Source organism: Pituophis catenifer, unplaced genomic scaffold (assembly GCF_029215685.1).
Source record: "Pituophis catenifer annectens isolate HBS135680 unplaced genomic scaffold, rPitCat1.0.hap2 SCAF_3, whole genome shotgun sequence".
Classification (NCBI taxonomy): Eukaryota; Metazoa; Chordata; class Lepidosauria; order Squamata; family Colubridae; genus Pituophis; species Pituophis catenifer.
This window is the reverse complement of record NW_027256883.1, coordinates 58,596,302-58,884,659: the sequence shown is the minus strand read 5'-3', so window position 1 is coordinate 58,884,659 and position 288,358 is coordinate 58,596,302.

Sequence of the window (288,358 nt, the reverse complement as noted above, 5' to 3'; positions counted from 1 at the left end):
GGCTCAACCCATCCAAGACCGAGTGGCTGTGGTTTCCGACATCCCGATATAGTCAGTTGGTGCCATCACTGACTATTGGGGGTGAGTCACTGGCCCCCACGGAGAGGGTTCGCAACCTGGGTGTCCTCCTGAACTCACGGCTGTCTTTAGAAGAGCACATGACGGCCGTGGCCAGGGGGACTTTTTATCAGGTCCGCCTGATTCGCCAGTTGTGTCCCTTTCTGGATTGGGACTCATTAAATACGGTCACTCATGCTCTCCTTACTTCCCGCTTGGACTACTGCAATGCTCTCTACATGGGGCTCCCCTTGAGGAGCACCCGGAGGCTCCAGCTGGTCCAGAATGCGGCCGCGCAGGTGGTTATGGGAGCGACGTGGCGCTCCCATGTGACCCCCCTCCTGCGCGAGCTGCACTGGCTCCCGGTGGTCTTCCGGGTGTGCTTCAAGGTTTTGGTTACTATCTTTAGAGCGCTCCATGGCATCGGACCGGGGTATCTACGAGACCGCCTTCTGCTACCAATACCACCGACCAGTATGCTCCCATAGAGAGGGGCTCCTCAGGGTGCCGTCGGCCAAACAGTGCCGACTGGTGGCCCCCAGGGGGAGAGCCTTCTCTGTGGGGGCACCTACCATCTGGAACGAGCTCCCCCCAGAGATACGGAAGATCCCGGACCTGCGCACGTTTCACCGTGCTCTCAAAACTTTTCTATTTCAGCAAGCTGGCCTGGCCTAACTGCCATCTTTTAAATTTTTTAAATTTTTTAATTTGTGATTTTATAAATTGGGTGTTTTAATCTGTGTTTCGGCCGAAATATTTAATAATTTTAAGGGATTTTTTTAATATTTGTATTATCTGTATTTTATCTTGGCTGTTCACCGCCCTGAGTCCTTCGGGAGTAGGGCAGTATAGATATTTGATAAATAAATAAATAAATAAATAAATAAATAAATAAATAAATAAATAAATAAATAAATCTTTTTTTTTTTAAATGGCTCTGATGATCCAAGCTCTGACGATCCCAGCTGAGTTGCCTGCTAATCAGGCAACGCAGCTTGGATTGTCAGAGCCATTTAAAAGAAAAAAACTTTTTTCTTTTAAATGGCTCTGACGATCCAAGCTCTGACGATCCCAGCTGAGTTGCCTGATCAGCAGAGGGTTTTTAAAAACCCTCTGACGATCAGGCAACTCAGCTGGGATTATCAGAGCCTTTTGAAAACATTTTTTTATATGGTTTTACATGTAAAAAATGGTTTTAAAAGTAAAAAAAAAAATAGCCACGCCCACTCAGTCACATTACTCCCCCCCCAAGCCATGTCCACAGAACCGGTAGTAACAAATTTTAGATTTCACCACTGCTCTGAACCCACTCAGTTGTGTTAAAGTCCGATATACAGTGTGGGATCTAGGCGGACAATATTCTCTGTATTCGAGAATGGTCTGGCATAGGTTTCATATGCCCTAGTTAATAATTCAATGTTACCAGAGAAGAAGCTTTGTAAAATAAGGTTAACAACTCATAAAGCCTTTTTGGCAATGCTGTTACAGTGAGCTCTGGAGTTTAGATCATTTGAGATAAGTACTCCTAGGTTCTTGACAGAGTAAGGGTCATCTATGAGATTATTTCCGCCTAACTTGTATTTGGTGTTCTGATTTTTATTGCCAATGTGTAGGACACAGCATTTGATAGTTGAATATAATATATATAATGAAGCATTATTGTCTCACTATTATTTTCAAGCCCATTTTAGGGGCTGCTGTAGTAGTCTTTGATTCAAAAGAACTAATCGTATGTTTTAATATTAAATATTAATACTAGAGATGCAAGGGACAGTAAAAATCTCACCTAAAATAATAATAATAATAATAATAATAATAATAATAATAATAATAATAATAATAATAATAATAATAATAATAATAATTTTATTTCTATACCGCCCTTCTCCCAAAGGACTCAGGGCGGTGTACAGCCTATTTAAAAACACAAGACAAAACATCGATTAAAATTTAAAGTAATTAAATAAATTTGGCTCAATTTAAAACCCCACAAATTTAAAATACCCCAATTTAAAATTATTATGTTGATAGCCCAGCCTGGCGGAACAACAGGGTCTTCAGTGCTCAGCGAAAGGGAGGGAAGGAGGGGAGAGAAAGATATGTCAAAAGGATTTTGTGGTTCCCAGTGTTTTTTAACAACTAGTTCTCTGCCCTACCATGCCTACCCAGCCCTACCACCCTACCCGGCTGGGTAGGTGTGGCTAGGGGGTCATATGACTGGTGGAAGTGAGTGACATCGAGTTGGCAATGTCCACCCAGGTTTTGTGGCTCCCGATGTTTTTTTTTTTCTGTGGGAAACGGGTTCAAATGACTCTTTGAGTATTTAAGGTTGCAGACCCCTGTGTTAGACCATTTGGATCTAACCTGGTTCATTAGTTTTTAAGGCCATCTTTGGGGATTGCAGGTTTAATTTATTTATTTTAAAGTCAGATTAGTTTTCTAAATATTTATAAATTGATCCCCGCATTGAGCAGGAATTGGGCTAAACATTTTCCAGGGAGAATACATAGATGTGAGATGCATATTTACTTTTCCAAAGAGAGATGTATTGGCACAAACATGAAAAGTGACATTGTAGGATAATTTTATTTTACTAAGTAACATAATACCCAAGCCAATTATCTGATTTCAGCTGACAGAAATGAGGACTAAAAGGACAAAATGCTAAATGTTCTAAATGCTTTAGATATAAATTGACTTTGGAAGTCTGAAAACCAAGAAGTGATTCTGAGCTTTGCCAGTGTACATGGATCGGGAAACTGTAACATATCTGAAGTAATTACTTTTCTAAAAATAGTTTTTTGGGGCTGAAACTGGCCTTATTGTTAAGTTCTTCCATCATTAACATAAGGCAATTTATTCTTCATGGATTCCTTATCTATTCATCAGATTGATCCTTCAAGCAAGACTGCATAAGTGTTTCACTCAGGGGATCTGAAAGCTCACTAAGTACTGCTTGAGGAATATGCTAAAGCTTGGTCTAGATGGATGGCTTGTTAAAGAGGAAACATTCAGACAGAAGGAAACGCTAAAGAAATGACCAAAGGGAAGAAGGATGACGCTGTCATCCATTCATATTTTTCATATTGCAATTCTGTAACACTAAGGCCTTAATTACACAGTACTCACTTACCATCCCTCCTCCAGGGGTGGGTTCTAATATTTTTTAACTACCGGTTATGTGGGCGTGGCTTATTTTGTGGGCATGGCTTGATGATCATGTGACAATTCTTTAGGATTTAGCAGAGGTACTGGTCTACCAGGCTTTTAACTGCTTGCAGAGCTGTACCTGTCTACCCATTTATTTTTGCAGGCACTGGTCTACCCATTTATTTTTGCAGACACCAGTCTACTCATTTGTTTTCTTTTAACACTGATCAGCTGTAGGGCAGCCCTTTGAAGCCCCGCGGCAAGAATTTAAACAGTTTTTTTCCCTCTAGCCGATAGCTGGGACTCAGGAGGCAGCAATAGATTGGGGGTGGGGCCAAATAAAAGGTAAGAATAATGCCTTTATTCTTACCTTTAAGGGGGGGTGGGGGGCGGGGGGGCGGGGTTTACAAATATTGACTTCTATCGGTTGTGACATTTATATAGACATTTGCTATTTCTTTCTTAATTTTTATATCTCTGAAATATTTTTAAGACATACAACATCATTCGATAAAGGATGAAATGTAGCACAGAAAGTTGTTACAGATGTTTTATCTATATATTTATGAAAATCCATGTAATCTGGTGGGCCTGGTGGCTCAGCAGACTAATAGCATTGTGATTAACACCAGCTGTCTGCAATTACTATAAAATCGAATCTCACCAGGCTCAAGGTTGACTCAGCCTTCCATCCTTTCTAAGGTAGGTAAATTGAGGACCCAGTTTGTGGGGGCAATAAGCTGACTTTGTATAAATATACAAAAGTATGAAGGCTATTGCTTAACGCATTGTAAGCCGCCCTGAGTCTCCGGAGAAGGGCAGCATATAAATCAAATTAAATAAAAAAAATAAAAATTAAAATCTGAGTTGGTCCACATTTAGTGTTCTTTCTAAAATCTATTTGCTAATAGTTCTTCACCAATTGTGTGTTGCTCTCTATTTTTTAAAACAACTGAAGTTTAATACATAAACAAAGATAAGGAGAAAAATGTTAATCAAACACTAAAACTAAAAAGAAACAAAAGGAAAAAAACAAAGGAAAAAGACAAAGCAAATTTAAAGCAAAAAGTTTATTGATAGAAAACTAAATCTTGACCACATATACTAATATTGAATGGACCATTATTGATTTTGATATAAAGCTAATTAGTAAATTGAGCATATAAAATTAATTGAATAACTCATTAATTTACCAAAGTGTTATATCATGATCATAAATTTTAGTAAAGTGCACTCAAAGTTATCAAAGAAATATAAAACATTATTGACATATAACAATCATTTATGTTTTCTCCCTGGCCTCTTTAATACACCAAATGTCCTTAAATTGTCTAATAAAACAAGCTATTGGTTGCAATACAAAATTAAGCATAAGAAGAGAAAGTGACATTTGTGATAGCTTTAGAATATCATATTTTAATCCTATTAATAAAATTGGGAAAGAGTGAAACCTATATTTTACCAAGATACCTTCTAAAAATATAAGTTGCAACATATCAAAGATTTCTTTGCAGTCAGCAAATAACAAGAGCTAAATCCAATTTATCTGGTAAAGTACCAACTATATCCTCTAAAATTTAATATCTGAAATTTTATACTTCTTGACCTTTGGATTAAGATCAACTCTAATGTCTCAAAAAAGTTAGGCTTTCACTTCACATGCCTGTGGAATTATTTGATGGAGTGACATAACATTTAACATCAAGAATATGAACAAGTTGCTAAACTTAATATTCTGTTTGTCAAATGCATTATTTTGTTTATCCTTGTGGGTACAGTAGCAATTACTAGATATTATTTTCAAGCATTAAAATGTATATTATTTATTTAAAATTACCTTTGTCTTGCTTTCTTGTCTAAGGAAACCAGTATAGGGTCCTATCCTACATAAAAAATAATAAAATAATATAAATTGTAACTGCAATCAATACTGAGTTAGCAAATGACAGATTTTGGTATATTTTCTTAAAAATATTGTCTTCTTAAACATCTAGGTTAATTGAATATACAGCATTAGGAATAACATTTCATTGGTTTCATAGGTTTCATGAGAAAAAAATGTAATAAAATTATTGTGATTTTGTGTTTGTTGGGCAGGGGAGACTAAAATATTTACTTCTCTAGAAACCAATAGAATAATATGTCAATCGCATCTTGGAAGATTCCTTTCTTTTTGATGAATAGATGAATTGGAGAAAGATGTTTTGTCTAATTTTTCAAGGGAGAGGAGGACTTTCTCAACATTGATGAAATATTTTGAAAGCATAATTTCTTTTGATTTTTTTTATAAAGTTCTGCTTTATAGCGGGCTCCTCAAAAATGATGAAATTAAGGACATTTTGGGTATTAAAGTGGCCACAGTGAAACATACATTATTGTTTTATAATTTATAAATATTTATAAACTAATAATTAATCATTATTGTTTTATAAATCTTTTGTGTTTTTGGTAACCATGAGCATTGTTTAGCAAATTTTTGGGATGTGACGTAACATATTATCATATTATTCAATCATATCCAATTTATTACCTATTGATTTCCTATTGCCTTTTTATCAATATTATGAAAAGCCCATTCTATATTACTGCATAATAGCCAAGGTTTAATTTATAGTCTTCTTTTTCCAAAATCAGACTCTTCAAAATCTATATTTCTTTGAGACTATAATTTAGATGTAGACTAATTTAACAAAATATGAAAAATAATCTTAGATTCAGGTTATATTTGGATATAGAAATGACCAATCAAGCTAAATGACATTGGGTTTAACATTAGCAGAGTATTGATTATTTTAAATAACTATATGATTACACATAAATTCAAATGCAGTCCTCACTGAGCATTTCTTTAAGATGCAACAAGCCATCACCAAAATTGTGTGATAGCTGTGGGAAAGAATATCAAGTGAAATTAATAAAATATTACTGTGACACACTGCGGTAATATTTTTGGACTGTAAATTGTGGTCTACAAAGAAAGTAAGGTCCCATCACATGCATGTGTGGGTTTTTTGGAGTGGAAAGAATTAATCATGATATGCTTCTAAGCATCAAATTGTTATCTATTTCAGCTAAATATGGTGGAACGTGATTTTAAAAATCCAGAGCAGAGAGTTTTCCAAGGGCCACAATATTAGAATTAATTCCATAAATTGTACAATCCTGTTTTAAGCAGTTTAAGCCTATCCAGATACTTCCCAGAAGTAGTTTTATTTATGATGCACAAATTGTAAGAGACAGTCATGTAAATAATGGCTGGAACCTAAACTACATTACTGTAGAATACTTAAAACGAATTCAAGGTCTTATATGTATTTATTCACAAATAAAAGATTAGAAAATTACAGTATCAGACTAGGTATCAATGTAATATTTATTTTTGGAGCCCTCCAGTTCAAATATCTTATATCAAATATCTTTAATCAATACAATAACTTTTATCATGTGTTGAGCTTTCCCACACTAGAAAAGACTTAACTCTGTTCTGTCTAGCCTATTTGCTGCATGAACACAAAGAGTCCATTAAAATATCTATACACAGTAGAATGAATGTTTCATTGTACTGTGTTTTATCTCCCATGAGATTATTGATGTCACCCAAGTGAGGAATTTCCTAAATATTATTACAATATAATGAAGAGTTGGACTTAAGCCCTGATCTGTGTGCCTATCCTATTATGGATAACAATCAAGGAAATGAAAAAAAGCACAATAAAAATAGTGACTGGATAATATAAATAGCATGCAAACCTAGATAACAGAATGATTGGATCTCAAGACTTTCAAGGCAACACATTCACAGAGAATAAGTAATGTGCAGAATAGTAAATGAGGCTGTCCCATAGGACTTACAAGAATTTTCTATTTCATTTTTGGGGCTATTGCTACCATATAACAATACCAGTCAGTCAAAGTTTGGCTGCAGTCTAAGCTAAGGTGACATGATTCTAAATTTTCTTTTCTTTTTGTTTCCTTTTTACCTTTTTTATTTCCAATGGTATGTATATGTGCATTTATCTCTATGTGCCTGTTGAGGATTAGTTTGAATTCCAAGATACAAGGGATTCTCTAGCATTTTTGGATTTAGTTTGATTTAGGGTGTTCACAATTTCCTAGTTGAAAATATGGTTAAGTCTGTCCATGTATTATGAAATTAAAGATTTTTCATTGTGTCTTCTTATTGCTAGTTGATACATATGGATGTGCTCTGCTTCTTTTGCTTGTCTGTGCTACATAGTGGCTATCACAATTCTTATGTTGTATGTTGTATATGCTCTATTTTTTTCTTACTGGGTACTGGATCTTTTGTTATTTAAGATGTTTTGGAGGGCTTTAGTGATTTAGGTACAATGATGCCTTGTGATTATAACAGTCTGTGAGGTGTTCCTGAGACAATCATTTGCATAATTGTGTTTGTGCTGTGGTGAGTTGAATGGTCAGGAACTTTTTGAAAGTTGTCTGGATATCCATTTTGTTAGAAGCTTTTGTATAGATGTCTATTTACTTTTTCTGGTGTTCTTGGTTGCTGTTCATTTGAATAACATTAATTTTGTTCATTTGAATAATGTTCTTTTTGTGAGAGGTTGGGTTGTTATCTTGGTAGTGGAGCACTTGATTACTGTGGGTGGTTTTAAGATAGTTTAGTGTTTCTAATTTGCTGCCATTTCCTTTGCTGAAAAGGATATCCAGGAAGGATACTGCGTTGTTGTTTTCTTCTTACCTTAAGAATTTTATTCCTTTGAAGGTGTTGATTATTTCACATGTCTTCTCTAGTTGTTCCTTTTTTAAAATTATGATTGTATCCATGGAGTGCTGTAGTTTCTAGATCGTTGCACGCTTAAGACTTTTTTTTTTTAATGAAATTTTATTAAATAAAGAATGTATTACAATTCAAGCTTTATGGTTCGGCAACGTGTAGTCATATTGTATATTTACAGGTGCGGTATCTAATGAATTATATAAATATTATACAATTTATACATAGGTTTTTATAAAATCAATTACAATTAAGTTAAGATACAATAATATATAGATTTAGTTAATAGTTATACATTGTCCCTCATAAGAGTTAACTTTTGCATTTATTTTCCAACCACAGATCCCATATCGTGTAGAATTCTGAGTCCTCCTTCCCGTTTAACACATATGTTAATCTCCACATTTCTGTGCATTCCAATATTTTATTGACTATCTGTTCCTCGGTTGGACATCTTTTCTCTTTCCAATATCTGGCATAGGAGAGTCTAGCAGCTGTGACAATATGAATAATCAAATATTTCTTTTCCTTAACAAATGTTCGTTTTAGCACTCCCAGGAGATAAATTTCAGGCAAAAAATTAATATCCTCATTTAATATTTCTTGGATCCATTTTTGTATGGATCCATTTTTCCAGAATTTCCTCACTTCCGGGCACGTCCAACACATGTGGTAGAAGGTATCTTGGTAATGGCCACATTTCCAACACTTGGGGCTTGCATTCGGATATATCTTTGCAATTCTAGATGGTGCTAGATGCCATCTATACAGCATTTTGTACTGATTTTCCGCGCTTAAGACTTTTTTATTTCATCAAGCTGGCCTGGCCTAAATCTTCTCCCCTTTTTAATTGGAAATTTTAATTTGTTTTTAAACTATGGGGTATTTTAAATTCAGCCAAATTATTTAATTCGTTTTTAATTTATTTTAAATTTTTGTATTTATGTGTTTTATCTTGTGGCTGTTCACCGCCCTGAGTCCTTCGGGAGAAGGGCGGTATAGAAATTTAATAAAATAAATAAAAAATAAATACTGCTTTTTAGTCTCTGCTATGAATTATGAAATCGGTGATCTCATGGGTGTTGATATATTTTTCTATCAAACAGAAAGTAGATAGTGAGGCAGAGGTTGATAAAGTCCATGAATCAGATGTTTTCAATCTTAGTATATTTAGTTAGTATGGATGTATTATGAAGTACTGCTATCATTGATTCTTTTTTTTATTATTTATTTTATTCATTAAACATGAAACTCAGTCAACTGAACATTCAAAAATGCATCACAAATATCACTGATTGGTGCTAATGGTTGATACGGGTTGCTGCCAGCATCCTAGGTATCAACCAAGTACCTTCTTAAGATGTATGATGTTCCAAGTAGTGCAAATTTTTGCAGTTCCACTAGTATTATTGCAGGAAGCTGCAATTTGTTGATGTATCTTATAAAATTCTTGGACATGGGACCAAGTGCCCCGATGACAATGGGTATCACTGTTAAATGTTTCATCCATAATCACTTAGTTTCAATGGCCAGGTCGCAATATTTCATGATTTTTTCCAGTTCTTTTTTTCTTTCTTTTATCTTATTATTATTATTATTATTATTATTATTATTATTATTATTAGTTAATCTTTAGTGAGATTCAAAGCCTTTGAGGCTGGTTAATAGCTCTGCAGCTCGAGTCCTAACCAAGGACCTAGGAACTGGTCCTTTATATATTATTATTATTATTATTATTATTATTATTATTATTATTATTATTATTATTATTATTATTTTTCCACAGTCGCTCAACTTCAATTTGTAAGTCCCGGTACTTTGTGATTTTTTCTTGCTGCTTATCTTCAATTCGTGCATCACCAGGTATTGCAATGTCAATGAACCATACTTTTTTCTTTTCAACTATTGTTATGTCAGGTGTGTTGTGGACCAAGTGCCTGTCAGTCTGAATCCTAAAGTCCCACAAGATCTTGAGTTTCTCATTCTCTAAAACTTTCTCAACCTGATGTTCCCAGTGGTTTTTGCTGTACTCAAATCCAAACTTCTGGCACAATTTCCAGTGAATGATTTTAGCAACACGGTCATGGCGTTGTAGGTAGTCAGTTTGTGAAATTTTGCTGCACCCACTGATCAGGTGGTCGACTGTCTCATCTTTCTCATTGCAGAGGCGGCATTTGCTGTTGGTGGTAACATGTTGAATTTTTGCCTTCATACAGTTTGTGGCTAGGGCTTGTTCTTGAGCTGCCAAAATAAAGCTTTCAGTTTCTTTTTTCAGTACTCCTGATCTTAACCAGTTCCAAGTTAGTTTCTGGTCAGCTTTGCCTTCAATACTTTTCAAGTATTGGCCATGAAGAGCTTTGTGTTTCCAATTTTCAGCTCGCTGCTCAATTACTTCTTTCTTATATTCTGCTTTTGTTTTAGTTGTCTTTAAAAGGCCTCCTTTATTTACTTCCTTAATCATTGGTTCTTCACTTTTCTGGATGTAATCATTCAAGCTGCATTTTTCTTCTTCCACAGTCTGCTTTACTTGTAGGAGTCCTCGACCACCCTCTGCTCTTAGTAAATATAATCGGTCAACATCACTTTTAGGGTGCAAGGCATGATTCATTGTCATAAGCTTCCTTGTTTTTCTGTCCAAATTGTCTAACTCCATCTGGGTCCAGTCAATTATTCCTGCAGAGTATCTAATCACAGGTATAGCCCAGGTATTTATGGCTTTTATGATGTTTCCTCCACTCAATTTGGACATTAATATCTTACGAATTCGCCGAATGTACTTGGCTGAAGTTAATTCCTTGACTTTATTATGCATTAAGTCAGAGGCTTCTAAAATCCCCAAGTACTTGTAGCCTTCTTCTGATTTTACTGCCTTTATCATTTCTTCATTCTCTAGTTCTATTCCATCCTCTTTTATGATCTTGCCTGCTTTGGTTGCTATTGTTGCACATTTATTATTATTATTATTATTATTATTATTATTATTATTATTATTATTATTATTATTATTATTATTATTATTATTTGGTTTGTTTGCACATTTTATTCAATGAAACTGTATGTGAGCAGAGAAAGAGGATACATTGCATGATTTCAGTCATGGATTTATTAGATTATTAGATAACAAAAATAGAGATAGCAAAAATAGAGGTTAAGCATTTAAGCAAAGTTTTGAAATGTAAATAATAAATTTTTGGGATTTTGGACCAGGTTTCTGGCCACAAGGTGAAAGGTTTGCAGCACTACATTTCTTTAGAATTGCCAAGTTTACTTTGATAATCCTATTTTGCTTCCCTTTGTCAGAAGTTGGAGGCACTTGCTGTGAAAAGCAACTTATTCCTCTTCTCAGAAAGAGCAATCCTATTTCCTGGCCGTTTGTCAATTGCCTTCCAGTCCAGGGAGTAACAGCTACTAAGTATCACTCCAAAGCTTTGTGATTTGTTCTTAGATGATGGTTATTTTCCTTCTTGATTTGTTATCTTGAACTTACTTTCAACACTTTAACAGCAGTGAACAAAACCTCACAGTTCAATACAGCAATCACAGTAGGTAGCATAGCATACCAGGGAAATACTGTATACAAGGTCAGTATGACCTGTTTTATTCCACTCTATGACTTTCTTCCTTGCCCACAACACTGATGGTGTTCAAGCTCAATCCAACTGTTATCCATTCCAGTTCTTAAAAATCCTACTCTTTTCACCCAACTGGATTACACCTTAACCAAAACTGTGATAAAATAACTTGGTTGTGTAAATCAGATGGTAAATCAAATACCATAGAAGAAGCAGAAGTAATCATTCTATAACTTAGCATTACTGAAGCAAATTCAAACAAAGAGAAGAGAAATGAAGAGAAAATGATTCAATAAAAGATTTTTTTAATGGAGCTTTTATAAATAGTTGTACAGAGTGAGCATCTTGCAAAAGCAGATTCTTGCATTGTTTTATTTATTTATGTGTAGATAGAGGCATACAACATTTCAAAGCTGCCCTACCTGCCCCACCCCCCAAGAGAGTGTGGACACTGAATAGCAAAACCATAATGCAAATAAAACAAATTAATATTTTAGAATTCCTATAAAAAATTGAAACATTAACAACCAATTGACATTCTCAAAGGCAAGGTGGAATTAAACTGTTTTCACTTGCTTACAAAAAGCCAAGAAGGCTATGTGGAGAATGAGATTCTCAATCATCCTTTGTCTCAAAGGTGCTGTTGTGATCCACCAGCAGCCTGTGAAGCTGGCAGCAGAGTCGGACAGTGAGGAGTCTGGGGAGAACATGGGCCAGTCCTGGAGTCTGGGGAAGGCTGGGACCAGGGCTCTGCATCAGAGGCAGAGAATGAGCCATCTGGAAGTTATATGCTGCCTCTGGAGCCTCCAGAGTCGGACCTCAGCGAGGCAGAGGAACAGGGGGAGTCTGTCCCAGTGCGCACATGCGCAGAAGACAACAACAGTTAAGAGAAAAGGGACAACTCAGGAGTAGGTCTTGGAGATGATTTGCCCCTCCCATAAGACTTAAAAGAGGAGCAAAGGCATGTGGGCCTTTGCAAGAAGCAACGTTGTTAATTCTGTGCAGTTTAAAGTCTGAAGCTCTGTTTGATTCTGGACTCTGTGTGGCTTTGCCAATTAGATCTTTGGCAGCGTGTCAAGGGAGATAAAGGTGGATGATTATCAGCCTTATCCCAAAGGACTCTTTACAACTATTTGGGACTCATCTGTGAATGAACAGAATTTGCAGCTGTTAAAATAAAACAGGTTTGTGGGACTACTCATGTGTTTTACTGATTCAGGAAGCCTAGGTCAGAACAAGTGCTTTTCCAAAAAGCAACTGGACTGTTGTTGAGAAAGAAGAAGAAAACATTTTGCTTGTCATCCAAGAAGCTTCATCAGTCCTGATGGTGGTGGTAGGAAATCAAAGGATAATTACTGATAGTTGAGACTGAATGGTTGGGGGATGGAAGGATAGGTTCTGGTAGGAAGTTGGGGAAGATGGAAGGATTGTATTTCTTGGCAGTCATCTGGTTGTTAGCTCTCTCTCTCTGAGAGCTGTTGAAGGTGCTTGGGAGTTTATCTGTGCCCTCAGGGTCACCTGAATCAGGATGCAATTAGTTGGTGGACATGTGTAGAAGCACAAAAATATTGGACAAAAATAAGGACATGGTTGGAAAAGATGACAAAACAACATATTGAGCTAAAACCAGAAATATTTTTGCTGGGGATTTTACCTGAAAGTTATAATAAAGAGAATACTTATTTAATTATTCATGTTCTAACTGCAGCTAGAATTGTATTTGCGCAACATTGGAAAAGTGAAGAGATTCCTATTGAGGAGAAAGTGATTAGGAAATTATTAGAATGTGCAGAAATGAACAGATTAACACTAGCAATTAAGGAGAAAGAACAAACTGAATATTATATGATATGGGAAGTATTGTATCAATGGTTAGAGAGTAAAAAGGGGAACTGGAAATAAAAGAAGATTAAAGAAGATTAGAAAATATGTTAAGATAGAGGTATAAATAAGATGAAAATTGTTAGTATTAGGATGAGGAGGATAATTATGTGTAATATTATTACTGTATTTTTACTAGAAGACATGTTAAGAAGAAAAATGAATAGGCTTATAATGTTTAACTAACATACTATCATTTTAAGATTAGAGAATTATATTAAGTGAATGATGTTGTAAATGTTGAAGGTTGGCACATAGAGATATTTGAATCCAGATGACACACAGTTTAAGGAAAGATGGAATTTTTGTATTTTGAAAAATAAAAAATAAAAAACTTTTTAAAAAAGGATGCAATTGGTCATGGAATCTGCTTGGAACTGCTGAAATGGATGTGTTGTAGACTGGAAATAAGTGATGTCTTATTCCTCCTTCTCTGTTGTGGGAGCAGTGATCAATTCTAACATAGGTAGATACATACATAAACCCAAAGTTGCCTAACAGCTCTCAGAGAGAGTACTAATGATCAGATGACTGCAAAGAAATACAGTCCATCCATCCCCCCTCCATCCTATCAGAACCTATTCTTCCATTTATTTATTTATCTATTTTATTTTATTCATATTTATATGCCGCCCTTCTCCCAAAGGACTCAGGGCAGCTCACAATAATAAAACAACAAAAACAATAAATTAATGCTAAAATTAAAATCCCCAACAGTTAAACTAAAAACTCCCAGCAGATCAGGAGATTTGCTGAAAAAGCTATGTCTTCAGGCACCGCTGAAAGAGCGGAGGTCGAGGGCCGTCCGGAGCTCAGTGGGTAATTCATTCCAGAGGGTCAGTGCAGCCACAGAGAATGCCCTCCTCCTGGTCGCCACCAGCCGACATTGTCTGGCCGATGGCACCCAGAGGAGGGCAGCCCTATGTGAACGCACTGGGCGGTGGGAGGCCAGTAGGAGGTGATCCTGCAAGTACCCCAGGCCCATGCCATAGGGCTTTATAGGTAAGTACCAGCACCTTGAAGCGGATCCAAAGGACCACCAGCAACCAGTGCAGCTCGTGCAGGAGAGGTGTAACATGGGAGTAACGGGAAGCTCCCGTAACAACCCGCGCAGCCGCATTCTGGACCAGTTGGAGCTTCCGAGTGCACCACAAGGGCAGCCCCATGCAGCCCCATCCCACTACCATCAGAACTGATGAAGCTTTTTGGATGAGAAGTGAAACATTTTCTTCTTCCTCCTCAAAAAAAAACAAAAACAACAACAACAAAAAACAGTCCAGTTGTTGAAAAACACTTTTGAGCCAAGAAGGTTGCATGCATCTCCAAGGAAGAAAGTTCCATAAATTGAGAGGTACTACCAATAATCTTGCTGTCTTATCCAGTTTGCTCAGTGTTTACTCCAGTACTTATTAATCCAGATTTCATGATGGATATGTGAATATTGAGGGGAGGGACACCCTCCCATGATTATATGGACATTGTGCTTAACTTAGCATTTAAGTAATCAAAATCTCTTTATATGAGTTTATAGAGAAAAAACAGCGATCGGTTGATTGAGTGATTAATTGATTGATTTCATTTCATTTATCTCCACCAACACTGTAGATACTCTAATGGTCTAAAACATCCATTAGTGGAAAATAATAAAACCCCAACAGTAAATATATAAAGCAAAATAACATAATAAATATAATCTAACCTGTCCAGTGTATAACTGTGTTAACTATATGTCAAAGACCTTCTGAGCAATAATATTGCAGTCTTAATATTATGCTGATAAGCCTGTGAAGATGACCTCACAGTGTATATACTGTACATCTCATAGTAAAACCTCACTGGATATTTGAAAAATATTCCAGAAGTACTGTACTATCTGTAATTTTTTTGACTTTGGTACAATAATATAATAACAGCAGTCCAAAACATGAGGCTATAATGTAATAGTTTCCCATCCTCTTACTGCTTTATTTCAGAAAATATTAGATTTCCAAATTGCTCTTGGATATTGTGTGCTCTTGATATTGGATAGTGCCAAAGTCAGAAAAGGGGAAATATTATTTTTATTATTATTATCAGAATTCTGATGATGGCGGTGGCTTGGCTCAGGTCTTGTTGTTTTTGTATTATATATCTTACATTAAACGCTGCAAAGCATGATTGAAAAGTGCTGGGTTAGAGAAACAATGGTGACCCTTATCCACAACAAATTGATCCTCTAGAATAATATTGCTTTGAAAATGACTGATAAATCATTTTAGAAGTCATGGGTTATTAATGACACTGTTGTGGTTTTGCCATTTTCTGAGCTTGATTGTTTTTCTGCACACATTTCATGATCCTACTAGGGTGTATCTGAAACTGGAATCTGCTGGTTTAAATATGGTAGTTTCTACTTCCATACTTGGAAGTACATACTTCCTCTACTTGGTGGAGTTTGGTTTTTTTCTCCCTTGATGATTCCTTCATTGAAGAAATTTTCTTACCTGATTATTTATCTGATACTATTTCCTGCTTATCTGGATGTTGGGATACCAGAGAGGGTGTATTCTGCCTATCTGGATTATCTGAATACTAGGGAGAAAGTTCTCTGGGTTTCTAGTTTTCTTTCAAAACTTTTGGATGCATCCAATGTTTCCTCTAAGATTTGACATGCCATTGCTTTGTGCAGCTTTTCACAAACCCAAGTACAAAATTCTGGATTAAAATAGGAGTATATCAGCAAAATTTAAAAATACGCAAAAGTCACATTTTAAAATATTTACTGTACATATTCATTAAAATAGAGAAACTGCAAAATATAATACTTTATGTTCATGTTTGAAAGTTGGATTTTCTGGTCATTTTTATAGACTTTGACAAATGCCTCCTACAAGGTTTTTTAAAACTTGTATTTTTCAGAGGTAACTTGCAGGTGTCCTCCTTTTAAAGCTAAGAGAGAATGACAGGCCCTAAATTAACCATCAGGCTTTGAGGTTAAGGCAGGACTAGATCTCACAGGCGTTTGGCGCCTACCCTGATAACTCTGATTGCTACACCAAACTGATTCCACACACATATCCTCATAGATTATAAACTCACTAGTCAATTATTTTGTAAGCAGTTAAGCATCTTTTCCTTCCTTCCTTCCTTCCTTCCTTCCTTCCTTCCTTCCTTCCTTCCTTCCTTCCTTCCTTCCTTCCTCCTTCCTTCCTTTCCTTTCCTTTCCTTTCCTTTCCTTTCCTTTCCTTTCCTTTCCTTTCCTTTCCTTTCCTTTCCTTCCTTCCTTCCTTCCTTCCTTCCTTCCTTCCTTCCTTCCTTCCTTCCTTCCTTTCCTTCCTTCCAAATTTAGTATAATGAAGAGAATTTTTTTCAAAAAATATTCTCTGAATATTTTCTGAATGTATTTAAACTTTATTTTTTATTTTAATAAAGTGAACAATAATCATGGAGCTTATAGACCTTGACATTTAGGTGTTATTAATTAAAACTTTTTTTAGAGAGAGAGAGAAGCATTGTTTCATTTCTGGGAGATAGAGGGAGCCTTATTGAGATGTTCTGTGATGACTTGATAGCAGTGAGTTGGCAGAGGTGACTTGGCGATGGCGAGCTGGCCATGCTAAGATGGCTGTGCTGAGGTGTCCCATTTCACTGATAACATAAGAGTCAGATTAGCCTATGGCAGGAATGTGGGCATCGCAAACTTCAGAAGGAATCTTCCCTAGTTTCTTGGGCTGTAAAGGTGATGGGGAAAAATGTACTTTCAACCTTGTAAGATTTTAAGGACTGAATTAAACTGATATTTCTAACAGTGCACAACTTAGAGTTCTTCAGCTGAAAATAAAGACATTTGCAATGTATCTTCTATTCTTCAGGAGTAAGTAAAGACCAAATGATTTGCTTAGCATTATGGCATATATGTTGAATTAAAAAAAAAACATTAGCTCTCTAATATGAAACCTCTTCAGTTCTGAACATGATCTTGTTTGGTATTCAGCAGAAAAAGTGGCTTTCCCAGATTGCTTTTTCACAAGAAATAGCATATCATTTCCATTTATTAAACCATACAAATGTTTTCCACAGCCCTGTCATCTTTATCATCATTTCAGCATACTAATTTGATTCATTATGATTCATTTAGTTATGCAACTGTCTCTATAGTAAACATGTGTTTATACATTTTCCATAAACGTATGACTCAGCTTCTCATCATATTTATATAAAGTATTTCCTAAACCCAGAGACCCAAACATGGGGTTGCATTATTTTTGATGAACAACATTCAACTCATCAACTTATCATGCAGAAGAACAATATTGTAAGAATGTCCAAATAATAATTTAAAGCACTAGATGTCTAAAGGATCAATGAGAGAAAGTCATCAAATGATCACGGTGGTAAAATTGAACAATCTAACCTAACTGTTACTAAAGAAATGTTAAACTCACTTGCTGAGTTCTTCCTCTTATGAAAAGACTTGTGAAGCTTAGTTCTACATAACTTGTTAGTTTACATTTTTTTAAAAAAAAATCAAATAAAATATTTTTAGCGCTATGAAGGAAAGTATTTCACTGGTATGGAATTATTTTAGCTATTTTTCTTCCTAAGCAATTCCCTTAATAGATTTTTACTCTCATGGTAAAAAAGACAAATACCACCTACAATTTCCTAGTGAGGAAATCCTTAACTTGTGAACAAGCCCAAGTTTTCCCCAGATTCCAGTACAAGTTCTAAATGTAATTGCTTCCTCACAGTTCTAGTGGGTCTCCCTTGCCAAATAAAGGAAAAGCTATTTTTCAAAATCCAACAAAAAACTATCTTAAAAAAGCAGAGATGGGAACCATCTCTATAAAACACAAGATAAAGATAAGATCTAATGATTTTGACATTCCTGGAAACAGTCAAGAAAATCTCTCATTGTGGTGTAATATTGAATTCTGACACACTTTTAGCCTATCTTTCAATTCAAGAGGACTTTTTGAAAACGTAATTTTTTTTCCTGCATTTCTTCAATCAAAAGTGAATATACATATATTTAAGGAAAGTATACTCCAAAATGCTTATATTAATGGCAGATGAAATATTAATGGGGTGTATATTTGGTTAGGAACAAACTTAATTTTAATTAAGACCATGAACACAGGTTTACATTTATTTGCTTATAATGGAAGGGAAAAAAAGCATTCCCAGTTCAATTGATAATCATAGTGCCAGTCCCTATATATAACAGGAGGTGATACATCTGCTAATGTATTTGTGGGTGTCTCTAGTGAACAGATGTTTCTCACCCAAATTTTACTAGCTCAATGCCTTTCCTTGTGATATAATACAATTTATTATATTACAGTTTATTATCTGTTTTAGCAGATAGCGGACCTTGATACTAAAGACACAAGTTGCATTGAATCACACAAGCCTAGGGTTGTAAGGATGACTTCTAATATAGCCCTACTCAGTGCAAGATCTACTAGAACAATTCTGATGACTATCTAGCCTCTGTTTGAAGAGCTCCAATGAAGGATAAGTCACCATAAGGCAGTCTGATCCACATGTACAGTCACTAATATCTTTCTGAAATTTCCCTTCAGTCTATTTCCTTGTAGTTTGAATCCATTGATTCTAGCCAGTGGCATCTAGGGGTAGCAAGGGGAGGGGGTAGAATGACAAAGTAGTGTCATAGTGTCATAACACAAGTTTCGTCCCTTTAGTGAGGATTGTGATGTTATATACATCCAAAAGCTTGTGCTGCAACACTACTTTAATCTTCCTGACGGAAACGGTAAACTCTTCTTGACTTTCATGGTTCTTGTCTGGCTCTCTGGGATAATATAGAATAATTTTACATTCTCTTTTGTGTGACGGCCTTTAGATGTTTTTATTGTCTTGCATTCAATATTGTCAAGAACATATTCTGTAGGAAATCTTTATGGTTGTTTCATGTACTGGATATCACACTTTTAATTGTATTCACCCGTTACTTTTTTGTCATTACAGAGTTTCAGAAAAAGCTTTTAACCACATTTGATTTTGATTTTAAGATGATATTCCCCAACCTTTATTCATACATTCCTTGCATTTTTAAGAATATCCTTTATTCATACATTCTTTGCATTTTTTAAAGAATATCTCAAGATAAAGATATTTCTAAGTATATCTAAGCAGACAATCAAATATAGCTTCTCTTTATGAAACAAAATTCTAGGGAAATCATAGTATTTCCCTTCCACTTTCCATTAGACCCAGCAGGAATAAAGTTGTCATAGCGCTGACCTGTAGTCACACCAAAGGTGATGTGACTTCAAGGTTTGTATTTCTTATCTGACATTTTCATGTCTTTCTTTAGGGCACAGACAAAATATATTAGAGATAAAGACAGATAAGACAAAGCTTGAGATTTGCTTTTGGGCTCAGGGGTTAGAAAGAAAATGATGTTAGATTTCTTAATGTAGCAAATACATAAAAAGCAAGAAGCAAAACAGGAAAAAGTACTCAGTTAAGAGATAGGTTATATATGGTGAGGGCATGTTAGATACAAACAAGAGGGACCTATTCCAATAAGAGATGGAAGGATTGGTATATTACTAATCTCTATCACATTATACATATACATATACAACTTACATCCACAATTTAGGCCAACATTTCTGTTTAGGCCAACATTTCTGTTGCTAAGTGACACATTTGTTAATTTTGCCCTCTTTTACAAACTTTCTTGCCACAGTTGTTAAGTATATCACTCCTGTTGTTAACTGACTGACACGGTTGTTAAATGAATCTGGCTCCCCCCCCCCTTTTTTTTATTTTCTTTTTATATACCGCCCTTCTCCCTAGGGACTCAAGGCGGTGTACAGCCAAGTAAAAACACATAAATACATAATACATAAGACATAGATTAAGAACAGATTAAAAGGAAAAATCTCAATTTGGCCCACAATTTAAAAAGACAAACAAATTTAAAATCATTTAAAATCATTTAAAAGGATTTGTTAGGCCAGCCCGGCTTGTTGAAAAAGGAAAGTTTTAAGGGAACGTTGGAAGGCACGAAGGTCTTGGATTCTCCTTATCTCTGGGGGCAGTTGAATCCAGAGGGTGGGAGCCCCCACAGAGAAGGCCCTCCCCCTGGGGGTCACCAGCCTGCATTGCTTGGCTGATGGCACCCCGAGGAGGCCCTCTCTGTGGGAGCGCACGGGTCGATGGGAGGTCGTCGGTGGCAGAAGGCGGTCTCGAAGATAACTAGGTCCTATGCCATGGAGTGCTTTAAAAGTGGTAACCAACACCTTGAAGCGCACCCGGAAGACCACTGGGACCACTGCAGCTTGCGCAGGAGTGGTGTTATGCGGGAGCGCCATGCAGCTCCCGTAATTACCTGCACGGCTGCATTCTGGGCCAGTTGGAGCCTCCGGGTGCTCCTCAAGGGGAGCCCCATGTAGAGAGCATTGCAGTAGTCCAGGCGAGAGGTGACGAGGGCGTGAGTGACTGTGCACACGGAATCCCGATCAAGAAAGGGGCGCAACTGGCAAATCAGGCGAACCTGACAAAAGGTCCCCCTGGCAACAGCCGTCAGATGTTCCTCCAAGGACAGCTTGGAGGACACCCAGATTGCGCGCCCTCTCCATGGGGGCCAAAGACTCGCCCCCGATAATCAGCGATGGAGTCAGCTGACTATATCGGGATGCCGGGAACCACAGCCACTCGGTCTTGGAAGGGTTGAGCTTGAGCCTGTTCCTCCCCATCCAGATCCTTACAGCCTCCAGGCACTGGGCCATCATTTCAAGGGCATTGCTGGGGTGGCCTGGGGTGGAGATGTACAGCTGGGTGTCATCAGCGTACTGGTGGTATCTCACCCCAAAGCCACGGATGATCTCGCCTAGCGGCTTCACATAAATGTTGAACAAAAGGGGCAAGAGGACTGACCCTTGCGGCACTCCACAGATGAGAGGCCTCGAGGTCGACCTCTGCCCCCCTGTCAACACAAACTGCGACCGGTCGGAGAGGAAGGAGGAGAACCACCATAACACGGTGCCCCCCATCCCTAACTCTTCCAGCCGGTGCAGCATGATACCATGGTCGATGGTATCAAAAGCCGCTGAGAGACCTAATAGGACCAGAACAGAGGAGCAGCCCCGTCCCGAGCCCTCCAGAGATCATCAACCAACGTGACCAATGCCATTTCTGTGCTGTGCCCAGGCCTGAAACCCGACTGGAATGGATCTAGATAGGATGTTTCCTCCAGGAATTGTGGAAACTGTCGTGCGACCACACTCTCAACAACCTTCACCACAAAGCAAAGGTTGGAGACAGGACAGTAGTTAGCCAATACTGCCGGCTGCAGGGAGGGCTTCTTGAGGAGAGGCCTCACCACTGCCTCTTTCAAGGCAGCGGGGAAGTGACCCTCACTCAACAAAGCATTGATAATTCCCTGGAGCCAGCCTCGTGTGACCTCCCGGGAAGCCAGTACTAACCAGGAGGGACACGGGTCCAGTAAACATGAGGTCGCATTAAGTCTCCCCAAAATCCTGTCCACGTCATCCGGAGTCACAGAGTCAAACTCTTCCCAGGTAACATTCTCAAGACTATTCCTCGCCATCCTGCCCAGATCTACCCAGTCAGAGTCCAAATCCCGCCGGATCTGAGCGATTTTGTCATACAGATATCATCCGAAATCCTCAGCCCTGCCCTCCAAGGGGTCCTCCCGCACTCCCGGTTGAAGCAGGGAGCGGGTCACTCTGAACAGGGCCGCCGGACAATTCTCTGATGATGCAATAAGAGCGGAAAAGTAATTAGACTTCACCACTTTTATCGCCACTAGGTAGGTCTTAATATGCGACCTTACCAGTGTTCGATCAGATTCTGTGAGACTGGCCCTCCAACCGCTCTCCAGGCATCTTTTCCGGCGCTACATCTCCCTCAGCTCCTCAGTGAACCAAGGAGCCATGAGGGATCGACACCGGGTCAGAGGCCGCAAAGGCACGACTCGATCTAAGGCTCCGCTAGCGGCCTGATCCCAGGCCGCCACCAGGTCCCCGACCGAGTCATGTGCTAGAACCTCAGGAAATGGCCCAAGCTCCATCTGGAATCTATCAGAATCCATCAGGCGCCTGGGGCGGACCCATCTTGTAGGCTCCGCCTCCCTGCGGCGGGGTGTAGCGGTTCGAAGATCTAGGCGAAGGAGTGAGTGGTCAGACCATGACAAGGGTTCCATGTCTATATCCCCTATAACAAGGCCACTCAACCACTGGCCTTTGACTTTGCTCATCAAAAAGTCCCAAAAGGTGATCACATGACTCTCTGACACTGCAACCATCATAAATAGGAACCAGTTGACAAGCATCCAAATTTGATAATATTGATTTAAAACCGGAGCGGTTCCTATTGGGTATCCTCTCAGAGAAAATTAGTAAAGAAAATATTTATTTGATTATACATGTAATAACAGCTGCAAGGATTGTTTTTGCACAAAATTGGAAAACAGACCTTCCAAACCTCTGGAAGGAAAAGTAATTTAAAAAAATTTAGACTGTACAGAAATGAATAGATTAACTTTGATAATTAAAGAAAGAGAGGATTCAAAATATTTTAAGATATGGGATCAATTTTACCATTGGTTAGAAAAGAGATATAGATAAGCAAACTAATAGTTATGTAAGAAAATGGTATAATTAGAATACTGTACTTTTGGAGAAATGTTGTAATAGATTAAGTGAAAATGAAGCAAGAAGAAACAACAAAAAGATGAAGTTATGGAGAAAATACTGAGATGTCACATCGAAGGAATGACTGATGTATTAAATGTTTGTTTGTGTATAAAATATTTTTTTTCAAATTTGATCATGTGACCATGAGGTTGTTGCAATAGTCAAGTGTGAACAATGGCTCATAAATCACTTTTTTCAATGCCGTTGTAACTTCGAACAATTCCTAACTGAACAGTTGTAAGTTGAGAACTATCTGTACAGTTATGGCTATTTCATTTTGTTCCTTACTTTGCAGTTAAGACAAATATAATACTATTTGTGATATTATATATTGTATGTATGTATGTATGTATGTGCACAAAACATTTAGGAGGGATTTTATGTATGTTTCCTAAAACCATTTGTTTCTCTGTTCCCAAAAAAACATGGCCTAATTTGATTTTTTAAATATTTGTATACAATAAGAACAGCTCTGTTGCCTTCCAGATATAGTAGATTTCAAGTCCCTAATACTTAGCCAATATAAACTATGCGTACACTGCCAAACAAGCCTGAAATCTTTCTCGTACCTTATTACAGTGAGAGAGAGAACTCAAAAAGAGAGAGAACTTAGAGAAAACTCAAAAACACTTCTATCCAATACAGATCCAAGTGGAGTATACAACGTATCTCTGCATGGGATAGATTGTGTGTAGATTAGCATTGTTTGGCAAGTGGTACTAGAATCCACCATATGTGATTTGTAGTCAGAATAGCATCCAACAGATCCATCAAGTGCTTGATAACTATTTCCTTTTGCAATTCCACATAGGAAGAAAAAAAGGAACTTAGACTAAGCCACTGGGCAAGACATATACATGGGCAACATGTTGCTCAGGGAATAGTGACTTCAAGATTAGCACAGGGGTGGGTTCTAAATTTTTTTACTACCGGTTCTGTGGGCGTGGCTTATTTTGTGGGTGTGGCTTGGAGGTCATGTGACTAGATGGGCGTGGCTAGCTGGTCAGAGTCATTTCTGGAAGGTCCTCGCACTTACGACCAGTCCTCGCACTTACAACCCAACTCATTTCTTTCCTTTTAACACTGATCAGCTGTAGGACGGCCCTTTGAAGCCCCGCGGCAAGAGTTTAAACAATTTTTTTCTCTCTAGTCATCAGCTGGGACTCAGGAGGCAGCAATAGATTGGGGGTGGGACCAAATAAAAGGTAAGAATAATGTGGGTGTGGGTGGGGGGTTGGGGGGGAGAACCGCTTCAGTGATGTCATATCGTCACCGCTACCGGCTCGGCCAAACCAGACCGACCCGGGAGGAACCCACCACTGGATTAGCACCACTGTTTTTAACAAATCACCCCGTTTCCATCCTCATAGCCTCAAGGTACAGAAAGCAAACAATGCTCAACATGGATGGGGAATTAATCTGCACATGTGACTAATTTTAGCGCCACCTAGAGAGGAAAATTGAAATCCTGCCTTGCAAGTTTCTCAGATGCCCCTCAGCCAAATGTCCTTCTTCAGCATGGTGATTTGATATCTTCAAGGTATCAGTTGATTTTTAAATTGTAAGCCATTTATTTGGTCCATTGAGCCTCATGACATTATAGGAGCACATTTCAATATGGCTTATGATATTAACTCAGTATATCAATACAGGCAGCATTAAGAAAGAGCAGCCTCAGAGAATATTGTGAATCAGATTAAGAGGCAAGAAAAATGGGAGATGAGAATCCCTAAACCAAATACATAAATAGGGATGGCAAAACAAAAGTTCCTTTCTTATGCTGAGGGAGACATAAAGGGAAAATGCATTGTCTAGATATTGTTCAATTTTGTATATGGACATAACCAATTAAAACTTCTTTTCTGCTTAGTCCTGAAAATAGAAAACAGATTATGGACTATTGGAAAACATTGCAAGAGTTAAACCTCAGATATTATTGGCTAAATCTAAATAACTTATGACCAATCAGAGTAACACAGGTCCACTGGCCAATTATATGCTCTTCTACTTTGCTCAATGAAAAGAAAAACTTATCTTCAAGATCACAGATGGAGAAGAAGAATGTAAAGAAGGAGCATGGCCCAAACATTCTGACACACCAAATGGAGTAATTTATCACAACAAAAATAAGTGTGAGATTTGTAGTATGTACCACATAAAATATCTATTATTCAACTCCAATTAAAACAATTGGTGTCCCATTAGAGACTGGGGCTACTGCAATCTGGGTTTTCCCCTTTTCCTTATTTCATAAAAAAAAATCTTCTCCATCCTTCCCGCCCCCCACCCTATGTTTAAAGTTTCTTCATCTTTGTATATGATGATTTTAGCATGGACATGTAGTCCTAATCATCATATATTTATACTAGAGTGAATAAAACAGAAATGGAACTGAATGAAATATCTTTTATCTTGGAAATATTTCTGATAGAGTTACCAGTAGTAGATGAAGTCAGAATCTCCTTCTCCCTTTCCCTCCTTCCTTCCCTCCCCCATCTCTCTTTCCCTCTTTCCTTCCCTCCCTCCCTCCCTCACTCACTCACTCCTTCCCTCCCTCTCTCTCTTTCTCTCTGAGATAGAAAATAGACACAGGGAATGAAATGATATAGAGGGATATTGTAATAGGCAGTTACAATATCCCTCTAGGGGTATTTTAGGGCCTTAAATTCTATAATTTAAAGTACCTATGCTTATTTTATTTGAATTTTTCTTTTCATCTGCAGCATACTTATACCATATTAGGGATGAATAATTTCTATTGCAATTTAGTTTTGTTGAACCTGCCAACTAAACTAAGGATAGTATTTCACTTTATATGCAGAACAAATGTGCTTTCCTGTTAAATATTCTTATAAAGGGATCATCCAGCAGTGGTTTGTATGGAAGTGAAATCTTTTAACTTAAGAATATTTTAAACTGAGAGTCAGTTTGGTGTAGTGGTTAAGGCATCAGGCTAAAAACTGAGAGACCATGAATTCTAGTTCTCATGACCCTGGTCCAGTCACTCTCTCTTAGCCCTAGGAGAAAGGCAATGGCAAATCACTTCTGAAAAACCTTGCCAAAAAACTGTAGAACTTGTTGGGATTGTGTGTTGTCCTACTCATGCACAGACACCATGGGTATAAGGAATCCTTATTAAAGCTTCCAAGCCTGAATCCCCAGCAACTCCCTGAGCCAGCACCAGCTCAACTGGTTCCACAGCCTACTCAAATGAAGTCAACACTAGTCCTTAGGGCAAAGGTGAGTCCAATCCATTAGGCAAAAGCAAATTTCCAAGGCAAAGGCAAGTTGCAAGACAAAGTCATGTCTATGGGCAAAGGCAAGGTGAAGCAAAGGCAAGGCGAGGCAAAGGCAAGGCAAGGCAAGGGAAGGGAAGGGAAGGGAAGGGAAGGGAAGGGAAGGGAAGGGAAGGGAAGGGAAGGGAAGGGAAACAGCGGAAGAGACATGATCCAAAATTCAAGGCAAAGACACAATGCAAGTACAGCAAGGAAATGAACACATTGTTCCCACCGTCTTCTCCATCTGTCTGCTGTGCTAAATAGCCAGCTTCTGGTACAGCCCATCAAGAGAACTGAGGCTGCCTCCTCACAAGTAATGTGCTGCTCCTGTCTTTTCTCTATCCTACGTGTTCCCAGGTCAGATGCAGAAGGCAGTTCCTGTTCCTCATCACTGACCTGCTATAGTTACATTCTTTCTCCACCTGAAGCCTCAGGGTTGTCCTGCTGCAGCTGTATTTCAGCCACATCACTCTCAGATGGCTGCTTGGAGCCATTGACCAACTTCTCTCCTGATGTGTCCAGAAATGGTTCATTCTCCTCCAAGCTGACATCTGGAGAAGTATCTGGGGAAGCAGGGTGAGTCATCACAGGCTGTCTTCAAGAATGGGACATGATTGAAACAGAAGAATAAGTAATTTAAAACCTACCCATCGCAATTTGAACTTGCAGATCAAAAATGCTTCAAAGGAAAGAGCATTTCCAAATAATGAATATTTATTGAAGATTGTACAACATCTACAATACTTATCGAGAATGAACTTTCCAAAGACAATGAAAGCATGTTAGTGGAAAAAAACAATTGTGAAGACAGCATTCAATGAGGAAAGCATGTAAAACAATCACAAAGTACTTGGTATGAAGAGGAGGAAGTAGTATTCCTTGGGGAAATAGCATACTAGAACTATAAACAGATTTGAGGGATTGCAATGTGTCTTCCCTTATAGCTAGCAGTGGCACAACGTAGCTTAGGGAAGAAAATGAATTATTATATCCTTTATACAAGCGATTTCTTGTCTTAGAAATAGAGTTTGGTTAATGTACTGATGTACGTGCCTTAGCTTTGCTGATCAGAAGTTCAGCAGCAGAAGGGAAAAGGAAGCTTAGCCTATGTGTAACAGATAGATCTGGTATGAGACATTCTTAGTCCTGGTTCTGCAGATTTCTGGGTCTTAACACCACTGACACCTAATTTCAGAGGCATCAAAGACTTTTTTTTTCTGAGATAAGCAAAAGTTTCCAAGAAGGGGAAGAATTCAGAGAGAGCTGTCCAACTGCTGAAGCTATCACTGGAGCTAGAGATGGGGAAAAAAATCTTTAAAGGAATGTTTGGTATCAGCAAAAGGTTCAAAAAGGAGAACTGTTCAGACCTGGCTGTCTAGTTCTATAGTTTCATCTTGAAAGGTGAAGCATTTACCCTGCATTCACTATTGCTACACCAGGATGAGCATTTCCACTTTCTGACAATGTAAGCCGAAGGAAAGCTGCAGTAAAATCAAACAGTAAACAACAGCCTAATCAAGGAACCACCAAGAACACACCCACTAACACTGACAGGATAAGCCACTTATATATAAATAGAGAACAAATTTCACTCCTTCTAGCACTGATGATGTTATCTAGTTGGGTAATGAAACTTCTCCCCCCAAAAATAACCAAGCTCTGAGAGTACCAAGGACCCTACTGAAGTAAAATCATAAGCCCAGTCTGTCATTTGATTTTTCACTTAATGACTGAGTTGCCAGGTCCAAATGCAGTCACTAAATAAGGAATACCTATAAATGTGATCCAGTAGCACACCTTCTAGATTGAAGTTTGTAAGACTTAAACACCTCCCCAGTGTGGTATCTTATTTAGTGAATGTAGTGAAAACAAATTATAATAACAAAGAGGGCGCTTGCTAAATCATCAAAATGTAGATGGAAATCTTTGAGAGACACCAGTGACTTGAATAAACATTAATGCTGTATAGAACAGTGAGATAAACACTAATGCTTTTTCGATTAGTGATTCCAACGTTTGCAGATAGAAACTCTTGTCATCAAGGATGTCCTTATGCTCAAATATTCTCCTCTTCCCAAATTGTTAGCCAAATTTTCTTTCCCTCACCCAGCTCCCCACTATCACAATAAATCTGTAAGACTGGCATATATGTCCCAGGTTTGCTTTCCATTTACATGTGTTAATTTATTCTTGCTCATTTACAATTACTATTCAATTTAAATAAATTTCACACGTGTAAGCAAAAAAGAACAGCTAAACAGAGCCACTTTAAACATCTGAATTTTTCTATCTCTTTTTGATTCAGTTTTGTACCTTGTCAACTGAAGATACTCAACTAAAACTTCAGAAAAGTGTTCTTCAGAAAAGTGTTTGGGAAAAGTTGTTCATCACTGCAGTATATTTTAAGAATGAGTAGCACTCTAGAGATGCTATGTACAGGTAGTCCTTGACTTACAACAGTTCATTTAACGACCTTTTGAAGTTACAACAGCACTGAAAAAGTGACTTGACCATTTTTCACATTTATGACCATTGCCGCATCCCATGGTCACGTAATTTACATTTGGATGTTTGGCACCTGACTCACATTTATGACAGTTACAGTGTCCAGAGGTCATGTACTACCTTTAGCATCCTTTTAGCAAGCAAAATCAATGGGGAAACCAGATTCACTTAACAATTATGTTACTAATTTAACAACTCTGATGATTCACTTAACAAATGTGACAAGAAAAGTAATCAAAATGGGGCAAAACTCACTTAACAAATTTTTCAAATTTAGCAACCCAAATTTTGGGGTCAATTGTGGTCATACGTTGAGGACTATCTGTACTCTGATGTGTTTTTCAAAAATGAGCAACTTAGATGTTGTTTTATATTTTCCACCACTGTTCGTCTCCCAAAACCTTCATAAATCACTGCTGCCTTCTGAACTATCCTATTATGTGATGTGATATATTTATTTTTACTTATTGTCAATTTCTTTAGGGGAATATCATCAGAGAAACTATACAATTCTATTTTTAATCAACTTTAACCTATACAAAGGTATTTAACCTTATATAGCATATATAGCATCCAATTGCCTGGACTAAACCCTACAATTTTCTTGGCAAGATTGTGGAAATGGTTTGTCAATGCTTCCTTCCTAAGGCTGAGAATGAGTGACTCTCCCAAAGTCACCCTGTTGGTTTTGTGCTCGTGACAAGACTAGAACTCATGGTCTCCCAATTTCTGTTCTGTACCAAACAAACTTTATTTTTTTTATTTTATTTTATTTTGAATTTGTATACCGCCCTTCTCCCTGAGGACTCAGGGCGGTGAACAGCCAAGTAAAAACATCAAGTACAAATATTAAAATACAGTTAAAATATACATATATAAATTTGGCCCCATTAATTAAAAACAATAAACAAAACACTTAAAAACACTTAAAAAAATTAGGCCAGCCCAGCTTGCTGGAAAAGGAAGGTTTTAAGGGCACGGCGGAAGGCACCGAGGTCTTGGATTCTCCTTATCTCTGGAGGCAATTGATTCCAGAGGGTAGGTGCCCCCACAGAGAAGGCCCTCCCCCTGGGGGTCACCAGCCTGCACTGTTTGGCTGATGGCACCCCGAGGAGGCCCTCTCTGTGGGAGCGCACGGGTCGATGGGAGATTGTCGGTGGCAGCAGGCGGTCTCGAAGATAGCTAGGCCCTAAAACTGTTTTTCTTATATTGAAATCAAAATGTTGCTCTAAAAATTTGAATAGGCCGGACTCTCATCCATTAATTTTTTTATGAGTAGCCGCAGGCTAAATAGAAAAACAGGGGGACAGCCTTTATGACACAGTGTCATCAATTGAGGTTCTCCACTGAAAAATAAAATTCACACAGTGCATCATTATTAAACTACAGAGTTCACTGCATGAGAAGTGTTAACTATCCCCAATTTTTATAGATTTGGAGAAGATTATAAATGAATTTTCCCTTAATTGCAATAGCTATAGAGTGACAAGGCCTTCTTGCCCTTCCTTTTGTCTCTCTGCAACCCCTTATAAAATCATCTTAGCAAATGTTTGTTTTAAGAAAAAAAATCCATAAGACAGTTTACTTTTCCAATGACTTCATCTACTTATTTTATTCTACGAAAGCCTTCTCTAGTTGCCTCAAATAAAATTGGACTAAATGCAAAACTCCCAGCTGTTCCCCATGTGGTGATGTCACATACACCTTATAACCCTGGCAGCCCTCCTAAATGAAATAGTAAATAGTGCAATCCTCAGTTGCAAAAAGGTGATTTGCCTTTACTCTGCTCCAGGTATAGGAAGACAGGTAAGGTGTCCCTGAATGCCAATTAAAAGGAAACTGTTTTTCCTGGTCATCTGTTTAGCCACTGTGGGGAAACAATTTCTAGAAGGGATATTTCTGTAGGTCATTTCTGATAGGTCTCTAATGGGCATTGTTGGTAGTCTAAATAATATAGTTTATACAGAATAGGAGAATACTAGAACTTTATAAATCAGAGAAGATATGAGATTAAAGGTACCTAGCCTAAACTCCATGTTAAGAATCTATCTATTAAACCAACCACAAAAGATGGCCATCACTCCTGATGGCTGATCAAATAGCCTTGGTAGTATAGTGGTTTAATGCACCCTGTTATTAACACAGCTGCCTGCAATTTCTGCAGGTTCGAATCTTACCAGGCTCAAGATTGACTCAGCCTTCCATCCTTTCTAAGGTAGGTTAAATGAGGACCCAGTTTGTAGGGGCAATAAGCTGACTTGGTATAAATATATAAAAGTATGAAGGCTATTGCTTAACGCATTGTAAGCCGCCCTGAGACTCCGGAGAAGGGCGGCATATAAATCAAATTAAAAAAAAAATAGACTAGGGGTGTCAAACTCACAGCGTCATGGTGGCACCATGCGATGTATTGGAACTTTTTTCCCCTTTGCTAAACTGGGCGTAGGCATGGCCTGTGCATGACGGATCCGGTCCGTGGGCTGGGAGTTTGACAGCCCTGAACTAGACCAACTTCTGTAGAGAAGTCCACCATTGTTCCAGGTAAATTGTTTCATCGCATTTATCAGCTCTCATCATCAATGAATCCTGATTTTCACTCTGGATCTTATTGTCATATTGCACTACCGTCTCATTTGGAAACATTACTGCTTCAGAAGCATTACAGAAAGATGGTGCAGAGAGTGATGAGGATGGCAGAAAAGATTATTGGTAGTTCACTTCAGTGGTGGGATTCAAAAATTTTTACTACCAGTTCTGTGAGTGTGGCTTCGTGGGTGTGGCTTGGTGGAGTGGCTTGGTGGGCATGGCATGGCTTGGTGGGTGTTGCAGGGGAAGGTTACTGCAAAATCCCCATTTCCTCCCGATCAACTGGGACTTGGGAGGCAGATGGGGATCGGGCCAGTCAGAGATGGTATTTACCGGTTCTCCAAACTACTCAAAACCTCTGCTACCAGTTCTCCAGAACTAGTCAGAACCTGTTGAATACCACCTCTGGTTCACTTCCTTCTATTCAGGACATAGCATATCATTTGGGATGCTACACATCCTCTGCACCACCTGTTTTCTTTGTTACTTTCTGAGAGGAGGCTTTGTGGTATCCGAAACAGAACATCTAGATTCAGTTGGTTTTGTTCCATATACCGGTAATATCAACCTTGTGAATTCTCATGTTTCCTTTTTCCGCTATGTATTCAAAATGGACAGTGATTTGTATGTGTGTGTGTGTGTGTGTGTGTGTGTGTGTGTATCTATATATAGCATGTGTATTATATCTGTGTATGGGTTGATATATACTTTCTTTTGAAAACAGGCAACAGAATTTCATTTTTAATGTGTGCCAGTGTGTTCACAAACAAATGACAATAAAGGTTATCTTATCTTATCTTAAATTTCAAATTTCAGCAGAAAACAGGTAGAAATTCCTTCTTGCACATGACGGCCTTTAAAATATTTTTGCAGTACTATCAGGCCCCTAACTTCCCTTATTCTGTCTCAATGTGGTTTTTGAAACTTATTCCTAGGAGTGGTGAGACAAGCATTCTCAGAATGTATATTAAGATCAGATTGACAAAGCTGTGAAGATGAAACCAGTTGCCCAGCGGAAATTCACAAACGTAACACAATGCCTGCAATTTGACAATAGGGCAAGTTTATGTTTTTATATTGAGAATGAAATTTCCCAACAGTTAGCTGGCTCAGGATCATAGAATTGTTAAATAGCTGTTTCATAATGGCAAGTTATATCATTTTTGCAGCCATTTTCTAATGGAATTTAATAAAAATCATTCAAAAAGAAAGCAATAAAAACTGTTTATATGCTTATAAAAATAATTGGCATGGAATTGGTCTCTAAACTTCACCAGAGGTATTTTTCCCCCCTATGCACCAATTTAATTACTAAATGAAATAATAAATAACAAAACCTCCTCTTACCTAGAATCAATTATTATCTTCACATTTTCTCTGTAGCTGTATGTACATACAGTCTGGGTGTTACCTGGTAATCAAAAGTGGCAATCTTCCCTACGAAGGAATATCAGTCTGGCTCTTATTTAATGCAATATTTATAGATGATAATGACTTGTATTATTAGAGTGCCTGTCCTCAGACATTTGCATCTAATAGACTTTTTCATAATTACAAGGAGGCAGATTGGAATTTGTATGACAGAAGGGCATGTGCCTGTCCATGGAATCTGCGTGCATCCCTGTCATTTTCCACTGTAAAGTGAGAAGATTTTGCTGACTTTCTGAAAATGTATTTCTCTGCTAATTGCCCCCTCAGGAGCAATATGTCAGCAGTGTTCTCCTCCAAATCTTGTATAATGATTAAAAATGGAGAAAGTTAGCTGAAGAAAAGGTCAGTGTATAATTTCCACTTATTGTAACAAATAGAGGTAATGGGAATGCTCCATCTTTTGTACCTATCTTGGAAACATTTTTCCTCCTGCTACTCATCGGAGAGAGAGAGAGAGAGAGAGAGAGAGAGAGAGAGAGAGAGAGAGAGAGAAAGGGAGGGAGGGAGGGAGGGAGGGAGGGAGGGAGGGAGGGAGGGAGATATTCCAGTTTCAGTGTGTTGTGTTTAATGTTCTGTTTATGAGCTATCAGCCGTTGATGCTAGTGAGGTGTGATTCTACTTCTTGTGCCATTTTCTATCAAGAAATTAACTTTCAAACAAAGTTTAATTATCCCTTTATTTATAAATGACAGGAGAGTATTTTTTATTGCCAATGGAAAAATGGCTGAAGAATTCATTGCTGCTCAAATACGAGACTTTTGAATCCAGCATATTGTATGGAGTGCTTCCTTTTACAGGAGGATGATGTACATTCGTATTCATCTAGCTAGAACTGAAATGCACCATTTGCCAGCTTACATTGCAGTGGGGGCCCCTTATGAAAGGACATACCTAAGTACTATCAGTTAAGGAGGGAAAAAACCATTGCTATTGCTGATTTTTTCATTGTTTTATTATACGCTGCACAATTAAACCTTGTTAAGTGTATGAATTCTCAGTGCTGTATAAAATGCACAGCTGCTTTTCAGTATAAATCAATAAATCACTTTCTAAAATAACAACATCTGAGAATATTTTAATGCCCCTGAACATGTGTTTTTGTCACCTGGGAGACAATAAATCTTGGCTTGAGGGACACTTGGTAGAGTCATGGAGAATTTTCAGGTTCTTGTCTGGAATTTCTTATTCCAATGGGTGTTTGTTTTAGAGCAGAAAACAATGAAATCAAATAAGCAGCTTTAAATTCAAGATCCATTTCATGTTATGGAATATACGTGTTAATGTGTGCATAGTGTGACTTATAACAAAACAGGAGACTTCTTATCAATTGTCCAATTTGTAATATATATATATATTAATATTCCTGCCTATTTATGATATTAGAATGCTAACTAGAATCATGGAGATCTATAAAATTCAATTTAAAATTGACTCTAATGGGATTTGGCTCTGAATAGCAATTGTATAAAAGCAACTTTTCAGAGGGGTTCAAAGTAAATAGAACCGTAATTAGTATATGTATAATATGTATATGTATATGTATATGTATTAGTACTTATATACATATAGTACTTATATACATATATGATGAATCAACATATATGAACACATAATTTCCAATATTTAGCTAATCTAATACCTTGTAATTTAAAAAAGGGACAGAACTGCTTTGGTGGCGAAGTTTAAAGAATTTATGTAGATGAGTTCTATGCAATAAATATTCCCTTCCTTATTTTGCAGCCATTATTCTATCAGCCAAGATCATTTGAATTTTTCTAATGCTGAGTATCGAACTATTAGTTACATTTCTTTTTGGTTCCATCTATTCAGCCATCTCCAACCTGGTGTATTTCAGATGCATTCAGACTGCACATGTTGATTGGGAATCCTGAGTCCCAATCCCAAATAATCTGAAGAATGCATATAGCAAAGAGGTGATCTAACATTCAAAGCCCATAAATTGAAAATGAAATAATAAGTGCTTTTTACATAGAATACCTGGAACTGACTTTCACTATGAAATTTCTCTTTGATGTGGCTGGTAATACTTTCTCAGTTGAGTTCTTTATTAAGGACTCACCACAAATGTCTCTAACAGCAGTTCAATGATGCATCTCCAACCATTCTTTGATATGTTCTTTGTTTAGCTAATTTGAGGTTTTTTCTATCTTCTCCCAAAATACCCCTTGCTATATACATGATTTTTGGCCCTCTGGAAGCAGCTGTGATGATAATAAGGTCAAGAACTGGAATCTTCTCCATTGGTATTGCCTACTTTTGGCTGCATCATACATGCCTTCTCCCCTATGCTCTTCTTCCCTATGCTCTTTTATCAATGTCTTCTGTGACTTGTCTGTTTAGCTTGTGTTGCTGGATTGACAAGATAGCTGGTTTCTGCAAACAGCTCCCTGGAAAATACCTTGCTGAGTCATTCTAAAGTGTACATCAGGGTTGTGCAGGGTTGGTTATTAACTAATGTTCACCAATCTTGTAAAGAAGTGCTAAACCTCTTTCAAAACATTTGTTCAAGGCTCTTAGGAGAGCATCCTCTAGAAAGCACTATATCTCTCCTTTAAAAAAAGATCTCTTACAAAACAAGAATGGAAGACCAACAGCAGCAATACTCCTATGAAGATTGACCTCAAAATTGCTATGAAGTTTATTCTCCACCACTGGCCCTGTTGCATACAGTAAAAGCACAATAGAGCACACATAACGTTTCCTACCTACATGTAGGAACATTGCTGAGAAGGGAAAGAAAGCCACCAATAATATCCTAAGATGCGGGTAACTGAAAATGGTCTTGGCCAGAGATAGCAGAGGAAAAAGTTATAATTAAAGTTATATTTGAATTATTACAGGAGCCTGAATGATCTTTAATTACATAGGTATGTTGCCTTTTTTGCATCCTGAATTAAGAGAATTTTTTTTAAAAAAGTATGTATTTCTTTTTCATTCCTTATAAATTTTATTAAATACTAGCTGTACCTGGCCACGCGTTGCTATGGCCCAGTCTTGTGGGTATACAATATTTTTTGACCGAGTGCCAATAATTTCACTCTGTAGCTCAGGTGACGCCTACCTTACCTCCGTCCCACCAGTCTTTTCACTTGGTCGATTGGATTCAGACCTAAGTTGCCTTTCTCTATGTTTCTTTTTGGACTTTAACATCACTTAATCAATTGCTTTCTTGGATTTTTACCTATTTGGTGCTTGTATTGGGAGAGCTGCATGTCGTGGGATTGGCAGAGGACTCCGCCTGGGCTGCCATTGGTGAGTTTGCGTTCCTGGGGCTCCTGGATGCTGGCCGGCAACAAATAATTTGAATCCAGCAGCCATCCGGAAGTTTGTCTTCGGACGCCTCTGAGGATACTTTGCCGCAGGTATAAGAGCTGGTTTCCCGGCTTGCCGGTATAATTGCCTTCACCTTCGCAGCTCTCCGCACCACAGGCGGCATCGGGGTCCTTGCCAAAGGTACGGCATACTCAGTTAGTCGGGAGGATGCTTCGCGGCGGTTGACATCTCCTGCCATTTTGCTTGTGGGTTTGGCAGTGGCGGTGCTGAGGGGAAAAGACCCAGCTTGCACCTGCCATTGTGGTGTTGTGACGTAGTATAGCATGTGTTGCTTTTACGTCCAACAGATGGCGCTGTTGGACGCCAACATGCTAAAAAGCATGTTTTTACCTGTCACAGGTGTGACATCTATATAATGTAGGTATATAAAACACACCTGTATTTGAATACAACGTTGTGTCAAAATTTCAAAGCAATTGGTGAAGAACTTTCGGAGATTTACGATTTTGAACAAACGAACATTTACATTTTTATTTATATAGATTTAAAAACATTATCAAAAAAACAAACAAACAGAAAAGTAGGAAAAGCACAGAGTAAACATGTTAACTCATCCAATGTCATCTTAAAGCTTCAGATTATTGTTAAAATCAAGACCAAATGCAATAATAATAGCCTTAGAGTATAAATTTTAAATGTGGATAAAATATTATTGTTTATTTCTTATATAAAAATTCTATTCTCCTACTATGTAGGAGTTTGGGAAGGAACCAGTTGTCAGTTGCACTCTATTTGGACATTACAATATTGAGATACATCTCCTGTAATCCTCAGAGGCTATTTTTTTAAAGAAGTGCAGACTTGTTGGCAAGAGTATCTATTCTTGCCATATGGTTTATTTAAATATAAAATGCCATGTCTGTATTCCCTAACGGAAAAAAAAATGCATATTTTAAATTTCCATTGTCAAAAGGGCACTGCAGACTTGGCTCTCACTGACTACAAAAATGTAAAAAAAAAAAAAAAGGAATAAAATCAACCTCTGGATGGTTGCTGTATTAAACTTTTCTCTTACTGTTTTCAACTTGGAGGAAGATTCAATAATTATCTTGTCCTGCGTCAACTTATTTATAAGTTTTACCTTACCTAAAAAGTGCCATATAGATGCAAAACAGTGTTACTTTATGATCAGTGAGATTTGGCTCTGAAGTGTCTTTAAGGGACAACACACCATGAAAAAAAGTTTCCTTTTTAATGCCTTAAAGAATTATGAGAAAAGACACTAGCAGAGCAGATAAAGTCTTTCTCTTCTCTTTTATAATATCTGTAGCAAAACACAGTGGAAGATTTTAGTCTGAAGGTGACGGACATGAGGTCTTCAGTTCATTGTTACTTTTATAAATACCCTGTGCTTTTCATGTTCTAAGGAATGCATTTCTTTTAGAAGAAAAAAATGTATCATTTTTTCCTGAGCGTACTGTGTGATGGATTTTTATTCAAAGGATGGTTATTTTCTCGTCTAAGTATAAAATGTCTATAAACATATTAAATGTACTCAAGTGTCAAATCAAATTGTCATGATTTAAGGATATATCAGTAGGAAAAAGTCTAATGTAAAGTAAAATACCCTTTAAGAACACCTCAGTATGAATCGAGATCATTTTTCCAATATAATTTTGCTTCCTCTATTTTTTTTTTATAGGTGTAAGTATACAACTCACAGTTTTTCAAATGCTGGGCTATGGCTTGCATTGGTCCTCCAACAATAATTGTCAATCTCTAGTTTCTAAAATTAGTAACTGAGCTGAGCTTTAACCAAATTAATTTGATTTCCTTCGATAGTTTATTTATCTTGGGCCCCATTGATGTCATGCAAGAACACCTATATATTGTATATGGCTCAGAGTTTTTACCAAGTCAGAATTTCATTTCATTTGCATATATTGTGCCTCTCTATGTCTCTATCATACTTTCACCATGCACACATACACATACAGTACATCCCCATCAAGCTGATTAGGCCAAATAAATAAATAAATAAATTGCCCAGAGGTGGAAAAAAGAAGACTGTTAGGCAAACTAAAACTGGCAGCAAGCTTTATGGTCAAAACTTAAAGATTTTGTATTTGAAGCCATTATTCTGTATAATTTCAAACTTGCATAATGTGGCAACTTGACAAAACTCCATAAATGTGGCATTGTTTATTCAACAAAACGTACCATTTTGTTAGTATGCATATACCTCCTCCTGCTGAAGTCACAGAAATGTTTTGATTTCAGTTTTCATTGATGTAACTCTGTAAACTTCAGCGAAGTCTTATATGTGCTCAGAAAGAAACAATGCTTTTAGGAATTTGGAGAAAGATGTGGTAACAAAGACATCCATTCCTAGGCAACTAGAAACTTGTCAGGAAGGTACCCATCTGTAAAATACATCTCATCATCTCCAAATTGTAGTAATATGGATCTATTGCTCTTGTTCATCCTTCCCCAAAGGTGAGTATAGTAAAAAATCATATAAAAAGTGATTCAAAATATTACTTTAAATGCTGCTGTTCAAAAATTTGATAGCTTCTTTGTGACACATTCCACTTCTTGGTGATTTAGGAGGCACTCCAATAAACTATTTTATCTGAGATCAATCCATCAAATTTTGACTGAAAGTCATAGACTAACATTCTGGTTGGTAAAATACCAACAATATAGGTAATAAACAAAAATATTTAAAGAGTAATAGGTGGTTTCCTTATAAAATGGAACAAACTATGAGAAATTAATTATACACAGAGTTTCCTTATAGAAATCATGATTGAACATATTTTTCTACTTTTATCAGTTATTTTTTATCAGCCTATAGAAAAAAAAGAATTTTCTTCCAAGGCACAACTGGGCCAATTTACAAGGAGATGTGACAACAATTCACTGTCATGAATTGGAAAACTTGGCAGAATAGGTGATATTGATTTGATGACATCCTTCACATAAGAACTGATTCAGTTCTGGAAGGGTAATAGCACTAATATCTTCTCTTATTTATCAGATTTGCTTTGAATCTTATAAATGTAAAATTAGTAAACAGAATGGAAAACAAGGTACCATGAAAAAGATCTGTCAGCAAAGAAATCTCTAAAGGGTTCTCAAAATAGTCTTATATAATGATAGTCTAAAAGGCAGAGTTACCAATGGGAAACCAACATATCAAAGGGAATACCAATATGTTGAAAGTACTATAGGAATCTTTTCACACAGTTATAACAATTCTAATCCCAATACCACTCAGTTAATTTGTAGAAGCAGATATGTGTGGGAAAAAAATAGACTACTTTGCCTTCTTAAACTGGCCAGCTGTCATTTGGGATCACTTAACTTCCATCTACAATTCTGACAAAAAGAATCTTCAGGTAATTCTTCATACTCAACTTTGTTGCAGAAGTATGAAAATAAAACATCTGGCTCATCTCCAAATGAGTTCAATCCTGACCAACTCATGGTTGACTTAGCCCTCATCCTTCTGGGGTTGATAAAATGAGGGCCCAGATTCAGGGGTGGGCTTCAAAAATTTTAGCAAGGGGTTCTCTGCCCGGTTGATGGGTGGCATGACCATGGTTGGCTTGGTCTAGTCAGACTCCTGCATCATAGGGCAGGGGGCATTTTTGCCCTCCCTGGGCTCCAGAGTCTTTTCTCGAGCCTCCAAGAGGATGAAAATGGTCTCTTCAGTCTCTGGAGGCCATCTGGAGGCCAGAAACGGGCCCTTTTCCAGCCTTCCTGAACTTCCAGTAGGCCCGTTTTTTTGCCCTCCCCGAGCCTCCGCGGATGCCATGTACTTATCTGCATCCAAAGCAGGCTGTGTGGGGACTCCTGTGAGGGGTGGGGTGGGGTGGGCAGGGCCAGCCAGGAGTGGGATTTGGAGGTTCTCCAAACTGCATAGAATCTTAGCTAGAGGTTCTCCCAAAACTGCGAACCCCCAGTAGCCCACCCCTGCCCAGATTGTTGGAAGCAATTTGCTGATATTGTAAACTGCTTAGAGAATGATGTAAAGCAGGGGTCCATAACCCCCAGACTGTGGAATTACACTAGTCTGTGGCATGCTGGAAACCAGGGTACACAAACAAACAAAGCCTCATCCCTATCTCCATCCTGTCTCCATGGAACTAGCACCCAAAAGGTTGGCAGCGGCTGCTGAAAAGCACTATGGAGCAGTATATAAGTCTAATATGATTGCTATTGTTATCTCTCATCCTTTCCTGTTGCTTCTGAATGACCTCACCTGTTTACAGAGATGGTATGTGCGTGTGTGTGTGTGTGTGTGTGAAATTGAAATCTTTGCTATGTTATATGTACATAGCAAAGAGACATGAGAGAGGTGTTAGACTTTTACTATTGTTTAGAGTTGGGTACAGTGAGAAAAATGAAAGAAATGTTTCACTTTATAATGACAGCTGAAAAAAAAAAACTTTTTTTTTCTTTAAGCTAAAATGCTAGAAGTTAAACAGCTAAAAGTCAAAGGAAAACAGCACATGTCTAAGCATGCCTAACATTCCAGGAACTGAAGCAAGTAAAAATGAAGCTGTTTGAAAGCCCAGCAGGAGTTGAAGAAGCCAAGAGCAGGGATGGTGCAGTGGCTGCTGACCTTTGAAAAGAATTGTTGATGCTCTTTCTGGGAAAAGCCAAAGGTCATCCAGTAGGTACGATTAGCAAGACAATCTGCAGCTGAAAATAATGCAAGAGGTGAGGCTGCTGACAAAGCTCAGGGGAAAACTGTGCAGAGTTTGCATCCTACCAAAAAAGCCCAGTGGGGGAGGGGTCTATTAAATAGGCTACAGTGATAGGTGACTCATGAAAGAGGTCCACAAGGGGAGAGTGATTGCTAGCTATGGTACTAAACAATCTGACACTGACTGGGGGCACTATGTACTTTTTTTTCCTTTTTCTTCAATACTTGGCCCATCATCAGATTTGTCACATTAGCTTTAAAAATCCTTTTGGATGGTTTTTCTGAGCTTGCTTTAATAGATTAAATTCTAAAGGTAAAAACAATTTTTGGATGCCCAAGTCTAGAAACTTAGCAATTAATATAATGAATTAATTTAATTGCTAAGTTTCTAGACTGGGGCATCCAAAAATTGTTTTTATCCCTTTAGAATCATAAAGAAGCAAATGAGAATGGATTTTTGTTACCTTATTTTGTTCTGTTTTTGGGAGAAAAGGGAATGAGAAAGAACAGCAGTGGCCATAAATACTAACAATACTAACCACTGCAAAAACATTGAATTGCATCCATTTCCCATTGGTTTTAGGCAATGTTAAACAGTGGTAGATGGATTTTTGCATTCCATATACTGCTCCTTTCCGTGTGATTTCGATGCTTGGGTCATCCAGTAGCACAGATTTTGTAAAAAAAAAAAAAAAATGAGAGAGAAGAGTGAGCGAAGTCCCATTGCATAGAAGCCACATAATATTGGCTGCAGGCCCATGGGCAATGTTTTTAAAGGTCACATCAGCAAGGTATTTCTTGACATGTTTCTCAAGAATTGACAGAGTAGCTAATCACTGCTTTGAAAGAAGGGCATTCCACAATTTGGGAAAGATATTTTAGGAAATAGTATCAAGGTACTTATAATAAAGATAAGAAAAGTTTGCTGAACTGGACTAAAGGCTCAACTCACTCTATTTTGTTTATTTTACAAATAAAATGCAGTTGGAAAGTCCACAGTCACTGCTTGAAGGCAATTCCACCCTCTAGTTCTATCTGCCTGCCTCTGAACCAGGAAATGATGCTTAGCCATCATGACTAATAGCTACTGATAGCCTTAAGCTCTGTGAATTTGTCAGATCCTCTTTTAATGCCACTAAGCTAGAGGCTGTCAAAACAACAAACAGTTTCCAAACTGAACTGATAGGAACTCACACACCAGTTATTTGATTCATTTTGATGCCCAAAACTAATCTTAAAAGTTTGTTTCAAGACAATGACTTCACTTCTGTTTTTCTCCTCGGTTGTGTCAGGGCTACCAGGACGTTTACCTGCATTCAGGGTTAACAATACCTATGAATATCATCACTCCTTTTAAAGTTCAAGCATGTAATAAACTTGGCTTCATTATTTACTCTGAAAGAACAAGACCGGATATCACAACTGAATATGTATATATGCTTTAATTGCAGATGAATCCTAAAAATTCTTATTTAGCACTCCATTCACCTGAGTAATCCAAGCTATTCTGCATATATATATATATATTTGGTGAGCAATCGAGCAATGCAAAAAGGGAGGGGCTTTGGGTAGGCAAAATTGCATTTGCCTAGAGTTTTGCATGCAAATATCAATACAAAACTAAATTTTAGCCATTAATTTCAATCAGTCAGTCATCAGAAGTCATTTAACTACTGCCTCTTTTGAAAAGGGAGCGACTACCCTGCCATCTTTGCCTGAAATAATTGTTTCTAATTCTCTGGTAATTAGCTTATTGCCTGATAATGTGTTTGCAGCGTAACTGGCTTCCTATTCATGTTCACTCCACCAAAGACACTAAATATTTATACGTACAAGCTGTCTCTCTTAGAGAAATATTGATAAACAATTTCAAAGTCATGCCTTTGTTCACTCTGTCAGTGAATCATACAGGAGAAACAACATATTTTTAGATACAAGCTGTCTCTGTCAGGGAATTGCCTTTCATCTGATGCTCAGTATCTCTCCTTCATCAGGGGACTGGATATGGGGAGCAGAGCTGGGGGAAATTTCCACAACCAACCCAGCCATCACTTCCCCTCTCTTAATTTGCATACTGTTGCTAAGCAGCCGAGTTCCTGTTTGGCCACACCTTCAAGCTGATGAAGTTCAGTGAAAAAGAGTGGGAACCAGAGGAGAGCAGAAGTTATTCCTGCCTGAAGCGTCTCTTGAATTTGTTGCTTAGCACAGTCAAGCTGAAATAAATTAGGAACAATTCCACGATCCTGCTAAGAGTTGTTTGTTGGAACTCTGTTACCTATACAAGAAAAACAATTGTACCCATGTTCATTTGTAACAGGGTTTAATAGCAATAGCATTTAGATATGTACTGCTTCACAGTGCCTTGCAGCCTTCTCTAAGTGGGTTAGAGAGTCCGCATATTGCCTCAAACAATCTGGGTCCTCATTTTACCGACCTCTGAAGGAGAGAAAGCTGAATCAGGATCGAACCAGTCAGGATCGAACTCCTGGCAGTGGTCAGTCAGCCTGCAATACTGCATTCTAGCCACTGCACCACCATGGCTCTTAAACTTGTCTCCTTAAAATTGTTTTATAACTGTTTAAATTTTTAATTCTAAAATTTGAATTCGAATGTTTTAATTTTTATATACTGTTTTTTATATTTTGTATTTTATATTTTGAAATTTTACCATACACCACCCAGAGTCCCTCTTTGAGGGAGATGAATGGTTCAGAAATGTGAAATATAAATAAATAAGGTGCCCTAAAACCATGTTGCCTTGTTCCTATCATCATTCATGCTTTATTTCCCGCTTGCCACTCCTGAGAAGTAAATTTTGCCTTTCTTGGAGTGAATAATAGCATAAAGCAGGGAAGACGATCAGCTACACATCTCTGCTTTTCCATGATGTGAACCTGCAGCTAAGCTATTCTCCTCCCTCCACCGATACTTGTCTCTGAATAGAAAATATGCTCAGAGTCCCAGGTGCCTCAGCTTGATATTAAACAGATGCTTAAAGAACCACCTGGAGGATATATAATGAGAATGTTCCCAATACCGATAGGTCAGTTTGAATGTTTTCTGTGATAATTGTCCAATCTGAATAGAAATGCATTTGTGTTGTGAAACTGCCTTCTGTCATTAAGCTGCTGGCACAGACCTTGCTCAAGTCTTGAGGGAATCTCTGCAAGCATAGTTAAGGTTTCAAGTTCTTGATGCACTTGAGTTGGTTAATTGTAGGCTTTGTTTTAAAATATTTCTAGATTTTCATTGCTATGCTGAACCTTGAATTGAACCTGGAAGGAAACTAGGAGCCAGTGCAGCTTGCACAACAGAAATGTAACATAGTCAAATTTAGAAGTGCCTGGCACTATGTGCTACCACATTCTGGGCCACTTGTAGCAATGGGTACCTTGTAGTTTGCTTAGTTTACAGAATTGGAATGTTAGATACCTGGTAATTATAGAATCTGAAGAATAATAACATCTCAGAAAGATATGACTGAAGCAAAGAGTTGTTTTTCAAGAGATATAAACAGATGTGATAGATCAAAAACAGTTTGTATATTTTGGATAACATATTCAGGAGAACAAGTATGTTCTCCTACAATAGGAGGTTAATAAGAACATTGAACAATATTTGCAGTGTTTGGGCTTGAGTTGAAATAGTATTTGAATTTCATGGCTCTATTCACAGGCTTAGAAATGTAAACGTGTACAAATAATCATCTTTTTTTCTTCCTGTGAAGAGGATTTTCTTTAGAAAAAAAGTGCATTTTCATCTCCTCTTTTTTACTGTCTCATGCATAGCTCTTTGGCTGTTTTTCTGATTTCCCATTCTGGTCAGATTATGAGTATCAGGAAAATCAGTTCAATTCACATTTTGGTAGCTACCGTATCTTTTTACTCCTACGCAAAGTGGAATCAAACTTAATTTAGATTTTATACTTCTTAAAATATTATGCAATTGTACAATTAAAAAAGACAAAAATAGTATAGAAAAAGCCATGTATTAAAGAAAATAACCTCACAGTTTGACTACTGCAATATCTTCTATGTGGGCTGCTCTTGAAAAACCACCCAGAAGCTTCAGCTAGTCCAGAATGCAGTGCTGAGGAAAGTGATGCTTATGCTTCATAGTTTGTTTTCAGGTACAATTCAAGTTGCTGGTCACCATCCTTAGAGCCAGGGGTGGGTTCTAATTTTTTTTACTACTGGTTCTGTGGGCGTGGCTTATTTTGTGGGTGTGGCTTGATGGTCATGTGACAATTATTTAGGATTTAGCAGAGGTACTGGTCTACCAGGCTTTTAACTGCTTGCAGAGCTGTACCGATCTACCCATTTATTTTTTTACAGGCACTGGTCCACCCAGTGAATCTCTCTGATTGGTTTGATCTGGCAGGTTTGATGTGCTTCAGCTTCCATTGATTAAACCATACAATCTGCCTGGACCTCAGAAGTGGGGTCTTTGCAGCAATGTCTTTCCTCTGCAATGAGGTTCCCCACAAAATTCAAACAGCTCCCTCTTACTGATATTTCTCGTTGGCAAGGATTCCTGACCCCACTTTTTGTTTTTTTTGTTCCCCTGAAAACAACATTTTGCCATTGTTGTTCTTCTGCCTTGTGCTGTTTTTGAGATTTTTGTATTGGCATTATTATTCTAGTCAATCATAGCCAACCAGCCAGATGTTTAGACTGGATTTAGCATTATTTTCCACCTATTGCAGGGGTGTCAAACTCCAGTCGTCACGGCAGTGTCATGTGATATATCGGGACTTTTTCCTCCTTCACTAAACTGGGAGGGGGTGGGGCCAGCACTTGATGAAACCGGCCCGCAGACTGTGAGTTTGACACCCCTGACCTATTGAATCCTTCTTAAGGACCTCAGATAGGCAGATTTTATTTTTGATGCTATTAAAAGTTTTGTTTCATGACATTCCAAGTTAAGCTTTAACTCCTTCATGTTCTATTACTTTGTTTATTTTGTCATCCGATCAGTTCTTGGTTGCAAGCAAATGGTATTTTTACCCTGAGCTACAAATATTCTCCTTTAAATGGTATTTCTGGCAGATTTTGTACATTGTCATACAGTTATCTGTAGTCAGTCTGCATGATTTTCTTGTAGCAACTAGCTATTCATTGTTTTTCAGCTGTTGTTGATAATACTACTAATAATAGTAATAGTAATAATAATATTCACTGAACTCTTGCGCAATATGTTTGCCAAGAAAAGTAACATTCAAAAAAATGTTCATTATCTGTAACCATGATAATGAGTATAGCATTTTCACATGGACATTTTAAAAATGGGATATGATTGAAAAAAAAAATACTCTTTTGTGCTTACAAAAACAAGTGGCAACACTGTAGAAAGTGCAACAATTTTCTCTTCCCAACCCAGAGTACAGGGATAGAGTTACAGCATTTGCCAATTTTTGGACTTAAGGGAGTACTATGTTGTTACTTTTCTGGTTTATTTCCTAGAGCATTTTCAACACAAATATTATTTTAAAAACAACATTTATGTCATTATCACATCTGACTGAGATATCACCCAATTGATCTGTTAATAACAATAATTATAAACTTCCCACTTAGAGAACAAAGTGCAGTGTTGCCTCAGAATAATGATGCGGTAGACTTTTCTCAAGTATCTTTTAAACTGCAACTTAGTGGATGAATGGGTTTTTGCATGCATAAGATCTGAGGTTTATCTCAGGCTGTGCCCATTGTAGAATTTTAAATAGGTCTGGGAAAAACTGCTTCTTGAGTGTTGATGGCATTCAGTAACAGGTCTTAACATAACACTGATTTGAGATTTTACAATCAAGAAGCTCTGGGATCTAAAAAAATCCAATTCAATAATGAAAGGTTTATTTAAAGGACAAAGAAAAACAGGGGTTGACAAAGCCATAAATCCAGAGCAGAATCAAAAGATTTACAATGGATCTTACTCACCTGAGGCAGTGGAGATAGACTTAATCCATCTTCTTCCAAGTCAAGAGCTGTCATCTGATTCTCTTGCTTCATACATTTGTGTGGTAGCCATCAGTAGAGAAAAGGGGGAAAAACCATATTTGAATGATCAGGTTTTGTTGAGGTGGGAAATGAAGGTGAAGAAGTCACAGGCTTGTCTCAACATATGTTTTCAAAGTACTATTCAGCTATTCTAACTCCAATATTTTGGGAGAGGAAGAGACACTTCTTGAAAATTTCATCATTAAGGAAGCTTCAGTATATTTGTGAATATTTAGAAGTGTATTATATTATAAGGTTATTCAGTAAACTGGAATATAATATATATTTGGAGTGTACTTCCAGTTGGATCCAATGTCCGAAGAACTGAATAAGAAATGAGGTTTTCTTTATTGCACAAATTCTCTTAAATATTTTGGAATTATTCCTATGAACATATCGTGGAACTTATTTAGAATAATAATTGCTTTTAAGATAAATATATGTACCAGATTAATTCACATTTAAAAAAATCTTTTAAAAGCCATTGAGAATGTTTTTATGAGCCCAATCCTCCCCCCACAAGTTTTCTTACTTAAATTATAATTTTGATATGATTAATGATAGCCATTTCCTTCATTTTCAATTACATTATTCTGCGTATATTTTGACTGCCAAGTTTTTGATTTTAGGGCTTTTTTGGAATTCAAGTTACATTGCTCAATAGTTACTGTTTGTCCCCAGAGTCTGTGCTCCTCTTTAATTCAAGATGTGATTGCTTTTCCAGTATGAAAGGCTGTTAGATACATTTGGAACATTTTGAGGCGGAAGTTTACACTTCACCTGTGTTCATATGAAAAATGTGTTAATACCTTAACCCAGTTTATGACCAATAATTCTTTCAAGACACTCAGTGTATTGCAAGAAAAATAAATTCAGTTAAGTTCAAACATATTTTTATTGCTCAGTTTGACTTGGTTTGGATTCAATAAATCAAATGGGCTGGTATTTTTTTTAAAAAAATAATAATTATGAATCAGAATCTTAAGGGGAGACAAATTCATCAAAATATTGTTATGTTTATTGGATAACTTAACAGAGATATCAGAACGGTTGGGTATTAATATTTTTATGATGGTAATATAATGTATTTTGGGTTACTTTAGAATCAGAGCAGGGAGGAGATGATTAAAAAACTTTCCCCCTCTCTAGCAGTCTTGATCAAGCCATCAGTCTTATAATTTTACAGATATACTAATTAAAAGAATAATTTGCTTCTAACCACTGAACTGTGTTCCACTACTCAAGATTGACTGAGATTTGTGCATCTGTGTCCCAAAATTATATAGATTATTTTTGGTGGCAAACCAAACTAGGCCAGACACAAATGTGTTCTAATTTCATCTGTATTAGTAATTGAACATTCAGAGTGTTCAATGTTTCAATTTGAAAGAGAGAAAAGATGTATACAAAAGCACTCATGTAGATCCTTTCTGCAACTTATTGAAATTGTTATGTCTTCTTAGGATCATATTGACCATCTGTCCTCCACAGCTCAATGGAACCCTAGAAAAAAGCACATTTGATTTAAGGAGACAGATGCCTCATGTATGCTGATCTTTTCTCCTTTAGTTCCAACTGCATGTATCTATTTCATTCATATGGTAAGACCACACCTAGAATACTGCATCCAGTTTTGGTCACCACACTATAAAAAAGATGTTGAGATTCTAGAAAAAGTGCAGAGAAGAGCAACCAAGATGATTAGGGGACTGGAGGCTAAAACATACAGTGAACAGTTGCAAGTATTCTGCATGGTTAGTTTAGTGAAGAGAAGGACCAGGAGAGACATGATAGCAGTGTTTGAATATTTAAGGGCTGTGACAGAGAGGAAGAGGTCAAAGTTAACTGGGGTCAGAGAGGAGGGGTTTTTCCAAACACCCGAAGGCCAGACAAGGAATAATGGATGGAAACTGATCAAGGAGAGATTCAACCTAGAAATAAGGAGAAATTTTCTGACAGTGAGAACAATCAACCAATGGAACAGTTTGCATTCAGAAGTTGTGGGAGCTTCATCACTGGAAACTTTCAAAAAGAGACTGGACTGCCATTTGTCAGAAATAGTGTAGGGCAGGGGCTTGGACTAGATGACCTACAAGGTACCTTCTAACTGTTATCTGTTAATCTATTAATTGTACATACAAAGGACTAATTAGTGAAGTATTTTGTATGTTGATTCCTAATGACTACCTGGACAATCCCCTTCAGTTTTCTTGGCAAGATTTTTGGAAGTGGGTTGCCATTACTTTTTTTTTTTAGGTCTGAGAGAGTGAGTAGCCCAAGGTCAACTAGCTGGCTTTGTGCCTAAGATGGTTTCTAGATTGTTGCCTTAACCAACATTCTGGCTTTTGTAAAAATGCTACCAGCATGTAATTCAGCCACACAATCAATTGAACTGCTGTATGGGAAGTAGTAAAGATTCACTTTGATTTAGTTTAAGGTGCTGAACTGAAGAAGAGATAAAAAAAAAATACACAAGAGAGAAAGGACGTTCTATAGCATTTCCATTACTTTAGTTAGATTGAAAGCTGAAGAAAGGAGGCAGGGCAAAGTATCAGCTCGTACCAGGACAATTTAGTCATACTATTGAACTAAATTTACTGAGCAGTTTGTAAAAAGTTAGTTAAAACTTTTAACTAAAAATTAAATTAAATTAAAATTAAAACTATGATTGACCCTGTCCAATATAGTGTGATATTAAGAAATGTTCCTTATGTCTTCCAACTTCTAGTTAATGTTCATGGAGGTGCTCTGCTAGTCTTCCACCTGACTGCCCTACATGATGGTTGTTACAGTCCTTACACTGTATGTTGTAGATGACTTCTGTTTTTTCCTTCTTGGGATACTGTTTTTTTTTTTTGTTTACTTAAGATGTTTTGGAGGGCTTTAATTGATTTGTATGCTATGATAATGCTGTATGGATGTGATACTCTGTTGGATGTACAACAATGTTATCCTTTTCTTAGCTTGTGTCGATTATGCTGTGGTAGGTTGAGTAGTCACATACTGTTTGATAAAATTGAGTGGGTATTCATTTTGTTGGAATATTTTATAATGGGTAGTGGTTCCTTTTTCCGGTGTTCTGAGTAGCTGCAGTATGCATATGCTCATCTGAACAATATTCTAACACAGCTCCCTTCTGGGAGATTAGGTTGTTACTTTGGTAATGGAGCAGTTGGTTGATGTGGGTTGTTTTTTGATGAACTTGTGTTTCTTGTTTGCCATCAGTACTTCTACTGATAAAGATATCCAGAAAGGGTAGTGTATTCTTGTTTTTTCTTCCCTTGTGAGTTTTATTCCTTTAAAGATGTTATTGATTGTTTCATGTGCCTGATTGTTTTATGTATCAATTTAGTTAAACTGACCAAATACAAAGCACTGTTCTGTTATCTCATTCAATATTTAATTTCTCACTGTCTGAAATTATTGGAGGAGAAAAGGAAAAGCTACTAAAAAACCTACTGAAGCATTAGAGGAAAGGGAAAGGTGAGAATGGATAAAAATATAATGAAGAGTGAACATCCTCCACAAATAATACTTCTGTAGTAAAAATCAACCTATCCACATAAGCATTAATGGAATATCATTTTCTGCTGTTAAGATTAAGCTTGAGTGATAAATTCATTGTTATAATTCATTGGGAAAATTATATATATATATAATAATTTAAATAATATATATATAATAATTATATATAATATAATAATTTAAAAGGATAATAATAATAATAATAATAATAATAATAATAATAATAATAATAATTTAAAAGATTATTATTATTATTATTATTATTATTAAATAATAATAATAATTTAAAAGCTAAGGTTTTAAAGGACCTTGCAGAGTGCTCTGTAAGGATTTTTAGAACATTTTAAGCTAGGATTTTAATCAGAATTTTAAACATTTTTTAACATTTTAACCATGACCCGGGAAAACACCCGAGATTTTAATTTTTTGCATATATATATATATATGTATATATTCTTTTCTTCAATTGCTTTTCTTTCTCTGTAGGTATTAGTGTAGTGCAAGCATTCAATTTTTTTGGTGTGTGGGTGTGTGTATAGAAAGGATCCAGACAAAAATGATTATTTTTTTCTTGTTATGTTAAATATACAATTCATTTCCAAAATTGCAGTGATAAATTTTAGTGTAATGTTACTATTCTTATTATTTTTAATCTTTACTGGGCATATTTCAATTACAGCTATGCAATGCTTTCAGATTCAAAAATAAATGTATACTTTCGTGCATTCACATAGCACATAGTGGCAGATCTCAGCTGTGTCTTTTCTCAGAATCCCACATGCAATGCCAGGAAATGACATAGCTATTTTAAGGAGTTGCTCATTTATGCTTCATTTTTCTTTCTTTTTCAATCCAAATTTCAAGAGTCTTGAGATTATGATTGCCGAGTATTAATAATGTACCTTATTTTTTGGTGAATATTATTTAAATGTGATTTTTCTTTATCAAATGAAAATCTGATATAACTTGCTTGATAGATTTGGAATTTCAAAACAGGTTGTCCACTAGATCTGTTAAAATGTAAAAATTAAACACCTCTGTTTGTTTCATTTCCTTTTGCACTAACTTCTTTTGTAATCCTTTCCATCTTAGTGTACCATATAATGTTCATTTGTTCCTGTGTGGATTTTTACAGTCCCATCAAAACTGAATCAACATATTTCTCATTTGTAGGGGTATAATCTTTATAAACAGATTGATAAACCCTCTGCTATTTTCTGTATTATGTTATGATTCAATGGTAGAAAAATGAAAAATCTCAGATATTTGACATAAATAAAATGTCCAGATTCATTTCTTTATATCTTTATAAAACTATATTTTGTATATTTATTTGTTTTTTCTTTTGAATAAGTCTAGCAAAGGAATTGTTAGATCAGACTTTGGAATATTTAGTATATAATTGTATCACTAATGTATTTTGTCTATTCAATTGTTCAGTTAATTATGCATTCTTTTTTCTTTGTTAAAAATCTAAAGCAGCGGTCCCCAACCTTTGTGGCTTGGTAGCCCAGGAAGGAAGTGGGGAGACGGGATCTGGGCTGTGCAAGTGACAGGCCAGCATATGCGTGCATGTGCAGCTCAACTTGTGCAAGCAGCCGGCTGGTGCACATGTGCATACCTACGCAGCTCAACTTGTGCGAGTTGCTCACGCAAGTTGAGCTGCATGCGTGTGCGTGCCATTCACGCAGCCCATTTGCAAATAGGCTATATCCTTGTAGTGGGCTGCAGCCTGGGGGTGGGGGACCCCTGATCTAAAGAATCTACTCCAAAAAGCTATAACATGAAACTATCATTCAGTGTATTTATATATCATTTCTTTCCTTCCTTCATCATAATATATTGCGATGATAGATAGATAGATAGATAGATAGATAGATAGATAGATAGATAGATAGATAGATAGATAATGTTTCCTTTATGTATATGTACGTATATGTATATATTGCTTTTTGGTGAGAGAGAGGGGGGGAGGGAGGGAGAGAGATTGGTACACAATTAAATTAGGTGGCTGTTTCTGTATTTTTACTATTTTTATTTTTAAGTTGTTTACATATTAAATACAGTGCTTCATCAAGAGACTGAATCAACTGCATACAGTTATACTAAAATTCCACTTTAGATTAGAGCTATCAATACACAAAGTAATTGCAAGCTCTGGAAAAATTCAAAGAGCAAAGTAATGAGCTTAGTTAAGTAGAACTACAAAGGCAAAGAACAGAAGCAGCAGTTCTTTGGTCAGCTCAGTTTGGGGCTCACTTCCCAATATTATCTGTCAAATCAGATATAATGGAACATAAATTGTTCTGACCAGAAAAAAAGCATGTCTGCATCATTACAGCAGAAATGAATTCTGCAGCCTCTTCTTTGTTTCTGAAAACTGGTATGAATAACTGTTACCTCCTGGCAGGTGGGATGTCTTGTGGTGTAGAAAAAGAACTGAGCCATGTATGTGTGTGTGTCTTAAAGGAAGGCAGCATAATTTAATATGTAGCTAAGGTAATATAAAAAAGTTACCAAGGCTGCACTTCAAGGTTTTACTTAATCTTTCAATTACTGCACAACATCATCTGAAGAGGAAACCTACATCTGAATCTGTATTCTGTATAGAGTAAGTATTCCCAGAGTGCTTTGCACATTCCAAATCTGCAATTAGGCTGAGTTGTGACTGCCATCCTTAGTAAAGAAAATGTGAGGTTTCAAAGACTAGCTAGAAAGAGATGAAACAGAAATCTCTATTGGTTGAAAAGATACAACATGTGCACAAAAGATATAGTAGGGATTACAATTTCAAAACTATAAATTTGTGCTCATCTACTTTGCTAATTACTCCTCCTCTCTTACTAATAGATCGGTCCTATGCCCTCTTTAGGGCTCAGCTGTTTAGCAACACCATACTGTATGTCCTCTTTCTCATTCCATTATCCCTAATTCTCAAGATGCTGAGTAATTCTAGTTCACACATTTCTCTAAACCCCAATGTGGCTTGTTTGATTGTGATTAATGGAATATTTATTTATTTATTGGTTCGATTTATATGCCACCCTTTTCCAGAGACTCAGGGCAGTTTACAATGCGTTAAGCAATAGCCTTCATACTTTTGTATATACCTTCTTAGTAGGGCTTTCACCCCCCCCCCAAGCGGTGTTCTTTTTATACAAAGTCAGCTTATTGCCCCCACAAACTGGGTCCTCATTTTACCTACCTCGGAAGGATGGAAGGCTGAGTCAACCTTGAGCCTGGTGAGATTTGAACTTGCAGTAATTGCAGGCAGCTGGTGTTACTTAATAGTGCTTTAGTGTGCTGCGCCACCGAGGCTCATTTTGATGGTGGTGAACAATTATTTCTGGACCAGACTACTAGTATCATGGATCAGTGTGATGGGTATGAGCCATCTACTAAACCCCTCACATGCATGTTAGGCTTTCCACTGTGTCTCATAAATATATCTCAGATCTCCATACACTGTATTACGTTGTGGGTTTTTCACTATACACTAGTCTTAAGAAGGCAAGGGTTGACAGTGAATTATCCCAGTATCTGGCATATTTTAGATATACTGGAAAATTTGGTTTTAGTGAAATTCAGTTGTTAGTCTAGTTTAAACATGTAATTGGAGGAGAAATTTCTCTGCCCTTAGCCTTAGGTTTTAAAATACCATCGACTGGTTCATTTTAACTTTACAAGAAGATTATGAATAAATAATAAATGAAAAATCTAAATCAGTAGTTACTGAACAAAATACTAACAAAGTTATTTAACAATAAGATTATTGATTCTATGTTAGTACACTGGATTTTCTTTTCATAACCATTTCAGAGTAAGTGGTGCCAAACTGGTTAGATTTTCAAATTCAGTAACACTTTAATTAAGAGCCTTGGTAGTACAAGGGTTTAAGGCACCCTGTTATTAAGCTGGTTATTAAAACCAGCTGCCTGCAATTACTGCAGGGTTCGAATCTCGCCAAGGCTCAAGGTTGACTCAGCCTTCCATCCTTTCTAAGGTAGGTAAAATGAGGACCCAGTTTGTGGGGGCAATAAGCTGACTTTGTATAAATATACAAAAGGATGAAGGCTATTGCTGAGCACATTGTAAGCCGCCCTGAGTCTTCGGAGAAGGGCGGCATATAAATCAAATTTAAAAAAAAAATAACTTTAGTGCTAAATTAATAAAGCCGGGGAGAATCAGGATTTCCAGCCTGGGTATGATTTGTTTGGGTGCATTCATGTCAGTGTTGCCTCTTGGTTACTGTCTAGTCCCTGCAGTTGGCAATGGCAAATTACTTCTGAAATCTGGCCAAGAAAATTTCAGGGATTTGTCCAAGCAACCTGGAGACAAAAAACAAAAAAAAAACAACCTCACAGGAAGGAATGGAAACAGCTTTTGCTTTTCTGACAGTGATTTTAACACCATAATAAAAGCTAAAATCAATGTTGCTAATTTTCCAACAGAGAAGTGAGTCAAAGTAACAATATCTAAATATTTACCATAGTTTCTGAACTTATACAAGTCCCTGTTTCAATCAGCTTATGTAGAACAGTTCAGTCCTCTTTCATGCACAACTACATTTTCAGCATCACTTTGGAAACTGTTAGACTTCTTTAGGTGCTCTTGCTCTTTTTAAAAAGTGTATAACATTTGCTCTGTTTAAAGTGCCTATAACGACCTAAGGTGGGTCTAGAATTTCCCATCTCCTGGTTTCTAGCCCGGTGCCCCTACTTTTTATATTAATATGGTTCCTTTTCAGAACATATTCTAACTTCCCTTCTTTACTGGGACTATGTAAAAACATTCAAACGATAGGAAGTGCTGGAAAGTGGATGGTGGAAGAAAAAATAATTCTGTGAAGAAAACAACACGTTTGTCAGACTTTATGGGAAAATGGAAACAAAAGCTGTTTTAAGCAGGCATGGAATTTTATTAAGAGCTAGCTCCACAGAACAATAAGGAAACTGTCTGCAAAAGAAAAGCTGCAAGCAGCTAGGGTAAATGTGTGAAAACACACACACACACACACACACACACACACACATTATCAACTGTTTCAAAATCAATGTATTTGCTGTTTTAGTTCATTCAGAACCATAATGGTTTGTTCCAGCTTTGTTCTATATTCAGTTAAAGAATTCACATAGTTTTGTGAAACTTTAAGGTGTGTTTATTTTTAAATGTTTTGGGATTTCTCCTCTGTAATCTGTTCTATTTGTAATTTCTATTTGTGGATGCTTTTAGTATTTGACGTATTTTTTGAAGCAATATAAAAGTCCCATAAAAATACAGAAGTTTTATAGCAAAATGAACCCAAATGATTTGTTTGGACGCCATTTTATATTTACAGTAGTTACTTGATTACTTGGTTTATATGGCATTCTACTTGTTATTAGTTTTGAACAGTGTACATATTTGCATATATTTGAAATCAGCAAATCAGGTGGAAATAGTAAGAATAATTAAGTACAGTGAATGTGTATACATTTACGCATATATAACTGTATATGTGTACACACAAAGAGAGAAATATACAAACCAAAAGTAGAATCAAACTATAGTGAGTAAGAAAGTTACTTTTCCTTGCTATAGGGAATGCTTGAGCTAAGATGTTTCCCTTTTGTTGTCATCTGATGCTTGTGTAGGTAATAAATGATATCTTGAGATATGTTATATTGTGCCTTATTCACATAGTACAACAATTCTATAAAAGAAATTGAAAAAGGATCACAGCCTTCCCCGCTCCTCTTACGATTGCTAATAATTTCAATTCACCTTAATAACTTTAAGAATGGTAGGACAGCTTAGATGCTGTCCTAAAAAAGCATTCTTGGGTAAAACTCTGGGTTATAAAATTCTGCAAACTCTTTATTATCTTTCCTCTGTTTGTTATGAATGCAATATTTCTGGATATTGCAATTTCTGAAGTGTTAATGAAATATATATTTTATTAATGAAGGCCTGAGTATGATCTGACATAATTTATGGAATGATTCTTTAATGATATTAAAATTACTGTAATGTATTATAAAACCTGTTGGAAAGCAGAGTCTGCCATTACTTTTCCTTATTACTAGTGCTGTCTAACAGTGTCTGTCATTTATATAAAAAATAAAGATAATCCATTCCTCTTTTCATTCATTTACTCCGAAAAGTTATACATGCATTCCAAGAAACTCTGCAAAGACACTCATCAAGTCAAACTTCTTAATCGGTAGAGTACATAATAAGTAGCATAGACTATAAGAAATTTCAGAGCACATCAATCCTGTTTATAATGAATTCTGCATTCTTTGTCAAACAGTGGTATCCTGAAACAAAATGAATGCTGATTTTCCTACAATTTCTTAATAATTTTCACTCCCTTTCAGGGTGGGAAACTTCTAAAGTAGGAAGAATTCTAGAATCAGTTAGATCCAGATTCACACAAATTAGTATCACTATTAATTGCTGAAAGAACAACTATTACTCATTTACCAATAGGAACAATTCATTTAATTCTTCCTTGTCAACATTTCTCGGAAAGATGTTTATGTTTTTTGAAACATTTTTTAATACTTTCTGTATTGTTGAGTTGGAAGACAAATTAGGTAACTTCATCTGTCTTCTTTCTTCTGTGCTCAGAGGCTATGGACAAATGACAATATTAACAAAAGAATAAAATGTTGACCTTCAGTGAATAGAGAAATTTAGTTGTTATGTTTAGAAAATGCCGTTTATCAATATGGGTTTGAATATGCATTTTCTCTCTATTCAAGTATTCCATGATGATCATGATGATGATGATGATGATGATGATGATGATGATGATGATGAGCCACACAGTCATCCAGATGTTAAGATTGGTTTTGATATTTTTGTCCATATATTGAGTCCTTCCCAAGGTATTATCATTATTATTATATACAACAATGTGAAATCACAGCTGCAGTTTGTTCAGCTGGTACTGGCCTTCATATGCATCAAGTTCTTCTCAAGAACCTAGGTCCATGATGGCAAACCTATGGCACACCTGCCTGAATTGGCATGCAGAGCCATGTCACCTGGCCTGCACAGTGTTGCCCATTCCTCTTCCGGGTTTCTGACATGCATGTGCATGTGACAATCAGCTGGCCTTTGTGCGTGCGGCAGTGCTGGAAACAGGAAGAACTGGTCTTCCGTTTTCTGGTGTGAGCATGCATACCAGCCAACTGATCGGCATTTGTGCATGTGCAGCAGTAACTGGAAGACTTGCTAGCTGGTGCACATACATGTACCGGAAACTGGAAGTATCCAGTGCGCACATGCCCCCTGGGCAGCTCCTCTTTCTGGACACGGCCCTGACTCCCTTTTTGGTACTTGGTGCCACCTGGACACACACTCCCATTTCAGCACTCAGTGCTGAAAAGGTTTGCCATCACTGACCTAGGTTGTCATATCAGTGTATATGAAGGTAAGCAGTGTGGCTTTTTGTGTTTGAGAGGTGGGAATTTTGTCAATATGCATATTTTCTAAGGTAAGTACCATTCAAGATGTTTTGGTATGGCACCCACCAGGATCACCATGGCTGGTTTATGCCATAAACGTTCAATCAATTTTCAAATCTTGACCTCTCTCTCTTTTTGGGTGTGTTTCTTTGTTTTCTACTACACCTAGATACTGCCACATCAATTATTCACACTTTCTTCTTTTCAATTATTATTACTTAATGTTTTTATTATGGTTGGCTGCATAATCAGTCAGCTGGTATGACTAGATTTGGCATTTGTATCTACCTACTGGGTCCTTCCCAAGACTTTGGATAGACAGCTGTTGTAGTTTAATAATATTAAAAGTATTGTTACAGGATGTAAGCTGTTCCAAGTAAAGCTGCCACTTGCAGCTGACTGATAATGATTTTGTTAATTTATTTTATTTAGGAGATTTATATTGCTGCCTATTTGCACATGGCAACTCAAGGCAGTTTACAAGAATATAAAATCAATATAAAAAGAATAAAATTCATAAAAGAGAGAATCATATATAATAAAATAAAAGAACCCCCCACCCAGCAACAACACATCATATGAGACATTTAATGAGCTCCAGGCCCACTGGCAGAACCAGGTCTTCAGCGCCTTCCGGAAGAGTGTTAGAGTGGGGGCCAATGATATTCAAATGGTTTTTTGGAAGTGCACCCAAAGTGCCTATTACTATTGGTACTATCTTTGCTTTCTTTTGCTACATTTGTTCTACTTCTATTTGCAGGTCCTTATACTTTGTGATTTTCTTCAGTTTTTCCTTTTTTATTCTGCTGTCTCCAGATACTGCCACATCCATTATCCAGACTTCGATTTTTTTTTCTTCTTATCAACAGTTGTTCAGTCTGGTGTGTTATGTGGCAGGTGATTGAATTATAAAGTCTCAGAACACTTTAGCTTTTTTTTATTTTCTATTACGTTGTTTATTTTGTAATCCCACCAGTTCTTGCTTGCAGGCAAATGCCTTACTCCCCTGGTTTGTCTCTATAATCTGAGCTACTTCTGGCAAAGCTTCAATTTCTTTACCTTGAGTAGACATTAGCAGTTCTTCCTCTACTAATGAAAGAGCACATGTGAGAACTCAAGTGATTTTAGTTAGGTCATAGTTTAGGAAAAATAAGACAAAGAAACCTTACCACTTTTAAAGGTAAGAAAATAAGAACCGACTCATTTTCATTTTCAGCTAATAGGCATGAATTCTGTGTATATATAGGTGATGAAAATGGGCTGAGCAAACTGAACCGAATTGGCTTGGCAGCATAACTTCACAGATGCTCAATATTTTGCATGTCAAGGTGAAGCACCTTTCTGAAGATTTTCAGTTGCAATATGTACAAGTCATAATTTGGCCTTAAGTGTTTTGACATACCAGACAATTCCAATAATGTAATACGGCACTATATACAATGCTGGCTGAGTATTACAGTATATAATAAAGAATATATATCATATGAGGCACAGAAAGAATAAATGATTATTATATTATCAGGTGGTGGGTGGTACAGCATATACAGTATATAAAAACTATAGCAGCATTTAAAATCTACAGAGAAAGCCTGCTTCAAATACATGCCAGTTGTTATCTCTCTTTGTTTAGAATATTTGTGCTGTAAAATGCAGTATTCATATATATTCTCTGTATAGTTGTACTTAATGTACTTTCAGACTTTCATTAAAAATGTCAGACTATTCAGATCACATGATGATTTTCTTAATTTGGATGATCGTAGAGTCCCTCCTACTAATAGTCTATTTAATTTCCTTGCTTCAACGTGATAATGTCACACTGACTCCCATTAAGTTTATTCCAACACTAACAGTGTCTTAGCTGTTAAAAAATAGCATCTACTGTACCATTTTTCTTACAAAGGGAAAGTATCCAGATGCTGTATTTCTTTTTTTTTTGTTCAAAATGGTAGTCAAATGCTACATTTTTCCCTTAAGCAACTCACTGTTGTCAAGCCTGAATGTTCAAGAAGGTTTAGCATGGAACATGGTGAGAAATAATCCAGACAACATAATTTTTCTTTAGAACAGATGGCAGTGGTGATGATATACACTTAAGCTGTTCACCCCTAGAAATATATGTATGCACTTTCCCATACATGTACAAATATGTAGGATGTGCACATCTGCACTTTTGCATAATTTGCAAAGGGGGGGAAATTAGTGGGGGAAAATTTCATTACCATGTTAATCATTATGAATGAGCCAAATCGGTGATATTTTTCAATCAGAAAAATGAACAATGTTTATTATGGATACTAGCAGTTCATGCAAAATTAAACCAAGTATCAATCTCTGTACGTAAACATATGAATAGTAGAACCTAAAGTAATTTTGTAAAATAAGTCAGAAAGGGCTAAGAGTTTGACATATATGCTGCTGTAGATAAGAATCTCAAGAAATGCAATATTGGACACTGAAAGATTTAGCAAGGTATACCACATCCCTTAATAAAAATGTTCCTATATACTGCAATCATACTGTCTCTCCTTTGAAATCAGCTATAAGCTTTTTTTAAATATGCTCTTCGGGCAAGAGGATCTAATTGGGGTAGATCTAAGAGAAGATTATACTGCATTGAAATCAATGGGATACATAAGTCGTGGCTAAGTAAATCCCATGAAAATCAGTGTAATTAAATATATGATAAACTACTTCTGTAACCAACTCTGCGTTGAATTCAAAAGAAGCATTCCATTTAATAGTTATCATTTAACCAATATGGTCATAGTCAGGGTGGAACATTAGAAAAATGAAAGCATTAGCTTCTTTTTGTGTGAAGTGCAGTGTTCTCATCAGGTTTTACATCAGAACATGATGACAAGTAAATGTCTTACACCATTGTAAATCTATATTATAACAAGGTGGTGAATTTATGAGCACTTCACGACTGAGATCACTGCACTGGTTTTCGATATTGACAAAACCTTAAATCACTGTAAGTGTTATGCCCGTCTAAGTTTAATGGTGTAGGCAACAACAACAAAAAAAGGGCAGGAATGTTTGGAGAGGTTTTGAGATTGTCCAGTTTAATTTTGCGAATTACTGCAGTTTGTGAGTGTATTCCTGTTACAATTTACAAGGCTGGGATAAGAAGAGGTTTTACCTTGGCAATAGCCATTGGAGAAAGCTATCTCTTAATTTAGAAAAGGCGTATGTTCACACTAAATCCTGATGGCGCAGTGGTTAAAATGCAGTATTGCAGGCTAACTCCCACTGCCTGGAGTTCGATTCTCACTGACTGAAGGTTAACTCAGCTTTCCATCCTTCCAAGGTCGGTAAAATGAGGACCCAGATTGTTGGGGGCCAATATACTGACTCTGTAAACTGCTTAGATAGGGCTGTAAAGCACGATGGCTTTTAGCTTCTTTTAAACATGAGCAATTTACTAGAAAATGGTATGGTCATCTCACCAATGCTGCTTCTCTGCAAGATGAAGAAGATCCCCTTCATCATAAAAAATACACAAACTTGCTACTGAAAACTTTATTAGAAGAGAAGAAACAGATATTTTTCTTAGCCTCAACAATATATGATGATTTTTTCTGAAAGTTATTTTGTCATCCCCTTCTTTGTTTTCTTACCTTGTAATTGGTTTTTATATGTAAGAACGGGGCAAATGAAAATGGGACAAATAGCCTGGTGTGGTTCTATCTGAAAAAAAATACTACATATTACATATTATATCTGTGGGAGTAAATATTAGATACTTTAATTCAGAAATGGAAAACCATTGTCTTTCAAGATGGTGAAGAACACAGCACACTTTATTGTTGTCCAAGCTAGATGGGGCTTTTTAAAGTTGTAGTTTAGCATTTCAAGAGAATCACAGGTTACCCATCTCTCCTTGAAGTGTGCCATCTTGATATTCATATATATTGATATACATGAATGTGGGCATATCAGCTGGTGCAGGATAACCAACTTCTGTTAATTCAAGGATCACACTGAGCTTTGGCTGGTATACTCAAGGCCACCTACCCAAAACTGCAACTTCATTGCCCTGCTCAATGGCCCCCTTCACTTAAGAAATCATTTTTTATCCTTTAAAACTTTCTATGCTTCTCTCACAAATGGGAAATGGGATTGAAATATTTGCTCACATCATTAGAGATGGAGTGCTAAGATATACAGAAGATGTGTTTGCATCTATATAATATTTGAGGATTTTATTTATTTTATTTTTTTGCTGTTCCGCCTTCAGAGCTATTCTATGATTGGTGGCAAAGTGGCATTTACCAACTTTTTTTTCCTAACCCTGATATTTCTGTTTTATTTATTACCTAACTAGTTGTCCTTGTATTGACTCTATATATGGTAGAGTTATAATGTCCTTGTATTTTTTTTCATGTTAACATCATTCATGATGCAAAATTACAAAGTTTATACTGTCTTATAGTTTCTAGCTGTCGAGAGCCCTCGACAACTCACCGCCTGGCTGCCTGGCCTCAACCTCCTTGACATTCGCTTGGGGGCTTGCTACACGTCAGCGGCAAAGCGGCAAAGATTGGGGTGGGCTGGGGCACTATGAATGCACGATGGGTGAAGGGGGGTGTTAGAATAACATAGGCGGCCGGTCACGCAGCGGCCGGGTTAGGAGCTGATGAACTCTGACGTCTCTTGCCCGCTTTCGACGCCATGGCCTGTGCGCCTGCGCTGTGGCTGCGCTACCCGGAAGGGCGTAATTTTCAGCGGCGCGAAGTTTAAAAGGCGTTGGGAGGCAGCCGCTCCCAACGCCGACTTTGTGCATGTTGCACTAACGTCACCCACCGCATCGTTGTATGCAGGACGAAATAAATGACTCATACACCGAGAAACGGACTTCGAGTTCTTCATTGTGCCTGAAGCGTTGCAGTGTGTGGGGGTTTGACAGGAAAGTCGGCGTTTTCCCATCAGTATGGTACGAGCGGCTGGGGGTTGCGAGGCATGGCGGAAGGCACGGCAGCCGGGTTACCGGAGGTGTTCGATACGGCAGACGATGTGGAAGCAGGCCCTGTGTTAGACGCCCAGGAGGAAGAAGGGGAGTTGCCGGTAGTTCGTCCAAAGGAAAAGCCGCCACCGTCAGCGGTGGCAGAAGCGGAGGCGGCTGGCCCCAGCCATGGGAGGCTCGTGAAAGGAGAGTGGTGGCAGAGCCCCGCAATAACTGAACTCAGACAGCCGACGCCCCAGACGAGCGAGCCCTCTTTTCAGGGGTGGAGAGAGAGAGGCGGTGGCTGGACGAGGACGAAACAAGTTACTCCACAGGACTGGGGTCCTCTACATTGGACGTTCTGCGTGAAAAATTTGGTGAGGCGAGCTTTAGAGATGCGCACTCATGGCAACCATGGGTGCCTGCACAGGATACCTGGCAAGGGCGGGGGGAGTCCCGGAGTAGCACTGAGTCTCGTTTTCGGTTGGCTAGCCCGAAATTCAGGCCTGACAGTAGGGTCTCTCAAGCAGCGGGACTACCGCCAACAACTTCACATGGAAGACACCAGTCAGCCCCCCAGCAGCATGGGCAGACCAGGGGGGGCCAGATGGACACCCGTGGTCGGCCAGACCAACGACAAGGGGGGCCCCTCCGGACGGGCCAGGACGTCCGGTTCGGGATCCCAGCCCCTGCCTGGGTACCCGCAGTAGGCCAACCCCACCACCAACCTTGGGGACCTCCCCCTACACAGGCAACCTTTGACGGGAGCACAGATAGAGTGTCCCTGTTTCTAAGCCAGGTCCTAAGTTATATGGATTTATATGGCCACTTATACCCATCGCAGTGGGCCATAGTAGTCGCTATCACTGCTGTATTGAAGGGCGAAGCGGCAGATTGGGTCGCTGATCTCCATAGCAACCATGCAAACGAATTAACGAGCGTGGGGTTATTTCTGGAGGCGTTACGTGCACGCTTCGAGGATCAGTCAAGAACACAGCTGCTGGAAGGGGAACTAGTAGCACTGAGACAGGGTGGCAGGCCCGCGAGAGAGTATGTTAAGGAGTTTCGCACCGTGGCTGGACGGCTACGAGCCTGGCCTGAACGGCTGTTAGTACACCAGTTCCGGTTGGGTTTGGATAGGGAGTTGAGGCAGGCTTGTGTATACCGGGGATTAGCTCCTAAATTATCGGACTGGTTTAGTGCTGCAGTAGATTTAGACGTCGGTCTACGGGAGTTCCGTACCCGGGGGTTGGTTAGCTATCCCGTACCTCCCCGGCGTGGTGCGGAAAAGCCATCAAGTACCCCTCTAACAACCAATGTCTCTACACCTCGCTCCCTGGTACCTGTCGGGCGGGGGTCGATCAGATGTTTTTGTTGCAACCAATTGGGCCATCGAGCAGCCGACTGTTCTTTACCAGCCGTACCATCCACCAAAAGCACGCCACCGGTAGCCAGAGGATGGGAACGGGCCCGGTCCTCTTCTGACTGGTCCAGAACGACCACGCCAACGGCAGTTCGAGGCCCTCGATTACAGACGGAGAAGCCATCTGAACAGGATGCCGTTCAAGGAGCCTCGGAAAGTAGTGAGGACGACGCTCCTGTGGATTCTATGGTGAGTGATCCAATACGGCCCTTCGTTATTCCTGTTATACTCAGGCACCCTTGCACCTTGAAAACAGTCCAACAGGGCGCTCTAATCGACTCCGGTTGTACCCGGTGTCTCATGCGAAGAACCCTTGCTATGGACCTGGGTCTTCGTATACTTAACCTACAGGCTCCCATTCGATTTGAACAAATGGACGGGTCGTTACTGGGTGGGAAACCAGCAACCCAGGTAACTGAGTTGGTCACCCTAGGCATTGGGGAGCATTGGGAGGCCATTCGTTTTGTGATTGTTGAGTCTATGGTAGAGCCTGTGATCTTGGGCCTTGCATGGTTAGACAAGTGGAGGCCCACCATATGGTGGGAAGGGGGGTTTCGACGGCTTCGCTTAAGTGTGGGTCCCGAACCGGAGCCGGAAACTCCAAGGGGCCAAGGAAACCCTCAGGTGGGGTGTTTAGTAACCCCAGTGACATTTCCTGATGTGTATAAGGACCTTGAGGCGGTGTTCAAGGAGGAAGAATGTGAACGGTTGCCACCCCACAGATCCACTGACTGTGCTATAGAATTAAAACCGGGTGTTACTTTGCCCAAACCACGTATGTACGCAATGACTAAGGCCGAGTTAGAGGAACTCAGACGCTATATCGACAAAAACCTGGCCAGGGGCTTTATTCAACCCAGTCGTTCCCATTTGGCCGCACCTGTATTGTTCCGAGAGAAGAAGGACGGGGGTTTACGGCTTTGCGTGGACTTCCGGGGTCTCAATGCTGTGTGTGTTGAACACCTATATCCCCTCCCGTTAATGAAAGATCTTCTGGCTACCCTATCCACTGGGAGGGTGTTCACCAAACTAGATCTCCGGGAGGCGTATTACAGAGTATGGATAAGGCCTGGTGATGAGTGGAAGACAACCTTTAATTGCCCGTTAGGGAGCTATAAGTTCCGTGTTATGCCTTTCGGGTTACAAGGTGCCCCAGCTGTGTTTATGCAAGTGATAAATGAGGTATTACATGAACACTTATATCGAGGAGTCCTCGTCTACCTTGATGATATCCTTATTTATACCAAAACAATGGAGGAGCACATTGCATTAGTGCGACAGGTATTGTCTAAATTACTCTGGGTGAAATTGTTCGTCAAACTCTCAAAATGCGAGTTCCACTGTACAAAATTGGATTATTTGGGTTACCGCATATCTGGGACTGGGGTGGAGATGGACCCAAAAAAGGTGAATACGGTATTAGAATGGCAAGCCCCTACTACACGGAAGCAATTACAGAGCTTTCTCGGATTCGCTAATTTCTACCGGCAATTCATCCCCGCCTTTGCCCATATAGCCCTTCCATTAACCGATTTGTTACATACGAAAGCATCGGGGATGAAGGCCCGGCCGGGGCAGGTGCTCTGCTGGACACCAAATTGCCAACGAGCCTTCGACGCGCTAAAAGGATTGTTCGCACAAGCGCCTATTCTACGACATCCAAATCCCACCTTGCCGTTCATTATACAAGCGGACGCTAGTGATGTCGCTGTCGGCACAGTGTTATTGCAGAAAGCCCCGGATGGAGAGCTACATCCGTGTGCGTACACATCACGCAAGTTCACTGTTACCGAGAGACGTTGGGCGATCTGGGAGAAAGAGGCCTTTGCCGTACGCTGGGCCTTACTTACATGGCGCCACCTGTTAGAGGGCAGTGGAATCACCTTCGAGGTGTGGACAGACCATAAATATCTGGAGGCATTACAGAATCCTAGACGGTTGTCCCCGAAACAGGTTCGGTGGGCGCAATACTTTCAACGCTTTAACTTTACGTTGCGGTATGTTCCAGGTGGGCGGAATTTCCTAGAGGATGCGCTATCCTGTTTGCCACAATTTGATAGTAAGAGGGAAGAGGTGATACAAGCGATGGTGCCAGAGAAACAACAGGTCTGCCAAACATTCCATACTAGTCTCGACTCTACGTGGCAGGAAGAACTACGTCAACGACTAGCCACTGATGTCTGGCTCACAGACCATGAACAAGCAGTAACCCGACGAGATGGGTTCGCTTGGGTGGGGGATAAGCTGTACATTCCCGAAACCTTGCGACAATCTGTGTTACACCGGTGTCATGACACTAAGGCAGCTGGTCACTTTGGCTTTCTAAAAACCTTACATCTAGTGCGTCGCCAGTTTTGGTGGCCACGCCTAAGAAAAGACATTGAACAATATGTAAAAAGTTGCAGGATATGTGCAGTGGCGAAACCTCGGACGGGCAAGCCCCTCGGTCTTCTGCAAAGCGTAGCAGAACCCATACGACCCTGGGATGAAATCGCCATGGACTTCATTGTAGATCTTCCAGAAAGTGGTGGTAACACAGTGATATGGACAGTGGTGGATCTCTTTTCGAAACAAGCTCATTTCATCCCATGTCCTGGCCTACCATCGGCTCGCAAATTAGCCAAGCTGTTCATATGGCATATTTACCGGCTACATGGGCCTCCACAGCGTATCATCTCGGACAGAGGCGTCCAATTCACCTCACGATTTTGGCGCATGTTTGTGAAAATGATAGGGTCGTCACAAGGATTGAGTTCGGGCTTTCATCCATGTACCAATGGAGCAGCTGAAAAAGCGAACGCGCTGGTAGAACGATACCTGCGCTGTTACGTGTGGTATCAGCAGTCCGACTGGTCAGAATTACTCCCGTTCGCTGAGATAGCCTACAATAATGCTGTGCATAGTAGTACTGGATACACACCTTTCCAGGTCGTGTCAGGTAAAGAATTTCTCGCAGTACCTGAATTGGATTTACAAAAACAGAAGGAGCTCTCACCTGACAAGTGGGCTACCCATATCTGCGAACAATGGCCACAAATAAGAAAAGCATTAGATAAATCGACAGAGACATACAAACATCAAGCGGATAAAAAAAGAGCTGACTGTAGACCGTTTGTGGTAGTTTACCTATCGACGAAATACTTAAAACTACGTACACCTAGTAGGAAATTAGGACCGAAGTTTCTGGGCCCCTTTCCCGTGATACGGGTGATTAATCCAGTGACTGTGGAGCTAAAACTACCCCCTTTATTAGGCAAGGTTCACCCAGTGTTCCATTGCAGCCTCCTGAAACCCCTTGACACAGTACGAGACACTTTACCCAGGCCTGGCCCAGTGGAGGGAGACCGTTATGAAATAGAGGAACTCCTGGATTCTAGATACAGGAGGGGCAAAATACAATACTTGGTTAAATGGAAGGGATACCCGTTCGAGGATGCCTCATGGGTTAGTGCTGTTAACGTAACGGCTGATCGGTTGATCAAGCGCTTTCATGCGCATCATCCACATAAGCCCGGGCCATAAGAGGGGGGGGATGTTTCTCTCATGTAGACCTGATGTTGACGTAGTCTTTTCTATCTTCCAGGAGCAGCCTTGGTAGGGGGAGCCGCCTGTCGAGAGCCCTCGACAACTCACCGCCTGGCTGCCTGGCCTCGACCTCCTTGACATTCGCTTGGGGGCTTGCTACACATCAGCGGCAAAGCAGCAAAGATTGGGGTGGGCTGGGGCACTATGAATGCACGATGGGTGAAGGGGGGTGTTAGAATAACATAGGCGGCCGGTCACGCAGCGGCCGGGTTAGGAGCTGATGAACTCTGACGTCTCTTGCCCGCTTTCGACGCCGTGGCCTGTGCGCCTGCGCTGTGGCCGCGCTACCCGGAAGGGCGTAATTTTCAGCGGCGCGAAGTTTAAAAGGCGTTGGGAGGCAGCCGCTCCCAACGCCGACTTTGTGCATGTTGCACTAACATCACCCACCGCATCGTTGTATGCAGGACGAAATAAATGACTCATACACCGAGAAACGGACTTCGAGTTCTTCATTGTGCCTGAAGCGTTGCAGCGTGTGGGGGTTTGACACTAGCATTAATACATGATCAGAATTTATGAATAATTATTATATTCATTTTTCTCTATGGGTAAATGCATGTTCTATTATGTTCTATTTTTCATATAAAATTGTTGAATTTGCCTTTCCTGTATGTATGTTTGTTCACTTAACAGAACTATATTCCCACTGAATCACACAAAGGTTATCATCACACTATTTTGATTATAAATCGTGCATGTTTGTAAGTACACACAAACTCACACCCAACAATTTGGCCTGTCATACTGCATCTCACAGCTTGTAGTAAAGTGTGTTTGTTACCATGACAACTATTGTATTCATTGTTAAGAGAAATATTGTCCAGTTGACTTTCAAGATAAAGTTGAATGATTAGAGATCTTGTCCTTCTTATTGATAACAGGTAGTAATAATTTCTCAAATATTTTTCCTCCATCTTGAATCACACTGTGAAAAATATGAATCAAGATTTCATTCTTAATATCCCCTCCTTGTTCCCTTTAATCCTGACCTATATCTAAAGTTAGATCACTCTAATTTTGTTTGTAGTTACAGTGACCATATTTTCTTGGGAAAAATAAATGAGAAACCTAAAAGAGGGTCAAATCTGAAAGAGGTTCATAAAGATAAATGAAATAATTATTTTATGTTTAAAGTAAACATAATGTTTATGTTTCTTTATGAAGGAAAATTCAAGAGCAAAAGCAAGAAAACATTTGGTTAATCTAAAAGTCACCTTCCTTTAACAAAGAACTGCCCTTTATAACCAAATAACTATGTATTTATATTTAATGCCTGAAATATTCACTATCAATAAATATGTTTAAATATTATCAACAACATCTTCAGCTTTAATTTCCTTTACTAAAACTTTTTCAAGAGCTCTATCATTGTTTTCACAATTTAAGAAGATCAAATTCTGTGGCAATTAGAAAAACTAACTAACAATCATCTTCGGTATATTGGAGAAAAATCTACATCCAGACAAAAAAAAGTCAATTTTTCCATCTCCTATGCTAGACAAACTTTTTTCTTTTCCAAGTCTCAGCCCTACTTTCCACTTGAATGAAATAAGTCAGTTTCTCTTTTATGTTCAGAATAAAGGAGAACATGTGTTCCTCTTCCCTTGAGGATTGACAAACGGACTACTTTTCTATGTGGATAAGAGAAAACAGCCTTTATTCCCTGCATTGTCCTTCATATGGGTGGAGAGAAAATGGAGGATTACTGAATAATGGAACTGCTGTGTCCTGTTCTCCCTTTGGCCTGTTCCCCTAGCGGGAACAGAGAAGCATTCTGATTGGCTACTGACTCTGATGGCCCAAGTATAAAAGAGCTGTCAGATGGATTGAAGCGCTGTTGTTGTTGTGAGCCGAGCAGCCAAGGTTAGCAAACTCTGTTAGCGAAATAAACTATTAAAGTTTACTTTCCAAACCTCACCTCAGACTGTCCGCCACTGTTTGTGGTACTAAACAGGACTGGGTTATCTGGGTTTAAAAAGCAAACAAAGGTTTTGGGGCATCTTTATACTGTCATGGAATGTCAAATGTGGTAATAGCCAAAAGTAAACAAGTAAGACCTTTTATTTAGATTACCTGAGCTAGATGGCAAGGGCATATTCAATCCATAATAGACATTCTCCATCTCTAGAAAAGAAAAAAAAAAGGGGGGGGAGGTTGAAAGAGAAGTAGAGGTGGGCAAGAAGGAGTTTTTCTTTTTTCTTTTCTTTATAAACATATATAGATAGATAGATAGATAGATAGATAGATAGATAGATAGATAGATATGCTTTCTTCTCTTATCATAGGTTTTGTATGTATTTTTTTTCAATCGGGTATTTTCCTACATAAACCAAGTTTCTCAAATTGCAGCCATAGCTCAGTGAAATCACATCCACTATCCTAGGCTTCTTCAGACAACAAGCATGCATTTTACTGCCTATTGGGAGACTAATATAGATCTATTTCAGACTGATTGGTCATCAGTTAGCCACACCCTTGTTGTTAAAGTGTTCAGTTTTGGGGATAGTTCTGGTCTTTTTAAAGTCAATATCATGTCCTGTGGCTATATTTTATTCTGTAACAACAGAATAATCAGAGAAGCCATCGAGATAGAAAAATGCCCACACAGCATGAACAAACGAGACGATACCTCCCGCCTACCAGCCATTTGGAAACCTGCCCTTATTGACAAACGAGTCCCTAACACGACGAATGACACCAGACCCACACTCACGAAAGCCACACAGGATGTCACCACCACACATCCACGCAGAAAGCAGACTCAAACCCACACTGATAATGAGCCACGACCAAGGACCAGAAGCCAGACCGCAGCTGCATCATTAGCCACTTTAAACCCCTCCAATCCATACATGAAGCAGACTGACACCCACCATGAAGAGCTCGCACGGCCACAAACACGAAGCCAAACAACAACAACGCAGCTCACCAGCTCAAATCCCCCTGCAACTCAGACTAAGCTGAGCACAACCAAGCCCCCACCCAAACAGAACACACCCTCAGCCAATCAGAGCACAACCAACCCCCCATCCAATCAGAGCACAGCCAAGCCCCTAACCAATCAGAACACACCTCCACCCAATCAGAACACAGCCAAGTTCCTACCCAATCAACTCACACCCCCACTAGCAGTTAAAAGGAAGAGACAGCTGCGATCTCACATTGCTCCTGGAAGCACGAAGCCGAGAACACCAGCCTGAAGATGACGAATGAGACTTCGTCGAAACGTCGCCAAGAAACCTTCAATTTTACGTGGGAGAAGACCCGAATAACCAAAGACCTACATACAAACACCCGCGAAAACCTGAGAAAACATATATATATATATATATATATATATATATATATATATATATATATATATATATATATATATATATATATATATGTTCTTCTTTTGTCTCTATTTTCTCTACAAGTATGAAGATGTGGGGGAACAACTATGCTCATACAAAGTGGAGGAGCCGTCAATATATGGAGCACTTTTCATCATAGTTTTCAATAGTCTTATGGATACACAACAAATAGTGCAACACAAAAGCTGCAAAAAATTATTTATTTATTATTTATTTATTTAGTGGTTTGATTTATATGCTGCCCTTTTCTGGAGACTCAGGGCGGCTTACAATGCGTTAAGCAATAGCCTTCATACTTTTGTATATACCTGCTTAGTAGGGCTTTTGGCCCCTCCTAAGCGGTGTTCTTTTTTATACAAAGTCATCTTATTGCTCCCACAAACCGGGTCCTCATTTTACCTACCTTGAAAGGATGGAAGGCTGAGTCAACCTTGAGCCTGGTGAGATTTGAACTTGCAGTAATTGCAGGCAGCTGATGTTACTTAACAGTGCTTTAGTCTGCTGCGCCACCAAGACTCTTTTTCAGATCAGCAGTCTTTCTTTTCCCCTGCCTCCATACTGTACTATTCACACACACACACACACACACACACACACACACACACACACACACACATACACACGGTTTAGTCCACCAATCACGCAATTGTCACTGCAGAGTTTTATTTATCTGACAATGCTGAAGTCACGAATCCTGATTAGGGAAGAAAAAAAAAATTGAATAGCTTACTCAGGTGTGAAGCCAGATGTTGAAAAAAATATATACTGTCATTTCATATGATCATCAAATAAGTTAAGTGGAATCAATCCTATGAACCAACAAAAAAAAATTGATCATTTGCACAGCTAGAATTTCTGAAGACTTTTGTGCTTAACAAGTGAGTGCAATCCTACTATAGTCATCACATCAAGAGAGCAGATATGCCCGCTGCGTTCCTTGCTCTGACCTACTTAGAGGATTGGTCTATTTGCCTCCTTATATGAGACTAACAAGGTAGCCATTCTCTTTATCATGCCAAGCTTAACAGATAAATTCAGTATTGAATCCATCACATCCATTTTAAGATGAAGATAACTCAAAGGATTACAAGCAGGAGTTACTAGTGTTAAAAATAGAGTGATATAATCCTACAGAAGCATTTAATGAAGTCTGCATATAAGGCTTTAAATGTCTGATTTGACAATAACCACATGTAAATTAAAAATCTAGTCATCTAGTTTACTATAAACTTAGTTCATGTAAACCTCATTTCTTTTTTTAGTTAAATGGATATATTGGGAAATAAAACAGAGCAATAGCATAGAATTGGACATGGATCTAAAATAGCCATCCATAGCCTTCATTTTTTTTTTTGTTATTATTAACAAAAGTGTGTGTGATGGTGGCACAGTAGTTAGAATGCAGTACTGCAGGCTACTTCTGCTGACTGCCAGCTGCCAGAAATTTGGCAGTTCAATTCTCACCAGCTCTATGTTGACTCACCCTTCCATCCTTCCGAGGTCAGTAAAATGAGGACCTATACTGTTGGGGCCAATATGCTGATTCTGTAAACTACTTCAAGATGTCTGTAAAGCACTGTGAAGTGGTATATAAGTCTAAGTGCTATTGCTATTTATATAAACATATATATTCATATATAATATATTTATATTGGGGTTATCTTATGGCTTTCTTATTACTTATAACTTTAAATCTCAAAACAACATTTATATCTCCTATTCCTACAGTCTATTGAATGAGTTAAGAGGAGTTTAGAGGCTGAGCTACAATAACAAATTTAAGTCATATAATGAATTTCATGCAATTTTGTCTTTACTTTTCATTTACATTGTATTTGGTTAACTTTAGTAAGTACTCTTTTTTTTTTTTACATTTTCAGCATTAAGAAATATGAATCTAGTTCAAACTAAAGATGATTTACAGTTGTAATTTAGAAAGAGGGAAAGTTCTATTAATCTGTTGTCCAAAAAATAAGACAAATATTTCAGTAATGAAAATATCTGCAGTTTAAAGTTGGGGATTATATCCACTTAAAGAAATAATAATTATTTGGTTAAATCTTTATAATGCTTTATCCTGTTTTTTTACACATGAACTTGCCTTCCTCACTACTAAGATCGTGTGAAAATTTCACATTAACCAACATTTCTCTTCTTTGCAGTAAATCTTCTGAGGTTGTGTTCCAACATTTCTACCAGAAAATTGACTAATTGACTCTGTTTCTGCAGATGGTATATCTTAATTATTAGGTTTTATAGTATACATATTGCAAATGGAAATAAAATGGCAATCATAGCAGCATGGAAGGCAGCATTTAATAGTGTATAATACATACACATGTATATTAGAAGAAATAACTTGATTATCCACAAATAATCAGTCTTTCTGAAGACCTGCACAAAAGGGACATATACATAATTAAAAAAATTAATAATTAGGGAAATTTACATAAAGTGTGATTGAAACAAAGAATTGGCTATATGAATACAATGTTCATGATTATGAGCAAGACATGATGCATTTGCAATCTACATAACTTTGAACATTAATTAAATTAAGTTTCAAAAAGCTATCATATATCAATTTTCTTTAGGCAAGGTAAAATTTATCTTACCAGATTTATTTTCAGTAGAAGGTCATCCCTGTTTTTCAGCTCTCCATTAAAGCAGACAACTAATGGAATTTATACAACAACAATAATAATAATAATAATAATAATAATAATAATAATAATAATAATAATAATAATAATAATAATAATTTGTTGATATTTTTTCTTCTACAATGAAAGATTAAAATTTCATTTCTATTTCTATAAAATTCTCATGTACTGATACATCTGAGATTTTCCATTAAGGGTATAAGCAGTTAATTAAAAAGAAATTTCATAGTATTCAAACTTTAGAGTATTACCTTTCAAACGACTGATAAAGCATGAAGAGCGCACTGTCTTTTTCACCTTTAGTTATTCTCAGTATTATAAATGCAACTTGTGGCAGGGAGATTGAGTTCAATATCAGTATGTAGCAATGTGTTATCAGGTTGTGTGTGTCCATGTGTGTGTATATATGTCTAATTTCCTGCAAAAATCCTGATATAGTTAATAAGACAAAAATAGTCAATATTGGTTGCATATTTCGGTTATTCTCCATTTAAATAAGGTCAAATAGAGTTTAAAGGAGAGATTAAAGGAGATTAAAGGAGACCATCCTAATAAACAGCAGTGGTGTGAAACATTTACTCGAGTAAAATATGTTAGAACATTTATATTTATTACAATCAGTTTCTGATTTTAAGGTGGGATCTTAGCAGTACAGTCTGTTTTGTATGTCATTTGGCAGACTTCTATATTTCCATTTTAGATGAAATAATGGTATCGGTCAATATAAAATAAAACATTATATTAGAATAACTTGAAATCTCCCAAGTCTAATATCCATGTCAGAAGCAAACAAATATATATTTTCAATATTGATTTAGGAGTTATTTTCTTGGATATCTGTCAGTTCATCATTCATGAACTAAGGATAGGTGATTCTATCTCACCTTTCAAAATGCTTGAATGTATCAATATGCAACATGACAAAGATGGCCTAGCATTTTTGTGCTGAACAAAGGAATAAGATATTGCCCTTTGAGAGAATTTCAACTTTATGTATTGAGAGATTCATAAAAAGAAGGGATAAACTTTTACAAAATCAGAGCTCCTTTCTTTGAGCAAAGCCTTTGATTTAGCCTCTAGATCTGTGATGATGAAGCCTTTGATTTAGCCTCTAGATCTGTGATGGCACGCAGCACCCTGTGGGCACATGAGCCATTGCCCCAGTTCAGCTTTGCCATGCATGCACAGGTGCTTCCCACCAGCCAGCTGGTCGCCGGGTCTCTATGGTACATGCGTGGGGGCGGGGCACATGCAGGGGGAATGTGCAGGGGTGGGAAGCATGTGGGTTTCTAAGTGTGCATGCGTGGGGGATGGGTGCATGCGCAGGGCCACATATGCATTGCACTTTGGGGGTTTGGGTGCGCGCACGCTTTGGGCACGGTCCGGAAAAGGTTAACCATCACTGTTCTAGATCTTCTTTCAGAAACAATGAACTGTAATGTTTAACAAAATGAAAACAGAAAAAAATACATGGGGGAGGAAATTATATTATTAGCTTGATTTTAATTAAATCTAAATTTGGCTCTACTACAGTAGTTAAAAACCTGAAAGGTCACATAACCTTCTATTGATTAACTTTTATACCATATTTGCAAATTTGTTAATATGTGATAAACTTTGATAGCAGCATCACACATCTTGACTGTGATACTAGACTACAGCTTTTATGGCTGCAAAAATCAGGACAATATTTCAAGCCTTTCTTGGTTCCCTTTATTTTTCTCCTACCATGTAGGCCAGTGGTGAAATTGAGCCAGTTCTATCCGGTTCAGGCGAACCAGTAGCGCTGGCTGCGGGAGGCTCTGCCCACCCACCTGGACATCATCACATTCTATTTTTGACCCTCTGCGCATGTGCAGAAGGCTCTGTGTATGCATGTAGTAGGCGCGCGCAAGCGTTCACATTTGCAAACCGGTAGAGAAGGTAAGTAAATTTCACCCCTGATGTAGGCTAATGAAAGTTTTGATAATGCAACATTTTGTGCATCATTTTTGGCATTTTAATTTTTGTGCCATTTATATCTTTCAGAATTTTTTTTTTCTAGTTGTCCAATTTGGATATACTGGATTTTTTATTTTGTTGTTGTTGTTTATTTAGGCTACATATGAGAATTTCAAGAAATTGTTTCAACTTCATTTTTTCTATGAACTTGTATAGAAATGTGGCTTACCATACCAAGCTTTCTAACATAAATGTATGAATAATTTTCATCTACGGTATTTCTAGGGATGAAATATGATTTGTCTTATTGTCCTTTAAAGATAATTTGTCTGACTTCATTATCCTGTATATCTAACTGATCAAACCTGTCTTGCAGTATACTTCATCAACAGAAGCAGCGTTTGCATAAATAATAGAGCTATGAGTCTAAAATGATAATTACCCGAATCTAATGAATCACATAAATCATTTATAATGAAAGGAAATAAACATGGATGCTGAGATGAGCACATTAATAACTTAAATTTCTCAAAAGCTATGAGTACTTTAATTTATATGTTGTGTCCATGGTCGGTAACAACTTAAGTTCTATCAGACAAATGATTAGAAGCTAATCTAAAGGGATAAGTATAGACATTTCAGATTGGACAAATGAATATGAAAGTTCTTCTAAATTATATCCAGTGTAATGATATTGTATGTAATCTATACTATGTATGTAACCTATAATAATATACAGAAATATAGTAATATTAAGGAGGCATTTGAGTTAAATTTTACTTCACTTGAGCAAAAAGGATACATTGCAACACAGTTCTCATCTTCTTAATCTGTCATATATTGGGCAGACAGAGAAATTAGGATGGAGTTTTTTGCCATTTATTTCAGACTTCAGAGTTGAAGAATTTCAGGAAAGTATCATCTATTACCTGGCTGGAATTTTGATTAAAAGTCTTCTTGCTGTCATGGCCAGGTATCACAAAGGAATAACTATTCATTTTGCTCCAATTAAAATCGATGTTGTTGTGTTATAAATAGGAAACATTTACATCAAATCTTGCTCAACTGAAAACTACAGCATGGGAAAAAGACAGAAACTGCTACACTCATTGAAATCTTCAGAGAGCAATTGTTACCCAATGTGTTATACAGCATGGGCAGATCTAAGAATAAGGCATGGGAACATTATCATTTCCAGTAAGCCCCACTCGTGAAAGAATACACCTTCTACCTATAGAATTGTTGTCGGAAATATAATGACTGAAGTTATATGAAGGCAAATAGAGTCTCATGAAGCCCAATCATAAGGGAGGAAAATCATATCCAGTTTGTTCCTTTAGCAATTAGTAGATAGCATACTACAAATCAGTAAATAAGGATTATATTCCACATAAATATGATGTGATTACTGTCAGAGCCAGTTAAAAGATGTAGATAGAAACCCATCCTTTACTTGGTTTATCAGGCAAATGATTGGTCAAGCCGGTAGTTCTATATGGCCTCCCTGTCACTGGATTGGATTGATGAAGAGGATTCAATAGTTTTTGGCTTAAACCCAAAATACTTGACCTTTCAGAAATGTCAGCAGATTTGTACAGAATAAAGTGGCATGAGGGCAAAAAAGAAAAGGAGAGGAGAGGAAAGACAAGGAAAATCTATTTCAGTACAGAAAAATAAGTTAGAATTTTGGCATGCAGCTTTGACTTTATCTATTTGGCTCCCTATGTAGCTTCACTGCACCCTAAATTAAATTGATCTCTCTCCACCACCACTACTTATTTTACCTGATACAATCTGGATTAATTCTGCTAAAGTCAATGGAGCTATCATTCTTCTTTTCTAGGCAGACAACTTAAATCAAAAACTGGCATTGTAACTTTCTCGGTGATGATTGCCTTATCATCTCACGTTTCAGATTCTGAGCACCTGCAGATTGTCTTTTGTGTACTTCCCTGGACAGCTTCAGTTTAATGAGAGATTCATTTGAGAATTTCAGTTCTCTGTTCCTTTTGTTTCTTCTACAGAACTCTCTTCTCCAATTGTCACTAAGCCCACTATCTATATTTTGGAAATATGACACTTTCAATTATCAGTGGAATTAGTTAGGATGAAATGAGATTTGGCTTGACATTTAGAATGCTTCATAAAAGTCTAAGGGACTTCTCAGACCAAAACTTTGTAAAGAGGGCTGTGTCCTTTTTATCCCCATTGATGTGTCCTCTGACTACAGTTTCTGGGAATTAATAATGGTTCCCTCCATCTTTAGATACATAAAAAGGCATTCATAGTTTTATAAAAACCTGAAATCTTTCTCCCTTAAACAACAACAAAAACATAACTGCCCAACCTAAAACATGTCTGGTGTGACGTGGCCAAAGAAAGCTAAGTAGAATCATCTACCTCAAAAATTGTGTTCTCCTCTTCTGGGGCAATAAAATAAAATTGATATCAGCAATAGCAATAACCCTTAGATTTACCTACTACTTCATAGTGTTTTACACTATGTGTTTTACACATAGTGTATGAGAATTTTGTATTAGAAAAGTGAAATCATAGAAGCACTCATGTTTCCAAAAAAAAAAAAAAAAAAGCAAGCAAGCAAGCAAAATAATTAGCCAGGTAATTGCCAATTAGGATGGCATCAATGAGATGTGAACCTGGTTAACCTAATATTTTCTAGGGATTGGTCAGCAATAAAATGCTTATTGTACCACAATTCACAAATCTGGCAAGCACCTGCCTTTTATTGTATTTAAATCCAGTTATTTATTTGAGACCCGAGAACAAGTTTAGTATCTCAACTACTAGACCTCTAACTGGCATTAAAACTCTAAACAAAGACAACAAGGAATACATTTCCTGTGGAATAGAAATCTATACAAATTATATAATTTGTACATGTCCTTTCACACATCTGTACGCTTTGTTGATAGAATAATCATTTCTACTTGCAAGGAGCGATACAGGCATAGCTGTAGAGGTAGATGTTCTAACATATTTTAATCATTTTCATCTTGTGTGGTAAAATTCCTTTACCGCATTTGCTTATTCAGCAGAATGAATTAGCTCAATTGTGTGTGTGGGGGGGGAGTTTCCAGAATGTCTGAATTATCACTTTTCCCAGAGTGTGTTTCAAGATGTAATGGCTGTCAGAGGTCTGTATTGTGTACTTCACTTTTCAGTTCTACTTACTTGGCACAATTTGTGACTAATAAATAACTTGAGCAAAATCAGGGCAGAACAAGAAAGGCTTAATGTCATCCCCAGATATTATTTATCAATGGTCTTCTTGACAGTTTTTCAGCTTTTTAATCCATTTGTAGTTAGCAGTGCTACACATTAAGGTTTGATCCTCTTCTCAGATGCGCAGGCACATATTATCACAGTACAATCAATTCCCAAATGTAAACCGATATTCCGCCTAGACAGTTTGGATTAGCAGTCAGGGAACAAATTCTAGACACTTAATTTGAAGTGATCTATCCATGGACAGGCAAACCAGATGAGACCCATTAGTTTCTGCATTTCTAACAGTACTGAAAAAATGTATTTTTAGCATAGCAAGGAGCCTTTCTTTCAATGTAATTTTTTTTTTAAAAAAAAAAAGTGTTTACAATTGGTAATTTGATCCCTATGTACGGTAGACAAGAAGCTTTCCTTGGAGTTCTTCAGGAATATCCATCACTTAATCACAATCTTTAATATTTGAAGTTATTGTATCTGTTCAAAGAATGTCAGGTTTGTCAAACTTGTGGTGTCACATTGTCATCATGTGACGTATCGTGACTTTTTCCCCCTTCGCTAAATCGGGGGTGGGCATGGCCAGCACATGATGCATCCCTGCTTTAAATGTTGTATCGATCAAAACAACCACATGCAATTGTGAAGGTTGCTAAGTGTTCACTTCAAGTCATTTAGCTTCGACTCAACCCTTCCAAGACCGAGTGGCTGTGGCTGCCGGCGTCCCGGTATAGCCAGCTGACGCCATCGCTGGTTATTGGGGGTGAATCATTGGCCCCCACGGAAAGGGCCCGCAACTTGGGCGTCCTCCTGGATGCACGGCTGTCCTTAGAAGGGCATATGACGGCCGTGGCTAGGGGGGCTTTTTATCAGGTTCGCCTGATACGCCAGTTGCGCCCCTTTCTGGATCGGGACTCCCTACGCACAGTCACTCAAGCACTCGTCACTTCTCGTCTGGACTATTGTAACGCTCTCTACATGGGGCTCCCCTTGGGGTACACCCGGAGGCTCCAACTGGTGCAGAATGCGGCCGCGCGGGGGATTATGGGAGCGACTGGGCGCTCCCATGTGACTCCTCTCCTGCGCGAGCTGCATTGGCTTCCGGTGGACTTCTGGGTGCGCTTCAAGGTGTTGGTGATCACCTTTAAAGCGCTCCATGGCTTAGGGCCAGGGTACTTACGGGACCGCCTTCTGCCACCAATAGCCTCCCACCGGCCAGTTCGCTCCCACAGAGAGGGCCTCCTCAGGGTGCCGTCGGCTATACAATGCCGGCTGGCGACCCCCAGGAGGAGAGCCTTCTCTGTGGTGGCACCTACCCTTTGGAACAATCTACCCCCAGAGATACGAGTGATCTCCGACCTCCGGACCTTTCGTCGGGCCCTAAAAACTCATCTCTTTCAGTTAGCCAGTCTCTCTTGATTTTATGATTTTATGGTTGGTTTTAAATTTTGATATGGATTTTAAATTGATAAATTTTAAACTATGGGCCAAATTTAATTATTTTAAATCTATTTTTAATCGTATTTATGTATAAATGTTTTTATTTTGGCTGTTCACCGCCCTGAGTCCAAAAGGAGAAGGGCGGTATAGAAATTCGAATAATAAATAAATAATAAATAAATAATAAACTCTGGAGGGCTACTGGTTCCATATTATATTCCCTAATCAAATTAGAGCAGAGGTACCTGCAGGTAGGATATTTCAGGTGACTGGTATTTGAGTAAAGTTTATTTTCATTTGACTTTGATGAATTAACACTTTTTGTTTTTAAAGCATAAATTATATGTTATTTTGACCAAATTAATCCTGTGGTATGATTGATATAATTAAGATTATAAATATGTATCATATAGAGATGAAGGTAAAATGGAATAGCTATGCAGAAGAGATGGGCTTCCATTATGAATATTAGTTTCCACAAAGCTTTAATTCTTATCTAATTCTTTACCATTCTACCATGCTTTAAATTACAGTACTACAGGAATTGTGCCAAACAGATGTCATGATAGGAAGTAGAAGAAGGGGGACTATTGAAGTCATTATTCAACAGGACTACTCACCAGTCAGATTAGTTCTTTTGATCAGTTCAATATCAGCCTATGATTATTTATTCTAATCACACCTTGAACAAGTAAGTAGAATATGAATATATGGAGATCCCATCCCAACAAATAAAACTGTATTATTTACTAGTCTATGGCACATAGATAAGATCTATTTCCAAAGAATTGGGTGGACACTGGCTATAGCCAAAAATATCTGTCTTCTATTATTATGTAAATTAACACATGAGACTATATAGCAAATCCAACATAAAAAGGTCTTTGATAAGATTTCCAGTAAAATACCAAGCCACATGATCAAGAAAACTATGTCATTCACCAAGAATTCCAGGAAGAACTAAAGGATTGAATTGAGATGAGTTGGTTCTTTTCTTTATTCATTCAAACTGAATGACATTCATCCACTATCAGGCCACATTGACAACATTTTCTCTCATAGGCATGACATATTCCTCCATACATATAGAAGGACATCATATGCAGTGTAGCACGTGTGAAATAGATTGTTCTCGACATTCACACAGAGTGTCTTTTATAGAAGTTGATTCTGAAGCAATGTGGTGATGTCCGTTGCCACATGAAGTTCTAATTCTCTTGCAAACTGCTCTAGTTCTGTTCTAATTTGCATCTCTAACTTGAAAATCCGGCATCTCTTCTGATGCCCAATCCAAGCTTGGGCTTAATTCAGCAGGGCTAATACTTATCTCTTCTTTCCTTCCCAACACACATGATTATCGTAGAATCGACCATGCTTTTCTACATAGATATAGATATATGTTATATGAAAATATACTGCACTACTGCTAAGGCAGGATATAATTATGCAGCAGACAGCTTTAAAACAGGGAAGGTACATCACAGTTGTTTCCTCCATATTAAACATTCTGCAATTACCTATTCAGAGTGAAATCAATACAGGTAATTCTGAGAAAGTAGCTGGAAGATTGCAACCTAGGTCTGTGCAGCATTTATTCCGTTTCCTTTTTAAGCTTAAAGTAATTTGCCTTTTATGTCTACCATCTGTGCAACACCAAGGCAAATATCTAAATATTGATCTTTTTCTACTTTTGTTTTTCTTTTTGACAGTTTTATATTTAATTTATCCTTTTTTTATTTTTGTTATTTCAAGGGAAACTGCTGTTTCCAACTGAAAATTTTGGAGCTGATATTTTTTAAAAAAGTCCTGACATCCTAAAAAAGGTTCTTGCAATAATAATCCTTTAAAAATAATTATAATAATAATTAGCATGGTATTGAAAATGCCAACTCTATTAGGAAAGTGTGTTGACTGAGGAAAGATTGGGTCCATTTAAAAAGACTGTATAATGCATTTTTAACCTCTGGCAAGGCAGAGCTCATCAGGAAACTAAAAACATTTTAAAAAGCTGTAATGGCTGTAAATCACAGCACATCTGAATCTGCTAACATGTATAGCCTTAAGAGCATCTGATGTCTTGCATTGAGTGTGTGCATCTCTCTCTCTCTTGTATTCTTTTTGCATTGCAATGCCTCGTGGCAAAAGAAAAGCTTTTTTCATTCATGCAACTGGTTTGCTACATAATCTGTAATTAAAAACCATGAATAATGGTCTATGTAAAGCAAAAGCAAGGTAGCTGAGGAACTCTTTTACGTAGAATTTTATTATTCATTGGAGCATGACAGCTTCTAATCCAATGGGATACAAATGATTGTGTTGGGAAATGGGAACTGATTGGTGAGTTTGCAGCTGGCAGCTAGATATAGGCAGATTGCCAGTAAACTGTTGCCAGTAAACTCTAGTCCTATGGGGGAGGCATTCTGCAAGTAAGAAACCAGAAAAAATATTGGGTTTGGGTAGATCTAAATTGCACTGAATGGGAGCAGTTTCACTGTCAGTGTAAGAGATTAAAGCAATTCCTATTGTATAGCTCTGTCCAAAACCATAATTGAGAAGAAAATTCTCTAGTGAAAACAATAAAAATGGTTTTTAAACTGGAAATCTAATCAGCATTGACTCAGTGCAACTTTGGAATTCATTTTTGCACTACAGATATCTGTTTTCTGCTTTTTAATAGGCACTATAATAGGACTAGGAGGGAGGAAAAATGCAATCAACATTGATTTTTCCTAAAATGAGAATCCATAGTGTCAGAAACTTCTATAGTTATGACTCGTTTGTTCTGAAATCTGTATTATTTTCCTGTGAGAACACTTCACAGAGACAGGGTCCAAGTAAGTTATATGTTTTGCTTTGAGTACATTTGAACGCAATGCAAGAGCAAGAAATAATGTACCACTGATTACAGCCAAATGGCTTAAGCAATTGAGCCAAGCTATAATGGACAAAAAAGCAATACATTCTGTATTCTGCAATGAACAGTCGTAACCTGGGAAAATTTTCAGTGTACAATATACAGTAGTAACAGTAGCAGAAATAGCTCATGGAATAATAAGCTTTTTCTTATATGGAGCTGTGGGTGTAGACTATCTTTCCCATGAAGGCATATTTGGTTCCTCATCATGCAATCTTTTAGTAGGGAGTTTAAAGTTTTGTTTTTTTTAAAAAAAAATGTCCAGTCATGTTAATAACACTATTAGCTAGCTCTTTTTCCATTGTTTTATTGAGAGTGGTTGCTTTGCTTTATATGCTAATTTAGAGTGAGAAACACATCTATGCACATACTGTACAAGTACATAGTAAAATATACATTTTTGAGAACATTATTGATCCTTCCGAACCACCATTACAATTAGGCTTCTATACCAAGTACCTCCCAGGGTGTGTTGGGCTTCAAATCCAATTATTGGATTTGAAATCCAAGATACTCTTTTTTAAAAAATCAAGTTTTTTTATATATATATATATATATATATATATATATATATATATATATATATATATATATATATATATATATATATAAATATTTTGAAGACAATGTATTGTCTGGGCATTTCATTTTACAAAAGAAGGAAAAAATAACAGATATACTGATAGTAATAATGATTATACACGTAATAATTACAACCATATTTAAATAGTATTAGCTTATTTATGATCATATTAATAGTATTAGCATACTTATAATTATAAACAACAGTAATATTTTACTTACATATAACAATAATCTTTCTTCATCTAATTTCTATCTCTTATCTCTAGCCATTGATAAAACCTATTCCACATTGAATAGTACTCTGTATCTCCTTTATCTTTTATTTTCAATGTCAATCTATCCATCTCGGCACAGTCCAATATTTTCTGAATTATGTTTTCATCTGGTGGGGTATTCTCATTTTTCCAATATTGTGCAAATACAATTCTCACTGCTGTTAATACATGTAGCATTAAGTATATAGTCCCTTTATCATAACTTTCTGATATTATACCTAACAAAAATATTTCTAGCTTTAAATCTATGTGTTGCTTAATCAACTTTTCCAGCCACATGTGTATTTTTGTCCAGTATTTTCTTGCTTTCATACATGTCCACCACATATGATAATAAGTACCTGGAATATTCCAACATGTTATTAAACATTTTTGCTAGTCTTGCCGGTGACAAATGACACCTATAAAGCATTTTATAAAGATTTTTCTTATATGCAGTAGCCATTGTCAGTTTATAATTTCTATCCAAGATACTCAACAGCCTTGGTTTAGGGAAAGGCTGCATTAGAAAGTACTGAGCAGATATCATCTTCAAAATAATTACCATATTCTTGAAAGAAGGAGCCATACCTTTGCTTATTCCATCACTCTTTTCTGAGGCAGTTTCTTATTTCATGCTTGAATATGAACTAAGCATATAATTTAATTCAGTATTACGACTCAGGTTGTTAAGTCACTGAGAGAAATTTTCAGAAGTTTCATAGAAGGGATAAATTTATTTTTCTTCCACACCTAACAATGAGTTCTATTCACAGATACTTGCACAATGCCTCCCCATCTACCCCATATCAGCACTGATAAAGAATGTAGAGAAATTTGGATGCCCTATTCACTGAGCCTTATGCATCTGAAAGAAATTATATTGGAAATGCAGGTCTGCAATCAGTAGTCTTGTGTCGTCAGAACTCCTGTAGCTCTTTGATTTGCAAATGAAGAAGGTTCTTTCTACAGTAGTAGCTGGTCACTGAACCTATACATATTCTAGGTGTGTTTGCATGTAGTCTTGAACTACTCAGGATGTTTACAAATGTTCAAATCTGTGCAGAGAACTGATCAAACACCACAATTTCTACATCTTCTTTTTCATACCATATAAGTAAAGAGATTAACGTAGTAAAATAGAAGCTTTCTGTATCAAACCTGTGAACATTCATTAACTTTCTTGATGTGTTCATTTTTCCTTGTCCTTCTATGCAGAGACCATTCAAAATGGTTAACACATAAACCCACATAAATTAACAATTACAATGATTGATAGATTCAAAAGAACCAGATGAACAGTAGGGCTAAATATAACTCCTCAAGAGAATACATTCCATATAACAAAAGGATGCTCTGTTCCATGGGCCCCAACACAGATTTCTCAAAATATAGGCACATTTTTTGCTGGTCCTAATCCCAAGAAAGGTTGGCATAGTTTCTTAGTTAATCAGGCTTTAATCTAAACCATTTATGACTTCAAAAATTAATATTGGCTCTTGCGCAAATGGCAACCAGTATATGCCTTTCAATAGAATCATTTATTCCCAATATTGTGCTCTGGTTTGCAACCTGGCTGCTACATTACACCTTGATGAGCATCCTTCATAACATAAACCCAGCTAGTCAGCAGTGCATTCAGTAAATACAATATAGGTTTTGTAAGAAAATAGGCAAGTTGGCTTTATGAATTTATAGTGCATATAAGAGCAAGGTCTCCTGCTTTGCCATTTCAAGTAAATAAAAAACTTATCTGAAATACTATATATGGAAAAAGAATGGTGTGTTAAATAGAGTTTGCATACTGAAAAAGAATCACGTTAGAAAATAATAAGTAGAAAAGTGCCAAGCTGGCACTGATTCTTTCATGCTGAAGATAAGAACAGCTCAATTCCCATTGTTTGCTTGCCGTGAAGCTCTGCGCATTTCCATGCGAGGATTCTGCATTGCTTTGAAAGCTGCTTCCAGACATCTGTCTTTCTATGATGACTGCAGTGTTAAAGATCTAAACTAATTTCTGGCAGTAACAGCCGAAACTATTGAAAAGTTAAGTTTTCATTTGTTTGCTTCTACTGTATATTGTAGATATTATGACATCTTTTCCCATTGGAGGAAATTCTCCCCTCCCACATCTTTGAAGGGAAATTCAAGATCACTGTGCAGTTACTGCTTTGTAATCCAGAAAAAGACAGCAATTTATAAGAATTATGACATTCTTCAATGTTCTTCAGTACTGGAACATCCAAATTACTCATGGTTATTTTTTTTTTTTTGTCCTTCTGCCTTTTCCCCCCTTCTTTCCCTTCTATGGGCAGCAGCTCAGATTGCTTGCTTGGTGATACTTCATCAGTTTAGTGTCAACTCTTAGTAATTTCATATAATTCAACTGCAAGATGATCTGTCCAGAGCCTGGTCCTTCAGAGCTTCTACTGCTGTGTAATTAAGTCCATCCTCCTTTCTGCTGATCATCCTCTATTTCTCTTTCCTTCCCCTTTTCCAGCATTATGGACTTTTCAAGAAAGTTGAATCTTAACATAGTGTGTTCAAAGTCCAATAATTTGAGCCTGGTCATTTGTGCCTCAGATGGGTTGATTAGTCTTTAACAGGGTGGATAAAAATCAATGATTTTTTTAAAAAAATAAAAAAAAATCAGATTTTTTTATTTAAATCAGATTTTTTTTAATTTAAATTGGATTTTTTTATTTTTATCGAATTTATTTTAATAAAAAAACTTTTGGGGTAAAAATCTATCGTAAGATAGTTTTCTATTTAAGATACATAAATAATTTAGTTTATTCAGCATGAAATGGAGCTTAGTTATGTAGTATAAGGCTGTATATTCTGCAACACTGGAACTATTGGTGAGTCAACAGTGGATCAAAGAAGTAGCAGAGATGACAGTTGCTCTTTAAAAATTATGATTTAAATCGAGTTGATTTAAATCAAGCCTTTTTACTAGTGATTTAAATCATGATTTAAATTGTGATTTAAATCAACTCGATTTAAATCAAATCCACCCTGGTTTTTAATGCATTTGCATGCTTGGCTATCCATGATACAGTCAAAAATATTCTCCAACACTTATCCAAAAGCATCAAGATACTCTTTCATATTTATAGAGAGTCACAAGGAATACCATTACCTGGATGATTCAGATTTCTATAGGTATAGACGCATCATAGTATCTGAATATATTTTCTAAAACCTCCATTGCAACTTTATCAAGTGCTAGCCTGCAGTTTATTTCTTGATTGCTGGTAACTTTGCTTTTAACAAGAATTCCTTGCTCACTAAAAGGCAAAAGCTATCCAACCCTTCTGTTTTAATTACTATTTCTACACATCATCAATAGTTTGCTCATTATTAGATGCACATCATTTGCATTTTCAGCTATCAAAGTCGTTTGATAGATGTCATTAATGTATCTTTTCTAGTTTTAAAACCATGGTCACCCTTTTTCAAGTCCATCCTCCCTCAATATATTGAGCATACAGGTTGAATAAATAAATAGAAAGTATACAGCTTTACTTCATTATTTTGCCAACCTGCAGCTGGTCTGTTTTACCATGTTGGGTGCATACTGTGGCTTCTTGACCTTTATAGGGATTTTGTATTAGGATAATGAGATGATTTGGGATTCCCATATTTCCAAGGACGTTTCATAACTTGATACGATCAGCACAATTGAAAGCCTTTCTATAATCAATGAAGCACACACTGACATATTTTTAGTATTATTATATTTCTCAGTTATCCACCCTGCATCAGAAATAAAGCTAGGTTAAACATATCATATTCTAAGTAAAAGTATCCCATTTCAGTCCATTTTAATTCACTGATGCTTGCCAGTGTGCAGTCACTTAATTTCATATTTCTCTGTATCAAACTTTCCCATGTTCTTGTTCATTATATACCATGTCCCCATTGTAATTCTGTCTTTTTCTGCATGGCAACTTCAGGAAATACATGTCCTAAGACTTTAATCTAGTCACATCATAAACACCATTAGTACTGCAAAAGATCCTCAGCTCTTCCTCAATATTCAACCCAAGGGAGCCATCATATGGCACTATATTGTTGTCTATAACTTGTCTATTCTTGTAGTTTTTTCTTTTTTAAAAAAAGTAAAGATATTTTTATTGTTAGAATATTAAATTACAAAGGAAAAAAACTTCTGCATTAGATAATGATGGGCAATTAAAACAAAGAGTAACAGTTAGTAAGCATAAACAAAAAACATTGTGGGAAAACCTTCTAGTGACATATTCTTCTGTTCCCTTTCATTGTTTTCCCAACTACTAACCACAGCCTAGATATCTATAATTTATATTATGCATTAAAATTATGTATAGTACTTATTTAAATCCTTTTGTCTAATTTTCATTAGACAAAATGGTCACATAAATTTCTTAAAAACCATATTCCAAATGTCTAAATTTGACTGCTTTCTAATATTTAGGATTTAAGGAAGCCATTTCTTTGTAAAGTAGAGGAGTGTTTTACCATTGCCTTCTCCTATGCACTAGGGCAGGAGTTTCAAATTCTCAGCCCATGGGCTGGATGCTTCACACACTGGCCATCTCCACCCCCGGTTTAGTGAAGGGGGAAAAAGTCACGATACGTCACATGACAACAACATGATGGCACAACTAGGTAATGATGTCTCTGTCATTATCACTAAAGTGATAATCTACCTTCAGCCTCTTACTGTATTAAGGAAAGGGTAAAGGTTCCCCTTGCACATACGTGCTAGCTGTTCCTGACTCTAGGGGGCGATGCTCATCTCTGTTTCAAAGCCAAAGAGCCAGCGCTGTCCAAAGACCTCTCTGTGGTCATGTGGCTGGCATGACTAAATGCCAAAGGCGCATGGAACACTGTTACCTTCCCACCAAAGGTGGTCCCTATTTTTCTACTTGCATTTTTTACATGCTTTTGAACTGCTAGGTTGGCAGAAGATGGGACAAGTAACAGGATCTCACCCCATTAAGTGGCACTAGAGATTTGAACTGCTGAACTGCTGACCTTTCGATCAACAAGCTCAGCATCTTAGCCACTAAGCCACTACATCCCTTACTGTATTGCTCCTGTCCAATAGAAGTGCTTGTTCACTTCCTTTATCTGGGATGCTTTTTATACTTTGCTAGTAGTATATATATTTTGTGGGCACACTCCCAGCATTCTTCCCTCATCCCATCCAATAATATCTCTACCCCAGCAATAGGCAACATAGCAGGACTGGGGAGAGAACAACTCAAAGTAGGGTGATATCTTTCATATCTCATATCTGAAAAAATAAAGGCATTTATTGTGATCATTAATGGAGAAACATGGAAGAAAAATATATGAAATATGCAGGGAACATCATTATGAAAAGCCACATCATACTTGTGTCCTCATTTTGGGATCATCATAGTTAACTGCTGATATGATTATCCATGACTGACTCTGGGGAAGTGAATTCCGTAGCAAAGTGAAATTGTCCTCTACATCATCTTTTTTAAAAAATCACATAATCAGAGACCACCAAATTCAAGTATTTTAATAGAGAATTCTTTCTCCTTTCCTGTCCTTTATTTCTTTCTCTCATCTCCCACACAGATTAGTATTCCTAAATCTCAAAGAAAACAAAAACAAAACAAAACCCAGAACTCTAATATATTGCAAAGTTTGATTCTTTATTAAGTAATCTTTGATATTTGTTTTATTTGTACATATACAAATATACATATACAGAGTCCCTTGGGAGTTGGGTGGAATAGAAATGCGATAAATTAAATTAAATAAAATATGCCCAGAATATATCAAAAACCTACGGTATTTTAATGGGTTTTGATAATCATTAAAATATTTCCAGGTTGTCTGTAAATGAAAAGACCACTCTATAGTTAAACTGAGCTCTATAGTTAGCTGATGAAAATGTGAGAGGGAAGAAAACTCAATAAAATATATAAATCTTTTTCTTTCCCTCCCTCCTCCCTTCTCTTATTCTTAATTTATTTTCTATTGAGTGATACTCAAACTAGTTGACACAAACATTCAGTAGAGTTTCCTTTCAGCAGATGTTGATGTTCTTGGCAGAAATTAGAGAATCTTTAGGTGTTTCATAGTCATGTTGGTATCGACAGGGCTTAATGTCAAATGTGTTTGCTTTGAAATCCAAGAATTTCAATTTTATAAAAGGAGTTTTGGCACTCTTCAACATTAACCACTTTTGGTTTGGCATTAAACCAGAATGAGAAACATTTCATCTCTACAGTTTGTAACCGATTAGGGTACAATTTAATATTGGAAAACTGTAGAAGATATTTTCCTTGTTTTCATAATTCTGTTTTATCTTATTATTTCACCTGGGAAATACTGCTACTTACCAGAGGAACAGATCACTTGTATTAAATTGCAGAGTGGCTCTGGGAATTCTTGAACACAATTCATTAAAAATATATCAGAAAACGGATTTAGTCATAGTCTTATTTAATTGATATGAACACTTCTGAGCAGAGGACACTTATTTTAATAACTGCCTTCTCTTGTGCCTTGAAGCTTTCATTGCGGTAAAGGACAAATATATTTTCATCATTTGCAAAATTGCTGTTTCTGATAAAATTATTGTATACACTCTAATGGGGGGGGGGACTACTCTTAATATATCCCAAAATGGTCAACTACTCTCTAAAGTAGAAACTCTGAAGTAGACTCTTAAAATGGTTTTAGTAATATGCAAATTATACAATTATACAACTATATGACACATGTGTCTTTCCTCTCTAGACATGAAACAACCAGAAGGCAATGCTTTCTTTACACAATTTATTTCTAGAAAGATTCATGTTCTGGTGAAAACTATAATAGTTTTGTCTGTCTTACGTGTGATGGAATTTCCTCATTATCATCCACTCTAAGATCACTCATGTAACATGCCCCCAATAACCACTTTGTTTTTGACTAACTTATCCATGTTGTCATACTGCTTAGGTATCTCTATGCACATAGTCCTCAACTTACAACAGTTCATTAAGTGACTGTTTGAACTTACAATGGCACTGAAAAAAAAATGACCTGATCATTTCCCACACTTATCACCACTACAGCGTCCCCATGGTCATGTGATCAAAATTCAGATGTTTAGCAACTGATGCATTTTTAACAGAATAATAGAGTTGAAATAGACCTTGGAGGTCTTCTAGTCAAACCCCTTGCACAAGCAGGAGATCTTATACCATTTTGGACAAATGGCTGTCTAGTATCTTCTTAAAAACTTCCACTGATGGAGCACCCACAACTTCTGAAGGCAAGCTGTTCCAGCAGTTAAGTGTTCTCATTATAAGAAAATTTCTACTTTGTTCTAGATTGCGTCTCTCCTTGATTATTTTCCATACATTGTTTCTTGTCCTGCCTTCTCGCCCTTTAGGGAATAGATTAAACCCCTTTTCAGCCCCTTAGATGTTGAGCAAAACCTTAGGTTATCTCCTGCTATCATGTCACCAATAATCCTTCTTTTCACTAGACTAGACATATCCAATTCCTGCAACTGTTCTTCATATGTTGTAGCCTCCAACTCCTCAATTATCTTTGTTACTTTTCTCTGCACTTTTTCCAGAGTTTTAACATCATTTTTATATTATTGCTAAGCAAGGCATTAGAAAGAAATCTTACCAAAACATTAGTACTAACACTTGATTCTATCCCTCTGTTAATGCAGCCTAGGTCTATGTTGGATTTTTTGGCAGTTGCAGCACACTGCTGGCTTATATTCAAGTCCACTAGTACTCCAAGATCCCTCTTGCAGTTACTATTGTTGAACCAGTATATTATTGAGCCACCTATTCTATAATTGTGCATTGAGGACCCAGATTGTTGTGGGCAATATGCTGACTCTGTAAACCACTTAGAGAGGACTGTATAAGTCTATGTGCTATTGCTATTTGGTTTATCTTGCCTAAATGTAAAACCTTACTTTTTTTAACCATTCAATTTCATTTCATTAAATAGGGCCCACTGTTCAAGTCTGTTGAGATCCTTCTAGATCTTGATACTATCTTTTGGCTATTCCTGCCAGCTTAATGTCATCTGCAAATCTGATGAATTCCTCTTCTATTCTCTCATCTAAATTGTTTAGAAGATATTGAAGTGTATTGGGCCTAAGACAATACCATGGTGTATCCCCTGCTTACTTCCCTCCATATAGATGTAGTTTCATTAAGGACTACACATTGAATGTGGTTTCTCAGCCAGTTATGAATCCATCTGGTGGAGATGCTGTCTATGCCACATTTTTCTAATTTACTAAGAAGTAGTTTGTGGTCTACTTTGTCAAATGCCTTACTGAAGTATATTGTGCCCAATGCATTTTGCTTGTCCACTGATTTACTCACTTTAGTCACCACATTAGTCACTATTTATGATGGTTGCAGTGATCCTGGGATCATATTTTGTGACCTTCTGACAAGCAAAGTCAATGGGGAAGCCAGATTCACTTAACCATTGTGTTAGTAACTTAACAATTGTGGCAACAAAGGTCATAAAATGGGGCAAAAGTCACTTAACAGCTATCTTGCTTAGCAACAGAAATTCCGGAGTCAATTCTGGTTGTAAGTTGAGGACTACCTTGTTATTTTTCTAATGCAAATAGTAAAGCTGTTCTTGTTCATTATTGGAGGTCTGATACTTTTCTTCTTGGCTGTCCAAGAAATGAAGAGAGAATTTGTCCCTTAGAGTTTTCCATTCCTCTCCCCCTCCCCCCCCCCAACACACATCTCTGAGTTGGAAATTAGATGCCAGGCTTTGCTTAAAGCAAGTTGCAAGGAAGCAACAGAGTTCCTTCCTAAGAAATCTTGAGAAAGCAAATCTTGAATATAGATCTGAGTTAAAAGCGAACAAAACTTGAGAAACTGTTAATGAAAGTATGTCACACAATCTTTCTTGATTTAAACTGACTTTTCTCATTATGCAACTTGTCATTTAGTATTTTTTCTTGACCAAATTATAGTACTTACAAAAATACTGTAAAGGTGATTCTATGACATGTTTACAGGTAGACCTCAATTTACAACCACAAGTGATCCTGAAATTTCTGTTGCTAAGCAAGACATCTGTTAAGTGAACTTTGCCCCATTTTACAACCGTTGTTGCCACATTTGTTAAGTGAATCATAGCAGTTATTAAGTTAGTAACATGGTCATTAATTGAATCTGACTTCCCATTGACTTGGCTTTTCAAAAGGTCACAAAAGATGATGATTACATGACCCCGGGACACAGCAACCGTCATAAACACGAGTTAGTTGTCAAGCATATACATTTTGATCATGTGACCATGAGGATGTTGCAACAGTGGTAAATGTGAAAAATGGTCATAAGTCACTTTTTTCAGTGCCATGGTAACTTTGCACGGTCACTAAATGAACTATTGTGACTACCTGTATTTCAAGTAGAGCTTTCTTTCTTCAGATTTCTATAGGCACAAAAGATTCATTACTTTACTATGCAGTTATTCCTATAAAGGGTTTTGTTTTTCAAGGGGAAAAAAAAGCTATTGAAACAAAAGTCATAGTGGGAACAAACTAATAAATGCATATTTACCTATATTGTAATTGCAAAATTCCAAGCCAGCTAAGTTACTCTGCCTGTTCTCTATAATTTGGTATTGTCCTGATATTTCTTTAAAGAGGAATGTATTCACAAGCAAAAAAAAAAAAAGGAAAATTAACCTCCAAATTCTTGCCGAAAATAAAATGCATCAAATGTTAAATTTAATATAAATTGCCATACAGGGATGGTTGAGGCCTAAAGATATAAGAGAACCTAGATGCAGGTGCATAGTAAATGTACAATTTTTAGAAGTTTGTGGTGCAATTTACAGTAAAAATATAGAACAATGCATATATTAAGACAAATTATACAAAATGTTATCTTTTACAGTAAAAACTTCTTAGTGATATTAAAACCATTTTTCTAATAAGTTACTTTGGTCCATGTGTTACTCTGGATAGAATGATTGAATACACATATCTAAAAGAATTTTATATCTTACTCCTATTCATTAATTTTACACAACTCATATACCTTTTTATCTTGGTGGTATGTGAATACATACATTATACAAAAAAATGCATTTTTTAAAAAAATTTGATTTATATGCCGCCCTTCTCTGAAGACTCAGGGCGGCTTACAATGTGCTCAGCAATAGCCTTCATCCTTTTGTATATTTATACAAAGTCAGCTTATTGCCCCCACAAACTGGGTCCTCATTTCACCTACCTTAGAAAGGATGGAAGGCTGAGTCAACCTTGAGCCTTGGCGAGATTCGAACTTACAGTAATTGCAGGCAGCTGGTCTTAATAAGCTTAATAACAGGGTGCCTTAAACCACTGTACTACCAAGGCTCTTTAACTGTATAAATTTAACTATTTATACAGATTTTCTTTTGACTGATTAAAACAAGCTACTTAACATTAGTTAATTTACCTTTCCAACACATTATCTATGTACTTTGACTGAAACTTATAGATTACAATATTAGATTAAAAAAATAAAAATAAAGATTAGATTTCGATAAATCAGAACTTATTTTGTTGTTAGCGTTGCTGGTATTCAGTCATTTGTTTGACAGATATTTTGGGAGTGTGAAAAGGCTAACAGAAAGAACAGTAATATATAATGCGAAAATGTCATTTGTTTGCCAGCTAATCATGGTGCCATAGCAATGAGCTGTAAAGGTTGGACTTGTTTAGTTTAATTTTATCCACCTATGGCTATTCTGGTATTTTGTGGAATGGTCAGTGGCTTTCTTGGAATGTAACCACTAGTTTCATTACCTGTAGCTGAAGATGAGATTTCTGGTGATGTAAAACATATCTTGCAACCTAGGTTAGATAAGATGCTATTACTAACATGGACCCTTCTTCATTCTTTTTATTTTCTCAAAAATTCTGCTGATCTCTATTTCCTATAACAACATGTTTGCTTTTATGTGCTGGTTTTATATTTATCTGCAGTGAGGCACAATTTGATCCAAGGTGACCCCCTTTTAAAAAACAAACAAACATCAAAGTAAAAATTCGGAGTAACTTCAAAAATTTAAAACTAGAATCATTGATTTGCTTTCAAGCACACTGTGGAATGTATGGCCAGTTTTGCCCCCATGTACAGAACTACCTGGGGTGCAAATTCAATCATATTCATGAAGGAAGTCTACATGACTCAAGAAGATTATTTCATTGAAGTATTTAGGGAAGAGCTACCAGAGATTCAGAAGGAGCATTTTCTGTCTTGAAAAACATTGCTGTGAAACCAATCTGCCTTGATCAAACACAATCTGTCTTTGACCTTATCTCAGAGGGGTAGCTTCTCTGCATGCACAGAAATCACTTTGTATGAATTAAGTGAAGTAATAGAAATTGCTTTGTTCCACAATTCATGAGATGCAGCCACCAACACTGCCCTGTCAAATCTTTACCTTCACCTGCCCATCTATCTAAGTTCCAGGGCATCCAATTATGCTTATTTGCCCTGGTAAAAGACTTACAACAGGTAACTATCTGACATCATTTGCTCTTTCATGGGGAAATCTTTTATTCCATGATAGGACACAACAAACTTTCCCCCACTGCTTTTAAATAAGTGGCTCCAGTTTTCCATTTCCATAATGCCATGATAGATAGCACAGTGAATTCATCCTTAAGAGTCCACAATTCCCATTGCTACCATAATCATGGCTCCTCCCATTGCCCCAATAATCATGGTTACCCATTGCCCCCATAATTATTGCCCTCATAATCATGACTAATGCACAGTAGCTATCAAATGCTACTGTGGCATTTAATACCAGTGAAAGAACTGTAAAGAAAGAAGATGATGTAATAGTTGAACATTTAAGAAACCAAACCCTTTAACCTACTCTGCATTGTAGATTGCATCACCTCTTTTCACCCATGACCTTATCTTGACCACTAGGGCAATTGGTGAGTAATAATGAGACAGGGGCCCTTCACATATGGTCCCTGTGCCTGTTTCTTGTCTGGCCTTCTGTTAATTAAATGAGTTTCTGAATTTAAGAAGTGAACTTCCTCTCCCCCTTTCTCCTATGCTTCCCTCTTTTCAAGATGCAATTTAGTTAGTTTCTATTCTCATATCTTTCTTAATAAAGCTACTTTTTTTTTTTTTACAATAACTGTCAGCATTCATTGAGAGCTTGGCTAAGCCCAGACTCTGCATCTAAGAAACGGTATTATGAGCATTTTATTCTTTTTAATGGGATGTTCTGCTACTTAATTGCTCAGTGCTCTTTCAGCAATCCACTTATGTTTAGAAGTACCTCCCCTGAAACTGGCTCCTGCTGAATTTAAATCCCCAACACGGTTTTTCCTGCTTTTTCATTTCAGGAAAGCCTGTTTTCTTTCTATGTAATTACAGGATCCTTTTAATTTATTTTTACAAAAACAAATTTCTCATTTTGACCTGCATCTTGTTCCATGGTCCAAGATGGTTAAACTGGGACTGTTATTGCTTATCTGTTTTTCTTGTTCTCTCTGGTGCCTTTCTCTTTTTCCCCCATACACATTTTCTAAGATAAGCATTATGTTCAGTAAATATAACATTTCTGTGGGTTCATTCATGCACATAGGCAAATTTGTTGTACTTTTTTCTGTGTATTCATATTGGGTATAAATCTGGAAAATATGTGTCAGGGCCATATATTTAATTAGATATTAGGTAAAGATCCATGAGAAGTTTTGTTGATATAATAGTTACATGCATGGTAGTCACATATAAGAATAAACTCTGAAAAAAGGAACTCTATGTGGGAGTAAATAATGTACCGATTATTTACTTATAAGTAAATTTTTATTTCCTTATTGATGATATTTCTTCAGCTAGTTAGCCCTTACTCTTCATCTCTTTGGTAGCAACAACATTTTACAAATATTTTCGTTCATCTGAAAGGGGTGTGTAAACCCCTCTGAGAAAAGAATATGGAAATGAAAGTAAGAGTCTTATATTTCAAATGATGTGTTAGTGTAATAATACATCATTTGAAGTATAAGACCATTGCTTTCATTTCCCTATCCTTTTCTCAGAATATCTTCCATAGTGCTTCTCTGTCAGGGTTTGAAGATTTAATAAGATTTAATAACTGATGAGAAGTTGTAAGTGGAGGCAATAGGAAGCTGATGCAAGGGGAATGAGGCAGCAGGCTAGACCCTTTTATGTCTGGCTTCAGGCCTGTTTACAGCATGGAAACTGCCTTGGTCACGCTGATGGATGATCTCTGGCGAGCCTGAGATGGGGGTCATTCCTCTATCTTGGTGCTATTTGACCTCTCAGCGGCTTTCAATACCATTGACCATGGTATCTTTCTGGGACAACTAAGGGAGTTGGGAGTGGGAGGCACTGTGTCACGGTGGTTTTCCTCCTATCTCTCTGGCCGGTCACAGTTGGTGTTGGTAGGAGGACAGAGGTCGACCCCTAGGCCCTTCGTTTGAGGGGTGCCTCAGGGCTCGGTCCTCTCTCCCCTCCTATTTAACATCTACATGAAGCCGCTGGGTGAGATCATCCAACAATACGGGGTGAGGTATCAGCAATACGCTGATGATACCCAGCTGTATATCTCTACCCCGCATCAATTCAGTGAGGCGGTGGATGTGATGTGCTGGTGCCTGGAGGCCGTGAGGGTCTGATGGGAGTCAACAGACTCAGACTTAACCCAGACAAGACCGAGTGGCTGTGAGTATTGCCTCCTAAAGACTATGTTAATTGTCTATCCTTGGTTCTGGGGGGGGAGAAATTGCCCCCCTCAGAATGGGCTTGCAATTTGGGTGTCCTCCTAGACTCACAGCTAAGATTAGAGCAACATCTGTCAGCTGTGGCTAGGGGGACCTTTGCACAGGTTTACCTGGTGCACCAATTGCGACCCTACTTGGATCAGGAGGCTCTCCTCACAGTCACTCATGCCCTTGTCACCTCACGGTTAGATTATTGCAACACGCGCTAAATGGGTCTACCCTTGAAAAGTGTTCGGAGACTACAGTTGGTCCAGAACACAGCCGCGCGAGCTGTCGTGGGTGCACCTAGGTACACCCACATTACACCAATTCTCCGCGAGCTGCACTGGCTCCCTATTGGTCTCCGGTCACAATTCAAGGTGTTGGTTATTGCCTTTAAAGCCCTACATGGCTCAGGGCCAGGGTATCTTCGAGACCGCCTTCTACCGCATAGCTCCCAGCGACTGGTAAGATCCCAGAGAATTGGTCTCCTCCGGGTCCCGTCAGCTAAGCATGCCAGCTGGCGGGCCCGCGGGGGAGGGCCTTCTCTGTGGCTGCCCCAGCTCTCTGGAACCAGTTACTTCCTGAGATCCAGACCATCCCCACCCTATTGGCCTTCCAAAAAACGGTGAAGACCTGGCTTTTCCGGCAGGCCTGGGGCCATTGATCTCGCTGTTGCGAACTGGCGAGATCAGGCCATGAATGGTGTGTATGAGTTTTAATTGTTTTTAATGTTTTAATTTTTAATGTTTTTATATATGGTTTTTAAATGCATTGTAAGCCGCCTTGAGTCTTCAGAGAAAGGCGGCATACAAGTTGAACAAATAAATAAATAAATACTGCCACTTTAAGAATCTGGGTAAGAAGCTGCCTGTATAAGGGAAGCCATTAGAGGGTGTTGCCTTCTCCTCATGCCTTCTCTTCATGTTCTCTCTCATCGTGTATCTCATTGCTCTCTGTGATAGTAAATGTATAATAAGGTATTTAACCACGAATAAGTCTGTAAATATTTAGCTGTATATAAACCACTGTTATTTGTCTAAAGGCTCTGTATGCTGTGTTTTGCTCCTGGGTTTATCTCGTTATACTAGTCACGCTGCCTAAACTCTGACATTCCCATTTTAATTTTCTCACCCTATAATGACACATCTCATTCCCTGTAATTCTATTTTTCCCCTCTATTCAAAAAAACAGTCAGTGAGATATTGCTATTATGCAAATAAGAAATAACATTGGGGCAAACAAAATTTGTTGCTTCGTATAGCTGTGCAATTTATGAAAAGGGAAGAACTTCAGCCAATTGTTCCTAGAAGAAGCTTCTTCCCATCCCCTCCCCTTCTTTTTATTTCTTACATCTTAAAGATTGTGTTACATCTTTCAGGGGAGAGAAGACTTGGAAAAGCAAGCTTCCTGCAAAGGGGAGAAAGCAAGAGCAAAAGAGGTAGTGGGTGAATGCTCATTGTGCTTTTGCAAATATACTAAGGGAATGTGACTTTGTATCAATAAGCACTGTCCAGTATGTTTGTGGAAAATAGCCAGCACCCTAGAGCCCAACATTCTCTGGACAAAAGAACAAAATCAAACTTGATATGTATTGACATTAAAGCAGTTCTTCAAGTCTTGTTCTATTTATTGAATGGTTGTGAGGCACAGTGGCATACTAGAAGGCAGCACTGATTTAACTTTCATTATCTTCAGGGCCGCCAAGAGGATTATTAAGTGCTGGAACAAGACTACTATGGGCCCCCCTCCCCCTATGCCTGCACATGCACGCCTCCCGCATGCCCCCTGTGCATGTGTGCACGCCCCCACATGACCCCTGCCCCCGCACATACTTGGCAAAGATCCGAAGACCATTTCCACACAAATTAAGCGTGTGACATCCACATGGACATCTAAATTCAATAAATTACATAAGTAACTGTTCACTGAGTTTCAGATTAATAAAGGTTATGTCAAACAAGGCTGCAAGGCGGTTTTGCTAGACACACAAAGTATAGAGTATAAAGTATATATCCAATATTATTTTTCTTTTTAAAAATTTGGTTTTGTAAAAAAATTTTTTTAAAAAAATCCCCTTCATGGGCCCTCTTTGAGCTCCATGGGACCTGGAACAATGTACTGAACCCTCCTCTCCTCAGGCCTGATTATCTTTATACAGAAATGGTTTATTAGGTAACAAGGATTTTTTAACCAAGAACTATTGGATGCCTCATAAAATCACCACACCACATGGCGGTAGGTAGACAAATAGAGACATTTATATCTGATACAAAATCATGGTATAGACATGCAAAAAAAAAAATGTGGGGCACATGAGGTTACAAATTATGTGTCCTCAAAATATCATTAATGGCTTTTCCCAATAATATGTCATATACAAGAAAAAGGTAGGAAAAAATTACCATAGATGGGGGAACATTGAGGAAGAAGGAATCTCCCATACCTCTGTTGGTTGTACAGTATAATAGATTGGTGATAGAAATTGTGAATTTGGGTCTACTATAATCCCACAAAATATTAATTTCAATTATTATCCCTCATATTGGTGGGAGAAATTTACTTTCATGATTTTTAAGGCAAACCAAATTTGCCTTAAGCAAACTTTTCTTAAATAAAGCAGATCATAAAATGTGATTTTCTTTAGCAATTGGAAGGAAAAGCCAATATCGTTACATAACAGAATAGAATCCAGAAAAATTAGGAGGAAAAATAAGAATGTATTCTAAATTAGACAAGAAGGAATTCAGAGGGGAGAGTTTCTTGGGTAAACAGTTTTTTCACCTTATTTGTGATTTTTGAAAAGAGATAAATACGGGGATGTGATTTGTGCTAAGGTATCCATGGAGAATAAATAAGGTGATGATTAAGATGATTAAGGTGATGATTAGATCACCAATATTTACACTGTCGATGTCATTATTTATTCCTCCTTGTTATAAATGGTTTGGTCTTATTCTTGCCCATTACTAAACTGAGCCTATTTTTCCATACAATATTTCTACCTATAATGCTAGTGATATCTCTATCCACCAAAGCCAGAGGAAGGGTGATTTTTTTTTTTTATGATTGTGCTGCAATGGTCAGAGGAAAAGAGATAATTCCTGCAGACCATTTTATTACTTTTTCCCTCACCAATTCAGCCTTGCCTTCAAAGTTAAACTTTTCTTCAAATGAGTGCACCAGGCTTTCTCAGTGGAAACAGGAATTGGTTGGTTTTTCTTAATTTCAATGAAAGAACAAGGTTATGAATTTCAGAAGTTCCTAAAAACCTCTTCCTGGTACAGATTAATGTGCTTTTGAAGCCCATGTCATGTCCCTTTTGAGATTATTCTTACTTTTTAATCAGGAGGCTTACATTTTGTTATATTTTTAACTATTTTAATTGTATAGTCTGATGTCTTAAGCTCTCCAGCCTTGAATGGCTGGCCATAATACATTTAAATCATTATCATCATCATCATCATCATCATCATCATTATCACAATAACAGCAGCATGGTTAGGATCCCTTTCTTTTTCCCATAGCTTTGAGCCTCATATTTAAGTATTGATTCAAAAATAGTTCCATGCAAAATCATTGCTGGGCAGCCAAGAAAGGTCTTAATGAAATACCTGCATTCAATTTATTATGTGCCACTAAGTTATTGCCAACTCTCAGTGACCTCATAAATGTTCTCTATGAAAATCCATCCCTAACTAAATCAGCCAGCTCTTCCAATGGTGCACCTACTGCTACTGTAACTAAATCCATCCATCTTGTTACTAGGCTTCCTTTTCTTCTCTTTCCTACTACCCTTCCCAGCATTAGAAGCTTCTCCAGAAAACTAAGTCTTAGTTAAGACACCTCTAAACTAAGATTGAATGTATCTGAAATAGGATAATTTGAGCCTGGTCATTTGTGCCTCACATGAAAGCTCTGGATTCGATTTTTTTCAATGATCCATTAGTTTGTTTTCTTGGCTGCCCACTGTATTCTAGTAATCTATGCTAATACCAAAGTTCAAAAGGGTCAATTGTCCTTCTATAATGTTTCTCCAAAATCCAACTTTTGCTTCCTTAAAGTGTCATAAAGTATAGTTTAACTTGCATGATTCTGATCTTTATAGATATAGACACATCATGGCATTTGAATATCCTTTCCAAGTTCTTCATATCTGCTTTAACCAATGCTGGTGTGCAACACATTTCTTGATTGATGAAATCTTTACTGTTGATGGTTAATCCTAAAAGGGAGAAGCTATCCACCACTTTTATATCTTCTTTGTCAATTCTATGTAATAATCTGTCTGAAAAGACTCAGATGTCATGATATCTCTCATCTCTAATGATCTAAGTGCCAGAGCTCACTGTAATATTGCAAACTAGGGCATACAAAACCTTTGCTAGACCAATTTTTGAATACAGCTCATCTGTCTGGAACTCACACTGCATATCAGACATTAATACAATTGAGTGAGCCCAGAGATATTTCACTCCTCTTCTCACAACAGAATACCTTATGCTACCAGGCTTGAAATTTTGGGTTTAGACAACTTAGAACTACACCGCCTTTGGTCTGACCTAAGCGTAGTACACAAAATTATCTGCTACAATGTCCTATCTGTCAATGACTACTTCAGCTTCAACCGCAATAATATACAAGCACACAATAGATACAAACTTAAGGCAAACCGCTCCAAATTCAATTGTAGAAAATACGACTTCACCAATAGAGTGGTCAACGCCTTGAATGCACTACCTGACTCTGTGGTTTCATCCCATAATTTTAACCTTAGACGGTCTACTGTTGACCTCACCTCATTCCTAAGAGGCCTGTAAGGGGCATGCATAAGCGCACCAATGTGCCTACCGTCCCTGTCCTAGTGTTCTCCATTTACTGTATCCATTTCGTATCCATTTCCTGTATTCATAATCATGTTTATACTTATATCTGTTATCTTATACATGTTTGACAAAAATTATAATAAATAAATATAGAAGATGAGTTGAATAAGTCAAGAAATTATGAGTAATCTTGTCTCCGTTTCATAGTTAGATCAATCATCTGCAAAAGGAAAATAGAGCTGGACTGACCCAGGTCATATTGCAACTAGTATGCTTGAAACAACACTGAGAAACACTACTAAAAACAGTAATCATGGAATTATTTCAAAAAAGCTAAGTTACTATTAACTTAAAATCTCAGGGCAATTGTTAAAAAAATAAGGAATGTTCTGCTTGGACACTAACCTTAGCTGTGAAGTGGCTGATTGTGTGATTTACTTATTTTCATTTGTACCAGTATTCTCTCCAAGGACAGACATCATGATATAATATTTCCTGTGAACCTCTATTCAGAGCAAGAAATGTGAATGGTTGAATAGGCTATAGATTCCTTGTAATAGAACAAAACAGCATTATCACCCTCTGCCACACCACAACAATAAAGTGAGCTTAAAAACATCCTCAAACAAAACTGAGAATAAATTGTAAAGCACCTAGGAGAGAAAAAAATTCTTGGGAAAAGAAAGCATTTGGGAAATTAATAAACAGATTTCAGTGCATTGTTATTTAAGAACAACTTTACCAGCTTTGCAAAGGGCCATATCCATTTGCAATCATTCAATTAGCTTTTGTACTCATGATTTTCCATACTTTTTTCCACAATATTTATTACTTAATGTATACCACTTGCTTGATTCTCATTTCATAGATGCAGTTTTTCAAACTCATATAGGGTTGATACTATAGCTATAGAGAACCAATTGTTGTTGCTAGTTATACAAAGATAAATGAGAAAAGTGAATTGGGTAGAGGAGAGGGAGCATGACCATACTGTTTTCAGGACATTAATACTACCATAAGAAAAAGGAGTAAAAACATTACATACAGTATATAGCCTAGGTGCATTTGGAAGATGCTTATGAATAGACCCTAAAACATGCAACTTTTCTCCGAAAGAACCTTTGTTTTCAAGTCCTGCTGGCAGGCAGGGGAATTAGATTTGTGTGCATCCCACTACAGAGAAATTAAAGGCCCAACTTCAAATCCTGTGTGATCAGGAAGAAGTGCTGGTGAATCAGTGATAAACAGCAAGATTCTTTCCCTCTATCTCATCTTATTCAGTACAGTAATTGAGATTTGCTACCAGGTAGTTTAGATAGAACCTGCTGATTAGAAAATGGCTCAAGGAGGACTCTCAGCTGGGGACCAGTAATGATGGGTGAAGTGCAGGAGTGAACATGAGTGGTCTCCAAGGAGACCTAAAGCTTTTTCATCAGCCAAAGGATCAGCAGAAAAGTATGTCTGCCTGATCTTGTAGCACACCAAGACTAAAACCACAAAATCAGTCCTGCTATTTTGCCAGTTTCAATGGTGTTTAAAACAGAAGAAGAAGAAAACACAGGATTTAAATAATAATAAGGCCCTAAAATAATAATCAATTGGAGGACAGGCTTGATAGATATATTGTTTTCCACGCAATGGGGAATGTGCTAAAGTAGATTCAACAATGCCCTTCCTCATCTCTTTAATTACATTAGATAAAAGGATGGAATACTTTGTCAAAGGTGTATATGACAAGTGTGTTGTTGTAAGTATATATGTTTTAGTTAGACTGTCCACTAAAAGAACAAAAGACAGGTGGTGAGACAATGGGTAAAATTTGTTACCACCTCAAAAATTTCTGTGAATATGAAAATGAATTAATATTTTCTCCTTCGTGAAAATCCAGAGAGTATATGGTTAAAACTCTTGACAACTGTAAACTATATAGATGTTTTAAATAAATAAACCTTGCATCTCAAAGAAGGAATGCAACACATTTTCTTAATAAATCAGAACTATTTTTTTCCCAGTTCTGGCATTGTTGCTGTATGGAAACAGAAACTTTATGTACATTTATTGGAAGACAAAATCCAGTAGCCAATGTTTTGGTTCCTAAGAGCAAGTGAATGTTATAAATACTTTCCTTTTCTACTGATGGAATAATATGAGTTTTTAAAAAATTAGATCACATATATAAACATTGGGCATGAAAGCAGCTCTATAGTGACTCATCTAACTTGGCAAGTTAGACTTCCTTATCACTAAACAATCTCATGTAGATGGTGTCCAGCATGGTCTTAATTATATCCTCCATGAACTGGATTTCATAGCATCTCTTGACAGCCCCTTGCTTTCATTCTAACTTTAACAGCTATTTCCACCAATATTCAACCTAAAATGACTTGTTGTAGTCAAACTCATCATATACTGCAAGTGTTAAGAAATATAAGATCAGAGATGAGCAGCCTCAGAAGAAAACTTGAGCGAAGGTATTTGGAGCAAACAAATGTATGATATGTGTTTAAGAAGCCAAAAATACTGTACTCTTTCATAACAGCATACAGATTACATGTGTGGCAAATATTTAACATCAAGACACACAGAGAAAATACATTTGTTTCAGATCCTGCCGCATTATTACAATGTCAAAATACAACAATATAAGGATCTGAATATAAAAGGGATTATTTTATAGGTAACCACTTTCTGTTAACTGGAATAAAAATAAAATGTCCTCAATATTTAGTACATTATAAAATAGTTTAATGGATTTTGTTGTCCTAAACTATTTACAGAGGAGAAATATTTATTACTATGTATTGCAACCAATAAGATAAAACAGGATGCAGATTTCTTACATGTTCATATAAACATTATTCATCAAAGGCAAAAGGTGCTTCTTTTTCATAGTTTTCAACAATATGCCTTGAAAGATGATCAAAGGTGTTACACAGAGTTCTCAACATCTATATCCAAATTTCATTTGTCACTTTCAAAAGGTATTACTGATCAAAATTTCAAGTTACAAATACCCATAAGATCAAAAATTAGTTCACAATTTAGAAAGGGTCGATATCCATATTGTTTTAATTTTTTAAAAAAAAATGACTTAGAATTGTGAGAAGTTGAAAATGACTTCCACTGCTATGCATATAATAGTGTACAGTGCATTTTATGTCCATTTACCCTAACATTGTACTGTAATTCACATTATGATATAATTCCTTTAATCCAAATAACATAGTTTCATTTGTCCATATCTTTTTTTTTTTAGTGTAGCCTGTCATACAAAAAGCTAAGGGATAGGGAATGCAACTAGAAATATGAAATAAGTTCTTTGGATGATATAATTGCACCCTCTTCCATGTCTGTGTAATATTTTTAAACTTTATTATTATTTCTAATCTATTTTATATTTGAGAGCATAGTTTTCCCTGTCTTCATTTTTGGGCAGAGTACATCACAATTGAAGTGAATGTGCAGGACTATATTGTTTCATCTTTTTGACAATTCAAGCTAATTTTCTATTACATGCCATCCATTTCTTTTCATTCAGCTACTGTCTCACTTAGAAGTATGTATATGATAAGTGATTACAGCTATACAAAAAAATGTTTCGATTATCACCATTCCAACATGGTTAAGGCATCAAACTAGAAACCGAGAGTTCTAGGCCCACCTTTGACATGAAGCCAGCTGGGTGACTTTGGATCAGTCACTCTCTCAGCCTAGGAAGAAGGTGTTGGAAGAAATATCCAGGTCCAGTTCCAAGCTGGGAGAAAGGCACTGGAAACAAAATGGAGGCTGATTGGAAAGAAAGTTTATTGATGAACAGAACCGCACTGTGCACTTCTGGGACAGTTGACAAAATGGAGTTTAGATGGGTGGGTTTTTATACCTTCTGGATTCCTATGGGGTCATGTAGGAGTCATGGCTGGCTCTATAGGCAAAAGGGAAAATGCAAATCCTAGGTCTGTGATGGCAAAACCTATGGCATGCGTGCCACAGGTGGCATGTGGAACCATCTCTGCAGGCACACGAGCCGACACCCAGGACAGCTCCACCGCACATGCCTTCCCACCGGCCAGCTGATTTTTGGGTCTGCCACCCCCCTCACTCCCCATTTTTGGTCCCAGGAGGCTTCAGGGAAGCCTGCTAGTAGAACAATGGGGCATGGGGGGTGCAGTGTGGCCCCCACCCCTCGTTTTTGGCCCCAGGAAGTTTCAGGGAGCCCTGCTAGCACCAAAATGGGGATAGCATGCACATGCGGGGGTGCACAGGGAGCGCGGGGGGGCTGCGGGGGGCATTGCATTCTGGGTGTTGGTGCACACGGGCTGTTGCATGTGTGCTTTTGGCACCCGAGGAAAAAAAGGTTTGCCATCACTGTCCTGGGTGTTCGTCTGAGCTAATTTTGTCAACTTTTGGCTTGATTGTGTTTCTTATTGTGTTGTTTATCTGAAGTTTCTGCCTGACCCAGTCTTTCCGAATGGATTACCAAATCTGCATTTCTAAAAGCTGACCTCCTCAGTTTCTGCTTGGGGCAGGGAAACTGTCTGTCTGTCTCTCTTAAGATTTCCCCCCCCCCCCCATTTCTCCTTTAGGGAAAATATTTTATTCTGCATTTTTAATATCCCCAAAAATATTTCATTCTCTAGGAGGGTGCGTAGGTGTTGACTTTCTACAGAGGCAATGGCAAAACAGTTACCAGAAATCAAGACAGAACAGAAGACACACACACACACACACACACACACACACACACACACACACACACACACAATTTTGAGGCCTTTTGTATCATTGGATACTTATTTATACAGAGAAGTATAAGAATCAGAAAGTATTACTACAGCAATGAAATGAAACACGATTCATTGTAGATCTCTCTCTTATGAGGTCTTCTCTCCGCTTCTAAGGGCAACTGTCCAAAGTAACTAAGATACTTTTAAAAGGAACGGATACTAAATATGGGATTATAGGCATTCACAGCAAGGATTCAATTCCTAAAATATTCTCTCTTAAAAATAAGCACTTATTTAATATGCCATATCATTTGACTTTGGTTTAATGAGTTATGGATATCTTAACTCTGAGGGACAGGGACAGCGAGTTTAGTGACAGAAAAACCAGACATCGTGTAAAACAGCACCATTAATTTTCTGATGATGTGGTTCATAATTTCTGTGCTTCAATGTCTGTACTTGTAGCATTTTAAACACTAAATTCTAGGCTATCAACCGACATTACGAACTCAATTAATTTGGAAAATGCATATGGAAATGTCAGGCACTTGTAAATCTGTGTTAAAATGCCACTGCCATTTAACAATCTCTTACATGCTTTTCTCCCCATTCCTAAAGCATATTCTAACAATATTCATGTTTCCAAAATGATTCTCAAGAGTCTTTTTTCCCCTGACCTACTGCAGTTATGCAAAATCCTATTATTATCAGTCCCATCAAGTTGTTTAACACCTCAGCTTATAAGCAGTTTGCAATGATTTATACAATTGCACCCTTTGAGTCAGTTGTTTTGTTTAAATTCAGGCTAGCTCTGATCTTTAATCTGGAATAATTGGCATAAAGATAAACTAAATAAAAGCCACTAATCCAATTATGGTGACATGATCCCATCAATTAAATTCCATAAGTTGGAGAATATTTAAAGATGAGCTTAACAAAGTAATCTTTATTTGCTTAAGACCCAACTCAGAAAACCTGAATGAATTTTAACTTGCTGTATCATGAGTGAATAATATAAATTACTATTGAATAGGTTTGTTGAATCTAATTTCCGTTACACTCAAGAAAACTTCACATGATCTATGACTTAGTTGTCCCCTGACAGAATTTAGTCTGCAGTCTTAAATGCATTATCCAGTCAGGAAGCTCATTAAACTGAATAGAGTTTCTTTCTCAGTATTTAATTCCAACCTACTCTTATATATTTATTTCAATCTCTGGGCTAGGGACTAGACTAGGAATTCAAAAGAGACACTCTGAGATAAAGCAATGGCAAAACTATTTTTTTATTATTATTATTAAAAAAAAAAGTCCATGTCTATACCCTCAACAGATTAATTTGACTTGAGGGACTCTTTACCTTTTATGTGAAAAAAAAAAAGAACTATAATAGAGTAAAATTCCTTTCTTTGCAGTGGTGGCATGGAATCTGGACTGATTTTCACAAATGAATAATGGTAACAATTCAGACTGTAACTCATCTGATTTTGTATGATGATCCCTTAAACCAGCGGTTCTCAACCTGGGGGTCGCAACCCCGTTGGGGGTCGAACGGCCATTTCACAGGGGTCGCCAAAGCCCTCTCTCGCCCCCCCACACCTTCACTCACCCTCACTCTCTGCTCTGTTGGATCGCCAGCCGTTCGTTTACCCCGCCCACTCCCAATCTATTGCTGCCTCCTGAGTCCCAGCTGATGGCTAGAGGAAAAAAAACTGTTTAAATTCTTGCCGCGGGGCTTCAAAGGGCCGCCCTATAGCCAGTGGTGCAGCCCAACCGTTTGTTAAATTGCTGGCTTGTCCCGCCCCTCCGCACCACTATTTATTGCCAATAAATAGTGGTGGGTGAGGGGCGAGTGAGCCAGCAATTTAACAAATGGTTCAGTGTTTTTTGTAATTTTATTGGCCCGCGGAGCTTCAGCATAGGCTAATTAGCCCTTGATTAGATCGGCTCCCAACTCTCAGCTGATTTGCTCTCAGCTGTTTTGCTCAGAGCTCTGCTGCTTGCTGGGGCAGATTTTTTCCCCCTAGCTATGCTGAAAAATGAAACTGAAAGTAAAGCAGGCTGTTGGCTTTGCTGTTGCTGCAACGTTGGAAAATTAGGCAGGCAGATTTCTTTTCTTTTTCCTCACCAAAAAAGGGTAGGTGCAAACAATGGGAAATTGAGGGGAAAAGAGGAGAGTTCAAGATTTTAAAACACAAAAGAAAAAAAGCTCTATTTAACTAGGGAATTGTAATAATTGAGATCCTATTAATTGTATATTGTGTTGAAAGCAGAAATGGTTAAGTTGTGGTTTGGAGGAATATATGGGGGAAATTATTTGGTTTATTATTATTGGTAAATATAATTAATTGATTTGTAAGAAATTGGATTACATGGAAATAATTGGAATATTCATGTTCATATTGATTAATATACAAAAAAGGTAGTTATATAATAATTGATTTATATTAAAATGTTGAATTTATGTTAAACAACTGTAATATTACATAATTAACCAATGTGAGGATGAATATAAAAATAGATGACAATGGGAAGGGGTATAATATAGAATAGAAGGGAAAAATTGAATTTGATTAAGATTAGAGATGAGGATGAAGGGTAATATTGGTTTTTTACAAAAATAGATGAGGAATAAATATGGCAAAAAGGAAATATAGAAATTGTAAATTTAATTGAAATGACTAAACACTGTTTAAATTTGTGAACCGGCCAAATACTCTGTTCAAAGAAAATACATTGTATGTTTGTATGTGTGTTTCTAATTATTGTTATTTATTCATATTTATTCTCTTTTATTCTTTAAAGTTTAACAATTCATTCTTTATCTTAATATCTTTATATTTGTTTGGGATTGGCTTTCTTTCCTTTCATCCTTTTTATTGTACAGCAATCTTTCTTCTCAAACCTACCACCTCTCTCTTTTCTTTCCTTCTTACTTTCTCTTCCTCCCCCTCTTCTTCTCCTCCCTACTTCCTCTTCCTTTCTCCTTCTCCTCCTCTCTTCCTCCCTCTCTTACCCTCACTCCTACTCTAATTTCCCTTCCTTCATCCCTCTCTATTGCTGTATCCTTTTATGCATATGGACTACTCAGAGGGCTGAAAAAGTTATTTCTGACTGGTCCTCGCACTTTTGACCAGTCCTCGAACTTACGACTGTCCTCACATTTTACGTTTTTGCCCTATCTTATCACCATGGTGAAGAGAAGCAGTTGTGAAATGAGTGACACGGTTGTTAAGAATGCTACAATGGGCATAAATAATGACCAGTCATAAGTGCGAAGACCGGTCAAAAGTGCGAGGACCTGTCAGAAATCACTATTTTCAGCCCTCTGGGTAGTCCTTTTGTGCACATGGACTACTCAGAGGGCTGAAAAAGTTATTTCTGACTGGTCCTCGCACTTTTGACCAGATCTCGAATTTACGACTATCCTCACATTTTACGTTTTTTGCCCTATCTTATCACCATGGTGAAAAGAAGCAGTTGTGAAATGAGTGACATGGTTGTTAAGAATGCTGCACGGGCATAAATGTGAGGATGGTCATAAGTGTGAGGACCAGTCAGAAGTCCGAGGACCTGTCAGAAATGACTTTTTTCAGCCCTCTGAGTAGTCCCTATACACATAGCCATGGCCACCCGGTCACATGACCAGCTAGCGACACCCACCCAGTCACATGACCTCCAAGCCACACCCACAAAATAAGCCACGCCCACAGAACCGGTAGTAAAAAAAATTAGAACCCACCCCTGGTTGGGGGTCACCACAACATGAGGAACTGTATTAAAGGGTCGCGGCATTAGGAAGGTTGAGAACCACTGCCCTAAACCAATGGCCTCCAATCTTTTGGATTCCAGATTCCATAGAGGATAGTTTTTCCGCCGATTAGTGGGTGGACTGTAGTTTTACGTGCTGCCTGGATTCCAGATGTGTGTATGAGGTTTCGTTCAGTCTGACTAGGTGGCTCAAAGGGCTAAGACACTGAGTTTGTCAGTCAGAAAGGTCGGTGGTTTGAATCCCTAGTACAGGTCTCCTGCGTAAGCAGGGGGTTGGACTAGATGACCTCCAAGGTCCCTTCCAATTCTGTTACTGTTATTACATGGCCCAGGGGTTGGGGAATGTCTGCCCTAAACAATACTCTCCCTATTTGATCAATGGTGACACACTAAACCATTGTAATCTGAAGTTTTAAAGTTGTTAGAAAGTTTGGCAAATTACTCTCTTAAAGTCATCACACATCAGGAAATCAAGGACTGTAAGTTCTGAGCATAAGGTTATGGACTGATAGCGAGGGAAGGAAGAAATAGAAAATGTTTTATAGTATTCATCTAATAATTATTTCAAGCAATTTCATATTTCCAAAAGTTCTAGCTCATCTTGCCATTCGCCTGAGGGCCTACATGCCTTCCAAGGAAGCACAGCAAAATCACAGTTGTTAGAATCAAGGTATTTTTAGCTACAGTGAGAGGATGTACTACTAAATCCATAGCACCGATTTCTAGGCTGACCATACTGGATTTCTTTGAAAGATTTCTATCTCTCTTAGGACTCTGAATTGAGGTTGTAGTTTCAATGCAACTTTGCATTGTACAGTATTTAGCAGTAATGCATTGTAAAGCACAAACGTTTGTGGTCTGTTTTGTGATCCTGTGTTGTTATTTAACTGTTATTGAGCTGTGGATTTCAAATTCTCAATACGGGTTTTGCAAATTGGCAAACACACCTAATGTTTAGGTTTAACTTCTTTTCCAGCTCTAAACTTCCAGTGCATGTTGATTCTGTAATGGCAGCTGCAGGAGGCTCCACCCTTTGGGGCATGCAGCAACATCAGAACACATATAGAAAAGGAATGAAGTTTGTGTCTCAACACTACATGCATTTCTCTGAACTCTCCCTCTCTCCTACTTTTTTTCAAAAGCTTCTCCAGAACGGTGCTGATCACCATAACTTATTTTTCTAACACCATTGTTATGGCATAATTAGCTCACCTTCTCAGAACATGGGGTTTCAAATGAAACCAACATATCTCTTTTAGTTCTCTTGAGGAAGAGAAAACTTTATTTACTTATAACCCATTGAAAAATTCTGTCTCATTATCTAGCCTTTCCTGAAACTGGTTTGCATAATGCTTGTCGGGGAGACTCAGTATGGTAAAAATGTAGGTAAAAATAAGAAACTTGCAACAAGCAGTAAGTAAGCTAATAAAAATTAACCACTTTACTTAGAATGAGGAAAATCAATTAGAAATCTATAAACACTGATTCCATGTGGTACACTTGCTAATTCTTAAAGACTTTTTTAAACAGCCATTTTGGGTATGAAAACAACAAAAGCTGAAAATGTTAATATACAAAGTGAAATGCAAGCGTAACTGATAATATATTTCTCACTGGCTGTTGCTCAGCAAGACGTTGTCGTATGTACTGAAAGACCACTCCGTTGCAATATCTTGAGCTGCATGAGGTAATTAATTTACAGTATCCAAGTTAATGAAATCTTTTTTGAAGGATTAGCACACTGTGCTTTAAAACGTGAACATCATATCCAGTTTTGAAGCACAACCTAAAGATAGACAAAACTCTTCCAGAGCTCGCTTCTGTTTTCTTCTCTTTGAAGAAAGTGTTTAATTATGTATTTCATACCATATCTTTTTCCCAAAGGGGAGAAAGTGCTTGGTTATTCATATAGTGCAGGCATTGCACATTTATCAATTGAAAGCAACACTACCATTAAGTAAAGGCACACATTTAGAGGAGCACAGATAGGAATAGTTCAGGGGTGACAGTTATTACCTCTCTCTGGGTTAAAGGACAAAAGGTCCAGTAAATCTTTGAATACTTCTGCTTGACTTTTTCTCACTAAATGGCCATTGTTTAAAGGGAGGGGGTTTTCCCCTGAAAATAAGAATAGCCTTATCAAATTAGCAATCTTAGATTTATATCTCACGTAGGAGTGTCTGTCTGAGGATATTGGATCCATATCTTCATATATGCATTGTTAGAAGAACATAAGGCACAAATCAAGATTGAATACTGCTGGCTTGCATTGACTTGTGGGATCCTTTCTGAGCTTGGTTGTTTTCTTGCAGATGTTTCGTTACCAAACTAGATAACCTCATCAGTATATGTCTTCCATGTCTTAAATATGAACTAAGAGTGGAAATGAAGGGGAGAAATGCAGCAGATCTGAGCAGAAATGCATCTTTGGGTGCTTTTTGTTTGGGATAACATCTTACTCACCTTTCTGGGTACCAATATGGCAAAAGTAATTGACTCCCTTATAGATGCAATTAGGATATTTGATTCCTCTTACAAATTGGACTTCAGAGTGCTTAGAATTGGTCATAGAGATCCAATGCAGCTATCTATACTATTAGGAATATAAGAAGGGGGGGGGGGAAAACCACCAAAACACTCAGCTGAAAACCTTTCTTTTCACCCAGGTCTTTTAAAAATGCATGTTGTATGATCTGGACCTCTTCTTTTGGGACTGTCTGCTTCAATTGTATTTTTGGTTTTGAACAGATTTTGTATTCAATAATTTAAAAATGGTGACAGTAAGATCACTCTGGTTTCCTCTGGTGCTTCAGAAGCATTAGAAACAAGATCAAGTGCTTGCAAGATGAACTTCAGAAGCTATAAAAGCTTTGCTTAGCTGGGTAAGCTATCAAAAAATCAGAGTCTGTGCATCCAAATTTTGCAGTAGTCCTGTCCTTAGTCTACGTCCAGGCAGCTTCTCCACTCACTTGATAGAGACCACCATCACCTGATGAATTTATGCCTAATGAATTAAAACAGAACATAGTGATTTTCCTAAATACCACCTCCTACAACAGTTGTGCAGGCAGAAATTTAACAGTTCCAGATTTCATCCACAGCTTTTTCCTACAGACATATCTGAAAGTGTTCTGCCTGGTGTATACTGGCAAAATTCCCACTATTTCCATATAAATTGTAAGATAAAAATTAATCAGATCTGCTGTTGTTTTGTAGCTAATTCAACCTGTTTACATACCAAGTTTACCACGTAGGAAGGTGAGTATTTTCCCCTCAGATAATTAGCTGAATCCAGAGGGTCCAAGGAATTCACTATATGTATTTTCATATACATACTTCTTTCATGGGTGATGGTAGAATTGGTGAAACCTAGGAAGGAAGCAGGGCTTGGTCAGAGAGAAGGAAAGCAATTTTATCAGGCAAGGAGGAAGAGGAGGAGACTGTCTTCATCCATTTACTTTCCAGAAAGTTAGCCAGTGTCTATTCCAGGTAGGCCTGCTTAGAACAATACCCACCAAAGTTGGTCGGTCAAATTGCTCCAAACTCTTGTTGATATTCAAGTGCTGTAATGGCAACTCCATTATTTCTGGGTTTTTTTTTCTTTTTTCTTTTCTAATTATATCTAGCTGAGAATGTTCTTTAATGTTTAATGTAATGTTCTTTAATAGTTTATGCTAAAATTATGATAATTTGCACTATATTTTCTTAAAGCTGGTTGCCAGTAAGGAAGACATCCACAAATTACAACTTCGTACAGTGAATGCCATTATCAACAGAAGACAACATGTGATTCTTATCTATTTGCCTTTGCTCCTGTGCTTGCTGTCTCTAAAAAATAAAAAAACTCATCTAAATAATTAGAGGAGCCCGCTGGAACATGTAGCTAACAAAAGAAGAAGAGGAACATGGCCAGCTAGATATGTTTACTCCTGTTAGAGTGTCCAGAAGTCAGAGGAATAGATGCTTCTAGATTTGATAATACCCATTCTGTAAATGGAACCAATGGCTAGGGGCAAATATCATTTGTTGCCAATTAGTGACTTCTAGCTCCGTAACTCACTTACATATCAGATTTCCATAAGTTCTTAGTAGCAAGTTTTATTTTACACAGAATTGCTAGTTGCTGAGACGTGGTGGCTCAGTGGCTAAGATGCTGAGCTTGTCGATCAGAAAAGTCGGCAGTTTGGTGGTTCAAATCCCTAGTGCTGCACAATGGAGTGATCTCCCGTTACTTGTCCCAGCTTCTGCCAACCTAGCAGTTCGAAAGCATTTAAAAATGCAAGTAGTAAAATAGGGACCATCTTGGTAGCAGCGTTCTGTGCTCCTTCGACGTTTAGTCATGCCGGCCACATGACCACAGAATTCATCAGACAGTGCTGGCTTTTTGGCTTAGAACGGAGATGAGCCCTGCCCCCTAGAGTCAGGAACGACTAGCATGTATGTCCGAGGGGAACCTTTACCTTTACCTATTCCTTACATATGAACATTGGAAGTGCCTTTATATAGACAGAAGTCCTTGATTATCTAGTTCATTCTTGCTGACATAATAGACTGCCAGTACAGTAGACCTGAAAATCCCAGAAAATAATCAGGGACATAATAAGGGCACCTTATACCATTCTAAATAATTCTAGCTATATGTAATCAGGAGTAAACTTTAATCACATTATTCCTTTCCAAACGCACTTGTTTGAAAATTACATATGTGCATAGCCATTCAGTAGGGCACAGCAAAAGATGGATTTTTCAAAAGAAGTTTGTAGATGCTGTATGTACTAGATTTGGTTTTACAAGAGACCTTGAAGGAGAGTTCCAATTTTTCCTGCTTAACATTGAAATGCACAAAGGCAAGCAAAAGCTGCAGTAGAACTGGGTTGTTGTTTTATTGTCTATTAAACAAAAATGTAAAGCATGAAATTAAAATGCAATAAATAAAACCACAATTATAAAGAAGACAGATGTATACACATGATGCAGTATATTTGCATCACTGAAAGAAACATACTATACAGCCTGATCCCAGGATCGAGGCATGGCTACGGTACAAGAAAGCAAAGAGTGGCTAGAAATAGAAGGAAACAATGCGATATGCTGGATTTGTACATTAATGATAAAAATATGCCTGAGCTGAAATAAAGCAAATTACAAGACACGCTGTTTTCCCAGAGAGGTTGTGCTTCACATATCGCCAGCATCAATGTGTCATCTCCATGCAGGCCCAGCTGCTGCTGTATGCATACCAAGTGTCAGAGGATGAGACCTGCACTTAGGTAAGATGTCAGCAGTAGAGGATGGATGGTTGCAAATTGGCCAATAAAGCGTCACTGACAACAAGCGCAGAGAGTCTGTTAAGGTCAGTTGAAAGAAACAGGCAGTATCAGGGAGCAGGTGCTAGACAGATGGCAAAGCTCTGTAGAGGAAACAGAGCACCAAACAAGAATTCTTTTTTCATCTATGAATGCAGCAGCAACAACAACAACAAAAAAGGACTTGTTGTCTAATGTGTAGGTTTCTATTAGCTGTAGTTGGTGAGATGTTAATGAATCATTGTCGTGTTTAATACGGCTGACAATAAAATGAGATTTGCAAATTAAACGCCTAAAATTGCTGCTTCTGAGAATAGTCAACCGATTTTAAGATGTTTCTTTTAAAAATCAGAGCTTATAAATGTTTCTCTTTTCCATCTCTTTCATTACAGATCTGCAAGAAGCAGCTGAACATGAGTCGGGAGTATATATACTGCTCAAAAAAAATAAAGGGAACACAAGCAGAAGACATCCGAGATCTGAATGAATAGCCTAATTAAATACTTTGTTCTTTACATACAGTAGTTTACATACAGTAGTTTATACACTGCTCAAACAACTAAAGGGAACACAATACTACTGTATGTAACGAACAAAGTATTTAATAAGGCTATTTCATTCATTCAGATCTCGGATGTCTTCTGCTCGTGTTCCCTTTATTTTTTTGAACAGTGTACTTAAGTAAAATAACTATTTATATGTTTTATTTTTTTAAAAAATACTGTCCTATAGTTTTGCAGGAAAAAAAATAGTTTGTTGAGCTAAGGATATGAATATGTGTGTCTGCATCTAGAAACATGATAACATGGATCAGCAAGCTTTCCTGGTAGAAGGAGCTACTTTAAAAATATATTAAAAAATTAAAAAGTTGCTCCCAGTCTCACAAATTATCATATCTCCTTATTTCAGTGACCTTGTTCCCCAAATCTTGCGTTTTCTTACCCATGAATGTTGAGAAATCTCATGGGAGAATATTGGGGGAGTACCGTATTTTTCGGACTTTAAGATGCACCAAAGTATAAGACACAGCTTAGTTTTTGGGGATGAAAATAGGGGGGAAAAATCTGCCTACCAGGTATTCATCTGGCTAGCGTCCTTAGTCTGGTCAGCTTCAGCACATTAGTTTGCTGGGCTTTTATCCCCTGCTTGGGGATAAAAAACAGCTTCTAAGGCACAGCTAAGAGGAAGCAGCAATGAGAAAAGCAGGCAAAGCACGGGGAGATCACTTCACTTGGCTAGCACCTAGTTAGGGCTGAAAAAAAGCTTCTAAAGAACAGCTGAGAGTCAGAGCAAAGTATGGAGATTGTTTCACTCGCTAGCACCTCATTAAAGCACAGCGGAGAGTCGAGGGAGCAGGCAAAGCTGGGAAGATCGCTTCACTTGCTAGCGCCTCGTTAGTGCCTCGTTGGGCTGAAAAAAAGCTTCAAAAAAGCTATATTTGGAGTATAAGACGCATTCAGCCTCTTTTAGGGGGGAAAAAGGTGTGTCTTATACTCAGAAAAATACGGTATGTCAATCTATATTGCTTTCTAAGACAGTCACCTATTTTCTCCAATGTAATATCATATCCTTCATACAAATTAGAATGTTTTTCATATCTCCAATTGGGACAGTGCTTTGATTGGACCATGTGATGGACTTCTGGGTGTTGGGCAGGGACTTGAACTTTCCTTTGTGTGGGGAACCCTGTGAGCTTTCAGATTCGGGTTTTCCCAGATGTACCAATATGACATCTCTAATAAAATGTAACTTTGAGGAAACTCAAGCCTTGGAGTTTTCTTTCATTGGGGGTGTTACTTGGAACTCTGACATTAACCCGAATTTTGACATCATTTTTTTTTAATTAAATTTATCCTGAATACCTTAAATATTTTTCTCAGATGTCCAGTGAAGTTAGGGTAAGGAAAACTACTACTCCATTCCAATCCCTCTCAAACACCAACTTTTATATAAAATGTGGTTGAAAGGATTGCATTTTACACTATGTTATATAAGCTTAAAGAGGGTTTTTATAAAATGATGCACTGTTGTTATTTGCCACCAGAGAGATTGTCTAAAATGTATAAAGAACCTTCAAATTTATGTTTGAAATGTGCACAACAAAAGGAACATTTCATTATGATTGGTGGACATGAAAGAAGTTGGAAAATATTGGATTCAAATATATATATTGATTCAGAGGATGTTAAAGATTAATGTACAATGGAAATCAGAGGCATTTCTTTTGGGTTGATAGATAGGCAACTAGAAAAATGTCATCGAACTTGTGTGTGTGTGTGTGTGAGACAATTGCAACAAGATAATTATATGCTCAAAAGTGGAAAGATTTGACACTATGAATAAAGGAAGAATGGTTGGTGAAGATGATAGTACTTTTAGAGATGGCCAAATTGGTCTCTGGAGTATCATTTGAACATCATTGGCATTGACAAAATCTCTATCAGTCAATTGCAGGCAACTTTACTTGGAAAGAGGAAGAAAGGAAAATCCTATGACATCAAACATCATAATTACATCAAACTATATCTATCTATTCCAGGTCCTTGGTTAAGACTTCACAGGTAGATAAAAAAAATATTCTAAACATCTGGCTGACCATATGACTTTAACTCAGTTATTGATCAGTTCTACCCAATTCAGTTTTCATGGCCAAAAACTGTAATATTCCTTAAAGTGCAATATTCGTTATGAAACTACAATTCAGATCATTCCATGATTGATTTTTGACCTTTGGGGGATATTATTAAAAACATTTAACAATGAACCATTTTCTAGCTGCTGAATGTTTGACCCTCATTTCTAAAGAATTCTTGTTCCTTTCATTTAAAATTCATTGGTGTCATTGGTCATATCCTGGAAACTAAAATGTCACCTATAATTATACTTATAGCAACTCTGGCTTTATTTAAAAGTCCCAAATACATATTTGCCCTTAATGACTAGCTAGATTTTCTGCTTGTTTTTTTTTTCTACTAGTTTCTAGGCTAGTAGAAGTTTCTGGTAGTTTCTAGGCAGAATCCTTTTCTTAAGGCAACATCCTCTCCAATATAAATATTTAAAAATATTATTTATCTTATTTATGTAAGCATATCTTACCCTAGAAATGAAGTTAAATGTATATTTAAATCCCCACATTTATATAATATACATTCTGAAAATAACAAATGGCATAATAAACATGTGTAAAGTTAGGTCACACACACACACACACACACACACACACACACACACACACTGTGTATGTGTGTTTGTTTACTGAATTGTTTCCAAGGTCAGGGAATCACATTTCCAGTATTGTATATGTTATGTAAGAAAATTTGAGATCTCATTAAATAATACATTTTGCAATATATTTAAAATATTCCATACTGAAACCAAAATTGAATTGATATTAGCATGTCAGCCTTTTTATTTTTTATTCTGTTGCTAGATTAACTTCCCTGACTACTTCTCCTGTTCCTTCTCCTTCTCCTTCTCCTTCTTCTCCTTCTCCTTCTCCTTCTCCTTCTCCTTCTCCTTCTCCTTCTCCTTCTCCTTCTCCTTCCTCCTTCCATAGTGTAGCTATAGAGGGACAAGGGTTGGTTACCCAAACTTTTCTAAATTATCAGATTACCTCTTTTGGAAAGTGATGTTATATTATATGAAGTGCTAGATCTATATTTAAGCTGATGGCATGTAACTTTTTCCTTGTGGTTCCATCAATCCTTATATCCTTATTTTATATTTAATACTTTCTCCAAAATCATTTCAAATGTCAGCTCCAATAGGTAGACTAGACCAGGAAATCAACGCCATAGGAAGGGTAACACTACTTTTCTTGCATTTCCTATAATAACAGACTCTTGCAAGGCTGATTGAACTGTAGCTCTTTCCCCTTCTTATATATATTTATTTATTTATTTATTTATTTATTTATTTATTTATTTATTTATTTATTTATTTATTTATTTATTTATTTATATGCCACCTTTCTCCCGAAGGACTCAGGGCGGTGAACACAAGTTAAAAAGCATGCAACAATAAAATCCCCTTAAAACCAAATAAATAATAAATAATAAAATATTAAAACCCAGAATCATAGTCAGCCCATTTGTTTGAAGAGCCAAGTCTTCAGGTCACAACGGAAGGAGCGGAAATCAGGAGCCATATGGAGCTCGGTAGGTAACTCATTCCAGAGTGTGGGAGCGCATACAGAGAACGCCCTCCCCCTAGATGTCGACAGACGGCATTGGCTCGCTGATGGTACCCTGATGAGAGCAACCCTATGTGAGTGAACAGGACAGTGGGAGGCAGGCAGGAGAAGGTCCTGCAAATATACCGGACCTAAGTCATGAAGAGTCTTATAGGTGAGGACTAGCACCTTGAAGTTGATCCAGAGGACCACTGGTAACCAGGTAACGAGGGGCTCCCATTACAACCCGTGTGGCTCAATTTGGATCAGCTGCAGCCTCCGGGTGCACCTCAAGGGTAGCCCCATGTAGAGGGAATTGTAGTAATCCAAGCAGGAAGTAACTAGGGCATGAGTGACAGTGCAAAGGTCATCTCGGTCTAGAAAAGGGCGCAACTGGCGCACCAGGCGAACCTGTGCGAAGGCCCCCCTGGTCACGGCTGTCAGGTGGTCTTCTAGGGACAGCCGAGCATCCAGAAGGACACCCAAGTTGCGAGCCTTGGGGCAAGTTTTTCCTCACCCATCAGAAGTGATGGGATCTCTGAAACCCAAGATGCCGGTATCCACAGCCACTCAGTCTTGGAGGGGTTGAGTTTGAGTCTGTTCCTACCCATCCAGGCCTGCACCGCCTCCAGGCAACAGGACATCATGGAAAGGGCATCTCTGGGGTGGTCTGGGGTGGAGATGTATAACTGAGTATCATCAGCATATTGATGATATCTCACCCCAAAGCCACAAATGATCTCACCCAGCGGCTTCATATAGATGTTAAAGAGCAAGGGGGAAAGAACTGACCCCTGAGGAACCCCACAAGTTAGGGGCCCAAACCCCACAAGTTTGGGGACTTCTGCCCCCCCCCGCCCATACAAACTGCAAGTGACCTGAGAGGTAGGAGGAGAACCACTGCAAGACAGTGTCTCCCACCCCCAATCCCACAAGTCGCTGCAGTAGGATACCATGATTGATGGTATCAAAAACCGCTGAGAGGTGAAGTAGGACTAGGATGAGGAACAACCTCCATCTCAAGCCCGCCAGACATCATTCACCAGAGCGACCAATGCCGTTTCCGTGCTGTGCCCACGCCAGAAGCCCAATTGGTACAAGTCGAGGTACTCTGTTTTCTCCAGGAATTGTGGAAGCTGTTGTGCCACCATAGTCTCAACAACCTTCACAATGAATCAGAGGTTGGAGATGGGACAATAGTTATTAAGTGAGTTTGGATCCAGAGATGGAGGAGAGGTCGAACCACTGCCTCTTTAAGCGAGGCAGGAAAGACCCCCTCCTTTAAAGAGGCGTTGACGATTGCCTTGATCCAATCTCCAGTCACCTCTCTGGTGGCCGAAACCAACCATGAGGGACAAGGATCCAACAAGCAAGTGGAGGCACCCAGTCTACCCAAAATCCTGTCCACTTCATTAGCAGAAACAGGGTCAAACTCAACCCATATATTATTTCCAAGACCTACCCCAGTCTCCCCGGTTGATTCTGCCCAGTCAGAGTCCAATCCAATCTGGATCTGTGCGATTTTATCATGCAGAAACTGTACAAAATCCTCAGCTCTGCCCTGTAGATGGTCTTCCCTCACTCCCAGATTTAGGAGGAAGCAGGTTACACAAAACAGGGCCCCTGGCAGTTTTCTGCAGATGCAATGAGGGCAGTGAAGTAATCCCACTTCACTGCTTCCATCGCCACTAGATAAGACCTAATATGGGTTCTTAACTGTGTTCGAACAGATTCAGACCGGGAGGATCTCCAACTCTCCTCTAGGTGTCTTTTCCGATGCTTCATTTCCCGGAGTTCAATGGAAAACCAAGGAGCCACCCGGATCTGCATCGGGTCAGAGGCTGCAAAGGTGCAATTCGATCCAAGGCGTCAGGAGCCGCCCGTTCCCAGGATGCCACTAGAGCTTCGGCCAAATCACAAGATTGAGAAGTGGGGAATGACCCAAGCTCCCTCAAGAACCTCTCTGGGTCCATCAGACGCCTGGGGCAGAACCATTTTGTAGGTTCCACCTCCCAGCAGCGGGGGTTGGAGGATTGAAAGTCCAGTCTAAGGAGGAAATGGTCTGTCCATGACAGGAGGGCGATATGCCAGTGAACTGGGGATGTGTCTATGTCTCCAGTTCTAAAGTGTCTAACTTTAAAAAACTTTGGACTTAAAAAATGTTTTAGACAGTTTCCCCTATTTCTAGTAATGGTCCTTGTACATTTCCGCACTCTCTACACAGTAGGAACAAACAGATGAGACAGCATACCACATTTTGTGCAGTGGGGTAGAGTAGTTTAATAATAACTAAAAATAATCATGATTATACAGTGAAATCACAATCATTTTAAAGTCACTTGTGATTGCAATGCTTTTTTTAAAAAAGTGGGGTGCAGTGTTGGTTCTTTAAATTTGTAGTTTATTTTGTTTTAAATTGAATGAAATCACCATTGAGACTACCTTTCTTATCTACCAAGATAAAAAAGTAACAGACTTCCCAAGAGTTATCTGTAAGAGGCTTCTGAAAGAGTATGAATTTGAAATCACATTGCAGTCAACCAAACCAATATCAATTTTCACACTGAATAAATAGCAAATAGATCACACTGCTTTGATCTATGAATGTATGATAGCAACTACTTCATATTAGAAGAAATTCAGGTAAGATCTTTTGTAATCAGATTACAAGAATATTTTCTTTAAAAAAAATTTTTTAAAAAAATCACCTCCACAATAAATTCCTACTACAGAAATCTGAGAACGATAATGTCAACAGTTGGAAGTTGCTACAGCTTTTGTGATGTTCTAGTTTTTTTCTTATCTTTTCTTCTTAAATAACCAGGCTTCTATAGAAATATAAATAGAGGCTATTTTTAACAAATGCATTTCTACATCCAAAAATCACAGCTTGTACTTCTTGGACAGGTGAAAATATGTAGTAAAAGAGATAATGAAACTTTGTGTCATGGGTGGTAATGTATGTTCTATTGCCCATGGGAAGCAACGAGGAGGCTGTAAATTAAATAACAACTTTTGGGATGGCTTGCAAACTAAATTTAAATATTCCAGAAAAATGAATAAACATCCCCTTACAAAAGGAAGTTTTTCTAACAAAAATATATAAGAAGAAATGTGTGCATTTAACATCTGATGTAGAAGTAGTATTATAATCTTTTAAGAATTCCACTTTAGGGTGTGGAAAACTGTATTACTCCATATTACTCAGTGGTGAAATCTACATTTTTTTACTACCGGTTCTGTGGGCATGGCTTGGTGGGCGTGGTGTGGCTTGGTGGGTGTGGCTTGGTAGGCATGGCACGGGAAGGATACTGCAAAATATCCATTCCCACCCCACTCCAGGGGAAGGATATTGCAAAATCTCCATTCCCTCCCCACTCCAAGGGAAGGATACTGCAACATCTCCATTCCCACCCCACTCTGGGGCCAGCTAGAGGTGGTATTTGCCGTTTCTCCAAACTTCTCAAAATTTCCGCTACCGGTTCTCCAGAACCTGTCAGAACCTGCTGGATTTCACCCCTGATATTACTGCTACTTTCATTCTCCAATTCATCAAAAGTAATTTGGAAGTACAGATAGTCTCCAATTTACAAGTGCTTACTTAATGATGGCTTGTATTAAAATCTGCTTAAATGATGGTTTGTATTTACAGAAGGAGCATCATGGCTTGTAAAGCAGTTCTAACCGTTGCAAAATATCTCCCCCATGGTCACATGGTTGAAATTGGAGGGCTTGGCAACCTGTTTACACTTCCAAATGATTGCCAAGCATCCAATGATCATGTGTTCAACAATTTGCAATCTTCTCTGCCAGTTTCTCCAGAATGTCAATGGGGAAGCTAGCAAGGAAGATTGCAATCTGTTGTAATCTGCTGTGAGGACTTCCTCTTATTCAAGGAAACTCACTAGCCCTTGTTCCTGAGAACTGAAATCCTTTGGCAAGCAACTTTTTCACTCTTTTTCAGCCTCTGAATGGAGGGCCACTCATGTCCAGCCTCTACTGGGCCTGTCATGGTCTGCTGCCACCCTCTTGAGGTATCCTGCACTCCTCACCTGGGTCTTTGTTTCTTGTAGTGATCTGCAAGATTGCTTAATGACCACAATTGGCAGCATTGGGATTGTGGTAGTTGAGCAATGTAGTCATGTGACATCTGCTTAACAATCACTTCACTCATGGTCAAGAACCAAGATTCTGATCCCAGTTATGGTTGTAAGTTGAGTAACAACCTGCAATCCAGGGGTGAAATGTTCCTGGTTCAGACCGGATCGCCCGATCTGGTAGCAATAGCAGCGGGTGGTTCGGAGAACCGGTAGCAAAAGTCCCTGCCCACCCCCATGCCCAGCTGAGCTGCAAGATCATCAGAGGCTTTTTTTTTTTTTTTTACTTTTAAAAGCATTTTTTCTACAACCTCTCCGGCCAAAAAAATACTTTTAAAAGTAAGAAAAAGCCTCTGATGATCGTGCGGCTCAGCTGGGATCGTCAGAGGCTTTTAAATGCATTTTTTCTACAACCTTAAGGTTGTAGAAAAAAAATGCTTTTAAAAGTTAAAAAAAAAAGTTGGCCACACCCACCCAGTCACATTACCCTCCTCCCCCCAAGCCATGTCCACAGAACTGGTAGTAACAACTTTTACATTTCACCACTGCTGCATCGCTGATAATTGTTGGATCTTCTGATTTAAAATGTTAACAGAAAGAAAACAAAAAGCACCGCTCCATAGGTTTTGCAGTAACAATAATCCTCTCACCCCTTCGCCATCCAAAAACGAAACATAAAATGTTTTATTTGTATATACATGCAGACATTCTCAGCTTCACTTCCTATTGCAGGCCTTTTTTAGTTATCTACAAAGAAAACAAAATCTCAGCAGTCTTTATAAGGAAGAAAGCTACATTTCCATTTAAAAGTCCTGAAACCCAAATAGGGAAAAGGACCACCCACTATCATTGCATAGCTAAAGTGTGGCATAAAAAAAAAAAAGAAAGAAAGAAAGAGAAAAAGGAGAAGTTAGATTTTCGGTGGCTTCAAATACAGTGAGTTTGAACCAGAAATAAACCGACTCAGTTCTCAAATAATACAGATATCATAGGATTTCAGAGGTGTCTTTGAACTGGGGAAGAATTCTCACATGGGAATCAGGTTACCATGAATCAACCTATAAGAAAATGTAATTAGAATAAAACCCAGCATATAAATATAAATTTCTATGGCTGATATAAAAATGGGTACAGTATGTTTGCTGGCATTGTTGTCCTAAAATCTAGTAAACATGGGTATCATCTTTCTGGATAATATAGAATTTTCTGCAAATAGCAGAAATATAACTTAGAGTTGCATCCATTTTTTAAGGTTCCATTTGCTCTTGTGGTTCAGAGCACTTTCTGTGAGCTTTGCCTGCACTGTTAACTTTGACCTTGCTTAGATAGACGTGAACTGGCTACAGTGTTCAATGTGCTAATAATTTCTAGGTTGGATTACTGCAATTAATTATATGTGAGACTCACTTGAAAATGATTCAGGAGCACAGTTTATATCTGAGAGAAAAGGTCATGGAAAGAAGTCCTTATCTTTGTTCCTTTTAAAAGTTAAGTTTATTACTTGTGGATAGAGTGATGGTATCTCAGGTATGAAAACCCAACATGTGGGAGGCATGGTTGTCACCAGTGCTATACTTTCCCCCCCCCCCTAATCTGGTTATAAATATTACTTGCGCAAGCATTAAAACTTATGTTTTCATATTTAAAACTGCATTATTAAAACAGGTTGATTTAGTTTTAAGGCTTCACTGACAGGAACTAAAATTAATGCTAATGAAATACTAGACTAGACTTTTCATATATGGACCTATCGAAAACCACCAGACCATGCTGCCAAGACTTTTAATTCCCCAGGTATGTCTTGGCATGACCTGCATCCAAGGACAGGAACTAGTGAAAATGTCCTTGTATAATGCTTCTCAATAGAAAGACATGAGAAACTTCTACCTAACCACAGGCTTATCCAGAAGTCCAAGGCATGAGTGGATACTTCTGTCACTAAATCAGTGGTGAAATTCAATTTTTTTTGCTACCAGTTCTGTGGGCATGGCTTGGTGGGTGTGATGTGGCTTGGTGGGCGAGGCTTGGTGGGCATGGCAGGGGAAGGATACTGCAAATCTCCATTCCCACCCCACTCCAGGGGAAGGATACTGAAAAATCCCCATTCCCTCCCCACTCCTGGGGGAAGGATGTTGCAAAATCTCCATTCCCATCCCACTTTGCGGCCAGCCAGAGATGGTATTTGCTGGTTCTCTGAACTACTCAAAATTTCAGAACCTGCCGGATTTTACCCCTGCACTAAATCAGAAATCAAGATTGGGCAGAAACTATAAAGAAGGTTACAAGACAAAGCTAAGAGAGGGGACAATTTGTTCAAGGCATAGAAGAAGTAGCAATAGGTTGAAAGTGGAAAGAAGGAAGATAAAGTATCTAATCTGAAGGTTTGTCATTGGGATCTTCCATATCATTGTCTCAAAGGTGCTTTTCCAAAAGACAATTGGACTTTCTCGATTTTTCCCCCCTTAAAAACATTTTGTTTCTCATCCAAGAAACTTCTTCAGAATTAAAGAAGCTTCTTGGATGAAAAGCAAAATGTTTTCAAGGAAAAAACCAAGACAGTCCAGTTGCATTTCATAAAAGCACCTTTGGGACAACCATGATCTGAATGATTGCGAATCTCCATGGGAATTCCATATCATTATTATTGTCATTACTAAAATTTATATGCTGCCCAATTCCCAGAACTTGTTAAAAACATTTGAAAAAAAGGAAACAACAGACATAAAAAAAGAACAAAAATGGCAGAAATAACAAACTCAGATGGGACCAACAGGAGAAAAAAGAAAAGGGGACTTCTGGCATGCTTGCCATTCAATTCTGCAAAACTCATTCCAGAGGGCAGGCAATAGTTTACCAATTGCCGTCTTGTAGAGGAAGGACATGGGAAACATGCCAACAGAGTCAAAAATCCATAGACGTCTGGTAGTACCTTTTCAGATTAACATTTTTTTATTAAAAGATATATCTAATATTGAACAACAGTTCACTTCTTCAGAAGCAAAGAAGTGGCTAGAATCTGAAATAGGAATTAATTTGGAATAGGGGATGGGAAGGTATGGAAGACAGAAGAAAAGATGGTTATTAGGTGTAGGTTACACCTTTTTAATACATGTGGCATCAGCAATCTCAATTTTGATGACAAAAATTCTTTTTAAAAATCATAGCTCTAGCCACTCAATTGCATCTGCTGAAGCAAACTGCAGTTTATGAAAGTTTATACCTTTTCATAAAAATTGTTAGACCAAAATGATGCTATCATTTTTGGCTGCCAGACACTAATATGTTTTCCGTACTACCATGCTTAGGGAGATGAAATTCAGTTGAAACTAGGCCTTGAATTTTCTCCTGTTAGAAAAGTAACTGCAAAAAAAGCTCAACAGATTATTGATAATTCTGGATGTTTGAGGCAAGTGGGCATTGAAAAATGGCATCCTTTTTTGAATGGTACTTATCCCAAATTAACTTAAGTGGCCAATATATGGCATGTCATAAGACACACCAGGTTTTTTTGTGTCTGTGTTTTTCTTCCGATTATGATTATTTTGATTCAGAAGACTAAGAACTATTATTTTTCAGAGTTGTTACCACAACAAATAAGCTAAATTTTGAAACCTACATTTATTCATCTTTTTCAATATGTAGCAATGACCCAGTAACTCCGATGTTTCTGTCCTCGAATGTGTATTTACAAGGCTACAATTTTGAAAAATTTACAAATAATCATCCATTCATCACATTTTGAACCATGTCCTTCCAAGCAGGATAGGTTTATTACAGGTAATGTCTGATGAGATTTGTTCTTCATTACTTGGATATTTTTTGCAAATATCCTGAGATGACATATTAGACCAGCAAGCAGTGATCTTTAAATACATTTTAGCTAGAATTGTGGGAAAATATTCACACTTCCAGCAGAACTGTCAAAAATCCTATTTTTGTCACATTTATTTAAAAGAAAAAGCGGTTGACAGTTGCTTGACAGTTTCTTGTTCTACATTTGTACAGCTAAGATATTGGCACTTTGCTATCTGCAGAAGTATCTGAACATTAATGAACTGACCTAAATTTCTATTTGTTAAGCAGAAAGGTAGTTTCAAGACCTTAAATTTATTAATATATTTGAAAATAAAGCAGAAAGGTTTTTAGAGTACTTGAGAACTTTCTTCATCCCTAGTGCAGGTCCAGAATTAACCAGCACACCAGCTCATACTATTCATTTCAAATCCAAGGCACAGTTTCCAATTAGCATCAAGTTACCCTCAGCTAATTCATAAAACAGCAAGTGGCTGAGATTGTATGTCCAGTAACCAACAATACCTTTCTACATTTTAACTTAAGTTCATTATTTTCCTTCTTTTGACTTCTTTCACCACTCTATACTGTCTTGTCTTTTTGTCAACATCTTATTACTTAGGTCAAATATGCTTCCATAGATGTCTACATAGATTTCTGTATTACCCTCCACTCCCAACAAAAATTGGTGTCCAAGAAATGTCAAAATTCAATCTCTCTGTCTCTCTTTCTCATCTCCAAAGACAGAACATAAGAAGAAATTCTACACCCAGATGAAATATATATCTTTTTAATTTATTTTTTATTTCAACTAAATTCTGCCTATTTTATAACTCTTGTTATAGTGGCATGTGATTAAATTTCTTCCAAAGTGTTATTTTTAAAACTTGTGACTCGGAATAAAAAGTCCAAATTCCCTGGTTAACTCTGTAAATCAGATGGCAAGATTTTATAAGACTACCAATGCCCATGTAGCAAGAGGTTGGGAACTTTGCCTTAAATAGGTCTGGTACTAAAACTGATAACCTGAACTATGACCTACTGAATCTGAAGATTTGAAGTTATATTCCTGTACCACACCCTTTTGTACAACATTTATCAACTAATTGTTTTATATTGCCATTGTTTTGTAATTACGCCTTATTTGGATCTTATTTTATTTTATTTAATGAGCTGTATATGTAATAACTATCATTAATGTGAAAAATGAAAGCTGTTGATTAACATATCCAGTAGTCAGCATATTTGCAATTATTTCTCTATCCATGTGGAATGTCTGCTAGAGAACATATGGATGGATAAAGAAAACCTGTGTGTATCAAATTATATGATGTTGACAAAGTTTAAACTCTAGCGCAGAATTTCTGCAGGGCAATCCAAAGTGATACAGATCTCTCTATGCTAGGGTCTTCTAAACCAGGCTGACATCAATACAATTTAATTCTTAAACATTATGCTGATTCTTTTTTCTGATTGCATATTATGAACTACACAGAGTAGCAAAAGGTACAATTCCAAGTATCTTTCTTTCTAGCCAATACACAGCAATGGATGCACTCTTATATGCTTTTCAAGTCAACAGCATGTTGGAAAGGAATTATATAGATGACTTTGGAACTGTTCATCAGTGATAATTCTCTGAAAACAGAATGGAATGTGACCAGATTTGCAACTCTGTGTTTCTTAGTGCCCACAAATACATCAAAAGAAAAAGAAGAGGGCAGAAGAATATACGCAGCTGCCTTATTACACATTCATACAGAAATATCAAAAGTCACATATATACAAAGTTCCTGATTAGTCCCTTTAAAGTAAGCACACTCAGATTTGTCATCTCACTTACACAGAAGAAAATAGAGGCTCCTCTTTTAGTCCTTCCTGATAGTGGGATTTCAGCCCTAAAAGATCTTGCCAAGAAATAGACTCCATAGAAGACTAAAAATACTTTTATTTAGATTGGCCATCATAACATTGTTCTGCAGGTCTCATTGTGTTTCTCCTTCTCCCTCTTTTATATGCATATGAATTGGGGACGGTGTGTGTAATGTTTTTGTAATCCCCATTATTTGGACTTAAATCATGTTTCCCTTTTTGATGCTTTGGTAACAGATTTGTCCCTCTGTCCATCAAAACCATCTTCTTCACTCTGTACATAGGGCTAGAGCTTAGTTCTGTGTGCTTTCTCTACGTAAACCATGTTGGAAAGAAGTGATGTACAGTATATGCATTGGAACTGTACCCAAGATAGCTAGGCTCACTTAGGAATGTTTCTCTTTTGTGACACTTGGAATTATTGGAACACGTAGGGTTTGGCCTGATGTTGCAAGCTTTCTTAATTTTTTTTACCCCTTAATGGGAAAAAAGTTGGAAACGTATTTATATAGAGAGTAGAGATGGGAAATCACAATATAAATATAGGGAAAATACATCTGAGAATAAGAATCATATGTAGAAACTATGTGCTAACTATAGCTTTGGTTTGAGGGTAATTTAGTATAGAATTACAAGAGCAGGGAAAGACTATTGCTGTACAGGAATGGCAGATTTCCATTCAGCAGGTTCTGACAGGTTCTGGAGAACTGGTAGAGGAAATTTTGAGTCGTTCGGAGAACCAGCAAATATCACCTCTGACTGGCCCCAGAGTGGGGTGGAAATGGAGATTTTGCAATATCCATCCCCCAGGAGTGAAGAGGGAATGGGGATTTTGTAGTATCCTTCCCCTGGAGTGGGATAGGAATAGAGATTTTGCAGTATCCTTCCCCTGAAGTGGGGTGGGAATGGAGATTTTGCAGTATCCTTCCCGTGCCATGCCTACCAAGCCACACCCATCAAGCCACATCACGCCCACCAAGCCACGCCCACAGAACCCCTGTTATTCTGTTACTCTGTTGTTATTAAGATTATACTGCAGCCTGCACCATGAGAATGTTCTCCTTCTGCTTCTTCACCTTTCTAGATCTTTTTTTAATCAATTCATTTTTCCCATCTAGGTGTTCATAATTTGCAAATGGAAAATTCTAGGATCATGAAGTTTGAGATTGAAAATAAACAAGTTTCTTATACAAGGTTTATACTGTGATTGATTTTTTTTCCTCATAAATTCACAAGAATCATATTAGGAATGTCCTTTCTGATTATACAGATGGAGTGAAAGAGAAAGGAATGTCAAGGTAATGTTTCATAAATTGCATTTGTATGCACCATTTTGAGTACAATAACATATTTCCAGCCTCCAATGAATATGCAATTTATTTCATAGTATCATTTTCAATTCTTATAAGTCAAACATCATAACTATCAGCTTCTGAAGGTGAAAAGAAGTAGACAACCTGTCCCTCAAGGCTATCAGTTACATTATGTGCATTCAGACAATTTGTGAAGTTATTTTTCCAAAATAGTAAGACAACTGACCTAGCATTGTCACTCATTATTACTTCAGAAAAACAATATTGCTTTGATGAAAATTGCAAACTCTATCATTTTAATCCTGGGCATATCTTTTTGGAACATGATAATGATATACAGCAAAAATAAAATGTAGTTCTTTATTAATTCTCAGTTGTATATTACAGGAAAACTATGTATGTAAGTATGTTACTTAAGCAAAACAGCAGGTTTTACTGTGTAACTTTCTCCTAATAGATGATGCTTACTTGCCTTTGTACTCTCAGACTTGTTCTGTCTGTCTAACATCTCATTACGAAGAATTATTGTTGCCAAGGAGGATTTTTAAGGTTTTCTTTTTCTTTTTAATGGTGACAAGGTATCATCTAGATGGCAGTAAAACAAATAAGATGAGAAAAGAGGTGGAAATTCAGCCTCAAAATACTAATTTTGCTTATGAAATGCTTTCAGTGCAAACTGAAATGACCAAAACAAAAGAAAGAGATGATATGATCCTGAATTTGCTGCTTCTACTAAAAACGGTGATTTTTTGCAAAGCACAGAGACATATATGATGTAATGCAATGAGGCACCACTTAAAGGCTTTTTCTTTTCTTTCTTTTTTTTAAAAAAAGGTGAATAGATACTTTCAACTGCTGAAGCATTTCTGCAGAGATAAATAAAAGTTTCTTGTCCAAGAATTCATATGAATGAGATTACGTGAATTTATGGAGTGAATCTGTTGCACTCTCATTGAAAAGGTGGGGTGAGGAATATAAGTGTTAACTATTTCATTATCTAAATAGGATATATAATGATAAAGAAATGATAGATAGATAGATAGATAGATAGATAGATAGATAGATAGATAGATAGATAGATAGATAGATGCAGGCAGAGGGAGGGAGGGAGGAAGGATGGTGGGAAGGAGGGAGATGGCGAAGCCTGCTTGATTTTGCAGTCTACATGAAAGACCTAGGACAGAACAAAACTACACTCTTCACCCAACACCAGTCCATATTATCTATAGTATATACACTTATATACCCATCATGTCTATGTTATCTACATGAATTGAAATTCTATCACTGCTCCAAATTATTCTTTCACCCTTTCTGGCAGTAAACATATCAGAATCAATGTAATAATTAAACACTAATGTGATGTTTTTTACATAAACATTACAGCTGTCTAATGGTTAGTGATAAATCAACTTTAAAGCACAAAGCTATCTTCATTCTCAACTTATTACCAGCCTTTAAAAGATAATATCTAGACTACCCTGAAAAATCATTAAGAATGTTGGGAAAATACCAGACTTTGTTATACATAAGCGATGGAGATATTGTGCACCTTTTTAAATTACAGAACTTTGCTTTTAAATTGGAAAGTTTTCTCTCTCTTTCTCTCTTGTTTTTAAGTGAGATTTTTATAGAGTCATTCCCAACCATTTCCATTCCAACCATCATATTCTGTGAAGTTTTGTGAAGAGCACTTTAACTGCCTCTTCTGTCTTATCTTGAATCACTCAGTGCTTGCTTTCCATTCTTCCTTCTTATCCTACCAAAGCAGCCACAGATCAGTTCTCAAGCCTGTCCTTTCTCAACAGTATTTCAACAAAACCATGAGTGATTGCTCTATTCTGATTAACTGTTTTGCCCGGTTCAATCTTCAAAAAAAAAAAAAGAAGAAGAAGAAAAAGAAAAAAAGACAGACAGACAGACAGACAGACAGACAGACAGACAGAGCTGAGGTTTAAAATTCAAAGGCAAAATCTTGATCCCAAATGATAAAGGCATCAAAATGTACAACATTGATGTACAAATACATTACTTCAGTAAAGAATTAGCGAAGTCCAGAATATGTAATATCTGTTTTTATTGGCTGCAGGAACAACAGACATGAATTCAAATTATTTTTCTATAAACTAGGTTATTGACCTAGTTCCTTCCTTAAATATTGCTTTATTTCAGCTGTGGGTATTCTTAGATCTAGTTAATTACATTCAAGCCTCAATTTCAGTTCTCAAATACACATACGCATACACACACACACACACACACACACGTCAGCCATGTTCTGCAGGTTGGGATAAAGCAAAAATTTACTTCATTTTTCATACAATTTTCTAGGGTTCCCCCCTTTAGCTGTGGCTCAGGACCTGTGTCTGTAAACAGGAGCCCAGCACAATATGTCCTATGCCGTTCTGGGAACTGAATTATTCTTTCCAGTTCACCAAAGGGATCAGATTAGATTTCTGCCCCAGACAGGCTGTCATGCACCCATGAGAATCTTTAGATGAGTTAGAATCAAATCTTAAATTTGATTAAAATTACAAAGGCAGGTGTTTCTCTTTAATTGCAACTGGAAAATATGAAATCTTTTCCATGTTACTTTTTTAAAAAAATTAAATCAATGTTTAGCTTGCTTTCTTTTAAAAGTAATCTGAAACTGAAGTTAACAGGAATTACATCCTTTTATGAGATGATGATTCAGGACAAATCATACACAAAACATTTTTTTTTTCTTTAAAAAGAGCTTCCAATATTTTTATTTCTTGGCAGAATTGTTATAGTAATTGTTCTGCCTTTTTGGGCAGAACAAAAAATCCTGCTGAGTTTCAGATTATTAGGTACAATGTTGTTGTTATTCCATAATATCAGTGTTTTTGTTCGTCAAAAAGTCTGCTAGGGATCTGGCCAAAATGTAATTGTGAAAAGTAGCTTTATTTTGAAATAATACCAGGAAAAATGTTTTCATTAACATATCATGATGTTTTACTAAGATTAGTAAAGGGACTCCAAGACTTCAGTTATAGAATTCTTGGGCTAATGAACCTATCCTCAAAGGTGGTTAATTTTGAGACACCTGACTTCATATTATATATGGCCAGGTTTCCAACTAGATATAAGGTGCGCTGCTGCTGCTGCTGCTGCTGCTGCTGCTGCTGCTGTTGCTGCTGTTGTTGTTGTTGTTGTTGTTGTTGTTGTTGTTTATTAAATTTATAAGCCAACCATCTCCCAACAACTCTAGGCAGTTGCCACGTCAATAGTTACAATTTCCTTCTTCCCTTCCTCCCTTCCCTTCCTCCCTCTAAATACTGCTTTTTTCAACTGTGAGTGTTCTTAGTTTTGGTTTTTGTCTTACTGTATTAAATTATTTCATTGTAGAAATCCAGAATAAAATAGTATCTATTGTTCTTGCTTCTTTGTTTAATTCCCATAGGAAGGCAGAATATGATCATTAGTATGCACAATGATGGAAAAACTTGACATTACCTACAATGGAATAATGGATGGTGAAGTTGATGGAGCTGGCTCAGATGGCAAAAATGACAGCTTTGATTAGATAAGAGACATGGATTAATTTTTATGCTGATTGAGAGCCTCTTTTTAAATTTTCCTTAAAAAGAACAAAATGGAATTATGGATATGGAAATATATGGATTTGATTATTAGAAAATAGTAGATAATAGAAATTGAAAGTTATGCTGTAAAGTTAGAGTAAGAGCCACTGTAAATTTATACTTATATCTTTTATAAAATAAAATTGGAAATCATTTTGTTATATTTCTCTTTCTTTTGGCTTTGTTTTCTCTGTCCTTCTTTCTTTTGTTCTATTTTCTCTTAAATATTCATTTCTGTTACTCTTTACCCTTTTATATTAAAAAATCAAATATTTGTCTTAAAAAAAAACAAGATTTTTTTTTAAATATTTTCTTTGTTTCATCCACTGGAATTTTAATGAAGTAAGATGAGGTAATTTATTCAATATGGCACTATGCTTCTTATATCCTATTCATACATGACTAGCTCATAATATATACCACTTATTTCCAAAATATTTGTCCCTTCCATATATAACAAATAAATACTTCATGACTTGCAGAAAGTACTGCATTTTCTACTGCTTGATTTTAAAAATTACTGTTAAAGATTTAGATACTTTCTAATGTGTAACATAAAAAAAATCTTCATGCAGATCTAAATCTGATTACCGAGGAAAGAAGAGTAGGATATTCAAAATGTGACATACAATAAGATGACAATAGGGTTATAGATACACATCCATTTTGCTATTTTTTTCCTAGTAATTTGCTTCATCCACTTGCAAGAAGTCTTGATGTGACTTCCATGTTAGGGTCATAACATAATGAACAACTCAGTGTATCATTATCATAAAGTCCCAAGTATTCTTCATTACAATAGTTTGATGTGAATATCAAAAATTATGAAGAGAAGCACCATATCTGAATGTCATATCAGAGAGCCCCACAGCTTGGGCTGGATAGCTAATAGGCTGGGACATCTACAGAACCTCTGATCTCATTAAATCCTCCATGATAGATATCATATTAGGAATCAAGCTGGCATTCGGTAGAGAAATGCTAACAAAGATATTATCTTCAAAAAACTTTAATGCCCCTTTACCCATACCTTATGTTTTTGAAATGGAATATATTCATTAAATATGTAAAGATCCTGATTTGGCTAGTTAAATAAGATAGGCTTTTCCTGACTCTCCTTTTTCTATATCTGCTTTGTTTTTCTCTTGTTTTCTTTGCTTTTCATCTTTTTATATAACAAGTTTTCTTCTACTCAAGCCTTTCACTTCATTGCCTGTTACATGATTTTTTAAATAGATTTTGAAGGCAAAAGAATCTAAAGAAATGGAAACTTTAACAATACACTGTGATTTTGGGCTTAGACAACTTAGAACTATGCCAACTTCAGTCTGACCTAAGCATAGTACATAAAATTATCTGCCACAATGTCCTTCCTGTCAATGACTACTTCAACTTCAACCACAACAATACACAAGCAAATAATTTTTATTTTATTTTATTTTATTTTATTTTATTTTATTTTATTTTATTTTATTTTATTTTATTTTATTTTATTTTATTTTATTTTATTTATTATTTTATTTTATTTTATTTTATTTTATTTTATTTTATTTCAAATTTATATACCGTACCTTCTCCAGAAGGACTCAGGGCGGTGTACAGCCAGATAAAAAACATACAATACAGATATTGGACATCATCACGATCGGGTGAGGAAACGGAGGCTCCGTCTCTGAAACCCAAATTTCCTCATTAAGTGCTCTTTAGGGGCATTCCTGAACTTGGAGGGATCGGGAAACGAAAGAGGAATTCGCGAAGCCCCCTGGTGTTGCGCTGTCATCAGGGAGGTCGAGCGATCAATCTCTTAAATTGGTGGAGAAAAAGTCGGCCTTATCGGCAGACAGGAGTGATGGCGCCCGCCTAGAACGAAGCAAAAAGTGGAAGCAAATCTGAGTGACTGTCAGATAGATCACCTACAACAGAGACGGCAAATGGGACGCGCGATCCAATCAGAGGAAGACAAGTGAGTTATAACAGCGGCGATACAAGAGGAGAAGGAAAAAAGGGGGAATAACTACAGCGCGGAAAAGAGAAACCCATAGAATGACTAAGCAAATATAAGAAAAGGAGAAATAGCGCTTGAAGCGGCCTGACTGCGGACTTTTACAGTTGATCAAAGGGAGCAGCCTGTGGACTTTGTGGATATAGAGACAAGCCGTTTGATCTTGGGAATTATAACTGATTCAAACCCCAAACATCGGAAACCGAGTGCAGAGACTGAAATACTGGACTAAGTGGTGAATTTCACGGATACAGAAGACCTGTCCGGATTTCGAACTCTGGATTTACAAATAACTTTGGATAATAAGAACTCAAGTTAAAAAAAAAGATTTGAAAATTGAATGCAGAGATCCGATTATTGGGAGAAGAAATTAAAAAAAAAAAAAGACTGAGACGACACAGATTGCGTTTTTTAGGATTGTGAAAGAACAGCCTGAGAGAGGTAAAACAAGAAGACAATAAGGACTAAAGAAAATAAAAAATAAGTGAATTATTAATTTTGAACCGTTTAATTAGTTAATAAGTTTATTATTTGAAAGAAATATATAAGTTGACAATATTTTTATAGCTATAAATTGTATTGTGAAATTGTAGATAGACAAGGAATTATTGTTAAAGTGAAAGACTGATTTTTATACAAAATAACAGATGAATTGACTGTTTCTCTGAGATAGACTGATTGAAAAAGGGGGTAATTGAAAAGATTGCTAATTAGAAAATTAAGAAAATCAAATTAAAATCTTGATTGATAAGTAAATAGATTTATATTGGGAATAAGAATTAATTGCTCAATTGGGATAACTGGCAATATAATATAATATAACTATATATAAATTGTGTGGTGTATAAGTAGTATTTGGAGGGGAAAAGAGATATTAAGGAATAACTTAATAATTGATGTTAAGGTTGGAAAGCTTTACACGAATATTAAAAATGTCTACAACATCCACCATAACAAAGACAGGGAAAAAACCTACAACGAGTACGTTAGTAATGACTCCTTCCCCCTCACAACAAAAAACAATAGATAGCATGATGGGGAAAGAAAAAGAAAAAGAAAAACTGGAAATGGCACCTAATGTAATACAAGATATGTTTCAAAAGATCCAGGAAACACTGCTTCAAACACAAGAAAAAATAGCTGAAAATCAGGAAGAAATGAGAACGTTCCATGCAGAGATCAGAAATGAATTAGGAGAAGTTAAGGAAGATATTAAGACCATGAAGGATAAAATTGGGGGCATTCAAAATTCTATAGCAGAAAATGAACAGAGAATTAGGAAAACGGAAACAAAAATAGATCACGTGGAATTAAAAGTAGAAGCAATGGAACAAAAAACCCTACAACTAAACAAAGAAATGTCAGATTCCTTGGCCATGCTCGAAATGGAAAAGGCCTCATACTTCTTGCGTTTTCAAAATGTTCCAGAGGAAAAAAATGAGGATTTAGAAGGAAAGATGGTGGAGATTATTGCAGGAATGATACAAAAAGAGCCAGAAGAAATAAAAGGACAATTGGAAGAAACTTATCGTGTACAAACAAATTATATAAGAAGACACAGATTGGCGAGAGAAGTCCATGTTAAATTTTTAAAAAAATCAATCCGAGATGAAGCCTATAGGAAATCTAGAGAAGAAACGGTGATCTATAATGGAAAAGAAATTATAATTTTAAAACAGATACCCCGAAGGGTAAGAAATCTACGACAACAATATCAGTTTTTAACACAACTATTGATCAAATACAAGATAATGTATAGATGGCTGCCAATAGAGGGGATCTTAATTACATGGGAAGACAAAAAATATAAAATAGACACTCTAGAAAAGGCAAGAGAATTTCATAACACACATTTTAGACTAGAAGTAGAACAGGAAAGCAAGGAGGAAACAGATAGTAAAAGTCAAGAAGAAGAACCAATAGAAACAAATGAAGAAAAAGAAATAAGACAGAGGCAAGAAAAAGAGAGAGAACAGAGAGAAGGTGCAAAACCTAGGGAACGGATGGAAACAAGAAACACAAAAAAACAGATACAATAGGCAATGGACGAACAGATCAAACTCTTTTCGGTAAACATTAATGGCTTAAATGCCCCAAAGAAAAGGAATCAAATTTTCACAAAATTACGAAAATTAGAAGCAGATGTGATATGTCTGCAAGAAGTACACATTCAAAAAGATTATCAAAAAATCTTAGAAAACCCCAAATTAGGAAAATTATATTTATCTCTGGCCCCAAAAAAGAAAAAAGGAGTAGTGATTTACGTAAAAGAAAAAATACAATCTAAACTAGTCTATACCGATGAGCAAGGTAGAGTGGTGATGGTTGAATTAGAAATAGGAAAGAGGAAAATGTTAATTGTAGGGATTTATGCACCTAACCAAAAACTACAGGTTTTTTTTAAAGACCTACATAAAAAACTAGCAGAATTAGAATATGATGATATTTGTGTAATAGGGGATTATAATGCAATAGTAAATGCAAAGAAAGACTATAAAACTGAGAAAAAAAAACAAAAGAAAAAAGAAATACTTCCAAAAGAATTCTTTACCATGGCTGAAGAACTAAACTTGGCAGACGTATGGAGGGAAACACATGAAGAAGAGGCCCAATACACCTTTTACTCCCATCCGCATAATTCCTGGTCAAGACTGGACATGGCATGGATGACCCCAAGTATCAAAATAGAAGTAGAAAAAATTGAGATAGGCACAAACCAATGGGCAGACCACAATCCATTATTCATAAACTGGAAAGGGGAAAGAAGACGTAAGAGATGGACAATGAACCAAAGATTATGTAAAGAAAAAGAATTTAATTTGATGTTAGAAAAGGAAGTAAAAATATTCTTTCAGATAAATAAAATAGAGGAAACCTCTTTACAAAACACATGGGATACTTTAAAAGCATATATAAGAGGCCTAGTAATAGCATATACGAGGAGAAAGAATAAAGAGAAGAAAAAACAATTAGATAAATTAGAGAAAGACCTAAAACAAATAGAACAAAAACTCCAGGAAAAGCCCCAGAACAAAACAATAAGAGAAGAATGGGAAATGATTAAGCATAAATTGAATTTGATAAACCAAGTAGAATTAGCCCAAAAAATAAAAATGGCGAAACAAAACTATTTCGAGCACGCAAATAAAATGGGCAGATGGCTAGCCTATAAACTGAAAAAAGAACAGGAAAAAAGAATGATATACCAATTGAAAGATGATAAAGGAGAAATTCAACATAGTAAAGAGGCCAAAAAAGATATTATTAAGAAATTTTATGCGAATCTATATAATCAGGGGAAAATAGAGGAAGATAAAATAAAACAGTACATAGGGGAATCAGGAATGCCCAAAATCACAGAAGAACAAAGAATTACTCTCAATAGGCCAATAACCAAATTAGAACTAGATGAAGTACTGAAAAAGCAAAAAAACAATAAAACACCGGGTCCCGACGGGCTACCGGTAGAAATATATAAAACAATGCAAGAAGCATTGGGAGAGAATATGCTGCGACTATATAATGAAGCTATGGAGAAAGCCAAAATACCAAATTCATGGACAGAAGCCATAATAACAATCATTCCAAAAGAAGACACAGATCTCCAGTTAATACAAAACTATAGACCTATTTCATTATTGAATGCCGATTACAAAATATTTGCAGCAATCTTGGCAGAAAGGATTAAATTAGTATTAAATACATATATACACCCAGACCAAAATGGATTTCTGCCGGGACGCCAAATAAAGAACAACATGAGAATAATACTTAATGCTTTAGAATACTATGAATCACACCCGGAGAAGCAGGCAGTGTTGGTTTTTCTTGACGCCCAAAAGGCCTTCGATAACCAAAATTGGAAATTTATGATTGAACAACTACAAAATATGCAAATTGGGGAAAAATTTGGGAAAATTATAGCAGAAATCTATACCAAGCAATCAGCAAGGATAATTATGAATGATGACATAACAGACAAATTTAATATAACAAAAGGAGTCAGACAAGGCTGTCCACTTTCCCCCTTACTATATATTCTATCATTGGAAATCCTGTTGAAAAAAATTAGAGAAGACCAAGGAATTCAAGGGTTAAGGATTAATAGAGAAGAATACAAAGTTCAAGCCTTTGCTGATGACTTAGCGTTTTTAATAGAAAATCCTATGGAATCTATACCTAATTTGTTCCAAAAAATAGAAGAATTTGGAGAAGTGGCTGGACTAAAAATTAATAAAAGCAAATCGAAGCTAATTGTTAAAAATCTTACGGAAATCCAAACAAAAGATTTGATAGATAATATACAAATTCAAACAACAAAAAAAATAAAATATCTAGGAATTTGCTTATCTACAAGAACATCAGCAATTAAAGAAAACAATTATGATAAATTACTAGAACAAACAAAGAAAGACTTAGAAAAATGGGAAAACTTACATATTTCATTCCTAGGAAGAATTTCGGCCATCAAAATGATTATATTACCTAAATTTTTATATTTGTTTCAGGTCACCCCAATTAAATTAGATAAACCGTTTTTTGAAAAGCTGAACAAAATAACATCTAAATTTATCTGGCAAGGGAAAAGGCCACGAATAAAATTTAAACTGCTTCAGGATACAAAAGATAGAGGAGGAACTGCACTCCCTGACTGGGAGATATACTACCAAGCAGCAGTACTATCGTGGGTTAAAGACTGGATAGAATTAAAGGACTCTAGAACTTTAACAATTGAGGGACACGAACTTCAAACTGGCTGGCACTCCTTTATGTGGGATGAGAAATACAAATCACATTCATATTTTAAAACACATACAATAAGGAACTCACTATTACAAATTTGGCTTAAAATTAAAAAACAACATTATATGAAGATACCAAATTGGTTAGCACCGGCTGAATCAATTAGGCACCCAAATTTAACAGATAAGACAAAAATAATTAGATATAAAGATATAATTGACTATCAAGGCAAACTAAAGACAAAACAACAATTGGAGACAGACTTACACAGAGGAATAGACTGGTGGACTTACACTCAAATACAATCCAAATATAGAGAGCATATAAAAACATATGAAATTTATAATCAAAAACAAGAAATAGATAAAATTATATTAGACTCAGAAAATAAATTAATTAGTAGAATTTATAAATTTCTCCTACGCTATAAACTGGAAGAAGAGACAGTCAAAGAAACGATGATCAAGTGGGCTCAAAATATCAAACACACAATACCTTTGGAAAAATGGGAAAAGTTCTGGCAGGTAAACCTAAAGTTAACGAAAGCAACGGCGTACAAGGAAAACCAACTGAAAATGTTCTATCGGTGGCATATGTCTCCAACCAGATTGGCAAAAATACAACCTAAAAATAGCCCAATTTGTTGGAAGTGCAAAAAGGCACAAGGGACTTTTTATCATTTATGGTGGACGTGCCCGGCAGCAAAGAAATTTTGGTCTAACATCAAAAAATGGTTGGAACAAATAACAAAAACACAGATTGAAAAAGAACCAGAAACATTTCTATTAGGAATATTTAACAAATCATACCCTAAGGATATCAAATATCTTACAATTCACATATTAACTGGTGCAAGAATAACCTACGCAAGAAATTGGAAGCAAGAAAAAATACCAAGTGAAACAGAAGTAATAGGGAAAATTTTAGAATGCGCTGAAATGGATAGGTTAACCAAAGAATTACAAGAAAAAGAAGAATCAGACTATTATAAAATATGGAATAATTGGTATAATTGGTTAAAAATTAGAAATATACAAAAAATATAGGGGATATATTAACGATTGATACATATATATCTAATAAAAAATATTATTAGATTAAAGAAAGGTGAAGGAATATATTATAAGTAGAATTGTAGAACGTCACTCTGAAAAAATGCTTAAGAAGAAATTATATTCTTTTTGTGTATATGTTGTATAAATGTTTGTTGTGTATATGTTACGTATGTCTTTTTTAATATTTATATTCAATAAAAACTATTTTATAAAAAAAAAACAAACATACAATACAAACATGAAAAACAATTAAAAAGATATATATTAATTTGGCCCCAATTTAAAATAACAAACCAATTAAAAATATTAAAAAAATATATTAAGCCAGCCCAGCTTGCTGAAAAAAGAAAGTTTTGAGGGCACGGCGGAAGGCACCAAGGTCTTGGATTCTCCTTATCTCTGGGGGCAGCTGATTCCAGAGGGTAGGTGCCCCCACAGAGAAGGACCTCCCCCTGGGGGTCACCAGTCTACATTGTTTGGCTGATGGCACCCCGAGGAGGCCCTCTCTGTGGGAGTGCACAGGTCGGTGGGAGGTCATTGGTAGCAGCAGGCGGTCTCAAAGATAACTAGGTCCTATGCCATGGAGCACTTTAAAGGTGGTAACCAACACCTTGAAGCGCACCCAGAAGACCACTGGGAGCCAGTGCAGCTCACGCAGGAACGGTGTTATGTGGGAGCGCCAAGCAGCCCCCGTGATTACCTGGGCGGCCACATTCTGGACCAGTTGGAGCCTCCGGGTGCTCCTCAAGGGGAGCCCCATGTAGAGAGCGTTGCAGTAATCCAGGCGCGAGGTGACGAGGGCGTGAGTGACTGTGCACAGGGAATCCCGATCAAGAAAGGGCCGCAACTGGTGAATCAGGCGAACCTGACAGAAGGTCCCCCTGGCTACAGCCACCAGATATTCCTCCAAGGACAGCTGCATATCCAGGAGGACTCCCAGATTGCGCGCCCTCTCCGCGGGGGCCAAAGTCTTGCCCCCGATAGTCAGTGATGGAGTCAACTGACTATATTGGGATGCTGGGAACCACAGCCACTCAGTCTTGGAAGGGTTGAGCCTGAGCCTGTTCCTCCCCATCCAGATTCGCACAGCCTCCAGGTATGGGACATCACTTCAAGGGCATCGTTGGGGTGGCCTGGGGTGGAGATGTACAATAGATACAAACTCAAGGTAAACGGTTCCAAACTCAATTGCAGAAAATATGACTTCAGTAACAGAGTGGTCAATCCCTGGAATGCACTACCTGACTCTGTAGTTTCTTCCCCAAACCCCCAAAACTTTAACCTTAAACTGTCTACTGTTGACCTCACCCCATTCCTAAGAAGTCTGTAAGGGGCATGCATAAGTGCACCAGTGTGCCTACCGTCCCTGTCCTAATATTCCTTTTTACTTACTCTTTTCATGTATTCAAATTATGTTTATACTTTTACCTGTTATCTTATATATGCTCGACAAATAAACTTATGATTATTATTATGAATCTAAATTATATCACCAGCATCAGATTAGCTTAGAGTAGGGTAGGGTAAATACAGTTGGATCTCTCTTTAAGCCTCTTTATGGTCCAAAGGGCAAAAGGTGTCCTTAGACTAAATGAGATGCAGCTTGATATATTAAATCAGGTGATTTATGAACAACCAATATAATTATAAATTGTATTAAAAGCATTAAGAATTAGAATTTGACTGTATTGCCCTGTAATGCCCATCACATTAGCAAACTATATTGTACTTAAATATGTTTCATGGAGGTTAATGATCATGCAAGAGATTATGGTTTAAGTATCCCACCTTCAGTCACAAGCCAATCACCAGTTATGGGAATTTATTCATCTTTCCATACCCCTGCATATAAAATGTTGTTGCCATTGCATTACGTTTTCCTTCAATCTGCTTATCCATGATATCTAAAGGAAAAGTTTTAGTTTTATACCCATTTTTTAATATTTCCTGAATCAAATGATATACCTCATCCCTGTGCTTATCATCTTCACTAAAGATGATAAAAGCTACCTTCACAATGATTACGTATCCAATACTTATTTGATATTCCCTTATACATCTTTGACAATTTCTCTGGAGTAAATAGCAATGATTTTATAATAATAATAAAATAATTATTTTATAAAAGTTATATCTGATTTTTTTTGCCCATTTAATCATGCACTATTTAAGGCAGTCATGTTCCTAGTTTATTTCCAACAATTTATATCCCTTCGCAATGAGGTGTCCATCATTAGTACATACAGTAGATCCCTTGCAAAATTTGTTTTTTCAACTAAAAAAACAACAACATTCAGTTTAAATCATTCTGCCAATTGTGCCTAGACAAATCACTGACAACTATATCCCTCCTTTTCCAGCTTTTTTAAAATTAAGTTCTCTTTCAGTAAAAATTAAATTCAACATTTCTGAATGTGGTTAGAGAATGAGTTTGACTAGCCTAGTGGCCTTATGAAAGGCTTCATTGTTGCTAAGAGCAAAGATATCATCTTCCACAGCTGTTGGTGCAGAAACTCTTAAAAGACCTCTGTTTTAGAGCCACTATTCAAAGTACTTGTGGGTGAATATCTGATCTGTCCCTCTCTGGAAAGATTTGAAGGACCAGTCTACTTTTGATCTTTCATCCTTCACAATGATTGCCATCTCTGGTCATTCATGGACAAGTCATCAATCAGCCATGATTCATATCAGAAATTAATAGTTTCTCATCTGATGTTATGACTCTATCCATTTTAGCTGACCCAATGTTCTTTTCAGTCACTTCTATGCATATTGCATCTTTATTATGTTTATTTGAGCTATCTCAAATGTCACACCAACATTTTAATGTTTCATTTTTATTTGGGAAGGCATCTATGTTTATAGTATTTCCCAAAAATGCTTTAAAAAAAAGACAAATGCTGATTTACTGGAAACTCTGATTTTTATTCCATATTATGGAAAATTCCATATTCCATAATATGGAATAAGAAGAAAATGATTTCTTCTTATTCCATATTATTCAATTTTCTTTACAATTGCTGTGACCTATTTAAATTCATCTGAGCCTTCTTTAGTTATCTTAATGCAAAGAGTTTCTTTAAACATTTTTTTTAATCTTGTTATTCTTCATAGTCTTCAGATTGCTGATATCAGTTCATAATTTATTCATCTTCTTTCTAGTCAAATTTTCTATTTTGGTGATGTTTGCTGATTCTTTTGCCCATTGTTTTCATTTCTTTCATCATCCTTCTTATCTGTCTCAGAAGTTAATAAATTTGCACTTCAAAATGTCATTTGTTTGATTATCTTCATTTTCATTTATGTTGTTCTCAATATTATTCATATTCTCAGCTAATTTTTTTCTTGCAGCTTGGTGACTATAAATCTTTGTTGATCCATTAATTGCTATTCGCCCATTTCTGAGTCTGAGTTTGAAATACTGAACGTTCCTTGGTTTGCTTATTTGTTCATTCGGTTGTTTTAATCTTGGGTGGTCCTTTCAAAAACTTTTGAGTTGGCAGTTCTAGTTGCCTAGCAGCTGAGCCAGGTGGACCATTTATCTATGATGCCCACTGGTCATACCACGTTTTTCTATTAACATTCTATGTCACTTTTTTAAATGCATTACTAAATTTTGCTAAAGAAGAGATAAGTAGCAATAGCACTTAAACTTACATACCGCTTTATAGTACTTTATAGTCCTCTCTAAAAGGTTTACAGAGTCAGCATATTGCCCCCAACAATTTGGGTCCTCATTTTACCCACCTCAGAAGGATGGAAGGTTGAGTCAACCTTGAGCCTGGTAAGATTTGAACTGCCAAGTTGCAGGCAGGTGGCAGTCAGCAGAAACTGCTGCAGTCTAACCACTGTGCCACTGTGAGCTTTTTAACAGTTAATTGGGCCATGAGTTTTGGTTTTTGTCTGCAGGTTATGCACAATTATGCACAAGCAGATGCTGATAATTTTTGAAGTAAGGCATGGATGGAAAATTATTGCCAATGTGAAAGATACTGGGATATAAATTGCAGTAACCTCTGAAAAGTCCCAGAATCAGAGGTTTTTCATCCTTGAAATAAAGTGCTCTGCCAACAGTTTAAACCTTGTATATTTCTTTTGATCAAATTAGGCTTTTTGGCTCACTGTTTTCATTGGGGAGGGGGTGGATGAAGAACAATCAGCTAGCTACAAACTAAGATGAAGAATGGTACTCTGGAATGCAATATTATTCTTGGTATTGACTCTTGCAATGATTCAAGAATCTAATTATTCATGCTTTCCCCCTCTACTCAGGGTATATCTCCACTTAAATTGCCTTATCTTGTGCTCATGCTGGCTTGTCCCTAAGCTGGCTTTAAAAATGCTATAGGTACTGAGATACCTTGGCAACAGTTTGCAAGACACCCTACCCAGCTTGCAAGCTACCAATTGTTCCCACTGAACAATTTCCCTGCAGCTGTATTCTCCCACCTTTTTGTTCCAATAGCTTTACTTCCTGTTTGAGTGTATGTACACAGCTAAAACATTAAAATAGACATATAGAGGGGTACAAGAAGCCCAAAAACCTATGTGCTGTTTGGCAGCAGGGAATGAATTGCATTTGAGGTGATTAAAAAAAGAGTAAAACCCTGTAGTTATTAAACCCTGGACTTGTTAAAAGCAACAATAGCACACAGGTGGGGGATATTAACTCTTAAGAAAAGAAAAGAAAAACTAATAAAATATTTCTTCTAGTCTGAACCCAAACTTCAGTATTAAACTTATTTTAATAATGATGGTAAAGGTTGTATAAAAATATTACAGTGCATGATAAGCATTTGTCCACTTAATAAAAAGATCTATCTTCAATGGTCAATAAACTACTAAAGGAAAGCCTGTAAATTTTTGAAATGCTCTAATGCAGTGTTTCTCCATCTAGACAATTCTAAGATATGTGGCCTTCAACTACCAGCATGATGGATTATGGGAATTGAAATTCACATACCTTGGAAATTCCAAGGTTGGTATAACACTGGTATAAACCAAGCAACAGGAGCACTTGGGGAAACATAACAGGGAAAACAGAAGATCTAAAACAGAGAAATTAATCAATTTAAACTTGATTTGCAGGTGAGAGGAGGATTAATAGAAGACAATGTTGTCTCTTCTTCTTTTTCAGAAACAATTCAATGCCCGTTCTAGCAACAGCTTCAGTGGGATATGCAATTTGTATTTCTTTGCTAATTAAAGGAAATGCTTGTGAAAATAATTCTGAATAATAGTTTTATTATTATAATAGTTTTAATAAAAATGAACATAACATATCTCTTCAATACAACAGAAGAAAACAGCTTGCCTTTTTTGTTTGTTTCAATTCAGTCAATGTATATGACTATCCAATGGATTATTATCACTCAGATAAAAAAATGTTAATAAAGAAACATAAAAAATATTGGAGCAATATTGTTATCAGTTTTCTGGAGATCAAAAGACTGTCAAAAGATATATATTATGAAGCCCTCAAAACATAAAATTTTATGTCAATATTGTTTTGATGTTCTCATTTCTTTTGGGAGTGGTGAATAATATTGGGCTACATTTCGTACTTTTAGAGAGAGCATTTCAGATACATTTATTTTAAATTAAACACAGAGCATTCATATTTTAAGTTTTATCTTCATAGAGTGATTATGGAATTACATCAGAATACAAAGATGCTGAAGCCCATAGTCTCAAAAATTCTTAAATGCAACACACAAATACATATGCAAAAAAAAAAAAAATTAAGGCAGTGATAGCTAACCTTTTTGCCATTGCGTGCCAGGAAGGGGGGTGGGGGTGGGGGTCGCACGTGCGCGTGTCCACACCCATTCTATACACCCTGCCCCCATGCATGCGCACGTGACCCTCCCTCTCCCCGCTCCTGGCACGCGATGGCCTGGTAGGCCCATTTTTTTTTCTCACCTGGCTCCAGGGCATCTCTAGGAGTCTGAGGAGGGCAAAAACGGCCTTCCCCACTCCCCCCAGGCTCTCCGGAGGCAGGGAACAGCCTGTTTCCCTACTTCTGGTGGGCCCAAAAGACCCGAAAATGAGCTCACATGCCCACTGATATGGCTATGCGTGCCACCTGTGGCACGCGTGCCATAGGTTCGCCATCACGAATTTAGGGATTTCACCAAATCTTTTTTCTGGGGAAAAAAAAAAACATATGAAGTAATAAGAAGATAATTTTCTCTTGAAACAAGCATCTCATCTGTCTTCCCCTTTAAGCATTGATTTATTTGCAAATTTAAGAAATATTTTAGCTCCAACTTTTGTCACCAAATGCTTAGAAAATTGATGGAATATAGTCAATCCCCACAATGGATAGAAAAAGTGATGGAGTTCACAGACATGGCAAAAGTAAATGTTTTAATCAAAGAATACTGTATATCTAGTTTTGTTCTTCTAGACTTCATACTTAAGGCAGAAAATATGACACTTTGACCTTTGATTTTGCTGATGATTAGTTTATTGTTATAGAAATAGCTAATAATTACTATGTAGTTGGAAATCAATGCTGTTTTTTTTCTTTTCTCTTTTGTCCTGCACTTTGCCCTGTCCTTCCTTTCCTCTGCCCATTTCTGTATTATCTTTATTTTCATTTGTATTTTACATTACCATAATCTCATCTTTTAAAAAAAAAGTATATAAAAGAAAACTTGTGGAATAAGCACCAGATTTATTATGAGATCTCTGCAAAAATTAACAGCTCTTCAACCTCATTACTATTCAAAGCTTTTATACCAAAGTGGGACAAAGTCTCTCAGGAGAATTGAGAAAAATACTTGTGACACCTCTCCCAAATAATGTACTTAAAGAAACTATCAACATATTATGGAAAAAGTAAAGCAATAATAATAATAAAAGGTTGTGGTGAGAATTCAGTTTTTATTTCCAGTGAATTCTCAAAAGAATTCCTTTTCTTATTCCAGGCACTGCTATACTTCTTTCTTAACTTAAATTTATAATCATTTTTTTCCCCTTTTTCTGAACAAGTCTCACTTACTACAATGCTAGGGCTAGTCATTTACACAAGTCTTCAATTTACTTAATCAAATTTATCTGTTCAAAAGGTAGGAAGGTCCTATGAGAATTATTTTCAACTTAAATTTTCAAATGTCAGTTGCCAGAAATAGGAAAAACAATGGCTGGATTGAAACCAAGGAAAGACCAGTGATGCAAACAGAATGGAGATGTCTCAGTTTTTCTTTCCTCCCTAACTTTTTTGTAAAAACAGATGTCTTGGTTAAAAAAAAATTCAGCACCTTGAATGGGCTTCTACAGGAGTGAAATCTACTTACCTTCCCACTGGTTCGGGAGTGCACATGCCCTGCGCGCGTGGACTCTCTGCGTATCACAAACCCTTCTGCGCATGTGCAGAGGGTAAAAAAACAGGTTACTTCCTGGTTTAAATGATTGGTTTTAACGAAAACCAGGTGGGTGGGCAGAATCTCACACTGCCATTGCTACTGGTTCTCTGAACCACCCGCCACTATCGCTACCACTTTGGCCGAACCGGTCCGAACCAGTAGCATTTCACCCCTGGGCTTCTACAGGAAGTCATTGACTTACAACAATTCATTTAGTGACCATTCGAAATTGAAAAAAGTGTCTTATGACCATTTTTCACACTTATGACTGTTGTAACATCCCCATGGTCACATGATCAAAATTCAGATACTTGGGAACTGATTCATATTTCTGATGGTTGCAGGCCCTGAGGTCATGTGACCCCGTTCGATGCTCTTCTGACAAACAAAGTCAATGGGGAGTCCAGATTCACTTAACTGTGTTCCTAACTTAACAAATTCAGTGATTCACTTAAAAACTATGGCAAGAAAAGTTGTAAAATGGGGCTAAACTTGCTTAACAAATGTTTCATTTAACAACCAAAATGATGGGCTCAATTGTGGTTGGAAGTCGAGGACTATGTGTATAGTCTAAACTGAGGGCCCTCTAGATATCCAGACTGGGAGGTCCCAGAATTTACCAATCACCATTTCCATTGGTGAGAACTGAGGTCACCATATATAAGCTTTGCTCATGTGGGAAAAAAGCTGGTATAGTATATACAGGCAGCAACTGCAAAGGGAAATTGGTAGAATCAATAGAATTTTAAATTGACTAGCACAGATGTTACTTTGTTTGGGTAATAAAATATTTGCAACCAAAATCAGAGAGCCCAAGGACCCCTCAAACTGGAATATTCAGGTCACACAAATGGTGTTCAAGTTAATATTTCGTGGCTTTGATTATTAACCTGTTTCATCAAAGTTTTTATGAATTGCAAAACAACAACTGCATTTGAAGTCACAGATAAACTTTTACCTAGATTGAGGGGGAGCTGGCTTGATAAAATTTCGGTCGATTTAGATCATGGTGAATTCCATTATAGGATACCACACTATTTTGTTTTAAGATGAGGACATACTTCTTTGGCATCTCTCTGTGAATATAATCAAACTTGTCTTATCTTATTGCTTTTAATGAGCTAAAGCCTGAATTTTAGATTTCTGTCAGGTATAAGTATACTGATTCAAATATGAGCAGAAGCCCACTGGGCATAACAACTGTTTGAAGCTCCAAAGCTTTCTCCAACAGTTTGAAGGTCAGTTGATTGTCATAGAGTAAGACTCGTTGATTTTTTTTTAACTTTGTAAACCAGGATTCCATTTTTCCTTCAGCATGTATATTTGGGGGGGGGGGGTACCCTGAATTTCTTAGCAAATATCAGTTGCATAGGTTAGTCCTAGGAAAATGTATTTAACTCAGTGCCCCTTAATGGAGGCTATACAAGTTTCTTTCAAGCAAGAATAGATATGAGACAACTTCCTCAGATTATAGTTGTTGTAAAATACCACTCAATGCATGTTTCCCATGAAAGTCTGAAGAGAAATTTTAATTCTATTTGAAAGATACCAGAAAAAATGGTAATCCTAAAAGAGTTTCATTATCAGTATATCACCATTGTCCTAGTGTGCCCTAACATAGCTGATAGAAAAGAGTGTGATATGATTAGAAATGTATATGCCATTCTTCTTTAAGAACGGAATCAATTATAAGAGATGTACAAAGAACATTAGAGACTAATTCAATTCTTAGGGTGGTATAATCATGAAAAAATTGAAGAAGTTATAATAATATAATTACATTCATTATGAAGTCATTTACCAGTGGCAGGAAGGAACATTTGAATTAATAAGAAAAAAAAAATCATCTGTCAGAAAGCATTACAGAACAGCTTCTAATATTACTTCTATGCCTCTCTAAATATGTTATGCATATCTTTTTTAAAAATGCTTATGTGTGTGGTCTATTTTTCCCTTAAATCTTCTGAATTGCAAATGAAGTTGTGAAAATCAGATACTGGTACCTCATTTTTTGTTATTTAACAAAATCCCTTCATTGCTCATGAGATTAATAACAAAGCTGCTATTTGAAGAGTGAGGATTTTCAGTAATGGCCTGAGTATTGTAAGATTTAAGGCATTTAAATAAATAATTCCTCTGATCATGAGAAGAAATAATGAAGCATAAAATATAGCATTTACTGTCCGGGGGACACTATATATCAAAGATAACCTGTACCACAGATAAAACAACATTTCATTTAATCAGTGTATGCAAGATACAAAGAGAAGCGCAGGAAGTTTGGAAACTTTTTGTATCATTATAATGTAAAAATAATTACAATATTCTCTGAATTCAACCTGAAACAACATGCAGAGGTGATTTTTGGTAGTAATTTCATACTGAATCATATGCCAATGGATTTCATGCTCAAATTCATACTGCTATGTGGACATAGAGAGAGGAAATAAGAATTTTATAGTCAATGACTTAAAGTCATGTTCTGAAAATTGCAACGTATATTTATTGTACTGATGACTTAATAGAGAGGTTGCACAGTACAATTAGTGCTCTAGTTGAAATTGATTTCTGTGAAGTCTGGACTCCTATTAAAGCAGCTAATGGATAATTCTGAAACATAGTTTAACATGTATGTTTAACTTTCTAAAAGAATGAACCTGAACAGACTTTTTTCATGAATTCTTTTGAGAATTAATTTGAGAATTGGATCACCAGAAGATGGGGTGAACTGTAACCACAAGTGAAATCTTGTTAGCATTTATTCTTTTTTTTCTTCCAGCCAAAAAAATAAATTTGTAGAGACATTGGACAAGTTGCATGAAGGAGTGGGGTTTTTTTTAATAAAAAAATAAAAAGCATATATTAAAAAAATCTTTAGCTTATTTTTACAAAGTAACATTATTTCACCACCTGGCAATTCCAAGAAACAATGAAGAAGAGAAGTTCCCAAGTGCTTCTGTAAGCACACTGGACTTAAAGAGTAAACAAAAATAGTGACCTCCCTTAGCTACCTTGTGTATTTAAAAAAGACCCTAACTAATTTATGCAATCTGCATCTGCTTCTGTCTACTTGGACAAATTAGTGACCTTATGTTTTGCTTTTAAAAGTTAAAGGGCGAAAAAGCCCTGATAATGCATTGTCAAAACAGTAAGTATAATGATTTTTTTTTTATTGCTTTGGATAGTCTTACCCCAGTCTACTAATCATCTGTTGAACTTTAATTGAAGTTTAATTCACATGTCCTAAGCGGTCACTTGGTGACTTAATGCATTATAATCGAACTTGTAGTTCTCATATAGTAAGATTCTATATAATAATTTTCCCAGTGTGATATCCACAATATTTTTTGGAAATATTTTTACCAGAACTGGCAAACTTGGAAGAACTTTTGTTTTTGACTTCCAAGGAAGAAATGGGGACCTGAAGACAGAACTGCAAAAAAGAAGAATTTTGACCTCAGCAAAATGAAGACCTAGTGAGTAGACCAACTCTTTATAATTCCTCTTGAGACAAGGAGAGGACTTGAGATCACTTCCCGTATTCCAAACAGTTGCTCCTCATGAGGACATCATAAGGTAATAGTTTCTGGTGGGATTAGAGGTCTAACATTTTGCTCAACTCACAGGGGGCACCTTTGAAAGGTTCCTTTCTAATCACTTTTGAAAACTTCTTGTTAACTGCTTTTCAGCTACTAGGAACCTTTGGGTTGGCAAGTTTTATAGCACCATGTGATTTTCTGCAATTACTAATAAAAGAAGTTTTAATCACAATTTTTTTAAAAAATCTTTTTTAGAATAAACAGCAAAAGGGTGATTAAGACTTTCAGTTTAGAAAATTGCAATGAAACTAAGGGTCTAGATAATTTTGAATTATTATTTTGGGGTTAGTTATAAAGAATTCTTCTTGTGGGAAAATGCTTTTGCTTTGAATTTTTACACACACACACACACACACACACACACACAGAGAGAGAGAGAGAGAGAGAGAGAGACAGACAGACAGACAGACAGACAGACAGACAGACAGACAGACAGACAGACATAGATATAGATAAGACTTTAAATATTGGCATTAAAGGAAATTAAAAGGAACCAGAAATTATAATAAAAGAAAAATAACTCTTATACCCAATGGCAGAAATCAAATTCTAGGATATTATTTGAAAGGACTAAAATTCAAGATTTATAGAAGTAAAGGGAAGGAATATAAGGTTAGTTTATTTAATCAAGTTTAAATACTGTAGATAAAATAAATTCATGGATTTATTTATAGATAAGAGAAGAGAAATGGGAAGAAGAGATCATTTGTTATATTCTAAATGAAGATAATAAAGATTCCAAAATTGTGTGTGTGTGTGTGTGTGTGTGTGTGTGTGTTGTGATGAAGGGAAAATCACTTCTGTATATATTTCTTTTTTATTCTTGTTCTTCCCCCTTCTTTTCTATTTCTCTTTTTTCTTTATTTTAAGCACTTATTTTTATTTTTGTCATATTAGTTTTTCTTATAATAATTGTTATGTTTAATAAAAATTTAATACTAATTTTATTAGCATTGGCAGGATCTTTTTTTTTTACCTAGAAATTCTGGGATTCTTAATTTGGAGTACATTTGGAGGGAATCAAATTTCCATCTTTCTGTATGTCTATGGATTTGAAAAACTCTACTATTATTGGTGGCAGGGGTGGCTTGTTAAGAAATTCAAAGCAATCCTTTTTGTAAATCAGAAACAAGGTAAAATCTTGATGTACTATTTTTCATCTGCCTAGCGGTTCCTACTGAAAATAAAACCTTTCTTAATAATCAATCATTTTTCCTCCTGCACTGTATAAAATAGGATCTGTATGATGTTTTTAGACACTAATTTGTTTTAACTTAAATCTCACCCTTACATCTTGATATGGAGAGATGTCATTTTGACAGCAGACATATCACCTAGGTTTTTAAATCCATGGCTTACATATTGAATAAAAAATTCATCTTTTACTTTTAATGAAGAACAAATTACTAGACAGAAATGCAAAAAAATTAATAATCTTGTGGGTTTCTGCTCATGCAACAATATGTGATTCGTTCTCATTTTGTTATCTAAATCTGAATGAGCAGAGCTTGCTTCCCTGTTCTGTTCCCTGTTTTTCTTCTTAGCGCCTTAGAGGGATTTTTCAGGAAGCGAACAGCTCAGGAGAATAGGCATAATTAGAGCCCTGACTGCCAACCTGAGTAGCAACTCTGGGGGCTTAATTCTTTGCATCTGCTTTGAAAAAAAATTACTGTATTCATAAAGTTTCAGAATGCACAGAAGTAGTTATATTTCCACTTGTTTTATTCTAAAAAGATGGATATTATAACAAGAAGCACCGACATCAGTTAGACTTTGCTGACTGGAACTGAGCAATATTCATGTGTTGTCGTGTGACTGAAGCTCTGCATGAAATATTCTGGGAAATGCTTAGCATGAAGTGACTAGAATCTTACATATTGTCATAAAGAGTTATTGCACTGAAATAAAAATAGAAGCCTTAGCAAAAAAAAAAAAAAAAAAAGGTGAGCAGTCTAATTACAACTTCCAGTTTTCATATTGCGCTGATGACAGGAATAAGGTAGCCATTTTGTCCTAGCCCCACAGAGAGGTCTCCTTTTCAAAAGACGTAATTAAAGGGGTGGGGGGGGGAAAGAAAGTTTAACTTTGGAAAACTGAAGAAAGTGGAAATTTGTCCAGAAGCTAAGCCCACAATAGACTTTTATCTGTCATCTCATTATATCACTCTGTGACAGAGCTTACAGCTCATTCATTGTCTCTTTACACAAAAGAGATAGAGAATGAGATAGATAGATAGATAGATAGATAGATAGATACCATGTTTTCCTGAAAATAAGACCCTGTCTTATATTTTTTTGAACCCTGAAATAAGCGCTTGGCGTTATTTATTGCCATCTGTTCAAAAGCCCAATTGGGCTTATTATCAGGGGATGTCTTATTTTGTGGGAAACAGGAGAGAGAGAGAGAGAGAGAGAGAGAGAGAGGGAGAGAGAGAGATGATAGATAGATAGATAGATAGATAGATAGATAGATAGATAGATAGATAATGAATGAATACTGGAGAAATGCAAATATGATGAGTACAATATGAGACATATATGTCAACTTGACTGTCCAGAGATAGATGAGAGATAAAGCAATAGGGAGAGAGTGATGGATGGATAGTTACAGGGTCATTTTGTCCAAAGCGTATCTCAACCTGTGAGTCTTTCCATTCTCCCTATTCCATAGTATATAGAAAACATCTTAAACAGAAAATTTAACTACACAATATCACTGAGTTTTACCCAAAAAAAAGATATTATATTAGTCTAATACAATACTAACAATGTGTGCAAATACAACTTGATGAATGAGTGGTACCCCTTTCATATTGCAACAGTAGTATATTAGGCTAATGGGATCTAGTCTTAATGCACAGTGATGGATGATGCACTAGCTATTGAGTTAAATTATGTATATTAGAAGCCACTTTCTAATAGTTCACATTTCTTCTCTTACAGATAAGCATTCCAAATGATATACAAATACTAGGTTTATGAGAGTGGTGGATATAATTCTTTCATATTTTCTATTTCAGGAGAGTTTTCTCTTGAAATGATATGCAATTTTTTAAAAAAATCATACATTTCTCCTTAGAACTTCTCTTTGGATATCTATTGCTCAATGGCAGAGCGTGCCTTTGAATGAAGAAGGTCTCAAGTTAAGTCCTTGCATCTCCTACTGAATGGTCAGTTGACAAATAATGGAAATGACTTATTTTGGAACTCCTGAATACCTCCTGAGAATTAATTGAAACAAAACTGAACTAAATGTCTCAATGTTGTACATCTTGATTTATCAATAGCTGTCAATATCCTGGCTGTCATCAGTAGTACATGCATGATTGAAGGTAGATTAAGGATGGATTACATGTGTTTTATTCAATTGCATTTTTTCTGACTTCCACATCTACAGCTGGAGGCCCGAAGGTATACTGGTTGGAAAATGAATACAATTCTATATGCCCCGCAGAACACTGAAAAAAAATGAGAATGAAGAATATGTGAAACTCTACTCATGTTCTAGCAACTTGGAGTACAGATATTTCTTGACTTACAATGACAATTGAGCCCAAAATTTATGTTGTTAAGTAAGACATTTGTTAAGTGAGTTTTGGCCCATTTTGAAACCTTTCTTGCCTCAATTGTTAAGTGAATCACTGCAGTTGATAAATTAGTAATCCAGTTGTCCATAATGGCATATAATTTTTGAAAGCAAACTTCTATCAGGCATTCAGAGACAGGTAGATCCATTATTTATAGGGGGAAAAGTCATAGAATCAAAACCAACCTCTTTGAGTTGTTAACTCAAAGCTGTTACAGCCTGCATTTCTTGTCCTAAGCAACATTTCACTAATTGTGAAGGTCACAGGAAATAATCCTTACAAAACAACTAATAGAAAAAAACAGTGATGCAATATAGATAATGCAGTTAACTTTTTTTTTCAAGAACTACTTTGAATAATTAATACATGTACCTGAGAGCATCTACTGTAGTGGTCCCTGGTTTCAAAATGGCAGGCACAACTATGCAATCAAAATCCAACCCCTTTTTAAGTATATGACATAAAAAGTGGCAGGACTTTGGTTGTGTGTTTGCCATTCTAAAATCAGTAACCATTGCTGCATATACCTTGTTCTTTGATTGACTAAAATCCTGTGGACTAGTCTAATTACATGGGGTAGTTGATATAACCTCATTCAATAAAAATTCAGGATAATTATAGGTAAAAGTTTGTCTGTTCATCTCAAATTAATTCCCTGCCTCAGAAACGGAAAGCTTTATTGTTTTGGTTGTTATTGAGATTGTTGTTTTAGTCTTGTAATTTGTAGCTTCTAGATGTACACTGAAGCAACCATTTAGATTGCAGTTCACATCTTCAGGCTTAAATTATCTAAATAGTCCCACTAGAAAGTCTTCTTCCAACAAACCTCTGAAGAATATTTGTTTCACAAAATGGATGACTGAACTGAATGAAATGGATTGACTACAGGGAATGACTGAAAGCAAATGAAAATTTCCAAGCACATGCTGTTGTTGTCATTATTGATTGAGTCAGACAACAGCTTAGTGAATAGCTTGCATTATATTATTGATCGGTTGAAAGAAATAGATCAAAAGTTCTGTAAGATAATTAATTGTATAGTTGGTTTTTATAGATAACCCTGTGGTTTTTTTAAAAAAAAAAATCTTTAAAAAGCTACCCAGAAAATTGGTACATTTTTCAATTGTAAGATTTTCCATTATTGCTCAAGCCTTAATGAGTCCTTAGTCACTGGAATAATTTGAAAGAGCCAGAGAGAAATAACCTTTTCTCTCTTCTTTGTTCAAAAAGGCACACATTAAACACAGCCCAATATTATTTACTCACTTCATTCTATAGCCTGGGTTAGCAAAAGACGATGTTGAAAGAGCAGAACCTCAAGGGAAAATCTCAACAAAAAACATCCCCATGTCTCCAGTGCAAATAAAAATGAGACTGCAATTGTTGTTGTTTTTTTAATTGCATTCAATTGAATACTCTTTTATTTATCTTTAATCTATTTTTACTTAAATCTTTCTTGTATGTTCTGTATAGAGATTCCCTGCTGAGCTAAAAAAAAATCATGGTCCTTCAAAAAGAAAATTTAGAAGAAAGGGTGATAAAATTCACCAGTAGACAGACAGCTTAGTATTGATCAGCTATCCAATGAGACTCTTGTGTATCATTTATCCTTACAAGCTCACAGAATCTCTTGAGCTGTTAAAGTATAGCATTGTTGCATCTATTTCCAATAAAACACTCTGTAGCTGATAATTTGCTTCAAGCCACTATTGTTGAACATCAAAACACAATTAAAACATAAAGTGATCTTTAAAGCCTCTGGTTACTACAATGAATAAATTAAACTGTGTATTTGCTGAATATGCTATTTTCTCACTCAGATAATTGTTTGAATACGTTATTTCTCCATGATATGTTTCTTGCTTGAATGAAATGCTCATAAAAAAGTGTAAAGTGCCACAAAACATATGACCCCTTTGGTTTTTTAAAATTTAATTTAAAATTTAATTTTTTTAATTATGCTCCATTGATGCTAGCCTGAAGAGAATTAGATTCCTCAGATGCAATGACCTATGACTGGGATCTAAAAAGCAAATTGGACTTGGTTTAGATAAGAAGAAAGCAAGCAGGTGACATTGACCTTGCATCTCTAGACAAATAGTGCAATCAACATCAGGCTGTCTCTTTAAGATTCTCTGATTCTTATTTTAAAAAAATTGCAGTATATAAGAACTAAATGGAATTCAAACTTTTGGAACAAAGGATCATCTGACAGGGAATTGTTTATTATCTCAGAATATGCATCCCAAAACTATTGGAAAAAATGTGCATCCAACTTACACAAGTGCAAGTGTCGTGGTGGCACAGCGTGGTGGCGCAGTGGTTACAATGCTGTATTGCAAGCTAACTCTCTGCTCCCTGCCAGGAGTTCAATACTCAGCAACTCAAGGTTGACTCTGCCTTCCATCCTTCCAAGGTTGATAAAATGACGACCTAGATTGTTGGGGGCAATATGCTGACTCTGTAAACCTCTTAGAGAGGGCTGTAAAGCACTGTGAAGCAGTATATAAGTTTAGGTGCTATTGCTATCTTTGCTATCAGTAAAGTAGCCTGACCTTTTTTTTTTCAGCCTTGTATACAAGATTGAAAAAGATGCAACTACTTTACGAACTGTATGACCATAAGAAGACTTCTTGTGGCAGCTACATTTTTTTATCAGACTTTCCCACAAGCCTAAATGCAGTTATTATTTTCAATGAAAAGCAGAGAGGTGGTATACTCTTGCAAGATCCAGGGCGCCCTGAATCATTTTGTCTACATACACAGTGCATTTTTTATGGTCCTAAATCCCAGTATGTTAATTCCTTTGTCTTCATATATCTATTTTCCTGTGCCTATTTTATTATCTGAGTCAAACTTTTGGAACATGGAGACATATTTGGAATTCTGAGATGTCCTTCACACAAAATGGGGATAAATAATGATCAGTCATAAAGCAGCCACATAACAGAATTAAAAATTAGCCCAGGTGCTCTTACATCCCTTGCCAGTACTCACTCACTCACCCACACACACATACATACATACACATCCTAAACACTCCTTGCTTGGACTCCTGCCTCTTTTCATTTAATGACCTATGTGGTCCTGGGTTTTACAATACCAATAGCACTAGCACTTAGACCTATATACTGTTTCACAGTGCTTTATAGCCCTCTCTATTACAGAATCAGCATATTGCCCCCAAAAATCTGGGTCCTCATTGAACTGACCTCAGATGATGGAAGGCTGAATCAACCTTGAGCAAGTGAGAATCCAACTGCTGACAGTTGGCAGAATTAGCCTGTAATACTGCACTCTAACCACTGCACCACCATGGATCAGTCAATGGTAACTGGGACTGCCAGGATTGTTATTACTAAGTGATTTCATCATGTAATGTTGGCTTTATGACTTCATTGCTTAGTGGCATTGCTGGTCACAACTGTGATCATAATTCAAACACAACTTGAATATAAATCAGAGAATCAATTTGACTGGGGACCAATCTATATTGAGTACACCAATCCCTTTTCAAACTGTGATCACTGACTTTTCTTTATCATTTCAGATCTGTATCAGATGATCAGCTTTAAATAACTGATTATTCAATCTGCTCAGTCTTTTATTTTCTTGGGATTCATCACTTTTGCATCAGTGACATATAGCTCAAATCCTATCGTCTATTCTTACAATAATTTGACAAAATTGCCTAGTATTATTCCCATCTTACTGATTATATTTTGAAATGCAGACTTTCAATCCATGTTTCCTTGCAAACATCTGGGCACCCACACTATGGATAAGAAACAACTGTCTGATAATGGGATAACACTTTGCTGCAGTAATGAAAATGGAAAAGAAAATTAAACTTTATCTATCAACTGGAGACTCATGAATTTTCATTGTTTTATGAATCAACACCGGCTTTTTGAATTCATGGCTATCTGAAAATTGCCTTGCTATATTAGAGGTGCCTATAATGGTTTTATGAGTTCCTGGACTGGTTTCTCCTCATATTTATAGCATATTTATTTCATAAAGCAAAGGAACTTTTTTGATAATCATGTTTTTCACATTAAACAGCCAGTTAATGATGTGTTCAAGCAGTAATTAGAAACAATATTTTTCCCATTTAAGTTGTGAATACTTATATTATTCTGTTTATGACATTTTGACAGATATTAAGTAACTGATAATGTCTTTGCATTCTTTTTTTTTCTATTCCAGATAACAACTTTTTAAGCCTTGTTCAGACAATATGTTTCTATCCTACACATAGAACAATGTGTGAGGAGTGGTAAGCAGTGCTATCCCACTTTCTGTGATGCTTTTTCTAATGTGATACTAAAGAGCTGATTCCACAAGCACAATTTCCTGTAGTGGGGCACCTTCATGTATCCATTAAACGTCTGTGAGAGCTGGAAGTCAAATAGTGTAGGGGCTAAACATGTATACATGGAAACAGATATCTGACATAATACAGGTAGTTCTCACTTATCAAATGCAATTGTGATCAGCAAATAAGTGACTTGATTGTAAATTTAAAAATTACATGACCATAGCAGCTTTCAATGGCAGGTCTGGTGGTTCCGGTTTGTTTGTCTATTTATTCATTCATTCATTCATTCATTCATTCATTCATTCATTCATTCATTCAATTTATATGCCGCCCTCTCTGAAGACCACTCAAAAAATCACTATAAAAACACTTAAAAATTAAAAACATTAAAGACATTAAAACCCATTCACACCATTCATGGCTGGATCTCGTCAGATCGCAAAGCGAGATCAACGGCCCCAGGCCTGCCGGAAAAGCCAGGTCTTCACCGCTTTTCGGAAGGTCAATAGGGTGGGGATGGTCCGGATCTCAGGAGGTAACTGGTTCCAGAGAGCTGGGGCAACCATGGTTGCAGTAAACAACTGAATTGCATGCAATCATTAAGTTGGATTTCTTATGACCACAACTTGTGAAGGTTGCATATGGTAATCATGTGACCACAGGATGATGTGACCATCATAATTGCACACTGGGCGCCAAGTGCCTGAATCACAATCATTTGACCACAGGGCCACTGCGATGGCCCCAACTTCGAGAACCAGTTATAAATCCTCCTCGTTTAACATTGTTCTATCATCAAATGGTTACTGAATTAGTAGTCATTAAGCAAGGGCTACCAGTATTACAATTTACTGAAAATTCTGTATTGAATTCTACACTGGGAACATATTGCCTGAAATCTATGTATAGGTTACATTAATTATACAGCAGTTCCCTTTGAGGCAAGTCTACCCAGTCTAGCCTACAGCCTTGATATTTCTGACCACTTATTCAAGTACTAACCAAGTTCTAGGTTTATCTTTCCCAATCAGTTGAAGTCAGCTAGATTCTGCCACCTGGAATAGTATTTTTTAAAAAACATATTATTGCTACACATTTCAAAATATCAAAACTGGACATGTCTTTAATAACACCTCACCCAATACACACACACACACACACACTTACTGCAATTCACTTTTTAACAGATGTGTATACAACGGTGTTTTTCATATTATAATATAGTACCCTTTAATATAGTACACCATAGCTGTATTGTGGTTTCCACTTATTCTGAATCTTAATGGAATTTATTCCCAATTCATGGATCAAAGGAAGGCAGCCCAAATCACATTGTGTCAAAGCAGAAATCTGCTTCCCTTGACAGTATATTGTGAACATCTCCCTCCTCACGCTCCAAACATTAGTAGAATTACTTAAGTAGAGTCCTTCATTTTCATTCATTCATTCATTCATTCATTTTTTTAAACAAAATATGACAGGGTATTTTGTTCCTTGGAATTCAGTCACAGAAAATATCTAAGTTAAAACTGAAATGACAGTTTGGTGCAAGATTTGAAAAAGAAAACCTGAGGAGAAAAAAAATCCACCCTGAGACAATTATATTGTGAGGCATGTACCTTTTAGGCCATAGCCAGGCTATTTGTGCCTGAAAAGACTTTCAAGTTGAAAACAGATTGTTCATTTATTTATACAGGCCTCTCTTTCCTTCATTAAAATGAATGGGGACAACACTGTGTAAAAGTGCAGTAAAGCAAAGGCATCTCTGCTAAAATACATAGATTTGTTTAATTTTCAGTACAAGCACTGCCCCCTCAATATCAAAGATGGTAATCTTAAAGAAATAGCAAATGGAATTTTATTTTTGCTATCAATCCCTCAGGCTTTTAAATTCCTTCAAAATACACTTCCCACACCAAGATAAAGCAGCCATAAGCTCCGCCTTTCTTTGCTGTGCATTTATCATTTCATGCTTCGTATTGTTTTATGTGGCCTGTTCCTTTGATTTTGTGTTTTTTGTGCTGAATATTAAAACTCTGGTAGCGACCTAGCAGATGATTAATCTTAAAGGTTGATTCACAAAGAAAGAGATATGTAATAAGTACTTGTTTGGTCAGGTGGTAGACAGGCAGCATTCAGGCAAGGTGGAACAGTTGCTGCTTTACTCATATTAGTTTAACATGACAATGTTGTACAGGCAGAAGAAGAAACAGGTCTTTGTGTGAAGTCAAAGGAGAAGGGAAAGTAAGTTGCATCTAAGAGAAGTTTTCCTATTCTGATTTAACTGAGAGTTTTAATATACTACCTTCCCAAACACAATTAGTTACAATATAAGAGAAAATAACGTTAGCATTCACTTGTCCAATCAAAGTAGCTGCAGATAGAAACCCAGTTACCTATGAGGATTACCTATACAATATAGCGCTGTTTTCTTCTTGCCATAAAGTTTATTTAGCACTTAAACAAAGAAAAGAAAAATGTCTATTGCATCATTTACAAAGAAGGAACGAACAAGGAAGGGAATCTTTATGCAAATCTGGAAAGATTTGTCTAATACATGCAGAAATCTATTAGGTGTGAAGCTAATTGAATGGCCATTCCAAATGTTTGTCTATATACATATTGACATTAATTAATAGTATCTTAGTCTTCCCTTCAAAATAGCATTCAGTATTCATTTTTAGATAGTAAACAAATACAATTAAATAAAAAATAAGATTATAATAAGCTTAAAAACAATAAAAATAAGTGTTTTATTATGGAATTTATTTCAAAATAAAATGATATTCGTAAAAACTAGGTGCATCATAGTACAGCAAAATAAATAAAGAAATAATATATTGAAAAAATTGTAGATATTATATTTCCCAAATATTACTGATTAATTTGCATATATATAAAATGCAGGACCTTTTTGTTTTGGCAGGACATACTTGTGAATATAAACTATATGTTAGTAATACTACTCTTTACAACTCATTACACTGAACCTTAAATTCTCATTGGATTGAGTCCAATACTAATGTTTAGAGAAAATTTAATAAAGGAATGGTGTTCCCACTCATGGTTATATGTGTGCTAGAAGAATTAACATTAGGATCACAGCAAAATACTTGGTAACTTATGTAAACCAAAAAGATTGTACTACAAAGTATTGAATGGTATTCTCCAACAGCTTGACTTCTGGCTTATGCAGATGGCATCAAGGCATTATTGTTAACACCTAAAGGAGAATGAAAACAACATTTTAATTAGTTATGCAAGATTCATGCGAGCAGAATGACAGCACTGACATGTTAATACAAAAATGTACAAGTTGATAAATTAATTATTTAGCTGGTTAGAAAAATTAAACTTTTTTTGCATAAGAAAGCTCTCAAGGCTATTGTGAATAGTTTTGGCAAGAAATGATAGTTCAATCTGCCTCAGCAACCATGAATGTACTTCATAGAGAATACTAATCTCTGACAAAGAATGATAGAGAATATTGTACACTGAAATCAATCATATAGCAATAGTATTTGGACTTTATATACCACTTCACAATGCTTCACTGCCTTCTCTAAGCAGTTTACAGCATACTGCCCCCCAATAGCCTAGGTCCTCATTTTACCAACTGAGAAGGCTGAGTCAACCTTGAGTTGGTGAGAATCACACTCCTGTCAGTCAGCAGAGTTAGCTTGCAATACTGCAGTCTAACCACTGTGCCACCACAGCTCTACAATACCTAAACTTTAAAAGTTGTCTGTAGTTTATGCTTAACTTGTATAAAGAGAGATCAAAAAGAAATGGGTTCGCACAAGCATGTTGTGCAATGAACCTGGCTACAATATTTTAGTAATGTTGTGACTAAGGTAATATTAACTTAATTATAAGAAAAATTACCAGCATCTCGACATGGATTTTTTCTGGCTTCCCAAGTCTCAACTGAATTCCAAAGAAAGGCATCATTATGAAAAGCTGATCCCACAGGGCTATTCTATACATTGTTTTATAAAAAAATCTCTTTAAGATTGTAACATAATGTAAATTTCAATCTCTTTATCCATATTTTCCCATTGCACTATTTGCATGTTATTACCTACAATTTTAGTCCTTTTTATCATACAGTTTTAAACTTGTTCATCTTTTATTTCATAACTCAACAAAAATGTGTAGATTTTGGCAATAAGAGGTTCGTCGTTAGTATTAGCTCAATTTTGAACAATTTTATCATGTTCAAAACCAGAAATTATTAATCAACTTTAAATCTTTCTAACTGTTGCACACATGGCAACTATTGACATTTATACCCTTCTGATAACAAATTTTCTGTTGATTTTATTTTAAATTCACTCTGGGAGTATTGTAGGAAATTGCCATAACTTTAACCATTTCTGTTTAATTGCATGACTGTTCTAGCTTAATAACCATAGGTAGCCCATAGTTTACAGAACAGAAAAAACTATGTAACCGAAAACAAAAAATATTTTTGTACTTTGCAAAAGTAAACATGAATAGTAATTACCAAGAAATTCTAACATTTTTGATTCAAGACAAAAAGTCAAAACATACAAAAGTCAGGGGTAAAATCTAAAATTTTTCCCTACCGGTTCTGTGGGTGTGGCTTGGTGTGTGTGGGGGTGTCCTGTGACTGAGTGGGCATGGCCAACTTGATGTCACTCACAGCCACGCCCACTCAGTCACAAGACCCCCTTCCACCAAGCCACGCCCACAGAACCCGATAGGAAAACTTTTTAAATTTTTTTCTCCTGTGGCTCTGCCCACCCGCCCCATTCCCTGGACTCCTACTGCTCACCTTTCTCTCGCAGCTGGCTGTCAGGGAAGGCAAGTGCCCAAAAGGTACCGAAGTCACTCACTCTCCTTCTTGAATGAGCCGCTCTAGTCCATGCGCCGGCTGCACAAGCGCATAGTTTATTTAATTCAGTGGCAAGTTGGATGTGCACTTGCGCAGCCAATGCGTGGACCAGAGCGGCTCATTCAAGAAGGAGAGTGAGTGACTCTGGTATCTTTTGGGCACTTGTCTTCCCTGACAGCCAGCCGCGGGAGAAAGGTGAGCAGTAGGAGTCAGAGAATGCACCATTCCTCAACTCCAGCCTTGCCACAGAGCCGCTGCCTGCTCGCCCTTCACCACGTGACTCCGCCCACCTGCCCCATTCCCCGGAGTCGAGGAATGCACCATTCCCGGACTCCTACTGCTCACCTTTCTCCCGCGGCTGGCTGTCAGGGAAGGCAAGCACCCGAAAGGTAGCAGAGTCGCTCACTCTCCTTCTTGAATGAGCCGCTCTTGTCTATGCGCCGGCTGCACAAGCGCACACCCAACCTGCCACTGAATTAAATAAACGATGTGCGCTTGTGTAGCTGGCACATGGACCAGAGCGGCTCATTCAAGAAGGAGAGTGAGCGACTCTGCTACCTTTCAGGCACTTGCCTTCACTGACAGCCAGCCGCGGGAGAAAGGTGAGCAGTAGGAGTCCGGAAATGGTGCATTCCCCGACTCCGGGGAATGGGGCAGGTAAGCAGAGTAGGTGAGCAGTAGGAGTCCGGGAATGGTGCATTCGCCAAGTCCGGGGAATGGGGCAGGTGGGCAGGTGGGCGGAGCCTCCAGCTGCTATTGCTATCAGTTCTCTGAACCACCGGCCATCATCGCTACCTACTTGCCCGAGCTGGTCCAAACCAGGAGCATTTCACCCCTGACAAAAGTTGTTCCTTATTCAGCCTGAATGGTAGGTTCTACAGAACTTATGAGTATTATTCAGATCAGATGTTTAAATTATCACCAATTCACTAAAATCAGTTTTATATAAGCAGTCCATATTATTTAGAGGAAAAGAAATGCCATAGTTTATAGAAATATTTTGACTACAGTAAACTTTCTGGGAACACATTTGCATTAATGAATCAACAAGACAAAGATGAATAAGAAAGTCACAATAATTTCCATACAAGGAGACAAAATTATTTTGTGTTAAATAGCCAATTCTAATCTGTTAACTAGATTGCCTGGACCAAATGTACAAATCTAGATAATCTATTATTTTGATAGTATCTTTTTAAAAGTAGGCTATTCCACTATCCTTTATAGGTCTTCTTTTTTTCAGACATACAGAAAATTGATCATGGCATTTACATTTTGAACTATCAGCATTGTGTCATAAAAAGCAAACAGCTTGAAAGATGAATCATATGCAGTTTTTCTGTCATAACTATTGATTATCTCTCAACCTATAAAGAGCATGTAAGGTTAAAAAGTACTTAAAGATTTATTGCCTGTATTGATCTGTCTTTTCTTTTGTGATGAAAGCAAACATAAATCATACTTACATGAAGTAATAGAATAAACACGACTGCTTAAAAAAATTAATAAAAGCAATCTAAATGCTCACTTAGATTCTTGATTTAACCAATGTATTCTCTTGGCTTCCCATAGTCACGGCACAAATATTAATAAACATCAGCTTATATGCAAATACATTTGCAATTAATTTTACACTGATAGCTAAAAAAACATTTAAGCATTTTCATCCAATCCATGATAATACAAGACAAGGTGCATGACTGACATATAAGGTGGGTCAGCTTTTGCTGATCCGCCTTGACTTTTTTCATCACCCTGTACATAAAGACGTTGAGGCCTTTTGTTTTTGTTACGTTATCTATTCATACATTTTCAGAATTCTAATTGTATATATAAGATTAACTATAAGGAAATGTTAAAATGAGGATGACCCAGAATTTTGACAATTATATATAGCCCAATTTTGAGATAGTAAGTTAAGACTTCAATAATGGTGACAAACAGGCTTCATTTTCTTAGCTGATATAGTCTTCAATAAGAAACTTCTTTCTTCTGATCCTCAAGCTACTCATTAAATGGGGCTCTGTGATACTTTGTGTGGATTTTATTTATTTTTTTTCAAACATGAAAGGATCCTGGAGCAACCTATATCTGAGTGAGAAGTTTAGAACTAGCAACTGCTAACTTAACCCTTTCTCCTCAGCTCTTATCAGCACAAAATTGGCCAGTGCAGATTGCTACTTCATGTTGGGTAAAATGTCTAAAGGGAAAACTATCAGAAAGGTATGGAAATTGTGGCTTTCCATCTGATATTGAGTTGAAAAGAAAATACTCCACAGGCAGCTTGTGAGGATGATGCAACGGGATAGGGTTATTTTCTTATGGGTAAATGTTAGAGGAGTAAACAATTAATAAACCTATGTCAATGCATTCATGTTCAGAAATAGCCCAAATCCCATTTGGATATCTTACAGAAAAAATGATGGATGCCTCCATAGCACATACATTGATCCTAGGTGATATCTAATACCACAGAGCATCGTTTTCATGGGTTGATTTAGAATCATACATTTCTTCAGGTAAAAAGTACTTATAATAAACCCTATGTGGTTATTATCAAAAGCAAAGTCATGCATTTTAAAAGTTGGTTTTCAGATTGATAGGGATTCAAGTGATTATTATCTAAACAATTTCCAGCTGCAGATATGCATGTTCTTCTGATAAAAAAGAAAATGAGCTTCTTAGTCATTATACCATAAGGCTGTGTGGGGTAAAAGGAATCAGAAAGACTCCCCTTTAACATACACAGATATATTTTAGTTTTAAAGAGAAAGTAGTTGATTTTCCAGGTTTCTTGCAGCATTCTTACTTCTAATTTAATAAATTAGCTATTGAGATGCATCCTTTGAAAGAGATTCAGTTCAGTTCAGACAGCTACTAATGACTTGACATTCACTTGCTTCAATTCCAGATCTCTTCAGTTCAGCTTCAGCTTGTGTGTGTGTGTGTGTGTGTGTGTGTGTGTGTGTGTGTGTGTGTGTGTGTGTGTTGGTGGCCACTTGGGAACCAATAGGGGATTTTTTTAGGATTGAAAAACAATGAACAATGCCAGAAAGGATTTTATTGAATTAATATTAAAACAGTTAATAAAAAAGGAAGGTATATCAATCTTCATTCCTTCTACAAACCAAGAAGCCCACAATTGGTGGCCAATGGAACCCCTGAGTTGTGAAGCTCTTCTATGATCAAGGCTCAACCTGTCTCAAGGCTTTTTGCTAACTTTAATACTTTCCTTAAAAAACAATAATACCTGCAGATGGCTTGGGAGTACATCTTATCAGGGATATGATCATAATAATAGACAATGGAAATCCTGCCAAGAATATACAGAAAAGACAGGGTCTCTAGTTGACAGCATCAATAAATGATCTGATGTCATCTATGATCAATATTTTAGGAACCCAGATAAATGACCTTCTGTCAAGAATTTGCTTATAAGACCATTTTTCCCTCCCCCCCCCTTTTTTTTTTTGAGTAGGCATAATTCTTCCCCATCCTTTCAGCATCTTTCAGATTAGGAAGCCAGTACTGTCCTCTCTCATAATATTTATGTGTCAGAATTCAGGTAACATGGAAGCAAACTGATTAACAATTCAATGCTACAATACTCAGCTAGGTAACTTCTTTTAAGCACATATATGGAAAAGTTTGACAAAATTGCCTCAGCCAGCTAAATAACTCTTTTTACAAGGTCAGGTAAAGTATTTCCTGAAGCCCATCCAGTTTCAACATTCTAGTATAATATTTACATTCTAAATCAGGTAAATAAACCACAACCTGCAGCCTGCATGCAATCTTAATTCTCTCTTTCTTTCAATATTACATTACCAAAACCTGGCAATAACATGTCAAATTATGGCACAATTTTCCATTGGTTAGTATAGAAACTTAAGGGAATTACTGTTTTCCAATTGCTGTTGTAAGCATCCCCTATGTACAAACCCAACATCTCTCACCCACCTAAAGAAAAGAGTAGGTGAAATTCCCATCCAATTCCATCTGTGCCCATCTGAAATGTCATAGCAACTCATTCAATTTTATCATCTGAAAAAAATAATAAAATGAGGGCCAAAGCTGAAAACAGATTGCCTGTTCCTTTTCAGAGTAATGGAGGGAGAAGCTTAAATAAACTCGATTCTTTGAATTTCCCCCTATGTATATACAGTGACTGTATTCATAGTCAGGCAACCACAATAGGCAAAGGTTAGCAGATACAATCCCATAAATATAAATTTAAGTAATGTTAACCTTGGATAGTTTTCTTATGGCTTAGTGTATTGCATAAACATAGCAAGTTTGATTAGCATATGGTTTAATGCCATGTGTGAAGCCAAAAAATAAGTCAACCCAGTCTGTTGTAAGACAATTCAACAGGCTTGAAATACTAAAGCAATATATATTGTTGGCACTGCTGTAACCAGTAGAAATAATACCTACCAGTTATGTAATTTGGTAAATGGATTCATATAATTTGGTAGCACTAGAAAACTAAAATTTATCCAAACTTTAGTTTGAAAGTTTGAACTTTGTGGATGTTAAGAATCAAAATACAATTTTCTAACCAAGGTTCTGAAGTCGTCTTGCCTTCTGGGTCTTTCACTGTGACTAGTAGTAATGAACCAAACTGCAAAAGTCTGTTCAAGAGTCTGATTAATGAAGCCTGGCTTGTTAAGAGAAGTTGGTCTTCTAATACTTGATGAGAGATGTTTAGGGCTATGAGTTTAACTTCAAATAATAACAATGACAATCAAAGCCATCATCACAGACCATCACTCACTACAGTGAAGAGGCTTGGGTATCTCAGTGATACCAGAAGCCATGCTGGCGGTGGCATGCTGTCAATTTCAACTATAACACACAGGACCTAGTGAAAACAGCATGTGAAGTACAGTCCAAACCAGTGAACATGTGAAACAAAAACATCCATACCAATTGGTTATTGTCTGAGTCTACAAAGATCAGATACGGCATTAAAACATGGAGTAATGGAGTTGGAAGGGACCTTGGAGGTCTTCTAGTCCAACCTACTGCTCAAGCAGGAGACCCTATACCATGTTGTCCTGTCTCTTTTTGAAAGATTTTCTTAAGGTGCCTGGACATCAGTAGACAAATAGGCAGAAATGTTATCCAGCTGCAAAGGAACCAGCAATCCCAGCAAAGCAAAAGAAAAGGTCAATTGAAGAAAATTTAGTAATTAAGAAATCCTATTTTATATTAAACTCTAAAACTAGGGAATTTCAACAGAGACTGTTTGATATTTGAAATATAAGTACACAGCCTCAGAATCTGATGAAAAGTGATTAATGGATCAACCAAAAACATCTGTAGAACAAAAACTTTTATGGCATCCCATTGCAAGACTTGAGAAAACTAGCTAAACATTTGAATAAAATTGATAACAACAAATGTTTGCCAGTTTGGTCTAGTGCAGAGGTAGGGAACTATGAAACTTTTATGATTTGTGGACTTTAACTCCCAGAATTCCTGAGCAAGCCAAGGAATTCTGGAAGTTGAAGTCCACAAGTCATAAAGGGGCCAAAGTTCCCCACATCTGGTCCAGGGGTGAAATCCAGCAGGTTCTAACAGGTTCTGGAGAACCGATAGTGGAAATTTTGAGTAGTTCGGAGAACCGGCAAATGCCACCTCTGACTGACCTGAGTGGGGTGGGAATGGAGATTTTGCAATATCTTTCCCTTGCCATGCCCACCAAGCCACGCCCACAGAACCGGTAGGGGGAAAAATTGAATTTCACCCCTGATCTGGTCTAGTGGAAAAAAAGCCTAGGCTAGAAGATGGGAGACTATGAGTTGTAGTCCTGCCTTAGACATGAAAGCTGGTTGGGAAAGATTATTAAATATGTTTGCCACCTTGAGTTAATTTTAAAAATAATAAAAGTGGGATGAAAATAAATGAAAATTAAGGTCATCATACAAATGACATTTTTGAAAAGCAGCATAAACTTTTATTAACTGATACAAATAATAAGGATGATAAAAGACATGAAAATAATGCCCACAGATTGTTGAACATCAACTCCCTGGTAGACAAAAGGAACTGAAGTCAACATTTAATGAACATATGAAAAACTCAGATTATGGGGAAATTTCCATTGGAAAAGATCCACAGAAAAGGAATGTGAAAAGCTTTGAAAGATGTGTTGAGATAAAATGTAGTAAAACAGAAGCAAGAAAAATATTGTCAAAGTGGTAGTGTTGATTTGAAAGAAAGATAAATAAATTATGAACTGATATCTGGAATCTGAAAAGTAAGAAAATTGTTTAAAGAAAAGATATATGCTTGACATTATAAAATTAAATAAGATCCAGATCAATTAAAATGAATCACAACTATTTCAAAGAAAATTAAACAATATGAAATAAGTATAAATCAATTTTGTCTATACTAGTTTCAAGTAACCAGGATTTCTTTTTAAAGCATTGCTGGGAAATGCTGCAAACGTAGATGTTTGTGCTGATAAATATGAAACAAATTTTGGACTGGCATCTCGGATAACCTAGAGGAACATAACGAAGATAAAATGTGAATAAAAGTGGATAAAGAACTTTGACTCAATCAGAATGGATAATAGGGTCATAACATCAGAAATGATTAAAAAGGAAACAAAGAAGATTAAGAACCGGAGTGTACAGGAAAATATGAAGTACATGATTTTTGGCTTAAATATCTGAAGATGCTCCATGAAAGATTGTTCAATTGTCTGAAATATTATTCATTGAGAAAGTTGAGAAATGAATTATTACTTGCATATCATCTTTGATTATGAAAACAGAGACAAGGATGCAGTTGCAAACAACTACAGACCACTTACTTCCTTGGAAAGAACGTTGGTTAGCAGCTGAAATTTTGCATTACCTATTCAAAAAAACATTGTATCTACCTGAACAAAAAAGTAATTGTCGAATGCATGAGGAACAAAAATTGTTGATTAGTATACTAATAAAATTAGCAAAATGATACTAAAAAACCTCAAAATAATGAATGAAGAAATAGCTTGGATTAATTAGGGAGATAGTGTTTGATTCTCTTCCACTTAGCTGGATGCATATATATATATATGCATCCAGCTATGTGGAAGAGAATATATATATGGAGAATTTTTCATGGGAATTCTTTTTTAACCATCTCAGTGATAGCCTTAATTCATATCCTAAATAAACAAAATTTGAATATGCTCTAATAAAGTAAAATAATAATAATACTCCAGACAAGATATGAATGTAGATACGTAGAAGCGGATTCTATATGATTATTAATAGTGTATGAAACCTTACTTTACTGAATGCATTTTGTCTGATTGTTATCATTCAGTTTACTTTTGATATTTGTTCTTTTCTAAAGGAGAGAATGTGAAGTCTGTGTGGGAAGGAGAGAAGGCAGGTGTAATTATTTTTCATTGTGTAATCCTATCTCCAGAACATTTGTTTTAGGATGCAGTGAGGGAGAGACCACCACCAAAAAAACTGGAAAAAAATCTCACAATACCCTACAAATCAGGCAGAAGTTCCTTTCACAAGATAAGAAATTTTTTGAGAAAGCAAAACATTTTGGCATGGTGTTGAATTTATATTTTACCAACAAGAAATAAAGGGAGACTAGTATAGATCTATTTCAGGTTATTTAGCTAGCCATACCTTTCTGAGATTCTAACCCAGGCTACTTGCATATTAGGTAGATGTAAGCTACTGATGAGTAGCTTACATCTACCTACCCTACCGATGAGTCCGATCTATCAAGGCAACCTGGTCTGCCCAAATATTCCGCTTTTGCCTTTTAGCCCCAATCCAGGAGCCTTCGCAGGCAGTTTCGTGACAAACTATTTTGTGTTGAATTTATATTTTATCGACATTTTGGCATGGTATTAGTTCACATTAGTAACTGGATGAAGAACAAAATAGTACAAGCAACCAATACAATCTTGATTGATTCAGCTATTACAGTATCAGATTACTATTAATAATAATTCCAGTGATTATTTAAGAGCATTCAGATCTGGTTTAATGATTTTTGATATATTTAGTTTTAAGATTGGCATTAAAACATACATTTAAAACCTCTCATCATTTCCCATCCTTAAATTCATTTATAGAACTAGAAAAAGGAATGTGCGATAGGTGCTGTGTCATTCAGTTTTTCTTCCATTTTAGTAACTGTTTTAGTGCTGCCTCACTAAATCTTACTCAAAAGACAACATTTCAATTAGCTTGCTTGCTTCAAACTGGTGTGAAGGGAAGTGATGCCCATTGCGTGACAATCAATAAAGGTTAATGAAGAAGAGCAATGTATGGAGTTACCAGGGGAAATTGGGATAACCATAGGGATCAGTGTAAAAGCTGGGCTTAGTTAAAATTGTAATTAAATTAGATGGAAGAAGGAATGGGGAATCAGTAATGAAATTCAAGAATATTATCAAAGCACTAATAGCCTTGTTAGGATAAAGAGATACAAACAAAACAAATGTCTTTGCCTTGAGTGGCGCAGAGATTAAGAGATGTATGAAGATCCTGTGGGAATGCACTTGAAAGACTAAACATGTAGTAAGAACTTAGAAATGGTTGTACTAGAGAGAGAAAGGAGAGTAATATTGCATTGAATCAGGAAAGGGAAGGACATTGTGAAAACAAACAGTTCCAAAACCCATTAGGGAGATGAATGGCTGAATGGCTACATAGATAGATTTCAACTATCTTTAAATGACCACAATTCTTAATGTTTCCTCCTATGTAGTTATGTGAATTTGTCCTCAGGAGTTGTGTGTGCATGTGTATATAAAATTGCCACTCCCTTCAGTGTTTATAGTTTATTCTTGGGTGACTACTGCTTACTTGTACATATACATATACATGTACAGGTACATATACAGGTACAGGTATACATATACATGATGTGTATGTGCATGAAGTGGTCCTCCTGAATCATAGTATGGATTGTGCTTCAAAGCATCTATAAGCAGTCTTTTTGTATTCTTTTTTTAAAAAGAAAAAGCAAGAAAAAAGAAAGCAAGTGACTTCTACTTGGAATATGGTTGGAGTTCATTAACTAGTTGGGCTCGGTGTGATGTTATATGTCTCTGGCTCAAATTATATACAAGAAAATTTGTAATTGATCTCTACATTTAGCAATAATTAATCACATGGTAAGTTTGGGGCAGATAACAATTTAAAAATTCATGAAGGAGTTGATGAGCTGAAGAGTGTGAGGACCCCTGAACTAATCAATGCTGGCCCTATTTCATCTAGGCCTTACTTCATCTAGGCCCTACTTTAATTTCAAAAAGCCACAGTAAGCAATTAATTTAGCATTCAGTCAGATGTCTTCTATTCCCTTCCCCTAAAGCATGGGTGTCAAACTCATGGTGTCACATTGCTGGCACATGACATATTGTGACTATTTTTTTCTTTCAAAGAGCTGGGGTGGGCATGGCCTGTGTGTGTGACACATCTGGCCCATGGGCCACCAGTTTGACACCCCTGCCGTAAAGGTTTCTAAATGAAGAATGAAAAAATACCCAATAGTATCTTTGTAGAAACCAGGTTCCCCTTCAATTGTTTAAGTTAAAATGTGTTATAGTGGCATAGGGTTTGACAATGAAGTTGGAAAAGTGCCTTGGCTGTCAGGCGAACCCAGCTCCTCTCTGTTATTCATTAAAGGAGCCTCAACTTTTCCAGGCATTTGTACATAGTTCAGGAAAGATCCCACAGCTTCAAGGAATCTGATTTGCAGAGGGAGATGCTGTTCTCACAGGCACACAAGGTCTAAAGCATTTCTTCTAAATCATTTTGAAATATGCACAGCTGTAGTACACACATTTAAATAGACACAATGGTTTTATTTATGGGGTGATGAGTCCTCTTGCTGGAGCTCATTATGAGATTTCTCATGCAGATAAAGTAAATAACATATAGCTCCAGGGTAAATGGTACCTAACAGAATATGGTTCTCAACAAGATTCTTTAATCTGTTCACAGTAGGCATTGGATGGTAGTGTCATACCATTTTACCTAAGAAAGGGTAATGCTGACCCACTGTAATTCTTTCCCGTTAGAGCTCTGAATCATAACAAAAAGCAGGCAACATGTTAATAATAAATCAAATGAATTAACCATTACATGAATAAGCTGCAAAGACAGAATTAATGAGAATAGCAATGAAATTTGCATGAGGAGAGCATCCCACTATAGCTACTTTTGAAAGCATCATTTGACACACATGAATCCAAAACGTCAATTTTTCTATATGTGCATGTTTTTCACTTGATAGCTACAACAGGTAATGATTTAAATGCATGAATAAATGTTCAAAGATGCTGTGCTTTGCAGTGAATATGGCTTACTATTCAGCCTTCATCATAGGGCTATTTACATACATACACACTCACATGTCCACACATTCATCTCCCAGTGACTTTCTCAAACTATGATTTGCAATTGCAAAAAGTTCTCACCGAATTCATGCTAAGCACTTTCAACACAATGCTTTTTAAATTTCTCAGTTTATTTTTGACAGCCGTTGCCCTTCCTGAGATTCAGCACAGATAATTGAACTATCCCAAATGGAAAATATGTGTGTGCGTGTTGATGTGTAATTTAGATGAGCATTATAAGTGCTATTTCAATCTGGTTTAGCTAGTTCCAAATAGCTTTGCGTTTGTAGCTGCATGTCTCAGGAAAATATGATTATGAAAGCTGTTAATCTCATAAGAAAACTGCAAGAGTATCAGTCTGCATAATGCATTTTCTAGTATCATCTGGTTGGCATCCACTTCTACATATGGGCCTGTTATATAATAAACACTCAAATGTTACCCATTAATCACTTCCATTGCTATGAATAAATCAAACGTCACCTTAATGGAGTGCTACCAGACATTTTAATACGGAAGCTAAGAATATCTGTTTTCCTTATTCTAATTAGTTGGCACTTTCAATTCAACAGAGTATTTGTGCTGAATAAAATTGGATGCACTTAACAATTAATATCATGCACCATAAGATTTTGCTCTAATGCAGTGTTTGTTTTCTTTGCTTTCTCCCCGCTCATCTTTTTTTCTTTTCTTCCATCCCCTGTGACATGCCAATTTCTAAACGGCCATCTGTCTAAAATGCTAGGGTTGTAGATAAACCTGATTTATTTACAAGATACATTTTGGCAAGCATTCTCAGATCTCACCTAGGGTCTCAGGGAATCTGGGAGCAGCTTCATAATTCACAGCAGTCAAATGGAAGAGCTTTACATAGCCTTGTATTGTCTGCAAAGGCTCTATAAAATATTTAGACTCAATGGTGGGACCTGAAGAGACCGCTTTGTCACATCAGTGTTGGCACTTTTGTTGTACTTGGACAAGGCAAATGGACCAAATATTTCTCCTTGCCTGTCAAACCTTCTAGTGATATACACTTGGCACCAGTCACCACATGAAGGCAAATAGAAAAACAATACTGAAACAAGTGTATGAATGTGAATCTGTTGTAAACCAACATGAAGTAAGTCCTGTTTCAAATTAGAAGTGCAATGCCAAGATAATAGGATGACCAGATGGCAAAATCAGCAGAAACCAACTCTCATCGTATGAGATTTGAACTGTGACCTGTGTATTGTCTTCCAACATATTCTTTTTCAGTATAGGAAATATTTGATGACATGTTACTGTTGGTTCATGAAATATGAGATCCACATTCTGACTGAGCTTTAGAGTAGCTATATTTTCAGGTTAGTGTATTACTGCAGCACCTATAGATGAAAGTAAGGATGGGTGAAGACCCCCCAACCTCAATTCTGAACACATTAGAAGTGAACCTGGAAGCTGGTGGGGGGGAATGTAGCTGGAGGAAAGATATTTTTGATAAACCAATTAGCAGGATTTCTGAAACAATGCAAAACCTCCGGATCAAATAAAAGTTCATTCTTATGATGCCTGAGCAAAATTCTTCTAAGCAGTTCTGCAAGCAGTTTCCTACAATTAGATTCCAACACCCTCTTTCCTTCAGAGTCCTCTTCACATCCTTCTTTATATCTGCAAATTTTCCCTCAGGCCGCCACCTCCACTGCCGCTCAGGCGACTGCCAGCTGATCGCAAAGGCCGCCGCCGCAGCCATCCGGGCCGACAACGCCCCCAAATGTCATTTGCATGACATTATATACTAAGGACCAAAAATAGTTTAGTTATATTTCTGAAAAAGCATGCATAAGATTAAGCTTCACATGTATTTTTAAAACAAAAATATACTAAGCTGACATTTATATATTTTTGATATGGCACTGTCTTTGCCATTGGAAGTAAGAGAGGATAATCACTATGTATCTGTTCTGATTAAATCTCTCACTACAGAATATATATCCTTTAGGAAGAGGCTAAAGAGGGGGGGGAAAAACTTCATTCAACAGTGTTATGTGCATGTATGGTATGCAATATATTTTAAAAGCATTTAAAGCATGCCAAAGGTCACAGTGGTTGCAAATTATATTCCTAATTATACATTCCACTTTCACTCCCCCTCCCTTCTTCTTCTGTCAATGAATTGTAAAATATCAGTGCTTTACTTGGAGGTCATTCAAGTCAAGGAAAAAGAAGAGAGGCTTCCAGCAGGGAAGATGGGTCAATCAGATACATCTCAGCTCAGCATGGGACTTTAGCTGCAGCCAAAGTAAACCAAGACTGACTTGGAATGTGCCCAAGAATCTAATGGTTTTATACGGTAGTGGGCTATTAGACTTTTCTTTGATGTTTTAGCATTTGTGAAGGTAAGGAATTTTAGTTAGAAGGAAACTGTTTGAAGGTTCTATTTGATTACAGCCTCACTATCTATTCTGCACTAAGATATAGGGGGTGGCAGGGGAATCTGAGCATCCCTAACTAACAACAATAAAAAAAAACATTCCTAATTAAATGTTCCTTATAATATTGCCCTATTTCTAAGGCAACAGGTCTCCATCCAAATAAAAGAATTTTGTTCCCCACCCCAAGGTGAGAAGTAATGATCACTGTCTAAGCTCATCAAATCAAGTGAAAAAGATGGAGATTTATAAATCAACTTTGATGGTTCCGATTTGTAGCTGGAGGTTTTTTTAGATTTATCACTGTCAGCAGAGGTTCAAGTGACCTTAGTAGCTTGAAATTCCTTTCATTGTGTTAGGAAGAGATACCTGGTATAATCTTCCCTGGGTAAAATTAGTCTTTTAGCACTCACACTCTATCAGATTCCTATTTAGAAAGATCTAGATCAATTAGACTGCTTTTGGGGATGGATGGAGGTGGCTGACCTGATCATATTATGCAATTGCTTTGCCATCTGCATTAAATGGAAATCTTCTTCCAAAGTTTCAAAGTGATGGGCTTTAATTCAAAATTTTGAATATTTAGGAATATATTTAAGAAATTGTAAACCTTTAAGAATATTTCATTTCATATTTCCTTCCCTATATGAATATCTGAGGCACTCCTCTGAAGCCCCACAAATTGAACTGGATGACTGAAGAAAAAGAGATTTTTTTCCCCCCAGTATCGTTTGAATAATGTCATTTCCACAAAGGCTGAAAGACATTATTGTCTTTCTAATAACAAAATGCAAGTATTTTTCATTTTAAGGAACTATATTAGAATTATTGAATATGGTTTAACTAATGATTGTATTGTGGTCTCAGTGACTATATTTACTGGTAATGATGATAATTTTCTGTAGCACTGTTGTTTTATTATTCAACACAAGTGTGTTTGTAAGGAAGACAAGGTGGGGGACAGGTGATGAAGTGTGTGCTGTGAGATAGACTCTGTCCCTTGCAGCAGTGCAACACAAGGATGAAACAGCAGAATTTGGATTAGGACCTGCACATTTCATCATATTGGTGACATCATGTTTAGATATCAGTGCTTAAATTTCTATTCTGGATTGTTCTGTATTTTATGTTTTCAGTAGAACTCTAAGCTATACAGACAGTTATAGGAACAGTGATTGTAAAAAAATGAAACCAGCCAAGTAAAGATGAATGTAGCCAATTGTAGTTCATTCAGCAGATAGTGGCTAAACAAACACAACTTCACAAGGCACAAACCAAGTTATACATTTTCTTGGTGAAGAAGAAAAGAAAAAAGTTGCATTTAATGATCAGTCCTAAAAGACTTTTCTACTTGCTGTAATCATTACCACTTTTTTTTTTTAAAGACAAAGTAGCTTTTTCATATTTCAAATATATAAATGGAAAATTTCTATTCTAAAGTTCTAGTTTCAGGGATTGAAAGAACAGCTTATTATTACTGAGAACGAAAACTTAAAAATTTAGAACTTGAAACATTGACTCAGCAACAGAAAGTAAGGATATTAAATTTGTCCATTAAATAAAAGGTGAGAATTAGACAAAAAATAAAATTTCATCTGGCCATATGGCAAGAGTTTTAGTCAATTTTTATTATCTCTTTCATAAATAATAAAAGATGATATGAAGCTACTGGGAAATTTTTTTTATTCCAAACTATAGAAATCTAATTAAATCAAACAAGACTTGGCTAGTTAAAGATTTGATGTGCATACTATAAAGAGATATTGTAAAACCTATGAAATAGAGATTCATTGATTTGTCTTTCTCCTTATCAGTTTATGTGTCACTGTGGCCCAACTTCAGTTTACAGCCTCTTTAATAGTTCTAACAGTTGCTTTGCTAAAAGAAAATGCTTTCATTTTGTCACTCTGTTAATTGCACAATTTATGACAGTGACACATCTGGGCATACTAGAAGGAGATCATATGAAAATCTAAAGCCTTTACTAAGTTTTTGAACCAAAAGAGAAAAGAAGTTTTTAACTAAAAAGGAAATAATAGAATTTCTGTATGTCCAATGAAGAAACACACTGTACCAGTATCATCACAACAGTGTTTTGATTAATGACAATTAATGACAAAAAATGACATATGGAACATCTACAAAATTAAAATTAATTCAATATTATACACCCCAATCAATGTACATAGAATTCCTTAGCATGAGATGTGACAATACAAAGAACTGTTACACAGTTTAATACGTAAATTACAAGCAAAGAATAGAGTCAAAGAAGAGGATGACATAGAAAATCTGTTTTGAGACTGTGTTATCAACTTGCTGTTTTCTTTACAATCAACCATATGCCCAATATCTTGAATTATGAATTTTCCATAACTAATTTCATCATTAGGCAGCATAGCAGAATAATCATAATCTATTGCTCATAATAGTTATCACTGAAGGTGTATCAATGTATTGGTGAAAATCATTGTTGTGGAAAACAAAAGAGGTTTTTTAAAAATGGGATTGATAATCCCTGGAAAGAGAAGACAGGAGAAAGTGTGTTTGTGTGTGCATGGGGGTGGAATGGGGGTGTTAACCAAACAAGGAAGGAAAAATGGAGGAAGTACTTCAGATATTATAAAACTAGTTAACATTTCCCAGGCAACCAACTGGTCCCCAATCTTCAAAGACATCCATGGTTTTGAACAGTGATCTCTACTGTTATTTACAACTTCTTCCCATCCCTTGGCTTTCATGAGCATCTTTTATTCTTAGGACTGGATGCATGGTAGCACCTGACCCCCACCCTCAGCCCATGGGTAATTCATTTGGAGAAAAATAGAGCCTGAACTTTATTTAGGCTATTGTCCATGAAGTAGAAGAACCACATTTCCCTTTTCATGAAAAAATTATCTTATTCAGAAAAGGCATACTCAAGAAAAATCTATTGCCCGAAATCTTTAAGTTCTGCTAGTATGGGTTGTCCCTGACTTATACCAGTCCATTTACTGACCATTCAAAGTTACAATGGCACTAAAAAAAAGGTGACTTATGACCATTTTTCACACTTACAAACATTGCAGCATCTCCATGGTCATGTGATCAAAATTAAAATGCTTGGCAACAGTCAGGTACTTATGACTGTTGCCATGTCCTGAGGTAATGTGATCATCTTTTGTGACCTTCTGACAAGCAAAGTCAATGGGGAAACCAAATTCACTTAACAACCATGTTACTAACTTAACAACTGCAGTGATTCACTTAACAACTGTGGCAAGAAAGGTAGCAAAACTTACTTAACAAATGTCTCACTTAGCAACATAAGTTTTGGGTTCAGTTGTGGTTGTAAGTCAAGGACTACCTTTAATGGCTGGATGACCTAAAACATACAATATATTCTACCTGATGAACTATGGTCACCATTCCAGCATATTCATCCTGCTTAGTTTTATTTTAATTGAATTTTAAACTTAAGATCCTTATTGTTGTTTTTATATTTTATAGTGCATTTTATTCAATGTCTGTGAGCCACCTCGAAACTCCTTTAGTGAGATGGGCGGCATACAAGCTTGATAAACAAATAAACAATATTGTTAACAATGTCAGGTTAACATACAACTCTAAGCCATAATGAAATCCCTTCTTAACTTCGCTCAATATGTAACTCTAACCATTATCCATTAGGGTGTATGTCACTAATCAAACCATTCTGATTTGTTTAAAAAAATTGTGGTTAAAAGTGTCATATCTCAATACATAGAACTAATCTTAATACACCGCATCTCTACAGCTGACTGTTCTATCAAGAAAGAACAATCTAGGTCAGGTGTGTCAAACTGGCAGCCTGCGGGTCAGATGCACCACGTGCAGGCCACGCCCACCCCAGTTTTGCAAAGGGGAGAAACGATGCAATATGTCACTTGACGGCAATGTGATGCCGCAAGTTTGACACCCGTGATCTAGGCCATTCAATCATTCTCAACAGATTCTTGTTACCATCGGCATGTATGGTAACTGCAACTAGTTGAGCTCATATGCTCTTCCCACATTTACTGTGATTGACGGTATCTTGTTCTTCCCCTTTTGTTGACATGAGAGACACAAAGGAGCCATGTAATTCCTATTTCCCCATTCTGTCTTTGCCAATTATTTTCCCAGTTTTGATCTTGTAAGCTTTTCCTTCATGCTCTGGTTACATCATTTTTCATACTTTTCTACATCAGTTTTATTTCCAGACACCTTTAAAGATTTGAGTTCAGCTACCCTCTCTTTGACTTACTTTACTGTTAAATATTTCATTCCTAGTTCACTTTCCACAAGCCTTGCAGAAATTCATATTTTGTCTTTCTTGCCTTGAACCTGCAGGGATACGGCACAACAGATTACTCAAAGGCTCTGCCAGGGTAATTATTAATAGGTGACATACTTTCCTGGTGCATGGAAAACAGCCTTCTAAATATGTATGGTAGCAGATCTGTCATAGGCTGACTATTTGGGAGAAAGCATTGATTTCTGAACTAATCATATAATGTACAAATCACAACTAGCTTTGTGTATAGTCTCCACAAATTGCTAAATCATTACACAGAATTTATTTATTTTCTCCTAGACAAATAAGTCAAGGGATATTGACTTGCATGGTTAGTCGAATAGCTTATTTTAAATAGACTTTCTATCTTGCAAAAATAAAAAATAATGCAGAAAATAAAATGTCACACAATCTCCACCAGTCTATTTTCTAAGAATGATTTATTGGACTTAAAATGGTGAGGTGAACAAACAATCATTACTGAACAGGGGAAAGAAAACAGGATCATGTTTTCCTCAGAAGACAACAATTTAGTACCGATGTTCTCTTATAGCAGAAGCAGAATCATGTCAGTTCACTCTGCCCCCTTCAAGTTTTGGAAAAATTATATTAAGTACAGCGGAACCATTTTTATTTTCCTCACTGTGTGCAGTAATGATGTGATGAGTAATTAGGACAATGCTACAGCACTTCCTTTGAATTTATATATTACAATAATGTCAAATGATAATTATTAGTTTCAAATATCAATAATTGAGATATATAATTAAATTGTTTTCAGTGCAATATTTATTTGGATTGTTAGGTACTTTTAGAAAGCTTTAAAGAAGCTAGGCATATCTGATCTGCATACAGAAGAAGGAAATGGCCTAAGTCTATTCTGAACATCTAATTATTTCAATAGTCATCATATTATGACTCCAAGATGAGAAATCAAGTATAGAAATTGCATATATTATCTCAGTTTTCACTGGGGGAGGGAGAGGGGACTTCACAATTTTGCTGAATACACAAATTATAGATGGAAGAGAAATGTAACAATAATACAAAGTCATCTCATTAAATCACAGAGATCAACTCTAGACTAAAACCATTAATATTTTGCACTCTGAAAGACCTATATTATTACATCATGTTATATATATTTAGTGTGAATAGTGCAAGCGCTACTCCAATATCTTCAAGAATAATCATCATGGTTTTCAACATGAGCAAATAAGTGACTGAGTTCATTTCAGTTTGCTTAAGTATGGTTTGTCATGCAAGGCAGAATTTTCTGAATTGATGGAAAGACATAACCCATAGTTTATGAACTGAATTGGAAGTGATTCCTGCTGTTGCATTTGTGGTAGTCCAAATGAAGCAGATTTTTGGTACATCATGAGCCACTCTAATTCAGAGGCTTACCTTCTAGAAAACTGCTAAACCAACATTCCCAGAAAGCTTCGCTTGGCATATCCTTAAAGTACATATTCTTATGGATGTAACACAATTAGATTATATCTAATATCTATATCTATTATTAGATAATAAATATATAGCATGGTGAAATTCAATTTTTTTTTTACTGCCAGTTCGGTGGGCATGGCTTGGTGTGTGTGGTGTGGCTTGGTGTGTGTGGTTTGGTGGGCATGCAGGGGAAGGATACTGCAAAATATCCATTCCTACCCCGCTCAGGGGCCAGTCAGAGGTGGTATTTGCTGGTTCTCCGAATTACTCAAAATTTCTGCTACCATTTCTCCGAACTACTCAACATTTCTGCTATCAGTTCTCCAGAACCTGCTGGATTTCACCCCTGATATATAGATAGATAAAAAGTATGATTTAGTGATCAAAGGGACTACATTAGATACAGGGTGAGGGAGTAAATTCTAGCCTTGACTTAGGCACAAAGCCAATTGGTGACCTTGGGACAATTACTCTCTCTCAACCTTAAGAAGAAGGCAATGGCAACCACTTTTAAAACTGCAAGTAAGAAATTTGTATAGATTTATCCATATAGTTGCTAGGAGTTAAGCATGATTTGAAGGCATGCACACACACACACACACACACACACACACACACACACATATACTTGCCAAAGAGGCAGAAAACATTCCAAATTATTTTGAATTAATAACAAATTACAATCAATTGACTGTATAATAAGTTATTACATTTATAAAATTAACTGATCTCTCAACTGCATATAACTACTATTTTTCCTCACACAGAAAAGTGCATATACTGATACACATCTCCCTTATAACATAATCATGAGTCAAAACCCAATTTACGTAGGATACAGACAAAACCTGAAAAAAATATGCAAAGAAATATATAGATGGATTTTAATTATAAATGAAGACTATTTAAATCTATGACAAAAATATGAAGTGGTGTCATTTAGATTGTTATGAGTGTGTATTGAAAAGTGAATGCAATTCATGGGAAAATAATATTTTTCTGGGTGACGTGAATTGACAAGACAGTAAAGTAAAAATAATTGGTATACATGGAGATTCAGGAACTAAAATCAGTGGTGATTTGTTTTGTAAAAATCTAATTGCTTCTATAACAGGAGTGTCAAACTCAAGGCCCAGGGGCCAGATCCGGCCCACAGGATGCTTAGATCTGGCCCACAGGGCTACCCTGATAACAGCAAAGGACTGGCCTGTGGTGCCTCTGTCAGCAAAAATGGAGCTCGGAAGGGCCACATGCGGTCCTCCCGAACTCCGTTTTCACTGGCAGAGGGTTGCAGGAGGCTATCACAGCTGAAAATGGAGCTCAGGTGCCCATTTTCACTGGCAAAGCATTCAGGCCACCACAGGCGCCCGCAACACGAGTGCCGTTGAGCTGGCGACCCTGGCCATGCCCCCACACACCCCCAAGATCAAAGGTAATGCTGATGTGGCCTTCAATGAAATTGAGTTTGACACCCCTGATCTATAATGTTCACTTGGTAAATAAAAATAAGCCTAAATGCAGTTTATCATGAAAGATTTAAAGAGTTAATAAAGTATACAAGTATAATAAGAGGTTTTTAATATGAGACTGATCATTTTTTGGAAGGGTTCAGAGGGCATATTGGAAGAAAGAGAGCATAAAAAGGGAAGAAGCAGGAAGAACAAGAGTTAAAGTAAAAATAATTACAGGGAGAAAGTATGAGTCCTAATAAAAATATTAGGACAGAAATTAATTACTTGGCAGGATAAATGGAAACTGAACAGAAGAAAAAAGCACATAGCAGGTACTTGAATCATATGAAAATAATTATGTTGCAGACTGCCACTGATGCTAATAAGAAATATGAAAAAAAAATGGTTGGCAGAATGATGAAATGAAAAAGGCTGTGGGTGAACAGGTTGAGAACGAATCTGCATATAAGAGGGGAAAAAAATGAGAGAAGGATATTCTGTAATTTCTATAGAAAATAACATATAGTACAAAGAATGTAGTCAAAAAGACCAAAGAATTGTTAAGATCAAAAGAGGTGGTAAGAAAGCAGAATGGTTTTAATAGAAAAGTCCATCTAACAGAACAAAGTTAGGGATTACTAGAAGGAATAATTGATTTGGAAACAGTCATGTTATGTTAAAGGGTAGAATAAAAATGAATGCTCTCTCTGTGTGCATGTGTGAATTAGTTCAAGTTCTGACTAAATGCTGGAGAATAGAAAGATTTATATTTATACTCCTTGCAGTCATCTGGTTGTTTGCACTTTGAAGGTGGGTCACAGCTCTCTGAGAGTCGTTGAGGCTCCTGGGGGTTTATCAGTGCTGTCAGGATCCCCTGAATCAGAGTCCAAATGGGTGTGGAACTTTCTTGGAACTACTGAAAGGACTGTGTTGTAAATATGAATAAGTGGTATCATATCTGTCCCCCTTTGTTGAGAGAGGACTGTTCAATTTTAACTTAGATGGCCTCTTTTACCTCTCTTTCATACTAGTGGTCCTCTCTTTCCAGAACATGGGTTTTGCTGCCTTTGGAAGAGTAAGCTTTGTCTTTCAAGTGCATGTGGACTACTGACTCTTGCCCTGATGAGTTGTTCTTCTATGTTGTGCCAGGGGTTTGTGAAGTAGTTGTTTGCTCCTCCAATATGCAGATCTGCCCATGTACTGCATAAATTAAATTGGTCAGTTTGTGTCTGGGTGTTTTATACTTGGGGTGGACAAGCTTCTGCTTTAGTGTATCCTCAGGTTTAAAATGTGAGTGTATGTTGTGTCGGTTGAAAATCCTTCTGAACTTTTCAGATAGTCCTGCAATATATGAACCATATTACTTCATTTGTTGTCCTCTTCTTTGTTATGGAGGAGCTCCTGCTGGGCCTTCTTCTGGATTTGTGGAAGGCCCAGTTTGGATAGCCACAAGTTCTGAGGACTTCCTTGATATGTTTTAGTTCTTTTTCTTTTTCCTCTTTGCTGGTAGGCAAACCTTTAGCCCAGTAGTATAGGGTTCTGATCACTCCCATTTTGTGCTCCAGTGGGTGGTGAGAATCAAAATTTAAATACTGATCTGTGTCTATGGCTTTTCTGTAGACCTCAGTGTTAAGACTTCTGTTTTCCTTAATGTATACTGCACAGCCCAGGAAAGCAAGATTATTTTCCCTAACATCTTCCCATGTGAATTTATTGTATCTGTCGACAGCGTTGATGCGTTAGGTGATGAAGGCTTCCATTTCCTGTGTTTTAATCTTGACCCGAGTATCATTCATATACCTATACTAGTGACTGGGTGGAATTCATTTGAAGGAGTTTAGGGCTTTGGTCTCTATATTTTCTATCTAGATATTGGCCACAATGGGGGACACGGGTGAGCCCAGGTCACAGCTGTGTTTTTGTCTATAGAAACCTTCACTGTATTTAAAATAGGTAGTAGTCAGGCAGAGTCCAGCATGGCACATATGTGGTCTGGGATGAGGTTAGTTTTGTCATCCAATGTACTGTCTTGTAGCAGTCATTTCTTCACTACCATAACAGCTTCAGTTGTTGGAATGTAGGTGAAGAATGAAGTGACATCATAAGAAACTATAATCTCATCCAGATCCAGTTTTAATTTCAAAATCTTGCTGACAAAATCCTCTGAATTGTTGATGTGATGGGTGGTGTAGCCAACCAGAGGATTAATAAGGTGGTTAGATATTTTGCAAAGTTGTTGATGACAGAGTTGATGTTGCCAACGATTGGTTTGAGTGGAGTTCCTTCTTTGTGGATTTTTGGGAGTTCACATGTACATGGAGTGGCTTCCCTGAGTAAAAAGCGGTAAAGGAGATTTGGATGCGTAGACAAAATAAATGAGGACTGAAACACAAACAAATATATGAAAGAAAAAGAAATATGTCAAGAGGAAGGGAAGAATGAGAATATAGTGAGTGGATGGAGTTGATGAGATCTCAAAAAGGGGAAGATGAAATGCTTAAAGAACAAAAGCAACCTGTGAAGTTGTGTAAGAAGGATAGGGGAAAGATGTGAAGAGGTATACTGAATGGTGATAATGTAAATTAGTTCCTCCTCCTCCTCTCCTCCTCCTCCTCCTCCTCCTCCTTTATATGGCTACCCATCTTATCTAAGAAACTTTAAGTGGCTTGCAACACGTAAAAAAACAAAACAATGAGTTAGAAAAACCAATATATAAACATATTAAAAATAATCAGTAATCAATTTAAAGAAAAAATAATGATCAGCAGCAGAATCCATCTTTAGATCAGCTCAACACAGCCATTCTAAAAGCTCCTCACTAGATCCCCCCCAGGCATTGCAGCAGTCATGTCTTGAGGGCTTTTACAATTTTAGTCTTACTATTTCTTACTCATTGTCTATTAACTACATACCCCAGATGGAATAGCATGATGGGTGATATGAATGTTTGTATCACTGAATCCTGAGATTAGTCACAGAACTCAAGTTTTTGCCTAGCTTGTTAAAATAACTTTGAAAATGATATGACATTTTTTTCCTGCCGAGTTAACCTGATTTGGAAATGGACAAAAATAACACCCTTTTAAATTATTTATTTACTTTAGAAAAATGTGGAACTAATAGTGAAAAATCTTTGTCTTTTCTTCACAGCTACATTTTAAAAGGGTAGTCTAAAAATAGAATGGTCGCCAGAATGAAATCTGTTCCAACATCTTTTTTAGACACACCATTATCTGCAGAATAATCAAGTGCATGTAATCCCAATAGTTTACACATTACCCGTAATCCCAGGAGTAGCTGCAATCTTTTTGAAGGGGACTGTTTTATTTCCCACATATCCTGCATAATTGAAGCATTGTACTGCGACATCTTAGTATCCAGAGAAATGGAAGCAAGCAGACCATTTACTTATTGATTATTCTTGGGTCCTGCCAATTGCTTGGAAAACAAAGTTGGATTGTTTTTATCTTTTACAGATGGTTGAGCAGAGCATATAATAATGTCAGCATCAGAGAAGTTGCTTTTGTATGAGACATTTGGGGCCCAAGGCAGTTTTGCATGAGATTGAAGTATGATTTCCACCTTCTTCAATTATGCTGGATTTCAAAGTCTGCTTGATCAGATAAGGCATTGGCTTTGTTTTCCCTATCCTCTTAAAAAGAAAAGAAAAATAAAGTAATGCCTGGCATAGAATAGAGTAGAGTGGAATGGAATGGAATGGAATAGAATACTTTATTCGGCCAAGAGACACACAAGGAATTTGTCTCCGATGCATAATCTCTCAGTGTACATGCAAAATGACAGAGTAATAATAATCATAATAATGATACCAATAATAGAAGGTAGTAGAAAAGATGAGATCTGTCAAATGCAAGACAGATAGTTTATACTTCATATTTACAGAGTCATCTATTGATTGGGTTTTCTGACTATGTTCACGTTTTCTAGCATAGTAAGTATCTCTACATGCAATGTATTTTTCTCAAAATTATAATTGATAATTTTATCTTAGACTGCTCCTTTATATAATCTGCAATTGTTCATATTTTATTACTAAATATCAATATCAATAGAATAAGTTACTAAATATTACTACAAATCAATAAACTGAACTCCTCAAATGTGCATTATCCATGTTCCAACATTCTGGGTGACTATAGCAGAAAGCTAACACAATAATTATCACCAGTGCCCCTGAATCCTATCACCGATTGTTAGACAGCTGCAAGCCCTCTATTCCAGGGTCCTCACACAGTTTAACATTAAGCAAGAATAGATAGGTCTTTTCTCCAGTCTAATTTGATGCCCTCCCTTCAGCTCTGCTGGAGGGAAGATTTCATGGGACCCCTTTTCACAAACCCTTTGCCCTTGTGGTTCCAGGGAAATAGAAGTTCTCTTTCATGTTCGCATAGGGTGCCCTTTTTATGATGACCCAAGATGTGTCCGATTGCCCCCAATCATTGCCAAATATGAAAGACATGCAAATAAATTTTATGTTTATTATTTTTTAAGGGATGCTAAGCCTACACTCACATACCAAGTGACCAAATATTTCCGTCAGCTTACTCCACTGTGGAAATAGTTTAATTAGATATGCTGTTTTATTATGCCATTTGTACTAATCCATTTCTCCTTTTACTGTATTCGGTTATTGTAAAAGCTTTTTTTAAAGCTACACTTAAAAACAAAACTATCATGAGGGTTGATACACTTTTTTATGTAAAAGTCCAGATCCTGCCCCTCCTCTATCTCCATAACTGCAGCAAGCAGGTTGCAGGTCAAGGAGTATAAAACCCATTGGATGGTGTCAGTCTGCTGATTGGCCACAATCTACATCTCAGTGACACTCACTTTCACCTCGAATGCTCAGTTAAGTGAGACTTCGGCCTGACAAACTGCCATTCACCCATTTCTCTAATTTACAGGGCATACAAAAATAGGAGATGGGCTGCATATGGTTCATGGATCATAGCTTGTTAACACATGATCTATCATATAATAGGTTTTCATATAGAACTCCCCTCTTCCTTTCCTATTGTCATTCTATTTTCACTATACTTTTTTTCATTTTTTTCTCTTTTTTTCCTTATTCACATTTTCCTCACGATTCACTGCTGATATTACATTGCTGATAAAAGGGTGATCATCTCATCACCCTTTTATCATTCACAAACACTGTTTTTTACCCATTTGTAGTCCTTCCATTATTACCATTCATACAACAATGAACATTATATAGGCTTCTACCTTTGAATGTACCTTACAACAAAATTGACTCTATTCCAGAAAATAATATAATCTTCATTTAGATTTTACAGGTAGTCCTTGTCTTACAATTGTTAATTTAGTGACTGTTCAACATTACAGTGGTGCTGAACAAAAGGAGTTGCAAGCCCTACTCAAAGTTACATCTGTGGCAGAGGCTTCCGGTTTGGCTTCCGTCATCGCTAGACGGTCTTTTGGGACCGCCACCCATAAAGAGCCGCCTTTACAGCTGGGAGGCGGCTCGAAAAACTCCGTTTCCTTAAGGAAATGTGAGGTGAGCCGGCGAGAGCAGGTAGAGCCCTCTGCGAAGTCCCCAGAGTTTTTTTTCTACTCTTGGGGAGGAAACAGGATGAGGCTCCCTATCCAGCTCGCCGCTGCTTCGGGCTGCGGGAGGACTCTGCGCTTTGCAGAGCTAGACGATGTGACCAACCTAATTAGCGAAAACTAACAGATTGCTCGAATAAGCAGGATGAAATCCAGATTTGGGACTCTAAACCGCAAGTATTTGTAACAACCCTATGATTGATGAAGAAAGAGTGAAAAGGGGGAAAAAAAAGTTTAAAATGGCGGCTGGCTGAGGCTTGGAAGAAAGCTGAAAGTGAAAGTCTTTCCGTTTGAATGGTTTAACTTGCTACAAAGTATCTGAAGCAATAACGCTGGCTACAAGGGAAGAGAAAAATTTCTGTTTCATGCTTCTTCCTTTCTTAGAGACTTGATATTGATATTGTGTGGAGAGAAGACTTTTTCTTTAAAAAGAGTCTGTTTGTGTGGCAGGATGGCGTTAAAACTGACAAAGCCAGACAACCAAGCTGTGGGGGAGGGCTCCCCCATTTATAAATCACAAGAGCAATTTTTGAGCTCTCAGATGCAGAAGAATGGTTTTAAAGTTTTAAAGGAATTTGTTGTGGAGGAGTTGGCAAGACATGATGAGATTATGAACCAGAATCTTGAAAAATATAGACAGGAAATTAAAGAGTTGGTTCAACAAAAGTATGATAACCTGAAGCAATATATTATAACAGCTTTGAAAAGCTTCTCAGAAGTAATTCTAAAGATGGATAAAGATATCAATTTAGAAATAGACTCTAAAATGAAGGAAGCTGATTATAAGATTCATAATCTGGATAATAAAATACAAAGAATTGAAAATGATTTGACAATGATTCAAGAAAATAGCTCAGAAGTAGAGTCTAAAATGAAGGAAGCTGATCACAAGACGTACAATGCAGATAATATAAAGCAAAGGATTGAAAATGAAGTTACAATGATGCAATTTAGATCCATGGAATTTGCGATCAGAATGAGCGGAATACAGGAAAATAACAGGGAGGACCTGAGAAAGATGTCTGCTGAAGCTCTGGCTGTGATCTTAAAGGTCAGCTCTGAAGAAGTATTTTGTAAGATTGATAAGGCCTACAGAGTAAATTCTTGGGTGGCAAAGCAAAGACAATTGCCTAAAGATGTGGTGATTTATTTTACTGATAAAGGAATAAGAAATGATATTGTGCAAAAGTCTTTTAACTCCACTCTAGAAATGAATGGAAAGAAGATCTGGATATATAAAGAGCTGCCGTCCAAGATGTTAAAAGATAGAAAGGACTTTGGATTTTTGGTGACTGAGCTAAAGAAACAAAACATCCCATTTAGGTGGGATGCTCCAGTTGGTATAATATTGAGATATCAAGGAGAAAGATATCAATTAAACACTGTTGAAAAAGCGGAAGAATTTTACTACAAGGTTTTTAAAATGGGCCCAACATCTCCACGTATGTCATCAGTGTCAGGAATACAGGAGGGGGATAAAGAAAAGCAAAATGAACAAGAGATTGAAACTCAGGCTAAGCAGATGGAGATGGAGGTAATGGAAAAACGACAAGTTATAGAGGACTTTTTGGATGAGCCACTTTTGGATTCTTCTTCAGAGGCTATAGCTGGATCACCTATAAATGTAAGAGAGGCGGCTTTGGATCTTGATTTGATGTCTTATCAAGTTAAAGACCAGCATGTAACTCAATCAGCTGATATACAAGTTCTAGAAGGGCAACCAGGGTGGAGATCTAAACCACAACAAGTTAAGAAAAGAAGAAGCAGGTTCTACAAAACTAAAAATTTTTAAACTACAATTCTTTCTTAGCCAACAGATTATGCCAGTTATTTAAGAGACGATTAAATATAATAAGCAGGATTTATAGAAGGCTGATACATGAAAATATAGCTGAGGCAAATTACAGACTTATACTATTTTGAGAAGAATAACAGATCTCTGCAGTGCTGGTGTTTTTGGGATGTGGAAGATGGCCTGTGATTGATCGGATTGGAACTTTCTATTTTGGATTCTCTGAAAAATGGATTATGTATATGTTGAGCTATAAGGCAAGAGAACTATGGAATAGGGGCATGCAGATGATCTGGCTGTTACCCTAACGTGGTTGTCGGAATTAATAATCTAGACAAAAGACATTACAGAAGATACCATATGGAATATAAATATAAAGTCACTCGGGTTTTTTTTTTTTCTCATATACAGAAATACTTATTAATGATGGGGGCAGATGGTAATTGAAGATACTGAATATACTATTGGAAGCAGGACTTGATGTTACCCTAACATGGTCGATGGAATTAACAATCTAGTTGAAAGACATTACAGAAGATACTATATGGAATACAAATTTAAAGTCATCTGAGGGTTTTATTTATATATGGAAATATCTTTTAGTGATATGGGCAGAAGAATAAAGATATTAAATATATTATGTATGGTAGACCTGTAGGATAGTGGGTGAAATAAAATTGATATGGTACAAGGTGATAGGTAATGTTACTGATTGCTTAGTTCAGGAAAAGGGATGTTATGTTTAGATATTAATATACTTAAAAGATTTGAGTTAAGAGATATACGTATGGAGGTGGATTATGAGTAGAATAAATGCCAAATCAGGATTTATTATATAGTTTCATAGCCGAATGTTGTTTGAAACGTATAGTATGCGGGGGACATAATAATAATGTTAGAAAGAAATGTTTAGCACATAGGGGGTGGTGTAAAAGGGTGGTAAAGTATTATATAATGTGATATTAATTTGGATTTCATCTTGCAGAAGCCATGGGGGGAGGGGAGGGGGAGGGAGGGTTAGGGAGTGGGTGGGGGAAAAAAGGGGGAAAAATTTGTATTTGAAAAACTTTTTCAATAAAAAAAAAAAGTTAAATCTGTGGCAGTGTCTCTGCTTTTGCGCGATCAAAATTTGGGTGCTTGGCAGCAAATCCGCCCTTATGATTGTTGGGGAACTGCAGCTCTCCCCATTCATCTATCAGTCTTCTCCTCTCAGACGTTCAACCAGCCCACGAGCACACACACAGCTGCCACAACTCTGGAGACCTCATCCTGATCCCTGACTACCTATCCCTGTCCCACCATACCCAGGTGAACAAAACTTTTCTTGTCCCCATCATCCACAGGTCCACCTACACTCTCAGTTTCTGGAAGAGCCTTTCTAGCCTTCAGAACAATCACCTTTGCTAGCTTTCTGGCCAGAAAAGAGCCTTTCTAACCTTCAGAAACGATAGCTAGAAAGAACAGAAGGAAATCTTTGAAGTTGTTTCCCAGGCATGCAATTGCAAATCTCTGTTAATCTTCTATTTATATGATTTATATATTTATAAGATTAAGTTCCATGCATGAACTTCAAGTCATTATATGAATTAACCAAAGTAACACAAGTAAGGGAAGAAATGTAAAATGTATGCATATAAAATGTATACTTTTCAAGCATAAGGACCCAGGTTTATTTATAGCATTTCTGTGAGGGAGATAGGAGATTTAGATGGACAGACGGATAGATAGATGATAGATGGATAGATAGATAGATGATAGATGGATAGATAGATAGATAGATAGATAGATAGATAGATAGATAGATAGATAGATAGAAAAGAGAGAGAGAGAGAGAGAGAGAGAGAGAGAGAGAGAGAGAGGGAGGGAGGGAGGGAGGGAGGGAGGGAGGGAGGGAGGGAGGGAGGGAGGGAGAGAGAGATGATTAACAGATGAAAGGTAGCTCAGGATTTGTTTTGAGAGCCGGTGTGGTTAGGAAAGCATTAGAGCAGGTTTTAGTTCTTCCTTAGCCATTGAAGCTCACTCTTAGCCCATATTATCTCACAGAGTTGTTGTGGAGGTAAAAAAAAAACATAGCTCCTGAAACATTCTTAGATCTAAGCACAAAATAAAATATTTACTACCAAATAACAATGGCTAATCTCTTCAGTGACACTTTTAATCCTGCACAAACAATTTTGCCCAGGTGCTTACCTGCTTTAACAAGGTCATTTTACTCATTTTGGCAATCATTATTGATATCCCAAAAGTGTAAAATCTATAAATTTTGAAGAAATTGGTAGAGATGTCTTTTGATCAGTTTTGATCAGAATCAGTCAGTTGTTTAGTTCTGAAAAATGAAGAGATTTCTACTGAATCTTAGATGCCAATTAGGGGGAAACTCGTAAACTTGCAATTCGTATGTATAGCTCTATACAGCAACTATGCTACCAGCAATCTTTTTAATGAGATGAATGCAGCAAAAGAAGACCGTAATTTGGTAGGTTCTCCCTGTCTGTTCTAAGCAGGGTTGTGCTCTTCATATTCACCCAGCCTCTTTAAAAATTCCATAAATGGCATCTCCTAACTAAATTTTTGTATTCTCTACACTCTATATCCATGTCATAAAAATATTCACTTCACAAAAGTGTATGTGTCTTATCACAGTTGGCCGAATAAAGTATTCCATTCCATTCCATTCCATTCCAGTCCAGTCCAGTCCACTCCACTCCAGTCCACTCCAATCTATTCTATGCCAGGCATTACTTGATTTTTCTTTTCTTTTTTACGTTGTAATATATTTCCTTTATTTTTTAAGATCATTTTTATTAAATGCATCTCAGCCCCTTGCATATGCATATCTAGATGCACACAAACAAATCCTACGTTTTCACAATTTTCACTGTGTCATTTACTAAACAATTATTTACTGTTAGCAGAGATGGGGAATTTTGATTTGTTGGACAAAATTAGTGCAATTGTCCAATCACTAGCTGGAGGTTCTCTCAAGTATTTTTGTACAACAGACTTCCTAAATTTAACAAGTGGCAGGTAAAAATGTTATGTACGGTCTGCCACTTGTTAAATTTATGTAGACTGTTGAACAGAAATACTTGCGAGAGCCTCCAGCTAGTGATTGGACAATTGCACTAATTTTGTCCGACGAATCAAAATTCCCCATCTCTGCTAACAGTGAAGTAATTGTTTAGTGAACAACACGGTGAAAATTGTGAAAACATAGGGTTTGTTTGTGTGCATTTGCACACTCATATACAAGGGGCTGAGATGCATTTAATAAAAATGATCTTAAAAAATAAAGGAAATATATTACAACATAAAAAAAGAAAAGAAAAATCAAGTTCTCATCCAAACAAATCCACATGAGAGACAATGTCCATCCATTTTGGACATATGCACAAGGTCACTGCATATGTCAAAGGGACAAGGTTTCTCTCATGAAGCACCTTCTGCCTCTTGCCTTTTTGAGTTTTTTTTTAATCACTGAAGAATCCACAGTCATCAACACTGGATTTAAAAGATATATTGTAGACTTCCACTACAACAAATTGAAAAGGTCTGAACAAATGAACACAATCAGAACATGACTTATGACCATTTTTCACACTTATGACTGTTGTAGCGTCCTTATAGTCACATAATCAAAATTCAGATGCTTGGCAACTGGTTTATATTTATGACCCAAAAAGGGTCATGCAATCCCTTTTTGTGTCCCCCTGACAAGTAAAGTCAATGGAGAAGCTGTATCACAACAATCATGTTACTAACTGAACAATTGCAGTGATTCACTTAACAGAAGTGGTAAGAAAAGTTGTAAAATGGGGCAAAACTCACTTAACTTGTTTAGCAACACAAATTTTGGATTCAATTGTGGTCATAGGTCAAGGACTGTACTTCCAAAGAAGTATTTATACATCGGAAAAAGTGAGATAACAATGAAGTATACATGCATAGATACGTAAAGTACTACATATTTGAAAAATATATATTCACAGAAAAGGAGAAAAAAAAACATGACTTAGTGGACCATGTTGTATGAAACAACATTTTGTTAAAAGAAATGATCAAAGAAATGTATGGGAAAGAATTTTTTGCTGAATTTTGTGTGTGTGTGTATTTTATATATGTATTTCTACATCTATTTACTTATACAATTTATTAATCTCTTCACTCATTTTTGTCCTATTCACTCATGTATTAGATTTTGATCCTACCTTTTCCACAGGAATTGAAGCTGACATAGCTCTTCTTGTTTAGGTTTCATTCCAGCAACAACGGTTAAGGGAGACTAGGCTGAGTTTGACTGATGTCGTTCAGTAAGCTGCTGTGACTAACAGTGATCTTGAACTCCGAGAAAATTCTGTTTTTCCTATTTGCATCTAAACTGCTACATCATACTAGCTTGACAAGTTTTATACAAAAATGAGTAAATGAGGGTGGAAATCATGTAACAACAAATGAGCATTTATGTCAAACAGTTTTTAATCTTACCTCTTAGAAGGATTAGAATAATATCTCAATAAATAGTATATTTTTGTAACATAGAAAATGTTTATACTTTGAATGAAAAGTATTATCTGATCCTGGTTTTCAGACCTGGGCATGAATTGGAAAGCATACTGGTCACTTGTAGGTGATCTGTGGCTGGTTTTGGACAGCAGTCATGTACCTATTAAACAGCATTTGACTATGCTGGCTCTGATATCCTTTTGGATCACCTGTTAGTATTATAGATGAGGACTTTATTTTGCAGGCTTTCCTGTGTGTGCAATTCAAATTGGCATGGTGGGGAATAGGAGACTGAAATCTTGGGGAATTCAGTGGGGAATACCCCAGAGCTTGGGGTATTCTACTCTGTTCTTTTCAACGTCTACATGAAGCTGCAAGGAGATGTTATTGACTGATTTCAGGAAAGGTACCATCAGTGATGAAACCCACTTATATATCTCCACCCTAGATCAAATACGAGATGTGGCAAAAACTTTCAATCGGTTTCTGCAAGGGGGATGGATGAAGCAGAGACCATGAATCCTAGCAAGAAAGAACACTGAACATCAGTGTTCTAGTTCCATGCACATTCCATCTATTGTTCCTGAAATGATTGCACTTCACTTGAAAGAACAGGTACAAAGTCTGAAGAGCAAATAAAAGCCATGGTCAAGAGGGCCTTTGACCTGCTTCAATTGGTCCAAGTGTAACCTTTCTTGAACTAAGAAGATCTGATAACAGTAATTCACATTCTTTTTATTTCCCATTTAGCTTACTGCAAGTTTCTTTCTATGGGACTGCAGGTGAAGTTGACCCAGAAGATGCCACTGGAAAAACTGTAGCTGTGCATTTGTGACCAGTGCTAACCAAAATAGCAGGATAACCTCTCTGTTGCAGTTGTTCCGTTGGTTGCTGGTAGGATTCTGAGCTCAATTCAAGGTGCTGGTTGTCACCAATAAAGCCCTCTATGCAAGTGTCATCTCTAGGTGGTATCTGATCGCTTCTTATGGTCTAGGCTTGAGGATCTCTGTGGGTTCTACTCATAGCAGCAGGAAGGAGACCCAGAGGATCTTCTCAACAGCACATGCCTCAGTTTGGAATAGCTTGCTTATGAGTCAGGATGGGGAGTAAAAATTGCATTCTTCCACATGAGATTTTGTTCTGGAAAAATCTAACGAAAGAACAGCAGTAGTGGAATTTTAATGATTATTGGGATCATTGTGTTTGTGCAATTGTAAACCATTTTGCATGTCGTTTATGTCCACTTTTCCATCTTCTAAAATTGCTGCTACGTATTTGAGTAGGCATTTTACATATACAGACAGGAATAGATTTGGGGTGATTCCTCTCCCCCACCCTTTGTTTAACTGTCATATTCATTATTATTTTTTTTGAGGACTAACGCTGTAATGTTCATCTAGTCCTCTCCTTAAAATGAGATGACACATTGCTGTCAGTTTGTAGCAATTCTGGCCAGAGGGAGCTCCAGCAGCTGTGGAAAAGTGGACTTGAAATGGTTTATATCCATTCTGATTTGCTTTGCTCTTTTCTAAATTTGCAGGAACAGGATTTAAAATAAGATCTGGCAGGGTAAAATAAAAGTTGGGTCAAAATACATGTTATAATAAGCAGGGTTTTTCTAAAAGGCATATATCTAAGATGGCCTAGTTTGAAAAGAAAGTAGAAGTGCATGGCCTCAGCCTGGATTGTGCATGCAATTAGACAGCTTCCCATTAAAAAAAGAAAAAACCCTATCCATGGCTGCTCTTTCTTTCTTTCTTTCTTTTTCCCTCAGATACAGCTCTCAGTAAGCAGTACCATTAGAATCAAATAGTAACCCAACAGCATTTTTTTCCCTTCATACAATGCTCTTGGAAACAATTTGATATCATCCGATTGTGTCATTTTTTTTCTAGCTTTAAGTATATGATAGGTGCTATAATTACTAGCTACCTCGAGCGGTTCTTGTCCTTTTTTAAAAAAATGCCTTTTCAAATAGCGTGTGAGAGCCTGTGGGCTGGCTTATCAATCTATTAACCCATTAAGAAATTATTAAGATCTTTTGCAAATCACCCACAAATTCAATGGTGATCTTCACTAGCAAGCAGGTAGAAGTGTTAATTTAGGTAATGAGTTGATAGGATTGGATGTGGTCTTATAAATCTGGCTAAGAATTTTGCAAGTGGGTCCTTTACTAAACTATAGGAAGATAATGTGACGTTCTTTTTAAATTGCAGTTAGGATGTCTGAGGAAAAATCCAGAAGTAACCAAACCTTATTATTAGCATATGAAAAAAAAAAAAAAAACATACCCTGAGGTGAAAGCCTAGCTATTAAATGCACCCCCACACATATTATGGGATATAGGATTTTAGCAGGAAGCATATTACTTATGTAAACCAATAAAATTATTTTTCTTTGTTTCAAAACTGTATACAAGTCTGTATCTTGCTGTGCTTTGGCATGCTTGATTTGGCTTAGCTTCCTAACCTTTGCTTCTGCATAGAAATAAATATTTGGATTCCAGTTTACTCTATCCTGTGTAAATTCCTTGGCCTATCATGCCAGGTAATCCAGCGTTGGGCTGGACCAATAGGTGTCACAAGAAAATATTTGAAATTACAAGTAAGGGAATGGCTAAAACCTTTCCATCTTTTCTTCATGGCTAAAAATAGAATTTTGAGCCTGAGTGGGAGTGGGAGTAGAGTAAACCAGTTTCTCAACTTCAGCGACTTCAAGAAGTGTGTACATCAACTCCCAGAATTCCCTAGTTAGTATTCCTTCCTAGGAAATTATGAGAATTGAATTCCACATGCTTTAATGATGCTGAGGAACACTAAGATAAGCAATTCCAGTTACATCTTCTCCTTTAGAACAAAGGGGAGAAAATCTGTCCCTTTTGATCTTTTTGAATGGCAGCTCTCATCCGCCTTTCTGCTAGGTCAGGCCAGCTAGGGTACAGCTGTCAGATTTCTAGAAATTGAGACTGTCACATGTAAATGCCTTATTCTCTAATATGTAAATAGTATATGAACGGGATATCAGGGGTTAATTTATTCTTCACTTCTTAATTTATTCATACTTTACCACTCCCATACCTAGCTCCACCCATTGTATATATAAGGAGCTGCACGCACCCATTCCTTGCTTCTATCTGTGAATATTCAGTGAATATAGAATGCCTTATGTAAATAAAGAGAGATATATTTGAACTCTTAACTCTTACATAATTTATTGAGTCTGATCCTGAAAATATCGCAACAAGCTGGTAGCAGAGGATGGTTTAATTGACTCAATAAAAACTTAAATATGTCTAAGAGAGATAGGCCCAACACCAGGGCATACAGCAAAGAAATGGAAACGGATCAGGAAATAATCGATGAGTCCACAAATGCGATTTCGAGAGAATCTGAAGAATACACAACTGAAGACGAAGAAATAATAAATGAAGATGATGACCGAGAGGAAATCAAAATAGAAAACAACGAACTCAGGTCAGAGATATTAAAACTGTTAAAAAGCCAGAAGAACGATGAAAGTCTCATCGCGAACCTCCAAGATATGCTGAAAAACAGTGGAGCAGCGAGAGAGAAGCACATCGCTACTGAAAAGCCAAAAGACTCAAAAATAGTGAGTGATATGATTACAGAAAAAAACACTATGAAGAAGAAAAACGGTGATCCCGCGCAAAATTTTGAATGGCAGCCATCTTGGTTTCAACAGACCTCCAGGGTGAGCGAAGCAGAGCCAATCAGGAAACTTGATTCAAAATTTCTGGCGCGAAAGACATTACTAGATAATGAAAACGAAAAAGAAAAGTCAAACACCTCAGAAGGATCAGAATCGGAAAGTGAAGGTGATTCAACAGATACTCAAATAAAGTCAGCAATGAAAACGCTTTTTGCTGCATTTGGACCGAAACTAAAGATTACCAAAAAGTCAACTAGAAAGCAAGCGAACAAGCCAACGTCTCAAAATCTACCCGCTCCCATCCTGACAACGAGAGCACCGACGCCTGAACCCAGAGAGCCCTGCAGATACCGCCCCACACCGCAGACCGATGCAAGCACCAACGCTCTCAAGAGAAGGAAAGGAACAACCGCCATCGTCAGGACCCCCAAGATCGAGCCGGAGACCGATTCATCTGAGGAGAAGCAGAACGAGCGAGCCGCAACGACGAGAACCTCTCACGACGACTCCAGGAACGAAATGAGCAACGCGCATGCGCAAGACTACGCAGACGGCCCAGGAAGACATGAGTTGCTGAAAGGATCCTGCAGGCTCGTCGCGAGCATTCCCACGCCGTTCTGTAATTTCCAGCATTTACAAGACCACGGACTACCTCCGGTTGTAAGTAATGGACCCAATAATGTCGGAAACTTGCCCAGTGACTTCCCAAAGCTGAGAATAGATGGCATTAATTTACAAGAATGGTATCAGCAGCTCCAGGTTGTCTTTATGAAAGAAAACTTACTGTTTTTTATCACTAATCCCCCAAAAAGACCTTGGACTCTAAAGTTAGACTGCTTACACCATAGAGCATTTTTCTTATTAATTTCAAGTGTATCTCCTGCTATGTATCACAGCATTAAGCAAAATCTGACTGTCTCAGAAATTATTCAATGCATGTTCAATTTATTTCACAGTGATAGTGTAGCTACTACCACAAGAATGTCTAAAGATTTCTTTTCTTCTAGGATAAAACCAGGGGTTTCCATAAGTGAACATTTAATATCTTTAAACAAAATAAGAGCTGAACTGCATTTAAGGGGGGAGGTGATTTCAGACCAAACGATGAAAAGTGTTATCATCAACTCACTTGACCCATCATGGGATAATTATATGTCACATTTAGACACAATCAATCTAGGATACTTATCCATAGAAAGTCTGTCCAATAAGTTAATAGCTGAAGACAATTCAAGGAGGAGTCGCCCTAACAACCACATAGAACACAAACCATATAGAAAAGTAGCTTTCCAAGAAAGATATAATGAAACATTTAGATGCCACAACTGTGGATCCAGGGAACACAATAGAAGAGATTGCCCCAAAATTTCAAAAGAAAGACATAGGTCAGAACACAGAAACAAATACAACTATAGACAGTCTTCCATTGATAGACATAGATATAGAAGCCCACCAAATTACAAAGAGCATAGAGGGGGCAGAGATAATTCAAAGGATAGAAAATCTGGTTCACTGAATGGACTAAACAAACAAGACAACACTAACATACAGCAAACTGAGAACAATAATTGGCTTATTGATTCTGGAGCAACTAATCACACCACTAATAATAAAAGTATATTATCTTCATTTGTAGAAGATAAATTTGTAATAAAGGTAGCTAACCAAGAAAAGGTCCAAGTATTAGGTAGAGGGAATGTAACCTTACCTGGCCTAGGAAAAATAGAGGGGGTATTACTGATACCTGAAATACCTCATAACATACTAAGTGCCATAAAACTAAGCAGAGATTCTGATATTAATATTGTGTTTTCAAAAGGAAAAGCAACCTTGGAGAAAAATAAAATAGATATAGGTACAGTAATGATTAAGGGAGGCCTACCTTATTTAATAACTAAGGAGAAATGGTTACACAACATTGATTCAAATATGGAAGATTGTATTGAACTAGATAATGGAAACATTAGCAACAGTGACAATGATGAATGTAAAGTAGCCCATGATCACAAGGATGCACATAATGAAAAAAAACCAAAAATAGGTAAGCCAATTCATGATGAATGTGCTCATGTTTTACATAGGAAGTTAGGACATGCCAGTTTTCCTGTAGTACAAAAAATGACTGAACACGCAGAAGGTGTTAAAATAAAAAATTGTGAAAACTATTTGGAATGCTCAGTATGTAAATCTACAAAACTAAAAACTAGTCCCAGGCCTAGAAAATCAACAAGGTCAACCAACAAAATTTTTGATTTAGTACACATGGACCTGGTTGGTCCACTAACTCCATCAATCACTTATAAAAAACGTTACTTCTTAACCATTGTAGACGATTATAGTCGCTATGGATTTGTTTACACATTAAAACACAAAGATGAAACTTTTCAGAAATTTAAAGAATTTTACAAACGCGTAGAAACACAACACAATATCAAAATAAAACAGATCATGACAGATAGGGGATGTGAATTCATGTCTAAGGAATTCTCCCAATGGCTGAAGGACAAAGGAATGTTACGTTACACATCTAGCCCATTTTCTGCATTCCAGAACGGAATTGCAGAGAGGAAGAACTCAACATTACAAACCATGATTAGATGCACATTGGAAGATGCTGGCTTAAGCAAACAATTCTGGTCAGAAGCCCTACAATATTCCAACTACACACAAAATAGAACTTGGTCCAGCATTGTAAATAAGACACCATATGAAGTGATGTATAATAGGAAACCAAAATTAGCACACATGCACATATTTGGAGTCACTGCAGACGTACACATACTTAAACAATTAAGAAGAAAGGGAGAAAATGTGTCTAGAAGACTTAGATTTATGGGATATGAGACAGGTACAAAAGGGTACAGATTCATTGATAATAATAACAAATTTATAGTTTCCAGAACAGCTGTGTTTCATGAACAGGCCAACTGGTCTAAAATACATCTTAATGAAATATTCCCAAGCAACAACGCAGATACAAAATCCCAAGAGAAAAGGACTATAGAAAAGTAAAATGACAACAAACATAGAAACAAAACCAAAACATGGACAAACAGTCAACACAAAATAAAGACAGATACATTAACAAAAAAGGAAGCAAGATATTTGCACGATAATAATAGTAAACCTGAAAAAACAATTAGAAACACTAGAAACCAAATGCCAAATAAATACAAAGATTATATAATGCATATGGATAGAGAATCAACGACACCTAATACGTATGAGGAAGTGTTAAAACTTCCTCCTAAAGAAAAAGAAAAATGGGAATTAGCAATGACAAAAGAGATGGAAAGTTTACAAGGATTAGATGTATTTACACCTGCAATTGCACCAAAGGACAAAACCATTATTGGCACTAGGTGGATATATAAAATTAAAAATTTAGAGGGAGGTAATACTCTATACAAGGCTAGATTAGTTGCACAAGGTTATGCACAGAAATATCCGGAGGACTATACTGACACATACTCCCCCACAGTAAGAACTGAGAGTGTCAAAACAGCTCTAGTTGTAGCATCAGCACTCAATCTCGATGTATTCCAATATGACATACAGACTGCGTATTTACACGCAAAATTAGATAAGGAAATATATGTAAGAGCACCTCACAGTCAATACACAAACAAGAATGAGACTTGGTTATTAAACAAAAGTTTATATGGGTTAAAACAATCTGGTAAACGATGGTATGATTGTTTAGTGAAAGTACTTAAAACTATGGATTTCAATGCTACTACTGCTGATAACTGTTTCTTTGTTAAAAAGGGTGATGATTACATAGAATTTGTATTGATCTATGTGGACGACATTTTGTACATAGGTAAACATAAAGAAAGAAGAGAAACATTTGTAACAAAGTTAAATGAACATTTCTCATTGAAATCTTTAGGTAAAGTAAATAAGTATCTTGGTGTTCAAATTAGTAAAACTAGAAGAGGATTCAAGCTTTCTCAGAGAGATAAGATCATAGAACTCTTGAACAAATGTAATCTAAGCGATGCCAAACCATGTGACACTCCTATGCAGACTGACTTCCTAAGAAATGCAGATGAATCATCCCCTGAATTCAAAGATAACACATTCTATAGATCAATCATAGGTTCCCTTCTTTACATTTCCAATTGGACTAGACCTGATATCGCTTTACCCCTCAATTTATTGTCCAGACATGTCAGCAAACCAACAATGTACCATTGGGAAGCTGTTAAAAGAATATTAAGATATTTAAAGAATACCTTAGATGTTTGTTTGATATTAGAGCCTAATAATGTCAAGGAGCCAAACCTCACATGTTACGCAGATGCAGATTGGGCTGGAGACACTTCATGCAGAAAAAGTACATCTGGTTATTTATTCCTCCTAAATGGTTGTCCAGTTTACTGGTACACTGGCAAACAAGATTTAGTGGCCACTTCAACGACAGAAGCGTTGAATATGTTTGTTTATCTAAAGCAGCAAATAACCTTGTATGGTTTAATGATTTAATTTCTGATGTTTGGAAAAAAACTGCCTTACCTTTTGTCATGCATGAAGATAATAAAGCGGCTATCGAAATATCTAGATCTGACGCCATTGGACAGAGGTCCAGACATATAGACATAAAATTTAAACATGTGAGACAATTATCTCAGGATGGATTTATTAAAGCGGTGCATTGTGAGACATCAGAACAATTAGCTGACATATTGACAAAGCCTTTGCCATCTAAGCAACATAAATATTTGACTTCCAAGTTATATGTTTTGTATTGTTCTGAATCTGAATGTAATTGGTGCAGCATATCGAATCGGCATTTAGAGGGGGATTTGTCACATGTAAATGCCTTATTCTCTAATATGTAAATAGTATATGAACGGGATATCAGGGGTTAATTTATTCTTCACTTCTTAATGTATTCATACTTTACCACTCCCATACCTAGCTCCACCCATTGTATATATAAGGAGCTGCACGCACCCATTCTTTGCTTCTATCTGTGAATATTCAGTGAATATAGAATGCCTTATGTAAATAAAGAGAGATATATTTGAACTCTTAACTCTTACATAATTTATTGAGTCTGATCCTGAAAATATCGCAACCATTAGATGTGAGCAAAAGAATACAAAAACAATTTGGCTCACTGTTGTCATCTTGTGATCATACAGATTTCTGCAGCCCGGATCTAGTAGCAGTGGGTTAGAATTGAGAAGAGCTAGAATTCAAAGGCAAGTCATATGTGGCAAGCTGCATATTACCCAATATTGCTTTAAAGCTGACAAACTATTGTTATAGGTTCAAGGTCTCTGATGGAAGAAAGTGACAGATTGGCACAATATCCATCTAAAAGCACCAGCTATTCCAAGCTAAATCCACCACTATATTCAGTATATTTATTTTTAGGTTTAAATCTAAACTTTTACTTTTACCTAGTCTTCTACTCAGTAGGTAATAAGGCTGAGAAGTTCAGACCTAACAATTGCTTACCTCAGCACAAGCTCTTTTTGCCTGTTTTCAGCCAAAAAAGAAAAAATAGAGCAAAATCTGCAAATACATACCTTGCAATCTAAAGAGTGCCAGGATTGAGAAAATTGAACTAACTTTTATAGTGTATTGTGAGAAAATAAGCTTCATTATAGGTGTTTTAACGCAGTCCCTAAAATCTGCAACACTTTCTGGTAGCACTATTTGATTTTGATTATAGGCTATTAATGAGCAAATATGTATTTTTTTTAAAAAAAAAATACTGTATTTTTCAGAGTATAAGACGCACCTTTCCCCACCAAAAAAGAGGGTGAAAATCTGGGTGTGTCTTATACTCCGAATGTAGCCATGCCCAGTTTCTCAAATGGAGGATTCAGAGGCTGAAAAAAGCATCAGAAAAGAAGCTTTGAAAAGAAGCCCCCAAACAGAGCTTCAGAAAAGAAGCCCCCAAACAGAGCTTCAGAGGCTTTTTTTTCTGAAGCTCTGTTTTGGATGCTTTCAGAGGCAGGAAAAAAAGTTTTTTCTGAAACAGAGTTTCAGAGACAGAAAAAACAAAAACAAAAAAAAGAAAGGCACAGAGCTCACAACCAAGGAACTTGTTGCTAAAATTCACCTCTGGGAACAGCTGACTGAGGGTATTCCAGGAGGCCGATCCACCCGCTTTTTTCTTATTTTCCTCCCCAAAAACTAAGGTGCATCTTATACTCTGAAAAATACGGTAAATTGTATTTAAACTTTGTGAATTTCTGAAGGTTTACATTGTAATACCTACTTTACATCATCTAGAGGTGAATGGAAATATAATTTTTTCAGTCTCTACTTTTTAAGATAAATGCATCCCTCTTCAATTTAAGGTTTTAATACTACCGTTCACCCTGTCCCTATTCTTCAAATATCTTAGTATGTACATTTATGTAATACAACATATACTGACCTTTTCCTTATTTCAAAAAGCAATACTGTTATTTATAACTTTTGATGACTACCATATAAACCAGGGATCAGCTCTGTGGCATCCATATTGCCTGCTCTCTATAACTGTCTGCAAAATCCCAAATTCAATATGACAGATAGAGTACCTGACATAGAAACATCCCACGAGATTTTGGAGTTCTACTTGAAGTGGCTAAATTTAAAATATATGGTTTCACAAAATATTTAAAGACATTTCCAAAAGTTTCTGAGATATGGAGTCCTCTCAACTTTTCAGCACTATATTTTTATTTTATTTTTGCATTAAAAATCTATATCAAACTCACAGTTCTGAAACTATTGTTTGGAGACTTATAATAACAAACACACATGCATACTGTTATAATCATTTCCTATAATTATAATATGTTTATACTGTTATTTCAACTTTTATGTACATTTATATCAAGAAACATATTTGAACACATATTACACCATTTTTTTTCCATCATCATGTTCAACTTTCAGAGTCTGCCTAGGCAAGTCTCTGCAGTCCTTTTAGACAATGTTTTACATAAGTGGTTTGCCATTGCCTTCTTCCAAGAGCTGGGATAAAGTGACTGGCCCAAGTCAGTAGGCTTTGGTCTTAAAGTAGGAGTAAAACTCACTGCCTCCCAACTTCTGAGATGATGCCTTAACCACTACAACAAACTGGTTCTCTATCACAAATTTAGAGGAATGCAAATCTCAAAGGATCACTGAATTTTCTTTTACACAAGGATTCAGATTTATAAAATTGAGTTTTCAATGAAATATGAATTTCAAAATTTGTTCCTCCATGCCTACATGAAACAAAATTGATAACAACCTGCATTACACTAAGTGAAGACATAAAATGGAATGTGAAACATAGCTAAGATTTTTTCCAGATGGAGGTTCTTGTAATATTTCAAAAAGCTTCACACTAATTGCATCTGAACTTTAAAGTAATAATGATTATTTATTTATGTGTTTTAATGAATATTTATTATCCTGGTCTTCCTTCTAAAATTTCAGAACAGATGTCAAGAGTATGAGCCACTACTAAATTAAAATTAATAAATTAAATATAGCTGTATTTACTTGATTTGAAATAATAAAAATACAAACTCTGCAAGAGTTTGTTTGGATACATCCTGGCTGGACAAATTAGAGATAAAAAAACCGATTAGTTACTCCTTCAGCTCTTTAGAAATATTCTGTTGTCAATGTCTATTCCACAAGGAGAAAAACTTTATGAATCTTAATATCTCATTTTTAAATTTTGTTCCACGTCATTAGTAAATGCATAAAAGAAGAAGAAAGCCAAATAAAAACTTCCTGTTGGGAACACAACTTAAACAATTAAAAAAAAAAATACTTAAATGAGCCAAATTGTTTTTCAGTCTCACAAGATACTTTGGACTATCTCAGCATGTATGCAGATTTTTAAAAACTTTTTCCTTTGGAAGTGAGGTTGCTTTTTATGATACATTTATTGAGACAATTTGATGCCACTTATGAAGCAGCTATGTTAGTCTGTCATGAGACACATCTGTTTTAATGAACTGGAAAGAAATTGCTTCATACACTGTTCCTTCTGTTGTGCTTTTTTTTAAAAAAATACTTTTTATTTTAAAATTTAACAATGCTAAAGCATAATACAAACTAAAATTAGAAAATAATAGAAAAAATAGAAAAAATAGAAAAAATAGAAAAAAGTGCAAAAGGAAAAGAAAAATAGAAAAAAAATATTTAAAGACGTGACTCTCAATCTTCCTTACATATTTAATATTTCCCAACCCCTATAAGATTATATATGTAATCCATTTTTCCCATTCTCTTCAGAGTCTATTTTGATCATTTCAGAAATTGGAAAGAATCTAGAATTTCTTCTTTTTCAAAGAGATTTATTTTTGTCTAAGTAATGCGGCTGCAAGCCACTATTACAATTCTTATATATTTTAACACCACTTATCAGGAAAAGAATAATGTGATGGGGAAAGTAAAGTTTTCTTTATTAAAAAGCTTATAGGATATAAAGGTCAAGCACAGAAAATCAGGAGTCCAGGCAGTTCAAATGAATATACCATATTTTTCAGAGTATAAGACGCTCCGGACTATAAGACGCACCTACCTTTTTTGGTGAGGAAAACAAGAAAAAGAAATCTGCCTCTGCCTCTGCCTCCTAGCAATTTTGCCTGGTTGCAGTAAACAGCAAATAGCCTGCTTTACTTTCATTTTCGTTTTCAGCATAGCTTGATTAGCACAAGAAAAAAAAAAATCTGCTCCAGGCAATTTACCTCCTTGCAGCAAACAGCAGAAGCCCGCACAGTAATAGGCAATGGCAATCCCTGCAGCATGAAACAACTGAGAGTCAGGAGGTCAATCCAACAGACAATCAACTTCTGCTAATTACGCTGTGCTGAAGCTGAAATGGGCTGTTTCTTCTTGCTGCTTGCTGCAAGTAATTTGCTGGGAGGCAGAGGCCAAAGGGTGGGGGCCAGTGGGTGGGCACAGCTACATTCAGTGTCGCACCCAAATTTTAGGGGGGCGGAATGCATCTTATACTCCAAAAAATACAGTAGGTTTGTTGTAAGCTAATGCTCTCTACAAGAATCTGAACTACTAACAATCAAAGCAAATTGGTGGCAGATAAATGGAATTCAAGGTGGGCTGGACTTGTGGGTGCAAAGGGATTCGAAACTGATGACACATTTTCCCCTTTCCTTGGGCTCAGCCTCATCATTTTCTACAGTAAAAATTACATACATACAATAAAGCTTTGTATTAAAGTTGCACGCTATCATTATGCCTCTAACAAAAGTTTCAGAGATGTTCTAGGATGAGTGTTACAGTGTATCTTAAATTCTGCTGGTGTAGCCTTCTTCTGAGCCTGTCCTCCTTTGGATTATCTCTGATTTAAATTCTATGGGAAATAGGTAGGTAGATAGTTGAAGACAGTATGTAAACTAGCAGTGAGTTAAGACCTGAGATGTTCATAGGAATGTGAATTAAATATTCCTCCTGCTACCAGAGGTTTACAGATATGCATTTCAATATACAGCCTTTGAAAATAACAGTCAGAATCCAAATTTGAAAACATATCCCAATATTTCTTTGATTTAGAGTTTTTAAATTAAGGCCATATCATACATTCCACAGAGTTTGAGGTGATGAGGCAGGGAAAGAAAAAAAGATAAAAAGTTTCGAGTATTCATCAACAAATGTAACCCTTAATGTCCCCCATCCCCCACCCCCCCTACAATCTGTTATTGCTAGGGTTTGTTTAATCAGTGCTGGAGATTGGTAGGCTGATGAGTGCTTTGCATTAATTTTTTTTTTTTATCATTTTGTGTAATTCCGTGGGCATTTGTCTTGACAGAAATCATTCTTATCCTTTTGGCTGATAAAACAAAGAAGAATCCTTGTTTCCACAAGCATGTTTGTCTTCATTTATCTCACGTGTGTACTTTAGGATTCCTCATGCATGGAAATAAATTGGAAAACAAAAGCAACAGAAAGAGAAAGAAATAATTGCAACATTTTGCAGGTCCATTTGGAGCACAGACATTGTACTAAGAGCTTTCAAATGTCATTAGCATATTACCCAAAGTTCAAGTGTGACCTTCCCTTACGAACTGCGGTAATCATTTCTTCTTACTGGGTTTTAGAATAAATGATTAATCATGCCATTTTCTTCCATAAAATTAGCATATGCTTTCACTTTCTTGGCACGCTCCAACTGTGTCATTATTGTTGCCTAAATTTAACATAGCAGCTCTGCCATGTAAATCAGCAGCCTCAGTAAGAACTTAATTATATATTTATAGTGCTTCCCTGCCCTGTTGAATGTTGTTGGTTTTTTTTTTTTTGGCGAAATAAAAGCAAAAGCCTTTCCAAAAAAGAAATAATGTATTCATAGCATGTCAAATAACTGCTTCACATTGAATTTATCAAATACAAGCATGAGAAACAAATTCTTTAATGAAGTAGGAAGCTGTATGTATGTATGTATGTATGTATGTATGTAATACAGACACACACACACACACACACACACACAGAGAGAGAGAGAGAGAGAGAGAGAGAGAGAGAGAGAGAGAGAGAGAGAGAGAGAGTGAGTATATGTGTGTGTTGTGGTCTGCCGGCAGACTGCAGAGCTGGCAGCAGAGTCAAACAGTGAGGAGGCTGGGGGGGAACATGGGCCAGTCCTGGAGTCTGGAGAAGGCTTGGACGAGGGCTCTGTGTCAGAGGCAGAAATGGGGCCAGGGCCATCTGGAAGTTATGTGCCGACTCCGGAGCCTCCAGAGTCTGATGTCAGCGAGGCAAAGGAACAGAGGAGCCTGTTCCCAGTGTGTGCATGCACAGAGCTGCCAGAAGGCAAGAACAGTTAAGACAAAAGGGGTAACTCAGGAGTAAGGCTTGGAGATGATTGGCACCTCCCATAAGACATAAAGGAGGAGCAAAGGCACACAAGCCTTTGCAGGAAGCAACTTGACAAGCAAGAGCCTTGACAGTACAGGGGTTTAGTGCACCCTGTTATTAACACAGCTGCCTGCAATTTCTGCTGGTTCGAATCTCTCCAAGGCTCAAGGTTGACTCAGCCTTCCATCCTTTCTAAGGTAGGTGAAATGAGGACCCAGTTTGTGGGGGCAATAAGCTGACTTTCTATAAAATATACAAAAGAATGAAGGCTATTGCTTAACGCATTGTAAGCCGCCCTGAGTCTCCAGAGAAGGGCGGCATATAAATCAAATTAAAAAAAAAAAAACTTTGTTCATGCTGGTCTAAATTTAAATTCTGAAGTTCCATTTTGACTCTGTGCTCCGTGTGGCCTTGCAAAGCTAATTGCCAATTAGGTCTTTGGCAGTGTGTCAAGGGAGATAAAGGTGGGTGCTTATCAAGGACTGTGGCAGACTTCTGTCAGACTCTTTACAAACTATTTGTGACTCATCACGGGCTGTGAATGAGCCGTTGAAATAAAAAGAGGGTTTTTGGGACTAATTTTTACTGTCTCAGGAAGCCTAGGTCAGAACAGTGTGTTTGCGTGTTTGTGTGTGTATGCATGTACATGTGTATGTGCATGTATATATACATGTTTGTGTGTGGGGGTATATTTCTGCATAATATGAAATAAAGACAGCTTTTTAACTTTCATTCATAATAATAAAATAAGAAACAGCTAGTAAAATTATATGGTGGGCAATGCAAGACAGGCAAAAGAAAGTTTTTCACATGGCACAGAATAATACAACTGCATATTGTCACGATAAAGTGCACTGAAGCTCACATGATTTTACAAATTTAAAACTGATCAGAGAAATCTAACTGAGATGAGGCTGGTAGTTATGACGGCTATATAATACATTCCAGAATCAGGGGCTGAAAGTTTCTGAAAAGCAATTATTGGAAAGCAATCGTGGGGAATAAGAGTATTGTTTTGGATGTATTTCATGGCCTTCTCATATGCCTCTTTTTAGCCAATAATGTTAATGTTGCAATATTTTCAGGATCAGACTCAATAAATTATATAAGAGTTAAGAGTTCAAATATATTTTCTTTTATTTACATAAGGCATTCTATATTCACTGAATATTCACAGATAGAAGCAAAAAAGAGAGTGTGTGCAGCTCCTTATATATACAATGGGCGGAGCTAGGTATGGGAGTGGTGAAACATGAATACATTAATAAGTGAAGAATAAATTAACCCCTGATATCCCGTTCATATACTATTTACATATTAGAGAATAAGGCATTTACATGTGACAAATCCCCCTCTAAATGCCGATTCGATATGCTACATCTATTACATTCAGATTCAGAACAATATAATACATATAACTTGGAAGTCAAGTATTTATGTTGTTTAGATGGCAAAGGCTTTGTCAATATGTCAGCTAATTGTTCTGATGTCTCACAATGCACTGCTTTAATAAATCCATCTTGAGATAATTGTCTCACATGTTTAAATTTTATGTCTATATGTCTAGATCTCTGTCCAATAGCGTCAGATCTAGATATTTCAATGGCTGCTTTATTGTCTTCATGCATGACAAAAGGTAGAGCAGGTTTTTTCCAAACATCAGAAATTAGATCATTAAACCATACAAGGTTATTTGCTGCTTTAGATAAACAAACATATTCCGCTTCTGTCGTTGAAGTGGCCACTAAATCTTGTTTGCCAGTGTACCAGTAAACTGGACAACCGTTTAGGAGAAATAAGTAACCAGATGTACTTTTTCTGCATGAAGTGTCTCCAGCCCAATCTGCATCTGCGTAACATGTGAGTTTCGGTTCCTTGACATTATTAGGTTCTAACATTAAGCAGAAATCTAAAGTATTTTTTAAATATCTTAATATTCTTTTAACAGCTTCCCAATGATACATCGTTGGTTTGCTGACATGCCTGGACAATAAATTGAGGGGTAAAGCGATATCAGGTCTTGTCCAATTAGAAATGTAAAGAAGTGAACCTATGATTGATCTATAGAACGTGTTATCTTTGAATTCAGGGGATGATTCATCAGCATTTCTTAGGAAATCAGTTTGCATTGGAGCGTCACAAGGTTTTGCGTCATTTAGATTACATTTGTTCAAAAGTTCTATGATCTTATCTTTCTGAGAAAGCTTGAATCCCCTTCTAGTTTTACTAATTTCAACACCAAGATACTTATTTACTTTACCTAAAGATTTCAATGAGAAATGTTCATTTAACTTAGTTACAAATGTTTCTCTTCTTTCTTTATGTTTACCTATATATAAAATGTCGTCCACATAGATTAATACAAATTCTATGTAATCATTACCCTTTTTAACAAAGAAACAATTATCAGCAGTAGTAGCATTGAATTCCATGGTTTTAAGTACTTTCACTAAACAATCATACCATCGTTTACCAGATTGTTTTAACCCATATAGACTTTTGTTTAATAACCAAATCTCATCCTTATTTGTGTATTGACTGTGAGGTGCTCTTACATATATTTCCTTATCTAATTTTGCGTGTAAATACGCAGTCTGTATGTCATACTGGAATACATCGAGATTGAGTGCTGATGCTACAACTAGAGCCGTTTTGACACTTTCAGTTCTTACTGTGGGGGAGTATGTGTCAGTATAGTCCTCTGGATATTTCTGTGCATAACCTTGTGCAACTAATCTAGCCTTGTATAGAGTATTGCCTCCCTCTAAATTTTTAATTTTATATATCCACCTAGTGCCAATAATTGTTTTGTCCTTTGGTGCAATTGCAGGTGTAAATACATTTAATCCTTGTAAACTTTCCATCTCTTTTGCCATTGCTAATTCCCACTTTTCTTTTTCTTTAGGAGGAAGTTTTAACACTTCCTCATATGTGTTAGGTGTCGTAGATTCTCCATCCATATGCATTATATAATCTTTGTATTTGTTTGGTATTTGGTTTCTAGTGTTTCTAATTGTTTTCTCAGGTTTACTATTATTGTCATGCAAATATCTTGCTTTCTTTTTTGTTAATGTATCTGTCTTTATTTTGTGTTGACTGTTTGTCCATGTTTTAGTTTTGTTTCTATATTTGTGGTCATTTTGCTTTTCTACAGATTTTTTCTCTTGGGATTTTGTATCTGTGTTGTTGCTTGGGAATATTTCATTAAGATGTATTTTAGACCAGTTGGCCTGTTCATGAAACACAGCTGTTCTGGAAACTATAAATTTGTTATTATTATCAATGAATCTGTATCCTTTTGTACCTGTCTCATATCCCATAAATCTAAGTCTTCTAGACACATTTTCTCCCTTTCTTCTCAATTGTTTAGGTATGTGTACGTCTGCGGTGACTCCAAATATATGCATGTGTGCTAATTTTGGTTTCCTATTATACATCACTTCATATGGTGTCTTATTTACGATGCTGGACCAAGTTCTATTTTGTGTGTAATTGGAATATTGTAGGGCTTCTGACCAGAATTGTTTGCTCAAGCCAGCATCTTCCAATGTGCATCTAATCATGGTTTGTAATGTTGAGTTCTTCCTCTCTACAATTCCGTTCTGGAACGCGGAAAATGGGCTAGATGTGTAATGTAACATTCCTCTGTCCTTCAGCCATTGGGAGAATTCCTTAGACATGAATTCACATCCCCTATCTGTCATTATTTGTTTTATTCTGATATTGTGTTGTGTTTCTATGCGTTTGTAAAACTCTTTAAATTTCTGAAAGGTTTCATCCTTGTGTTTTAATGTGTAAACAAATCCATAGCGACTATAGTCATCCACAATAGTTAAGAAGTAACGTTTTTTGTAAATGATTGAAGGAGTTAGTGGACCAACCAGGTCCATGTGTACTAAATCAAAAATTTTGTTAGTTGACCTTGTTGATTTTCTAGGCCTGGGACTAGTTTTTAGTTTTGTAGATTTACATACTGAGCATTCCAAATAGTTTTCACAATTTTTTATTTTAACACCTTCTGCGTGTTCAGTCATTTTCTGTACTACAGGAAAACTGGCATGTCCTAATTTCCTATGTAAGACATGAGCACACTCATCATGAATTGGCTTACCTATTTTTGGTTTTTTCTCATTATGTGCGTCCTTGTTATCATGAGCTATTTTACATTCATCATTGTCACTGTTGCTAATGTTTCCATTATCTGGTTCAATACAATCCTCCATATTTGAATCAATGTTGTGTAACCATTTCTCCTTAGTTATTAAATAAGGTAGGCCTCCTTTAATCATTACTGTACCTATATCTGTTTTATTTTTCTCCAAAGTTGCTTTTCCTTTTGAAAACACAATATTAATATCTGAATCTCTGCTTAGTTTTATGGCACTTAATATGTTATGAGGTATCTCAGGTATCAGTAATACCCCCTCTATTTTTCCTAGACCAGGTAAGGTTACATTCCCTCTACCTAATACTTGGACCTTTTCTTGGTTAGCTACCTTTATTACAAATTTATCTTCTATAAATGAAGATAATATATTTTTATTATTAGTGGTATGGTTGGTTGCTCCAGAATCAATAAGCCAATTATTATCCTCAGTTTGCTGTATGTTAGTTTTGTCTTGCTTGTTTAGTCCATTTAGTGAACCAGATTTTCTGTCCTTTGAATTATCTCTGCCCCCTCTATACTCTTTGTAATTTGGTGGGCTTCTATATCTATGTCTATCAATGGAAGACTGTCTATAGGTGTATTTGTTTCTGTGTTCTGACCTATGTCTTTCTTTTGTAATTTTGGGACAATCTCTTCTATTGTGTTCCCTGGATCCACAGTTGTGGCATCTGAATGTTTCATTATATCTTTCTTAGAAAGCTACTTTTCTATATGGTTTGTGTTCTATGTGATTGTTAGAGCGACTCTTCCTTGAATTGTCTTCAGCTATTAACTTATTGGATAGACTTTCTATGGATAAGTATCCTAGATTGATTGTGTCTAAATGTGACATATAATTGTTCCATGATGGGTCAAGTGAGTTGATGATAACACTTTTCATTGTTTGGTCTGAAATCACCTCCCCCCTTAAATGCAGTTCAGCTCTTATTTTGTTTAAAGATATTAAATGTTCACTTATGGAAACCCCTGGTTTTATCCTAGAAGAAAAGAAATCTTTAGACATTCTTGTGGTGGTAGCTACACTATCACTGTGAAACAAATTGAACATGCATTGAATAATTTCTGAGACAGTCAGATTTTGCTTAATGCTGTGATACATGGCAGGAGATACACTAGAAATTAATAAGAAAAATGCTCTATGGTGTAAGCAGTCTAACTTTAAAGTCCAAGGTCTTTTTGGGGGATTAGTGATGAAAAACAGTAAGTTTTCTTTCATAAAGACAACCTGGAGCTGCTGATACCATTCTTGTAAATTAATGCCATCTATTCTCAACTTTGGGAAGTCACTGGGCAAGTTTCCGACATTATTAGGTCCATTACTTACAACCGGAGGTAGTCCGTGGTCTTGTAAATGGTGGAAATTACAAAACGGCATGGGAATGCTCGCGATGAGTCTGCAGGGTCCTTTCAGCAACTCAAGTCTTCCCGGGCCGTCTGCGTAGTCTCGCGCATGCGCGTTGCTCATTTTGTTCCTGGAGTCATCGTGAGAGGTTCTTGTCGTTGCGGCTCGCTCGTTCAGCTCCTCTTCAGATGAATCGGTCTCTGGCTCGACCTTAGGGGTTCTGACGATGGCGGTTGTTCTTTTTCTTCTCTTGAGAGCGTTGGTGCTTGCATTGGTCTGCGGTGTGGGACGGTATTTGCAGGGCTCCCTTGGTTCAGGCGTCGGTGCTCTCGTCGTCAGGATGGGAGTGGGTAGATTTTGAGACGTTGGCTTGCTCGTCCGTTTTCTGGTTGACTTTTTGGTAATTTTTAGTTTTGGTCCAAATGCAGCAAAAAGCGTCTTCATTGCTGACTTTATTTGAGTATCTGTTGAATCACCTTCACTTTCTGATTCTGATTCTTCTGAGGTGTTTGATTTTTCTTTTTCGTTTTCATTATCTAGTAGTGCCTTTCGCGGCAGAAGTTTTGAATCAAGTTTTCTGATTGGCTCTGCTTCGTTCACTCTGGAGGTCTGTTGAAACCAAGATGGCTGCCATTCAAAATTTTGCGCGGGATCACCGTTTTTCTTCTTTATAGCATTCTTTTCTGTAGTCGTATCACTTACTATTTTTGAGTCTTTTGATTTTTCGGTAGCGATGTGCTTCTCTCTCGCTGCTCCGCTGTTTTTCAACATGTCTTGGAGGTTCGCGATGAGGCTTTCATCGTTTTTCTGGCTCTTTAACAGTTTTAATATTTCTGACCTGAGTTCGTTGTTTTCTATTTTAATTTCCTCTCGGTCATCATCTTCATCTATTATTTCTTCTTCTTCAGTCGTGTATTCTTCAGATTCTCTCGAAATTGCATTTGTGGACTCATCTATTATTTCTTGATCCGTTTCCATTTCTTTGCTGTATGCCCTGGTGTTGGGCCTATCTCTCTTAGACATATTTAAGTTTTTATTGAGTCAATTCAACCATCCTCTGCTACCAGCTTGTTGCAATATTTTCAGGATCAGACTCAATAAATTATATAAGAGTTAAGAGTTCAAATATATTTTCTTTTATTTACATAAGGCATTCTATATTCACTGAATATTCACAGATAGAAGCAAAAAAGAGAGTGTGTGCAGCTCCTTATATATACAATGGGCGGAGCTAGGTATGGGAGTGGTGAAACATGAATACATTAATAAGTGAAGAATAAATTAACCCCTGATATCCCGTTCATATACTATTTACATATTAGAGAATAAGGCATTTACATGTGACAGTTAAACTAGATTAAGAGTATTAGGTCTGGGCTGTAAATATCTGAACAACCATCAAATGACAACCAACAGTTACCATCCTCTAATTCTTTGCTACCATCAGCTGCCATCAGAATTTTTAAAGATCAAATTTGCTAGGCTTAGGCCTTTGGTCTGATTTGATAAAATTATTGTGTTCTTTTAGATTGTATGCGTTTGTGAGACATATGCAAATGTAAGGTTTCTATTAAGAACTTGCTTCCTAAAATTTTTGTTCCTGGAAATGTATGTTTTAAGCAATTATGCAAAAAAAAATAAAAATAAATGCAGCCCAGAACAGGCCAGTAGGAGGAAAACTTCTAAAAATGTCTTTTATCCTAATGATATAATTTTCTAAAAAAAAAAAACCAAAAAGAAGAACATTCTAATAAGAAACTAAAGAAGAACCTAGTGTCGCCAGAGAATGAATAAACTTACAGCAAATTAAAAGTTTAAAGTCTGTTCTTGAAAATGTGTTTTGAATCCTTATAAAATTGAAATGTAATACTTAAGCTTTTTGTAGGACAAAGGGATAACATATCTGATAACATACTGAAAAAACATCTATCATATAATAGTAACAAGATACAATTATAAGTACAGTTTGCAATATTTGTTTGTTCAATGTTGGTATTTCAGATGACAATTGATAATTTCTTTTCAGTGTTAATCATTAATAGAATTTTCAATATAATTGACCAGCTTATTAGCATCTATTTAACCCCTGTTATTAATTTAGAAGGAGTTTGGTTTGCATAGCTTTTGTTTGAAAGTTTGCCTGCTTATATCCTAAAGTTGCAATCCTACATACCTTTTCCTAAGAATTAACCACCAGTGATCTCAACACATGTATAGGAATCTTCAAAGGAAGGGAGGGAGGGAGGGAGGGAGGGAGGGACGAAGGAAGGAAGGAAGGAAGGAAGGAAGGAAGGAAGGAGGGAAGGAAGGAAGGAAGGAGACAATGAGGGTGTTGTAGATAAAAATTTGAAACTTGTTGGTTAGAAAATCCTCAGAAGGAATTACAATTTTGAGAAGTCTTGCACATTCAACCTGTCCAGTAAATAAATTCCTTTAATAGTTCAGCAAATTATTCATTGCTTACAGTAGTTTAGAATACTGTAGTATTTTAATTTGTTTCAAAATTAAAATGTGTTGGAAATTGGCAATCTTAGAACTTGTTCAATCCAGAAAATGGATCCAAAGCATGCATTATTTAAGAGATGTAACATCCAAAACAATTACACAATTGATAACAAACATTAATAGCTGAACCAGATAATTAATCCCAGTGCAACTCTCCTTTTCAATAGCTATTGTCATCACCAGCTGTTTATCTTCTCTGGGATCATTAGCTGTTTGAAGAGAGGAGATTTTTAGCCCTGCATCACCATTCCTTGAATAACTCACTATCTATGTTACACAATATTTCAATCATGTAATATAACATTCCCTTTTTTTCCCCTTTCTTTTCATATTCACCACAATTCTGTCAATTGTGGAGCAGACACAAGGAACAATTAGGGGCTTGCAGAGAAGAGAGGGAGGTCAATCCATTGATAGTGCCCATTCTGGATGTGCTGTTTGTTTTGATGGGAGTTTAAAGAAAATCAGTACAATTTCCCATTTCGTTAATGTTTCTCTCTCTTTTTTATTTATTATTTGATTTGCATCTTATTTATTTAGTTTTTTACTTGTTTATTTAGAAAATTTATATAGCTGTCACTCACAACAACTCTTACAAACAATAAAAACACAGCATAGAATAAAAAAACCCCCAATAAAAATAAAACAACAATTACAATAACCTCCCAACCACTCTGGCATCAACATTTAGTCAAATAAGCCATTTGATGGGCTCCATCCCACTCTGGGTTTCTCAGACCTCCTGGCAAAATCAAGTCTTCAGGACCTTATGAAAGAGTGTCATTATTTGAATTAATGTGGAACTGTAGGAACATTACAAAGTACATTATTTACTTGTGATTTATTAATTTTTTCTTTAGAATCTTCATGTCATTAAAATGACAAATACAGCCCAAACTACAAACTATTGGTGCAACTTTTCAAACCTATGCTAACTTATCCTAGCTATTTTAATTAGACAAAATGCAAATATTTTGAACTCATTCTTCTTGAACCATACCAAGAAATTTGCAATATGATTCTGATTCATTAAAGAACTTTGCTGTACATTGTAGTGTGGTATGAATACAGGAGCAAACTTTAACTTACTAAATAGAATGTGGGGATTCTATCCAAACAGAAAAGGGATTCTAAATTAAAACAGCAGTTATTGGATTTTACATGTAAATGAATATAAGAAAAGAGAGCTATTTGGTATCTAAGAGAGAAGATTAGATTTTGGGTTAGTGGTTGGCCAGTGTCAAAAATAATAGCTTGCAAAACATTTAGTTATAGGATTGTTGAATTTGATTTACTTTAAAATAGTAAGGAGGAAGTAGATTCATCTATTTATTGAATAGAATAGAATAGAATAGAATAGAATAGAATAGAATAGAATAGAATAGAATAGAATAGAACAGAACAGAATAGAATTCTTTATTGGCCAAGTGTGATTGGACACACAAGGAATTTGTCTTTGGTGCATATGCTCTCAGTGTACATAAAGGGGAAAAAAAGAAAAAAAATACATTCATCAAGAATTATAAGATACAACACTTAGTGATAGTCATAGGTTACTAATAAGCAATTGTTGTAAATGACCACACACACCAAGGGTGAAGATATATGTGGTGTCTTTATTGCCTTACATAGTGACATTATATAGTTTGTTACTTTCAGCTACAGAGCACTTGTCAGCATCTCATTGGCTCACAAAAGTCTTCCAGCAACTATAAGATCTTTGGTTAACCATTACTGCTTTGCTTAAGCACTTATAATGTTTAGCTATAGTTAAAGTATAACATATCCCATTTCCTCCTCTGTTGTTCTTCTTATTTATAGATTTAGGGTCTTATTTCTAATGCCATTTCCTGGCGCCTACGTGCATGTAACCTTCCTTATCTGAGGTTTGCCTTCGACATTAGGAAAATTCCTGCACTTATGCAAACTCCTACAAGCAATCAAATCATACTAGGAAATAAACAGAACCATATAAATTGTAAAAATACAAGCAACATGGTTATAGTCGTAAGTAGGAGGAGATAGGTAATAGGAAGGATGAGAAGAATAATAGTAATACAGTCTTAGTAAATAGTGTGAAACGGTTGTGGGAATTAGTTGTTTAGCAGAGTGATGGCATTTGGGGAAAAAAACTGTCATTGTGTCTAGCTGTCAATTTATGTCCAGGGTGTGAGGGGTCTGTAGATATTTTCTCAGCCCTCTTTTTGACTCATGCAGTATACAGGTCCTCAATGGAAGGCAGGTTGGTAGCAATTGTTTTTTCTGCAGTTCTAATTATCCATTGAAGTCTGTGTCTGTCTTGTTTGGTTGCAGAGCCAAACCAGAAAGTTATAGAGATGCAGATGACAGACTCAATAATTCCTCTGTAGAACTGGATCAGCAGTTCCTTGGGCAGTTTGAACTTTCGCAGAAAGAACATTCTTTGTTGTGCTTTTTTGATGACGTTTTTGATGTTATGTGTCCATTTTAAGTCTTGAGATAGGATAGAACCTAGAAACTTGAAGGTCTCTACTGTTGATACTGTGTTGTCTAGTATTGTAAAAGGTGGTAGTAGATTTCCAATTCAATGAACCTGGACAAAGTACAGAACTAGAAAAAATTGAAAACCATTATAATCATCATTTTTTTACTATTTTGCTACCTAGTCATATCTTATAAACTGCATCCATAGTTCAGAAATGGTCTCAACAAATGATTCTGAAGTGTGATAAGGAAAAGAAGGAATAGAGAAAAAATATCTATTATTGTTTTAAATGGTGGGATAAAAAAATCACAATTAAATTAAATATTTACTCCTTTCCACACTGTAGAAGTAAGAGACAACCCTTGTATCAAATTTTCTCTGCATGTTCTGGGCAAACCAGAGGACAAACTACCACTACGGCTGTGTATTACACAGCAGGAGTAGAAAACTAACATATTTGCAGTAGGAGCAGAAAATGAACATATTTCACAGAGGAAGTTTTTCCCTTGGACAAGGATCTGGTTGTGGTGTGTATACTTCATAAGATGGAGTAATGTGGGCTTCCAGGAGAGATATAGTGAAGTGAAGATAGCTTTGTGAAAGTGGAGCAAAGACCAAAGAACCAGTCAGTAGGTTCCAAGGAACTGATGTATTTACCAGTTCTTTGGAACCCTCTCTGGATAAGAAGAGACTGGGATATTGCCCACATGTGCTCCAGATGGCTACTTCTCATGAGGAGAGCACAGGAGAATGATTTTTGCAAGTTTGAGCACCAGGATATGACAGGATATCCATCATACACACAACCATGATGCAGACTTTTAAAGGACACTAGGTTCACAAATCTCAGTTTCTAATCACTTTTGGAAATTACTCATTAGCTGTTTCTAAGTACAGTAGAGACTTTCAGAATGACAAGTTTAAAACTAGTGGATAAGTCTGCCTTTAATTCCAAATGGAGTGGGGGGGGAGGAAACCAATTATAAGTTTAAGAATTTAAAGAATTTGAAATGTTTTAGTATTTGATTTGAATATGGTATTTGATTTGAATATGTTATAAAATTGACTAAGGATCCAGATAAAATTGGAATATTGAAACTTCTCACAATAATATTTTGGAATTAATTATAAAGTATAAACAGCTTATTGTGGGAAATAGATCTTGCTTTGGTTTTATGAGAGTTTCTGCTGACACCAGGACTGATGGATTTGTTTTTAGATAAGAGATGGGATGTAGGATGAAAAGATAAATGGTTGTGAACTGATTGTGAACATGGGGTATATGTATACATGATGCATTTACTTAGTCATGGATAAAACTCATGTAACAAAATAAACAATAAATTGTCTAACTACAACAAAATATCTCCTAGTTATTTTAGGCACTTTATAATAGGAGACGATTCTATATTTTTCCCTACGGTTTTAATTTATAGACCGTTCTTGGTGATGCAAGACCCTTTGTTACATCAATGTATCAGTTTCCAGTGGTATTTCTATTTTTAGACTTAATCTGTATGACTAAGAAATGGGTAAATTACTGTTCTGCCTTAAAAAAAGCAATGTAAAGTAACCATAAAAGTTAATACATGGACATGATGCAGGCAAATACCACCAGTGAGTCATGACAAAAGGCAGCAAATCATTCTGTCTATTAAGACTTTTTTTTTAAAGAAAAGTTTTCAGTGGTTCCATCATATGGTTTGCAATGTTGATTTACACATAACTGACACTACTCATATGCAGTAATTTAGATGGCATTGGATAACATCTATCATGGTGATGCTGTAGCTTGCAGTTTTTTTTGTTTTTTTGTTTTAATTTGATTTATATGCCGCCCTTCTCCGGAGACTCAGGGCGGCTTACAGTGCGTTAAGCAATAGCCTTCATCCTTTTGTATATTTATACAAAGTCAGCTTATTGCCCCCACAAACTGGGTCCTCATTTAACCTACCTTAGAAAGGATGGAAGGCTGAGTCAACCTTGAGCCTTGGAGAGATTCGAACCAGCAGTAAATTGCAGGCAGCTGTGTTAATAACAGGGTGCTTTAAACCACTGTAGTACCAAGGCTCGTGTTGCTGCCCTTCTTTTTTCAAAAAGCATCTGTGTTTTTCTTCACAAATATTGATGGGATATCAAGGTGGGCCAGTGAATCTCTTGAAACGCAGCAGACTGAGCTGTGTAGCTGTCTGAATTTCCTTTGGAACTGGCTGAACAAAACCATTTCCAGGAATCACAAAAGCACTGCCGCATTTCATGCAAGTAGCTCTGGGACAAAAATTGTATGGGAATGGAGGGAAGTGAGGATGAATAAGAAGAAAGGGAACAATTTTGGAACTTTCATTGGCTTGGCCTTATTTTTCTTATTTTAAGGAAAATTTGAAAGAAAGTTAAGTCAAGCTTAAGAGTTAAGTATGGTTCAGTGCTCTCTGATAGGTTTGATAATGTTATTCATTTTATTTCTACTAGGGAACCAGGCCTTCGAGTCTTATATTCCAGCAATAATGATGAAAATAAATTCAAATTCCTTTTGGGGATATCAGCACTGCTGGTTTTTGCCATATTCTGTGGTGGCCAAAATCATCCAGCAATACTTGGCTAGTGTCCACCATATTCTCTGCCACAAATTCTACTCATTTGATCACATGTTTTTCCAGGTTCAAGGAAATGGGGGGGGGGAATTGTGTAGCTTGTGCGGGCAGATGCTTCTTAGCACTTTAGAAAGTACTGCCTATGAATATTTGCAAAGATGTTTTGCCTTTTGGGATAAGAGATGCTGTCACGTCCGAAGGACAAATTGTTGTGCTTCACACCTTCAGGAGAGAAACAGATTGTCTACATTTTTTTTTTTTACAGTAGTTCTGTGAGACAGAAAGCTTTCTCTTAATAGAATAGAGTTCATCAAGGCATGGTTAAAACTTAGCCAATGAATTCAGTGAATGGCTTGGGTCAATTCTAGTATTCTAGTCTCACCTGTATGAAGCAAATAATGTTTCAAGAATATTTGCAGTTAAAATAATCTGTATTCAGCTGTGTCTAATATAGTGTCTGGCATAGCATCAATGTTATTAAATCTTCACAGCAAGTAATTTAAGGTTAGTAGTACTTACTTAATAAGCAACTGACAGCCTATAGGAAGAGTAGTTAAAATGAAAAAGGCATGATTTTTTCCCCAAAAAACTAATTACTGGGAGCTAAAGCTGAGGTTTCCAAAGTACTCTATCTGAGGCTTGCTAGGATTCAGTCATAATTATTACCCAGGCTTGACACTCATTGAGCTGAAAACGACTGGTTAAATGTTATGTGCATAGTTGAGCTGAAACATGTCAATTTTTAATAAACACTTTAGGAATAAATATCAGGAAGCTGGTATTTTTTAACAAGCTGCTATAGTTTTCTCTCTTTGATGAGGGCAGGTTCTTGCTTTCTTTATTAGTGATTTGCCCAATTGATATTATCTAATATATAGCTTCTGTTAATCTGCATGTCATTACTTGATTTAGAATTTGCAGGGCAGAAGAAAGAGAACCAATGGAGAAACTAACACTTTAATAAAGCTTAAAAATGATTTATTAAGAAATTACCACTAACTTCTTACAACATCAGAAGGAAAAGACCCCAATCAGCTGAGTGAACCCTAACAAGTGGGTAAGGTTTATGTTCCAGAAATCAACTAAATTGATAGTTTTGAGAATCCTATCCACTTTCTCAGGATTCCAAAAAGAATTCACAACTTTATATAAGGCTGAATATATTTTCAACAGATGACTGGTACAGAAAAATATCACTTCATGTTCAGGGTAGGTAAAATGAGGATCCAGATTGTGGGGGCAATAAGCTGACTTTGTATAAATATACAAAAAGTATGAAGGCTATTGCTTAACGCATTGTAAGCTACCCTGAGTCTCCGGAGAAGGGCGGCATATAAATTAAAGCAAAAAAAAAATATATTAAAAAGGGTAAATAAATATTTGAAAAAAAGGGATATTGTTACCTTTGTAAAAGTATATGAAAGCTGCATCCTGAAACTCAAGCATGCCATTAATTCTTGGATAATTTACATACATGTAAGCAAATGAATGATTGCATAGAGTGTTTGCCAAAGATGACTTGATGGTTGGCTTGTAAATTCAATTACCACATATATTTGAGCCAATATATTATTTGAAATATCCCTTGCTTTTGTCTGTGATGAAGAAATGAAAACAAGTATGCCTTTTTTGTGTCTGTTGTCAATATTATTGCTTAAATCTATTCTTTAATTCTTTCACCTTCATACCATGTTCAGGAAAAAAAAGTAGGAATACCTAGATACAGCTCTAGGCAGAGGGAAATCATTGGCTATAAAAAGAAATGAAATACAAATGTTCAATATGTGTCGGTTATTGTTCTTATTGTCAATAATCCTGTGACAGGAATCCTTTCAGCAGATGAAAAACACATAAACTTTTGTTCCCCCTGTTTATTACTGCATTCACCAATTAATCATAGTTAGCAGTGAAGCACCTACATACAATACCAGAAAAATGTAAGAGGTCTTACGGATAAATAAATATGACATGGAGGATTCATATCCAAACATATATTGTATCAAGTCATCTATTGGAGACAGAAAAGGATATCAAGTGTAAAAACACAATGGCTTTTTTATTCTTCACAAATAAAAGCCAGCCTGTATATATTGATTTCTAGAAAAGAGAATCTACAGATATAAATTACAGTAGACATCATTTTTCTTTATTGGTTTCTGCAATTGTGTCTGTGTTCATTTTAGCCACACTTCAGTTTATGTTACATATAACTTTATAGGAAAAACAGAATATAGAAAGCTCAGGGAATCAACAAAATAATGGATCTTGTTAGAATTATATCAAACCAAACAAGTCACACAGTGTGGCAACTAGCTGGATGAATCTAGAGGAAGATATATTAATTAGGATTGTATGGCTTAATGAATGATCAAGAACATCTTCACGCCATTTCATCGATCAAGAGGATCCCTTCATATTTGTAAACAAAATTTTTAGAAAAATCACTGGAAGTTGCTCTTGGTTAAAAAAAATAAGCACCTTTCTAGCTTATTTATATCTATGAAATTTATGCTCCATGCACACATGATTCTGATTGTTTTAGTTTCTATGAATTATTGTTATTTTTCTTTTCCATCACCAGAACAATTTCCTTCAAACTAGTTAATTTTAATGTATTTAATGCTGATCTTCTAATCTCCAAAGAGACCATAGAAATATTAAAAATTATGTCAAAATACTCTTTTCTCCACGTATGCATATTCACTAGTTTGTCTTAGTCCCCTTGACATTCAGAAGAGTCACATACAGACTTCAATGAGAACATATTTTTCATTTTCTTTATCTGTTTCGAATTGTAAAAAAAAATAAATCCTAAAATTACTACTGTGAGAAGGTCTTTCTTTCTCAAGCTGGAAATACTGTAGTGGTTCACTTTCAACTCAGCCTTCCTTTGGTCTTGTTCATTTGAGGAACATCTTTAATGACATTCTAATATGGTTTATTGCATTTAATTATTTTTATGGCCAGAAGAAGTATAATTTGTCCTGCTGCGTGCTTTGTTTAGGCCACTTCTGACCTTCACTTTGAAACTGCTCATTTAAAGCTTTCTTGTATTTTTAATCTATAGCAAGATGAGGGGGAAAAATGAAATGAAAAGTCTTGCCTCTAGAAAAAAACAACTTGTATAATTATTCAGAACTCCTTACTTTCGATTTATTTTTTAAAGGTGATTTTCATTTTTAAAAAGATATTCAACTTTATCTGTCATTGCTATTTCAGGAAAGATGATTTTTAGAAAGGTGAAATAAAAACACTTGGATTTGAGATGATGGAAGAGGGATTAAATTAAACAATTACACTCAGATTGGCATCATCTTCATCAAAAATTATGCTAAGTAAAACCATCATTAGAAAATATCATGGTTAACCTATTTCTATATAAAGAACAATCCTGGTGATCAGAATATTAAACAAACAAGCATGCTAGGTGAAATATGCACAATATTTATAACAGAATAAAAGAAGCCAATCTCATATACTATCTTATATTAATTAATTGATTATGTGATATCAAGTTTTTTTTTTACTCCCAGCAATCACATTTTCTCCATGATAATCTATCACCTATTCTTCAACTCTCTTAACAATGCACTCATCTCCACTTGAATTAAAACTATCCAACCTCTTGCTGGTTGCCCTCTTCTTCTATTTCATTCCACTCATCCCATCATTAAAACCTTTTCCAGAGAGCTGGGTCTTTGCATAATGTGTCCAAATTAGGATAATTTGAGCCCAGTCATTGGTGCCTCAATTCAACTTTGAGGTTGAATTTGTTCAATGATCCATCAATTTGTTTTCTTGGCTGTCTACAGTTCTCTCAGGAGTCTTCTACAACACTAAATTCCAAAGCTGTCAATATTCTACCTATACTGCTTCTTCAAAGTCTAACTTTCACTTTCATATCTTGAATTCCATAGTTTACATAATCCTAATCTTTATAGGTATAGATTCATCATGGCATTTAAATATCTCTTCCAGAGCCTTAATGGCTACTTAACAATCATAAATATCAAATTCTTATATACACTAAGTATTCATCTAACATAACTTCTACTGTTTGTCAAAATTACATAATATTTGATTATCAGTTTCCTATATTAGGATTCACTACAAATCTATCAATCTACACAAAATAAAAAAAAAAATAAGATCTGTTAACCTCTGATTATTGTTATGCTAGAACCATCTCGTTCTCTTTCACACCTACCATTTTCTTCCTTCAATGAAAGAATTATATTATTTGTTAACCTTGTCTAAGCTAGTGTTTCAGGCTTGGGTGCCTATCAAAAGAGATAACCCACATGTATACTGCATTTACAGCATATCAGTATGATATGCATATGTTCATGCAATGTTTTGATTTTTAAGTAGTACAGAGTTGTATTATTGACTAAACCTGCTAAATTCAGATTATGAAAGGAATTAATCTGTGAAGATGATGGAGATAGAGATGATGGAGAAGGAGGGGAGGAGGAGGAGGAGGAGGAGGAGGAGATATTAGGATGTGATAGTAGGAAAACATGAAGTCATTGATAAAGACTCATAGGTATGAAATTGATAAAGAGTCATAGGTATGTTAAGCTTTGGACATCCATTCTGGAACTGTGTTTCATGAGTCATGTATTTTGAAGGTACTTTAACTTACTTATGTATGACAAAGTGGCATATGAAACCCAAATGTTTTCCGTCATAAGAAGATTCTTCTGTTGAAGAAAGGAAATGCCTAGAGGCAAAAAAAGAAAAAGGAATAAAATGAGGGTGACAAATCAGCTATTATAGTACTTAAATGAAATTAAGCTAATAGCCACTCAAGCATGGCAGCATTTGACAGATAAAATTTCTAGGTAACCAACCACATTTTGGTGCCTGAGAGAAAAGTCTAATCTCAGATAAAATGCCTTGTTACCAAGTTGTTGGAAGGTCTGTGAGAATATTTGTCCTTCTCTAATGAGATAGCCATTTTTTTTTCACCAGAGATTGCTGTCTCTAGGTCAGTGAACTTCCATGAAATTTTCTAGTATTTCTATTTGTTCAGATAGGTTTATTCAGTGTCTTCATGTAGAATAGTTTTTCTAATTGTTATACAACTCCTTATTGTGACAACTATCTAGAAATGCCAATTTAATGAAACAGAATCCAAAGAAGGCAGATTGTTAGTGCTGTGAATTTGGAGCCAGCTGGCATGGTCCAAACAGAATCCCATCATGTAAGGATCTCCAGCCTAAAAAAAATGGTATTAACCTTATGGCAATAGTTTCAATATTACATTTCTCTGCAGTGAAGGGAAAAAAGGGAATGCCACCAAATTATACAAATATGCATTTGTGTGTGTGTGTATATTTATATATACACACACACACATATATATATAATACTCTGACGATGTCAGCAGATGGCTGACGAAAGCTTAGTTAAATAAAATTTTAATTATTTTAAAATTTTAAAATTTTAAGTTCCTGAGCTCACAGGATGTCTGCTTCTTTCTTTACTAATATACCTGGAACTCGTATTTTTAGAATAGTTTGTAATATATATATATATATATATATATATATATATATACATATACATATATATATATATATATATATATATATATATATATATATATATGTAGATTTTCTTGAGTACAGGTATGCAAGTCTTGGTGTATTCGGGTCTTCTTCTGTGTAAGATTGAGAGCACTTTGGCAACGTTTCGGCAGAATCTCATCTGCCATCATCAGGCTTATGCAAGGGGTCTTCTGCAGCAACTGCCATTACTATTTCAAATCTGGTGCTGGTAAATCTGCTTTCCTGGGATGGCCCCACCTCTTCGTTCTGATTGGTTGGGAGTCCCAGTCTGTGTCTATTGGCTTGGCTTCGGGTGTATGGTCGGTTTTTCTCCACCAGGTGGCTGGGCTTCATCTTTGTGGCTGGCTGGAATGTGATTCGGCTGGAGGTCTCGGGGTGTGTGTGTCTGGCTTCTGGGGTGCAGATTTTTCTGTCTGTGGGTGCTGGAACTTGTTTGTTGACAAGGGCTAGTTTCCAGATGTCTGGTAGGCAGGAGGTATCGTCATATTTATTCATGTTATGGGGGCATTTTTCTATTTCAATGGCTTCCATAATTATTCTCTTGTTGAGGTGTTCAGTTCTGGAGATTAATTTGGGATGAAGGTGTGGCTAACTGATGAGGACTTATAAATCCGAAATAGATCTATCTTAGTCTCCTTAGTCTCCCAATGGGCAGCAGGGTGCTTGCTGGCTGTCTGAAGAAAAAAAGCCTAGAAACTAGTGAATTGGAATTTCACTGAACTAGGGCTGCATAAAAATCTTGGTTTACGTAGGAAGAATAAGGGAACTCTATAATGTATGTTGGAGGATTGTGTTCTGTACCATAGAGAATAACTGAACTGAAGCAGAATGTCCTGTTACACAATCAGGGTATTAATTGGGATAAGCTATGGTGTCTCAACCCCAGTACTAGCTGTAGTATGGGAAAATTGGGAGTCATCAACTTAGAGTCTCCAAACTTGGCAACTTTAAGTCTTGTAGGCTTCAACACCCAGAATTTCTCAGGCAGCCATGTTGGCTGCCAAATTTTGCCAAGTTTGGAAACTCCTGCCTTACAGCATTATTTCAAGAACTAAAGAAGTGTGCTCAGAAAAAGCTCCTGATAAATATTATTTTATGCTTTCAGTACATAGCAATGGACTTCATTGCACATGAAGCAGGCTTCAAATAATGAAATGTAAAATGTCATATAATAAAAATGCTTGTCTGAAAAAGGTTCAGTCTCAGAATCCAAAACTGCCTTTTCACATATGAGTTTAGTAGCACTGTTTTATTCCCTATAAGCAGACACAATAAAGCCAGCTTATAACCATCTAGCAAAAAGGAATTGCAATTAAAAAAATCAGAACACTACAACAAAGCCCTCTTTATGCCTGAGCTGCCTGTAAAGATGCCAATTATTTTCAAGAAGAAAGATGGTTGTACATGAGCATTCTGGCTATCCAATTAAGATAAGGCCCCTTAATGCAGAACATAGAAACTGTGCTGGTTCTTAGTATGAATTAATAAAATTAATGATGATATTGCTTACAGTTCCGCCATTGACTAAAAGGATGGGTATATTCGTTTCTTGGCTTCTTTCTTTCTTCTTGGCTTTGAATTTAAATAAAAGGATACTATAAGGCATTTGAGAAAGTATGCCATAAAACTTGTCCCTGAATATATTTTGGGAATTTGCATAGCGTCCTAGGAAAACATTGCACATCCTCAGACCACAATATTTATATTTTTGTTTTGCTGCAGACCAAACATGTGTAATGCACACATAATTAATATAACAGAAAAAAAACATTTCTGCTTTTACAGTGATATTAAAATTAATGGCAAATACATTCGCTCTAGTTTGTGATGTAGAAAAAAAATCAAAGCTAGCGAATTATAGTATTGCATTAAGACAGAGAAAGAGCTTTATTAATCATGAGGGATACAATGTTTTCAGCATTGTTTAGCCATTGATAAACATGGTTCAGCCATGTAAGTAGGCAGCCTAGATGTCTGGGGCATAATAATGTGCAAGGATAACATTTTCCTAGTACACTTCCCCTGACTTTTTTATTAGCACCTAAGCATGAAGTCTTGAAAAGATAAAATTATAATGCTTATCATTTTGCCACTAAAATAATCTCATGATATCTACATATGAAGATCCTCTTAAAGCCCCCAAAACAGGTAAGGATCTTTAAAACAGAAGCTCATTAACTGGAAACACATAGTATTTGATAATGGAAACTATCTATAGCAGGGGTGAAATCCAGCAGGTTCTGACAGGTTCTGAAGAACCGGTAGCGGAAATTTTGAGTAGTTTGGAAAATCGCAAATACCACCTCTGACTGGCCCCAGAGTGGGGTAGGAATGGGGATTTTGCAGTATCCTTCCCCTGCCACTCCCACCAAGCCACGCCCACCAAGCTACGCCCACCAAGCCACACCATGCCCACCAAGCCACGCCCATAGAACCGGTAGTAAAAAAAAATGGATTTCACCCCTGGTCTATAGACCTTTTCTCTAACACTGCTTCCATCAACACCAGTTTCCTGAAGTGACTATTTGCTTCAGAATAAGCAATACTTCAAGCTAATATTTAGCAGCATATATGGACTTTGGCTAAATGTCAAAGGAATTGGCATGGTGAAATCCATCTGACTTTAGCATGCATGACTGTCAGTATAGTCTGCCCAAAACTCTGAGATTCCTGCAAATTCAAACCACATTGGTTAGATTAGATAACTGATGGAATTCTCAAAAAAGTTGAATGACAGCTCCCAGCATTCCAAAAGAAGCTTGGCTGAGGTTGTTCTCTGTCAGTTCCCCAATTCCATGGAGAATCATTATGTCCCATTTAACTATCTCTTATTCTTCTGCTCCCCCACCCCTCACCCCATGGCACTAGTAACAGAATGGAGAGGAAATAGGAAGGAAATAGAGACTTTTTTTCTCCCTTTATTATTCCTAGGAAAGGAGAGGGGAATTAGCTCTTCAGCTGGTATTATCTCGCTGTAATTTGGGTGTGCCATCCAAAAGCCTGCTGTTCCCTCATAGCTGTGTTGGGAGCATTGAAGCTCTTCCAGGTTGAAAGGTTTGAACAGTGACATCACCGGTGCCTGGGAGATGACAGTTGGGGGTTCCCTTCATGTCCTCATCCCCAAACAATGTCGACTGACGGCCCCCAGGGGGAGAGCCTTTTCTGTGGGGGCACCTACCATCTGGAACGGGCTTCCCCCGGAGTTACGAAACATCCAAGACTTACGCATATTCCGCCGTGCCCTGAAAACATTTCTATTCCAACAAGCTGGTCTGGCCTAACTCTCCCTTTTTAATTGGCTTTTAAACTGGCTTTTAAATTGGGTTTTAAACCTCTTTAGATAAATTTAGATGTTTTTAATCTTTGAGCCTAAATTACTTAATCTGTTTCTTAATAGTTTTTAACTTCTATATGTATTTGTATTTATTATGGCTGTTCACCGCCCTGAGTCCTTCGGGAGTAGGGCGGTATACAAATATGAAAAATAAAATAAATAAATAAATAAATAAATAAATAAATAAGTTGCCCATCAAAATGGTACCATCTATTTACTTGCAGTCACCCACTTTCAAATTGCTGGGTAGGCAAGAGCTGGAGTGTGTGACAGGATCTCACCTCGTCCCATGGCAGCAACCAGGTCTTGAACACAAACCAGCCAATTGTAAGCCTAGCATCCTAACGTCATGTTCCCTAGCCCCCTTAGCTTAGATATGGGGAGAAAGGCTTTTATAGAGAAGGAATGGAAGGTATTTGTACAAACATTGCATCTCGTTTTCCTCTCTCAAGTGTTCTTGACACGCATGGGTTAGCAAGAGAAATAGGAGATGTGGTTTTTTGGCTAAGAAAGGAAATAATGACTATTATTGGAAAAGGTGAAGCAAAAGGAGCGGGGATGCTCTCTGCTGTCTCAGCCAGCCAACTAGAATAGAGGAGGCATAGGCCCTTAACTATACCTAGATACAACAGCCGCAATAGAAACAAGTTCTGTTGGTGGGCACTCTTTGTCTGTTTTGGGGCACTCTTGATTGAAAGTGGAATGATTTTTGGAACCTGACTCTATCTTATTTTTTATTATTTTGGTTTAGGATTTTCATTTTGTATATTATATTTCTGATTATTTGATTGCTTTAATGTTCTGTGGACTGTTCAGAGTCACTGCTAAGAGATAGGTGATTGTGTAAGTTGTGCTTCCCTGCTGAAGAAGCCAAAAAATAACATCTAACCAGTTAGTGAGTTGACCACAACACAATCCATTCATATCCATTAAACCATTTCCTGAGGCTCTTAAGGTTGTCATTCACAGGTTGTGTAGAAGATCAGGTAGAATTAATAGAATGAATTAGAATGCTAGAGCCAACAAGGAAAATTTAATAAGTCTGTTCTTGTCCATTTTCAAATTCAAAATTTGTCTCTGACTTAATTCCATTTTTTTTTTCATTAATTAATTCATGAATAGAGTGGAGTGGAGTGGAATGGAATGGAATGGAATGGAATGGAATAGAATGGAATAGAATGGAATGGAATAGAAAGAAAATACAATACAGTACAATACAATACAATACAATACAATACAATACAATACAATACAATACAATACAATACAATACAATACAATACAATACAATACCAGAGTTGGATGGGATTTTGGAGGTTTTCTAGTCCAACCCCCTGCTTAGGCAGGAAACCATGTACTATTTCAGAAAAATGGTTATCTAATCTCTTCTTAAAAACGTTCAGTGTTAGAGCATTTACAACTTCTAGAGGCAAGTTGTTCCACTGATTAATTGTTCAAAGTTCAAACTGTCAGGAAATTTCTACTTAGTTCTAGATTTCTTCTCTCCTTGATTAGTTTCCATCCATTGCTCCTTGTCCTGCCCTCAGGTGCTTTGGAACAATGCCACCCCTTTTTCTTATCAAACAAGACATTCCCAGTTCCAGCAACCATTCTTTATGTTTTAGCCACCAGTCCCCTAATCATCTTTGTTACTCTTCTCTGCATTCTTTCTAGAGTCTCAACATCTTTTTTACATCGTGGCAACCAAAACTGGATGCAGTATTCCAAGTGTGGCTTTATCAAGGCATTATAAAGTTGTATTAACACTTCACATGATCTTGATTATCTGTTTATGCAGCCTAAAACTGTGTTGGCTTTTCTGGCAGCTGCAGTACACTACTGGCTCATATTTAAATGATTGTCTACTAGGACTCCAAGATCCCTCTCACAGTTACTATTATTGAGTGAGGTACCATATATACTGTACTTGTGCATTTCGTTTTTCTTGCCTAAATGTAGAACCTTACTTTTTTCACCATTGAATTTCATTTTCTTAGATAGCGCCCAATGTTAAAGTCTGTCAAGATCCTTCTGTATCTTAAGCCTATCTTCTGGAGTGTTGGCTATTCCTGCTAGTGTCAACTCTGAACTTGGTGTCGTCAGTGCAAATTTGATGAGTTTCCATTTATCCCCTCATCCAAATCAGTGATGAATGTATATGTTATTATTTGTAGTTGCCAATTATCTTTTGATAACCATGATCATTATGTCAGGTTTCTATATCCAAATTGTTTGATCGGTTCTAACCTTATATTTTGTATTTTCATAATGTGTATTGTTGAATTACAACAACTGTTTGACTGGACAAAGATATACTTAATATTACGCATATACAAGAATCCTGACAGGATTTTTTTTTCCTGTTTAGCTCCTCATGCTCCTGAACTTTGCAGTTTTTGTGCACAATATAGTACAACAGAACGATTTGAAATATTTTATTTCTTTGTTGCAGCTTGATTTGAACTAGTGATAGATAACTTATTGCCCTTCAGAAATTATGAAACTGCAATTCTCAGGTAAAGGATGCTAAATTATACTTTAGCAACATCTAGGCGGCCACCTGTCTATACAAGTGAAATGACTATACAAAATGAAATGAAATAATCCAAAAGTCTTTATTAATCTTAATATAGTATTAGTATTAAAATATTAATATGTCATTAATATTTATTTATACATTTTTGTTTAATGTTGAGTTGTAGGCTATTTTAACCTTGAAATAGAGCTGTATAAAACTATGGGTACTGAATATATATATCTCAAATAAAGGAATCACATGCTATTTTAAAATTAAAATTCGCCAGCATTTGGTCTAAAAATCTAGAGAGCACATTCTTCTGACCTTTTTCTCCCGTAGGCCTTTGGTCTTCTAGCAATCATTCCAATTTTAGTTATTGCATTACCATAGACATTGGATGAAGTTCAAATTTATGTTAAATTAGAACAAGAACATGATTAACAAAATATTATGCTATAGATATTTCACCTTCCACAAAATAAAATATTAAAGTAGAACTCCTTTTTACTATCCTAACAGAATTATTTGCTTTCTTTTGCAAATTTATATCTATTACTATGGCTTTTGCTGGATATATTCAAGTTTCAGCTTTTGTCTTAAGAACGATCTGTATGAGAGAGGGAGAGGGAGAGGGAGAGAGAGAGAAAGAGAGAGAGAAAGAGAGAGAGAGAGAGAGAGAGAGCTGACAATTTTGTTCATACTTGATAAGAACAAATTGAGACACCTCATGCCACAAGGTTAAGTTTCTGTTTATATTCATTCTTGGTGCCTATTAAAATAACTATATATTAGCTAATAAGCATTAATTTGAGATTGGCAAAGTCAAATGGCCTCAGGTTGCTCTTATGTTTTAAACAAGCAGAAAATAGTTAGCTATGTTGTGATTTTATCATCAGGGAAATGATGAGACAGAAGCAGAGGTGGGCGTCACATAATGTAACAACCTTCAAAAACACAGTGATAGAAGACAGGATAGCGCTGGGGCCAGTGGGCGCCACCCGCTGATTGCAACTACTGGTTCACCCGAACTAGTCTGAACCAGCAGCAGCCCACTTCTGTAGACAAGGTATAGTGTAGAAACAGGATTTCTAAAAACATGCTTACCAAGAGCATGCTTGAAATTAATGATCTAAAGCGGATTTAGATTGTTATTTGCTACTCCAATTACCTAATGTCTCTGACTCTGGCTCTTTCACTCTAAATGACCTGCATCCTACACACAAATTAATTCTATTTAAATGAATGTGTTATTAATTATGATTAGATTAAGAGGTAGCAAATCAAGCTCTAGAACAAGGATCCTCAAACTTTTTGAAGGGGGGGGATCACTTCATGGTCCCTCAGACTGTTGGGGGACCGGACTGGGTGGGTGGGTGTGGCTAGGTGGTCATGTGACTGGGTGGCATGGCTAGGTGGGCATGAGTGGGTGGTCATGTGACTGGGTGAGCGCGGCCAATTTAGCAGTCCATTTTGCCAATTTAGCAGTCCATTAAATAATACACACAAATTAAACTTTAATTTGTTTTCCTCCTGGGGGTGTTTTATTTGCTTTTGTTTGACTTTTCTTTTTACTAGGTTATTTTTTGTTTACGAGTCTAGTGATCCACTTCAGAAAACTTAGTTTTGCAGCAATTATTCTCAGCCCCAAGGAGGTTACAATCAACAAGTCTCTCTCTTTTTCTTATCTCTCTCTCAGGAAAGAAAAGTGTGCTAGAAGAGCAAATGGGGGTGGGGAAGAGAAACCTTGCTGAATTCCATTCCATTCCATCCTGTTCCCATTCCCATTCTCATTCCCATTCCCATTCCCATTCCCATTTCATCCTATTGCTATTGCTATTCCATCCCATCCCTATTCCCATTCCATCGTCTCCTGTTTCCATTCTATTCTATTCACATTGTGGCAGTCTCATTCCTCTTTTGGGATATCACTGGCTGCCCCGGAACTTCCTCCGCATGTGCCAAATGCATGCAACAGGTTCAGGCAAGGGCTTCCCATGTCTGGCAGGCAGGTTCAGACCGGGCAGGCATTACTCAGAGCAGATCTGGTGAGGATGTCCCAAGGTGGGGACTCAGCTGCGCTGATCCACCAGCCAGCCAGCCCTTCCTGCCTCCCTCTCCAGCAGTGGAGATGCCCATCCTCTTTTGGGGGTCAGACAGCCTCACCAGCTACCGCCCTGTAACTGCCAAGTGCCGAGTAGGAGAAGGGCAGGCAGCCAAGTGGTGGCGGCGGGAGGGGAAGAAGACGGTGGGGTGGCTGTTGCAGCACCCGCTCCCTATCTCACTTGCATCTCACCAGCCCTGCTTTGCCAACAGGTGCCTGCCAGCTTGCAGGAGCCTCTTTCCGGTTGGCTGCTTGCCTGCTTGGAGTGCGCTGGTTGATCCCCACCCTGAGTCTGGGGACAGAGGAAGACTGATGTGGTGTCCACCACATCTGCCCAATGCACAAGTCCCCGCAGCTGCCATTGGACCCAGCCGAGGGTGGGACCAGGAGGTGCCTCTACCGAAAGACTGAACTGTGCTTGGCTCCCAGTGTTGCATCACTCGTTCAGCCCTCTGACCGTGCAGCTGTCAGAGGGAAGAGAAGGAAGGAAGGAAAGAAAGAAGGAGGCTTGTTCAGAACAGCTGATGCCATTGAGCCCGGGAGCGAGAGGTGGCTGCCTTCTAGGACAGGAGAGCTACCAGCTGAGGAAAGAGCTCAAAGATTTGCCACCGTTGCTCCGCCAAGGGGGAAAAAGCCAAAGGGTCCCAATGGGGAGGTTGTACCTGCTGCATAATTATGCATCTATTCCAAGAGTTGCGCTTAGTGCCATGGTGGTGCTCTCTCCTGAGGGCCGCCCCTTGCGTTCCCCTCTGCCTTGGGCCTGCATCCAGCCCAGGACTGGGGGATGTGCCACTTCCATGGCCCATTTTTTCTTCCTTCGTCCTCAGAAGCACTCTGCAAGCTATAAACAAGGTGTACGAAATCCTCCCAGGAGCTCCGCGTGGCCCGTTTTTCCTTCCTTCGTCCCCAGAAGCACTCTTCCGGCCATAAACAAGGTGCACAAAGGCCTCCGAGGAGCTCCACATGGCCCATTTTTCCTTTCCTCATCCCCAGAAACACTCTGCCGGTGTTACCTTCCAGTTCAAGCCAGCAGGGCTTGCTAAGGTAAGTCCTGCGCTCGGGTGAAGAGTGGGGGCCGGTGGGTGGGTGGGGTGAGGTGGGCGGGGCAGACTCTGGGTCCCCCGTGGGCCAGATTATGGCTTGGGTGGGCCGTATCCAGCCCATGGGCTGTAGTTTGAGGACTCCTGCTCTAGAACCACATAGAATCACCAATGATAGGCCTCAAACTTCAATTTTTCACTACTTTGCAATATGAATGTATCCACAATATAATGGCATCTTGTTTCCTTCAAGACATTGCATTATCTTGACAAGATTTTCAATAATGGTTTGACATTGTTCTCTTCCAAGAGTTTAGAAAGAATAAGTGGCCCAAGGTCAATCCAGTTGATTTCCTAAGTCAAAATTAGAATTCCAGTTTCCCTGCTCCTAGTTCTGTATCTTAACTATTAAAACATAAAACATAGAATCACAGGTTGGAAGGACCTCAGAGAGATCATCTAATCCAACCCCCTGTTCAGTGCCTCCTGGTCAAATGGTTGCCAAGTATATTCTTGAAAACCTCCAGTGATGGAGCACCTGCAACTCTGGAGGTGATTCCATTGATTAATTGTTCTTACTGTCATAAAATTTCTCCTAGGTTGGAACTCTCTTTAGCAAGCTTCTCAGTTCTAGGTTGGACTTCTCTTTAACCAGCTTCTCAGCATCTGTTTTGTATTGCATTGCACTTGGATGCAGTATTCCAAGTGTGGCCTCACTAGTGTGGTATAAAATGGTATTATCACTTCTTGGGATCTCTCTGTTGATGTAGTTCAATTCTACATTGGCTTTTGTGGTAGCTGCAGCGCATTTCTGGCTCATACTTAAGTGGTGATCCACTAGGACAGCTTGAACTCTCTCACAGAACCTGTTAAACCTGTTGAACCAGGTACCACCTGTCCCATAGCTATGAATTTGGTTTTTCCTGCTTAAGTGCACAATCTTGCTTTTCTCATCATTGAACTGCATCTTGTTGATAGGGACCAATGCTCAAGTCTTTCAAGTTCCTTCTGAATCTTGAAACTATCTTCCAAAGTGTTAGCAATCCCCCCCCCCCAGGTGATGTCATCTGCAAATTTGATGAGTTCCACTTTTATCTTCTTATTCTGAATTATTTATGAAGATATTGAAGGGTATCTGGCCTAAGACAGAACCTTCAGGTACCCCACTGCATGCTTATCTTCATGTGGATGTAGTTTCATTGAGGATTGCATGCTGGGTGCAATTGGTCAGCCAACTATGAATAAGACCAAAATGGATCTCAGTTGTATATTTTATCTATTGGTTAAAATGCTGCACTAGGTGTGGGGGAAACCTGACTTTTGGTCCTGCCTCAGACATGAATTCCAGGAGTCAAGACTGACTCAAAGATTAAATAAATAGATAAACATCATGTCAAAAAATCCCACATTTCCTTAAAAAAAAAAGACAAAAATAAAAAAAACCCTCATGGTTCTGCTCATACATATGATGTGATTTTTTTCAGATTTGCATCATTTCTTCATTGCACCCTCTCTTCTACAGCTTTACCTTTGGCTTCAATCAACACAAGGATCATCACCCCTTACTTAGATTTAATTCAGTAGGAATTAAGTGCAACTAAATTAGATTTATTCTACTTAAACAAATGAATAAATCATAGTTTGGCAAATTAAATTCTTGGGAAGAAAGGAAGAAATAAATCATAAATCTCTAGGAACATCTATGATTTATTAAATATTTCTAATGCAACTGCACTGATTGATTCAGTATTCCAAAGCATTCCCTTCTTTGTGCCATTAAAACTTTGTGCGAAACAAATCCAACCTTATTTGTCTCCAAACTCTCTTAATTCCAGGAGTGATAACTGAATGTTTTGAATGGGGAAACTTAACGGAGTAACCTTTACAAAGAATTGTAAGGTATTTTATTCCCCACTGAAAAAAAAAATCACATTCTTTGCTCTTATTTTTAATTATTATTATTATTATTCTACTCCTTTTTTTCTCCCTCATTTCCTCCTTAACTTCTCAGCTTCCTAATTGTGTGTTAAGGGAAAAGAAAATGAGTCCTGCCCTTTTGCATTCTTGGAATAACCTTTTCTGCTTGAAAGTCCCGTGAAAGACACAACCACTTCTGCAGCAGGTGTAATTTTAATGATGCTTTGATGCCATATGTCAAATCTCATCACTTGCTGTGAGGAGTGACATTTCTTTTGATAGCTCCTAGCAACGGCAATACAAATTGTTGGTAGTCACTTCACACTGTACAAATAGCTCCTGCAGCAAGTACATTTAATTTCAGGTTCATGCTAGGTTGCACACCATACCAAACCATGTCCTCTACTGTTCATGCTCATATTAGACACCTCTCTTTCTTATAAGAGGAAAAGCCCATATATTCTATTATGCCCATGTGAGGCGAATTAGATTCACTTGGATGAAGAGCTTCAGGCAGTGGGCTGTGAAGACAATATTCAGTGACCCAGAAGGAACATGAGTAACCTTGAAGTACCATTTGTAAAATGAGATGGAAGTTCTGCTCAGATGTCCATCTGTGCAGTGCAGGAGGAGGTGTTGCCATAGTACTTCAACATGATCACTTCCGTTTACTCTTAGAAATGAAGACGTCACTTCCAAGAGGTGCTTTAGATGAGCCTGCTTCAAAGCACAGCTGGGTGTTTCATTCATATGTCATCTAACCTACTCTAACATTGTAGCCACTGGTGACCAGTCACTTCAGCGCTGACATATATAAAAATGTAGATTTCTTGCCTTATAACATTACTTTCACCACTGGAGCATATAATGATATTGAAGCTTCATGATCTAAATCACCTCTAAACATTAGCAGTCAATGGCGCCTTTACCATTAAAGTAAGTTTGCCTTTTTTTTAGATGCCGGGCAAGCATTTTCCAAAACATCCAAATGCTCAGAGGAAACACACAGTTCTTCAGCAATGATGATTTGTGCTCCAGAAGCAATTCAGGAGTAAATAATTCAGATTCACAACATGGCTACAAAGAATATAAAACACAACACTTTTCCCTCTCTGCTCCCACCCTATGGAAAAACTAAATAATTAGCATACTTGCTAATTAATTTGGGAGGTTGGGGCAGTGTTCAGCATGTTCGAAACAGATGAACCATTATAGAGATATAAAAGCTGTATGAAAAAACTTCAAATTGGATAAGCAAACTGAAAAGGAAAAGATTAACTCAATTATAGATACATGCAAAGTTGCTTTATGTTAGTCTCATCTGAACAATTGACCTTCTAGAGCTCTACTACTTGATTAGAAAAAAGACTGCCAGAGTGTTTTAAATATAGCATTTAAAGTATTTAAAGCAAGGCTCGATATTTTTATGGAGATTTCAATGTCTATGTGAAATATCAAGAAAACTTTGCATAGTTCAATGAAGTCAAGATCTTTTTCCGGGAACCATATTAAAGCAGAACCAATAAGACATGTTAGATATGTGAATCCTAACAAGAAAAGCATCTATCCAACAACTCTCTCAATCCCCAAAATTTGTTCTGGAATGGCATCTAACTAATACACAGTGAGACTTGCTTCAGGGACTAGGACAGTGATGGCTAACCTTTTCCAGACCGAGTGCCCAAAGCATGTACACATGTGCACAAATGCGCACTTGTGCACCCAAACCCCCAAAATGCAATGAGTGCATGGTTCCCCTGCATGAGCCCTACCCCTTGCACATGCGTGTGCACCCCCCCACATTCTCCGCCCTCGTGCATGCACGGCAGAGACTCAAAGACCAGCTGGCCGGCGGAGGCGTGTGCGCATGTGCAGCGGAACTGAATTGAGCAATGGCTCTAGTGTCATCAGAGAGGGCATTGCATGTCACCTCTAGCACGTGTGCCCTAGATTGACCATCATAGGACTAGGATATATTTCAATTTACCATAATACATCTAGGTTCTTGTATGTATGCAGTTCCATTCTCATAAAAATACATGCTGTTAGAATACAAACAATAGTTTGATTAAAAACATGTTGATGGGAAAAATAGTTTCTTAAATCTAAGAGCTACAAAGTTCTATTAATCCAGCCTAATTTCTCAGATTTTAAATCTCACCTATAGATATTTTCCCTAAAATCTGCCAAAATAGAGAAATTTAGTTTATGCTGATCCATTGGAGACATAATAATTTGACAATAGTTGTAAACAGTGATCTTTCCTATAGATTAAGCACCATTGGAAAGTCAAAGAAACTGTTTTAGCAGAGTGAATAGTGAACAGCGCTGAAACAGAGTCGCATTCTTTGCTTTCTTAAGCTCCTTGTTTGCATACAATATTTGCAGCAGATTCAATATCTGGCAGTAATGATGACTATCTGATGATCTTGTTCCATCTGCCAGTCACCGATGCACAGAATCCAATGACTCAATGTATTTCAGAGACAATTCAGTTCACCTGGCAAGAATAAGCACAGTGCTCTATTTCTAGAGCTCTCTGAAGTTACTAAAAGAAAACTATTCTAATTATCAATGATTAGATCAACTTAAGTAATCAACAATGATTAGATACTAAAACCTTTGTAATCAGCTATGGAACATTTGTTCTTCTTGTTCCACCAGAGATGAGATGGTGGAGCCTAGCACAATGCAACATCTCTTTATCATTGGCACACTAAGTCGTTACTTCTCCGTTCTCCTCTGCATTCTATTTCCTTCTCCACCCTAAACAAAGTGGCATAATTGTTTTATTTTTACCTCAGTTATTTAAATTTGCTATGTAGTTTCTCAATGGTGAATTTAACTGGAAACTCTGTGCTAAAGATAGCAATTGAAAAGCACTGACAGATTTTCCAAATCTGGAAGGCTGTACACGAGCAAGAATCTAACAAGTTCACTTATTTTTGTTTCCCTGTCCTCCCTCTTTGCAGTCTCATGTGCACTCCTTAAATTGTATTTTGACAATTGTTTGTATAAAAGGGCATTCTTATGCATGAAATAGACTTTTTCCGTTGCTTGGTATCCAATGCCCAACTTAGGAAAATCTAGCTCAAAATTTTTTTCTTTAAAAGAAATCAACTTCATGTCTATATTCAAATTATAGTGTATTATTGGTTGGAAACAAGATCAAATTAAGGGCAACTAGCGAAGTTTAGACTTGCAACAAGACAACTGGAGATGTGGGAGCTGGAATATAAAAGTATATTTCCGTTATCTGAAGATTTTCAGGCAGAAAAAGGTCATTACTTATTGCCTATTGTTATACTACTCAAGTATAATAATACTTGATACGAGTATTGTTATACTATGACACAAGTCAGTTGGAAATTAATTTCATTTAGTTTCTTCATTTCATGGCCACCTTCTGTAATACAGATGTTTCTAGATGTATACTTCCAAACTGATACATTTTCTACCATAATATAATAGATTCATGTTTTAATTTCCTATGCCTGTAGAGTTGTAAGCATTTCAAAATCCCAGTTGGGTGTTGGATTTTTTTATCACCACTGATTCCTTCTGTATTCAATCTAAGACTGTACACACTTTTTTCTGTTTTATGAAAAGAATAGGGGGTGTTTTTCAATTTCCCCTTTACTGATTTTTCAGTGTATTACTCCAATCAAAACCTCTCTTTTAAAATGAAAGCCAAAAAATCATCAATTGCATTTTAATATTATTTTAGCATAATTTTTTTCCCTTGATGCTAGTGATAATCATCACATCTCTGGAAAAATTGAAAGGTATTATAGGCTAAAGAGGAATTGACAAGACTAATTCAATAAAAAATTTAATCAATCCTGAGACTGAAAAATTGTCATCATTATTGAACATAAAATATTCTGAAAACTTTCCTGAAGAATCAAACCTTTGGACAGCTATTGACTATTACTGTCAAACCCCTAGCACATTTGTTCCTACACTTGTAATTAAAAATGTATGTCATTTGATTCTTATTTTCCCAGTATACATGAATAGTCACAGGGGAGGAGTGGAAGGGTCAGTCTTCCATCCTTGTGTTATTTCTCTGATAATCCTTTGAAGAGCAAAAAGGGCTACCATCAAATAAACCAGAGGTTTTGAGAAAACACACTGTTAAACACTATTGGAAGATACTTGGGGTGTCTAAATGAGAAAGTTATGAGCCTGTGTGAATCAACTTTGATTTGATTTAAACTGGTGATTCGATTCGAAGACAAACCAATTCAGTGTGAGCTGCTTCGAGATTTGAAATTCAATTAAGAAGGATTATCCATGGGCTATAAAAATGCTTGCAGTTGATTCATTTTTCTGCAGAACAGAGTGAAAATACCTTCCAGGATTCAGTTGCAGTATATATGAATATATATATATATATATATATATAATTTTCCTTTTAATGCAGAGAGATCAGGGATAAGGGAAGCAAATCTAAGGAGCTTTCAAATAGTTTTGTCAAGACAAAATTGCACAATATCATTGAAGCAAGTATCATTTAATAATGCATAACTTTTAAAAAATCAAATAACTATTTAGATTACAGAGTAATTTTTACCTGATTTTTGAAAAAACATGAAAAATGGAGAATGATAACTCTTGACGTTCCTTTATGATATAATGGCATTATAGTTGATATAGCTATGAGTGATGTGGTGGCCTAGAGGTGGAACTCTCGCATCACAATCAAGAGACTGTGAGTTCGATCCTAGGTAGAGGCAGATATTTCGCTCTCTGGGCACACTGAGAATATATTTGATGGAAGAAAACCTCTGCATTGGTGACAGGAAGGACATCCATCCAGTAAACACTCAGCTCCATTCAGTTGTTCAGAGTCCACCCCACAAGAGATTATGGGGTCATTAAAAGAGGATAATGATAGTTGATAGAGCTAGGATTCTTGGGAAGCTTCTCTCCCTCCTCTTAATGGGGTGGAAAGACATGGGACTTTGTCAAAACTTGTTCTTTTGGGGACAATACTGGGGAAAATGGCAATTGGCATGCCCTTGTAGGGTGATGGAGCCTACAAGGAGCCTGATTTTTGCTACTAACCTCTAACCTTATATGGGTTGCTAGGAAACTTGCCTAACTGGATGAGAAGTTTTCCCTTTTGAGTGGGCCTGTGGCCTCATCACTTGCAAGATCAGGTTATATTGATTATGGGTTTGCTGGCAATGCATTTTTATGAGGTAGTTAGTAGCAGCAAAATCAGGCTGGCTTACCAAGTACAGCATATCATCTTTGAAAATTTTAAATATTAAGTTAGTGAAGAAAAATGTGTGTTAATGAGTATGTGCTTGCATATGTTTACTCTGAGAAATATATTATTATCCTTCTGCCCTATTTCTTCTTTCTTCTTTTCTTTCCTTTACTTTGGTTGTGAACACTGGCTTCATAGTCACAGTGCCAAAGTTCTTCATACTTCATAGATTCTTCTTGGAACATTTCACTACAAAACATGGTCATTATTTCTCTGTTAAACCCTAACCTAGGAAGTTTTTAACGAGTAGTAGCTGCTATTATAGTTGGAACGGCCCAATTACCCCTTTAAGCATGATTATTATTTTTGCTCAATTTTTCCAATAATTTCTTTTTAAAAAATCAGATTCTTCATGAAAGAGTTTTCAAACACTGCTTCTCTGGAGTCAGTTCAGCTACCTGCTGTAATTTTTTTAATAAGCACCTAGTATCTCAATATCCATTCTATCATTTAGACTGAGTATGATGCTCCACATCTGTTATGACTTCAAACCATGCAGCTTACAAGTCAAATTTTTCATCCTTGCTTTTTAGACACAGGAAATAGGACTCATTTTCACATGAGATCCCTAATGCTTTTGATTTGACAGAGAAGAAATTATCATCAATTTTTAAAAGGAAAATAAATTTTGGATGAAAATGTTGTGGTGGGATGTGAGATTCTTCTGATTACCTTGGTTACAAGTTGTCTGAGCTGTATGAGAATTTTCTTCTTTAATGCATAATTATCTTCTAGCAGAAATGCTGCAGAATCTCTGATTCCTTGTGCCCCAAAGACTTGAAATACACCTGAGATTTTCAATAATATGAAAAGTGTTAAAGAAAACATCTTCTAAAAAGTAAGAAAAATCACTGAACAATGAGGTGATATTTCAATAGTGATAAATTGCAACTGATTAGGGTGGAAAAACTTCTGTTTGCTGGGTAGGACAGATAATGAAATAGATTAACAGAGGTGGGTTGTGTGTGTGTTGGGAAAATGGGAGAAAAAGAAGTGTCAAGGGAAGGAAGACAGAAGAGAAATATGAAAACAAAACCTGAAGGTAATCACTTTGACTCAGAGGTGGATTTCAGCAGGTTCTGACCAGTTTTGGAGAACCGGTAGTGGAAATTTTGAGTAGTTCAGAGAACCGGTAAATACCACCTCTAACTGGCCCCACCCCATCTATTCTCTGCCTCCCAGCTGATCGGGAGGAAATGGAGATTTTACAGTAACCTTCCCCTGGAGTGGGGAGGGAGTGGAGATTTTACAATATCCTTCCCCTGGAGTGGGGTGGGAATGGAGATTTTACATTATTCTTCACCTGTCACAGCCACCATGCCACACCCACCAAACCACGCCCACAGAACCAGTAGTAAAAATTTTTGAAACCAACTATAGCTTTGACTGGATAGTTGATTTCCTGATTTATATTAATGATAGATAGAAATTGGAAGTGCCTACTAACATCAATAGAAAAATCAAAGGCTTTAATGTAGGTTGGATTGTTCATAAGTACGCCTATCCCACAAAACAGAGAAAGTCCAGGGAATGGCTGTAATCCCGAACTGTGTATATTCATTGCATTGCTTTCTTTTATTTTTCCCTAAGGCCTGACTAGATATATGTTTTCTTACTTATTGCAACCCCTGCTTATAAGTTTGCCAATTATAATGATTAAAGACAGTGAATTAATGGAATTGTTAATTTTTTCTTTTATTTAGATAATTCAGAATGCAAATTTCAAAGACTCCATTGTGCATATAACCTACATTCCAGACTACATCCTCCCAACCCACAGTCTCAACAGAAAGAGTGAAAGATTATAATTAAAGGAGAACACTTACAATTGATTTACTAATACAGAACGAAGCAAAATATTTTAACAATGGATGGTAGTTCTGAACTATAGACCCAGAAGTTAATTTTAACAGTGTTTACTATTATATAATACACAGTTGCTGATCAGGACTGAACATTAAGATTTTAAGCATTTGTTTATAGGTAAGAGATGGGAAATAGAAAGAAGAGTGTGTTGGTTGTAGTATAAGTAAAATTGTGATGAAGGAGAAAATCATGTATATTTTCTGTTTTTTTAATATTTTTTAATGTTTTCCTTTTTACACTCTTTATTTTTTTTATATCTTTGTATTCGCCGAACCAGTAGTAAAAAAATGTCAAAAAAAAGTTCTGACAATCAGCTGAGCGACGTGTGATCGTCAGAACTTTTTTTTTTTTACTTTTTAAGCCTTTTTTTTTACTACCTATTCGCCCCAAAAGGTAGTAAAAAATGCTTTTAAAAAGTTTTTAAAAAGGCTTCCAAGAACACGCGCCACAGCTGAATTCCCCCCCCGCCCACTGTTCTACTTACCCTCCCAAGCCTCCTTTTTGTGTGTACTGTGCATGCGTACGCAGCATGCATTTGGTGTAAACTGCACATGCACACATGCAGCGCGCGCTTGGTGCACAGCACGCATGTGCAGCCAGCGAACCGGTAACAAACCGGTTCAGATTTCACCTCTGGTACAGAGTCTGATAATCCAACTTCTAAGCACCTTTGTCCTCTAAATGGTTTTTTGTTACTCAAGTGCAAAGCCATGGAAAGAAACTGGGTAAGGAATAAGATTTCTGTCATCCGCAGAAACTTCCAATCAATCTTTGGAATTTCTGAGAAATTAGTGAAGGCCAGGAAATTGAAGTAGAGAACTCTGCATCAGGAAGCCATCTGTTTCTGTAGATCAGGGGCGTTCAACTCACGTTGTCACATTCTCGTCACATGACAAATCGTGACCTTTTCCCCGTTTGCTAAAATGGCCAGTGCATGACACATCCAGCCCACGGGCCACCAGTTTGACACCCCTGCTGTAGAAGAAAGTAAAAAATGTAGCTTGTAATTAGCACAATTTATTTCTGTGCTGTAATACATGTTTCTTTCTTTCTCTCACACTTTGTTTCTGTATCTACAATTTGTAGAATTGGGGCTCGCATTACTAGCAGCATTTATGAGTATTTTAAGATGCATTCATAATGGTATATATATATATTTTCTTTAGCCTCTTCTTGTAAACTATATATTACCTCTGTCTAGTCTCTGGAGATTTTGAACAAAGGGCTTCAGTTGTGCCAGACCAACTTCACTTTGTACTTTGCCTGGTTTTTTGGGGTGGTGGTGGTGGATTTCTTCCGTTCCTAATTGGAAAACTGCTGTGATCTGGGCCGTGCCATAATATCTTCTTCCACATTGAATCTCTGCATTTAAATTCTGAATGTTAAATGGAGATGTTACATTTTATCTTATCCTATCTTTATCATAATGTTGTTGTTTTTTATCTCCTCGGAGAATGGTTTATCTCCCAAGGAGAGTGATAAAGAGCTGTAGAGCTGAATCTTTTAGTCACTGTCTCAGTGCTAGATAAGCCAGAAGGTGATATTATAAAACTATTTCAACTTTGGAATGATGACCTTTTCATTGACAAAAAGAAAGCATAGAGTATGAAAGACTTTTTTCTTCTTGTACAATATGGTTAAACTTTAGCTTCTCTGTGAAGCAGTCCCTGAATGATATTGGTGGTAGGAAGAACTATCAAGCAGGAAGCAGGATCAGGTTATAAAGACCCAAAAGGCTTTTGAGAGGACAGGTTTGGGACACCCAACCTTCCACTCCTAAGTGTTAGCAATATTACAGCCTCAAAAGGCCAAGGCTATCAGACTTTGCTGCAAAAATCCTAAAAATACCTCCTGAAGAAAGTGGTAAAATACAGAAAATGCTTTATTTTTCCTACCATCTAGTGGAGATCCATATTTTTGTGGCATAGATATGGTAGTCTTAGATAGAGTATCACTAAACTAGATAATCAAGATGTTGAGAAATACTTTCTTCAAGGATGTCTAATGTCCCAAGAAAGCATTGAGAAGACTAAGAACTAAATATATAGTGGGTTCAAAACTGCATCCATCTCTTTGAATAAGCTTGATATAATAGGATGAGTTTGGAGAAGACAACCCTTGTATTATAACTAAAATAAAAAATGTTTTTTGAAGGACAGTTCTCAGTTCAGGACACTAGATAGAAATATATTTGTTTGACTAATAGGAAAAAAGAATGTTTCTCTCAAATAATTACCTTAAATGAAGCAGGGGAAGAAATATCTTCAGAGATTTGCAAGTTAAAATATGAGTGACTTCGAAAATTACCTTAATTATCCATTACTTGGAAAGGTCTATTTAGTTTCTGTATGAATTTAACTTTTCTGTAACCTACAAACCCTTTTCTCTCCTTCCCTTTCCCCTCCCCCACCTCCTGACCCTTCCCAACTTTTACTCCTTTCCCTCATCTCATCTGTCTCCATCTTAAGGGCAGAAAGTTGCTTTTTGCTGCAATATGGAGGATAGTGCCTATGTGTATGTTTTTGAACTGAGATAATGTTCTGTATATCAGGAACAGATACAGTGTTGGTGAATAGAGGTTGGGAATGAGTCTGTAAGGGCAGTGATGAGGCAAAGATATATCATGCAGTCTCTCCCTCTCCTTCCCTCCCTCCCTCTCCCTCTCCCCATGTCTCTCTTTCTGAAATGATGCCACTGATTTTTGACAAGTGCATTAGAAAATAGTCTAGAGACCATGGAAAACATTTTTGGTTGCCTTGAGAAAGACAAATGGAGAACTCCTTAGAAGTTGCAAATTCTTAAGGAAGAACAAACATTTTCTGAGATGCTATGTGGTTTTTATTTACTATTTGATGAGATCATTCAGTGTCTCTGTTGTCAACCATTTTCTCCTACAACATGTAAGACAGTATAAGCAACTAAGACTTTCAGACTGTCTGATTAAATAAGTAATCCCAGAGGGAAGCTTTCCATTCTGGTGGGTATAATCGAGCTTGTTGTTCACTCCTGGTATAATTTCCAAATGACAATCACTTCATTTTACACAGTCCAGACCAGTGGTGGGTTGCTACTGCTTCTCCCCAGTTCTTGTGAACTGGTAGTGGAAATTTTGAGTAGTTTGGAGAACTGGTAAATACCACCTCTGCCTGGCCCCGCCCCCAATCTTTTCGCTGCCTCCCAAGTCCCAGCTGATCGGCTAGAAGGAAAAAAACTGTTTAAACTCTTGCCATGGTGCTTCAAAGGGCTGCCCTACAGCTGATCAGCAGTAAAAGGCAGTGTGGTGGTAGACCAGTGCACTCCAAGAACAAATGGGTAGACCGGTGCGCTCCAAAAATAAATGGGTAGACTGGTGCGCTCCAAAAATAAATGGGTAGACTGGTGCGCTCCAAAAACAAATAGATAGATCAGAATGCTCCAAAAACAAATGGGTAGACCGGTATGGTTCCGCAAGCAGTTAAAAGCCTGGTAGTCCAGTACCCTTCTAAATCCTAAAGAATTGTCACATGACCATCAAACATGCCCACAAAATAAGCCAGGCCCACAGAACCAGTAGTAACAAAATTTAGAACCCACCCCTGGTCCAGACTATGAAAATCTGACTGTGTACCTCGATCCTAAACTGTCTCTTTACTTTATGTTTGATATCTGCACAATTCCTCTCCATCTAGAGAATCTAAATTTGACCTAGCTGGACACAAATTATACTGTTAGTATTATCTTTTTTCCTTCCTTACCCAGTGCCTACTTTCCCCTTGCCTCTGAGTAGCCAGGTTTCTGAGCCACAAAATATATAGCTGAACTTCTATAAACTTGACAATTGTCAGTTTTACACTGACAGTTTTCTTGTTGCACCAAAACTAATTTTGATCACAAGTTCTCACACAATTGGATTTTTCTTCTTTTGTCTCTTTTAATTCATCACAATGCTTTGAGAGTTGACTGGATCCAGTAGTTCATTGAATTTTCTACCTAGTGTCTGAGAAATGATAGTTTCAAAATTGGAGACATCAAGCTGGAAACTGAGAGACTGTGAGTTCTGCCTTAGGTGTAAAGTCATCTGACGACCTTGGACCATTCGCTTTTTCTCAGCCCAGGATGAAAGGAAAGAGGCAATGGCAAATCACTTTTGAAAAACTTTGCCAAGTAAACTGAAAGGACTTGTCTAGGTAGTCTCCAGGAGTCAAAATTTACTCAAAGGCTCTGAGAAGAAATGAAGATATTCAGATCTCTACTGTATGTGCAATTATATTATTGGGAATACTGATTGTATTTCAGAACGTCATATAATTTTGTATTAGTTGAACCCTTACACCTTGCATTAAAGTAAAGACATTTCAAACTGAACTTAATGTGAGACTACATGGACACAACCTTGTAGGTATCTTGGCAATAGTACAGAACAGATTTGCCATTGCTTTCTTTTAAGCAAATAAGATACTTTTCAACTCCTCAGCCTGGCATAAACTCTGGAATTTCTTGATGGTGTCTCATCTAAGTAGTAATCAATCCTGCTTAGATTTGGAACTCAAACAGGGTCATCCAAGCCCTGTCAGAGAATAAACCCAATATCTAAAGAGACTACGAGTAATGTATAGTAGAAAGGAGTAGAGAATCACCTGCCAAAATGGCACAAGGAATGGAAGAACAGTTCTCAATGCCACATTATGTTGCATTGACATTAGCTCTAATGGGATGATCTCCACCAACAAGGGACCATAAAGAATTTTTGTAGTAGTTTAAATCTTTTCTAATTTTTTTTTAAAAAAAACCTTTGGTAAAATACTATTGGATGTCCGTATTTTTTTAATTAAAAAAATAAGGGATTATTCAGAGCCCTACTCTCCAATTAGGTTTTCTAACCACTTAGGTGAACTGACAACCAATAAAGCTCATTTCCCAAAATGGCTACACATGTTTTGTTAGGAAAAAAATCAGTTACATCTTCTTTTGAATTAAACACTACTTGGAACAGCAATATGTGTTAAAATTATGATATTTTTATGAGAGAGTATAGGAGAATATGGCTGAAATGAGTATAGAACTATCTTATGCAAAATATACTGATGAAATAAATTTTCATCTGTATATGTTTATGTATTGGTGACAGAAGAAACAAGTGAATATAATCATTCCTTATCTTTTTCCTGCATTTCTAAGCATAAATAAAAATTCAAGAGTTTATTTCCTACTATCTCCATTAAAACAACCCTTATTTCTGGGAATTGGAGTGTCACAATGGCTCAATGGACACAGGGCTTGTCTGCTGGAAAACCAGCAGCCCAAGTTCGAGATCCAAGCACTACATGATAGGGTAAGATCCAGTTCTTGCTCCTTCCAACTTAACAAGCATGAAAATGCAAGTAGATAAATAGGTACCACTTTGGTGGGAAGGTAATAGCATGCTGGCCAAATGGCTGCAGAAATGTCTTCAAACAGCGCTGGCTCAATGGCCTTGAAACAGAGATGAGTACTGCCTCCTATAATTGGCAACAACTAGTGGAGTAAAATACATAGGAACTTCTTTTTTAAATTTCAAGGAATTACAGAACAATCTTATTCATATTAGCTTAAAGAAGGATATATGAGCAACAAGGCTTGTTGTCTCCAGAAGTACACCTCCCAGGTATCTCCAAAATTATTACCAAATTGTCATAGTTAATGTGAAATGGCTAAATACATGGGGAGGAAGAGTAATTGTATTTAAATAAGTTTTAAGTAATATTAAATTAATTTCAGTCAAACTTAATTTTTGGCCTGGCCTATTTCTTCTTTTTGTCTCATCCACTTGCTGAAGTATGATTTTAGCAAGACATTCAAGTAAAATTATAGCCTCTGGCTCAAAAGGAATTGAATAATCCTTAGAAGTAAATCTCAGTGTGTTCAAATGGCTTTACTCTCTTTAACTGTGGATAAAAATGTATATTATTGTTTTGAAATGTTCAAGTTTACAATTGTAAGACACTCTCTTATTTTACATCAGGAGAACACCTTTGAAAGAAAATTCCTTTATCTTTTCTTTATTTTTTGAAATCACTCTTCTTGGGTGGAGACATTCCACCTGTACTATATTTTCTTTAGAGCTAGAAATAGTCTCTCACATTGCATTGTCAATTTCACTTGGCATATTTCATTTTTGAAATATACATGGGATATAAATAAGCAGTTAAAATGCTTTGCCTGCATATAATGTACACATGGCAATTCAGCAAGTCATCTTTAATATTTTCTAAGGGACTATTTCCTATCTTATGAATGTCAAGAAAAAGATAACATGTAACAGTAATGTTCTTAAAGGATGTGGAAATTTGTGACCAAGTCTACATCATTCAACATCATACACATAATACAAAATATCTAGTATTTCCTATCTCACTATAAATTTAAAATAAATAGTTAAATGTAGGACTGCATAGGGATGATTGCATATGAATGTCTGCATGTTAGTTTATTTATCCCAACCCTATGCATTTTAAATACAGGTAGTCCTTCTTTAGCACCTGTTTCAGGTAAAACAGCAAAACTCTGGACAAAAACAGAAGTTAGAGTAAGGCCAGACCTTGGCTGAAATTTTCTCTTCCTATATCTGTAGAAAAATGTCACAGCTTTGGGTTAAAGCCAACTTTAGCCTTCTAGTTGTAAGTCTTATAATGTAGTTCTCTTCCCCTCACACATAACTCCTGGAGGACTTGTTTCAGCTATCATCACAATTTATGGAATTTTGCTTCTCTCAGAAAGAGTGGAGAGATGGTAAATATACCTCAATATAGCGCAAAGGGGCATCCTCAAGTATCTTTCTACTTTACATGTCGGAAATATTTATCTCTTGAAGAAGCAGACTGCATCTCATCTTCATTAGAAATCTCAATTGGGTATTGAAATGTTCTAAGGCAGGAATTATGAAATCAAATGAACTGTTTGTCATGGTTGGCCTTTCTAGTTACTGCTTCAAAACAGATGCTGTCTATCAGGTGAAGATGGTCCCAGAACTTTGGCTGAAATTTAGACAACAGGAGAATTTGCAGTGTACTTTGGAAAGCATTGTAAGTGCTATTCTTTCTAGAAATGACGTTATTGAGAAAATAAATGAAATGGCAATTTTCTGAATAAATGACTAAATAAGAAGGATTAACAGTCGAAGCAGCAATCAGGTTGCATATTATATTATCTTTATAATAAATCCAGCTTCTTCATTGTAGCAGGGCCTCTCTCTCTCTCTCTCTCTGTGTGTGTGTGTGTGAGCCTTCTTCTACTTTGAGCTTTCTTCTACTTTGAGCTACATCATAGCATTATGATGCCAACTCAACAGTTCATTGAACAATCTAATATGCTGTGTAAAACAAGCAGGAATAGGAGGTACAAACACACAAAGAGATACATGTCTCGTATGGACCAAAATTATGTTAAATACTAACCAATACTAACCAAACATTACTGGGCTGTTACAAAAACAAGCCAATTTTTCCTTCTATTCATAGAATTGCAAATCTTTTGGAGTGATGCTGACTGCTTAATTGGTTAATTAAGTGACATCACAGTCAGCCATTATTATAGGAGTGCAAATAATACACGATTAATTTAATGGATTTGACTGCTTTGTAAGCACTCTAAATATAGTTTATTCTGACTCTCTCAACAATAGAAAAATTCTCTATGGATAGAGGGAAGACTAAGATATACAGACATACTACAGTCTTAAGCTACATGATGAAGCAAAGAGAAACAGTGAACAGGCAGCATTACTAAGCTGGTACAAGTAAAAATAATCACTACTTTTAATGTTGAGGCTATAGGCTAGATGTGTTCTAATCCCACCTTAAGCACAAAGGGGGTGACCTTGGGCCAGTCACTGTCTTTCAGTGCTAGGAAAGAGGCAGTGATAAGGCATTTCTGAAAAACCTTGCCAATAAAACTGTAGGAGTTTGCCTGGTCAGGGGTGTCAAATTCAATTTCATTGAGGGCTGCATCAGGGTTGTGTTTGGCCTTGTGGGGGGACATGGCTGGGATGGCGTGGCCAGCTTGACATCACTCGTGTTAGGGGCACCTGTGGTGGCCCAAGCGTTCTGCCAGCAAAAATAGGCTACTGAGCTCCGTTTTTGTCTGCGTCAGCCTCCTGAAACCTTCTGCCAGCAAAAACAGAGCTAAGGAGGGCTGCACTCTGTTTTCTCTGGCAGAGGGTTGCAGGAGGCTGTTGAGTCAAAAACAGAGCTCGGGAACCCATTTTCACTGACAGAGGCATCACGGGTCGGTCCTTTGCTGTTTCCAGGGTAGCCCTGGGGGCCACATCTAAGCACCCCACTGGTCAGATCCACTCCCCCCCCCCAGGCCTTGAGTTTGACACCCCTGGTCTAGGCAATTACCAAGAGTTAGAAACTGACTTGAAGGCACAAAAAAGCATACTCATGGTGCATTTCTGCCCTTAAAAATGGTCAATGTTCCCTACTTGTGCTAGGGCAAAATGTTCACGAGGATCTGCTCTACTCAGCAAGGAAATTAAAATCCGAATTTGAAAAGAAGAAACATATAAACGCAGAGATATATAATTCACACCAGCATCGCCCCCAGTAAACCGAGCTTCAGCTGAAGTTTTTAATGTAATGTCAGAATCCAGCACAGTCAAGAAGTGATTGAGGATGAATCAGAAATGGTCTAAGCAAAACAAAGTAAAGATCTCAAGGCAGGTGATTTCAAAGAAAGATGGGAAGGCAAAAAATATCTGCTGGGGTAAAAGTAGAATTTGTAAGCAAAATTTAAGACATTAGGAAAATTGCTTTGCACTGAATGTTTGTAAAACATTCTCTTCTGCAAAAGAGTCTTTTGTTTTTCTATGCTCTGGCTGCTTAGATTTCATTTTGATCGTCAGTCTTTTTTTTTTTTTTAATAAAAGTTATTTTATTGTTGGAGGAAAAAAAGGATTTTTCTGCTGGTTCTGTTCTTGAGTTACAATAGCAGTTGTGACTGGACTTGCTCGGTGATGCAATTGTCACATGTCACATGCACAATGTCACATTATTGCATCACTTAGGTCAGGTGGGCAAATGTGGCTCTTTAACAACCTGTGGACTTCAACTCCCAGAATTCCTGAGCCAGCTTGGCTGTCTCAGGAATTCTGGGACTTGAAGTCCACAGGTTGGCTCCCAGCTTGGCTGTCTCAGGAATTCTGGGAGTTGAATTCTGGGAGTTGAAGTCCACAGGTTGTAAAAGAGCCACATTTGCCCACTCCTGACTTAGGTCATTCTAGCACTCCTGGTTGTCTTCATTAGGTGAGGATCACACAGGTCATCAAAAAAGGACCTCACAGGGTCATGACTCCCAGCTTCCTATGGGATTCCCCATTGACTTTGCTTGTGGGAAGCTGGCAAGGAAAGTTGACGATCACAATCATGTGACTGGCTAACCGTGACATTGTAATTGAAAGCTGGATACCAAGTGCCTCTATCACATTCATTTGACTGCAGGGAAACTGCAACAGCCAGAGCTTTGAAGACCTTTTGTAGTCCCCCTTATTTAGCACAATCACAAGTTTGAATGGTTGAAAATAGAAGTGTGTTTCTTCAGCATTTGATACTAAAGGGTTTTTTTTGGGGGGAAGGATATTCTTGTACATTTATGTATTTATTTTTAAAATAAAAATTACGATTTTTCTTGCTTAACTGGATGCTATATTTTCTTACAAGAAGTATAAGATTTAATCTTCCTGACCCCCAAAAAATATCCTAGCCATCATTATTTGTTTGAGAATAAGGGAATTTATTTCTTCTTCCTCAAGAATGAATGGATGCTGTTCATCAGTGGGATGATATCCCCAAATGTTTATTGATGGCAAAAGACTTCTTCGATGTGAGTCAGATCTGAATGAAAACATGTTTGCAACTTTGTATCTTGCAGGATAGGACCCATTCCTTCTCTGTTACTGGGCCCACCATATAGAATATGATCTCTCTGATATCTGGATGTCCTGCCCCTGCCTGCCTTTCATACGTTCCCCCTCCCACATTGGAAGATTTGTAACCCCATCCTGAATTCCAGCTTTGTCTAACAGTTAAGGCACCAGACTAGAAACCGGGACACTGTGAGTTCTAGTTCTATCTTAGGTATGAAGCTAGCTGGGTGACTTTGGCTAGTCACACACTCACAGATCTAGGAAACAAGCAGTGGCAAACAATTTCTGGAATCTCACTGAGAAAATTACAGGGACTTGTCCAGACGGTCACTAGGAGCCAAAAATGACTTGAAGGCATCTAGCCATGAAAAAGCCCACATACATATAACCAGTCATGCTGGAAAGAACACCAGTGTAAATTGATATGTTGTAGCTGCTCCATCCCTGGAGGCTTTCAAAAGGAGACTGGACAACCATTTGTCTGAAATGGTATAGGGCAGTGATGATTAACCTTTTTGGCACCGAGTGCTGAAACTGGAGCATGTGCATGAACACACACGTGCACACACACACGTGCCAGAACACCGGAACACCAGAACTCAGAAGAGAGCAGCTGGCCGTGTGCATGCATGTGGTGACCAACTGTTCTTCCAGGTTCCATCACACACATGTGCACCAGCCAGGTCTCTCTTCTGGGTTCTGTCGCATACATGCACGCTGGCCAGCTGGTCTTCGCACAAAGACCAGCTGGACGGTGGTGTTGTGACCCTGGCCCCAGAGGCTGATTTATCGTTGCATGCTGATTCGGAGGATGATATGGAGGAGGAGGAAGCTGTCACGAGCTATGTGCCAGAGGGGCTGTCTTCACTGGTGAGTCAGCAAAAACTGACAGTTACTGACATGCCTATGGACCCCAGCCAAATTGAGGAGGAAACAGAGGCCGGGAACGATGAGGGGAAGCCCCTGTTGGATGCAAGAGAGAGACGTAGGAGACGTCATAGAGAACAGCTATTGCCATGTCCTAAGAGGTGTGCTCAGGAGACGTAGGGCCACACCCTACAAAGTATAAAAGGGGTGTGACTGGGCTGGAAAGGCGTGGTGAACAATTTGTTGGAGTTTTGGATGCAGTGGAGTTACAACTGTTAGTTTGGAGTTTTTTGACAAAGAGTCTGCATTCCTGCATTAGCCTGCTGTCTGTCTGCCAAGACCTTTGGAACATTGCCCGGTAACTATTGGACTGATATATGCTTTGGAAGAGAACTATTTATTAAAGGGCCAGCTTCAGTCTCTCTAGCCTGTGTTTGTTACTGCCGGGCTATTTGAGCCTCTGCAAGGCCACTCGTAGGAGGGGACAGAACAGGTGGCATATGCAAGCCAGAACCCAGAACAGAGCAGCTGGCCGGTGCACATGCGTGTGATGGAACCTGGCATGCAGAGCCCACAGAGAGGGCTCTGCATGCCACCTCTGGCACGCCATCAGAGGTATAGGGCCTCCAACAGGAGCAGGTGTTGGACTAGAAAACCTGAGGTCCCTTCCAACTCTATCATTCTATGTTCTAGCAGATAAATTCAACGAATCCCCACATAGGTCTCCATTATTAGATGCCTCTGAAGGGGCAAGACCAAACCAGGAATCTGCTTTGTTCAAATAGGATGAAAACTTTACTTTTTAAACTCTGCTCTGTTCATTCATGTGAAGTTATTTTTTTTTTCCTGTTCAGCAGCATTTCTGGAAGCAGTCCAAATTACAAGTTGTACAACAGCTAATAAATTAGGCCAGCTGGCATTCACAAAGAAATTAGCAAAAGGAAGTAGAAACAAATTACAGATGCTATGCATAATACTTGTAAAAAGACTTATTAAACTCCAAAGCTATTTTGAATGGTATAAATCTGAGCTTAAGAACTTTGCCAGTAAGCTTCCATGTTTGCATTGCCTAAATCTGAGCAAATAATTAGACACCTCTTCTTTGTGTATGTGACTGAATTAGTAATAAATAAGGAAAAGGATATAATGGTAAAAGAATGTGACACTGAGAACTGCATTCCACAGAAAAATGCAACAAATAAAGTACTAAAGAGTTTCTAATTAATATTACGTGCCATACCAGGTAGTTGAGAAGAAAGGAAGAATATGGTAGAGCAGTGAAATAAAACATTCAAAGTAACTAGTTGCATTTTTACTTCAGTATATATTTTATTTCTTAGACAGCCTATTTTCATAATAGACTACACTGTGAATAAACCATTGAGAGAAGCACAGCCAAAACTGATCCTATGTGGAATCAGTAAACAACTCAACAGTGTCACCACAAGAGTGCCATATATTGCAAAAATAATAATAATAAATAAACATGTCAGATAACTAGTTTAACTAAAGTACCCATCCCTGGTTTAATTCATATTCTGGAATGACAGATGGTTCCCCAGTTTTTTCTTCTAACCACAATATTGCTTCTTTCAAGCCCACTTTAATTCAAATGAAAAGCCTTTGATGGTAATTCAAAGGTTAGCACAAATACCAATACAGACAATAAAGAATTAAAAAAAAAAGATTTTGAATACTGGAAGAGCCATATCCTAAAAAAAAATAATAATAATAAATAAGGAAAAAAAAATCCTTGAAACCAAATGTAGCTTTTCCTCTGTGTTAAATGCACCACTAATGTTCTCATTTCCCCTGCACTCCTTGTTGCCATTATTTTATTTTATTTGTGTCCTTGAGTCAGTATTGACTCCCGACAATTCTTATGTTGACTTTTTTTCTTTTTCTTTCAGAAGTGACTTGCCAATGGTGCCTTCCTAGGGTTGAGATTGAGTGGCTGATTCAAGGATTCCCAGGGCTTCCTCCCTAATGTGAGACTAGAATTTATGGTCTCCAGTTTTTAGCCTGATGCCTTAACAACTATACCAGACTGTCTTTCTTGTTGCCATAATGCATGCATTTTTATCATAAACATTAGCAGGATACCAGATAAGACTTGGATTGTTTTCCCTGATGCCACCTTTTATGATTAATGGGATGTTTGGAAAAGTTATCAGTAAAAGGAAACCACCAAATTATACAATGGCTGGACACCATCAAAACTGACACCAGCCAAAGCATAGAATAATTCAAAGAAGTAGTGCAAGATTGGAAGATGTGGACAGACCTGGCCCATAGAATTGTCAAGACTCAGACATGACTGGATAATATCATCAGCATGATTAATGGAAATGAAGCTGGGGAACTCTAGTAGAGTAATCCAAGTTTTTCTCAAAGCCATCAAGGTAGACGATTTATCATCAGAGAAAACCTTACTTCACTGATAGTTTTTACAAAAAGTATCAAAATACATTTTACACAATAAATGTAGAGCAAAAGAAATAGATACACAGTAGCCAAAAGGGTAAAAACAATAGTGCCAATAATTACAAATGGCAAATAACTTTGTTATTTATTAAAGTCCACAGATTAAATATTTTTGTTCTTAAGCAGAAGCCAGTCATAGCTGACAACTTTGACTTGAAGGGTAATGTTTTGCTAATTTCTTGTTTAAATAAATGTCCACCAAAGTAATTGCTGGACTCAAAATCAATATTGCTACAGTCAGTCAGGCCATAATATTTATAATTAAAAAATAAATCCAGAGGCATGTAAGTTCAACAAATATCAATAGGTTTTATTGAGAAAAACTCTCCTTAAAAATCAAATCTTTATGACAGGATAGGATGGAATGGGAGGGGAAGGGAGAGGAGAAGAGAACGCAAAAAATGAATAAGAAATAGTAAACTAAAGAAATTTAAGCATAGGAAAAGAAAAATAGGGGGAGAAAAATATTGCTACTTATAGTTTACACCAATATCATGTATTTATCATCATCATTTAACTCTTCATATTTATTTATTTATTTATTTATTTATTTATTTATTTATTTATTTATTTATTTATTTATTTATTAGTTTGATTTATATGCCGCCCTTCTCCGGAGACTCAGGGTGGCTTACAATGCTTTTAAGCAATAGCCTTCATACTTTTGTATATCCCTGCTTAGTAGGGCTTTTGCCCCCCCCCCCCAAAGCGATGTTCTATTTTATACAAAGTCAGCAATATCTACAATATCCACATATGGCTTAATACAATACATTGTCTTTCATACTTTTAACTTCTTAGCTCCTTCTTTTTGAGGATCCCATCAACTTCACTCAACCATGATAGAAGCACACTTTTAAATACAGCTATTTAACTTCTTTTTATAAACATTTCTTTCCCCAAAAGGACTAAATACTAACCACCATATTTGTACCAATTCAGTACTTGTCTTTCATATGGTTTCTCTACCTATTTCTCTGTTCTTAGTAAACGTTTTACATTTACAGATTTCTCAGTGACTTGCTAAATAGCAATATCTGGTTTTATTAGTCCTGATCACACTTTTGTTTGTTAATCAACTCAATGAGCACCTTTTTTTTTGGGGGGGGGGGTTTCCATTTTTTCCAAACAAGACAAGCACATCTTTGTTTCAGATATTATTTCAGATAAGAGATCAGAGATCTCTCATTTTATGAAATAAGAACGAAAACACCATCTTGCTAGCATGCTCTTCTCCATGTCAATGGAGATTCTCAATCATGGAGGTCATGGTTGTCCCTAAAGTGCTTTTTCCAAAAAGCAACTGGACTTTCTAGTTTTGTTTTTTATTTATTTGCAAACATTTCAATTCTTATCCCAGAAGTTTCTTCCATTCAGAATTAGTCACAGGCAGTGACCAGACTGCAGTAATAATGAAGTCAAAGCTTAAACATTTTGGACACATAATGTAAAGCTAACAGGAAATTGAAAAGGCTTTGTTGCTTGGAGTGTTTCTCAACCTTGGCAACTTTAGGACAAATGGATTTCAACTCAACATGACTGATTAGGGAATTCTGGGAGTTGAAGTCCATATGTCTTAAAATGACCAAGGTTGAGAAACACTAATTTACAGTCATTCAAAGAGGCTGATTGAAGACAAGCCTGAGACTATCACTGATGACAGAATCATAAGCCTAGAATCAGGGGTGAAATCCAGCAGGTTCTGACAGGTTCTGGAGAACTGGTAGCACAAATTTTGAGTAGTTTGGAGAACCGGCAAATACCACTTCTGGCTGGCCCCAGAGTTGGGTGGGAATGGAGATTTTGATTTAGATTTAATGGCAGTAAGAAGGATTGAGTAAAAAGTTATAATATTAAACTCATTTTAGCTTGTGGAATCAGGTTTTTCTTTGGTACAAACAAATAAATTCAATTAATGTTACTGGAATATATCTTGAAGAAGTCCATACTCTCTATTTTGGTATCTCCGTTAATCTGACAAGTTGATCAAATATTATATTTTAGAACATTGCAAATTTTGATTGATATGCTGCTCCTAGAATCCAGAGTGTATTTTCTCTAGAAGAAAGAAATGGGAAGATGGCCTGATTTGGCATCATTCTTTCATTCAATGCAATATCATGGAGAATTCTGTTTAAATGGAAAACCCAAGCTGATGTGATAGTTAAGACATTTGATTAGAATTCGGAAGATCATGATTTAAGTTTACCTTCGTCTATGGAAACTCACTGAATGACTTCAGATCAGTCACTGCCTCACAGGACTGTTGTGTAGAAATATAAGGGAAGAGCTGCTGATAGAAAAGCTGCATTTTATTTTTATGAATAATAAATTAATAAAATATTCAGGTGAATTCTGGTCACCATGAAGTTAAGAATTTATTTAGATAACTTTTAAAAAGAATCAGCAATAGTTATTCCATTCATGTTTTTTTAAAAAAAGAAAACTATAAAACAATATGATTTTCTTACTATAGATATCCAACAATTAAAAATAATAACAATGGAAATGTTTGAAATATTGAACCATTCTAAATAGGAAAGCCTCCCACACTCCTATTAAAAATGACAGATAAGCCTTATGCTCTTCTGAGATGTTTTGGGAAGGTACATTATATCTATTTTTATAAGAAAGGAAAATTTGCAAAATTCAATCTTGAGAAAGTGACATCTAGAAAGACCACAGCAGTCAGTCAACAACCTAACCTTAAAATAAACCCACAGGCACCATTATATTTGCCTCAGGAATATTTTGAGGAAACAGATGCTACAACAGAATACTTATGAAAACAAAACCAAAAAAATATAAATGTTCAAGGAACTTTTACAGTAAAAAAAAAAAAATTCTGGTCTCGACCTTTGCCAACAATTAAAGTTTTAATTAAGGCCATCTTTTTTTTTTTGAAAGAAAAAGTGAAGATTGCTGTTTGTGTGGTTTTATGAAGTAACAATATTCGATGTGTGAGTAACATGTGGGAGTCCATCACTTAAAACTAAAAATGTGAGAGGTGAGCAAATTGGGTTTACTGGCTGTTAACTGACTAACACATGTAAGAAAAGTGACACATTTTGTAAAGTAAATGTGACAAGTGCTTTTATTTGTTCAACTCCTTGTAGTGAATAATCCTAATATTTCTGAGACCATTACAATGCTCTCTGCTGGAATTTAATTTGTTCTCAGTAATTTAGTTGTTTGGATTTTTTAAAAACATTTTTCTCTCTTTTTCTCCCTCCCTCTCTCTACTTTCCACATGCACACAAACACATACAAATGCACACACATGCGTGTACATGGAGAGAGAGGGGGGAGGGAGAGAGAGAGAGAGAGGTGGGGGAGTTTCTTTTTAACCTTAATCTTTGAGTCCCCTTAGGAAAAAAAAATGTTTCCTCTGAAGAACTAAATAGTAAAGAAATCTTCCTTAAAGTATTTTTATTTATTCAAGATATAATCCAGTTGATATATTTGCACAGGAAGGACAATCTGAGATATGATTCTAATATTAGTATGATCCTCAGTGCCTTTATGAATACTTTTAAGTTCTTTAATCAAACCTTTTTTCTTAGGCTCTGCTTAATTTTGCTCTTTTGACAGAACTTCAAGATCTTAAAAGATATACTCCAGTGATATAAATGAATAAAAGAAAACATAATATTCTAATAAGAGACTCATTTCACCTTCCTAGACTTTTCTTTGGCTTAGTTGGTGATCTTAGATAATGATATTGTTCCCATGATAGTAATAGCACTTAGACTTATATACTGTTTCATAGTGCTTTACAGCCATCTCTAAGCAGTTTATAGTGTCAACATATTGCCCCCAACTATCTGAGTCCTCATTTTACCGACCTCAGAAGGATGGAAGGCTGAGTCAACCTTGACCCAGTCAGGATCAAAGGAATTGAACTCCTGGCAGTGTGAGTAGGGTTAGCCTGCAATACTGCAGAATGCAGAAGACTGCATTCTAACCACTGCACCACCAGGGAATTTACATTTGTCTCCATTATATAATGTTTGTATTTGTATAAATTTCATTAATTTTTCTACTTCTGAATCTTTATGTGAAACAGTATTTAGATATCCTTTGACATTCAATCTTCGAGTGAATGCTGCTGGAAGTTGAGTGGCATATCAATTTAATTAATTATGGTTGGTTACATAGGCAGATGTTTAAACTGGATCTGGTATTTTTATCTACTTATCAAGTCCTTCCCAAGGACCTGGTATAGATAGATCTTTGATAGATCTTTGATTAAAGCAGTGGTGAGTTTCAATTTCTTTTACTACCAGTTCTATGGGCATGGCTTCGTGGGCATGGCTTGGTGGGCATGGCGTGGCATGGCATGGCATGGCTTGGTGGGCGTGGCATGGTGGGCATGGCAGGGGAAGGATATTGTAAAATCTCCATTCCCACCCACTCCAGGGGAAGGATACTGTAAAATCTCCATTCCCACCCCACTCCAGGGAAAGGATACTGTAAAATCTCCATTCTCACCCTACTCCAGGGGAAGGTTACTGCAAAATCCCCATTTCCTCCCGATCAGCTGGGACTCAGAAGGCAGAGAATAAATGGGGGTGGTGCCAGTCAGAATTTTTACTACCGATTCACTGAACTACTCAAAATTTCCTCTACCGGTTCTCCAGAACTAGTCAGAACCTGCTGAAACCCACCTCTGTGTTAAAGGTATCATCACAAGATGTCAGCTGTTCCAAATTATGTGAGGATACTCTACAGTTAGTTTCACAGTCTAAGACTTCATGATTTAAGTCCAAATCAAGGACCTAAGAATTATCAAAATAGCATCTAAAATATATGCCATTCCAAGCAGGAGAGGCGTTTTTTTGTTTGTTTGTTTTGTTAAATTGGGGTGTTTAGTTCTGATAAATTTACTATTTCCAGATATTGAGAAAATCCTTTAGATATCACTTTTAGGGATAAAGTCACAATTGGTATAATAATGGATTTCCTTTTCCATAAGCATTCAACTTTGATCTGCAAGTTCCGATATTTTGTAATTTATTATTAAGCTAAAGTATTATTATTCTAAATGTTATGAAATGTTTTCAAAGTGCTATAAATTCTACTACCTGTATATATAAAAAGCACTCTGCAAAAACTATATACCGGTAGGTAGTGTACAATTGTATTAAGTGCAAACATTATACTAAAAAAAAAAATCCCAATCTCAAGTCTCTAAAACTCAGAAACTGAATTTAAATCTTGAAAAAGGAGAGTCTGAGAAGCAGAAATTGATAGGGTCCCCTATCTCTATCATCAACTCAATCTGAGGATCTCCAGCAAAAAAGAAAATTTGAAAAGAAGGGAGCCATTTCTCTCCTGTACAAGGCCTTTGAACCATTCTTCTCTATGATATTTTTTTTTCAGCTGATAGATTATTTCACATAACTTTGTTTTTTACATACGTTCTTGATTTTAGAACAATGTCTCTTTATTATACATTCTAATTGGGGAGGATTAAGACAGAGAGATAAGCTACTGTGAAGTTCCAGATCAAGTAGAACTATCAAATTCTTCCATTCTTGAGGTTTGTTTAATTGAAGGAAAGAGAATTTGTGTGTAGTGTTAGAGGCTTGCATTTCAATTGCAAACAGCACGCAGAGTTAGCAAATAATGGCCTATGCTGCCTAACCTAAAGAACAAGGTGTTTGTCTTGTTTGTAAATTCTTTGTCTGCTGAATTTTTAATATCCTGATTTTATTGGGATTTACTGCCCTTGAGTAGCTCCCTTACCCTAAGAATAGCTAAAATCTTTTGTATAGTTTGATATTTGTTAAAATGATTACAATAAAGTATTAAGTTAACTTATATTAAGTTTGGACTTTCTCATTATCAAAAGTCTTCTTTGGGGTGAAAAAATGATTAAGGTTCATGAGTAGTTTTTTTAAAAAAAAAATAAAATAAAATAAGTAAATTATTGTGACAGAGCAAGCCTATTTAATTCTATCCAGAATAAATCTCATGAGCTTAGTTAGAAATAAGTTCCAAAACTGTATGTAGTAATAAAGGAAACAGTGCAATTTTTTTAAAAAATCCAAACTCTCCCAAGAGATACCACAAACAATTATGTCCTGGATACTCAACAAGCTTGATATTAATTGAGCCTTCAGCTAAGCATGTATTTAAAAGGAAGTGAAAAATGATTACACCAAGGGCAGGTCACACCAAGGACTATTCAAGATGATACCTGGATCTCTGCTAGGCCTAAAAGAAACAAATTTCTTGTAAAATAATGACTTTTTTCAAACATTTCTTCCAAAAATTCTAATAAATATACTGGTTATCAGTTCAATTATACAGCATCCCTATACTGTACATGCAAAGCCCAATCTTATACTCAACTTAAAACCTTGTTAACAGTAGGTGTAACACCAGAGCCATGGATGAATTTGGTTGTGTGTTTTTCCATCTATTCAACTGACCGTACACGTTTTGAAACAGATTTGATATCTGACCTCTTTATGAGGTAAAAATATACAGAGTATCTAGCAGGGCACATTTGCTGCCTCGATTTCTTGCATTTTGGATATTCTGCAGATACCTGTAAAGACCTAGATTTGAAAGCTTTGCAAAATGGTAAACTTGGGGTTATGTTGCTCACTTGACAGTGATGATGAGTTGTTCTCTCAAGTGAAAGCATCCCAAGCTGGCTTCCATGCAAATCTCTAAGGATTGTGCTAGCTTTCTAGAAGTATGGGAAACAGCTGTGAGTTCATTGTATGGAACCAGGAGATGGTAAAGAAGTCTTAGAGCTTTCGTATGTGACATGTATTTTTGGTCTGAAGCTATTTATGTTTCTTCTGCCTAGGGAAATTTACCCTTCTGCATGGTTGCAATAGGCAGCCTTTTCCCCTAAAGTAATACAGTTGTTTTTAGCTCTTTTCTCCCATAAGATATTTAACTACCTCTGACAAGTATAACAGGATGCTTTTTCAATGTTGATTGAGGGAAGAAAGTTCTAAGTATGAACCCCAAGTGCTTTTAATTCTGTAGAAGAATACAAAATTATTCTTCGTGCCTATTGGGATCTTTATTACACCGTGTTAATATGAAATGACGAAGGAGTAGAAAGAGAAGGAGAAATGAACTGAAGAAGATGCTATGGTAATAAAAGATGGACAAAGTGCAAATCAAATAGCAATGGTACTTAGACTTATATAGTACAGTGCTTTTACAGCCCTCTCTAAGTGGTTTACAGAGTCAGCCTATTGCCCCCAACAATTTGGATCCTCATTTTATCCACCTTGGAAGGATGGAAGGCTGAGTCAACCTTGAGCCTGGTGAGATTTGAACTGCCAAATTGCAGGCAGCCAGCAGCCAGCAGAAGTAGCCTGCAGTATTGCACTCTAACCACTGCGCCACTGTGGCTCATTAATCAAACCTCTAAGAGTTATTTTCTCTCCATGCCTAGCTTATCAGTTGCACCTTAGATGCTTAAGATGTCACTGAAGAATGAATGGCAATGTAGACTGTTGAAAAGTTACAGTAATATTTTTGGAGTAGGAGGGGAGGAAAAGAGGGCTACCAATATGCCAAGTATAACTTGGTTGGATAAAGAGATATTTATTGCACTAACAAGGGCAACAATAATTTGGATACCTAACAACTTGTCCTCCCAGGCTTACAGATGTGGCCTCAAAATCAATAACATTTCAATGCTAGTGATAGCATTGATACCATAGCCCAGTGGCAATGCTTACTTTGAACCTGGCTTGTGTACCACTTTTTAAAATCTAATTTTACTATTTTTATATATCACCACATCCCAGTCATTTCTGCTAAAACAGTAAACACAATGCAAAAACAAAAGTATCAAATTTCACAGCCCTTACCAGCACGTGTTCTAATAATTATGATCAAGCTTAGTAAACCTGGTTATTTTATTTTTTATTTTTTTATTATTGAATTTCTATACCGCCCTACTCCCGAAGGACTCAGGGCGGTGCACAGCCATGAAGTAAAACACATAAATATACAAAATTTAAAATCGAATAAAACGGATTAAATAAATTTGGCTGAATTAATACCCATTTAAAAATACCCATTTTAAAATCCATTAAAATTTAGAATTTACATTTAAAAGGGAGAAGATTTAGGCGAGGCCAGCTTGATGAAATAAAAGCGTCTTCAACTCGCGGCGGAAGGTGCGCAGATCCGGAATCCTCCGTATCTCTGGGGGGAGCTCATTCCAGATCGTCGGTGCCCCCACAGAGAAGGCTCTCCCCCTAGGGGCCGACAGCCGACATTGTTTGGCCGACGGCACCTGGAGGAGCCCCTCTCTGTGGGAGCGTACTGGTCGGTGGGAGGCTGATGATGGTAGTAGGCGGTCCCGTAAGTAACCAGGTCCCAAGCCATGGAGCACTTTAATTTTAATTGACTTTCTAAAACAGAACTGTCAAACTCATGGCCTGCGGGCTAGATATGTCATGTGCTGGCCACGCCCACCCCTGTTTTAACAAAGGAGGGAAAGTCATAATACATCACATGATGACAATGTGACAGTGTGAGTTTGACACCCCTGTTCTAAAAGAAAGGATTGTCAAGGTTTAGTATAAATTTGTTTAATCCCATCCAGTTCCACACAACCTGGATGAAGGCATCTACCATATCTTCATTTCAACCTGAGGTATAGATGTATAACTGCATATCATCAGCATATTATTAACATCTCACTTTGAACTAATGGGTAACCTCTTGAAGCCATTTTATATAATTTTAAAGAGCAATGTGAAAAAACTTTTATTAGTAAGGAACACTACATTGACTTCTTTTTTTCCCCACTGGACAGTGGGGAATCAGCATTCAAGAAAGAGAAAAACTAATGTAGAACAATGCTGACACTCCTAACCCTCACATGAGGTCTACAAGGCTATTGTTATTGATGCTACTGAACATCACTAAGAGATGTGGAAAGACTATGAGGATCTCCACCAGATTCGGCCAAAGATCATCTAACAGACTAATCACTGCAATTTCTAACCTATATACAGAGCTTCTTTCTAACTGAAAGGGGTACAAATCTGTTTTGTCTATAGCTCTTGGTGCTGAAGCCTCGCAAATGAACTGGTAATTGTCTATTTAGAACCATGAATGTAGGTGAGATAGAAGTAGTTCTCCTATCATTTTGGGGATTTTATCTGCTCAAACCTGACCTTTAGTACCCTTGATTCTTAGACCAGTTTTAAATTTTTGATGGTTTGTCACTTATTACTGGGAAATAACTTGTGATATAACTGCTAAATCTCCTCATCTCAATTGTGGAGCTATAATAAACTTTGGTATTTTGTGTAGATAAGGACTACAAGCAAACAAAAATAATCTTAGATTCATTGTGTGAGAGTAATGATGACAAATATATCTTACTCTGCCAACAGTATTGCATCTTCATAATATTTGCCAATGGATCATTTCTGACTTGTGGGAAAATATTATATCTTAAAGATTCAGGATGACCAAGTTGTATAACATTGTGATAAAAAATTGCCTGCATTCATTCTTGCTCAAATGTCATTATCTTAATAGAATCAGAGATGGATGTAACTAGCTAGTCAGGTTATTTGAGATAGATTTCAGCTTGAGGCCCACTGCTGTCTTTTTATCCATTCTCCTCTTTGTTATTAAAAATGTCTAGAATTGGGATGACCATCCGGACATCAAAAATGATTAATACTTATCTAAAGAATAACATTTCCATCCTCATTTAAAGGAAGTAACATCTAGATTTTTGTTGAATAAGAATCTACAAGTTAGACTCTTTGACTAAGGATATAATCATCTAATATCAAATGTGCCACAAGTAAATGCTAGAATAAATCATAATTACTCTACTCAAGTTGAACGTGGATAATGGTTATTATCTAGATGAATTCTAATCAGGATTTCGAACTTTGTTTATAGGCCAAAGCTAATTTTTGCTAAGGAATGAACAAACAGCTCTGTTCTTCTGGACCACTATCCAGCTTCTAATACTGTATTTTTCTGAATTTTCTGGGAAATAATTATGAAACTTCTGAAAAGCAGTTTTTTAATGACTTAGTTCTTTTTTACATTAAAATACTGCTGGGGACCTCTTATTCTATGGCATAGCACTAGTGCTGAGGTCAGATTGGTGATTTGTCAATTTTTCTTTTAAATGGCTACATGGCAGCCTTTCAAGAAATTATCTGGGAATACAGGCTAAAATGTTGTCATGTATGTGCAGGTATTCAGAAAGGATGTGGGAGACTGAATAAACTGCCAGAGGCAGTTAGGAAATAGATAAGGGCAAACAAAATTACTATGTCAATCTGAAGTATAGTATTGAATTTAAGGGCAAGAGAAATCACTGTTGAAGCTTTAATAATATCTGATTATTTGAGTATTAGTATACACTAATTTTCATATTAGTGACCAGAAATGACAGGGCTTTAATCCATTTTCATTCAGCTATACTCGCCAGAAACACAGTAAGATTGAGTGTAAGAGCAGCCACAAACCTATCAGAAAGTGAAAGCTCACAGTTCCCAGTTAGTTTACACTTCAATCATTAAACGGATGCTAGATTGTTAATTATGCAGTGTTAGTTTCTTTGGAGAGCAGCTGCAAATGACAAATTGTGCTTCAGGTCAAAAAGCAAATGTCTCAGACAATAGTGCATGCACAGCACATATACAAGCTTCTATAGATCCAAACACCATAAGTGATAAAGAAGCAAAGGCAAGGAAGTTTGTTAAATTGCCTATTTTGAAACAGAGTTCTTCTAAAGGTCAAATTCTTTAATTGAAACAAGAATGCCTGAAAAATAATAGTGTATTAGGTGACTCTGTTGATTGCTTATATGACCCTACAACTGCATCTGGATGAACTTTTCTGCCCAGTCAGCTTGACATTTAATCTTCAGATCACCAAGTCCTGTTCTTTCTAGTATGCAATGACATTTTCCAATAAGATGGGAACTATTCTAAGCCTTCTTGTCTACTTCATTCATTCCGTAGAAGGGCAATAAGAATCTGACCATAGTCTGACCTCTACACATCCATCAGCTCCTTCCATGGTTGGGATGTAAAAAAGAGACTTACTCATGAAGAAAACCTGTTATCTCAATCAAGAATAAGGGAATGGCTAGGCGTTGGGGGCATGGAGAGCCTTTCTAATGTTTAAACATAATTGGAAATACCACTTAGTTTGGATCAGAAGCATTGAGAACCTAATTTAATCTTAACTGACCATATGTAGATGAATGAGAGGAATGATGGGATGGATGATATCAACATATGATGTCAGTTATGTTTGGTTGTAAATAAACCCTGAAAATTAAGGTAATGTTGATTTATCATGATATAGTAGTTATATAAAAGAATACATGTGCAAATTAGTTATTACGTGGTCAAAAGTAAACAACACAAAACAATAGCCAGTTGTCAAAAGAAGGAGCAGACTGAAGCTATATCTTCTGTCCAAAAGTAAATCACTTCCATCTCTTTTTTTATAGAGTAGAGACAAGGGATAACAAATGCAAGAAATTATAACATTGATTATGATAAATAGAGCACATATTCAATGCCCAGCAGCTGCAGGAATTATTTCATAAAGGGTTTTTTGGCTTTTACTTTAGACTGATTATCAGAAGTTGCATGTTCAATTAGTTTCAACCCAACCTGCTAAGAAATCTGCCACTGAATTCCAGCAATTTGTAACTCCCACTACACAAGAACTACGTTACTTCAAGTTTCTAGATTCAGGTCATAGTGAATAGTCTTCCTGCCCTGGCTGTTGGTTCGTCAACAGGTCATCATTGTCATGCTCCTGAATGTGATGCTGCCCAGATTTACCATTTGACCGAGGCAATGAACCAAATGACACCACAGATAGTCCTGCTTCAGCTGCTGTGATCACCACCTGTAGGTTGCTTTGCTTTCCAGTTTGTCAGATAAGTATAGTCTAAATCCAGAGAGATTAAAGGCCTTTATCACTCCATGTGATTTATATATTTTGTTGAGAATTTCCATGGTTGGCTCCCAGAAAGGATGTATTCTGAATCTCCTGCCTAGACCAACTGCAAATGGACAATCCTTCTGAAAACCACGAGCCACTTCTAAACAATAATGCTTATTTTATAAGGCTGATTTTATAAGACTGAGGCTGACTTCACTGGTTCTGCTAGACAGGGAAGAGCAAAGCATGAACCTCACTGATTGCAACAAGATAAGTGCAGAGGCTAAACATATAGCTAACTTTCAGCTTTTTGCTCAATATGTCAGCTGGAATGAATTGATTTTCACCAACCAATTTAAACAGGGCATATCTAATAAGAAATGGTGTGTGCTTATTTGACAATACATCCCAGAGACCTTGGAAGCCTTAATCTGCTGCTGTGTGGTTATAAATTGAAGACTTGACAAACTAAGAAACCCTATACCTCTTCTCCTTTTATCTTCTCAGCAGAGAAGAGAAGATATCAAGCCAATGCAGCTGAAAACCAGCAGAGCGCCATTGCTAGCTACAGAAAACCATCTGAATACATCTTGTGCACTCAGACAGGAGACCTACTGATGAGAGTAGAAACCATCAATGGGAGACCTCCTGCCTTCTGACTCGGTTTCAAAACAGAAATCTCTTTCTAAATTTAGTAGAGCAGGAAACCTTGCAATTCTATTTTACTTCTCTACATTTCTGATAATATTAGGGATAGTATGGCTGCACATCTACAATCCACATGTTCACTGGGACCAAGAAAACATATTTGACTTCCAAAATGCCAAACTCATTATTGCAAAAACTAAAAAAATATCTCCCTCCCTCCTTCCTGAAGCATGACCTATGAATCAAAAGGATGTTTCCTGTTTTATTACTAAATACAGGTAGTTCTCAACCTACAACAGTTCGTTTAGTGACTGTTCAAAATGACGGCATTGAAGAAAGTGACTTATGACCATTTTTCACCCAACAGTTGTGGCATCTCTATGGTCACGTGATCAAAATTCAGACACTTAGCAAGTGACTCTTATTTGTGATGGTTGCAGTGTCCTGGGCTCATATGATACCTTTTGTGACCTACTAACAAGCAAAGGCAATGGGAAAGCCAGATTGATTTAACACACATGTTACTAACTTAATAGCTGCAATGATTCCCTTAACAACTGTGGCAAGAAAAGTCATAAAATGGGGCAAAGCTCACTTAACAAATGTCTCACTTAGCAACACAAATTTTGGGCTTGATTGTGGTTGTAAATCGAGGACTCTCTGTACTCTGATGTTTTAGAAAAGGAGGTTGGAAGTATTATTCCTGTTCCTACAGAGTTTTCTTAAGGAGACAATAGAGACTCTATAGCTTCGACAGACACAAAAACAGAATCAATGAAAGAATCAAATTCTTCTTGGGCCATTCAGCACCCTGAATGGATTAAAGAGAGAAGAACCAGATTCTTCCAGAGATGAGTGAACAAGGAGAAGAACCATTGAAGGGGAAAACAAAAGTCTGCTCTTCCATGGTCAAAATAAACAAGCTGATACTATTTCAGGCTATTATCAAATCAAGAAGCAGATTGATAATGCCCAAAGTAGAATCACTTCCAGTTCTTTATATAGAGTGGATTGAGGAAAAATAAATGAAATAAATCTGAACATTGATTTTTGTAAAGAGAACTTGCATTTAAAACTCAGTGGTGACAATAATTCTTTCATAATGGCTTCTTTTCTACAATAAATTATTTATCCAAAGTTCTGAAATGCCCGTGTGCTGTAATTTGGTTCTCCCCAGCTTCTTGAGGGGAAATCTGACAATAAGATCTGGTTCTGCATTTTCATCAGGATTAAAGACATTCATTTCAGGGGTTGAGCCACTGCACAAGGGTTAGCAAGTTCAGCCCATTATTTCATGGGTGTGCATAGTTCCCATTTAATGCCTCTCTTCATTGCTTACTTCACTGGCCACAGACTTGGTACTGTGGTATTCCTTTATACCACAGACCAGGGGTGCGTACTACTTACCATTACTACCGGTTTGCAATGGGATCACACACGCGCTTCGCTCCTGCACATGCTGAGCTTCTGCGCATGCACAGATCATCTATGATGACATCCGTGTGGGTGGGCGGAGCTTCCCCTCAGTTTTACTACCGGTTCACAAGAACCGGACTGAACCGGGGGCAACCCACCACTGCTACAGACCATTTTTTTTAAAAAAAAATCATCTGATGTATGTCTTGAGAAAGGGAAGAGGTCTCTGGTAGATGCAACTGATTGGCAGAACCATCTGGCTCCACCCCTTAGAACAAGGATTGGCAATTTGAGGGCCTTGAGACTTCTTGCCATCTGGAGAAGGGAAAGAAAAATGCCAAACTTACTTCCCCTCATGTAACTCTCCAAAATGGGAAGAAAAATATCCTGGCCTTGTTCAAAAATCTCTCAGTTTATATCTTGCTGGACTCATAGCAACCTTGCTATGAAAGCCTATTGCTCATGTAAATTAGATTTCAGAGGAATCCCTTCAGTGTTTCCAACTTGTATTATGGAAATCAGTGGTTAAGCATATTTTATCCTTTATTAGTCACTTACTCATTTGGCCATGGTCTCTTTGACTCGACCTGAGGTTCCACACTTGAAGAAATGATACCAATATGCACTAAATTGTTTCTCACTTGCAAGTTCTTCTTGATTTATATTAAAGATGGAAATTAGTTATAAAAAGGAAAGTTGTCTTCTTCCCCATTCATCAAGCATAAGGAAGTTCTAAAAGACGTGCTCTTTAACATTTTTCGTCTTTAAAAAGCTCAATCTGTTGGAACATATAACATTTATTCATAGTGGGACCACATCAGATTTATTTGAATTAGCTGTGTTTGAATAGTATGTTTAAAAAAAATAAATGCAACATTGTTGGATGGAACCAGCAGCAATGCAAATAAAATGTCTCTCTATATGTGGTAAAAATGGGAAATGTGATTTTTTTTAAAAAAAAAAAAAAAGTATTCATCAGCATTATACAGTCACTTTCCCTGAAATATTCACTCCTTAGTTTTCCAGACCATTCTTCTTCAGTTCATGCTGCAGGTAATCTCCGAATGCAGAAGTAGGCCAACTAGCATGGAGTCTATCAGCATGCAGTGAACCTCTTCCAGGGTAGTTGGCTTAAATGCACATTTAAACCTGCAGTGTGTTTCAAAACTGCCCAGCCTCAAAATAGTTTGTCCAATGCTTTTGGACGGGGACGGACAGGGAGAGAGAGGTGAGGCTGAGAGGAACTTTCTCCTCAGCCCTGCCAGAGGCAGCTGAAGGTGATAGAAACTGTTCCCTGGATGTATGATGACCCAGGGCACAGCACAGAGGTAACACAGGCAGCTGGCAGTTCAAACCACCCCTTTATTGCTCCAAATTTCCCCAAATGCTCCCACATTTCTGGCAAGTCGCAGAGCAAAGTGATGACACACACACACAAACACACACCTCAAGCAGCTTCTGGCTGCAAATAGTCCAGCCCAACATTGTGAGTACCATGGCTTCAAAGCAAAATATCAAGAAATAATGCAAGGAATCCAGGAAAGTTCAAACGCTCTTGGAATTCAGTGTTTATTCCCAACAAATGCCCTCCTCACAGCGTCTTCTTAAGTTTTAGTCCCCAGGTGTGCCTTGTGAAGAGGGGTGGGGCGCTCTCCTCCCGAGTAGTTGAGTCAGTCTGTGCTGTTCTTGCCTTCTCTCCACTCTCTGTGCTCAAGGATCAGGAGGGGGTGGTCGCCTGAGTTCTGTCTCTTATGTTCACCGCTTAGACTCTCTTGGTCAACCTTCCTCCCTTCCTCCCTGTCTACGGCATCCCAATCCTAAAAGGCCCTGGCCTGACTGGGCCTGCTCCTCCCCATTTTCCTCCCAAGCCAACAAAGCCGCCCCCTTAATCTTTGTCTGCTCCAGTTTCGGCTTGTCTTCCTCTGCAGATTCAGGCTCCGAAGGGGTATGACATGATGAATCACTTTAGAGTTTTTGGAATTGGGCAGCATCTACATAAAATTAAACATTTTTTTTTAAATTAAATTAAATTACAAGAATCACATCATCTCCACAAGGTGAATTCAAGTTGCTTTGCACTCCACTCTGTGTAATAGTACAGTGTATCTTATAGTCTTCTTTCTAGTTGTCAACCTTATTCCATTGGGCTTTCTACTTTCATTGCTCCTTGTCTCAGCTCTACTTGTAGATCTTCCTTTGTTTTGTGTAATAAATCTTCATCCTCTTATAAGATTCTTATGAATCTTTACATTTCCTCCCCCACCCCCAGACATATCTGTCATTGAGATCTCAGATGACAAAAATCCTTAGATGGGTAAAGATGTCTTTATGATTTAAAGAAAAAAGCCATTCGGAAAGAGTCAGCCTTAAGACGTTTCACTCTCAATAACTCTTCGCCATCACTGCCTTAGAAGTTCAGGCAAATAAAAAGGAAACCATTAGTGACACAAAATGGCTGATTCATACTGAGTAAGGTTGAATCAGCATGCACATTGTTTTAAAATAATGTATATAATTGTATCGCCATTTTACCTCCTCCTCTTTTTCACCTTTCCCTTGTGGACAGCCTTAATTACAGCTTCTGCTGTTGGTATTCTGGAAGGCAACAGCTGTTTGGAGAATTACTAATGATGGTTAAAAAAATCCTATCCCATATCATAAGTAAACACATAGACTTCTCAATTAATATTCCAGTTATCGGCATTTAACTTTTCCTAATCTAGAACATTATGCTTTCTTTATTCAGAACCAAGTTTTTCATAGTTTGCTGACTTCAGAATTTGATTCCAATTTTTGTAGTATTTCAAATACAATGTTTAAAACCATTGGGTACAGGAATAATACATGTATATTTAACACTCTTTCGGAAGGTATAATAAAAAAGAGAAATTCTGAATGACAAGAAACAGGAGTTATACCTACACAGATATTCCAGAGATAAATTAAGAATAAGAAATAAATTAAGACAGTGGACAAATCTATGCATGCAGTGTGAAACAACACATTACAGAAATAGGAAAACTGGAATGTGAAATCTTGTATTCCAGCAGTGGGAATCCATGTGTCTTTCCCATCCCATCTATGTGCTTCTTTTTCTCTCCCCCAAACAATTCACAAACTAGGATTCCAATGGATGCAGAACAAGTGGAAAATTGAAAGAACATTTGTGCATTATAGGGTATCGTCTTTTGAGAAGTTAAAGCTTGACTCTGTTGTCCTGCTTGATGTCCTTCATAGCCTTTCATTTCTGAATGTCTCCTGTAGGTTGTATATGAATCATTGCCACACATTTTATGTTCTTTGGATGACTTTGGGTGTCTCTTGCTACATGCAGCAGAGCATCTGTTGCAATATGGACCATAGAACATGTGCTTCAATACCAATTTATGCAGCTCTAGGTCTTCATTTGGGTCTGCTATTTCAGTTTGCATAATGTATCATAATCTTGTGGTGTTGGCTTGGATATTTCATAAGCCACAGCAAACAGTGCAGATCCCACTTTTTATATTGTATACTTAGCATATAAGCAATACACTTACAAAAGAGAAAATGTATTCCAGTGAAGTACTTCATGAACAACTTTTTCTTCAAGTTGAATACTCTTGTTAATAAAAAGGTTTTTTAAAAAGGTGTGATTAAATTTGGCCAATCATTTCGCTCCTGATTCAAAAAAAGATGCTGTCATAATTCTGGCCAGTTTAGATTATGTGTCATCGTAATGAAAAATGAATCATTGCCATGCTTCCATATATGCATTAAGGCATCTTGACATCATTCTATCATTCCATCTGCTAGCAGATATTGAAGAAAGGATGATGCACTTTTCAATATTTCTAAAATAATCATTATTCAAGGAATTAGTCAGACTTCTGTTTGTTGTTGATCTCAAGGTTGTTTGATTAATTTGGAAGTAACTCACCTCTTGTTTTCAGTCTTAGCAGCAATGTCAACCATGCATTGTTGGAATAGACTTCCTCTTAGAAAGTTATTACTCATGGTTCATTATTTGATATACATAATAACACATTGTCATTAGTTTCTTGTTCATTATTTGGAACTGATGATGGCAGTCATCATTTCAAAGAGGAAAGTATGTATTGAAATGTATGTATTGAAAACTCTCATAGGAGTAATGGAATTCTGAAATTGTTTGTAATAAACCACATCCTCATTCTTTCAACATAATTTGCAGTGATGTTGGTTCAGTTTAGGTGTTGTTTGGCATAATAACAACTTTGTTGGCAATATGTGCATTAAATCTTCTCTCATGTTCAAATGCTGGACTCTGATCAAGATCAATGACAATAGCATGTGTCAAATTTGTTCTTTGCAAGTTCAAGGGATACAATGTATGGGTTTTGGTGCCATATTAGTTTCTCTAGTAATTCAACAATATCACATTGAATTCCATCATCATGGAGTATGCCCATTCTCAATTCTATGCTGTGTTGACAATCCATGAAGTATATTTGAATAAATTTGACTTGCTTCTTGTGATTTGGCATTAAATGATCAATGTAATGATGGATTTGGCCTTCAACAATCACAGAAGGATTCCATCCATTCCTGGTTGGAATGACTTATTTGACACTAAAGGATGTCATTTGGAACAGGCAGTTTAATCTTCTTGAACTCATTTGCAATAAGTTCATCATTGCTATATAAATTGAAGAGTTCATTAGGTAGAAGTTGCAAATTGCCTAGCCTGATCTTTCCCAGTAGCAAAAATTGGCAGTTTCTCCAGATAATAGAAACTCAGGATAATGAGGCCAAACTTTGGCCATGGCACCAACATCAGCAGAAATATTATTATTATTATTATTATTATTATTATTATTATTATTATTATTATTATTATTATTAATAATAATAATAATAATAATAATAATAATAATAATAATAATAATTTTATTTCTATACCGCCCTTCTCCTGAAGGACTCAGGGCGGTGTACAGCCAATTTAAAAGCACAAGACACAACAATGATTAAAAATTAAAATAATTAAATAGATTTGGCCGGTTTAAAACCCCAAAAAATTTAAAATACCCCAATTTAAAATTACATCATGTCAGTTGTGCATTTTGTCTCACTTTTTCTGTGTTGAGGTCTTCTAGTTAAAGGTGGGTATTGTCAAGCAGAGAAATTCTTACAGTAATTAGTGTTTGCCACATACTCTTAAGTTGCTCGTCCCTTTCCTCTTCTATATTTTCTCATCTCATCATTCTGTGTCTTTCCTTGTGACTCTGGAGATATGCATTCTTCCCTTTTTTCCTCTACCCTTCCTCCTTGCAGCAACTTTGTTGGTAACTATTTTTGGTGTCATCTCTCGACCCTGATGTCAAGAGATGCCATTACCTCTTACCACATGGCATAATTATATTATATTTTATTGTTTTATTTGATTATTTTACCACAAGGTTGTATGTTTCCTTTTTCAACTCAAAACTATTTAGAATCCCTACTGACTTCTCCACTGAGTTATAGGAAGTTGTCAGGGACAATTTAAAAATAGGATCACATGACTTCTTGAGAGTTGGGTAAGACTGGTCTACCTGATCTCTAGCAGCTGAAGGAGGAGCTGGTCTATATGCAATTTCAGAGTAGGAAACAGTTAAAAAAATGAAGCAGGATGGGCAAGGACTAAGATATAGTGGTTAATGGATTTGGCTGATCCCAGAGAGATCCAGTTTCTACTCCATTTGCAGTCACAGCAACTTGCTTGGTGACTTTCAGCCCGATCTATCTCACAGGGTCATTTTGAGAAAATATAAGAGGATGGTGCACTATGAATGTTCAGTGAGTTCCTGAATAAAGATAGATACATCTGCATGTTTCTGTGCCAGAGAAAGGGCCCAAAAACCAATAAAAATATACAAGCTTTTCTTCAGTTGTTGCTTCGTTAAGAGTCACATTATGAGTCAATTCCTTGCTCCTGAGTGGGACAGAAAGAAAGGAATTGTAAGACTGGTTGGGAAACTATCATAGAATATAAAAAAATGAAGATCATGTGCATGCACAGGCAGCCAGTAGCAATGAACCAACCACACAGAACCCAAATTTTATTCCCTTGAAGTCATGGGTCCTGGATTTTGGACCAATGCTATAAATTAGCATAATCTTGATTCAAAAATTGCTTTTCCTATGATGCATTATTTCACCTAGGTAAAGGTCATGGCAAGAGTTTTAGTAGTATATAGATAGATTAATGTGTAGGAAATGTATTATGCTTTCAGCATTAACATTTATTAGATCCTTTCAATAGCAATGATATATCCTTTTAAAGCAAGTGCTCAGTGCAGATTAATCATCACTAAACTTATTAAACCAGCTGTTCAACCAGGCATGTGCAAAAGACGGTTTCTAAATAAAGAGTGTAAGTATAGTAGATTAGATGTATAGGCCCAGAGGCTGTTCCATGTTTGGGAATTGTCCATTCCCTCTTCAATGCACTTAAAAGAAATAAGCAGCTTGGGACCTACCAACAGAAATAGGAAGCACTGTTTAATCTTTCTGCTTTACATTATTTATGCAGTTAAAATTCATTGTTTCCTGTTTTCTCATATCAAGTGTAAAAGATAGGGGACTCCCAAAGACAACAAACTTGTTTTTAACACAAAATGAACTGGAAATCAGAGAGTTAAGCATAGTCTCCTCTGCAGTTTTGTATTGAAAAATAAAATTGTCTGGACAATATGCAGCTGGACATCACATACAGTTTGAACCTGATTTAGTCAAATTGCTTCTGCAGCACTTTCCCCAGCTCTGACCAAAACAAAATGAGGGAATATAAATTACTTATTGAAGAACCAAGGCTTGTGGACTGCCCAGACAAAATCTGTGCATTTAACCATTATCCAAGTTTTCAGTCTTGCTTTACTCACATTCACCACTTCTTCCTCTATTCTGACATTCCACATGCTCTTCAGCTCAGTAAAGAGATTTGTCAGTTTGACATTTGGACTCATTTTATCCCTGATCATCTTTTTATTCTTGGACAATCCTGGCCCTCTTACTACAGGAGCTACCCAGGATGAAATCAAAGCATGCGCAGCTTTTGAGGAACATACGAAAAGTTAAATGTCTCCAAACATGAAATTCACATGCAGTGTTTCCATTAAAACATATATTCCGAAAATTGGTGAGCTGAATTTTGATCCCACTATATTGAAAATTTGGGGAATTATATTCCTAACGGCTATGAAAGATATGAGGTCAAAGGCTCAACCCATCCAAGACCGAGTGGCTGTGGTTTCCGACGTCCCGATATAGTCAGTTGACACCATCGCTGACTATTGGGGGCGAATCGCTAGCCCCCACGGAGAGGGCTCGCAACTTGGGTGTCTTCCTGGATTCACGGCTGTCTTTAGAAGAGCACTTGATGGCCGTGACCGGGAGGATTTTTCATCAGGTTCGCCTGATTCGCCAGTTGCGTCCCTTTCTGGATCGGGACTCCCTACACACAGTCACTCATGCCCTCGTCACTTCCCGCCTGGACTACTGCAATGCTCTCTACATGGGGCTCCCCTTGAGGAGCACCTGGAGGCTCCAACTGGCGCAGAGTGCGGCCGCGCAGGTGGTTATGGGAGCAACATGGCGCTCCCGTGTGACACCTCTCCTGCGTGAGCTGCACTGGCTCCTGGTGGTCTTCCAGGTGCGCTTCAAGGTTCTGGTTACCACTTTTAGAGCGCTCCATGGCTTAGGACCTGGTTATTTATGGGACCGCCTACTACCACAAGCAGTCTCCCACCGGCCGGTACGCTCTCATAGAGAGGGGCTCCTCTGGGTGCCGTCAGCTAAACAATGTCGACTGGTGGCCCCCAGGGGGAGGGCCTTCTCTGTGGGGCACCCACTATCTGGAACGAGCTCCCCCCAGAGATATGGAGGATCCCAGATCTACGCACTTTCCGCCGTGCTCTTAAGATTCTCCTATTCCAGCAAGCCGGCCTGGCCTAATTTTCTCCCCTGTTTTAAAATTCTTTTACATCAAAATTTTAATTTGTTTTAAATTTTGGGATTTTTAATTGTCTTGGGCTAAATTATTTAATCTGGTTTTAATTATATCTTTTAACTTTTGTATTTATGTATTTTATTTTGTGCCTGTTCACCGCCCTGAGTCCTTCGGGAGTAGGGCGGTATATAAATCTAATAAAAGACAAAGACAAAGACAAAGACAAAGACAAAGACAAAGACAAAGAATCTAGCATTGGAAAATTGCTAGGCCCATTCAATTTTTGGCTAAGATTGAAAACAAGCGATGATATAATAACTGCATAATTAAAATGGATGTCTGCCATGTAAGTTTGAAAGTGGTTTGAGTTTGCCTTCTTCCTTGTGCTGAGTAAGAGTGACTGGTGCAAAGTCACCCAGTTGGCTTTGTGCCTAAAGTGGAACTCAAGGATTCCTGATTTCAATCCTGGTACCTTAATCTCTGTACCAAACTGGCTTTCTCAATCATGATTAATTGATTATGTGCTATCAAGTCATTTCCCCTTCTTAGTCACCCCAAAATGTAATGATACCTGGGAGTGACCTTGGGAGACAGAAGGAAGAATGACAGAGTAGGTAGCAGTCAGATAAACAGCAACTGAGCATTGAGAAGGAAAATGGGTATGGCAAATATCTCAGAAGAATCTCTCCCTAGTTTCTTGTAGAGGCTGTAGAAAGGAGAGATGGATTTGCAAACTTGTGAGAGCCTGTTAATGTAACTTTACAAAGAAGAAAGAGCTAGTACTTCTGAGTGTGCATCTTGTCTATACACTCACATAGTTTTTTTTTTTTTAATTTCTATCCATATAGCTTTCTTGATAAAAAATACTGGAATAATTTGCCATTGCCTTCTCTGACGTGATATGAATTGATGTCTTTGCCATTGTCACTAAAGTGATTCTCCACATCTAGAATATTCCTATATCACTGCTACCTGATATAAGTGCTGGAATGACCTTCACATTTTGGGTGACCCTGCTGGGAACATATACTTGGCATATACTCTTGACATTTTTTGCTCAAATCTCCCAGAAACAAGGCCTCAAATTTAGCAGGATTTGGTGAAGGGGGCTCTCAACCATGTATTAGAATAAAATAAATGGTATTTTGTCTTGTTCTTTGGCTACACAGAAAGTCTCTTTTATGAAATCTTAAAGCGTTTGGGTAACACTCACTTCTTTTGAAGGTTAGGATTCCTGGAAACAGAAACTGCACATGAGAAGAATTATGAGCTTGCTTCTGTGAATCCAGATAGCCTGAGGTAAAAGATTCTTTGAGGAGAACTGCTGAGAAAAACATGGTTTAAGGAGTTATTAAAATCTTTGTGTTAATGTTAGAGGTATACAGGGTACTTAATTGTTGTTTATGGTACAGTTAATAGATTTCTCGGTATTTTATACTATTTAAATTATTTAACATATTCTTATAAACATAAAAGAGACACAGTTCTCCCAAAGTCCAGAACACTTGAGAGAGAAGGTTTACTCCATGAGGAATAGTATTGTTTAGGGCCTCATTTAAATCTTTTATATTAATTTTGCAGGAAAGTCTTCAATTTGCAAAGTATGGAAACCAAAACAAAAAACAAAAAGAGAAGGCAACATATATAAAAACAGAGGAACAATTGAAGATAAACTTGTAAACTTGTAGAATACTTTGTGGCAACAGAGAGTGAACGTAAGCTATTTTTAGTTCAAATTTGTTTTGTATAAATTAATTAAATTAGTGCCACAAAAGACATGAAACTAATGGTTTGGTTTTAGCTCTTTTCCTCTACTAATGTCACAACATATTTTAGCAATAACCTTTACAACATAAACAACAACAACAAAAGATTGAAATGGGTTTCTCCTCACTTCCTACAATCTTGATTTGGAATTAATGAATTACTGTCGTCATTTTATTTTATCTGTTGAAATAATATTCTTAGGGAAAGCATGACTATGATCAAAAATCTAACCTGAGATATCATAGAACATACTGAGGAAGGGGGATTAAAGGTAGTGACAGGGAGCAATTTGTTGGTCTTGCCTTGGGTAGCTCTATAATACCACGTAGCCAGAGGTGGTATTCAGCTAGTTCGGACCAGTTCGGGAGAACTGGTAGGAGCGATCTGGCCCCGGTGCTAGGCTGTCCTATTTAGCCACATTTTCAAGCTGTGCGAATGCGTGGAAGGTGCATGTGAAAGCAAAGGCCATGAACATGCATGGAGGTGACAAAGCAAGCGCGCATATGTGTCACATTTTTGGTGCTGGACAAACTGGTGGGTAAATTATGTGAGTCCCACCCCTGCATACAGCTACTAAGTTATTTAAAACTTTTAAGAAGAGATCAGGCATTCAGATTTATCTGAAGTGGTATAGGGTTTCCTGTTTGAGCAAGGGTTTGGAACAGAAGATGCACATGCTTTGATTCCATCCTGGGTAGCTGCTGGTAGTAAGAGGGACAGGATTGTCCAATAATAGAAAGAATCAGCGATGAGTCCAGATACCAGTGAAAAGCAAACTAACAAATATCCCTTGCAACTCTGTCAGTGTTCCAAACTAACACATTCAAAGAAATCAGAACTCCAAGGCTCATATTGGCACAGCCAGTGAAAACCAACTCTAAAAGTTTCCCATGGTTACCATGTAACTAAAAGAGCAATGGTTTCCCTCCCCAAGTGTCACAGGTCACATTGTCCAATCAAAGCTGTGGCAGGCTCCCTTGACCAGTTCTGCTTCCTCCTACTACTACCACCTGTTGGGATGATCTTGGTTCCCATGGGAGAGATCTTAATTTTGTCTACGAGATGGTCTAGCTATTTCTCCCTCATCCTCCCACCATAATACATGGCAACTATGAAGCAGCACAAGATAGCTTCTGCGAGGTTTGATTCAGAATTGACACTATTATTCTGTTAAAAACAAAAGCTAATTTCGCATGGTGGCTTAAGGTACCAGGCTAGAGACCCAGAAAATGGGAGTTTTAGTTCTGCCTTTGGCACAGATCCAGCTGAGTGACTTTGGGCCAATCATTTTCTCTCAGCCCTAGGAAAGAAGCAACCATAACCAATTCAAAAAGCATTGCCAAGAAAATTGTGTGGAATCAGCACAAAAGA